General features: G+C 42.9%; 8 protein-coding genes across 10 annotated transcripts in view; 7 read left to right on the top strand and 1 right to left on the bottom strand.

Moving 5' to 3' along the window:
- The window catches only part of plxnc1 (plexin C1), a 71570-nt gene extending 64531 nt beyond the window's left edge, over positions 1 to 7039 (top strand). Inside the window, exons 30-32 of the mRNA XM_063217701.1 lie at positions 2097 to 2237; positions 4691 to 4765; positions 5789 to 7039. Of these exons, the coding sequence (XP_063073771.1) occupies positions 2097 to 2237; positions 4691 to 4765; positions 5789 to 5893 (321 nt within the window). The 3' untranslated portion in view covers positions 5894 to 7039. The remainder of the gene's footprint in view (positions 1 to 2096; positions 2238 to 4690; positions 4766 to 5788) is intronic.
- A 14469-nt stretch (positions 7040 to 21508) lies between these two features.
- LOC134464553 (organic cation/carnitine transporter 2-like) lies at positions 21509 to 47445 on the top strand. Its single transcript, XM_063217977.1, has 10 exons — positions 21509 to 22061; positions 25388 to 25491; positions 25655 to 25809; positions 27623 to 27794; positions 31720 to 31846; positions 34793 to 34893; positions 35932 to 36146; positions 37380 to 37562; positions 44185 to 44320; positions 46099 to 47445. The coding sequence occupies exons 1-10, from the start codon at positions 21579 to 21581 to the stop codon at positions 46169 to 46171; spliced, it is 1749 nt and encodes a 582-aa protein (XP_063074047.1). The 5' UTR covers positions 21509 to 21578; the 3' UTR covers positions 46172 to 47445.
- Positions 47446 to 51821: 4376 nt separating this feature from the next.
- On the top strand, positions 51822 to 68168 carry LOC134463956 (organic cation/carnitine transporter 2-like). Its single transcript, XM_063217341.1, has 9 exons — positions 51822 to 52214; positions 52935 to 53038; positions 55431 to 55585; positions 56157 to 56328; positions 61410 to 61536; positions 62936 to 63036; positions 65172 to 65386; positions 67231 to 67413; positions 68029 to 68168. The coding sequence occupies exons 1-9, from the start codon at positions 51822 to 51824 to the stop codon at positions 68166 to 68168; spliced, it is 1590 nt and encodes a 529-aa protein (XP_063073411.1).
- A 4854-nt stretch (positions 68169 to 73022) lies between these two features.
- On the top strand, positions 73023 to 87594 carry LOC134463955 (solute carrier family 22 member 4-like). Of its 2 annotated transcripts, XM_063217338.1 has the most exons (10): positions 73023 to 73665; positions 78307 to 78410; positions 80914 to 81068; positions 82071 to 82242; positions 82541 to 82667; positions 82818 to 82918; positions 83812 to 84026; positions 86345 to 86527; positions 86986 to 87121; positions 87387 to 87594. In XM_063217338.1, the coding sequence occupies exons 1-10, from the start codon at positions 73213 to 73215 to the stop codon at positions 87496 to 87498; spliced, it is 1758 nt and encodes a 585-aa protein (XP_063073408.1). In that variant the 5' UTR covers positions 73023 to 73212; the 3' UTR covers positions 87499 to 87594. The 2 variants fall into 2 exon arrangements, with proteins under 2 accessions (XP_063073408.1, XP_063073409.1); XM_063217339.1 differs by lacking the exon at positions 87387 to 87594 and having other exon boundaries at positions 86345 to 86562; positions 86986 to 87114.
- Positions 87595 to 107726: 20132 nt separating this feature from the next.
- Positions 107727 to 118947, top strand: LOC134464225 (proline-rich protein 36-like). The gene is made up of 9 exons (XM_063217700.1): positions 107727 to 107739; positions 109209 to 109390; positions 110016 to 110159; positions 110459 to 110602; positions 110721 to 110822; positions 110949 to 112019; positions 112237 to 113136; positions 118252 to 118371; positions 118730 to 118947. Exons 1-7 carry the CDS (start codon positions 107727 to 107729, stop codon positions 113089 to 113091), a joined length of 2511 nt encoding a protein of 836 aa, XP_063073770.1. The 3' UTR covers positions 113092 to 113136; positions 118252 to 118371; positions 118730 to 118947.
- A 7373-nt stretch (positions 118948 to 126320) lies between these two features.
- On the top strand, positions 126321 to 157471 carry tm7sf3 (transmembrane 7 superfamily member 3). Its single transcript, XM_063217337.1, has 12 exons — positions 126321 to 126626; positions 133918 to 134072; positions 137046 to 137196; positions 139716 to 139836; positions 142857 to 143028; positions 144167 to 144344; positions 145197 to 145283; positions 146932 to 147012; positions 149256 to 149408; positions 152787 to 152884; positions 153375 to 153537; positions 154428 to 157471. The coding sequence occupies exons 1-12, from the start codon at positions 126479 to 126481 to the stop codon at positions 154679 to 154681; spliced, it is 1761 nt and encodes a 586-aa protein (XP_063073407.1). The 5' UTR covers positions 126321 to 126478; the 3' UTR covers positions 154682 to 157471.
- A 1386-nt stretch (positions 157472 to 158857) lies between these two features.
- On the bottom strand, positions 158858 to 166079 carry fgfr1op2 (FGFR1 oncogene partner 2). Its single transcript, XM_063217976.1, has 6 exons — positions 165985 to 166079; positions 164546 to 164685; positions 163977 to 164094; positions 163262 to 163404; positions 161837 to 161950; positions 158858 to 160373 (listed from the first exon to the last, which is right to left on the bottom strand). Exons 2-6 carry the CDS (start codon positions 164678 to 164680, stop codon positions 160230 to 160232), a joined length of 654 nt encoding a protein of 217 aa, XP_063074046.1. The 5' UTR covers positions 164681 to 164685; positions 165985 to 166079; the 3' UTR covers positions 158858 to 160229.
- A 3945-nt stretch (positions 166080 to 170024) lies between these two features.
- gas2l3 (growth arrest-specific 2 like 3) lies at positions 170025 to 207646 on the top strand. 2 transcript variants are annotated; one of them, XM_063217335.1, is made up of 9 exons: positions 170025 to 170206; positions 183582 to 183637; positions 190744 to 190921; positions 193632 to 193750; positions 194104 to 194245; positions 196596 to 196659; positions 197844 to 197982; positions 200661 to 200768; positions 204168 to 207646. In XM_063217335.1, the coding sequence occupies exons 2-9, from the start codon at positions 183614 to 183616 to the stop codon at positions 205869 to 205871; spliced, it is 2478 nt and encodes an 825-aa protein (XP_063073405.1). In that variant the 5' UTR covers positions 170025 to 170206; positions 183582 to 183613; the 3' UTR covers positions 205872 to 207646. The 2 variants fall into 2 exon arrangements, with proteins under 2 accessions (XP_063073405.1, XP_063073406.1); XM_063217336.1 differs by lacking the exon at positions 170025 to 170206 and adding an exon at positions 179219 to 179584.
- Positions 207647 to 227500: the final 19854 nt, after the last annotated feature.

Here is a 227500-nt window from a genome sequence, read left to right as displayed (position 1 = left end):
TGAATACTTTATTGTCCACACACACACACAGTTTGGTCAGGTTGCCATCTTTGATTGCACTTATACACAGTCATATTCTTTGACTCAGTGTTGCCAAAAGTCGCTAGAAGTCGCTAGTTGGCTTGCTGAAAAGTCACTAGCTGATACCATGGCGTTATATATCTCTCGAAAACCTGCTTACGGTCATAATAGGCCTACAAATAGGCAGTGCTAGCACTTCCTTACAAAAAATTGTACTGCTATCTTTTTTGGAGATCAGAGCTTTCAGTCTCACTAGCCACTTTGAAAGCTAGTTTGATATTTGGTGTGACAAATCACAGTAGTCGCATTGATTGTTTGTATGCAAGAATATTCCGAACCTGGCAACAAAACTGGCTTGCAGAAAGACACAAACCACTGGCCACAATGGTTGGTGAGCAAGAAAGTCAAAGTCAAGTCTTGTGGAGAATGCATTTAAATCCAAGTACACTAATTTTTGCGATAAGAGAGAGACTATTAAGGTATTAATTTCTGAGATAATGTGACATTAATGTGAGTTTACATTGCACTTTCATTTAATTCCGAATTAATGTTTTGTGGATCAGAAAGTATTTCAGTTGAACAGAGGCTGCACGTGCTGGGCTTGCGAAATTTGACATAGGGGTGTGGTCGCCATGCTCCAGCAGATTCCTACTAGTGGGACAGCTGGTGATCTTCAACCGCAACCCAGGTCAATACCTTTGGGCAAAGAACATAGAATGGATAAGAACGCTTATTCGCAGGAAATTGCATTGGCCACGGTGTAGTATGGGGGCGTAGCCCGGGGACACCATGCGCAGTGGATGCAAGGCCATGATCGCTAAAAATTGTGACACTGGAAACTCCACAATTTGAATTGCATTGTGGGTGCGAGGAGCTGCTGCTAGTTCCGGCCCAGTCAAAATAGGATGTCCTGTCGTCAATGTTCAGTTTGTGGTTAAATGACAGCTGTCATTCAGCCTTAATTACAGCTGACACAAATTCACTATGTCCTATGACCTGTTCCACACTCCGGCCCTGGCGGTAGTGGCTTTGCATTTTACCTTGCCGCCAGTACTAAGCAAATAACGTACATTGGATAAGAAGTATCACTCAATGGAAAATGCATTGGGTTAGGTGTAGTCCGAGGACATTGCTTAAAGACACTGTGCTCATGGTCAGTGGGTGCACCGCCATAATGGATTAAATCTGAACTCTGTAACTTCGCAAAATTGGTCAAGAGAGGAGATCCAGTTGTCAGTGTTTAATGTAATCCCTCCTATCACTAGTCTCCTTAGTATTAACTGCAGAAGAAGAAAGTGACTCCCCTTGCGGTCATGCCATACTATGCTCTTATGACGTCTTTGGACGTACCCTCTTCCCTAACACACTGTACTCATTCATTACAACTCATTTCAACCTTAAAGTCACATTGTCTCTAAAATGCATTGTGTGTCGCTGTGTATGTCCAATTGTGGGTCCGACAGATGAAATATCCGTCCTGAATTATCTAAAAATAGTCCTTGAAATGTCCTGGAAATGTCCTGGAAAATGATTTTTGAAAAAGAGTGGGAACCCTGTTAAATTCAAGTAGTGACATGATAGGAACACTAGATGGTGCCGTATATTTATCAGTATGTGTTTATTCCCTGCACAGCAATATGAAGTACAAGTACAACTGCCCCTTAAGTCACTTGTTGGGCTGCTAGCAGTGCTTTAGGCATGATTTAGGTAGGTCATTATGAAGCTATGACTTTTGTTGTAGAAGTGTGAAAGCGAAAGTCCATCTCTAGGCCTTACTAATTATTTTAAACCCCATTATTCAAAATCACAATGGGGGCCTGTGTGTTTAAACACAATCATGCTCTTATCATTGTTATCACTTTTAATGTTGAATATATTGCTAGTTAAATATTAGCGATCATTTTTGTTGTTGTCCTTGTGTTTTGTTACACTTTTGTTGTTGTCCTTGTTTTTTTTACATTTTTATTGTTGTATTATATTATTTCGAAATTCACAGTGTTGTCTGTCTGTCTGTCTGTCTGTCTGTCTGTCTGTCTGTCTGTCTGTCTGTCTGTCTGTGCTTGTTTGACGCACAGCACACCCCAACCAATAAGCTTCTCTACGCCAAAGACATCCCCCTGTACAAGCAGGAGGTGAGGGCCTACTACAAGCGCGTCCAGGAGCAGGCTCCTCTCAGCGGCCAGGACTTCAAGGACTTCCTGCAGGAAGAGTCGAGGGTACTGAGATTTTTATTTCTTTTATATTTTTATAAATATATTTTAAGGTGCAGAGGTTTCAAAAATCCAGAGGTTTCTTTATCTGTTAATTTATAAACATATTATGTTGATAAAAAATAAAAACTACGTTTTAGCCACCTAAACGGGATCATTTTTAAAACCGGAGTTTGAAATTCACTTTCTAAAACTCTGTTTACATGTAAATGAGAGGTCCAAACCAAAGTGTTTTCAGAAATATCAGTACACTTGTAAACACCTTCTAAGGCGCCCTATCTTTACTACATTACATCACAGTACAGTATGTTGCCCAAAAAAAAAAAACGTAGACATACATAGGTATGTGTTTTAAAGGATTTTCTGCAAGGAGAGTCTAAGGTGCTCTATCTTCACCACATTTCCCTTCATCCCCTGTCAGGAAATGTCTGGAGATGTAGTTACTAGGCGCAATCGACTTTGTTGCCGTCGATCGACATAGGCAAAGCACGTGAGCGAGAACTTGTTGTCACGATGTGGGTGGTATTAAACACAGTGCATTTAAAGTCGGCCACAAATATGCACGAGACGATGATCCACCAGCAGAAACACGTGTGAGGTGTGGAGGAGCTGAAGTGGAGAGCAGTGCAAACTTGTGTAGGGGTATGAGAGAAGGCACCTACATACATACACACGTGAGTGGGTTGTTGGCCAACCAGTTCATGGGCGCATGACCTCGGAGGCGGTCTGCAGACCCTTGCAGACGGGCACCAACAGGGATAAGCAACTGTGACAAACAAGGTCCGTCTGCAGTCGCATTCATCCCGCGATAGTTTGACACCATGTGACATGTCACCTGGTCGACGCAACATGACTGAAATTTGGTAAGTTGGACAGGAAATCTAAAGGTCAGATTAGACTTCTGCAACTGCGCTCGTCAAAACTCGCGTGGGAGTGGCCATGTATTCATGCATCTGCGAGTTCTGCGAGGTCCGAGGTCTCGTCGCGAGCCACATTTGAAATTGCGCGATTAGGCTACTTTCACTACATTGTAAGCACTGCGGTCATTATTAAGCAATGTTGCTTTCTATCACGGTTAGCTAGGTATTTTCACACAAATTGCAAAGGCAATGCACTGGTATCATTATTTGACTTGCCCAGTCTTTCAGGAGCAGAAAATGCAAGCATGTAAAGACAGTTGATTCTGCCGATGTGTGTTTACATTCGGTGGAGGAACGGTAGTAAAACCACAGGCATTGTGCCACGAGTGTTCAACTGATGCATTGTTTGTTACTTAGCTTGTAGCTTCGTGTATTTACACACATTTACACACAAGGCATTAATAACGTTTTTAACAGAATACAGCTCTGCTCTCTCAAACTACTGGCATTGCGCTGCCACAAGAACAGAACAAGGAAGTAGCGAGACGACCAATCATAGTGCCTTTTTGTCTGCGTACTCCGCGTCCGTCCGATGGATAGTTAGAATTTTTTCGAGGCGCTCGACGACGGGCGCAGAGCCTCTGAGAGGGGGGCGTGGACTCGCATAGACAGAAAACTGACGGACGCAGATTCTATGCGTCATAAGCATAAATCTAGCTTAACCATCATGCAACATTTTCAGCCAGAACTCATTGCTGTCTACATGTGCATGTAGTCGTTGCGGAATTTCGATTGCACCTACTATAAGGTGCGTTCAAGACCAACATGACGTGAGCTGAGAATTATAAGGGTCTATCTCCATTTTTGGTGGAAATTGAGATTTTGACATAATCTGACCCATTACATGTTTATTAATGCCTGTGTGGTGTTGTTTTTGTAATTAATACAATAAAGAGGTTCGATCTCACAAAACAGCTGGGATGTAAAAACTTTGATGCTTAATATCTCAGAACTGCCCTAAACGGAGATAGAACCTTGTAATTCTAAGCTCACAAGGTGTCTATCAACGTTGCAAAGTACATCAGCGAGAATTTGCCGTCACAACGTGGGTGGTGTTAAAACACAGCGCATTTAAAGTCGACAACAAATATGCTCGAGATGTTGAGCTCACACCAGTTTGATCTACTGTACGTAGCACATCATGTGTGAGGTACAGGGGGACAGGTGGGGAGGAGGAGTTGAAGTGGCGTGCAGTGCAAACTTTTAGGGGGGTGGGACAACGCGTCTACAGAGACATCAGTGAACGTTTGGCCAACCAGTTCAAGGGTTCATCACCTTGGAGGTTGTATGCAGACCCTTTGCAATGAACATCAATGGGAATACGCAGCTGGAGGTCTTGCAAGATTCATCTGCAGTCGCTTTGATCCTGCGAGAGTTTGACACCATGTCATACACAGAAATACATGAAGAGTCTACCGTATATTAAGAGTCATGGGGAACATAACTAACAGCCACTGGTACTGAATGATGGTGGGAGGAACAGTAACTAACTTCTCTTCATTCATTGCTGTCATTCTCTCTCACCCTTTTGCCATGTAGAAGCACGAGCATGTGTTCAATGAGTCGGTGGCCCTATGTGAAATCTACAAGTTCATGCAGCGCTACTTTAACCAGGTACGTCCTTAGCCAGCAATGTCTTAACACAATAATCACAGTCGTGCTTTAGCCAAGAGAAGTTCTTTTTCTGATTGTGTGATTTTTGTTTTAGGTTGGATTGTTAAATATTAACTGCATAGATTCTATGCCATAGAAGTTCGAGGGTTTAGTTCAACAGATCATTTAAGGCTGGTCTCATAGAGGTAGAACATTAGATTAGAGGTAACAGAGCAATTCGTGACAACACTGGAAAACTGTGCTCTTTAGTCATTGCAAATGAATGAGAATATGCCCACCTTTGTCAAAAAAATGGCATAAAATTGTGTGAATATGAAGTAACATATTGGATTGAAATGTCAGGTTAAATATCTACTTAAATCATATGAGTGGATAAAATACTACATTATAATACCAGTTCATATTAGTTGGGTAGTGGAGCTGTAATAATACAGTATCGAGCGAAGAAATCGTGATACGCAGTCACAATACTGTATTGCAATGCAAGGGCGCTGTATCGTGGTACACAATTTCAAAGTTCTGTTGGCCTTTAGTCCAGAAAACAACCACATGATATGACGTAATAGTGCTTCCAAGCTTCAAATTATCCTCATTATTATGTTTAAACTTTAAAAAAATATATTTAGTAGTCTCTTGTAACCTTTTCTATCTATACAATATCATATCAATATCATGTTTTGTTGGTAATTTACAATTAAATGTGACAAAAGTGTAAAAAGACACCTTTCAAAAACATGGGGTGTATCACACCGCGATATGAACTGAATCTTGAGTTGAGTGTATCGTTACACTCCTATTAGGTACATTTTTAGCAGCACATTTCAACTACTCTCCTTATATGGTCTATAAAAATGATCACATTTTCACGCTGCCATTTTTGACAGAGGGGAGCACCCTTCTCCATTTCTTTACATTGCTCAGGGTGGGTGGCGTCACCTCTAGTCTAATGTCCTACCTCTATGGCTGGTCTTTTCCAAAGTCTGTTATGATGCGTATGTACGTACCTTATAATGTACTTCACAGATTGAGCAGAAACTGGAGCAGAACAGTGCGCCCCCCAGGCTGAAGGAGGAGCTGCATGAAGTGAGACGGCTGTTTGAGAGCAAGAAGAAAACCTCCTGGGAGTGAGGAGGACACCTCGGGTGCATTCCAGTATGCAGACCCCCGTCCTCCACTAGTGCTTGTGGCCTCGCATATTGCTGACGCCCCGCCTCTGTGGAGAAGACAATACAGTTTCCCCGCTGTCAACCTAGCCACAACAATTTTTGGGGGACACAGTTCTTCGCTCACCATCCCAATTGCAAATGAGGAAAGGACATTAGAATTGAGCTTTTGCAAGATATTGAATTATTTTCTGTCGTCGGTGACATCATGAGGGCAGAAGCAGGCAAGTGTGTAAGGAAGGACAGAAGTCCACATATTGGAATGCACGCTTTATGTGACGGCACATGCCCCAGGTGTTTGCACTGACAGGGGGATTGTTGCGTGGGGTGGCGGGTGGCAGTGTGGGGTGGAGGTTATCATAGGTGGCCAAAGTTAAATGTAGAAGTAAATGTATGGTGTAAGTACTAGCACATGATGTTACATAACGGTTACACGGTTGATCCAAACAGCACAGAATCAAGTACATTATTTTATAGTAACTGTAGACCAGCTACTCAGTGAATTTACTTGTGTTGGAAGGAAACTATGGCAGGTTTTTGTTTTTTACTTTACTCTACTTTTACTTTGGCCACCTCTGGAGATGGTGAGTGGTGTAGGTATGGCCTTAGTTTCTTATGTACATGAGTGGCTGATAACCTGGTTAAGAGTGGTCGGTTTTCCAAGCTGGGTGGCTGACTCACAGACCTGCACATCGAGATGAAATCGCATCCATTTTTATGTAAATCATATATTTTTTTAACTTGCGCTCAGCTTGTGCTGTTGCACTGACTTGTACTTACTTGTATATTGTTGGCTTATTATTTGTCTTTCTCTGGCTTTCTCGCCTATATGTATTTTTCCCACCTTGTAACGACATACGTACATTTATCATGTATCTTGTCTTACATCATTATAATTATTATAATGTATGTATATTAGGCCTTGACACTGGGACCTGCCAACCGGCCAAATGCTGGTAAAACTTGGCTGTGGCTGGTAACAAGTTCAGTGTCACTCACTAGCCAATTTGGCAGGTAGCTTATTCTATGGTATGACATATCAGAATAGCGTATATTCTGCACTTTGCCCCTTTGTATCAATTCAAGTTCAAGAAAAAGCTCAGTTACTCAGTTTCTATTTGTTTTATTTCCATGTAGAAACCCATGCACTCATATTCTTGCTTTAAGCACCTCATATTCTGAGGTAAGATGTACAGCGTCATGATAAAAAAAAAATGTGGCCAGTAGAACAGCTGGATGGCTAGTGACTCAGGAGAACCACTAGCCACAGTGGCCAGTAAGCGAAAAAGTTAATGTCAAGCCCTGTAATATGCAGACCATCGCTCCACAGTTAGCTGCAGACTGTATGCACACACCGAACAGTTCCAACATGCCTATGAGAGTAGTTGAGACAGTCAGCTCATGATGATCATTTCTAAAGGGCCTTCAATGGACTTGGAGGGCTCACTGTATGCATTGACAATGAGCACAGTTGCATGCATGGGATAATCCCATTTCAAACGGAATATTATCAGTGGTTCAAAAATGAGAATAAATTCTCTGACTTAGGCTGGCCCTGCTGTGGCCATGCGGTAGGGCACTCGCCTGCCATACGGCTGACCGGGGTTCGAGTCCCGTCCCGGGTCCTTTGCCGACCCCTCTCCGTCTCTCTCCCCATTTGCTTCTGCTACCTCTCGTACTGTCCTGTCCATAATAAAGTCTAAAAGACCAAAAAATATCTCTTTAAAAAAATTCTCTGACTTGAACACTCCAAATTTAAATGTCTTTATTAATTCGAGAAGTCACAAGTGCCTTCAGGGCAGCAACACAAAAGTAGAGTAGTGCACTTGTTAGGGCTGTAGGTAAGGACAGGTGCAGACAACAATTAGTGCTGAGCTTCTCCACACTGCCGAGCCGGCCTCTCATATAGCTCTCAGCAGTGGACAGCTGTCAATCAAACTACCAAAAACAAACGTTGGGCCCGCCTCTCACACAGTTCCCTGCATAAGACAGTAAATATTCACAAACATATTCCACTTGTTTTGAGACAGGATTTGGAGTGCCTTAGAGATTATTCTCATTTTTGAACCTGGATATATACAATACCTTGGACAAAAGATATTCCGTTTACATCTTAAGAACTCCACATTAGGAATGTATAAGAAGTGTTTAGATGACTCGTTCCCAAACCAAATACTGCCAACATTCCGTTTGAAATCTGAACATTCCTTGCATGTAACTGTGCTCAGTGATGAAGTATGGAAATATTGTTCCATGGCCACCATTTTGGTAAACTGATTGCAACTTTGAAGTAGAACTCAATTCTATTCAAAATGTCTATAGGGGTGTAAATAATAATCGATATGTATCGATGCTATGGCCAACAATCGTATCATGGGGCATTCTTAAGTATCGAAAATAATCAAATCGCTGGCCCCTGCCCTTTGCCATAGTTCTATAACATAATAGAAGTGGAGAAGTAAATGGGAAAAAATCGAATCGAATTGAATTGTATCGTATCGAGGGGCATTCATAGGTATCAAAAATAATCGAATCACTGCCTTAAGAAATCAATATCGAATCGTATCGTCATGGAGGCTGTGATTTACAACCCTAGTTCCTAACTTCCAATTTCCCACTTCAAAGTCTTTCTTTTTTTTTTGTCCGTTGCGATATTGAACCTGTTGTCTTGCATGAACTTGCATAGAAAGGAGGGAAAAAATGCTACCCAAATGCGAGGTGAAACATTTCAGTCACACTGTGCAATGCCACACATTTATGCTACTGTACATACTGTATGCCGTAAGCCCTCTGGGTCCAGTCTAATATCTTATGCAGTGATGGGCAGCCTGTATTCAGAAGCTACAGTCCGTCATATTCCAAATGACTTGGTTTTACCTGTCCAATTCAGCTGGGTAGATTGAAATGATTTTTTGAAGTATGTGGCACTGGATGGTAGCCTCAGAATCCAGGTTGCCCATCAATGCCCTTAACCCTTTCATGCAGAGCCTATGTTATAACATTTCTGTCACCAGAACAGAAAGGACCATGTCTTCTTAACCTGTTACTTAAAACTCTTGGCAATGTCATTGCAAGGTTGTTATGATGTACTGGAGCTTTTTCAGCAAAGAGTGAATGGGATCACCGACCATCCTGTCTGCGTGAATGGGCTACGTTATTTGAAAGTTCACATTTCAAGATTTAGCAAGGACCAGTGCAAACTGATGTCTCTGACCAACACAGTCTCACCCCAACAATTTCTGACTATCTTTGACCAGACTGCAGTTTTTGATGGCAAGGGTATACCTTCCACGTCACATCTTGACTATGTGGCCTAAACTTAAACCTAAGCATCAGTGGAGTTATGCTGCCACAAAAGGGCATCTTTGAGGCGCATCTCACATTTTGACTACGAGGGCATACCTCAGACGTCAAAGGTAGTCAGAAATTGACCACTTGGGGTGAGACACCAGACCACAAGGCATATGATATCTTTTCCTGAAGGCAGGGCCACTGACAGCTTTGGCCAGGCCCAGGACAAATTCATCTGAAAGCCTCCCCCACCCCCCAATATGTACCATATAGTATATGATGAAAAGTTTTTCATTGAAAACCCAAATCCTGGGCCCCCACTCCCCTTGGCCTGGGGCAACTGACCCCTTTGTTCGCCACTGTCAGCGTCCCTATCAGAAAGGCACAGAAAATCACAAAGTTTTCTTAGTTCTTTCTAAATAATAAAGACTATTCTTTCAGAATAATTCACTAACCAACAGGACGTGGTAACTGTGAAGTAGCTAAAATTATTTGCAAAGCTGTTATTTTTTTGAGCTTCATGTGCAGTTTGTGAGCATTTCTGAAAAAAATGTAAATAAATAAATTTTAATATAATATTCATTGCAGAAAATGATTTATTCAACAACTGCTGGGGAAATGCATTGTAGGACAGAGCCATATAAAACATTCAGTAGATCAGTAGGTTGATTCTGTCTGATTTATCAAGCAAACATCAAGTTGATCATACTGTAGATGCTTAGATTTGCTACCTTGGGACCTTTTATGTTTCTGAGTTCATGAACTGAAATGTAGATGGCAGTCCTTTAAAGGAGCACTGTGTATGGTGGCCAGAGTAGCTATTGCAACTATACTGCTCATTGAAACTGTGTCTATTGAGTGTGAGCTGTCTACAGCAAAATTTGAATAATTACTATATGTATGACCAAAGTAGTTTTGCACCTTTTGCAGTTTTGCCGCTAAAGAAGTAAATTTCTGGAATTACTGCTGTTTTTAAGTATTCATTATGGCTGAAAATGAAAGAGTTTTCATGCCTGAATAGATGGAACCTCTCCATATAAATCCACTATTTTGAATTACCAGTATACATCTTTTGCGGCTAAACCTACTCTGGTCAGGCCAGTAAGTATTGGTTTATTTTATCAATAAATTACCACCAAATTAACACCAAGTGCACGCAAGCACAGTGATTTAGAATGTGTGGCATTTATCATTGCAGATCATGCAACATTCTAAATTTCACTCATACAACAGAATTTAGAATGAATTCTTCAAACTGATTATAATATAACTGCCTCTACGCAGGAAAAAGTTGCGGGAAGCAGAGTGAGATTTGTGGAAGCAAAATTCCTCGCAAATTTCTGGATTTATTAAGCATTTCGGTAACACTTTATTTTAGGGATACATCTATTAGCACTAATACATACAATGTTAATTCCTGCATAAGTAACTTGTAAGGCATGTACTAAGCAAACGCTACGGCCTACTAGGTCCTTACTAAGGTTAAATTGGTAATAAATCCCTTATTGTGCATGAACAAAACATTTGTGAATACATGCCTACATCCCAACATTGTATGTACAAACCCCAACTCCGATGAAGTTAGGACGTTTGGTAAACTGAGAATAAAATCAAAATGCTATAATTTTCAAAACATTCAATACATCCCTTAGATGAAGAATAGTGAAAAGACAACATATCAAGTGTTAAAACCGAGAAAAAAATATTGTTTTAGGGGACATATGTACTCATTTCTCATTTGATAACTGCAACACGTCTCAAATAAGTTGGGACGGGGATCAGTGAAATTTTATAAACATCCAAATAAGATAAAACAAAAAGGAAGAACATTTCAAAATTAATTGTACTGATGTACAATTTGAGTGTCCAGGTATAAGACAATCACAGAGAGGCTGAGTCACTCAGAATTAAATATGCAGAGGGAACAATTACCATAGTTATTACACAAAGTTTTGAATTCCCTTGATTTACCGTGATTGAGTGTATATAAGACATATTTTTGTCATTAAAATCATTGTATAAGTTCATAACATCATGAAATATATATTGGCTGTAGTCTCACTCTAGCACTCCGAGAATTACAGCTACAGGTAGTTAAAACTTGACCATATTAAGGACGCTTCATGTATGCAAATGATAGAGGGGTTTAACATTCCCCTATCCACCCGAGCTCACTTGAAATAGACCCATAAGACATGGGAAACTGTAATTTGCTTACAGAAGTCAGCAGAAGTTGCAGAAGTCAATTCTTTTTGAAAAAAAAATAGAGTCTTGCACATCCTGTACTACAGTGAAAATTGACCATGCAACTTGTGTTAGTGCTAACTTCAAAAGTCAGCCTCCATGATGGCATGGGGGTGCAGTAGTACATTGGTTAAGCTGTTCTAACTCACCGGTAGAATTAAATACAGTACTGAATGAAATACATGGGTTTTAAACAGCATGAAAAGCCACTCGTGCTTTATATTTTGAAGGGAGATCTTCGATTACTGCCACATAGTAAGGACGAATTGCATTCTCTACTATGTTTTAACAGTTTAACTCCAACATAAGGACCAGCAGGACATAAAATGGCTGGCTTTTGGTCAAGACTTGCCACACTGTAAGCACTACAGAAAAGAAAACATTGCAAAACATGACAAGGAATACACCTACCATTTAAGCTGTTGAAATCATGTCCAAGATAGGAATCAACACTGTTTTTATATAAAATCATCTCATCGGTTAATGCTATTAACTGTTAAGTGTTGTCCTTTGTTTTGTTTTTAGTCTTCCTCCACATTTGCTGCCTTTTATTGTCCCCGTCCTGTTTTGAGACGCGTTGGATTTACATATTCATGAATATCCCCCAAAACAATAATTTTGGTTTTGATGACTGATATTTTTTTTGTACCGTTCTCCAACTAATGTCAGACCCAGACTTTTTGAAAATGGCAGTATTTTGTTATTATTCACAATTAACCTTGCGTCCCAACTTCTATGGAGTTGGGGTTTGTATTAGTGCTAATAGATGTATCCAGGGGCGAAGCTATAGGGAGGGCGAGCAGGGCACTTGCCCCTGTGCCCAGGGCCCTCCCGTATTGGTGGTGGGGGCCCTATTGTGAGCTTGGCAAGCTGTATAGGGGGCCCTATAAGTGTCTTGCCCAGGGGCCCTGTGTGCAATTGTTCCGCCACTGGATGTATCCCTAAAATTAAGTGTTACCAGAATTTCCATACAGTACATAAAAAACTTCACAGTTTTGCACAATGAGTTGCTCATGTGTGTAATTGTGCGTTCATTTCCATAAGGGGTTTCTGTGTTTTACATTACTGTCAGCAGAAGCTTTTGACAAATAATGAGTTTAAAGGAACAGACCACCCTTTTTTGATTTTCACATATTTGCAGTATTTCCAAGCATTATACATGAATGTGCATATCATTTTTGTCTATGTGTTTGCATCGCCTCGTTTAACAGTATAGCCAAATAAAGCATAGCAATGCAAGTCTATACAAAATATAACATAATCAAATGTACTTATAAACCACTTTAAAATGAATATACAATTCACCAGAGTGTAAAACAGCAATTTAATTACGTCCAGCGATTACTTTTTGGTTGATGCTAAAGTTACCAGTTACTTCCAGTGATTATGCTAAGCTATGCTAATAATTCTGATTCAATAAATCGAAGTACTGAAAACACTGAGAAGAAAATGATATGCACATTCATGAATAAGGCTGAGAAATACTGCAAATACAGTATGTGAAAATCAAAAAAGGGTGGTCTGTTCCTTTAAGTGGCTGTTGTGGTTATAAAACACATTTCCTGAATGTGAGTAGTGAATGTGAAGTAGTCCTGATTCAGAGTGCAGATGATAACACAAACGCAACGGTGGTAAGGAACCTGTTATGATTGATCCCGCGATAGTTTGACACCATGTGACATGTCACCTCATCGGCGCAACATGACTGAAATTTCTTAAGTTGGACAAGAAATTTTACCATCAGGCAACATTTTCTTCCAGAATGCATTGCAGACGTTGCGGAATCTTGAATAAGGCTATTGAGTGTGGTTGCGGTTTGTTTAATGAAGACTGAACTAAACAGTATAGGCCTACAGGATATCGGCCCTGAGGGCATCATGCGGTAGCCAGGCCCGTCACTAGGTTTGAGAGACAGGGGGGGCTTAGCTCCAGAGGAAAAAATGTGCGTGCAAAGCGCGCCAACATTTTTTCAGCTCACCTGCTAAGGTTTTGTCAATGAATTTATTATTTTAAGAGCAAAGAAATCCCGCACACTGTCAATTCCACCAACAAACTTTAATACATTGTGTAACCAAGTGGACCTTAATTTGTCATTAATCAAAATGTTATTTACCACTTTTACGCATGTGATTGCACGACTACGCCACTGGGGGAATTCTGCCACCCAGAATATAGACTCAAACTATTGATAAACTCAAAGTCACAACAGGTTCGTATAGATACGGCCAGAGACTTGTTTCCCCTTTTGAATAAAAATACTTTATTTATACATAGCAATAAAATAAAATAAAATGACACAAGAGACTTCAAACTGACCGCACTGCCTAAATTAAAACAAGAGTGGAGAAGTAGGCCTACAGATTGGCTGCTTTGAATCGGTCTATTACAAACGGCGTTCAGGGCAGGTTAACTGTGTAGGCATATAACTAGCTAAAGGTGTACTTATTTAAATGCACACACCACGGCAAGCAAGTGATTCAAATCAGTGAGGATATACACTACAAGCGCCAGTCAACATTACTACACCGGTGAGTTAATTCCATTGGTTGCACTTACAACTACTTGTGCAAGAGGCTACAAGATACACGAACGATGAAACACAGGAATCTGCCCTAAGCAGTTTATACTAACAGCCATAGACAATAAGGGAGGAGGCGGCCAGCCTGACACAAACAGAAAGAAAACAAACAAACAAAACGGAAAAGAACGCTAAAATTACTACAAAAGGACAAAACAGCAGTGAACATTCTATGCCCAAGACCCTCGACGGCACTCTGAGGAGTCAGGCAACAAAACAATTAGTCAACAATATACACACTACACGATTAGAGAGGCTGTGTGTTGAAGGTTACATCAAAAGTCATGGGTGAGCTGTTAGGGCGTCAGACTTGCATCCCAGAGGTTGCCGGTTGGACTACCGACCCGCCAGGTTGGTGGGGAGTCCTATCTCACGCCTTTCGTAAAGTCTTCACGAAAAAAATAGAGTAATTTTCGTGGTGCATTCACGTTATTGGCCGCCTTTCGTTAAGTCTTCACGAAAATAATAGATTAATTTTCACTGCCTATTCACTTGAATTGCCCCACTGCTGCTATGATTATCCAAACGTCTGCAGGGGCGGGGAGGGGGTGCTGACAGAACACTGCTGATAGACTCGGGACTCACTAATTCGACGCCCTTTCGGTACTTACGCCTTATGTCCCCTAAACCTAAACCTAAACCTAACCCTAACCTTAAACCTAAACCTAACCCTAACCCTAACCTTAACCCTAACCCTAACCTTAACCCTAAACCTAACCCTAAATTGCTTGTTTGAAATGTTTGATTACCATGTGACGGTAGGCTACCGAAAGTCGGGCAATTCAAGTGAATAGGCAGCGTGAAAATTAATCTATTATTTTCGTGAAGACTTTACGAAAGGCGGGCAATAACGTGAATGCACCACGAAAATTACTCTATTTTTTTCGTGAACACACGAAATGAGTGAGATACGGTTGTGGTGGGGGGAGTAATCAACCAGTGCTCTCCCCTATCCTCTTCCATGACTGAGGTACCCTGAGCATGGTACCGTCCCACCGCACTGCTCCCCATGGGGCGCCACTGAGGGCTGCCCCCTTGCACGGGTGAGGCATAAATGCAATTTCGTTGTGTGCAGTGTGCAGTGTTCACTTGTGTGCTGTGGAGTGCTGTGTCACAATGACAATGGGAGTTGGAGTTTCCCAATGGGCTTTCACTTTCACTTCACTTTCAAAAGACTATTTACATACCTCCACGCAACTGGACAGCGTGTGAAGGGTTACAAAAACAGTCCGGATACCAAGGTCTCCATCCAACCTGGCGATTAATACATATAATGAATACACACTCCAAACAATTAACGAATCAAACACATATACATGGTTCACATACATACATAGACCTACCCAAAAGCATAGACAGATGTTCTAGCCACAGTGCAGTCCAGGTGCCACAGGACCGGCACCCACAACCGCAGCACGGGGTACCCAACAGCAAACACACCCGGACGCCGGGAAAGCTCCAATGAGCCCACCGTTTCGGGTGTTTTTATAAAAATTGTGTCCTTGCCGCCACTAACTAGCAAGCGATTCGAGTAGCATCCAACTGCAGTTTGCAGAAGTGGGCAGGTCTGGATTTCTGAGATCTCGCCCCTCCTATTTTTCCTATTATAGGCTAGTAGTCTGTACAGTCCCACACCATCCCGACGTCACCCTATTTGAGAATTTGCGCCAAATGTCTTCTCCGGCAATGCATAGTCTAGGCCTACACTATTCTATGCACACAGCTTGTATCGTGTCTCGTCGTTTGGAGTGCTAAATAAATGTATTTACTAAACACTGGACATAGAATCATTCATCAATCATAATAGGATATTCCAATGGCGGTAGGCCCAAGTGTAGCACACCAGCATACATTGATGACTCTTATAGCTGCTTTGGACAATAATAGGCTAATGCCTGGCTAATTGCGGTGTGAAGTGGTTTGTATTATGTCTCGTCGTTGGTTAAGTAAATATATTTCCTAAACACTGGACATAGAATCATTCGTCAATCATAATAGCGCACCATATTTGAGAAATGGACCCAAATTATCTGGCGAATGCAGTAGGCTTATTCTATGCACACAGCTTGTTATCGTGTCTCGTCGTTTGAAGTGTTAAGTAAATATATTTAGACCTAGGCTACTAAACACTGGACATAGAATCATCCATCAATAGCGAATGCGTTACCCTGTATTCTAGGGAGATTGTATCGTGTCTCGTCGTTTGGAGTGTTAAGTAAATAGGCCTAGGCCTACTTTTACTAAACATTGGGCATAGAATCATTCATCAATAATAGTGAATGCGTAGTTGGCTACACTGTATTCTATGCACACAGCTTGTATCTTGTCTCGTCGTTTGGAGTGCTAATTAAATATATTTAGCATACTAAATATATTTAATTTTCATTTTCCACGTTCCAATGGCGTGAGTGTTTATTTCCATTTACATAGAATTATTTGTCCTTGACCTTACTTTCTCTTTCATAGTAAAGGAGAAGATTGAAACGGTCTCTGCAACTGCTTTAGGTTCCATTGATTTAATGATAATGTTAAGCGCTGTTAGACGGTTAAAAACAAAAGGTTAATGCTAAATGTGTCAGGGTGTCAGTTTGGAAGCGGGGCAGATGCACGAAGGATAGGCCTACCAAAGGCTACTGCAATGGCCTGCTCAGAGTCCAGTCCCCACTCCCCAATCCTAAAGAGATTGTGGCGACAGCATCCAGGCTTTGGGACTTTGAAGAATGTGCTCATGCTTTTCAATGATGGGTAGGTCTATGTTTAATTTCGAGCGGATCACACATGGAGTAGCCTAATTCGCCACTGCACAGGCGTTTTACTGCCTACTTTAGTTTTCTTGTAGTAGCCTACCCATCTTTCGAATTTTAGAAACTGGCACCAAATATCTGGTCTTCAAACTAAGATACTAAGAAGAGACACTTAATATTAATTCAAATTAGACCCATGCGTTAACAAATACTACATGTAGCTTATAGCTAATAATAATAATAATAATAATGATAGCTTATATTAATTTCCCTCGGGATTAATACATTATAGGCCTACTAAACAGGGTCGCGTGCTGTTCATCGCGCGGTTCACTCAAAGCTCCCCGCTCGTGTTTCCTACACTCACCAAACCATTATACATTAGTGGAGTAGAGAGAGTGGATCTACGATTTTATTTGTGAAAACTCTGCGTCTCTGCTCTGCACGGTGCAGTGACTTCCAGAGCTATTTTTCTTCCCATGTAGAAGCTTAGCGCTGCCGCTGAATGACAAGGGGGAGGCACTCGCTGTGCTCAGGGGGGAGGAGGAAGATGTGCTCAGGGGGGAGGAGGGAGATGTGATCCAGACCTGCCCCCCGCCCTGCACACTGCAGTTGAACATACTTGAGCCATGGGGCACCTAAGTCACGCCCTTCTACTTCCGATCCACGGGGCTGGAGCTCTCAAAATTTTGAATGAGAGTTAATGGAGCGAGTCAAGCTAAATCCTCATCCCGTTTGGCATGTGCTCTGGATTTCACATATGATGACAGTGAATTTGAAAGGTTTGGATTTGCGTCGTAAGACCACTCATTTTAGACACGCAAGAAACTTTATTTTAGCTTTTGTGCAAAACTGTGTTAGAGACTACACGTGCGCCTCGCATAACTGACGTGAACCGAGGCACAGCCAACCCTACCGCTGCACTGCGGCTTAAAGCGATGGTTCGGAGTAGAATCACCCTAATGCCATTTGAACCGTGACACCCATCCACCTTTACACCCGAAGTGTTTTCTGCCGCAGGCTTACATCAACAGAGTTGCCGTGTTATTCGATGTTTATTCCGGATAGCTTGACTCAAGCGCATATGGATCCTGGGCACCGTCTCCAAACTTTCCCCACAAAAATAACATGTCATGACACCAAACTTCTACAGTATAACAAATGTGGTTTGTACTCACAAAAAGATGAATTTGAAACTTTGTACATAGTCCAGGAGTTTATTAGTAACAACACACGAGACGATTAGCTTTTCTGCTGCTAAACATCCGTCGACGTCACTTCCTCCAGCTGGGACTGTCCACTTATTGTAAGGTTTGTGTTTTAGTCCACAGCCAGGATATATGCACGAGTGTGGCATCGTCTTCTATTTATTAAACGTGGTAAAATTTAAATCCGAAGTGGTTAATTTCTAGTTGTAGCGCAAGCTGTCTTTTTGAGTTTTCCGCCTTCCGGACTCACGTGTATTTGTTTCCATCAACAAAGTCCCAGCTGGAGGAAGTGACGTTGACGGATGTTTAGCAGCAGAAAAGCTAATCGTCTCGTGTGTTGTTACTAATAAACTCCTGGACTATGTACAAAGTTTCAAATTCATCTTTTTGCGAGTACAAACCACATTTGTTATACTGTAGAAGTTTGGTGTCATGACATGTTATTTTTGTGGGGAAAGTTTGGAGACGGTGCCCAGGATCCATATGCGCTTGAGTCAAGCTATCCGGAATAAACATCGAATAACACGGCAACTCTGTTGATGTAAGCCTGCGGCAGAAAACACTTCGGGTGTAAAGGTGGATGGGTGTCACGGTTCAAATGGATTCTACTCCGAACCATCGCTTTAAGTGGCTGCACGTCGGACATGCGACGTCTGTTGTGTAGTCCAAATAATTGTATATTTTTGCACAAACACAACTCAAAAATCGCTTGCCAAGTGAAGTCAACAAGCACACCAATGGTTTTTATTAATTCTGAGGCACAGCATATGTGTGATCGACGGGGAAATGCGAGGTGGATCGGAAAATAGCTTTGATCAGTCCATTACAGCACAGTCAAAAGTTTTTGCGTTGCCAGCCCCATAAGCCGCCCGGAAGGGGTGGAGACTTAGGTGCCCCATTCAGCGGCCGCTAACGTCTCGTGACGTCTTTAAACGACGGCAAGACAGAGGGACACACCTTGCCCTGCGTACAGGCAGTTCACAATTGTTTCGGTCATCCGACCTTCTTCATGTTGTATTAAAGTTTGTTGGTGGAATGGACAGTGTGCAGGATTTCTTTACACTTGAATGACAACCCCACTGGGATAATATCCTACGCACCTGCCCACCTACAGAGGTGTGCAAAAGCATCTTCTTGAACAATTATTTTAAGAGCACCATAACGATTTGTAAACACTAGTTAGAGTGATTTTTTTTTAATTCACATTTTAATGAACGTTCCTAATATGTAAGCTAAACAAAACATTTCAAAATGTTTCAACTGATGAATATTATGTAGGCCTACGGAAGTTAAAATGATTAGATAAAAAGGCAGAGAGCATAATTTACACAAGGACTAGGAACTTTAAGGAGTTACTAACTGCGCGTCTCCAGGAGAAGCAGTGATCAGGAAGCGATTCATTCAAACAGGTTCCTTACTTGGAAAACTCTGCATCCCTGGCAGATATTAGGTCATTTTTACTCCATTAGTAGCTATTTTAATCAGTTCATGTGTGTTTTCAAACTGTTAAGACAAATATTAAAGCTCAACTATAATTTAAAGACGATGTCAAATGTATTTATTACACGGGTATTGTGAGTGAACATTGGTACTTTGGGTCTGAAGATTTCATCCGTGTAAGTAATTACACTTTTCTCGAGGTGTTAGTCACAAAGCACAATCCTCTACCTGTTTCCCCCCCCGCATAACATATTGCTGTGCACCCTGCTTTTATTGCTGTGCAGTAGGATATAAGTGGCATTAAACAATAAAAAAGCAAACAGGAACTCAGGTATTCAGATTAACTTGCCTTCTTGGTGGTTCGTATTCAGTGCTTTACTGCATTTGTTTTTGGAAAAATGTAAAAAAAAAAAAATTTTTTTTTTTTTTTTTTTGCAAAATCGTTTAAGGGGGGGCTAATAGTAATGTAGGGGGGCTAAACCCCCCCTAAAATAGGCCTAACGACGGCCCTGGCGGTAGCCTCATAGGGTCAAACATAATAACAGGAGAACCTGGCTCAATACCCAACAGAACCCATAGGAGAAAAAGGACATGCTACTTTTCGAAGATACACCATCTCAGAATCCTCCCCACTTTAAAATGTTGGTGGAATACAAGCATTTGGTTGCAGTTTAGTTCTGGGTACGTTGCCCATTTTTTGGTTCTGTTGTCATTCTTACTTGGTTGGCAGGATGGTCTAATTTTGGTTCCCAGAGCGTTATGCATGCATTTTGTTCCCTCACCGTCCTCTCACCATCCCTTTATTCTTCTTCGTGTCATGTTTGTTCCTGCAACTTTTCCATAACCTCGTTCCCATAACCTTGTTGGTTACATTACTGACCTCTCAGGCTGGATTACATCAGGACATTGTTAGTAGCCACTTTGCGCATAATGTGACGAATGGCAGTCCCCAAATTTGCCCCTCCCAGGCTTTCAAGGAAACGTTTCTACAAACGAAAACAGCCATATGTCTTTCATTGTCTTCTGTTATCTTTGGATTCTCCACTGAACCTTTGAGTCGTATTTACCCTTATCACATTACAGTTAATGATTGTTAACCCTTGAAGATTGCTGGAAGGACTTGACACATTTTAGCCTAAGACCTTCTTGGAAAAACGTGCCCTCTCCCTATTAAAGCCTAAATATCTCAGCCTCCAACGCACATAAAAACATGAAATAAGTTGCATGTAAAAGCTAGAACCTTCATTTTACACTAGAATGTGTTCATTCAGCTCTAACATACCCACATTTTTAATGAAACAGCTCAAATCTCAAGAACCTGAATGCAGCGTATATGTCGCTCCACAATGGGACACAATGGGTTAATAAAGGTCCGCAAAGTTTTTAATGTACTGTCAATGATCTTCTGTTTGGTCTAGCACCTGGGTGACTGATGTGTATACATTCTCTGTTTTTTTAATCCCTAGTATCAGTAATGAAACATTATTCAACAATACTTTAAGACAAAGGCAAGGATACAAAAGAAATTCCACCTGTCTACATATCTGGAAATGAAGGTGACTCAAATGCGTATGTATGTAAATAATAAAATGTAAATATTATGTCATTAATCAATAAATAGTGGTCTATGTTGGCATGTTGTAGCGTGAGAGAGAGAGAGAGAGAGAGAGAGAGAGAGAGAGAGAGAGAGAGAGAGAGAGAGAGTGTGTGTGTGTGTGTGTGTGTGTGTGTGTGTGTGTGTGTGTGTGTGTGTGTGTGTGTGTGTGTGTGTGTGTGTGTGTGTGTGTGTGTGTGTGTGTGTGTGTGTGTGTTTGCTTATGAAACTATGACCATGCATTGCGAAACTTCCACATTTATTTTGTTATTCATTTGCACCCTGACCCCAGAGGTGTGCTGAAGTAAGAGTGAGTGTGTGTGTGTGTGTGTGTGTGTGTGTGTGTGTGTGTGTGTGTGTGTGTGTGTGTGTGTGTGTGTGTGTGTGTGTGTGTGTGTGTGTGTGTTTATGTATTTGACCTGACCCTTGAAACAAGACCTGAACTTCCCTCAAAGTTTCTCATCCTAATCACTGCCAGTGCCCAGCCTCCTTCCGCTCTGCTTATTTTGAGGGGCTGCTGCTGAAACGTTACTCATTTGTTGCTCTTCGAAATGCCAGACAGGAACATGCCAGACATGAACCGTATGAACTCCTGTCAAGACACGCATACACACATACATGGATTAAAAAACAGTCCAGCGATTCGGGACCTGGAAGAAATCACTTCCTTCCTTGGCTCCTGGGGCCCGTTCCAGCGTTTAATCTTCCTCTGCCTGGCAGTCAGTATCCTGCCCAATGGGTTCACAGGTGCCTATATCGTGTTTGTGGCGGACACGCCGCCCCACGAGTGTCTGGTACCCCCGGACAGTAACATCAGCGATGGCTGGAGGAACGTGAGCATCCCCCTGGAAGAGGTGAAAGGAGTGCTGAGACGGAGCTCCTGCAGCAGGTACAAGCTGGACGCGCTCAGGAACTTCTCCTTGCTCGACCTAGACCCTCATGTGGACGTGAACCTCAGTGAGGTCCCACAGGAGAGATGCCTGGATGGATGGAAGTACAGCAAAGAGATCTATCAGTCCACCATCGTCACCGAGGTGAGTGATCAATTTTTCAAAATTGTGTTGGCAGCATCAACAACACTGCATAGTTTGTACTTCATAAGTAGCCCATGGAAAACAAATATTAACGCAAATTGGTTCAAGTGTTTAGCCCCCAGAATCCCCACATACAGTATTAGGTCATATCCTGAAAGAAGGACCCCAGTGTAAACATTATCCAGTCTACCTGTCCATCATCGTTACCGTTATCTGGGACAGTGATGTTTCAGCAGTAGCACACATCAAGGCGGTGCAAGGACAGCCAGTGCCATTATTGTATGGATGTTTTGTTTGTTTGTTTTTAGTGGACTATCTAAGATGCATATTCATTGCAAAATACCAACCACCAATCACTATTTAATTTATGGGCATTAGATGCCATTGTGCCACCTGACGTCTGAGCCCAAAAAATGTCTTTGATCCTTATATATAGCTACATATTTACATATTCACATCCATATAAATATACATAAATATCATTTCGTCTAACTTCATGTCTTTCCTATGGGCAAGATAAACTTTCAGAGCTAATTTCTCTGTTTCCTACTTCAAGGAGTGAACACATTGAGCCCGTTTATATGGCCGCAATAATCGGGTTATTGGAGTAAACAGGTTATTGGAATAAACAGGTTATTGCTGTTTATATGCAGGGTTGCGTTTAAGGCTTGTGATTGGCTACTTACTGTGAATAAATTCACTGTATCACCTTATCAAATTGACCTGAAAGAAAACCCACACGAGACAGAGATAGCATTTAAAAACTGCAGCAGAATGGAGGTCTTGCCCAGCGCATAGATCTTAAAGCACTGAGACAATCCCACAGCCCGCTAACGGTTTTGGCCCTGCCTTTATTGTCCGCTAACAAGTAATCACTAACAGAATTGTAAGTTTAACCAAACAAGGACATAGTTCAGCTAATGAAGAATAAACATACAAGCCAGGTGGTAACTTATCTGTGACAACACAGATAACAGAACTCACAGCAAGTGACAACACGGATGTCAGAGCTCACACATAGAAAGAGTTCACACAGGGTTTAACCAAACAGAGTCTAACTAGAAACACAAAAAGCAAACTCCTAACTATGTTACATTTTTATCACATTTTATATTTTCAATAATACATTTATAAATGCAGAGAATTTCTTAACACTTATCCTTCTAGAATGTCAATAACCTGATAATAACCCGATTATACTGGATACATGTCTTCAGAAATCAGTTAATTAGCCAAAAACCTACCTGTGCAAATCGGATTTCTCATAAACCAATGGCAATAAACCGATTATGAAAACTGTTTATTCTGTTACATGAGCGCTCGAATAAACCGGCAACTACAAAAACCTGATCATAAACGGTTCATTGATGCGCATATAAACGGGCCCATTGAGAAGTTGTATGGTGGTGCTAAAGCGCCTGTCCCTTTGCCCTACAGGACATAAAATGCCCTTTTTGAAAGTTCTTTTTTCATTTTTTTTCGTCACAATGTACTCTGATCCATGTTGACATGGTCATCTAGGGACAAATGCTTGATGATCAAAAGCATGTGACAATGACCCAATATGATATACAGCCTCTATATATCCTAAGGCAGCTGGAAGTTCCACATCCACCCTGCCCTCCCTCGAGAATGTCTGTGCCCATGTGTATGGTATCACTGTAAGAATCAGAGTCGACGCTTGACTCAGTATGCCCATTGGCTTATTTGCGGCCTGTTTTCTTGTGGCTAGTCTCATACAACCTTTTGTGCAAGTACCAGGACCGCAACTGCTGACCTCTACCATATAGGCCAATCCACACACACCCCCCCCCCCCCGCCCCACACACACACATAGCAGCAAAAGTAAAAACATTGAACTTACCTGTAAACAGGTAGTACAGTTCTGTAAGAGTTACTCTATGTGCAAGTGACACGCCATGTTTATAGGGTAGAGAAACACGTCAAATTTGATGCAGTTAGCTCAGAGCTTCTCATTATATTTTTAGAAGGAAACATGATATGGCCCGCGCTTTATGAAACCTGGATTTACACCTATAGTGTAAACTTACAGTAAGATACAGTAAGACTTTGGAACATCTCATAATAAAGACACAATCGTGTATCGTGTGTGAGTGCGTTCTTTAGAAAAATAAGCCTGTTGGCTTTAAAAGTGGACAAGTGTGCACAAATATTAGTTTAATTAACTAATTACATTTAATTAACACATTTTATTCATATTCAATGTACCTGTGTATTTTGTGTTCATTCAGTGTGATTGAATGTTTTGGATACAGTAATTTGGGTTCCTTTAAAGGTACACTGTGTAGGATGGTGGCCAGAGTAGATATTGCAACAATGCTGCTCATTGAAAATCTCCTGTGTCTACTGCCAATTTTGATCTTTTCATAAATAGTTACTAAATAATGTACTAATATTTACTAGTATGACCAAAGCGCAGTAAGATTTGCCGCTAAAATGTCTATTTCTGAACATTCAAAATGGCAGACAATGGAGAAGATCCCCCTTTTCATGTATGAAAAGTGCAATTTTTCCAGTCATAGTGAATACTTATAATTTGATGGTGGTGGTAAGTATTCATGAAAAGGGTAACATTTGTGAATGGGCAGCATGAATTCTGGTAATAAACTACCAAAAATACTCTACAGTGTACCTTTTTAAAAAATCATTTTTGAATGAGAAGCTGCTTAACGTATTACATACTCTACCTTTAAAGGGACACTGTGCAGGAAATGGTCAAAAAAGGTACTGCAACTATGCTGCTCATTGAAACTGAGCTGCCTATTGCCAAATTTGATCTTTACATGAACGTTTACTAAGAAATAAACAAATATTTTCTTGTGTGGTCCAAGTACAGTCATTTTTGCAGCTAAAAATGGCTATTTTTGGAAATTCAAAATGGCGGACCATGGAGAAGATCCCCCTTTTCATGTATGAAAAGTGCAATTTTTCCAGTCATAGTGAATACTTAGAATTTAATGGTGGTGGTAAGTATTCATGAAAAAGGTAACATTAGTGAATGGGCAGCATGAATTCCGGAAATAAACGACCCAAAATCTCACACAGTGTCCCTTTAAGCATTTGGCCATAGCTGCCACAGTAACATGACTCAGCAAAACTGCTAACTCACTTCCTGCCAACGTAATCTGATTAATTGTTTTAAATACACACAATATGCACAAGATGGTCACTGGAATTCATCCATTTAATCTCTCTCTCTCTCTCTCTCTCTCTCTCTCTCTCTCTCTCTCTCTCTCTCTCTCTCTCTCTCTCTCTCTCTCTCTCTCTCTCTCTCTCTCTGTAAATGAATTCTAATGGCACTTTAGTGGGAACTGGTGTGTGAAAATGAGTACAAAGTCCCCCTGACCACTTCCCTCCATTATGCGGGAGCACTCGTTGGTACATTTTTTTCAGGGCAAATGTCAGACAGGTTAGTGTCCTTTGCTTTCCCCCACCACACAATTTTTGTGATTTTCAACACCTTAACAAGGACCATGACTATGAAGCTTGGATCTATCTGTGTGTCTGTCTGCATGTTTCTGTGCACTTGGACGTGTGCGTGCGTGTGTGTGGTTTCTCTTTTCCTCTTTCAGACTGGGCAGGAGGCCTACACTCTTTTTCATGATGGCCGTGCAGACACTGACCACGTTCGCTCAGATCTTCTCGCCCAACTGGGAGGCCTTCACCATCTGCTTCTTCTTTGTTGGTTTTGGCTCCATCTCCAACTACTTGATTGCCTATGTGCTGGGTAGGTGTTTGGTCACACTGAACACCTCTCTGTGTAACAAACTGGAAGCGTCAAGCTTATTTGCCCAACCCAATTAATATGACACTTCAAGTAAACATTACACACACTTGGCCCTACCCTGACGCTAACGGTAGGGCACTCGTCTACTACGCGGCTGATCCGGGTTCGATTCCCATTCGCTTCCTGTCATTGCATTACTGTCCTATCGAAATTAAGGCAAAAAAGTGAAAGGATGGAAGGAGATCAGCAACCATCTGAATGTTAAATTATTACCAGAGAGAGTAGAGACAGAGATGTTCCATTGGCCCATTGTTTCCGGGTTCTATTATTGCAAGGGGGAGGTGGGGGAAATCCCCCTTTAGGCAGACCTAGGCAGACCTAAGGACTGTTCTATTCATTGTAGGAGCATTATGACACGCCCCTTTAGGCAGACAGGAACCTGGTCACGTTAGGTCCCCATAGAAACCTATTATGTTGCCATATCTCTATATACTTAAAGAATCTCTGTTATTACCACTAGGATTGGAAAGGATAACTGATACATGCTAAACCTGACGAAACAAAAGCTGAATTTTCAGGAACGGTCACACAGTAGCTTTGTGTCACTTGCAGTCCGCTGATAACGATATAATTAATCAATAATTTCATGATCTTGAGAAAACAACCTAGAAACCAAGCAGAGCTGCCTGCGCCACGGTGTGTCAGACAAGGAAGAGAGAATGTAACGGGCATAATAGAACAGAAATGTATTTCTTCGATGCCTTGAGTAATTTTGAAATTATCCCTTTTTAAAAGACAATCTCTGCCTGTGTCCACCTCTGATCAAAATATTGCCTTATTAGGTGATCGATTATTCCAGACGTTCTAAAGACAAGCGTTGCAGCATACAGAATGCGCTATCCCCGAAGCCATGAATGACCCATTTGTCAGCTGTTTACTCGGCATCGTGGAAAAAATGTTTCGTTTTATCGAGATCACGGAATAATTGCTGCGTTTTCTCAAGATCTTGAAATGAAAGCTTAATTATATTGTTATCTCGGGATAACAAGGTGAATTAAAAAAGTATTACACAACGTCCGCTATCGGCTTCCGTACTGAACTGAGTAAAAGGACTCCAAACTTATTCTGTTCTTCAGCCTAATTGGTTTTGGGTACTAGGGGCACATTGTGGGCCCTACTGTATGTACAATCAGCTCCAATGAACCCCCAGCCATATATCTACATAAATCTGATTGTGTGTAGGCCCCCTATATACATGGGGCCCTGGTAACTCAGTCACACTTCTCTACCACATTCTTCTTAATGAATATTATATTTGAGATATATGCCATTTTATGTATGCCATCAGTCACAATAACTCATTTTCAACAAGAATGCAGTCACTGCCTTTTTGTTTTGTACAGCAGTATTACTGAAGTGTCTGTGTATGTGTGTGTCTGTATGATATACTACTGTACACGCACAGTATACATGTATATATAATATACAGTCATGTCTATGGTACTGCATATTACACACACGACACCTAATGCAAAGTACAGGTGGACAACTCTAATTAAAGTGCTTTTTTTTTTTTAAATGGGCGGATTGTTTTTCCTTTATTGTGACAGGACAGTTACAGAGAGACAGGAGATGAGTCGGGAGAGAGAGACGGGGAAGGTTCAGCAAATTACCTCGGGCCGTAATCGATCCCGGGTCGCCGGTGTAGCAGTCCAGTGCCCACCCGATTGAGCCACGACTGGGCCCTTGCATGCTTTTATTGTTGGTTTCCTCCCCCTCACACTCTGTCTCTTTCTCAATCTCTTTGGTGCAGGCTGCGAGACGCTGGGGCCTAAGGAGCGTGTGGTCTTCACCTCCCTGGGGGTCTTCATGAGCTCTGCAGTAGGCTACATGGCCATGCCTGCGGTGGCCTATCTCCTACGCCACTGGAGGGGGCTGGTAGCCGCCATGGCAGCATCAGGACTGCTCTACATTCCTCTGTGGTGGTGAGAGTCAGCACTTTTTTTCCTTTTCACATTCACAAACATGTGGACTTTAAGTTGTAACGAGCTGGGCTCTAAATTAACTTTTTTTCATCACCAGGCAAAATGGCTGGTAGATGCTAATCTTACTTGCCAAACACACACTCACTAATGGGTCAAAGTGGCTAGTAAGTTGGTCTTTTTCTACCAACCAGACTGATATTTCACTAGCATTTGGTCGATTGGCTGGTGTTAATTTAGAGCCCTGGTAAGAACAAGAGTGAACTTTTGCGGGGGCTTGCAGATGTTTAACATTTTACCCAAAATGTTTTGTTGTAACCTGTTGGAGAGCCATCCTTTTGTTGTAACCTGAGACCTAAGAATTCATGAATGACGTGAAATCCTTACAGGTGTGACTCCAACCTCCTTTCCATAAAATTGAGAATGAAGACAGATTCCCAAGATCCAAGCTAAGCCAGTAAAATTCTGCCAATTGTAAAACATTGCAAGCCAGTTAAATGTACAAAAGTAAGTTGCCCTGCTCCCTTAAGTTTGTAAATTAGCTCAACTTGAGATTTTGATTTCTGAGTTGACACAATTATACAAAGTGGCGATAACTTTCAAACTTAAGGCAGCAGGGCAACTTGCTTTTTAAAATGTACCTGGGCTGCAATGTTTTACAGTGTAGAAAAGCCTAGCATTTGAGTGTGAACGAGTGTGAGTGGAACATGGCCCCTATTAGTCCCGTTCAGCAATATTGTCACCCTTTCACTTAATTCACACAACATGTATAATAATTATCTCCAGAAATAAACGGAAATGTGCATAATTTATACCACCAGGATCTTTTAATTAAAAATAGATTTTGTAGTTTCCAAGAAAAGATAAGAAAAGCCAAGCGTTATAGCACTGGGTTAAATATTTTGCTGAATGTTGATCATTTTCTGATTTCATGACACCTATGATACAGTCAGCGTCACCAATACTAGAGATGGAAAGAGTACTGACATTTTGTAATGACGTAAAACTACCCATACACTGTGAAAATGTACTGAAATTGCCAATGCAAAACTTCCACTTTTGCCAGTTGTGTTATTTCAACTCACTTTTGTGGTTTTTGATAAAAAGCTGATTTTAAGTGAGTTGATGTGTTGAGTATACAAATTGGTATATGGTATACAAATTGTAGGGGTTGAGTATACAAATTGTGATATGGTATACAAATTGTAGGGGATGCCTTGAATGGATAAGGTCAAGTATAAATAAAAGTCAGCTTCAACTGAAAATTTCAAGGCAACTTTCTGCACAGAGTTTTTAAGTTGTAAGTTTCAACTTTCAACTTGAGGTTGTAGAGTACTGCTATTACAAAGTTGAATGAACTTACAAGGTTTTGCCAACTAATAGTTTGATTATTCAACTAATCTTACAAGGTAACATCAACTAAGCGATTCAAGGAGGATCTATTGAACTAATATGAAACATATAACTTAAAAACTCAGTGCAGAAGGTTGCCTTGAAAATATGAGTTGAAACCAACTTTATTTTTTTTTTACAGTGTACCTCTCTATAAATCTTCTCTAGTAAGAGTAAAATTACTACTTTTTAAAAATGTAATTTGAGTAAAAGTTACTGAGTTACATTCAATCAGCTTTCCTCTCCAGTATTCAGTCATCTCTTACACATTTACATTGCACGTTGTGATATTTGTGATGTTGTAATGCCTCGCAAACTGAGTTTTAAGAGAATGCAACAAAGCAGTAACACAGCATTATGGACCCTGCACCATGTGGTTGATTATTGTTAGGGTATTATCTTCCTTGCATACTGCGTGTGTGCATTACCAAAGCTTTCCTTTTGTTGTATCCGTCCTTAAAGCATTTTAGAAGCATTGCGCTTTGTCCATATTCTCTCATTACATACATGGGGCATTCCCCTTTGTGACTTTTATGAAGCAATGGGCAGAGGCGCATCTAGCCACCCGGCAAGACAGGCAGATAGTAGTAGACACTAGACAGTAGTGGTGATTTTGGTTCAAATGTTCATTCATTCTTTTGCATTTTTGCTTGGGGCCCCATCTGACACTAGAATGGACCTCTGGCAATGGTTTCTGCCTTGGCCTACACCATAAAAGCCTAGCCAATTTGTTTAAACAACTACCCAAGGTTGCTGCAGTTTGCCTTTCATGTCTGTAGATGTTTGACTTGGTGTTTTGTCCACCAACCTTCGAAGACTCGTGTCAACAATTCTTCCCTTACTCATCTCCCTCATTCAGGGAGATTTTGTTCTTGAAAATAATCGCTTTTCTGCTGTCTCTAGACAGACAGCTCCTTTGTGAGAGGAACAAGGTGTAACGGGTGGCTTTGGAACAAGGCGTAACAGTTGGCTTGTTAAAACACAAATATAATTTTAACAGACGGCTCATTCAACTTGAAAAGAGTGGCCGTCGCACACTCGGAACTTCATGCAGTTACATTTAATAAGACCAACGTTTCGGCTTACGCCTTCATCAGGGTCATCCACAGACAGCTTATTAAAACATCAGGTAACACTTTATTTTAGGGTTACATCTATTAGCACTAATACATACAATGTGCCTGTATAAGTAACTTGTAACTTGTAAACATGTATTCGCAAATGTCTCGTTCATGCACAATAAGGGATTTATTACCAATTTAACCTTAGTGAGGACCTAGTAGGCCATAGCTTTTGCTTAGTACATGCCTTACAAGTTACAGTACTTATGCAGGCATTAACATTGTATCTATTAGTGCTAATAAATGTAACGCTAAATAAAGTGTTACCAAACATCAATATCATCATTCATTGGCTAATTCATGTCCCATGGACAAAAGCAATTAATCATGGATGATCCTTATTTTATGATTCACCACCACATGTGAGTCAAGTTTGACCTGATACCTTGACTTGTGAATTTCCGTTCAGCTTTCTGAGCTCACACAAGGGTCTGGAAGACCGTTGGATTCCCCCTCTCCCGAACCACCATGCAGCTGAAGAAATGAGTGTCGCAGGATTTTCAGAGATGTTATGTCAAAGTTTAAACGTAGTGAAGAGAAAAATAAGTGAAACGCATTGTTGTTTCAGACAACAATGGCCGCTCGCATGGACTCACTCATCGACATTGATTCTCTAATTTCAGTCAGGTTATTAGTCAAATTAGACTTCCATAGTGATTTTCAGTAAAGACTGCCAATACCAGCGACACTGGGAGCTTTTCGTGTTCCTATTTTTCCTCTCTGAGTTTATTATTTAATGTTGCTAGTCATTTTCTATTTTGTATCAAACACAAGCTATCTGTAGTAAAATCTTGGTTGACCTTATTAATTGTTATCTGGAGATATTTCGCATTATGTACTTATACTTCATGGGTCTCAATACTGCTGGGCGGGACTGTATGTTCCGTTATAAAACAGGCTTCTTTCTAATAACCTAACTCCTGTCCTCCCTTGGTCCCTTGCCTGCTTGTGGCCTTGTGATTACGTCACTGATGACAGAAGTGTATTTCAATAATCTTGCAAAAGCGCAATTCTAATGTCATTTACTCATTTGCAATCGAGATGGTGAATGAAGAATACCCCAAAAGTTGTGGCTAGGCTGACAGCAGGGAAACTTTATTGTTTTCTTCACAGAGACAGGGCGTCAGCAAAACGCAAGGCCACAAGCCCTCCCGAGTGTGATCCAAAGGTTTGCATTTGCTTGGGTAGCAATTTTTTGTTTTCTAAAACGCAATAAAAATATACTTTTGCATTGGCATTAAGGTGTGCGAGTTGCCCTTGCTTGCTCTCCGTTTACCTATTGGATCCTACGCACCCACCAGGCACCAAATCCAAAGGCGCGATGCCTCCACTGGAAAGAACCTTTTGTCTAATAAGCTCTCCCATTGACCCACCCTCATGTGCCTCACACTTACGGTATGTCCCCCCCACTCCAGGCTGGTCCCAGAGTCTCCGCGCTGGCTCCTGTCCCAGGGAAGGGTGGAGGAGGCCGAGGCCATACTGAGGAAAGCAGCCAGGATGAACAAGGTGGCCATACCAGATGTCATCTTCACGCCCACTGAGGTAAGCTGCATCTGTCTATATGACATCTAAATTTTTCAATGCAATTGCCCAAATCAACTTACACTTACTTAAATTCGAACAACACTTAAGTCGGCAGCCATTGCCTAATGGTTAGAGAGGTAGTCTTAAGATCACAGGGTTGCAGGTTAGAATCCCACCCATACCTCTCCCCACTGTTGGGAAAGTTACTCAAAAACTGTAATGCACTACTTATTACATGTTACTGTCATTTAAAAGTAATGCCTTACATTACAACATTACTTTTTTTTTTAAAGTAAGGCATTACACTATTTTTGCATTACTTTTAGTTACTTTAGCCAAAATGACTGGAAATAAGGATTTGGCAATCTACAGTGCAAATCTATGAGGTGGCATGACTTTCACCTGCCATCCACAAGTCGTTTTGGAAGCCTGCAGACTGAAAACCAACATTTTCAGTAATTGCGTCTTACCCACATACAATAAGGCCTAAGAAAAATAAACGTTTGGTTCCGGTTGGTTGTCAGGTTTGGTCATCGTCCGGTCTGATTTTTTTTTTTATTTCCATTTTTTTTTTCAATTTCTTTTTTTTTATGTCCGACCCCCAAACCCCCGACATGCGCCAGATTTTGTCATAAACGTTGTTGAACAATGCCAAGGACGATAGTGGAGTTGAGACTTGATAAGTACAGCTGAAGCTACAATGAAATATAATAAGCATTAATGAGCCAAGAGGCCTATAATATTTTATTTCAAATTGATTTATTTCAATTGTAGTGATGTTTAGTTGAACAAAAGTGAGGGGGGTGCAACATACTCCCCCCACCCCCCGGTCGGATAGCCTACGTACCCTGCCGTGTCCCTGTCTCGTGCGAATGGGATGCATCCCCTCCTTTCCTGACTAATTTGGTGGTGCTATGGCACCTCTTCAAATAGTCAAATTGTTTGTAGGCTACTGTTTTGCGACGTGGAAAGCGGTTTGGGTTTCAAGTACAGTGTGCATTTAACTTAAATGTTCTTGGCGTCCTTATTTTCAATGGAGTCAAAGTAGTGGGCATATACCCATCTTGAAAACGAGCAAGCTGGATCTTCTGGATCGGTCATCCTTTGTCAGCCTGCCATTTCAAGAGACGAAGCGTGAAAGAGGAAGCAATGTTCTGCGTGAAACTTTAAAATCTCTGCGCGGACGTAGGCTATCATAGGCAATAGCTGATCTCACGGTGATCCGCGAACATTGTATAAAGAAAACAAAATACCCACACAAAATGTAGGTGAAAAAAATGCGTTGTAATGTGCAAGTTACTTGCATTGTAACGAGGATATATTACCAATTTTTCCCCCTGTAATCAGTTACATTACTGCGTTACTCAAAAAGGTAATGCATTACAGTAATTAGTTACTTTTGTAACGAGTTACTCCCAACACTGCCTCTCCCTACACCTCCATATATGCATGGCTGAAGTGGTCTTGAGCAAGGCACCTAACCCCACATTGCTCCAGGGACTGTAGCCAATCCCCTGTAAATAATTGTATGTCACAGCTGTCCATATCGACGACTTACAGTTAAGTAAGTTGGCAGGATGAACAAGGTGACTGTGCCAGATAGCATCTTCACGCCCAATGAGGCAAGCTTCCTTGATTTTGAACACAACTTCCAGGCCATGTCCAAGACATGTAGGCCTATCCGTAGTTAAAACTGTCTGCATCCACTGCATCCACATTTTTATACTGGTTTTAGAATGTAAACACATACATTATTATGCATTTTCATATATATCCACATTATTAATGTGGACACGTGCCCAAGCTATTCCACCTTGTTGTGCAGTAACCTGTTCTGGCTTACAAAGCAAAAAGGCAGAGCATGATCTCGTTGTCCATCCTGAGAAGCTTTAGGTAGATTATTGATATGTGTTTGTTTTGTCACTTCATATTACCACATCCGTTGCAGCTCAAGCATTTTTTTAGCGTTATATTTTTAATGATTAATATATAAGTCATAATAATTAATTTTCAACAACAACACAGTTACTGTCGTTTTACTTTGTCATTATCTAATAGAGATGATTAAAACCATGATGATCCGTTTGGAGAGCCGGATCAAGACCTCATCCGGACAGACCGGATGGCTGTCATGCATTGATCCGCCAAAGGCGGGTCAGACGGCATTTCATTAATATGTCAACAAAATGGCAGTTACAGCGCGAGAAATTGTGAAACCGGAATATCCTCGTTAGTTGACTACAACATCCATTCTCTAATCTCTCTATGCTGTTCAGTCACGAACACTCACTGAGTAAAACGGAACCAACTCCCGCCTCGTCATTCATCGAGCCTGTTTGATCCGTCCTGCCTGTTGTGGCCAATTGAGTCGCGGATCCCCACTCCCTATGTGTGTGCTTCTGACTCTGTTGAGGTCTACATTTCTAAATGTTAACAGTGCTCTGCCAACGCTTTTACATCTCAGTCTGTAGGCTACTCTCGTGACTCTACTATCACTCACTGCGTTACAGCGTACAGACTTTAAAGCCACTGCTGTCACTCCCCTCGTCCGAGTCAGCAGTGGTGCCCTCGTGCCCTCGGCCCCTCGGGTTTGTTGATCAAACTCACTGTCTTACTCTTTGATTTATCAATGTGAATTGATAAATGGGACAACAAAGGCGAGGCGCATAGCCACTTAACGACAGAAACGTTTTAAAAAAATACATTATTATTATTTATTTTAAATAAGTGATCCGAGTGATCTGTCTAATCCGGATACCCTCCTTGGAATGATCCAATCAATCCGGACGCCTCTATTATCTAATCATCACCTTTAAACTCAGACAATGAATGGACAAAATGTCATCTTGCTTCAGTGCACTGCTAATAACTGTAACAACTGAAAGACACATTAACTTTGATTTGTTTCCAAATCCATGTCTCATCAACTAAGCGTATCTTTTTCTCTGTACTCTATATTGGCAGATTGAAAATGCTCTTGCGAGGAGTGAGAAAAAACATTCAGTTCTGGATGTGCTTAGGAGCTGTAATGTCTTTCTTATGACAACAATCTGTTCCCTTCTATGGTGAGTGTAAGCAAATACCCACTTGACACAAATTTGAGATGCAACTGTGGGGATCGGTTTCAAGCTGAATAGGTGTGTCAACATACTTGACTGTGTTAGATCGTTGCCTTTTATGTTCCTTTATGTTTATGTTCCTCAAGTCATACTCAGTGGTGTAGTGGGGATTTTTAAAGTGGGGGTACGCGTCATCAAATAATTAGGGAACTTATCATGTCAAACCCACCAACTGTCCTTAACCTTCCGTCATTGCTTCTCCGTTTTAATCTGTTCAATCATCTGCAATACTGCTATATGATCATTCCTTTTTGGGCAGAAGATTGGGCAGACATGGGCAGAAGATTATTTTTAAATCTCACTTCAGGAGAAGTGGGTGGACTGCGTACCCCCGCGTACCGCACCCACTACACCCCTGGTCATACTCTTGCAGATCATGACACTATGCGAAATGTACGACATAGAACACTAGATGACACATTGGCTACCCCTGTCTATGGGGTACCGAAGTCTACTCCCCTTCAGGACAGTTCATGGGATGTAGACTGGTATCTAAGGGAAAGATCAAACTAATAATGTATTAATTTATTTATTAGCCTAATAAATACATAGCTGAAGTGATATTTTTACCATAATAAGGCAGGATTGTAATGTGACTTAACAGTAAGTTATCTGCTTCAAAATTAGCAGTGTCAAATTAGCACACATAAAATGTCAATTCAGTTGACAGGTGGTCCTTGAACATTTTTGGGGGAACAAAGTGGTCCTCGGTCTGAAAAGGTTTGAGAAACACTGCCTTAGAAGATAGCTAGGCCTCAGAGCTGTGTGAAGTAAAAAATACTCTTACAGTGTATCTACGTCAGTAGGTACAGGTACAGTGTAATAACTGGTGGACAAACTACGTATGTGTAAATCATGTACTACCATTGTAATTACAACAGTAAGAGTACCTCTACTACTTAATATACCAGGACTACAAACTTACAGAACATATGGATGAACTGCATACAATTGATAACCACTTTTTTGCTGGCCGCACTGTAGGATGGTCATAACTCTGGGCTACTTCAGCCTGGTTCTGAACACGTCCAACTTGGCAGGAAGTCCCTACCTGAATGCCTTCCTGGGTGCAGTGGTGGAGGTGCCCGCCTACATCATCGCCCTGCTGCTGCTGCGTTTCTGCCCTCGGAACATCTGCCAGTCCTCCACCCTGCTGCTAGGGGGCACCGTCATCCTTTTCATACGATTCATCCCATCAGGTAAGGAGGACGATAACCATGTATAGTTCCGTGTCATTGGTCCAACAGCCCATTAGTCTACAAGTACTACAGCATTCGTTAATAACCCTTTCGTGAATTGTGAGCATGTGGTATTCTAGTTTGTTCATAATGCACACCTTCGGAGCACACAATGGGGACTCCATTAGAAAAGAGCAGTACAGCTGGCATCCATCTAACTAAATTTGAGATTCAGCAGTAGTTATAATTATGGAAACGTAGCTTGTAATCAATTCACGCTACGACACCAAGAGGGCACCTTACACTACGACACTGCATCCAGGAAGCTCAGGGGAGTAGGGTTATCTAGAAGACTGGGCACCAGTGTGGTAAATTACATACACGTATAATCAGAAAATAACAAACCAAAATACAGATAACAAAAAAATACAACGAATGGGAAATGCACTCATTCAAGAACGCCATCAAAATCGAACCAAAAAGTAGTAAGACAGCAACAGCCACGCATTCCCACAACCACTTACAAACGTTATGCACACACACACACTCGGTGCATCTAATCAGTTCAGTCTAAACAGCAGCCCGCCGCGTTAAACAGCTACATGGCCGAGGGGGGGTTCATCACTTGTGCACACAGAAAGTGACAGAGAACACATGACTAAGACAATGCACGGCAGAGGTAGGAATCAAATGGAGAAATGATTACCTACCCCGACCGTGGCAGGGGGAAAAAAGTCACAACATTCAGTCCGTCACCTAGTAAGACACCAAGTAAGAAACGTAGGCCGAGTGTGAGTGGATCAAGCAGCAATGCAGCTGGAGACTTCTTAGCTCTTAAAGCCATGAGAAACCATTCGGGCAGTAATCGATACTGCTCGAACTCCCAACGAAACACATAAAAACAGGCAAACCTGCCACCAACATGCCGTTCACTTTCCAGTAGCCTGTGCCCTCTTTTTAAAGAGATTTCTGCACCGGCAATTGGTGCGTAAACATCAGCTGACGCTTCAAGGCACCAGCAGACTGCTGCCGTATTTCTTTATACCTAGCTAGCCAAATAAATTGACAGACCCAAATGCAATCACATCCAGATACAGTATTATGTTCAGACTAATCGTATGATGGACAAATGGACTGTTGTCTGTGGGAAGATGTTGTAGCCCATTACCCATAAGTTACAGATAGAACAGGCAGACAGGCAAACAGACAGAGATAAACGAGAGATGTGTGTGTTTGCATTTTTCTATTTTTCAGACCTTTCAGGCTTGGCCATCTTTCTGGAGATGGTGGGCAAGTTTGGCATCACGGCAGCCTTCTGTGTGGTGTACGCCGTGACCTCTGAACTCTTCCCCACCGTGGTACGCAACACTGTCATGGGGATCTGCTCAATGGCCGCCCGCATTGCCACCATCTTGTCCCCCTTCATTGTTTACTTAGGTGAGTTCGCACACAAGTCACCTCTGATTTTCAGCACATTTGAGGTAACTTGTTTATCGCACAAAATCCAATGCCTGGTTATTTCATCTGTAAAATAAGATCAACTTTGCATAGAAGTTTGTCTTGCATGACACTTCTCCACAATCCAGAAATAAGCGCACGCATAGAATCATTTAGATCCATAGTCCGATAAATAAATCAAAAGTTAATAACAATTCTTAAATATTCCTGAGTGGTATTAAAAAAGAAGTATGCATTCCACGTAGATGTGTGCTGGTTAGCCTACTTTTCTCCCCTTTTGTTAAGCTGTGCTATAGAATGGTAGCCTGGGCGAATAGCCGACTGTTGACTCCGTCAATCAGTCTGGCAAAAGCCATGAGGAATCCGTTTCCGTGGACGATGGGAGATGGTCTGATCTTACTCTATCATTTAAATTAATTAAAGTTCCAAACTCAAATTAAAACCCATATTGTGCTTTATTAGCATGCCTGTTACGTTATAGCATCGCAAAAGCATACAAATAACAAAACGAAAGTGTGAATATAGTTACCATAACCAAACTGAGCTCGTTGGTGAGTTCTACGTCACCACTCTCAACTGTTTGCTGATTGGCGAAACACTGAGAGAACCGAGCTCGAGGCTTTTGCCAGACGATGTGCGGTGCCAAAATCTTTGGGTGGAGCACAGAGGATGGCGTTGCGAGGCTAATAGAATGGGGGAGAAAAGAATGTTTACATTTGTTTCTCTGGAAGCAAGGCATTCTGAAATGTCTTCTAGAAGTGAGGAACTCATATTCCTGGTTTAACACATGTGAAGGGTCCAGAGCAAAGAATTTAGATTGGATAAGAACTACCACTTGATTGAAAAGGCATTGGCCATGGTGTAGTACGGGGGCGTAGCTTAAGGACACGGTGCGCATGGTCAGTTGGTGCAATGCCATAATGGATCAAAATTGTAACTCCGCAAAATCGGCCAAAAGAGGATGTCCAGTTGTCAGTGTTCACTGGTCAGCATTAACTGCGGGGGATAATTAAAGGTGCACTGTGCAGGAAATGGTCAAAAAAGGTACTGCAACTATGCCGCTCATTGAAACTGGGTTGCCTTTTGCCAAATTTGATATTTTCATGAACTTTTACTAAGTAATAAACTAATATTCTCTAGTATGGCCCAAGTTTTTTGCAGCTAAAAATGTCTATTTCTGGAAATTCAAAATGGCGGACCATAGAGAAGATCCCCTTTTCATGTATGAAAAGTGCAATTTTCCTAGCCTGGTTGTCACCGACGGTGCATGTGTGTACACAAACTACCGTCTGGTAGCACTGCCGTTAACATGCTCTTCTCGTGTCATGGTGCATTTATTGCAATTCACCACCAACAAATTCCTCCAAAACCGTTGTTCATCTCTAAAGATAATCTGTCCTGTGACTCATCAATGCGATCTGCTGTTGATATTTAAGCAATAAATGCTCCGTTTATTTTCTACTCGAGAAGAGCATGTTAATGGCAGCCCTACGAGACGGTAGGGTGTGTTGTTCCGCTCCACCAGGGAGCTACACACGTACACACCGTCGGTGAGAAATAGGCTACAATTTTCCCAGTCAGTATGAATACTTAGAAATTGATGGTGGTGGTAAATATTCATGAAAAAGGTAACATTAGTGAATGGGCAGTATGCATTCTGGAAATAAACAACTAAAAATCTTACACAGTGCACCTTTAAGGACAGCTGACAAACATTCAGTGTCCAATGGCCTATTCCACACTCCAATCCTGGCGGTAGTGGCATTGTACTTTACTACCATGCTTCCAGTACTGACTGTAGAAAAAAAGTGAATCCCTCGTGGCCAAGCCATACTATGCTATTTCTACTCTCCTTGGTCCAGAGCAATCTTATCTTATCTGAGTGTACAGTATGTTTAGTGCAACTTTCCAAGAAATCTTCACTCAGGTTTACAAACCCCTCCATGTGACATCTGGGTCAGGTGTTCTAGGAATTTATTCAGACACCCGACCAATCAGTGGATGGGGCAGGGAGGTGGAAGTGGGCAGGGATGGACTGGCCATCTGGCATAGCGGGCATTTTCCGGTGGGCCCCCTTACCCTTGTGGGCCCTATTTTCAGAAATGTTTTTAATATATATATATATTTTTACACATTTCTGAAAATAGGAGCCCACAAGGGTAAGGGGCCACTGGTGAGACTGTTCTGCACCACTAATTATAAGGGGCCCTGTTACAAACCCATTAAGAACTTTTGGGTCTGAAACATAAACGCCAGGTGAAACAGGATTGGGGTAGAAAAAAAAGGTAATGCTTTAATTTTCTTTGCACGAGATAATACAAAAACGGCGTCGAACGCCTGTTCAGCAGAGAGGAACAGTAAAAGAGGTTGTCTGGTTAAAAGGAAGAAAATAAAAGCCCTATTGTAAAAACTAACTGAAAATCCAAAATCTGACTTCCCCTCCTCGAAATAAAAAATAACGTGAGTCTTCCGGAGCTGCCCTACCTCCTTAACTCACCTAACTCGTGCGCAGTAATCAGAAAGAAAAACAAAACACCACCTTCCACCCTTACAATATTCAAAAGTTTAACTAAAAATAAAAGACAGTGTTTAGTAATAAAAAGATGGGTTAACGTTCGCTTTGCCAGCAGCTTATCAGAGCGACGTGCAGCATGAGAGCAGCGCAGAGAGAGAGAGTGGAGACTGAAGGCTGGAGCTCTTATGCCAAGGTCCATCTACAGCTCGGCCAATCAGCGCAGCGCAGCCTCCACGGGCACACCTGCACACATTAACTCAATCACAGGAGGCAAAGCACAGGCAATCAGATTACTAAGTGGCAACAACAAAAAAAAACAATGGTGCCAAAGTAGGACCACGTAACAGGCCCCTTTAAGCCAAAAGTGTCCGGGCCCTATTTCTCCCCCAGACCAGCCCTGGAAGTGGGGCAACGATGACACATTACATTCAAGGAGATTACACATCAACACACGGCACATTTTAAATTCAAACAGACTTAAACCTCTCATTAGCAATTGTTTCTGAGTTTAGCAATATCAGCTCCTCTGTGAGAGTGAATTATTGTGACCAAACTTAGTCTTCAAAATCATCAATGAGACAGGGAGTCCTCACACACATTATTAATTGGTTACTTTCAAATGCCTCTGTGTTGGTATTGTAAAGTGCTACATTATAGCGCTAAGCATAGAGGATAGCATAGGCAAGGCAAGGTAAGACTACTTTATTTGTCTATCTAGCGCATTTCATTCACAGATACAGTTCAAAAATGGCCACGAAATGTGTTCATATATGGTCAAAAAAGACAGATCCTTCCAAAGGTTCCAGACATAGTGTTCGTTTCCATAGAGTACCATTTAAGACTGAGAGGAATTGATAAAAATGTTTTTTTGTGTGCATTTTTTAAACCACACGATTTCAATGGATTGTGTTATTACTTGACATTAACTGATCATTTGTTTCCGGACAACAGCAGAACAGCCAGCCTTGTAGAATTAGTACAGATAACCTAGCCATGCCCAAGTATAGCCAAAGTCTGTTCTATCTACGGCTCTGAAGAAAGGCCGTAGTATTTCCTACATCACAGCTGGAGCAGGCTGGTCAAAGGGACCCATGACAACACTAAGTACAGTAAGACCAGAGTGTAGCAGTGGGCACGAGAGAGTAAAACAAATAGCTTTAGGTACGGAAAAAAAAATACAAACTAAAAGAGGAGAAAAATCCACACTCAAGAGCTGAGTCTCATTATTTATTTATCAATTACCACCATGTCCACCAGCTGATGCATTTCTGCCCTTAAAAGGTGCATTGTGTAAGAGGGTGGTGTAGGTATTGCAACTACACTGTGTAGACGGTTGAAATTGTGCTGTCTACTGCCAAATTTGATCTTTTCCCGAACATTTACTAATTAATGAACTAATACAGGTATTTATTAGTATGACTAAAGTACAGTACGTATTTTAGCTAAAAAGTTCTGGAAATTCAAAATGGCAGACCATGGAGATCCCCCTTGTCATGTATGAAAAGTGCAATTTTCCCAGTCAAAATGAATACTTAGAATTTGATGGTGATGGTAAGTATTCATGAAAAAGGTAACATTAGTGAATGGGCAGCATAAATTCTGGAAATAAATTACTTAAAATATTACACAGTACACCTTTAAAGGACCAGTTCAGTCAATTTCAACATGCAGTAGGCTACATGAGTTATTTTTTTTTCTTCTTCAGCCTTTTCCGAGATCTTGGTCATTGTAATGGGTTGTTTACATTTCAAAAAACCTTTTTATTTATTCCCAAAAACATCCAAAAGGTTATAAAACATCAGCAGACAACTAGCAAACAGCAGTACCTTTTGGGAAAATATTTGGAGTAGGCCTATGTTAATTTTTTTTTTAATGTAAACAAACGCTACCCCCATTAGAATAGCTCATATCTTGGAAAGGGCTTAGCCAAAAAATGTGGCATCACCGGGTATTGACAAGTCAAGGGTAACGTGAGCAATACAACAGCATATTGAAATTGACTGAACTGGTCCTTTAAGCCATCATCAGTGCGTCACATGAGTGCGGATTTATCTCCTCTTCAAAGGACCACTTCTGCCAATTTCAATATGCTGTTGTATTGCTCACTCTACCCTTGACTTGTCAGTACCCGGTGATGATGCATTTTTTGGCTCAGCCCTTTCCAAGATCTGAGCTATTCTAATGGGGGCAGATTTTGTTTACATTTTTTTAATTCTTAACATAGGCCTACTCCAAATATTTTCCCAAAAGGTATTGCTGTTTTCTAGTTGTCTGCTGGTGTTGCATAACCTTTTGGATGTTTTTGAGAATAAATCAAGATGTTTTTTGAAATGTAAGCAAACGCCTGTCCCCATTACAATGACCAGGATCTCGGAAAAGGCTGAAGAAAAAAATATCTCAGATACTGACAAGTCACTGTCCAGGGAAGTGTGAGCATTACAACTGCATGTTGAAATTGGCTGAAGTTATCCTTTAAGACTACACTGCAACACACTGGAACAAACTGGTTACAGTGCGCAATACAAGGACTATAATATTTCCTAGAATGCAACTGGACAAGGTCCACAAGTTTGAAATGACACGACAATAGGAAACTTTGCCAGTCGTAAACCGGTTCGCATTTTTCAAGTGTTTGTGTGTACAGTGTAAAACTTGACCTTGTTTTTGACCCCTGTTATAATTTAACTGTTCATAGAAAGGCAATGACCAAGTCGTACTGTGTACTGTATACTCATACGTAGGCCTACATGTACACGCTACCAAAGGCTAATAGGCGTGGTAGGATATGGGTAGTTGACAGATGTGCAGCAAAAAACTATTATTTCACAAAACATTGTTAATGAGGCAAGAAAGTATATGTCTACGTAGTGTGGCAATTAATCTGTCAGAAAATCCAAGTGGTCACAATGTTGGTCTGTTAATTGATTCTCTTTTTACATTTCTAATTCACTTTGCTGTAAATATGTCCTTTGGTGTGACGTTTAGAAATGTATATATACACGTATTAAGTAATGTAGAAGTGGCTCGAGGGAGTTTTATCTACATTGTTACACTATTTATATTTAGTGCATTATTTTATTTGATTTTTTTAAAGTATTTTGGGGGGGGGGCTTTTTGGCCTTTATTATCATAGGACAGTGTGAGAGTAGCCAGGCCGTGCCCTCCTAGTGGCGCAACAGCTTCAGCGTTGCTACCAGTCAGGTCAAGAGTCAATGCAAGTACTTTCTGAGTTCCCGCAAATACGGAAACTCCTCCCACTTTGTTGGGAAGCAAACAATCATTAGCAAACCAAGGGAGGCCATTTGGAAAATGCTGTTTGGGAATGTTAATTGTTATGCTCTTGGTCAGACCAAGTCTCGAAGAGATTTGAAAGTCGATGCTAATCAGGCTAGTGTGAGAGTAGACAGGAAATGACTGGGAGAGAGAGATGGGGCAGGGTCGGGAAATGACCCCGGCCGGACTCGAACCGGGGTCCTTGCGGGCAATGTAAGCCCAAATGTGGGGGGCCATAGAGCCCCCCTTAGTACATTATTTTAAAGTCTTAATTTATGAGAAATAGCCGTTTAAGGAGTCCAATGTGGCCTAGATGTGAATTCAAATCCCGGCCTGATTACAGGGCCCATCCCGGCCCTGGTATAGACTGAAATCAATCAGAGCTGTCTAATAAGAATTAGACGGCTCTTCAAACAATGAGGCCGGCTTTTTTGCGAAAGACGGGGCGACGGATAGTGCAGCCCTGAGTGGTGCGCCTGTGCAGAGCGGATAGTGCAGTTTTTCTGAGTGGTGTACTTAGAGACACCATACCTCTTCCCCTGGGTTACAGAAACAGGGAAACAGGGAATATGAATCAGAGAAACATGAATGACGAAAAAACTAAACATTACAGGGGAGTAGAAGGAGAGGAGCAGGAAACTCCATAGACACCCATAGAAGTGAGAAAGGCAACTCCATAGACACCCATAAAAGTGAAAGGCTACTGTATTGGGTGTGTCAAAATTAAACCCATCTTTGTGTAATTTTATATACATAAAAGAGGAGAAATTAAAAGCGCACTGTTACAGTGTTATGATGCGATTGTGCTTGTAGGAAGATTTTACCAGTTCCTGCCATACATCATAATGGGCACCCTGGCGGTGTGCGGGGGCTTGCTCGCCTTCCTGCTGCCTGAGACACACGGCAAATCCTTACCTGAGATCATCACAGAAATGCAGACCATGAAAGGGTAAGTATGGGCTGCGCTCAGCATACACACACATCATGCACACGCACGGTTGCATTCCCTGAAACTGTCTTAAATGGCGGTCGTTAGTAAGAATCTACTGTCAATCACCAGCAGGAAAATGCCACTTTTCATGCTGTGACACACACACACACACACACGCACGCACGCACGCACGCACGCACGCACGCACGCACGCACGCACGCACACACACACACACACACACACACACACACACACACACACACGCACATACCAATAATTGGACCACCATAGGCTATGTATTTGTGGGTGAAAGACGAGACGCTACTTTTCTGTGTTCCAATGATTTGTTTTACAACAACTACATTGTCTTTTTAGAAACCAAGCTCAATTTTTTTTATTATTTAATAAATTTTGATAGAATAATGAGGGTATATAGGTCAAAAATGTCAAATAGAGCAAAGGTACATTTGTGAATTAATATTTTATTTTTCACATTATATTTTTGTTGTGCCACATGACATTTTTTGGGGCAATCTGTCTTTACTTTTCAAAAAAAAAGATTGAATCACTATTTGAAATTTCACTAAACTAACATGGATACAAAATACAGAATTGTGAAAACCTGGGGGAAGCATTTCAAATGTTTTATGAAAACCTTTTTGAATGCCGCACTATACAGACCCTTAGTTGTCACCTACCCTCTAATCACACTATTTTACCTTGCGCTTCTAATTCTTCTGCCTGTACGCTAATCTTTGGTCTGTGGTTAAGTACCGGAAAGTCGCGTGTTTCGTTGATAGCTTTGCAATTTTACAACCACACACACACACACACACACACACACACACACACACACACACACACACACACACACACACACACACACACGTGCACCTTGACTGTCTAGCAAGTCACGTTTTTCTGTCAAAGGTCATGGCCATAAAAGTGCTGGCCTCACTCTTAATCTGTCAAGTGTCTACTATGAGGGATACTGCAGATTAGTCTTTAACAGGCAACATGTAACGTGTCAGTTTGACATTGCTGAGTGTTGCAAAGAAAGAAGAGAATTCCTGCCAATTTCAACATGCAGTTATATTGCTCACTCTCAAAGAAAATGAATGAGACCCTGTTTACACATAAAGTATATGGGTATTTTGAACATATTTTTTAATCTGCCTACATGTCAATAAAGTGCATAGGCCTAGGTTAGGCCTATTGGCAGACCTGGTGATCATTTTCATGTTATACGGACGGGCAGGGGTCGGGGATCAGCTTCTTCTGAAAGTAACTAAAAGTAACTAACTTAGTTACTTTTAAAAGCAAGTAGTCAGTAACTTAACTTAGTTACTTTTTAAAGAAGAAGTCAGTAGTGGGATTACTGTTTCACAGTAACTGTGGCAACACTGATGGTGAGTGATTCCATATTTCCAATCCCCTGTTCCATATTCCATATTCTATATTCCCTGCCGATTTTTATTGACATAACAACTGAAATTTGTTTTATCCACATGTCCTGTAAGGGTCAGTGACGTTTTAGTTGTAGCACACACCAGGGTGGTGCAACCACAGCTTATGCCACTAGTGTATGGAATAAATTATTCATTTTTTGTTTTCGTATTTTCAATCTAAGAAGCATAGCCATGGCAGTGCATTAATTACTAATTAAATTATGGCCATTGGCTGTGGTTGTAACACCTGACGTCTGAGCACAAAAAAACAGCATTGACCTGTAAACGAGATTAAAAATGTAACATACATGTAAGCAAAGTTTTAAACAATGGCCTTTTCTCCGCAGGTTAAAGAGATGCAAGAAAATGGATCAAGGACTTAAACATCACCCCCAAGTTCAAACTGAATCAAAATTTTAGTTGATCTTAAAATACTAATTTTATTCTATTTTGCTTTGAAAGTGGTTGCATTGTTTGTATAGTTCAAGTGATCAAATGATCAGAGAGTTATTCTTGCGCTCGTAAGATTTAGAGTTTGCAGCCAATCTTAACTGGAGAGAAAACACCAGAGCAACACAGAAACCATGCTTTTCTTATTTTAATTAAGTTTACTGCACATGTTTTCTCTCCCGTTAAGATATCCTGCCTGTCTCCCATCGATGCACCTATCGCTTGGAATTTCTCCTTTGGGTTTGGAGGGAATATTGTACCAGTAGGAAGAATGTATATAGGGGAGTAAATCACTTTAAATAAACTACATTTCCAAAACAGAAAAGATAGTGACAACGAAGTATCACCAAAGTTAGTTGAGATTTTGTTTCCTTGTTAGTTTGAACACATTCAAAACCACCCCCCTCCTGTCCATCCCTCCACCCAAACTGGGCCATGGATACAGCCACACTTGAGGTGTTGCGTTATGTTCGTGAGGTGTTCGTGAGTATCTACAGTACTAGACTAATGCTTGAGCTGGACTAGCCCCAGGGCAGACTCTTGACATCATGTGTGTATGTGTGTGTGCGTGTTGTGTATGTACTCGTTTAACAACAACAAAAACCCGAACCCGAACCCCCGAACACTTGTTGTTCTGTATATTTCCTGTGAACTTTGTATTTGCTAGTGATGTTGACTATGACAATGTCCTCTTTTGAAAGTCGCTTTGGTTATAAAGCGTCTGCCAAATGCAATGTAAAGTTCTGAAACGGCATTGTAAAGAATGCTCTGCTGTGTCTGGTGTAGGCAGTTCCATTGATTCTAGTGGAAGCGAATTGTTACGTATATTCATTATGTCGGACATCCAGGAGTTGGGGTTACAAGTCTCACGCCCTAACCGCTCATGCATGACTGCACAGCACAAGAGACCCCAGCATGCCTCCAGGGCCATATTCCCTGGGTCTAATACGTCGAAGTATACTAACTAACTACTTACTAACTTCTAGATGAGAAAGTCATCCAAGGGTATTTCACATAGTCATCTTAAAGTGAACCAAACATAGCTTTCTTAAAACAATAAAAGAAACTTTTTGGTAAAAGTACTATATACACGTATGTGTAGGCTAATTCATGCTTGAGAAATTAACCTAGGAATGTTGTCCATAGAATGAATCTATACTGTACTGCATGCCAGACATGTGTCCAAATGATCACAAAGATTTTATCTTTGATGTCTGTCTATTCACTTTAATTAATGTAATAAAATCAATGTATCAAAAATCTGTAATAAAATCACATTTTTTACAAATGCATTGTGATGAGTCGGTGGGAGGGATTCTTTTGTGGCTTTCCTATGGTCTCTGTGGTCATATCAAATTATTATCTGCTGTACAGACTTCTCATGAATTTATTGTCAAAAATCTATGTACAGGGTTAGCACAGAAGTTTGAAATTGTGTTTGACCAGTCTCCAACGTACAGTTAAACTAAAACATATAAATAAGACATTGACAATAATCTCTCTCTCTCACACACACACACACACACACACACACACACACACACACACACACACACACACACACACACACACACACACACACACACACACACACACACACTAACATACTCATACATGAATTAAAAAAAAATAAAAAATTCTCTGACTGTCACGACCACTGGCTCGTTAGTGGAAGCAACATTAAGGGAGACCACACCGATTTGTACATTTTAAACAAAAGTGTCTTCATTTACAACATGTATCAGTTATCAGTGATGTGGATTAACCAAAGTATGTATCAGTAAGTGAGTGTTACAGTGTACAAAGATGCAAGTGTGGTGCAATCTAGGCCGTCGCCAGCATGACCATACGGTCGCTGGACGAATGTGTCCTGAGAGTGAGTGAGTGAGAGAGAGAGAGAGAGAGAGAGAGAGAGAGAGAGAGAGAGAGAGAGAGAGAGAGAGCATGCTGATGGAAGGCCATTTATAGGCTGCCCAATCAGCAGTCCTCAGATAGTCCAGTCTCCTGTCACAGCTCCACCTGTGGGTCGGAGGAGAAACCACAACCCATCGGCAGAGCCGGTCATGACATCCCCCTCCCCCCACCTTAAAAACAGAGACCCACGCTAACGGGTCTCTGAAGCACCATCAATCAAAAAGGAATAAGGCAAACTAGAGACAGAACAAAAACGACAGCAGCCAGCTAAACCCCTGATGCCCCTCACCCACCCCAGACCAACCAGAACCCAAACCATCCAACCAGAACCAACACCCTCCTTCCCCTCCGCCCTTCTCTGCACCCAGCAAATCCTGGTACCCGGACAGCAACCATTAAGGGAAACAGAAAAAGGGCTTAGGTTAGGAAAGAGTGAGGATGATTAGACCTCCTGGTCCAGAGCCAGAGAGAGCGCATCAGCCATCACGTTTTCCACCCTGCAAATCTGGCGGATCAGCATTCACTCACTCACCACACACACACACACATGCAGTTTTCAAAACACTAACATACTGATAGACATGTACAATACACACACACACACACACACACACACACACACACACACACACACACACACACACACACACACACACACACACACACACACACACACACACACACATTGTGCAATAAGAAGACTGACATGATGGACAATAAACACACACACACACACACACACACACACACACACACACACACACACACACACACACACACACACACACACACACACACACACACACACACACACACACACACACACACACAGCATCAGAAGGGGAAATGGCATTTTTCATACATGAAAAGGTGGATCTTCTCCATCTGTGCCATTTTGAATTTCCAGAAAGAGACATTTTTAGCTGCAGACCTTACTGTACATTTTTCAAACTAGTAGTATTGTTTGGCAAAATATAATAGGCAGCATAATTTTCACGAGTAGCATAATAATAATAATAATAATAATAATAATAATAATAATAATAATAATACATTTTATTTTAAGGGCCTTTCAAGATACCCAAGGTCACTTTACATTAAAACAGAGACAAAACAGTAGAAAAAGTAATAACAAAGCATCAATGAATTTATACATCGCAACTAAAAATAGAAGAATGACTTTAAAAAATTAAAGTAAAAATAGTTATACAAGAATAAAGTAGAATAGATATGTATATAAAATAAAAGAATAATAAAGTAATAATTAAAGGAAGTGGAGGTTCATGTCAGTGGTGTGATGAATATGCAACAGTGAAGAGGTGCATCTTAAAGGTACACTGTGTAAGATTTTTAGTTGTTTATTTTCAGAACTCATGCTCCCCATTCTCATGTTACCTTTTTCATGAATACTTACCACCACCATCAAATACTAAGTATTCATTATGACTGGGAAAATTGCACTTTTCATGCATGAAAAGGGGGATCTTCTCCATGGTCCACCATTTTGAATTTCAAGAAATAAACATTTTTAGCTGCAAAAATGATTGTACTTGGGCCATACTAGAAAATATTAGTTTATTACTGAGTAAACTTTAATAAAGATTACGGTTAATCAACTTTGCTGGGAGACTAGTAAGTAGGGCATTGCAATAGCCCAGTCTGGAGGTTATGAAAGCGTGAATGAGGGTCTCAACAGAGGTAGGGGTAAGTGAGGGGTGCAGTCTGAAAATGGTTTTGAGGTGGAAAAACACAGTTTTGGTGATGTGTTTTGTATGGGACTCAAAGGAGAGAGAAGAGTCAATGATAACACCAAGATTTTTTACTTCAGAGGAAGTGGTGGTAAAATAGTCTGGAATGGAGAACTGAAAGTAATTAATGTTTTTGAATAATGATGGGGTGGTAATGACAATGACTTCAGTTTTGTTGTGATTGCGTTTTAGGAAATTGTAGGTCATCCAATTACTAATTTCATTAAGGCAGGTTGCTAAAAGGGCAAGTGGATGGAAGGGTTTAGTATGGACCGGTATGTAGATTTGGGATAGTTGCAATACCTACTCTGGCCACCATCCTACACAAATCGTTTTAAATCCTTTAATCCTCAGGCTCCAGATTTTCAAGAATTGGCCCAATGTTTAATCCATATGTTGGGAACTGTAGATGTCTGCTGCAACATTACTGTAGGAATACCAGGTTTGTCAACACACTGGTCCAAGCAAAAGGTGAGCACTTAACCACTCAAACTATCAGGACTGGGGGGACTTATTGGGCTCAATACAAGCTATGCTTGAAAGGACCTCGTGTTCAAAGATTGAGGGTTTTTTCCCCAGCTATATTTTTAGGCTCTTATGCATTTATTTAACAGGACAGTCTGGTAATGACAGGAAAGTGAGGGGGAGAGACAGAGAGGGTAGGGAAATAACTCAGGCTGGGCTTGAACTTGGGCCAGCATGGGTAGTCTGCCAGTGCACATATATGGTGCTCCACAAGGGAGATTGAGGCATCTGCCGAGACAGTTTTACACACTTCCTCACGCTCAGTCAGTCCTGCTACCGCCCGATCGATGATTTACACCTGCCCATGCTGTATTGGTTTCTCCACATTATTCTTGTATACCAGTCTGTGCTTTACTTCTTAAAGGTACACTGTGCAGGAAATGGTCGAAAAAGGTACTCCAACTATGCTGCTCATTGAAACTGGGCTGCCTATTGCCGAATTTGATCTTTTCATGAAAGTTTACTAAGTAATGAAATAATATTTTCTAGTATGGCCCAAGTATTGTCATTTTTGCAGCTAAACATGGCTATTGCTGGAAATTCAAAATGGCGGACAATGGAGAAGATCCCCCTTTTCATGTATGAAAAGTGCAATTTTTCCAGTCATAATGAATACTTAGAATTTGATGGTGGTGCTAAGTATTCATGAAAAAGGTAACATTAGTGAATGGGTAGCATGAATTCTGGAAATAAACTACTAAAAATCTCAGTGTAGCTTTAAGCCCTTTGTGCAGATCCTATGCTATAACCTTACTGTCACCAAAATTGTTAAGACCAAGTCTTTTACTTAAGGCTCCCAGTAATGTCATAGCAATGTTGTTATGATGTAATTGAGTATTTTTTTTAGCGATGATGGCGAGCCCATCTGCACAAAGAGGCTATTTCACATGTAGAGTATTTTCCTTTATGCATCGCCCTTGACAAACGCAGGTTTTTTTCACCTCATTTGTGCATTCTTTTAAATGTTCAGTTGTCCATGTGTTATTGTTAGGGACACTTCGAACACATATTTCTCTGAATATTGCTACTCCTATGGGAAATGAAATCCATTATATCACGTCATAGTTCATTTAGTACAGTTATGTGCTCACTCGCTTTATAGATACGTAATTCCCTGACATAAGTTTTCTCTCCGCCCACACGTTGTGAAAGGTGTTACATGAGTTACTATATATAAATGACGGGCCAAGTCAGCGCCAAGTCAGCGCTACTAAACAGGAGATGGTGTGGCAACCGACAGTGAGTGACACGTTTCTACAGGTAATCACTCCCCATTAAACTTTGGTTGAGTGCCAGCGAGGGTGGTAAATCATAAGCCACGCACTCTCTCTCTCTCTCCCAGTTTGTAAACAGAGAAGTCAAAGGTGAATATTAAACAGCAGCATTCAGGTGAAGGCAGTTTAGGCTGCTGGATAGTCTGCAGTGCAGAGAGGATGAGGGAGTATGATGAGATCACCTCCTTCCTTGGCTCCTGGGGACGCTTCCAGATGGTCATCTTCTTCTCGCTGGCGTTCAGCATCCTGCCTAATGGCCTGGTTGGGGTGTACATTGTGTTTGTGGGGGACACACCGCCCCACGAGTGTCTGATACCCCCGGACAGTAACATCAGCGAGGGCTGGAGGAACGTGAGCATCCCCATGGAAGAGGTGAACGGAGTGCTGAGACGGAGCTACTGCAGCAGGTACAAGCTGGACGCGCTCAGGAACTTCTCCTTGCTCGACCTAGACCCTCATGTGGACGTGAACCTCAGTGAGGTCCCACTGGAGAGATGCCTGGATGGATGGAAGTACAGCAAAGAGGTCTACCAGTCCACCATCGTCACCGAGGTGAGTGCAACATTTGAGATTCAAATATTCCTTGTCATTGACAAAACAGCAACACAATTGTGTTTGGAGCATCAACAGCACTCCATAGTTCGTACTTCATAAGTAGCCCATGGAATATCAATACAAACATAAATGTGGATCAAGTGCTTAAGCCGTTAACACATGGCATTATAAAGTTGCTGTTACCAGAATGGCAATGACCAAGTCGTAGTGCAGTACTAAAGGCCTTGTGTTATGTCATAGTAGTGTACATACATTATGGGGCTACCCCTCAGAATACCCATATGCAGTATACTGTAAGCCTCGAACGAAAAAGGTTCCTCGCCCTTGGTATAAGGTCATATCTATGATATAACACAGGGCCTTTAGTAATACACTACGACTTGGTCATTGCCAGTCTTACTTACTTATCCTCTTTGTCCCGGCTGGGACATATTGCCATTTTGGTAAATACAAATGTATAACGCTGTGTCTTAACGGGTTAAAGATGAAGGCTGCCCCAGTGTAAACATTATCCAATGTCTATTCATTATCAGTTATTTAGTGTTATGGCTTACACGCAAGTGTCATTCAGCAGTTTTATAACCACACACACACACACACACACACACAGACACACAAACACGTGCACATTTGAGCCAGGTCAAAGGGGCAATGTTAGTTACATGTGTATGTTTTTTCAGTTGATGTATTACAGTGGGTTTATGCTTGTGTCTGCAGTGGGACCTGGTGTGCGAGAATGAGCATAAGGAACCTCTGACCAGCTCTATCTACTTCCTGGGTGTGCTCGTGGGCACTTTTATCTCAGGACAGTTATCCGACAGGTCTGTGCACCACACCACCCAGACTAAAGAAAAAGAAGTAAAAAAAAACTGCCATAGTTTTCTTCCAAAACAAATAACTTCACTGAGTATCTGGTCTGCACTTGCTATAGAGCGATGTACTTGATTCTGCGTTGGATGGCTTTCTTTGTCATTTTTATTTATTAACAACAGTGCCTAGCCACCCCATTAGGTTCAAATGAATAACTGGTGTAACCTATTCACTAGTGGTGTCAACAATAATCAATTCGGTGATGCAATGCAATGCGGGGCATGGACGATCCAATTCAATGCGGCAAGTTCAAGAATCGATGCAGCAATTTTTTAAAGTTTCGATTACTTCCATGGATATTTCGGGAGCAAATGAATGTTAAATTAAATAAAAGCACTTCAAAGCATTGAAAACTGCAAGACTGATACAGAAAACAGCCAATAAATTGTTGCTCAGTATCTGACTACTTGTATTGCCTCATCATGACTGATGAAACAAGCAGTACAAATGTAATGCATTGCAATGCATTGTATAATTGAATTGAATCGAATCGAATAGAATAGAATTGAATCACTACCTCCCGAATCGGAATCGAATCGAATCGTGAGGACAGTGCCAATGCACACCACTACTAATCACTAAGTAATATCATGTGCTAGTGTTGTACTTACACCATAAATGTCCTTCTACTTTCACTTTTTGGTCACCTCTGAGCACCCCTGACCACTGTCTATGTAATGAGTCACTGCACACAGGGCCGCTGACAGCTTTTGCTAGGCCCGCGACAAAGTCATCTGAAAGGGCCCTCTACCCAATACATACAATGTAAATGGGACCCAATTCTGGGCCCCCTATCTCCCTGGGCCCGGGACAACATACCCCTTTGCCCTTTCTTTTCCCTGACCGATACGGACGCTTCATTGGGAAGCCCATTCTCGGGGAAAATCAACTACATGCTTCGTGGTGCCGCTATGATACAGCCTCCTTTTTCGTAGATGGGCAATGCCCGCTGTCGTCGAGAGTGGGTGAGAGAGAGGGTGAGAGAGAGCGAGTGAGAGAGAGAAGCGTGCATTCCGGGAGGGGAGCGCTGTCGTTATGTCAGCTTCATGCCATGTCTCCCTTCCTCCAACATTATCCCTAACCTTAACCCTAAACTTAACCCTAACCTTAACCCTAACCCTAAACTTAACCGTAAATCACTTGTTTGAAATGTTTGATTACCGTTGTGTCCAGTTAGCCTTCACTCGCGCTTGATTGTTGACGTCCGTCCGCATTATTCTTCCCCCCAGAACCAAACTACCCCAATTGTCATTTCCCCCTTTCGTCGCCCAACCACGAGAAACGAAGCTATTCGTAAAGGCACCACGAGGCTTAAAGTTGATTTTTTTTTTGTTTTTCTCGTAAAGACTTCACGAATGGGCCGAGTTACTGTTGCATTGGGAGTGGATGCCTTAGCACATCCGTGGCCACGTACTCTCCTTCATGCATTTTCCCCGTTGACTTTAATAACCCCAACTCTTGACAGGGTCAGGAACGAACGTCTCACAATGATTCTGATAATCCACAACCGACACTGAAGAAGGCTCTGTGCAGCCGAAACGTCTAGGAACGGTAGGAACATTAGTTGCCAGAGATTACGCAAATGCTTAATGCATGGCCTTGGCCCCTTAGAGAGATCTACTAATACAAGTACATGGAGAAATCTACCATCCCCACCCAGAATGGCTGGCTCTGTGGATCCGGCACGTGAAAGGTTAAACTTAACAAGTGGGTTACTCCATCACGTCGTTATGATAATACAAAAATTGCTAGAAGAGCCCCTTCCATGCGCACGTTTTATGAAGCACAGTGGTGTGTGTTTAAAGATTGGTCAGTAGTAATAATGGAGAAATCCCTTTTCAATGTTCTGTTAACACAGTGTTGACGTTTCTACAGAGCCTATAAGCCTTCTCTACAGTGAAGGTTTATTTAGCCTCCATGTCATGTTGGTTTTAACGAGAAGACAGTGGGACATCATCCCTTGAGCCTCAGGTACTAAGAAGTAGTAATAAGTGCGTAACCGGGTTTCGCCGTGAAATGTTGTGCACATGCAGGACCACACGCAAGCCCAAGTCTCCGCCTTGCCTCCCCCCTTATATTCTACGTGACTATTGTAATTAGTAAAAACAGGCCCATTCGTGTGTCCTCATTGGTTGAAAATGATGATGGGTGTTTTGAAGGTGGCCATAATTGAAAAAGAAAAATGCTGCGCACAATAACGAAATTACTTTGGCATGTCTTAAGTTAAAGTGTGTGTGTATGTGCTTGTGTGCGTGTGTGCGTGTGTGTGTGTGTGTGTGTGTGTGTGTGTGTGTGTGTGTGTGTGTGTGTGTGTGTGTGTGTGTGTGTGTGTGTGTTATAAAGGTATGGTAGACGGCCTGTGATGCTTGGCACCATGGCTATCCAGACACTGACCATCTTCATCCAGATCTTCTCGCCCAACTGGGAGTTCTTCACCGCCATCTTCTTCTTCATAGGAGCCAGTGGATTCTCCAACTACGTTGTTGCCTATGTCCTTGGTATGGCTGACACAGTCCATTGGCTAAAATGTCTGAGGGCTAGGGGGGTTGGGGGGTGGGTTTGATGATGGGCACGTTTCTATCAGTTTATTGACCCTTTTTTGTCATGCCACTGCCAATGTCACTGCCCATGCCACAGCATACCATACATATTGTGCTTAACCATGCATGGGATTCCCACACTTGTAATAAAGAGCGAGCGTGGATACGTGAAGGATTCTGGGTACTTTATCATGGCAAGGAGGCCGCAAGTGTAGCCTTGGGAACTCTACAAAACAAGAGAGTGTGGCAAGCAACTGATAGATTTTGAAGCATACTTCACTTTGGAACAGTACTTGGCGAGTTGCGATGATGTGAAATCCTTGAAAAATGGGCATTACCCTTCGTAGCAAGGCCAGGACACTTCACATTGAGAAATGCCCAGTATCTCCAGAAACCAGACTACTCAGATAGGATGCAGCCTAGACATCTGACGTGTGCTAGTAGCTTACAATTTTCCACAACTTTGAGAACCCCTGTGTTAAATAATACAGTTTGTTCTATGTGTATCACTACGTACTGTGTGAGACAGGCACTGAGATGCTGAGCCCAGCTGTTCGAGTGATTTTCTGCTCCATGGGTGTGTTCATGGCCTCCAACATTGGTCAGATGCTCCTGCCTCTGTTCGCCTACTTCCTCAGGGACTGGAGGCTCCTGGTTATTCCCATGGCTGCCTCTGGATTACTCTACATCCCCCTCTGGTGGTAAGGTGGTACATCTACACGCACACACAATCATGTATTGTGGCTATAGTCCGGGAGCCGTGGGCTTTAACCCAGATTTCTTTGATAAAGTTATTTTTTTTGCTTTATCTGATAGATTTTAGGTAAGTCTTCAAGATTTCAGACGATGCCCGGTGATATCACTTGAGCATTTTCAGATTTTGAGCCTTTATTGTCCCATAAATGCAAATTATGACAAAAAACTAAAGACACCTAATATTAATGTGAATAATGTTACAAAATGTACCAAATTGCTTATATTACCTGAAAAACATTCACATTGGACTGCCTTAACACTGCCCTTATTGAAACAAACCCAATATGGGGTAATAATTAACCCTTTCATAACAGCAATCCCACAAATAAGACGAGACACTGTAGGTGAATAGGGTATTTTTTTTAACTTGCAGATATCAATATGAAACTTTATCAGATGATTACTCGTATGAATTGGAGAAAAAAATGTATTACAAGTTTTCTATATTTTATGTTTAAATATGCTAATTAGGCTATTATCTAATTAAATATGCACTAATTTGCATTATAATTTGATGCAATGAATCTGACCACCTGAAAATGCCAGCTTCAAAATTCCTTTTTTATCTTGTTAATATCCTACATACAAGAATGTTTACTGTGGTTAATTGTGGCTATCTCCTTTTGTTATCCAGGTACAGAGAAAATACTGCTAATAACCTTAAAAAATGTGATTTCAGCCTATTTTTATGCATTTAGTTATATAAATCAGGTCATGAATGACAAATAAACAAATGCCTCAGTAAAAAACATTCACAACATTGCTTAGAATAAAACTGTAAAGTATGGAACGGATTGTGCATTATGAGATCCTGCATAACATCACATCATGACAACATACATGACAACATCGCCGGTAGGTAGCCTACCACAAATAGCCAACATAAAACAAAAAAAGAAAAGAACAACAGAGTGTGAGGGTAACTGGTGAGTTGGCTGTTCCAATAGATGAGTAAAGAAATGATATACATCCAGTGTATCCAGACTAGTATTGAATGATCACTTAAATCCATAAAGCCATCAAATAAGATCTGTACATGCATTTAAATTTACACAGAAAGACCTATACACTCGCCTCCAAAAGTTTTGTCACCTATCCATCTGTTTGGAATGAAAGTTAATAACCTGACTTTCAATTAATCACTTGGCTTCAGAAGTCACTCATATGAAAGCTAGAACCCTCCCGAATGAAAATGTATGTACAAAAATAAATTGCATGCACCAAAGAAAGATTGACCCCTTATTGAACACAGACGGGGCAGATTTTCACAAGACAAAAGTTTTGTTGCCTATCGAACATAAAGTGAAAATGAGCAGATAAGTCACTTCAAAACACTTCAAATACTCTTTTTTCTTTCTTCATCTCCAACACCATATAGTTTTGATGCTATCAGTTCTAAAATGGTTGATCTTGGGATCTTGACTTCAGAGTACGAGTCCCATTAGCCTTCATTTTTGTCAGAATTAGGCCTGACATACTCCTGGCTGGCTTTTTTGAGACAGGACAGTGGGAGAGACTTCTTTGGTGTTAAAGGTGAAGAATTTGGAAAAAATACATGGTGCCTAAAGTCAAACATGGGAGGGATACAGCTCTTATGTGGAGCTGCATGCATGCTGCTGGTGTGTGAGGGCTTTTATCATTGATTACATCATGAAGTTAAAAATGTATTGCTCTACGAATAGCAAATATGTCACCATCTCTCATTGAACTCCATTGATTTTCATTGTGTTGCTTTCCATGATTACAATGACCCTAAACATACACCTAAGGCCAAAGTTGATTTTCTGGAGAGGTGTGAGTGAATCAGTGATTAAGTATGACACCCGATCTGCGTATTTGAAGTGTTTTGAAGTGACTTATCTGCTCATTTTCACATTATGTTCAATAGGCGACAAAACTTTTGTCTTGTCAAAATCTGCCCTGTCTGTGTTCATTAAAGGGTCAATCTTTCTTTGGTGCATGAAATTTATTTTTGTACATACATTTTCATTCGAGAGGGTTGTAGCTTTCATATGAGTGACTTTTGAAGCCAAGTGATTAATTGAAAGTCAGGTTATTAGCTGTTATTCCAAACAGATGGGTAGGCGACAACTCTTTTGGAGGCGAGTGTATACACTGCAACATACAGTACCAAACGCTGAGAGAGAGAGAGAGAGAGAGAGAGAGAGAGAGAGAGAGAGAGAGAGGTCTAAACATAGGAAAACAGCTATACATTATATATACGGTTGAGTCAAAAAATTAAGTCAATCCAGTGTATCCTGACTGGTATTAAATGATCACGTTCATGAAGCCATCAAATAAGACATGTACATGCATTTAAATTCGCACAGAAAGACCTGTCTACACCTATACAACATACAGAGTCCTTAACACCTAAAACACCTATAGCCTACATTATACTACACGCACACGCACACGCACGCACGCACGCACGCACGCACGCACGCACGCACACACACACACACACACACACACACACACACACACACACACACACACACACACACACACACACACACAACATTGGTTCGGCAGCATCCCAGCCGAAAACATGCACAGAAAATGGTGCAAGGCACACTGTTTACAGCACAGCTACATTTCTTAGAATTGCAGGGGCTTTTACTCTTGCAACCACATCTGACCATCTGTAAAATGTAGTCTGGTGCCAATTTGACCTTTTCTGGTACACTTATTGGTATCAGTGCTTTGTTGCATGGGTCTTTCTTCCATCCAAATGCTTCAGGAGATAGTTCAGGTGGAGTGTGAACCAATGTCCTCCACAATATTGCTTGAAAATGAGCCCTTTTCACATTCTCAAGAAATGCCTCTGTTGTTGGTGGAAGAGCAGCCAGGTTAGGTGAAGATAAATGACCTTTCCTATTCTTTTTTCCCCATACCACCAACCTTGTATGTGACATGCTGATACTGTCTGGAATGCCATAACATGCCGACACAAAGTTAGTGGCCTCTCTGGAAAGTTGTTGGAATGGTGCCAGCACATTACCAATTGATGTCAAGTGATATCCAGCTTTTAGGGTCTTGATAACAGAGCCTTTACCAATACCAAAATAGGATGCCACAGTGTCACACCCTGATATGGCATGGGCTGGTAAAAGGTCAATTACAATGTCACTTTGTGGATTTACGTTTTTAATTTTATCTCTTTCCATGTTAATACGACCACCACTGAAATTATGTACTTTGCAGGCAAACAAATAATCAGCCAAAAAGTATGTAATTATTACTTACAATTTTTATTTTGTGTTACAATAGCACAGGAAGAGTAAATAGCAATGTATGAAATGGTGAAATTCTGTGTTGAATTAGTACCGGTAATCCTTTCTGGGTATGTCTTAGCTGACACCACCAATATTCGCCTAAATGTTACATATTTCTGCTTGACAAACAGCTAGTTATGTAATTGTCTAAAATTTATTTGGTACGAGGACACTTTCTCCACTTTGATGTGGCAGGCCTACCACCCAGAATGCTCTATGGTTAATCATAGTGCAGTTATGAAGCTGTCAAAAGCTTGTGGGCTATGGCTGCAGCGAAATCAACATGAAAGGGTTAATATCTGAAATTGGCACATCACCCACTCTTATCCTGATGGGTAAGTGTTGGACAACTACAAACAGCAAAACCAAACAACCCACTATGAGATATAAAGCCACGTTTGGCGAAATGTTGGCCTTTGTGTCTCCCACTTGGAAAATCAGGCTTTTTGGGTGAAATGCCCGCCCCAAACATGCATGGCCCCACCCCCACTGATGTCCATACCTCAACACCTGTTCTTATACACATCCCACCATGTAAACAAACACAAAATAAGTATGGTATAGGGTATTTGGTCAGCATAACATGAATTGGGAGCCAAAGACTGTTGTAATCTATGGCTGCAGCACATCAAGCATAAAAGGCTCAATATCTGAAAATGCTCAAGGGATATCACCGGGCATCGTCTGGAATCTTAATAGGTACACCTTAGGCAACCACAAACTGCAAAGAAAAAAACTTTATCAGACGAAACTGGGTTCGGCTGATATTTGGCTTTTGGCTGCCGGACTACTATCCATTGCATTAATTGTTATAAATGTAACGTTTGTCGTCTGAAAGCATGCTGTAATATAGTGTGATGAGCAGATTAATCTTTTCTTCTAAATGGATCTTTCTTCGTACTGTATACTGTCTAGTGTGTTCTCCAACTTAAAGGTGCACTGTGTTGGATGGTGGCCAGAGTATGTATTGCAACTAGCTGCTCATTGAATGTGCTGCCTATTTTCATTAACGGTGCACCGTGTAATATTTTTAGTAATTCATTTCCAGAATTCATGCTGCCCATGTTACCTTTTTAACAAATACTTACCACCACCGTCAAATTCTAAGTATTCAATATGACATGATATGAAAATTGCACTTTCAACATGAAAAGAGGGATCTTCTCCATGGTCTGCCATTTTGAATGTCCAGAAATGGGAGGGTGGGACGGTAACATGACTAGGGTACCACAGTCGTGGAGGATGATGGGTGGACGAGAAGTTGCCATAGCCATATTCATGAATGCAACTATTACCCAGTAATTGCCCGTCATCTCAAAGTAAAATCTTTTTTAAACTGAAGTGTACTGCTATTTTACCTATACAACTACTGTATAAATATTGTAGAGCACTTTTAGTTTTACAGTAGACCTACTAATACTGTGAACGTTCTGTAGACTAGAGTACTGTTATTTTAACAGTTCAATTGCTGTTGAACTATCGTAGTGTACTGTGATGCATTAAACAGCATTTTGCTGCAGTTGATGTTTGGTGTAAAATAAGAGTAGAATGCAGGTAACAAGATTTGCCTGTAGCATGCTGTTATTTTGCAGGGACATTTCTTACAGTGTAGACGTGATATACAATGAATGTACGGTACCGGTATGTATACATTACTGCACTGCATGGTACTGTACTGTGCATATTATGTCTATGCTTGTAATGATCTACCCCCGTTGACCCACACTTCCCTACAATCCCCACCGTAGGGTGATTCCAGAGTCTCCGCGCTGGCTCCTGTCCCAGGGAAGGGTGGAGGAGGCTGAGGCCATACTGAGGAAAGCAGCCAGGATGAACAAGGTGGCCATACCGGATGTCCTCTTCACGACCGATGAGGTAAGCTTGCATCTGGTTGGTAACAACAGGTGGATAGAGGGGGATAGGGGACGGTTAATTCATACTGTACATGTTCTCCCATTGTTCCCATCTTGCCTGTGACTGAGGGGTATTCTGAAGCTACGTTTATGTTTACGTTTGACAGAAGACGCAAAAGTGGCACCTAATCTTCAATTCTTCTACGCCTTTTATTCGACAACGATTGCATAAATACAAAAATGTTTGATCTGAAGTGTCCTGCATTTACGCGGCGACCTCGCCATAGATACGCAATATCTGGAGAAGTATGACGTGAAGGTGTATGAGACGTGAGCATGTTTTGGCTTTTTTACTGTTAAGACGGAGACGCAACCCGGGTTGTCTTCAAAGCTCGCCACTCTGGAAGGAGTCTTCAGATTTTTGCATCTTCAAGCCCTGATGGCGGGGTTGTCGTGTAAACGCAAGCGCTTCTGATAAAATATTTCTCCCAAAATCATCCTCATATGAAGGGCACCTGAGCATGATGCCATTGCCACAGTGTTCCAAGGGCGCTGGGTTTTTTTTAAACAGTTTTTTAAGTTTTACTGTACCCTCTGATTATTATATTATTATATTATTATATAATAATCAGGGTCTGAAACAGCCAAATTGAGAAACGATTACTGGACTGGCTATGTTTATTCAATGTGATGGAAACATGTTTTGATAGCTTGAGTAATTTGAGTTGTTTTACGTAACTTGTGAACTCCTGGACATCATTTTGGTGGTGTTTTCTAGCCATTGAGTTTGCCCTCATCATTTGCTCATTTCTTTTTACATAGCATGCAGCGTCTAAGCAAAACACAAAGTTATGTATTACTCACAGTTATTCCACTGTACCTAAGGAGTAAACCCCCCCCCCCCCCCCCGAGATTCTTTTACTTCTACTTCTACTTTGTTTACATGCCTCTGTTTATTATACTGGACCCCGTTTCTCTGAGGCATTGTTGCTATCTACACATAGTTATTACCTCCGCCGTGTTTATGGTCGCGTTGGTTTGTCTGTCTGTTTGTCTGTCTGTCTGTCTGTCTGTCTGTCTGTCTGTCTGTCTGTCTGTCTGTCTGTCAGCAGGATAACTCAAAAGTTATTTACAGATTTGGATGACATTTTCTGGAGTTGTTGAAAATGGCACAAGGAACAAGTGATTACATTTTGGTGCTGATCCGGATCACGGTCCCAATCCAAGAACTTCTTAAAATTTCGTCACCATTTTGAGATAGGGCGAATTCTGACGTTCCAGTTCTTAGCTCCACAAAAACAAGGCAGAATATAGTCAAATGTTAGTCAAATATAGTCAAATGTTCTATCCAGCAGCTTCCTTGGCGGAGGTCTGCACTCTCTGAGTGCATTTCTAGACCTTATTGTGTTGTTTTCTCCCAGATCATGGACTCCAAGGCAAAGAAGGAGAAGAAGCACAACCTGCTGGACATCCTGAGGAGCTGCAATGGTGTGTCCCTCATCATCATCTGCTCCATGATCTGGTATGTCACGCTCTTCACTTCATTACCCTGTTTTGCAATCACATAAAAATATTGAAGTGACCCAGGTATTTGAATAACTACTAGAGTACACAGAAAACAGTGGTGTAAAAGTTTATGTCCATACCTATGGATGCGTCTTATAGCTGCTTTGAATGCACTGAATCAAATGTGTCTGATGTCACGAGTAGGCCCATTCCTCAAATAGCATCACTGTAAAACAGTGTTTCTCTGCCTTTTTTGATCAAATGCCCCCTTGACCTCATCATAAGCCTCCAAACACCCCCCTTTGGTATTACTGTAAAAATTACAACCGATTAATGTCCCCTGGATGTAGATATAGAAAAGCTAGATTTCGCATTCAGCCTTTGGCCAGCCTCCGGTGTCTCAGTCTTGGTACAGGAAGAGACATTGGAAAAGGTAGAGACGAATCAAGCCTGTATATCTATGTGATGCCAGGTGAACACCCCCTTTAGGATACCAGCAGAGGTTGAGAGGAAATGGAATTTCAGTGCTGTAGATGGCGGTAGTGTGCATCTTACACAAGTCGCCAGCAAACGTCACAGAAAGAGTAGAGGAAGGTTGGGACGATGAGTGTGTTACAATATGCGACCTTGCCTCCTCCACTTGTGCTTGTGGCCTCGCCCCTCCTCCTGGCCCCTTCTCAGTGGAGAAAACGATAAAGTTTCCCAGCTGTCCGCCTAGCCACAACAACTTTTGAGGGACTGTTTTTCATTCACCATCCCAATTGCAAATGAGAAAAAGACTTTGCAATTGAGCTTTTGCAAGATATTGGAATATACTGCTGTTGTCACTGATGTCATCATGACATATTACTTCCTGGTACGAGGAAACAAGCACAAGTGGAGGAGACAAGGTCGCATATTGTAACGCCCTCAACGCCCCCTTAGGAGACCAAACTTGAGCACACTCCTTTGCATTGGGTAGGCGTGGTTTGAGTTACTATTTGTATTAGAAAATCTTTGGTGCAGGGCTCCTATGTTTTTCACCCTGTTGGCAAAGATGTTGTTTTGCCACCATCTACAGGATATTTTGTGCATGGCCTTGTCACCAATCAAGCTTTAATTCAAGCAGCATTATCCTCTGAACAAACATGGAGGCAATCAAAATGCAAGCCTTCGTTCCAATATACGGGTTTCTCGTTCACAAACATGCTCGCCATGAGGGGGAGCAACATGTTAAGCAACCAATCACATGAGGGCATCTTTTGAGTGACAGCAGCTTCCAAACAATCAGAGGCTGCAGAGACACCCTCAGCTGCATGAGCAGCCCAAAGTTTTGCATGCGAGAAAACACCTGTAGACAGTGGTAATCAACACGAGATCTACTCTATGCTGTGTCTCATATCGCACACTTGTGCACTTCGGGCACTATGTTTCAGGGCATACGGTGCTCACGCTAAAAATGTCAGTAAATTCAGTGCATTGAAAGTGCCCGGATGCTGCCCTAACAGACGGTAAAAAAAATGCAGTGCTTGAACGATGGACACTGCACACACTTAGGCGGCCGCCATGTTGTTAACAAAACGAAATAAACGTGGTGTCTAGTTCAGTAGAGTTTCTTAATGCTGTTGGTGAGACACCAACCTTTTCATGCCAAACCAAGTATTGTATGCAAGATAGTTGCCATTTGGGGTGAAGGAGATGTAGCCTGCCCTAAATAAAAGCACGAGACGCTGTGCAATGTAAACAGTAGCCAAGCAATGTTTTGGCTAGCTAATGCTATGCTCCCCCATCACTTCCAGTGAGGGAACAGTACATAGTGCCCAAACTTTTCCACAACACTATGCATTACAGACCTCAGTGCCCTGTGTGTACTATGCACTAACCTTCAGTGCACTGACACATGTGCGCGATATGAGACACAGTGACAGCACTAGTGTTCTATCGGGATGATCCCTGTTAGCACTCTGCTATTATTGATGCTTTGTAAAGTATCTATAAACAATATAAGATTTTACAGAGTATTAATTTACAAAAACATTGTAAATGTTTGATAATAAAACATATCTATAAAATATTAACATAACATTTCCCACTCATTTACAAAAATCTGTATTAATGTTTTGTTCATCATTAGTTAACTATTTACTAAGTTTGTGTCCTGTGTGTTCACAGGATGGTAATAACGATGGCCTACTATGCCCTGCTGTTGAACACCACCAACCTGCACGGCAACAAGTTCTTCAACTTCTTCCTGTCCGCCGTTGTGGGGATCCCTGCCTATATCGTGGCCATGCTGTTACTGAAGTACTGCCCCCGCCGCTTCTGCCAGTCCTCCACTCTCATCCTGGGTGGCACTGTCATCCTATTTATTCAGCTCGTGCCCAGAGGTGAGGAAACGATCCACTGCACACCTGGACCGAGTTAAAAAGATAAGCATAGCAACACTGTTACTAGGTGTGTTTGCAACCACACATCTATTTTGCTGATCACGACGAGATCTGCTATGTATTAGACAGGTGGGGATGAATGCTCGGCAACTAATGTAGACACAAATATCTAACGTGACTTCCAAAGAGTTGAAGCAGTGAGTAAACTTCCTCTCAAACATGTGGACTGCACACAAAATTCACATCAGCTAGATGAGTGCCAACCAGGGTAGATTACTGACAACGGGAGGGTCCCATGCCAGTTCAGTGAGGTACGAGCTACTGCATAGCAGCGCAGCAGAAAATCAGTTCCCGTGATGATTTGACGCCATGTGGGATGAATGTGGAGCAGAAGTCACTTCCATCCACAGCATCGTGGACACAATTTCTAACCAGAGTGCATTGTAATGTTTGCAGTGGGCATGCGCCTGCTGCAGGCTGCTGCATGATGCGTCATTATAAACAAGCCCAAGCTCAGTCACACGCAAACAGCGTTGCCGGATGTATGACAATTGCCGTATTTGTACCATCATTTTGTCAACATGATGTACGGTCATTTCAGAGTTCTCATTCAATTCATTTTGATCGATGCCTTGAAACAACTATTTGGGTCTTATAAGATAATTTCCTCCCAAAAAGCCCCCCAAAATGATAATTTTGAGGTTTTGGTACAATAATTCAGCATCTTCCATCTGGCAACACTGCACGCAAGCATCAGTCAGCAGCATCCTCCATGCCCACACTGCCATGCATCGGCCAAGGAGATTCTTCTTCTGCCATTCCGGCACAGGAAATCGTTACTCCTTTATTAGGTGGACAAACACGCTTATTAAACAATCCAAAAACATGTTGCAGAATGCTGCGCTACATTGAATCCAAGCAATCGAGGCAGGTTTACTCGAATACCAGTTTCAGGCTGTAAACCAGTGGTGTCTACATACTGTGTATAGTGGGCTATATGTACAGTAGTCTGGTGACCTAACGTCCGTATTTCCCAGGACATGATTTTAGGACCTCTCCTGATCGTACCGGTGTATTTTTAGTGACATATTGGAATGTCCCGGTTTTCATAACATTGGATCATTAAAATCCCTTTGGGTAACACATGTTGTACAACAGCTTACATTTAAAGTACAGTATGTCAGAGTGTCATCTACATTGTTTTGAAGGATGGGGAACACAATTTAAACCCTTTCATGTTCCGTAGCCTCTTGGGCTTCTCCCTCGTGGCAAATCTACAGGCAGGCGAATGCATACTCTTCAGACCTGACATCTCATTCACGTAGCAAGAATGTAAGAAATTTAGTATGGTGGTGTAAAGGTAACACGAAGTAACCGCACAATATTGGACACACCTGCAGTCCATCTCTGAGCATGTGTCCCATCTCTTATTCAGACCAAACAAGACAGTCAACCATTCGATCACTTCTGCCAGCAACATGTTGACGTTCTTTACATAATCTAACTATTTATATAGATTGTTCGGGACCTAGTTAAGCTAGGCCCTGGCTAGGCTAGGCCAAAGATAGTAGGTAGTGCCAAAGTAGTTAGTTAGTTTGTGGTAGTTAATGTCAATGTGAGCAAAATAGGTGTGAGTCACGGCATGGAGGACCTCATGACAAATCGTGGCATATACAGTATACATTGATCATCTTTGACTATGCGCTTACACACTCACACCAGACTCTAGTCATTTATGATTGTAAAAAGTGGACTGTGATATGTTGTGCATGATGTTGATAGCTGAGATGTTCTCTCTTATGTATAATCTATCACTGTTCATATCTGTAACAATTGCTCTGCAGATCTGCCAGAAATAGCCGTCCTTCTGGAGATGGTGGGCAAGTTTGGCATCACGGCAGCCTTCTGTGTGGTTTACGCCGTGACCTCTGAACTCTTCCCCACTGTGGTGCGTAACATGGCCATGGGAACATGCTCCATGTCTGCCCGGATTGGATCCATCATCTCCCCCTTCGTCATTTATCTAGGTACCAGCTTTACTGTACACATGAAACGTGGATTTCTATGTACTTCACAAATAAAAAGACATATTTTTTGTTATACTTAAAGTTACTTGAAGCCAGCACCCTCAACGTAGTTAATGAACACTGAGTGAAGCTTGCTCCGAGCTACAAATGGACAGTATCAGCATTATACTTCAGCGCATCAGTAAATCTGGAGGATATATTCTGCCTATCTCAGCCTACTAAACTACTGGCAGAACATATTGGCAAGTTGGCCTAGTACTGCATTGTCGGAGATCAGACGCAAAAGGATGGCAAACCTGTCCTCCAATCACAACACACATTTTTTTTCCTGTTTGAATTGGGCGGGTTAGTCAATGTTGTTCTGATTGGTCAAAGCTTGCAGAGGTAGTTTGAACAACAACGGTTTGATCGCCTCCACAACCCTCAGCTTTCTGAATCGTGTGGTGCCAGACTAAAATTTTCATATCATAGTCTGCCTTGTCAGGCTATGCTGCTCTCTCATTCTCTCTCTTGGATTCATACTATAATGTATACTACAATATAATATAAGAAATGATTTCTATCAATGTTTCTCTGTCATACAACCAGCCCCTTTTCTCTTTCTCTCCCAAACAGGAAATTATTACAAATACATTCCCTACATCCTGATTGGGAGTTTAGCTGTGTTGTCTGGCCTGCTCTGTTATGTGCTGCCTGAGACGTTTGGAAAAGTTCTTCCAGAGACCATCGCTGAGATGCCAACAGTCAGATGGTGAGTGACATCTTCAATCTTCCATGCCTTATAAGCCTTATGAGCATGGCTGGATTTGCCATAGGGCATTTAGGGCATTTGCCCAGTGTGCTGTTGACGTTTTTGGCTTGGCCCTCCCCCTAATGGTATCCGTCCTCATGCCACTACAGCAGACCGCTTTGAGATAGTGATTTTGGTAACATTTTGGCTGTTGCGGTCAAAATAGCTCGTATTAGAGGATTAAAATGAAAATTAAATTATTAAAAATTTAAATGATTCTGTGAGTCTACATAAGCAGATGAGCTGAATGAATGAGTGGCAGCACTGTTGTGGATTGATTACAGCAGTCATTAACAGGAAACCCGCCAAAATAGTTTTCTCCACATAGCCAGAATGTTTCAAGCAAAAATCACTACACGTTAGTAGTAATTAACAAATTAAAAATAACGTATTTAGTGCCTGACATTTGAGTATCCATTTGTTAGAGAAACCAGTGGCGTTCATGAAACTCAAAAATTGCCGATCCTTCCTCGACTCTCTCTTTATCCACTCATTTCCTGTCCCTCTTTCACTGTCCTGTCTGAATGAAGGCTAAAATTCCCAAAAAAATACATTTAGGCTAAAAATAAATGTTAATGTGTTTCCCTCCCAAAACTGAAACTCAAAACCTGATGCCGATTTTCAAATTGTCTGTTGATCATCGCTTTGAGAAATAAATAAAATGTGTTTCTGCATATTACTCAGGATGAGTCAATCCAAGGAGAAGTTGAAGACTTCCAGCATGAAGACTTCCAGCATGAAGACTAACGGTGTGATACTTCAAACTAAACTGTAGATGCCTGCCTTTAAAAATGCACTGCAGCACCATTGCTATGTTTTGTACAAACATGTAAACTAAATAAGTGCCATATCAATATATTTATTCAGTGTAAATTTGAAAGCTAGTCACAAGTACAATGAAGAAAACAGAAAACAGAAAAGTTGGCATGTGTGCATGGTTTTACAGTTGATACTATGCAACAATTAAAAGTAAATTGTGTATTATGTTGTATTCAGTAATGTATTGTATCTGTATGCTGCCTATTCACAAACGTTATCTAAATGTTCATGAACAGAAATAAGTAGCCTACTGTATTCTAAGTACTCACTATGACTTGGAAATGTAAAATACCTTGCAGGAATAGGTGCATCTTCTCAATTCCTGCTATTTTGAATGACGAGATCTTTGGCAGCAAAACTCGCTGTATTTTGGTCCCTTGGACCCTATCAAGATGCCCTCTACTGATGTTATTATCAATATTACCAATATCATTACATACACTACTGTATTAGTATGTTATTTTGTTTAAGGTCTATGTACATAATGCTGTGAAAATGTAAATAAAGCTTATTTACTAGTTGCTGTGGATGGTTATCAACATTGTTGCACACATTAACAGTAGATAGACAGATAGACAGATAGACAGATAGACAGATAGATAGATAGATAGATAGATAGATAGATAGATAGATAGATAGATAGATAGATAGATAGATAGATAGATAGATAGATAGATAGATAGATAGATAGATTGATTGATAAATAGATAGATAGTCTTTATTGTCCCGAAGGGAACAGAGGCGAAAAGGTGGGAGCAAAGCAGCAAAAGAAAAAAAAACAGTCTTCACACAGAGCACAGAGGAAATGAATGGAGTTGTGATATTGACTTGCACTTAGAATAAATATGATAGAAACAGATATGTACCTATGTATACAAGTAGGCTATATGTCTTGAGATCATAGTATACATATTTCTACAGTACATCTATGGCAGCTGTGGTCTAATGGTTAAGGAGATGGGCTTTAGATCAGAGGGTTGCAGGTTTGAATCCCACCCACTGCTCCAGGGACTGAAACAAATACCCTGTAATATATGTATGTTGCTTTGGATAAAAGCGTCAGCTAAGTGTAATGTATTGTCTATGGAGGACATCATATTAAGCAGTTAGGTCTACTGAATGGTTGGGGGCGCCACTGTACTGTAGCTCAAAAGCTTAGGGCAATGGAGTAGGCTACTGTTAGTGTGGTCAGTTAAGGGTTTTACCGTTACGAAAGTGACAAAGGCACAAGACTTTGTATGGTGTTTCTTTAGGATATACGTATGTTATAATTCTAGCCTAGGAGCCCTTGGAAAATAAATTTGCAACATATACAATATGGGGGGTAATGTGACAATATGGGGCACAGTCATCTTAAAGAATGACAATACAGATTACTCATACGTCTTCAGCTCAAATGAAATGTAGGAAATGGTTTCTAAATATGTACAGTAGGCAGAGGTAAATTGTATTTTTCCAGAATTTGAAAACAAGCCCTCACCTAATGCTTATGACACAGGTTGTATTACAGCTAGCTCAGTAATCACAGAGCACTTCAATTGGTATCAATAGCCGACAGCTCTTGGACAACATGCACTGTAGGTCTTTACCCTTGCCAAAAGGAGAAACATCTAATAAAACGGCAATTCTTATATTGCATATAAAGTGTACCATTACTCATTTTCGTCATATGCAAGGCACCCATAGGCCTACACATTTCATACATTTCAGCATATGAACATTGCTTATTTACTATAGCCTAGGTCTATTTGGTGCATACTTCATGGTGCATAAAAGTGGTCAATTTCTTCTTTCCTCATATTTGTATCACCTGGTAAGTTTTCCAATGGCTTTCATACGATTGATTTCTAAACATCTGATGACTCATAGGCTACTTTCACAGATGTTTGCCTCCGAAGCCTATGCAATTTTCCCATGCTCTTATTTTAAGTTGTTAAAGACCACACCACAAAGACCACACCCACTAGTAAGAAACTATGAGCAATCAATTAATCAAGTGGTTAGGTAGTCAACCTGTAGTCTACCTGTAAGTTAAAGCCCAAGTAGGAAGTAGTAGAAAGAACAGAAAACAGACAGTACTTGTCAATATGACTATATTGTATGTATGGCGTATTGCATGTGGGGTATTAATAATTGCTGAATCATAAAAGCTCCCATCACTCCATATTACACTCCAGACTTGACATACATATCTGAACACAAATCAGCATATTTTGCTTTGTAATGGCCTTATTGAGGTAGATCATCCAAGCTGTCACTGACACTTTATATGTTTATGGATAATTCACTTGATTGATATGAATTAATATTTCAGTTGGCTCCTAGTCTGAAATCTATTGAGGGGGTCCTAAGGGAGCATTATGCAATGTTTCGTCAGCTCCGTAGCGGTAATGCCCTTTTTCTCCCGTAACCGACTCCACTATTATATTGTAGGCCTATATATGTAGAATAGAACTGGGTAGAGTAACTTTATTGTTAAATAGGCTAAATTAAGGCGTCAGGTAGCTCACACAAATGTACATAATGCCCACATGGACATTTCAAGACATGCATAGGTTACACAACAGGAATTACAGTTTTTCTCCATTGGTTTGGCTCATTTCTTGAAACAGAGATGACATTCTCAAAACAACATGGACAAATCCCCAAACCAAATAGCAATTTTCCACAACAGAATGGCATTGTGATCCAAGTTATGCTGAGTCATTCAATTCATTTTGACAGAAGGACTAAATGAATGCAAATGAGCCAAAGCAATTGAGAAGGATCTATGCGATTTTTATGCTAACTATGGGGAAGGGATTTAGTTTTATAGAAAGAATGAGAAATATGGGAGAGATATATAACATTTTGCGTGTTATCTTAAATGCTGTGAAGAAGTGTAAGAATGTTTGGCCAAATTTCCTATACTGTAGTTATAGGAATGCTATCTTAGGGGTGGGCGATATGACGATATTATATCGTGAATCGCGATATTGAGTAAAATATCGTCTCGAATCTGCCAAAGTGGAGAAATCGTATAGATCGTCTTGCAGTGAAGATGTTTATTATCAGTATCAGAGTGACGTTTTCTCACTTGTGTTGTTGTCTTCACTTTATTCTTTACATTATTGTATTCCACTTGTACACTTTATGAGAGTATCATCAGTGTGTTAACATTTTATTGACTGCAAATTACAAATTGCAAGTATATGAAAGTTGTTTTCTGTTGTTTTTATTTTTTGGATGGAAGATCGTGATAAAAAATCGATATCGTGATTTCATGTAAAAAAATCGTGATACAACATTTTTGCCATATCGCCCACCCCTATGCTATCTCAGTTTCAAGGCATGACTCAAGCAATTGAGAAAAAACTGTAAATTGGGTCTTGTGGTGGCTATTGGCATTTTTAATTGTATTTTGATAAATGGCTTTCTGCGCACATCTTTCACCATGCGCAGGTGCAATTGCGCTTGGGTGTTCCCTTCTCCTGCATTCCAAACAGTGTTAGGCCTACTTTAACAATAATAATAATAATAATAATAATAATAATAATAATAATAACACATGGTTTCTTTCATTCATTTCACTGATGTTTTAGTTTTGCTTAAATTACATCAACCTACAAAATGTAGTCATTTACGTGACGGTGAAATCTTAAGGAACTTTCTTTAGAATGGTTCTCTGTTTTCACTTCTAAAATTAGACATCCACATTTAGTCTGGTTTATCAGGCTATAGGCCGGTGCCTTTTTTTTCTTTCTATCGCTGCAGCCAAATGCACAGTTCTGCATTCCTACACAGGATTCACTGTTATGAGACGCTGAGCGTTATGACACATGTTTTGGATTGAGTGTATGACACGTGTCACGAGTAGTATCTCCAAGATGGCGACGCTTTGGCTTCAAATATACGCGCGTCGGAACAATAGGATGCGCGGTCGATATTTAGCGAGCGCAAGTCACGCCCCTCCATGGGAATCAAGATGAAGACAGAAGAAAAAAACAGGGCTCTCCTTTGACTCCCATTCGTTGTTTTGTATGGGACTTGTGTCCTTAAATAGGAGGGGAATTGGCTCTGTATATTTGGGGGAAAGCAAGTGAGGCGTTTACAGAGGGAAAACATTACGGTTCCAAACTATGATTTAAATGCGTATCAGCAAGAAAGGTAAAAATCATTAGCCTACTCTCACCGCAAGCAAATAAACAAAAATGAAAACAACAGCATGTGAGGGTATTCTACAGAACAGTTTGGAAAGTAGTTCGGAGAGGACGAGAGAGTATGACGAGATCACCTCTTTCCTTGGCTCTTGGGGTCCGTTTCAGTGTCTAATTTTCTTCTCGCTGGCGTTCAGCATCCTGCCTAATGGCTTGGTTGGTGTGTACATTGTGTTTGTGGGGGACACACCGCCCCACGAGTGCCTGATACCCCCGGACAGTAACATCAGCGATGGCTGGAGGAACGTGAGCATCCCCCTGGAAGAGGTGAACGGAGTGCTGAGACGGAGCTCCTGCAGCAGGTACAAGCTGGACGCGCTTAGGAACTTCTCCTTGCTCGACCTAGACCCTCATGTGGACGTGAACCTCAGTGAGGTCCCACTGGAGAGATGCCTGCATGGATGGAAGTACAGCAAAGAGATCTATCAGTCCACCATCGTCACCGAGGTGAGCGTAATGTAAACACGCGCGCGCGCTAGGCAATAGGCTACTGTATCCTATACAGCGTTCTCAATATTCTTCACAAAAATAAAATCATATAAGAATGCAAGATGAAATTCAAGAGACAGATTGTCATTGTCAGAAAAATCTACAAAATTATGGAACACTGGACAGTCGATTTTCAGTTTGAAGCGATGGAAGACATCGTCTGAAAAAAATGCAATAGCTCTCCACCCCTCTGTGATTTTGGTCTGATATTTTTTGTGGAAGTCCATTACTGATTTCCTTAAAGTTTTGATGTTCAGGACCAAAGTCAAAGTCAGTTTTATTTCTGCATGCGTCACATGCAAAGGATTGAAATTGTGTTTCTCCCTCTGCCATGCATTGACAGAGACGGGAGAAACATTTTACTGCAAGACAGGATGTGTAGGCTATGCATATGTAACAATATCTGTAACAAATGATAATAACCTTAATTGTAACATTTATGAATAACAGGCCTTTTAAAAAGGGTTATTAACACGTCATTAATACATTTTAATGAACTAATTAGGCTATAAACCATTTAAAGTGCAAATGAGAAAGAAAAACACTTCATTTTCACAGCGGAATGAGAATCTGCTGCATGAGTTTGGTGGGTTTTTTTGTGAGGGTACATCGGTCTTTATCTAGTGCATGGATTCTTTTTGCTCTTTGGAGAACAGACTTCCAGGACTGCAGCTGTGAGTGTCGTCTGTATAGGCTACTTATTTAGGCCTACAATAATTTGTAAATGTTTTGTATTATTAGCTAATTATTTACAAATTATTTCTAAAGCTTTTAGGGACTGTTATTCTTAAAGGGGCACTGTGTAGGCTATGGGCTGGGACTTGATTAAAATAAAAAAAGAATCTATAGGCGTTGAAATTAATTAATCAAATTAATCGCATTTTAAGTAGGGTAGACTGAGTACAGTTGGGTACACTTTTATTTTTGTCCCCTTCCACGCAGAAATTAGACTATTAAAAGGTCCTAAAAAGAAAGTTGTTTTGGACAGAACATATTTTCAGGATGTTGGCAAATATATAATCAAGGAATTATATCTCTGGGATGTTTAATGTTTATGTAATTAATCAAACAAAAAAGGTGCACTTTTGTCCAAACTGTACCCTAGCTAAAAAACGGTGGGGTACAGTTGAGACATAGTAGAGTACAGTTGAGACACCATTCTAATCAATGGGAGGTAATAGCCATGGGAGCTAATAGCATGGCTGATAGCAAAATACTGTACTCAACTGTACCCGTTAGCATCTTTACATTGGTTTTACATAGTGAAATTAGCATTACAGGCTAGCGTCTAAACTGTCCCCTTCTGGCCAGATCACACATTGATAAAGATTTTAAAATGGTGTTAACTGTTATGATGTCAGGAAATATGTCTGCTTTTAGAGCACATTTCATGGCTTGCAATCATGTAACTTATATCAAGAGGATAACTACTGGTCATTAGATATTCATTGTTGAAGGACCCTGGTGAAGTAAATCTGACCTGTCGAAAACAGCATTTTCCCAATATCTTTGGATCTGTGTTATGGGCTGGTTTCAAATTTTCCAAGATCTAAGAGGATATTGATGCCCATGTCCACAGCAAAAATTAGATCAGAGTTGCGTTGTTACCCAGAGATATTTTGTTTGTCTCAACTGTAACCTGTACTCAACTGTACTCAGTCTACCCTAAGGGTTAACGTTCGGCGAGAAGGTCGCTACCGTGGAATAGCAGCACGACAGAGAGAATCTTTAGACCCCGACGCGGAGCGGAGGGGTCTTGTTCTCTCTGAAGTGCTGCTATTCCACAAAGCGACCGACTCGCCGAAAGTTAACCCGCTTATTATATGGATATACTTAAATGATTCACACATGGCGGGGACATTTCTTTAGACCTATTTAATGTTAAGATTGTTGCTGCGCAAAACAAAACAGTGCCGTTGTGGAACACCGCTAGGCAACAGCTAGGTAGCCAGGACAACAGGTGTTGTCTATCACAGCAGCTGATTAGAGTGACAAAAGACCGGACCCCCTGCGGAGTGATATGAAACATTCGCTTTAGCCACTGACTTGTATACAAGCCAGTGGCTTTAGCAGTGAACGTCTTGCCATTGACAGCGGTAGCCAGGACAACGGGTGCTGTTTATCACAGCAGCTGATTAGAGTCTTGTTGAAAAGTCGCTTTAGCAGTGAAAAGTCTTGTTGCCATTGACAGCGGTCTGTTATAGACCAACCCGTCCGTTATCGAAAAATAACAGACGTCCGAACGTTGGGGAGCCCCGTTGAAATGAATGGAGCATTCGACAGATGACGTCACAACCATATAATAATCGCATTTAAATATCTGACTTGAGAACAGTGAAAACATTTTTTTCACATGGATTTTGAATAATTATAACGAATAAGCGTAATCTAAAAACATTATTCATTTTTAAAAGAAGACAGAATTCTTCTCAATCTCAGCAGGCTGTTCACCATCAGGCGTAATACTGCCCTCCACTGGTCTAATCCAGAACTATGTAGCTATATTATACTGCGATTATTTTTTTTAATTGCATTCATTAATTTATCGAATCGCGTGATTAATTAATCGAAATGAATGCATTAACGTCCCAGCCCTAGTAGGCAAATATTTTTAGTAGTTCATTTCCAGAATTCATGCTGCCCATTCACAAATGTTTTTCATGAATACTTACCACCACCATCACATTCTAAGTGACTTGAAAAATTGCATTTTTCATACATGAAAATGTAGATCTTCTCAGGTCCACCATATTGAATGTCCAAAAATAGACATTTTAGATGCAAACTGACCTTTGGTCATATAGTAAATATTAGATTACTTAGTTTACTTTGCCTAGTAAATATTCATGAAAAGAACAAATTTGTCAATGGGCAGCACAGTTGCAATGAGCAGCATACTGTATTTGCAATACCTACTCTGGCCACCATCCTACACAGTGCACCTGAAGTGTAACCGTCAATAATTAGGATCAGGTCTCTTCAGAAGCACAACAAGTATTTGGATTAGTGCAGTGCAGTATGGTTTCAACTAAGGGTCAGGTGTCATCGACAACTGTCAAAGCAGCAAATACTATATTTCATCACCCCAGCCGTTCATATGGCATGTATACGGACTGTACTGCATATAACAATACAAATCAAACATTATACTACAGTAGTTTACAGTGCAGACTCCTTATTGTGCGGGGGGTTCAGTGTAAATTCACTTTAGTTCAGTTCAGTTCAGTCCACTTTATTCGTAACCGTAAACTGGGTTTGCAGTTCAAGAGAGAGATAGATGTCCTTACATAAGTTACAGACATATGACACATGTAAAATGGAAGCTAAAGCATAGAGAGTAAATAGGGACAATGCTGACATACAACACACACACACACACACACACACACACACACACACACACACACACACACACACACACACACACACACACACACACACACACACACACACACAAAGGTTAAACGGGGTGGGGAGTATGACTTTGCAATTAGCAGTTAGGCTACCGAACATGATCTGACTGAGTTGTTTGCTTGCAAAGAGAGCCTCAGATTCAGCTTCTGAGGCGGGGGGCTTGGGGCCAGTGGTGGGGGCGGGGTGTTCCTGGAGAAATGGTGGGTGGGACTGTGGTGGTTAATGGTATAGAGGGGGGGAGAGAGAGTTCAGCATCCTGAGGGCCGGATGTACAGTGGAAAGAAGCTGTTATTGCTAGCTGTCACACCACAACGCCAGATGTTGCACCTCGCTCTCATAATGAGAATGTTGGTGTCATCGACGAACACACACAGCAGATGAAATGGGATTACATTTTAAAATGAAAAATAAATAAAAGGATAAAGTATAGAGAACATGAAAATTAAGAGGTTTTTAATCATTTCAAAGTTAAAATCATTAAATGAAAGCTGAGGTTGTGGTGGTGCATTATGCCAACACACTGTAGGCTAACATAAATGGGCTTCCATCACACCCATGCGGACAGATAGATAGATAGCTTTTATTGTCCCCAAGGGCAAATTCATTCTCACCACTGGGGTGTCGTCACAGCAGAGCATACGCCTAGAACAGACCCAGTGTACATCATATAACATGGGGAGAGGTGAGGGGAAAAAAGGTAACACTTTATTTTAGGGATACATCTATTTGCACTAATACATACAATGTTAATGTCTGCATAAGTACCTTGTAAGGCATGTACTAGGCAAATGCTAAGGCCTACTAGGTCCTTACTGAGGTTAAATTGGTAATAAATCCCTTATATTATTGTGCATGAACAAGACATTTGCGAATACATGCCTAACAGATGTTTGATTTTGCTTTGTACATGCCTTACAAGTTACTTATACAGGAATAGATGTATCCCTAAAATAAAATGTTACCAAATATTATGCTTCTGCATTATATTATAAAGTTGAGGCATATGTCAAAAAACAAAAAACAAAAAAAAACAGGCAAACCCTACCCCATCTCTGTCTCTGTCACCATCTTCTCTGCCCTGTCAAATAAAGGCAAGTCGGGTCAAAGTGTGGGTGGTGCATGTGTATTGTATACAGTATGTGTTTCTGTTAAGGCATCACAGCGGCTTTATGCTTGAACCTGCAGTGGGACCTGGTGTGCGAGAATGAGCAAAAGGAACCTCTGACCACCTCTATCTACTTCCTGGGTGTGTTGTTTGGCACGTTCATCTCTGGGCAGCTCTCTGACAGGTCTGTTTGTCACACTTCACCACTGTTTATGTACCACTGTGTGCACCACACATCTTCACATTTTGCACCACTCAGAGAAGCAAAAGGGGAATGACAAAGGGGTCAGTTGAAGAAGGTACAGAATGCGTGCACATCAGTGGCACAGGTGCTGGACAAAATAAAGTAACTGAAGTAAATGATAGAAGTCCGCAACACTGTTAATGCTCCCAGTTGTTTTATTTGCACAACGTTTCGGACCTTCGTCCTTTTTCAAGTGCAACAAAAGGGGTCAGTTGTCCAGGTCCCAGAACTGGGTCCCCATTACATTGTATGTATAACTTTCGGGTTCCAGAAAACACAAGAATGAGGTGTTGCTATTCTTGTGCGAGCACATACGCTAGGTGGACACTAGGGGAATGGTAGTGGACTTGAGGGAGAAAGAAAGACTTGTTACTTCGACTTTATTGTATCATTAACAAGGCATAGGGTCTACTGTATGTCAGAAGTGCTTTGCAGGCATAAGAAATACACATCCATAAACTAGAATACATACATTCCATACATTTTGATAAAACATAGCAATTCGTTAATGTCAAGTGGCAGAGGCTTGATACTTGATGCTTGATATTCCAAACAGTCTTTGTAATTCCAGAGGTCGCTGGTGGTAGGTTAGCACAAGTGAGCGGTTGGGTTCAGATGACTTTGTCCCGGGCCCGAACCAAAGCTGTCAGCGGCCCTGCGCCATTGCACTGCACAGCAAAGCTGTTGCAGCACATCACTGCACATTCCACCACGTTATACAGCATCTTTGCTACACCGCACTCTGCCAGAGCACTGCATGCAATAGCGTAGCTAGCACACCGCAGCTGCATACCATTACCATTGTGCAGCAGGGGGTTAGCGCACCCGCAGTCTCGCCCCACATTCCACATGCACGACAGTCTACTACTACGCATTCCATCTCTGGTCGCCTCAGTTACGATGCAAATGAATGGGTAGTTTGTGGTACTTGTGTTGTGTTTCTTGTGCTCTAGATTAGTGGCGTTTTTTGTTTTTGTTTGTTTGTTCGTTTTTTGGATGATTGATTATCAGGATAACAACATAACAAAACCAGTGTGCGCAACTTGGTTTTGGCTCCATACAGTGTGTTGAACTATTCCCTATTCACACTGTGCTTGAAATGAAACGATGCACTTGGGAGAAGCTCGCGCCAAAAACACATTCCCTCCATATGTGCGCTCCTCAGAGCTATATGTTCAAGTTTATCCACAGATGAAATCATGCAGTTAGTGGCATACACTATGTGAAAAACAACATGGTGACAATTGTGCATGAGTAGACCATTGCATGCCTTCAACACTTGAAATTATGTGGTATAGCCTACATATTCAGGACCGGACTAAGATAGCATTGGCCCCCTAGGCTATAGGTTGCTGTGGGGCCCCCTGGAAGGCACATTTCTCAACAAAATTACATAGACAGTGTCATAAGCTAGGGAAAGGATTACTAACAAGATTTAAAACAATTCTCGTCAGGAGGGGGCCCCTAGGCTGCAGCCATATCTAGCCTGTTCATTAATCCGGCCCTGTGTATATTTCATTATTACATTACATTACATTTGGCAGCAGACCCAATCCAAAGCGAGGACCCAATCTTACAATCGAGGACATTATAACACTTAGCATATAGCCTATAATGGACATGTAAACATATTGACATGAGTGGTGAACCCAACTAATGATTCTCTGTGCAATACTTTTTGATTGACGTGCCTCCAGAAACAACAACTGCCGTTTTAATTGAATAAAGTTGATTTTTTTTTAAGAGCTTACTCCTAATTATGCAGATCTACCTTCTTTAACTCTGTAAGCATGTTCACATGAGTGGTGAACACAATAAAGGATTCTCCGTGCAATACTTTTTGATTGATGTGGCAAGCCTACGTAGTGGTGGTAGTTTACGGTGGCATGAGTAGGCTATGCTATTATTGTCTGGACCTGCTCATGCCTGTAATACAGGGATGGGGAACCTCTGTCTCGAGGGCCGTTTACAGCCTTTGAAGCCATCTTATTCGGCCCCAGATACAATTTTAATGTTATGCAGTTTCACATGAAATATGACTTGTTTTGTAAAGAAATTGTAGAAATTACATTTGCAATACAATTAAGTTATACTGTAGTGAAGGCGGGGTCCGTTGTAAAGGTGGCCACCTTCAATATAGGCCTAAAGTGCAGGGGGAAATCCTGGTTTGTGTTCATAGCACAGCCCTTGGAGGACTTCATAAAATTTGAAGCGGCCCTCGAATGAAAATGGTTCCCTGCCCCTGCTGTAGTAGGTTAGATGCAGATGTAACACTTTGTGCTGCTGTGCTGGGCTGATGTGCTATGTAATTATGTTTAATGGGTATTTTCATTGGTGTGTGTGTGTGTGTGTGTGTGTGTGTGTGTGTGTGTGTGTGTGTGTGTGTGTGTGTGTGTGTGTGTGTGTGTGACTGTGTGTGTGTGTGTGTGTGTGTGTTGTAAAGGTATGGAAGGCGGCCTGTGATGCTTGGCACCATGGCTATCCAGACACTGACCATCTTCATCCAGATCTTCTCTCCTAACTGGGAGTTCTTCACCGCCATCTTCTTCTTCATTGGAGCCAGTGGATTCTCCAACTACGTTGTTGCCTATGTGCTTGGTATGACTGAGAGTTCAGTGGCAGCAAATAAGCTGGGTTGCATGTAATAGTGTATTACAGTATTCAAATTCATGGGTTTTAGCTATTTTATCTGTTATTTTTTATTTTATTTTTTTACCTTCCTGTTTTGTTCTAGCCTTTTTTATCTTGTTTTTATCTGCCTGTCTTTTTTAACTGCACGCCTTGTACGGCTATTGTCAATACGCTTTTTGTCTTCTCTCTTTTTTGCATGGTTTTACCTCTTTGTAAAGCACATTGAATTGCTTCCATGTATGGAATGCCTTGCCTTGCCTAAAATGACCCCTTTGGGTGTGCTGTGTAGCAGTGTCTATCAGTGGATTATTTTATTTGGTCTGTCAAAAAGTGTATGTGCTTGTCCTGATCTTTTCTATTGTATACTGTGGAAGTTCCACAAAGAACCATCTGGTACACTGTGGAGGAAAATATATCTGAGGAACCCTTCAAAGTCTAAAGAACTTGAAAGTTCTAGGAAGAACACAAAGGTTCCTCATATAACTGAAATTGAATGTTCTTCAAACAACCTTTTGGTTCTTGGGTTCTCTGAGGAACAATGTGGGATTCCTACAAGAACTAATGTCATCTAGAGGTTCCTCAGAGAACTTTTAAGTTCCACTAGGAACTTTCAGGGATTTCCCCGCAGTGGCAAACAGCAGGTTCTTGAGGGAACTTTTCATTAATGAAGAGCTTCGTTGCAAAATGACATATATCCATTTTGGAAAATCTTGGGAATTCAACATTTTTGTATCAGGCATTGCATTGCAAAAATGCATTTTTATATAGGTTTAAAAACCACTCAAAATATTTGAATGGCAAGAATTCACACATGGTAGATGACAGGACGTCTGAACAGTCATTTCCATTAATAAAATGCAAAAGCCAAAAAATGGTAATTACGTCATCTTGCAACGAAACTTGCAAAAGAAAATGTCTATTCTGTGCTGTATACATGGTTGTGTCTTTGTGCTGTGTTGTGTGAGACAGGCTCTGAGATGCTGAGCCCATCTACTCGAGTGATGTTCTGCTCCCTGGGTGTGTTCATGGCCTCCAATGTGGGCCAGGTGCTGTTGCCTCTGTTCGCCTACTTCCTCAGGGACTGGAGGCTCCTGGTCATCCCCATGGCCGCCTCTGGATTACTCTATATCCCCCTCTGGTGGTAAGGTGGTACATACATGCACGGGTGCATGTGCACGCACGCACGCACACATACACGCAAGCAGGGACAGTTTCGGTGGGCCTAGGACAAAAGTCATCCGAAAGGACCCAGTGCAACTGTCCGCTTTGTCCACCCCTGTCGACTGCCCTTCACGCACACACACACGTACACGCACACACACACCTCATTGTACTGTGTATAATGGCAAATAAAGAGTTTCTATTCTATTTCTATTCTGCTGTAATAATCTCCCCCATTGACCCTCATGTGCCTCACACATTTGACCCCCCCACTCCAGGCTGGTCCCAGAGTCTCCACGCTGGCTCCTGTCCCAGGGAAGGGTGGAGGAGGCCGAGGCCATACTGAGGAAAGCAGCCAGGATGAACAAGGTGGCCGTGCCAGAAGTCATCTTCACGCCCACTGAGGTAAGCTGCGTCAGTGAAGCGCGCACGTCCTCAAGTGTAAGTCCAGGATGCGAGTTTGGATAATGGAATGTAAACATTCTGTCTCCCAGATCATTTCTGCGACTTTTACGCAATACTGATCAGTGGCCCATCTTGCATTGTGTCTCCCAGATCATGGAGGCCAAGGCGAAGCAGGAGAAGAAGCACAGCATGCTGGACATCCTGAGGAACGGCAACGCTATGGCCCTCATCATCATCTGCTCCATACTCTGGTCTGTCATGTTTGCTTCCAATATACTCTCTAGTCCCCTTGGCTATCAAGCCAAGCAGGTATCAGCTAGCCTTGAGGCTAGTTTTTCCATTTCCATTTGCAGTGGTGATTCATTTGTGCAAGACGATCTAATCCCTTAATGTCGAAAATGTTGTAGAGGGTTATCTTTAGTTATTTTCATGTCAGGGTTGTCTTCAACTGATAGCTGTACCAGCAATTTCCCATTTCTATTTAACCGAATCACACCGCACTCTCGATTAAAAGGTGCCAGACACAAACAAAAACTGCAAAATAGAAAGAAAAATGTCTGCACACTTAAATCCTTGTTGTGTTCTTTTTAATCAGCCAAGCTTTTGGCTGAGGAAGGTCAGCAGACTGAAAGCTTGGCTGATTAAAAAGAACACAACAAGGATTTAAGTGTGCAGACATTTTTTTAATCTATTTTGCACAACTTTTCCCATTTGAAATCTAACTGAAAATCTTACTAGCAAGCCTGCTCATCAGCATGGTGAGCTTCACGTTTTCAACCCTCTAGTGATGACTTTGTGGTTCAACACAGGCTTGAGGTAGATTAAAATGTCTGCAGATGACTGCTGTGTTAATGTTTTGTTATGCTCTGAGCCCACACTCTTGGTTATACGTCAAAGACCAATAATAATTTAGCCTTTTTACAATATATGTACGTATACGAGCACACAGTATTTAAGACTGCCAATCACTACGACACAAGAAATGAAGATGAAACATAGTAGGCCTATGTTATGTTAAAAGACTAACGATTAACATAATCGTTAGTTAACATAACATTACCAGTTAGCGCTCTGCTAGAAGCTGTTGTACTGTTGCTCACCATTGGTCGGCCAAATAGATAACTATTCCCCTGCATGTTCACAGGATGGTCATAACCTTGGCTTACTTTGCACTGCTGTTGAACACCACCAACCTGAATGGCAACCGTTATTTTAACTTCTTCCTGTCTGCCGTTGTGGGGATCCCCGCTTACACAGTGGCCATGCTGTTACTGAGATCCTGCTCGCGCCGTTTCTGCCAGTCCTCCACTCTCATTCTGGGCGGTGGCATCATCCTCTTCATCCAGCTCGTACCCAGAGGTGAGTGCAGGGAGGAAACGGTCCTTGTAAGTACACCATTATTTTGCTGCACTATCCTATCCGCACATGCACACCACCCAAGGCTGCACGATCCGGATTCGTGGAGCAATGTCGCCCTTCGTTTCGCTAAAAGCTGATCTGTTAGTGTTGTTTCGCTAAAAGCCAGTCTGTAAGATTTGTTTTATTCAGGTAGCCGAGGCTACATCAAGTGAAAAGAAATCCCGCACACTGTCCATTCCACCAACAAACTTTAATACAACGTTTCGGTCATCCGACCTTCTTCAGGTAAAGTTACAGGTAACTTTACCTGAAGAAGGTCGGATGACCGAAACGTTGTATTAAAGTTTGTTGGTGGAATGGACAGTGTGCAGGATTTCTTTTCACTTGACTGACAACCCGGCTGGGATAACATCCTACGCACCTGCCCAACTACAGAGGTGTGCAAAAGCGTCTTTATTGAACTGAGCCGAGGCTACATGGCATTTTTCGTGGTGTATACACCACATAATGTTACAAATGTGGGAAATACTCATGGGAATACATGGGAAATGGTGCCGGTCACTGTGGCAAGGAAAATTTGCATTTTCTAAGTTAGCCTAAAGATTAACGAGACACTGATGTGGCCGTCTGTCAAAGATGGCAGAGGCCTATTGATCAGACATGAAGTGCGTTTTGTCAGCGTCTTGACAAATAGTTTACAATTCACAATAAAGATGGAATTAATCAAAGATAGACTTTCAGGGTCCTTACAGGTAGCGAAACGAAGGACGACAATGCTCCACGTCCGGATCGTGCAGCCTTGGGTGGTGCGCATGTGCAGATAGGATAGTGCAGCAAAATAATGGTGTACATACAGTCCTCTGCACACCGGCACTGTAACACATTGCAAGACAGTTAAGCGCACAACTCAACTTGAGACTTTGATTTATGAGTTGACACAAATAGGAGCCTCAAGTTGAGTTAACTTACTAACTTAAAGGGGAATTCTGGTCATTTTACAAACATCTGTTGTAGGCCAAGGAGAGTTGGCCAAAGGGAAAACTGTGAGAATTTTTCATGCGGGCTGCGCAAAGTTTGCCAATTGCGCTGATTTCCATGAAACAGGCGCTATTGGGCAAGAGTTTAACCTCTTCTGAAGCTCTTGACTTCACGTGTATCAAAATGCTTTTTAGCGAATTGGGCTGCTGTGTTGGCACATACAGTTGAACCCAATGGCTATTTTTTAGGACTGGAAATTGCAGTAGCAATTTATTTAGCATTTAGCCATATGGGCTCCATTTTCCATTCCATAACTTTTCCACTCTGTTTCCACTTTCCCGCATACGCCAACTAGTGGGCACCCAAGAGGAACTGCAAAGCTAACTGGCTACAATGGGAACCAATCAGAGTGAAGCTTCTCCTATATTCTATTTTTTCTGGTTAGCACAGACATGATGCATTAGCCACTTTCAGAACCAGCACACATATCTATGTCATAGGGGGGTGACGAGATCTTGCGAGATTAAAGTCAGCGAGATCTCGCGAGATTAAAGTCGGTGAGATTTGAGATCCAGAATTTTTACTTTGCAAAATCATTCATAATGAGTTTTAGGTAATATGTCCTTTTCAAATAGTGCATTTTAATTAATTTTCGGGTTTCGTGCGCTAGGTCAAAAAAAAAGTAATTGAGTTCATTTTTTCATGTTTGCCCACCCCTAAATAAAACATTAAAAGTGCATGTACAACTCTGTTAAATAAAAGTCTTGTCCACCCATATGATTTGGCATTCAGTTTTCTTAAAGGCTCGTCTCGTCTCGATCTTGTGAACCCAATCTCGTGTCTCGTCTCGTCTTTTGAGATGAGTGTCTCGTCACATCCCTACTACAGTATGTCATCTTCTGGTTCCACAGAAGTCCGCACAAACTGATCAACAAAGTCATACAATCCAGTAATCCAAAATGTTCTTTTTGTCCACCAAAAACGACCCTCAAGAACCGAACTGGACATTGCCATATTGGCAGGTGTACGTTTTCTAGTAAGTACCGTAAAGTGCTTTGTTTGATGGAGCTAGCTCTAGCCAAAGTAGTATTTACATTTTTTGAGTAGCCCCTTGTATAAAGGGATCATGCATTCTTTACTTTTCATTTCAACGTCACGCGCATCATCGCAAATCCAACCCAGCCTTTGAAACGGCCCAAATTGGATGTTCCTAATTAATGGGGTGTTGTTGGCTGTGTATGATGCTGGAAGTTTAGATGTGCTCTATCATTTCTAACCGATTGTTGCTCATAACTGTAATAAATTATCTGTTTTGTCATAAGTCATCTTGTTTTATGCAGATATGCCAGAATTAGCCGTTTGCCTGGAGATGGTGGGCAAGTTTGGCATCACGGCAGCCTTCTGTGTGGTTTACGCTGTGACAGCTGAACTCTTCCCCACTGTGGTACGCAACATGGCCATGGGAACATGCTCAATGTCCGCCCGGATCGGAGCCATCATCTCCCCCTTCATAATTTACCTAGGTACCAGCACTGCCGCACACACAGAATGCAAATGTGTAGGTGATTTATTTTCTTCCACTTTGCTATTGTGTGTAGTGGTGGGGAAATACTGCGCTAGCAGGCAGCTATACAGGAACGAGGCGCTGGTGTATACATGTCTGTGTAGCAATGTATTGTGTCTCATTTCTCCAGTATATAAGATTGGTGAACAACACAACGCAACATCTGTTACATAGGCCTATACTCTAACTGGACTTCTTATTTGACTTTGAAGACATTTCACTCCTGAATTAGCTAGAATCTTCACTTGAAATGTACTGTGTCAACATGAAACTTCATAAGACTTCACCTGGAGGCATATTGATGGTCTCTCTGCACATATTGTATGCCATATTTCTTTGTTTTCATCTTGTCATCATCTCTTCTCTCTCCTGCTTACTGTTTTCTCTCTCTGTCTCCACACCCCTCCTCCCAAACAGGAAATTATTACAAATACATTCCCTACATCCTGATTGGGAGTTCAGCTGTGCTGTCTGGCCTGCTCTGTTATGTGCTGCCTGAGACGTTTGAGAAAGTTCTTCCAGAGACCATCGCTGAGATGCAGACAGTCAGATGGTGAGTGATAGCTGTCAGTCAGTAAAAAGTACACCAGATGCACACTGTAGGGGTAATAGGGCGCCACCTTCAATTTCTCAGAGCCCAAGGGGGATTCCCGGGGACTTCTAGTATGTTATTTCTAAAGGTATTCTGAACATATTCTGACATTTTCAGCTTGTTACTAATTTGTTCCGGGTGAAACCCTAATACTCTTTCCCTATGACTATGTCATCATCTCTTTGAGTGACTGATAAACATTATGTTCTTGCTCCATTTCATTCAGGATTGGCCAGTGCAAGGAGAAGCATGGAGGCCAGCAGTGTGGCACACCAAGCCCAAGTGCAGACGTCTGCCCTTCAAAATACCCTGCAGTGCAGTCTACCTCTATTGCATGATGCTTTTGTACAAATGTTTATACTAAAGAATTGCCATTTGAATATATATTTTATTCAGCGTACTGTACATTTTAAGTATAAATACATTGAAAAGAGGAAAACTTGGTTTGGCTTCCTTTAACAAAGTCCATGCTTGATATTATACACTGGTTCAGGTCAACTTCATTAGTTACACATGCGCCTGCACTTGCCCACAAATAGCTAATCATGGAATGTCATATAATGATAACAAAATCATTTACCATTAGCAAAAACATATAAGAACAGGGCTTTCACGCCGGAAAATACATTGGCAGGGATGAAGTCCAGAGGCACTGCTCCATGTGCACCGCCGTAGTCGGAGACACTTGGTGGATTCCAGTATGTGGACTCCCGTCCTGGACCTGTGCTTGTGGTCTCACGTTTTGCTGACGCCCCGCCTCCATAGAGAAAACAATAAAGTCTCCCTGCCCTGCTGTCAGCCTAGCCGCATCAACTTTTTAGGGACCGTTCTTCATTCACCATCCCAATTGCAAATGAGAAAATGACATTAAAATTGCGCTTTTGCAAAATATTGTTCTGTCATCGGTGACGTCATCCCGAGGCCACAAGCCTGCAAGGGAGCAAGGGAGGTGTAAGTACAACCTTTAGATTCTGCACTATTCGCTCTGCACATAAGCGCCGTGCAAGGCTGCACTATCCGCTCAGCGCATGTGCGACACGATTCGTGGAGCAATGTCGCCCTTCATTTTGTTATTAATGTAGTATGTGGGAAATACTCGTAATATTATTATAATGGTGGTGTAATGAAAATACCTATAGTCATTTTCTTGTGTTTATTTAAGTTAAAGATTAACAGACACTGTCTGTGGTCGTCTGTCAAAGATAGCCGAGGCCTATTGATCAGCCATGAAGTGTGTTTTGTCGGCTACAATTCACAATAAAGATGGAATTAATCATAGACTTTCTGGGTAATTTAGTGTGTGCATCCAAAATCAGAACTTACCAGTAAATATAAAGACAAGACCTATTGCAATTACAGGCCCATTCTGTTTAGTAGTCCTCCAAAGCATAGTTGTGCAGCGGCAACCATTCATTTGAAGTATACTGCAAAGAGGAACTTCTTTATGTGTATTTATTCCACCGCAAAAAAAAATATGTGCCTGCTTTGGACTCGCTCTGGACACTTTGAATGAAATGCGAAACATAGCCTAGGCCTACCTTAAATAATAGGCCTACATGCTTAAGCTTAAACTCTGTGCTGTGGTGTCCTCCTGTGACATAGACAGAGTATGCCCACACCAGTGTTAATTTTGTCAGCTTTTTTTGATTTAGTCGTAGTCTTAGTCAAAATGACGAAAATCAATTTTAGTCTTAGTCATATTTTAGTCATTGCCTTCCCAATTTAGTCTTAGTCTTTGTCTAAATGACGAAAATCAATTTTAGTCTTAGTCAATTTTTAGTCATTTTAGTCATTTTTGTCAACACTGTACATAATAGAACTTCTCCACACACTGCTTCTCTTTTTAACATATATCATTGACTGTACAGAATAAACCTTCTCCGCGCACTGCTTCTCTTTTTAACATGCATCACACTGTGCAGAATGAAACTTCTTCACACACTGCTTCTCTTTTTCTCTATTGTATTTAACACCAGTGTTAATTTAGTCAGTTTTTTAAAATTTAGTCTTAGTCTTAGTCACAATGACGAAAATCCATTTTAGTTTTAGTCATATTTTAGTCATTGCCTTCCTAATTTAGTCTTAGTCTTAGTCTAAATGACGAAAATCAAAAAAGGGCTTTGACGAAATATTTTAGTCATAGTCATGGTTGACGAAATTAACACTGGCCCACACAAACAGAACAATATTGACTGGTAAGTTCTAATGTTGGCTGCACACACACTAAATTACCCAGAAAAGTCTATGGTTCGTAATATTACGAGTATATTTACATTTATAACATTACGTTGTGGTGTATTGATACACCACGGAAAATGCCAACTAGCCTAGGCTATTTGAATAAAACAAATCTTACAGATGGGCTTTTAGCAAAACAACACAGATCGGCTTTTAGCGAAACGAAGGGCGACAGTGCTCCATGAATCGTGTCGCACATGCACAGATCGGATAGTGCAGCCTTGCTTGCTGCGCATGTGCAGAGCGAATAGTGCAGAATCCAAAGGGTGTACTTACAGGAGGATGGCAGTCCGCATATTTGAATGCACCCACTATTCCATGGGCGCCGCCATTTTAGGCAGGGGTGGAAAGCAACTGATTACATTTACTCAAGGATTGCACTTGAGTAGCCTTTATGAGTGCTTTGTACTTTTTAGGTAGTTTTTAAAATTAATACTTTTACTTGTGCTTGAGTGCAATTGAGACCCAATTACTTTACTCAATGTTTGTATGTGCTGACATATTTAGGATTTAATAGGCAGAGGGCACCCATTCCCGAAAAGGGCTTAGGACAAAATGGGTTAAGTGAAGTAATTTTTACTTTTACTTGAGTAGAATTTGATATAGCTACTTTTACTTAAACAGGTTTGGGCAAAATAAAGTTAGCCTACTTGTACTTGAGAATAGTTTTTCTGTACTCTTTCCACCTCTGATAAGGGGACACATTTTAGGAACACATACATGTGAGTGACACATGCACAGACAGAAACGCTTTACAAGTCAAGTCAAGTTGGTTTTATTGTCATCAGTAAGAGTCGCACATCTTACTAGCCATTGTGATGTCATAATGTAAACCTATGACATAACGTTCCAAACCTAAGAACACTCTGCCAAAGCTCATACTATCATACTTGAGTGAGAGATATAGGCGCAAAAAGAGCCACTGACTGAGAAATAGGTTTGAATTGGATAACTAACGGCACATCTCATGTGAACTGGTAAGTTACGCTTCATTTTGTTGGCATCCAAAAAGATCACAGGGCACCAATGGTGAATGTACTATGCCAATCTTGATGTTTTCTGGTATATTCGAATCGCTCCATACAGTGCCACTCTGTAGGCAGAGGCCCGATCTGTGGGCACCAGGCCCTCATACCCTTCTCATGAAGTCTGCTTCTGACCATTTGAGCCAAAACATGCACATCGGCTGCCTACAAAGCTAATTTTTCAGGGCTCTGGCAGTGCTCTCCCTATGCTACCTAGCACAAGGAATGAGATAGTGATCCCGCTGCAGGCTAGTCAATCATCCTGGCCTCCTTAAGGGTTAGTGACATTTTTATATTGGAAAATGAGGAGAGGGTCACTATGTGCTAAGAATTGTATAGTACCAGGGCTGCCATAGGCATGAGCAGAGTATGCAGAGTGCTTAGGGCCTCAACCAACTTTGCCCCCAAAATTGGGGCCTCCTAAATTGAGATTGACTTAAAAAAAAACCTCATGAAAAACGTATTAAATGACATTATAAAAGCTATATTTATTATTCATCCAAAGGCCCGTCATTTTTCGGGCATACTGGAAGTGTAAATAGGCCTACTGGAATTATTACTATTATTATTATTGTTATCATTGTTATTATGATTATTATTTAACTATGAGGGGGGGCTCCTGACCACTAATGCTTAGGGCCTACAAAACCTTAGAAGCGGCCCTGTATAGTACATATCTGAATCATTTTGCAAGTTTCATACAGATTTTCCCCCTTTTTTTGCTTCCTTATGGACATAATGGTGTTGACTGTTATGTTGATCATTATGTGGCAGCAGTAGGCCGTTACATAAGCATAATGAAGTTATGTGATTACACGCAAGGGTGTTTGTTGCACGTGTGAGGGGAGAAAGAATGGGTGGCCTGTTTGTTTTAGAAAGGAACGGGGGAATTTGATGCTATTTTTGTGTGGGGGGGTTTGTGAGTATGAGAGGAGGCAGGGGGTGTTTTTAGTGAAGATGGGGTGTATGTGTGTGGCATGAGGGGCTCGGGCTGATGAATGTGGGGTGTAAGGGGTAAGGCAGGAATGAATGGGGCTGCACAGACAGTGTGTACACAGAGAGTGGGTTGTGATGATAGTAGTGGGGTGCTGGAGCACAAAGGGCAGAGGGAGTGAATGTGTGTGGGAGTAGGGGGACAACACTGAGGAATGTCTAGTGGGTATAGGGATTAGTGGATGGAATGGATCTTATGTAGTGTTTCTCAACGGGGGCTGTACAGCTCCCCAGGGGGCATTAGGGAGCTCTCGGAGGGGCGTTGAGAAGGAGACAGCGGGGCATTCATCTATTTATTTATTTTTTAACACTGTGGGGGGCATTGAAGCCTTATGATGAGGTCAATGGGGTGTTTGTTAAAAAAAAACATTGACAAACACTTATCTAAAACATACAAAGTTGTGGCAATGCTGGCAAAGTTGCTATTATATTTTCCCCCCTCATTTTACACTGATAGATTGGTGTACAGTTGAGATTTATTAGAATGTATTAATCCCTAAGGAAATCAATAAGGATGTGCATGGAGTGTGGTGATACATGGATTTGATTTGAGATTTTTGAGAAATTACTCATTGCTTCACCGAATAAGGATTGTTCAGTGTCGTTGTAGGCCTACTTGTTACAATGGCAAATAAAACGCATTCTATATTCTACATATATTCTATAATGAAGGTGTGCACTGTTGCATAACTTAGTACTCACAACATGTCATGAGGGGAGGGGGTAAAGGAGAGAGAGTCCCACTGTTGTGTCATTCAAGGGGTTATGAAGTTGTTGATCTAGCATTGTCCTAGGAAAAGCCTAGTGCTTAGCGAAGGGGGGCAAAAACCGATAAGATTGAAATTGTTTGCTCTTGGAGCGTTTTTTTTTTTTTTTTTTTTTCCAACAGTCTGCTTTCAGGGCCACTCATTCTGCTTTCATGGCCACACACTGCATAGTGATCTCAGATTTACAGCAGTGCTTGGGATTTCCACATCTCCTAGGCCACGGGTGGGTCTCCAAATCTGGTAGCCTACCACTTCTTTTACTGTGGGCAACCATGTGAGAACGTCCTCCATTCTAAACTTACATTTGGTATGCTTTCTTTTAATCTTTGTTGGCAACTTAGATCCTCTTTACTTGTGACTTGTGAGATCAGGGCTGCGTTTCCCAAAAACTCTTAGTACTTAAGCCTAAGTAGTACTAAAGTATGAGGTGCCGCCTAGGCAATATATCACATCACCAAAAAGTTTATGCATAAACTAACTCTATTGGCCTATACATACAATGTTTTGTTCTGGTACATGCACATAAACTGCTTGTGCAAACCTTTTCCAAAGGTTGTGCCATTTTAACAGACTGAACGTGAGATACAGGCACAAGACACAAGAAACAAGTTTGAAATCGGATATCCACTGATGAATTGTAGATAATCTGGTAAGTTTCAGTTAATTTGTTGATATAGTCCTACCTACTCACAATGTTGCTGAACGTAAGCAGTAAGTTACATAGATGCTTTAGGAAGTTAGGGTGTTATGGTTGATAGTAAAGCAAGAAATACAACAATTCAAGGACAAGACTGCTTATTGCAAACACTTTCAAATAAGACTCCATAAATAAACGGTAAAATGTAACTTTCTTTAAACAGTTTGTCAGTGTGGGCTCTTCTACACAATAGAATGCAGTTATAGAATGCCAGTCTGATGGAGGGCATCGGCAAAACAAGAGGACAATTTGGTGACAGGAAGGAGTGTATAAAGTTGTGGGGTTAGGAGGGACATCAGATGACATCAGTTTGCTCTCTGACAATGTGGAACAAGCACAAACTCTACTGAACAGGGTAGAGCTAGAGTGTGGGGTCGGCCTCAGATTAAACGGCAAGAAAACTGAGGTCATCACCTACAACATTCCACCAGAACATCAACCTCTGACTACAGCAGGAGGCACTGTGCTGAACATTCTCAGACAAATCTTATCCATATGGACTGCTCAGAGGGCTGAAGCATGACAGGTGACTGCTGTCATAGACCAAAGACAGAGAGACTGAAAAGAAGTTTTTTTTTTCTCCTCAAGTCATTTGGTTGTCAAACTCCTAATGATTGGACGAAACACACTGTACGCAGGGATGGGCTGGTAATCTGGCATACAAGGCATTTTGCCAGTGGGTCAACAGTCCTCAGGGGCCGATGCTGTTGTTTTCATTAGTTAGTTAGTTAGTTAGTTAATTAGTTAGTTTGCTTGTTTGTTTGTTTGTTTGTTTTTCTAAAATTGTGCGTACATGCACTTAATACTAAATTAAATATCACACAGTGTTGCATATGAGTGTGTGCTGTTTGATTGGCCTGGCCCCACTGATATTCCTATGACACACCAAATTTCAACGTTCAAGTGTTGTCACACTGGCTATAGCCTCCATTAATGGTGTATGTGGGACAACTGTAATACACATTTGAAATGATCTCGCGGGCCGGAAAAAAAATAGAAGACTGTGGGCCAGATTTGGCCCCCGGGCCTGAGTTTCGCATTCCTAATTTAGGGGGACCAAAAATGATGACCTCAGTCTTGGAATCACTGGTTGGAGAAAGTTGTGGGTCATCCAACACCTGATGGCATCTAGACAGTCCCAACAAACACTGGATGGAATACTTGGATGTTAATGGTTCTTCATTATGTCCTGGCATGCTTATGACAGAACTCTCAATTAGGCTCAAGTCAAGTTACCCCAGTAAGTCATTATGATGTCATAATGCGTTGGTATGACATCAGTGACACTGTAACACTATAAAATGCTTTGGCAATCCTCATTTTACCAGACTGAATGTAAGATACAGGCACAAGACAAGCTACAGAGTGAGTTGCTATGATGAGGAATTGCAGGTGATTTGGTAAGTTTAATTGGTTGACTATTACAGGTTTATGAATTTAAGTTTTAAGGAATAAGGATGCCATGGTTGTAGAAGTTCGTAAAGGACATTATTGGAATGTTTATTGGTCAGAGCGATATAGTAGGACAAAGTCGGCAGTCTGTCAGCCTACACTGTCTGTTTAGGGGAAATCGGAGTTAAGTGCATAAAAATTGTGTCCGTGAATGTAGGCTGGACATAGGCCTGCACAGATAGGGACGAGGTGGTGCTAAAGCACCTGCCCCTTTGCCCGGTTACTGGACAAAAAAAGGCCCCTTTTTGAAGGTTTTTATTCTGAAAGTTTTTTATTCACAATGTCAGGGCTGATAGTATTCAGGCTCCATGCCTGATTTCAGGCTTGACAGAGTTTACAAAAATAAAAACATTGATAATAATTAGCCATTAGGTTATTCTTATCAGAAAGTGTTACAGGTTCAGGGTTTTCTTCTACTATCAGGCTTGAATAATGGTCATACACAGGCTATTCAATGTTTGAATAATGTTTCAAAATAGGCCTATGATACGTCATTATGCAGTATCTTATCGTCGTCGTTAGAGCAGGGAAAAAAGTTCAGGCTCAGGATTTTTTTTCACTATCACCCCTGCGAATGTACAGCTCCAGGCCACTTTATTAGAATAGCATGAAAAAGTTGATTTATTTCCATAATTCCATCAATAATGTTAAACTGTCGTGGATTGTAGATTCATGGCCCAGTTGTTTAACTACAAACCCCAACTCCGGTGAAGTTGGGACGTTTGGTAAACAGTGAATAAAATCAAAATGCTATCATTTTCAAAACATTCAATCTATTCATTAGATGGAGAATAGTGAAAAGACACCATATTAAGTGTTAAAATCGAGAAAAAATATTGTTTTGGGGGACATATGTACTCATTTCTAATTTCATAAATCCAACACGTCTCAAATAAGTTGGGACGGGGATCAGTGAAATTTAGTAAACATCCAAATAAGATAAAACAACAAAGAAGAACATTTCAAAATGAATTGTACTGACGGACAATATAGGTGTCCAGGTATAAGATCATCACAGAGAGGCTGAGTCACTCAGAATTAAAGATGCAAGGGGAATAATTACCATAGTTATTACATACATTTTTGAATTCCCTTTGATTTACCACGATTGAGTGTATATAAGACATATTTTTGTTACTAAAATCATTGTATAGGTTCATGCCATCATGAAATATATATTGGCTCACTCTAGCACTCCAGGAATTAGAGCTATTGAAAATTGACCATATTAAGAATGCTTAATGCGTGCAAATGATACAGGGGTGTAACATTCTCCTAAGCACCTGAGCTCACTTGAAATAGACCCAGAAGACATGGGAAACTGTCCTTTGCTTACAGAAGTCGGCAGAAGTTGTAGAAGTCCATTCTTTTTGACAATAATAGAGCATTGCACATCCTGTGCTACAGTGAAAATGGACCATCCAACTTGTGTTAGTGCTAGCTTCAAAAGTCAGCCTCCATGATGGCATGCGAGTACAGTAGTGCATTGGTTAAGATGTTCTCACTCATCTGTAGAGTTAAATACAGTGCTAAATGGTATAAATGGGTTTTAAACAGCATGAAAAGCCACTCATGCATTATATTTTGAAGGGAGATCTTCGATTACTGCCACATAGTAAGGTCAAATTGCATTCTCTACTATGTTTTATCAGTTTGGCTCCATCATAAGGACCAGCAGGTGATAAAATGGTGGGCTTTTGGTCAAGAACTGTCACACTGCAAGCACTACAGAAAGGAAAACATTGCAAAACATGACAAGGAATACACCCACCATTTAAGCTGGTGAAATCATGTCCAAGATAGGAATTAACACTGTTTTTTATATAAATTCATCAATCAGTTAATGTATTTAGGCCTAACTGTTAAGTGTTGTCTTTTGTTTTGTTTTTAGTCTTCCTCGACATTTGCTGCCATTTATTGTCCCCGTCCCAACTCTTTTGAGACGTGTTGGATTTATCAAATTAGAAATGAGTACATATGTCCCCCAAAACAATATTTTTTCTCAGTTTTAACACTTAATATGTTGTCTTTTCACTATTCTCCATCTAATGAATAGATTGAATGTTTTGAAAATTATAGCATTTTGATTTTATTCACTGTTTACCAAACGTCCCAACTTCATCGGAGTTGGGGTTTGTATTCCAATCATTCATTTTTTTCTTTTTACATATTTTGCTCTTCCAGCTCAAAAAACCCATGAATTGGGGAATTCGCATCATTAGAATATTGTAATAAAATCACAATTTTCTTCATCAAAATTCGGTTCACACCCAATCAGTTGAAATTTGGTACTTTCTACATAACATGCAATGTTCAATACTTGGTTAGGACTCTCTCTGTCTTAATCAATGCCATGATGCGTTTAACATTGAAGTCAATGGCAGAAACTGTACATGGGAGTTATGGAAGCCCAGATATCCTTGATTCTTTGCTGTCAGCTGTTCTTGTTTGTTGACCTGGTGTCCCACACTTCACTCTTCAATATACCTGTAGATGTCCATGCTACGTTTTGGTGTTAACTCACCAGTTTAATTCTAATTCACCAGAAATAAAACCCCATTCATTTTCAATGGGTTTTAATTTCTGGTGATTTAGAATTAAACTGGTGAGTTAGCGCCAAAACGTGGTATGGAAATCTACGGGAATATTGAAGAGTGAAGTGTGGGACACCAGGTCAACAAACAAGAACAGCTGACAGCAAAGCATCAAGGATATCTGGACTTCCATAATGCCGTGTACAGACCAAGAGCGAACGGAGCGAACGAAGCGACGGAAGTCATTATTTCTCTATGGAGGGCACGCGACCTGCGCTACCAAAGCGAATTCGCCAGGAGCGAAGCTTCTTGTGCTACCAGAGCGAATTTTGAAGATTAAACTAAATCTAATCGCAGGCGAATTCGCTCTGACGCTGTTCGGCGGCAACCAATCGGAACGTTCATATCTCCGAATGTCCCAGGCTGTCAAGCCAGAGCCGTTATGTGATTAGCTGCATCAAACATGTCAATGCTGCGTCTCGAGCGAATACAGCGTATTCAAGGCGAAACTTCTTCTGCTACCCACGCTACCAGGCAGCGTAGTTCGCTCTTGGTCTGGACACGGCATAACTCCCATGCACAGTTTCTGCCATTGACTTCAATGTTAAACGCATCATGGCCGTTATGAAGACAGAGAGAGTCCTAACCAAGTATTGAACATTGCATGTTATGTAGAAAGTACCACATTTCAACTGATTTGATGTGACCCGAATTTTGATTAAGAAAATTGTGATTTTATTACAATATTCTAATGATGCGAATTCCCCAATTCATGGTTTTTTTTGAGCTGGAAGACCAAAATATGTAAAAAATAAACAATATAATGATTGGAATAGTTAAAAAAACTGGGCCATGAATCTATAATCCATGACAGTTTAACATTATTGATGAAATTATGGAAATAAATCAACTTTGTCATGCTATTCTAATAAAGTGGCCTGGAGCTGTATTGTTGGCATAATAATCTACGGAAGCTTCACAACCAAAAGCATGTGACAATAATGTCCTGATATAATATGTAGCTATAGTCTATTGCTTCGACATCCACCACCTTCAGCACCTGCCCCCCAAGAAGTCTGTGCATGCCACTGAGGCTGGGGCCCGGAGTACTTGGTGGCAGCAGGCCAGAGGGGAGATAAGAGCATTGTTGAAGACAAAAAGGAGAGTTGTGTCACATGTGAATGTGTGGGGAGGGCTGTGTTAAGACTGTAGACCTTTGAAGGTTATACGTGTTAGTGAAAATGGATGTGTTAAATCAAATCAGATAGGGCCTACATTGCATAAACTTACAATACTTGGCGGCAGGTGGAGGGGGGGATAAGAGTATGAATTGTGGAAGACAAATACGAGTTGTGTCTGAATGAATGAATGAATGTATTTATTTATTTATTTATTTATTTAGTCTATTTGATGTAAAAACATTGTATAGCAACAAAAACCATATTAAAAGGAAATGAATAGACAGGGATAGACACAAAAAAGCCCAAGGGCCTATTTCTATTGTGGTCCATTTTGTGGTAGCAAGTGAGGGCATATGGTGACATTCTTTTTTACACATAAACGCACATAAGCTTACATGTGTGTCAAGTGTGAATGTGTGGGGAGGGCTGTGTTGAGACTGTAGACCTTTTAAAGTTAAACGTGTTACTGAAGATGGACATGTGAAATCAAATCAGATAAGCCGAAAGGCCAGCATTTCATGGGGTATGTCTTATTCTCAGATTATAAACCAAGCATTACTATAAGTGTCAAATAAAAATGTCTGGAATATCAGGAAGATCATGTTCTCACCAACAGTTGTTCAACACCAATAGTTGGCGCAGTGTATTTCGTTCTATTGGGATGGCAGTCTGATGATGATATCATAGAAGATATTAGCTGTATGTATACAGTATTAGATTAGTTCTATGTTTGAAGGTCTTCTCTCTCTCTGTGTGTGTGTGTGTGTGTGTGTGTGTGTGTGTGTGTGTGTGTGTGTGTGTGTGTGTGTGTGTGTGTGTGTGTGTGTGTGTGTGTGTGTGTGTGTGTGTGTGTGTGTGTGTATGTGTGTCTAAAGTATGTCATTGTGTCATTGGTATTAAGTGTCAAGTATGTCAGTGTGTGTTAAGCATGTCAGTGTCATTGGTTTAAGTGAGGGCTATCCTGTCTGTCTAAAGGACCTAAGCTTATATATAAAATCAAAATCTGGAACAAAGTCGTGGGCCAAACTCAGAAAAGGACTAAAAGTCTTTCCTACGGAAGCTCTGAGCTGCCAAAGTTGAATATATATTTGGCTCAGCATCATGTAATAACGTGAAAAGTTTCACGTTATAACGTGATATTTATCATGTTATAACGTGAAAGTATCACGTTATAATGTGAAATGATCACGTTATTTCGTGATATGAAGTTATCACGTTATTCTGAGATAAGGAACTATCACGTTATTCTGAGATGAGAAATTATCACATTATTCTGAGATATGCAACTATCACGTTATTCTGAGATAAGAAATTATCACGTTATTCTGAGATATGCAAAATTTGGCCATTCAGCACTTCAACACTTCCCGGTTCAGTCAAGGAACATGGCTCATCTACGTAATTCAGTTTTATTTCAAGCTTGGTCTAAGGCATGGTGAAATTCTACAGTTGTTGAGCACTGTGGATGGTATTGTTGTCAGTATGCGCATTCTCCGAAGGATTTTGAAAATCATGGGGTTGTACCGCCTCCCGTGTCCACGCAGTTGATCAATGAGAAATGATGCAACGTCAAGTGGGTCAGATTCATTCTTTCTTCGGTACAACCCCATGCTTTTCAAAATCCTTCGGAGAGTGCGCATACTGACAACAATACCATCCACAGTGCTCAACCAGTGGTTCCCAACCTTTTTCTTAAGGGACCCATGTTTTTACTATTGTATGCTTTGGTGACCCAACCATGCGAGCGCTCGCACGAGACGGAGTCACAAGATGCCCTCCGTTTCCTGCGAAAACTTATTTTAGTTATTTTATTCCTCAATTCGTCTTTGGTCAAATATAGAATAAATGTTTAATGTAGCACTTACAATTGGTTGCGTCTATGCATTTATTAGTTAAATGCTTTGTCTTTTATTCAACATGGGCTATATATATTTAAAACGAAACCCCTTAAAATCAAGAGGGCTCCGCGACCCCCTGTGGATCTTTGGCGACCCATAAGGGGGGTCCCGACCCATAGGTTGGGAACCACTGCCTTAGACCAAGCTTGAAATAGAACTGAATTAAGTCCTGTAGATGAGCCATGTTCCTTGACTGAACCGGGAAGTGTTGAAAGTGATACCGTCCCATTTTTGGAAATAAGCTTATTTTACACCTTCCCTTGACTTAAATAGTAGGGGGTTACCATTCTCCTGTACTTTCAACCGTTCTCTGGGTATGGCAGTGCAAATTTTACCTCCAAGCTAGCAGTTAACATTGAGTCCTATGAGACCAGTTAGCCGCCAGCTGGTCTCATAGGACTCAATGTTAAGTCAAGTCAAGTAGGTTTTATTGTCAATTTCTTTACATGCACTGGTCATACAAAGAATTTGAAATTACATTTCTTGCTTTACCATACAGACATAGACTAATCTAGGTAAGGACATAGACAGTATAGACATAGACAGTACTTATACATGGACTTAAGACAGTATGGACATAGACAGTGCTCATACAGACATTTAAAGTGCAAGACTGGACAACAGAAGACTTGTAGAGGACATACATTAAAGAGGTATTGTTGTGCTTTTGTGCTTTTCCTAAAAAAGTCCTTTATAGCGTTCTGACATGGTAATAGTAGCATTTGAAGAAAAATAAATATTAAAAAGGTCTGTCAAGTACACCAGCAGCAGTGTGTGTGTGTGTGTGTGTGTGTGTGTGTGTGTGTGTGTGTGTGTATGTGTGTGTATGTGTTTAGTGCAGGTAGAAGGTGCGGTGTGCGTCTGTGTGTGTGTTCGTGTGTCTGTGTGTGTGTGTGTGTGTGTGTGTGTGGGGTGTGTGTGTGTGTGTGTGTGTGTGTGTGTGTGTGTGTGTGTGTGTGTGTGTGTGTGTGTGTGTGTGTGTGTGTCAGTGTGTGTATGTTTGAGTTTAGTGCAGAAAGTGCAGTGTGCTTGTGTGTGTGTGTGTGTGTGTGTGTGTGTGTGTGTGTGTGTGTGTGTGTGTGTGTGTGTGTGTGTGTGTGTGTGTGTGTGTGTGTGTGTGTGTGTGTGTGTGTGTGTTAACTGCTAGCATGGAGGTAAAATTTGCACTGCTATACTCAGAGAATGGTTGAAAGTACAGGAGAAAGGTAAAACCAAATCATTTAACTCGAGGAGAGGTATAAAATAAGCTTATTTCCAAAAATGGGGTAGTATCACTTGAAGTGCTGAATGGCCAAATGTTGCATATCTCAGAATAACGTGATCATTTCTTATCTCAGAATAACGTGATAGTTGCATATCTCAGAATAACGTGATAATTTCTTATCTCAGAATAACGTGATAGTTCCTTATCTCAGAATAAGGTGATAACTTCATATCACAAAATAACGTGATAATTTCACGTTATAACGTGATACTTTCACGTTACAACATGATAAATATCACGTTATAACGTGAAACTTTTCACGTTATTACATGATACTGAGCCAAATATATATTCAACCGTGGCAGCTCAGAGCTTCCGTACTTTCCCATACACTACACATAGTAGTTAAAATGTACCTACATATGCATATGCAATTAGGCTAAAGTAGGGCTGCACGATTATGGAAAAAAATCATAATCACGATTATTTGTGTCAAAATCATAATCACGATTATTAATCACGATTATTGATTATGTACTGATTTTTTTTGAATATTTCAACAAAATAAAATATAACCAAGAATTCATTATATACGGAACGAGCAAAATGAAATGAATTGTAATAATTGTGTAAAGGCAATAGCATGAAACTTTCTGGCCAGAAACACCAGCCTGTCAGTATGTTCTGGCTTCAAGGACACGGGTCACTATTGCCACGATTAAATCCGATTGAAATCACGATTTCGATATCACGATTTATCACGATTTTCGATTATTTTCGATTAATTGTGCAGCCCTAGGCTAAAGCATAGAGAGTACATACATGGGCTAAAGTCAAGTTACCCCAGAAAGTCATTATGATGTCTTATTATATGGTTGTGACGTCATCTGTCGAATGCTCCATTCATTTCAACGGGGCTCCCCAACGTTCGGACGTCTGTTATTTTTCGATAACGGACGGGTTGGTCTATAACAGACCGCTGTCAATGGCAACAAGACTTTTCACTGCTAAAGCGACTTTTCAACAAGACTCTAATCAGCTGCTGTGATAGACAGCACCCGTTCTCCTGGCTACCGCTGTCAATGGCAACAAGACGTTCACTGCTAAAGCCACTGGCTTGTAGGCCTATACAAGTCAGTGGCTAAAGCGAATGTTTCATATCACTCCGCAGGGGTCGGTCTTTTGTCACTCTAATCAGCTGCTGTGATAGACAACACCTGTTGTCCTGGCTACCTAGCTGTTGCCTAGCGGTGTTCCACGACGGCACTGTTTTGTTTTGCGCAGCAACAATCTTACATTAAATAGGTCTAAAGAAATGTCCCCGCCATGTGTGAATCATTTAAGTATATCCATATAATAGTCTAGTACAATTTTCACAAAAGAGGAGTTCTAGCGGCAAATTTGGGGAAAAGCCGGTAAACCATGTTTTTTACATAATTTGAGGGTGCTGATTCTGAATATTGTGTTTACCAAGCTGAATTCTGAGTTTTAAACCTTCTAATTTGCATATTAAAATGAGCAAAACGTTTTTTTCTTTTTTTATTATTATTTCTAAACCAATTTGTTAAATATCATAGCATTAAGGTTAAATGTCATATTTAAGTGCTAAAATAGTGCAGGAGTCATAACCAAATATTTATTAAACATGTTGGATGGAATTAAGGCAATAAAACAAGGTAGTTTATTAATAACAACATTTATAAAAAGTTACAATATAGTAGTTGCAGTATAGTGGTTGCAGTACAGTGGGCGCCAATGCTAATCAAGCATATGGTGATTTATATATTTCATTATAATATTTGTCATATTGATACATTATGTTGATATTTGTTTATTGGACTTTTTATGAAATATGTTTAATTAAAGAGAACTTCATTCGGGTCATTTCACATGAAATCAGACACTTTGGGACCCGACCGACCCGGATTTCAATCATACTTGGTGTGCCTTTTTAGTAGCAAGGTAGCACCCCAGAACTGCGTTGGTTTGAATCTGACACTAATATTAAGGGAGAAACAGACTAGGAGAGGTTCACATGTGAGGGTAGGACACTATACATTCAGCCTTGAATATATCAGTCAGTGTTAGTCACAAAAAGATGCCTGTGGTGTTGTTTGAACTTTTCTGGCTCTATATATTACACAATCAGCTTGGAATACAACAACTCTCCGAATATGAATTATGATAAATTGAAAAATTAAAAATTGAATATCTAAAAAAGCTATATTTTAAAATGACCAGTTCCTTGTCCAAATGTAGCCGGCAATGTCATGAGCAACACCTCAAATGCTGGCGTTAGGTTCGTTATTCATTTCAGAGAGAATTTGGCTCACAAATATGGCATCATACAGACCACTTACTAATAATATGGTAATACCATAGTAGCATCTAATGACAAAACAAAAATGGTCAGTGTCCATGGTCCCAGGTTTCAGAAACTAAGGCAGATGTCCATTTATACACACCAAATATGTGAATGTTTGAACATTCCTTCTCTGTGTACCTGTGCCATCTTCCTTTACCGTACTTTAAAGAGATAATCAATGGCTACACTCTCATTTTGTACTCTACCAGTGCATTTGAAGCAGCAGCTGTGTCTTTTGTAGATAATGTATAAGTACGTCCCGTTGCAGTTACCTTTATCCTTGACTGACTCCCTTGAACTAGGAACGTTTTTAGTGGTAGCAGATTTTGCAGAAAACTATGGTTTTGTAGTTCAAGATGCTATTCAATCATTTCACTGGGACAACCAGTGAAGGCCACAATCCATCCATTTGTATGCTACTACCAAGATCAGTTGAAACTGGGGGAAAAAAAATCTGTTTTGTTGTTATTTCAGACTGCAACATTCACGATACAATTGCTGTACATCTGTTTCAGAAGCTCCTAATTCAGTTCCTCAATGACACTTCGTCAATGACAGAACGTCCAAAGAAGATCATATATTTTTCTGATGGCTGTGCTGCACAATATAAGAACCTTAAAAACATAACAAATGTGTGCCACCACGAGGCAGATTTTCACATAACTGCAGAGTGGCACTTTTTTGCCACATCATATGGCAAAGGTCCATGTGATGGCGTTGGAGGGACAGTTAAATGGCTTGCTGCACGAGCAAGTCTGCAACGTCCTATTGACAATTAAATTGTAACGCCATACAAACTGTTTGAATTTGTCAAGGGTAATGTCAAGAACATCCATTGCCAGTTTGCCACAACAGAGATGTACCATCATGAAGCTGATAACCTGTTGAAAAGGTTTGAATCTGCAAGAACTATTCCAGGTACTCAAAAACTACACAGCTTCTGCCCATTGTCAATGGACACAGTGGAAGTTAGGCCATTTCCAGAATTCAGAGAAGGCAGAGTTGAAAGAGTGAGCTCAGTAAAGGAATGTGTTACATTTATTTCAAGCATCAAAGGGTATGTTGTAGCTGTATATGATGGCAACTGGTGGCTAGCATGTGTTAAGGAATGTATGCCGAGCACTGGAGAGGTGAAACTGAACTTCCTGCATCCTCATGGACCATCTCCATCCTTCACTTTTCCCTTCAGACCAGATAGACTTGTCATGGATCATCAGGATGTGCTTCTGGTAGTGGAGCCTGTAACTGCAACGGGACGTACTTATACACTATCTACAAAAGACACAGCTGCTGCTTCAAATGCACTGGTAGAGTACAAAATGAGAGTGTAGCCATTGATTATCTTTTTAAAGTACGGTAAAGGGAGGATGGCACAGGTACACAGAGAAGGAATGTTCAAACATTCACATATCATCATTTGGTGTGTATAACTGGACATCTGCCTTAGTTTCTGAAACCTGGGACCATGGACACTGACCATTTTTGTTTTGTTTTTGTTTTGTCATGTGATGCTACTATGGCATTACCATATTATTAGTAAGTGCTCTGTATGATGCCATATTTGTGAGTCAAATTCTCTCTGAAATGAATAACGAACCAAACACCAGCATTTGAGGTGTTGCTCATGACATTGCCGGCTACGTTTGGACAAGGAACTGGCCATTTTAAAATATAGCTTTTTTAGATATTCAATTTTTAATTTTTCAATTTATCATAATTCATCTTCTGAGAGTTGTTGTATTCCAAGCTGATTGTGCAATATTTAGAGCCGGAAAAGAGCTTTCAAACAACACCACAGGCATCTTTTTGTGACTAACACTGACTTGAAATATATTCAAGGCTGAATGTAGGCCTATAGTGTCCTCACATGTGAACCTTTCCTAGTCTGTTTCTCCCTTAATATTAGTGTCAGATTCAAACCAACGCAGTTCTGGGGTGCTACCTTGCTACTAAAAAGGCACACCAAGTATGATTGAAATCCGGGTCGGTCGGGTCCCAAAGTGTCTGATTTCACGTGAAATGACCCATTCGCCTATATGACTGCTATGCTATTATGCTAATTAACACACTTAAACCTCAAAATCTGTCTTGGCAAACATAATATTTAGAATCACCACCCTCAACTTATAGATAATATCAATTTAATTTGCTGTTAGATCCCTTTTTCTGAATGTATTTCGGCGATTTTTGCACAGTTGTGTACTAGTACAATTTTAAGAAAAAAAGAATGCTAGTGGCATATTTGAAGAAAAGTCGGTAAATAGTCCATTTTCACATATTTTGGGGGTTCTGATTAGAAATATTATGTTTACCAAGCTGGATGTTTTGTGCCATCCTTGTAATTTGCATTAGTATGGGACTTTTTGTTAACATTTTATGAGTCGGCCATCTTGAAAGTCAGTCATCTTGAAACCAGTGGCTTCCAAAATATAGACAATACATGTACACATGCTGGAGCATCAGCATACAAGATTTGGTGACAATTGATCAATTCTTTCAAAAGATATTGCAGAGACAAAGAATCTCCATTCGCCTAGTATGACTGCTATGCTATTATGCTAATTAGCAGGCTTAAAACTCAAAATTCAGCTTGGTAAACTAAATATTTGGATTCAGCACCCTCAAATTATGGGAAATAGCATGTTTACCGACTTTTCCTCAAATTTGCCGCTAGACCCTTTTTCTGAAGGGTTTCCTGAGATTTCTGCCTAGTCTATAATAAGCGGGTTAACTTTCGGCGAGTCGGTCGCTTTGTGGAATAGCAGCACTTCAGAGAGAACAAGACCCCTCCGCTCCGCGTCGGGGTCTAAAGATTCTCTCTGTCGTGCTGCTATTCCACGGTAGCGACCTTCTCGCCGAACGTTAACCCTTACATAATGCTTTGGTATGACACCAGTGGCACTGTAACATTATAAAATGTTTTGGTAATCCTCATTTTACCAGACTGAATGTAAGATACAGGCACAACACAAGCTATTGAGTGAGGTAAGCCTTAATGCATTAGAACCAGATAACTGATGAGGCATTGCAGTGATTTGGTAAGTTTGATTGGTTGACTATTAAAGGGTTATGAATTTACGGAATAAGGAATAAGGAATAAGGATGCCATGGTTGTAGAAGTTTGTAAAGGACATTATTGAAATGTTTATGTTTGTCAGAGAGGTATAGTAGGACAAAGTCAGCAGTCTGTCAGCCTACACCATCTGTAGGCCCACACACTTCCTCACCACCAGTGTATTTTAATGCTGAAAAGTTGCTCCTGAATTTTTTAATTTTAGGAATTTTAGGAATAAGGTTGTAGAAGTTGTCATAAAATACATTATTGAACTGTTTATTTGTCAGAGAGATACAGTAGGACAAAGTCAGCAGTCTTTCAGCCTTCACCGTCTGTTTAAGGGAAATGTGAATAAATTGCATACAAATTGTGTCCGTGAATGTAGACTGGTTTGGAATAGGCCTACTTGGGGAGGGGAGAGGCAGAGGGGAGATAAGAGCATAAATTGTTGAAGTCAAAAAGGAGAGTTGTGTCACATGTGAATGTGTGGGGAGGGCTGTGTTGAGACTGTAGACCTTTGAAGGTTATACGTGTTAGTGAAGATGGACACGTGAAATCAAATCAGATAGGCGTAGCCTACATGTGGCTTATTCTCAGATTATAAACCAAGCATTAAGTATGTCAGGAATATGTCAGGAATATCAGGAAGATGTTCTCACACACATCTTAAGTGATAGTTGGCTCAGTTTATACCGTTCTATTCAGAGATGCAATATAGAATTTTAAAGATTTCAAGAGCGTCTGATCACAAAACATTACCACTCAAAATTGAAATTTGGGGAACCTGAAAAGTTCCTTTGACACACAAAATGAGTGTGTGCAGTGCAGCCCAATATCAAAACTGGATGCCATTTCTAAATGCTACAGCTACAGTTACAGTCCCAGTTCCCCATAGCTACCAGGGAGTATTTATGATGTCATGATGTATACCAGTATGACATAACATTCCAAAGCTACTTTGAAAGCTCATTTTACCACACTGACAGTGAGATACAGACCACTGACTTGTATAGAAGTCAGTGATACAGACACATGAAAGAACTACTGAGTGAGATAAAGTAATATTATATACAGCCTACATGCACACCAGGTGATCTCTGGTAGGCTTTCAGTTTAATTTGTTGATATACTTGTAAGTGTACAAAGAAATCAATATTATGAGTGTGCAAGGTGTGTAAAGTGCTATGTATTTTGTATCCATTTACAGGAGGAAATAACTTTATACTTTCTCTCTTCATAGGTGTCCAGATGCGTTCGGCACGTGTCAGTCCAGAACCTGTAAGCAAGAGCTCCTTTTCTTCACAAATGCTTCAACCCACTCGTTAAGGCATTATTTTAGGGTATTTTCACACCTAGTCCCCTGTAACCAAACTCAGTCCTCTTTAAGTGGACCAAAAAGTGAACCGACAGCAAAAGTACTCAATTTGTTTTTGTTTTGTTCATATTGCGAGTGTTTTGCATAAAGAACCAGCTGCCTTTTCTTGTCCCATTAGGCTTTTGTGGTGTGTCAGTCCTTTTTGATCACACCTGGTCCTTTAGTGCTCTCGAGTTATTACACCTATAACAAGTGTGACTTTTCAGGACTCATAAGCAAACCATACTGAGACCACAATAAAGGTCTCAGGATGGTTCACTTCCGAGGGGTCTGGATATTTTGGGTGTTCACATACACACAAAATGCAGAGTCACAGGCCCGAGTTGACTTAAATGGCTGAAAGGGACAGGGTGTGAAAACACCCATAGACATTTCACAATATAAAGTGGTGTCAATGCTTTCAAGATTGAACTGAATAACATAATGTATTGTGGGACCTAATGATGAATTCTTTTTTAATGATCTATTTGCTGAAAGGTCATTGCTTTTTGTTTGTTTATTTGTTTCTTTGTTTTTTCAGCGTGCAGAGGACAGCAGTCAAGAATCAACAGTGACACCTGTGGTATGTCTTCTGAACTTACTGTATGCCATTATCACGTGAAAACATTAGTGGTAAATCAATGTCTGTGACACTCAGTACCACAGTGTGGATGCTTTTGAAATGTGTGTTCTTAAACTGAAGTGAATGACATTCAATATTACTGACATGAAGGGCTGAAGGAAGAATAAAAATTGAAAAGAGGCCTGAGGTAGCTGTAGATCAGGCCTGAATACACCAACATAGAATGCTCACTGCATATGTGGCATGTTTTTGGCATAGCAGACAGAAAGAACAGAGTACGAGTCACATTCAATGAGTCACAATAAATAATAAATCCATTCATATGATCCATTCCAAGTTAATGATGCATGTACAATAGGCTTATGTTTATTGTTGCCTTCCACATAATACAGATGCCAACGGATGCAGAGCTGTCTGAAGACAATCCAAACAAATTCACATTATACACAAAAGTTATCCCAAGTTAAGGATACAGGTATTGCATGTGTAAGAAGCTGTAAAGGTGTATATTTATGTTCTCATAAAACAGTTGCCAAAGGATGAAGATGCTTTGGAGACTGTGAAACATCCATCCAGGTCATCTCCTGTGGTGGAAGAACCGGATCTCCTGCAGACTGATGTAATATATAAACAAATCCAAACAAATTCATATTATGCACAAAAGTTATCCCAAGTTAATGATACGCGTATTGCATCCATAAGAAGCTGTTACATTTTGGGGTTGGTTTTTTTCACATAAACAGTTGGAAGAGGATGCAGAGCTGTCTGAGGAGGCTGTGGAGATTATAGAGAGTCTTCTCTATGGAGAGTCTTCTTTGGAGACGATAGAGAGTCCCTCCAGATCATCTCATGTGGAGGAACAACCGGATCTCCTGCAGGACGATGTAATATATAAACAAATCCATTCATACTGTATTGCACACCAAAGTTAATGATACACTTATCACCCAGTGAGCAGTCGGGACGTCCTCTGATTGGCTGAGCAGGCGTCAATCAATTATTCCCAGAGAGCAGGACACCTATGTCATGCAGGCATGCGTGCGTCTAAGGTGCTTCTTTCTGGGGAGCTGCCGTTACTAATTCTAAACTAAAGGTTGCTATGGTCAAGACCCAATCGTTAGTTCCATCGCATTTGGTTGTCAAGTCAAGACCCAGTCGTTAGTTCTATCGCATTTGGTTGTCAAGTTAAGACCCCAGTTGTTAGTTCTATCGCATTTGGTTGTCAAGTCAAGACCCCAGTTGTTAGTTCTATCGCATTTGGTTGTCAAGTCAGTCTGACAGTCGCAGCAATTGTTCCACGCGCGTCCTTACACGCTTCTGCTAGAGGCGCGTCTGATTTCCTCACTAGATTAGAAAGTGGTGCCCATAGCAACAAACCAAGCGCAGTGGTTAATCTACTTTCTCACGAAGCCTTAGATCAACATATTATTTAATTAATTAATACCTAAATGCTGGCAACCAGGCCTATACATAAAAAATGTAAAGGTTTTTTTCCCCCTCATAACACAGTTGCCAAAGGATGCAGAGATATCTGAAGACACTGTGGAGACCATGGAAGGTCCGTCCGGGTCGGCTGGGTCTTCATTGGAGAGTATAGAGAGTCCCTCCAGATCATCTCCTGTGGTGGAAGAACTGGATCTCCTGCAGACTGATGTAATATATAAACAAATTCATGATACACAAAAGTTATCCCAACTTAATGATACACGTATTGCATGTGTAAGAAGCTGTAAAGGTGTATATTTCTGTTCTCATAAAACAGTTGCCAAAGGATGAAGATGCTTTGGAGACTGTGAAACATCCATCCAGGTCATCTCCTGTGGTGGGAGAACCGGATCTCTTGAATGCCGATGTAATATAAAAACAAAAAGTTTCCAAAAGTTACCCCAAGTTAATGATACGCGTATTGCATCCATAAGAAGCTGTTATGTTTTTTTTCTTCCATAAAACAGATGTCAAGGGATATAGAGCTGTCTGAGGAGGCTGTGGAGACCATGGGAGGTCCGTCCAGGTCGGCTGGGTCTTCTTTTGAGATCATAGAGAGTCCCTCCAGATCATCTCCTGTGGTGGAAGAACTGGATGCCTTGCAGACCGATGTAATACACAAACAAATCCAAACAAATTCATATATCCACAAAAGTTATCCCAAGTTAATGATACACGTATTGCATGCATAAGAAGCTGTTAAGTTTTTTTTTCCCCCTCATAACACAGTTGCCAAAAGATGCAGAGATATATGAAGACACTGTGGAGACTATGAAAGATCCGTCCAGATCATATCCTGTGGTGGAAGAACCGGATCTCTTGCAGGCCGATGTAATATACAGTATAAACAAAACTTTTACAAAAAAGTTATCCCAACAAAAACATTCCAAGTTAATGATACACATATTTCATGTGTAAGAAGCTGTAAAGGTGTATATTTGTGTTCCCATAAAACAGTTGCCAAAGGATGCAGAGCTGTCTGAGGAGGCTGTGGAGACCATGAAAGGTCCATCCAGGTCAGCTGGGTCTTCTTTGGAGATTATGGAGAATCCCCCCAGATCATCTGTCTGTACTCTGGAGTCTGTGTGGGAGATGGCCACCCATACGGCACCAGGCTCAGCACCTCCAGAGGTAGGGCCACATCTGTGCTCTGTAAGACTTGTCGGCTGTGAGAGAGTGAGCGAAGATCCACCCTGCCCTGCTGTCACACTCGCTGAGCACGAGATGAGGGCTCGAGAGTCCGAGAAGACATGCAGTCCTGCAGTGCAGCGAAAACCGCTGCCTCGTCTGCTACCACTGGATCAACTCGCTGCCATGACACTCAAACCTGGTCCGATACCAGCGGATCTACTTGTTGCCATGGGACTAAAACCGGTTCCCCCCCTGTCACCACTGGATCAACTATTTGCCGTCACACCCTCTGAGCACGAGAGGAGGATTCGAGAGGCCGAGCAGACATGCACACCTGCAGTACAGCGAAGTCCGCTCTCTCCTCTGTCACAGACATATAGACCTGCAGTGCAGCAAAAATCGCTACTTCCTCTGCCCCCAGCGGATCAACTTGCTGGCGTCACACCCTCTAAGCACGAGAGGAGGGTTCGAGAGGTCGAGCAGACAGGCAGTCCTGCGGTGCAGCGAAGACCACTCTCTCCTCTGTCACCAGTGGATCAACTTGCCACCGTCTCACACTCTGATGTCGAGAAGATTCGAGAGGCCCTGAAACAGCAATGCAGACCTGTGCGGCGCAGACCGCTACCTCCTCTGCAACAGACATGCAGACCTGCAGTGCGGCCAAAACCGCTGCCTCCTCTGCAACAGGCATGCAGTCCTGCAGTGCGGCCAAGACCGCTGCCTCCTCTGCCACCTGCAAATGCAATGCAAAGGTGCAGGAAGAAGAGGTCCAGTGCTGAGGCATCCATCGATCCAGATGACAAGCTGACTGACTCAGAGACCAGCAAGTCCCATGCCCCCATCTCCTCCCGTACAGTGTTGACTGAGCACAAGGCAACACAGACAATAACACCAAGAGTGAGTTTAAACTGATACCACGTTTGTTACATTCGAATCTTAAGATATTTCATCATCAACAATGTGATGATTTTCTGCATGCCAGGATACAATTAGGCCTACCTACCTTCCGTTAGTCTGGTTACTACGGCCGTGTGGTCATATTTGTTTCCTTTTAATGAGATACCCAGATGCATAATCCTAAAATGCTATTTCATGCATTTGTTTCTTCTTGCAGGATGCATTGGAACACAAAGAGGGCTGTGAAGGACAATCAAAGGTTGAGAGTCTGCGAGTTTTGGTGCTCTCAACAAAATTGAAACTTGACTTGGTCAGAAAGCTTAAAGAAGAGGCCAAGGCTCACCACAAAGACGAGAAAATCATTGTGAAGAGGGTCAAAAAAGGTGATAAAATGGACATTTTGAACGGCCAGAGGAGGGTTGAAACCGAGTTGAAAATAGTCAAGGGCCAGCTAGCAGCATGCTTAAAGAACAACAAAAAGAAGCTGGTGGAGGAGGAGAATGAAGAAAAAAAGAGACAAAAGGCTCATCCCAAAGAGGCAAAGGAAGAGAAGGTTCAACCGAAAAAGCTTGAAAAGGAACAGGACAAAGAGTTTAAAAAGCTGCTCAAAGAGAAGTTGGAAATGAAAAAACAGGAAATGATAAGAATACATGAGGAAGAGAGGAGGAAAGAAGAGCAAAAAACGAACGAAGAAAATGTTACTGTGAGAACCATAATCATAGACATGAGGCGCTGTAGAATAATGTGCAGACAAGAAGACAAACAAAAGGACAGCAAGATAACAAAGAAATTCAAGAAGCAAGTGGACATGTTGCTGAAAGAGGAAAAGAAGGCAGAATGGCTAAAATATGAGCTGCAAAAGTTGGAAAATGTGAAAATGAGGAGGGAGGCTGAGGAAAAGATTCAGAAGAGTCGGGAGATGGAGAAAAGAGAGGAGGAGGAGGAGAAGAAGAAGAGAGGGCTGGAGGAGAGGTCCGCTGCCGAACAGGAGGCAAATGACTGGCTCTGTAAGATGAGGGCTGTGCTGAGACGAGTGAGAGTGGGTGAAGCTCGTCTCAGCAACCTTGTTTAAAAGAACCCGGCAGGACCTGTTAGAAGAAGCGAGACGGACATAAAGGTTAGTGAATGTTTCTAGTGTAAGGGCTGTTGTCTGTTGTTTCCTTAACTCTAGGCTACACACTTTTTTTCAATTTCTGAAATGGAAAAAGGGTCCAGAATTGAACTGGTCGAATTCCTTTGATGTGACAAAGAATTTGTTGTGTGCAAGGATCTTGATGAAGATGTTTATTTATGTACCAATTCTTACTGCAGATGGGCCTGTCTACAGGCCTATTCACACTTTGCTGAAAACACTCAACTACATAATAACAACTTTGCTATGACAATGCAGAGTTTTAAGTAACCAAATAAGACTTGGTCATTACCATTTTGATAACTTTGGCCTCGTTTACATGAGACATTTAATTCAGAATTAACTCACTTGAATTTTGAATAAAGCTTAATTCTGCTTTGAAAACGTCACATAAACGCTTCACAATTCGGAATTAAATGAAAGATCAAAGTGATCTCGACTATTTCATTTGGAATTATTAATTCGGAATTAAAAACATCATGTAAACACTACCCATAAGATTTTAACGGAGACTCTGAGCTAAGGAGTTAAACATGAAAGATACTTACACTCTCAATCATACAGCCAAATAAACGAGGGGTACTAAAATGGTTCTGCTTCACATGGTTAGTGGTGTAAAGAGCAAATGAAGAAACAACCACAGGGTTCTAAGGTGGGGATGTGAGTCTGCCCAGGATCTCCTGACGCCATACTGTGCAACAGCAATCAGTGTCATGGTTTGTATGAGAAATGTCATAGAGGTTAGGAGATTTTTTTTCCTCAAATATTCAGTTGAAAGAGGTTATGGAAGTTTGTAGTAAGGAGTTATTTTTTCCTTCAATTTTGCAATTGAACGCGGTTATGGAGGTTCGTGACTATAATATAATATATATATATATATATAACTATAATGTCTAAAAGGTTTATTTGACATGAGGTAGAATTAACCCTTCAGGCTGATGTGTTTTTTCAAGACCAGAATGATTATATTGCATCGTAGCATCTGGAGTGATTGATGCAGGTTATTGAGGCCCCCAGTGTCCACAAGGCTTATTTGGAGAACCGTAGAATCTTATTCCAAAACCCACCTGAAATATCATTCCTACCTTCCGTTATTCAATAACTTTGATCTCTGTTTGGGGAAACAACCCATTTCATTTCCTCAGTGGAGTGACAAAGGGATTAATACCCTCTCTGACATTACATCAGATAATACACTAAGATCTTTTCAAGACCTAAAATCCCACTACGACCTACCTGGTACTTCTTTTTAGATGCGTCCCAGCCAGTCTTATAAGCAAGGTACTAGAAAAAGTTGTATTTAAACAGCTTAATCAACATCTGGCTGGGAATGATATCTTGGAAAAATTCCAATCAGGCTTTAGAGCCAACCATAGCACCGAAACAGCACTAACCAAAATAATAAGTGATCTTAGGCTCAACACTGCCGCAAACAAAGTTTCAGCACTTATCCTCCTCGACCTCAGTGCCGCCTTTGACACGATAGACCACAACATACTAATTGACCGCCTTGAATCTTGGGTAGGCTTGTCCGGTCACGTCTTAGAGTGGTTCAAAACATATATTACAGGAAGACAGTTTTTTGTCACCATCGGAGAATACGTCTCCAACAAGTATGATGTGCCTTTTGGAGTTGCTCAGGGTAGTTGCTTGGGCCCCCTCCTCTTCTCTCTCTATATGTTGCCCCTGGGCTCCATCATCAGAGAGCACAATGTTGATTTTCATAGCTATGCCGATGACACTCAACTATATATCTCTGTCGAGCCTAGCCAAACCACTGCCATTCATGCCTTGACTAAATGCATGTCTGCCATTACAGATTGGATGAACAGTAACTTCCTAAAATTAATGTATAAAACTGAAGTGTTGCTCATTGGGCCTAAGAAAAAACGTGCAAAACTCCACTTAAGCCCTAGTGACCTAAGCATACACATTAAAGATAAGGTTACTAGCCTAGGTGTGGTCATAGACTCGGATTTGAGCTTTGAGCCTCACATCAACAAGATGACAAAATCTGCTTTTTTCCATCTTAGAAATGTCAACAAAGTGCGCGGCTTGGCCCCCCGACAAGACGCTGAGAAACTTATTCATGCCTTTGTCACCAGTAGGATAGACTACTGCAATGCTCTTTTCTCTGGTCTCCCAAAAAAAATAATTGACAAATTGCAACTCATTCAAAATTCAAGAATTGCAAGAATCCTAACAAGAACCAGAATGAGAGAGCACATCTCTCCTGTCTTGGCAGACCTGCACTGGTTACCTGTCTCATACAGAATCGACTTTAAGATTCTGCTCACAGTATTTAAAGCATTAAATGGACTTGCCCCTAGCTATATCTCAGACATGCTCTCTTTTTATGCCCCTGCTCGAGCTCTCAGGTCCACTGATGCCAAGCTGCTAAGGACCCCCACCCCCCCGCAGAAGAAGATCGGCGACGCCGCGTTTGCCTGCTATGCGCCCAAGAGATGGAACACCCTCCCCATCGAGATCCGATCAGCCACCTCCGTCGACTCCTTTTAAGAAAGCAGCTGAAGACCCACCTCTTCATCCTTGCCAACTCCTAGCTGCCAAGACGTCATAGTGTCCCAGCCGCCGCAGCGCCCTTACTACTCGCAATCCAGCCCTGGCAGGGGGCTCCCCTAGGTGGCCGCTGGTCTCTGCCTGAGGTTTCTTCCTGACTACAGGGGGTCTTTTTTCTCAGACCTCACTGAGCTTTTTTTTTTTTTTCCCCCTCACAAACTATGAATCAAGCGAAAGGGAGTTTTTCCTCACCCCTGATGCCACCAGGGGCCGCACCTGAGCGCCCAATCTCTGTGTGACTATCTATGACTTATGATAGGCCCAGCCACTATGGACCTTACACATCTAAGAATCCTGGTCCTAACCTACGTTGACCTTATGACTCTACATTCTCTGTCTATCTCTTCTTCCTCTGCCTTCCTGCTTTTTCTGCCTCTCCTCTATACCTCTCCTTTTAAATCTATCTCTCCTCTCCTTTTAAATCTATCTCTAACAATGTTTTTTCCCATTTGTTAAGCACTTTGAGTTACATGCCTTGTATGACACAGTGCTATACAAATACAATTATTATTATTATTATCTCTATAAGAGGGTCTGTCTGTCCGTCCGTCCGTCCGTCCGTCCGTCCGTCCGTCCGTCTGAAACGCATTCCTTCAATTGTGTCTGAAACGCATTCTTTCAATTGTTCCTTCATGTGGCCACAAGGCGGCAGACTTGCCATTTTGGACCGGAGCGAATGCGTGCAAGCATAGCCTTTCTAACCGGATGCTAACGTTGGCGAAAAGTAGCCTAGCCACAGGCTAACTGACAAACGTGAGGCCAACAACTCAGCCGATCGTGATGTACGCCACAAATAGACCAATCGACCTCATATTTAGACACTACAATGTTGATTTTTGCCTTCGATTTTCATCAGTTAAGAAATCTAGCGTTGGATTAACACATTATTAAGGTAGTAAAGCGAGTTGCCGCCATGTTTGTTTTCCAGAATCACCACCCGGTTAGAGAGCTCACGTGCAGCATTCTGGGTAATTGAGTTTCACTGCTTTGTGCCTTGACGGTGAAGCTGGTATTGAAAAAAAAGTCCATAAGCGCATGATTCACCCAAACGGTTTTATTTATTTATTATTTGTCGATGTTTAGATTCTTTCCCACATGCACATACTGCTGAAATGGCGTGATACTAAAGGTTGTTAGGCCTAATAAATGTCTGGTAATTTGTAATGTTTCACTTCATCTAGGCTATGTGAAATTTCAAATCATAGCCTATGGTTCTTTTCCAAATCCAATAATGATGATAAGCTTATTATACCCTAAACTGCAAAAAATAAAGCCATGTCTCGCCATTTTGCTGCCTTGCTGCCTGCCACAATATTTGGAGTGTCCATGATGACCAATAAACAAAAAGTACATCCTCGGGGGGCGTTGACAGGCTAGGAGGAGGCCAGGGGGGGCGTTTGGGGGGGGGGGGGGGGGGGGGGGGATGGCATAGTTGGAACTGGCATAGAGGGACGCATCTGTTGTCCGCCTGTCGGCCTTGTTTTTTCTACCTTCAAATTCGTAGTGCTCTCCGTGCATACAGGGTACCCTGGGGAGAGAAACTAGAATGTCACCCAATACAAAATATTTGTTTATCCACCAAAAATCTGATTTCTAATCTCTATACCTATATTGCCAAATGTGTGGAAAAGCCTTTACAAGTTGATGCTCTTTGGAGCCGTGACCTGTCTATCACACCCTCCACAATCAATTGGACACCAGTCTGGTCAAAGACAGTCCTATCATCTCGTAACCCTAACCATCAGATGATTCATTATAACTTCATTCACAGACTCTATACCACTCCTCTTAAATTATTTCATATGAAAAGAAAACAATCACCCACATGCGAGCTGTGCTCATCTGTAGCCACAGGAACGTTTCTACACATGGTCTGGGGTACAAATGTTTTGGGAAATGGTTTCTCAAAAGATGTCTCCTATTCTTAACCACACCATCCCTTGCTCCCCAAGGATTCTGTTACTAAATGATTTCAGTGAGCTGGACATTTCCCTAGTGCAGCAACGCTGGCTCTTGGTAGCCCTAACTGCCGCTAATTGCACAAAGATGGAAAACTCCTCATGCTTTGTCACAACAACATTGGATTAATACAGTCATAGACCTCGCCAAACTCGAAAAATCTGTGGCCAGTATGCACGGTGCTCTGAGGAAGAACATCAATGAGTGGTCATCTTTTATAAGCAGGATGCTGGGATGATGGCTTGTTCTTTTTCATCTTCTTATTCTCTTCTACTATCCTCTTATGCTGAGCTGTTAACATTATTTGTGTGTTTTCTAGAACTGGGTGAGCGAGCTGGGAATGAGACCTGTGTGTGTGTGTGTGTGTGTGGGTGTGGGTGTGGGTGTGTGTGTGTGTGTGTGTGTGTGTGTGTGTGGGGGGGGGTAGATGTTGATTGTTGTCCATGATCGTTGTCTTGTTTTGTTTTTCTGTGATGTATTAAAAACATAATAAAAAAAATTGATCACCAAAAAAGGCTTATTTGATGACATTTACCTTTATAGTTTTCACTATCTAACAAGGTCAGCCTGGCGTGTCTTGAAGATGAACTACCATCCGCACTGAGTATCATACACCAAGGCAGCCAGAGGAGATCACTGGAAGCAGATACCTCAGCCCGAGCAGGAACTCTCCACTTAAAGGTAGAAACTGTGGAAAATGGGAAGATGACACTTTAACTTGTTAATTGAGGATCTGATATGCACACTTCAATTAATATCTTGTGATTGTATGTACAAATATTTTTTTGTAAACAATCATGTCTGTGCGCTTGAGCGAATTTCTCAACATTAACTTAGACAGTGTCTATCAACTGTCTGCCAACGGTCTTTCAACTGTATTCAACACAACAGAAAAGAATATAGTATTGTATCTTGTCTGCATTTTTTGGCCGATTGGAGGCCCCTTGGCAGCTGGGGCCCTAGACTGCAGCCATATCTACCCTGTGTGGTAATGTGGCTCTGGCTATGACATTAATGTTCCTGATGTTTCTTGTTGCAGCTGCTCTTCAGACCAACACACCTGTCTGCTGTCCCAGCATCAGACCAAGGAGGATGGTCCCCCCAAGAGTCTGGCTCCTCCCAAGGTTTCTTCCAGCGTCTGGGAGTTTTTCCTTGCCACCGTCGCCTTTGGCTTGCTGTTGGGGGCATGAGGACAGCTTTTGGTTCTTCTAACATCCTGAATAAACAATATTAAAAAATAAAGCCAAACAAAAACTAGACATGCATGTCATAAATCACAAGTCAAAAGTAGATACACTAAAATGAATGGGGGGAAATATCCGAGGGGCACTCCCATGACAAATAGCCTATTTAAACTAAACTGCAGCCAAATACAAAGTGATGATAGCAGGTTGTTTTTCCTGCTGTCTAAGGTGGATGCTAGACCACATTGTGATTTTAATGAAACGCATTCACAACATTAAGGGGTAAAATCTAGACAATTGATTAATTCTAAAATAAATTTTAAAGAAAAAAGATTGTTGATAGATGAATTAAATACATTTTGAAGTCATTTGTATTTCACATTTGGCTCATGGAGTAATATCAGATATGCAGGTATAGAAGGCACCATAACCTTGTGCCAGAAGTGACATCATTTCAGTGGAGAAGTTGAAAGCCCATTGGGAAACTCCAACTCCCATTGTCATTGTGACACAGCACTCCACAGCACACAAGTGAACACTGCACACTGCACGCAGCGAAATTGCATTTATGCCTCACCCGTGAGAGGGGCAGCCCTCAGCGGCGCCCCATGGGGAGCAGTGCGGTGGGACGGTACCATGCTCAGGGTACCTCAGTCATGGAGGAGGATGGGGGAGAGCACTGGTTGATTACTCCCCCCACCAACCTGGCGGGTCGGTAGCAACTCGTATACAAGTTGGCGACTAAATGCAAAGCTGGTGACAGTCAGTGTGTCACTGGCGCCCAGAGGGAGCAGTGCGGCAGCACAGTACCATGCTCAGGGTGCCTCAGTCATGGATGGAGGAGAGCACTGGTTAATTTCTCCACCCACCATGTCTTAACACTCTTAATGGTGTTGAGGCTAAATGATTTAGCTGACACGGTGTTAGTAGTAGTAGTAGACAGGGTGTATCTACTGAGGGACGTTTGAAGGATAAAAGGATATTTAGGCTATTGGACAGTCACTCGTGCGTATGGGGAAGGGGAGTAAAGTGCACAGTCCTTTTTAGGAATGGCGGTCTGATGATAATATCAGCTGATATTAGCAGTTTGTTATATTAGCTCGTTGAAGGTCTTTTCTGTGTGTGTGTGTGTGTGTGTGTGTGTGTGTGTGTGTGTGTGTGTGTGTGTGTGTGTGTGTGTGTGTGTGTGTGTGTGTGTGTGTGTGTGTGTGTGTGTGTGTGTGTGTGTCTAAAGTATGTCGGACCGGCAACCTTCGGGCTACAAGTCTGACGCCCTAACCACTTTCCCATGACTGCCCAAAGGGTATAGGGTTATTCTGAATCTAAAGAATAAGGATGCCATGATAGTAAAGGTTGTAAAGGACATTATTTAAATGTTTATTTGTCAGAGAGATATAGTAGGACAAAGTCAGCAGTCTGTCAGCCTACACTGTCTGTTTAGGGGAAATGGGAGTGAAGTGCATACAAATTGTGTCAGTGAATGTAGGCTGGGAGTTGGAATAGGTCTACTTGGAGACAGAGGGGAGATAAGAGCATTAATTGTTGAAGACAAATGAGAGTTGTGTCACATGTGACTGCCTGGGGAGGGCTGTGTTGAGACTGTAGACCTTTGAAGGTTATAGGCTACATGTTACTGAAGATGGACATGTGAAATCAAATCAGATAGGCCTACATTGCATGGGTGTGTCTAAGGGGCTGTTTATACATACCCGGGTATTTTGATAAACAAACATTTTTCATCTCTACGCTTACCAAAATATTTTCGTTCACATCATCGGCAAATACGTAAGTGATAACGGTTGGGAGGTGACCAGTTACACAAGGTTAATGGCGAGGCAGTGGCTCAGAAGTCTTGGGACGTGCACAGATTATCTTTTTTTAAGCTTCGTTTTTAGAGGAAAACCTCTGTTTGTTTGTAAACGAAAGGCACAAATGAAGGGAACAGTCTACATGTATGTATAAACAGCCCCTTATTCTCTAATTATAAATCAAGCATTATATCAAATAAAAATGTCGGGAATGTCAGGAAGATGCTCTCACTGACATCTTAAGTGATAGTTGGCACAGTGTATTCCGTTCTATTCAGAGAGGAGAGAAAGAATTTTAAGGATTTCAAGAGTGCCTGATCACAAAACATTACCACTCAAAATTGAAATTTGGGCAACCTCCAAAGTTTCTTTGAAATTCAAAATGAGTGATAACTGGTTGATAACCGAGGGGGAGTGGTGGGAGTGGTATGCATCAAACAACCTGGCCCAGAACATCTCCAAGATGAAGGAACTCATCCTTGACTTCTGGGGAAACAGAGATGCTCCTGCCCCCCTGTACATCAACAGTGAATGTGTGGAGCGAGTGAACTCGTTTAAATTCGTAGGAGTACACATCTCTGCTGATCTCTCCTGGTCAATACCCGAAAATTGACCATGGTTTTACTGTAGTAACCATTTAGTTTAACCATAGTCACACACCATGCTCAAAAAACATGGCTAATTGTGGGTTTCATGGTCACCCAAAAAAACATGAAAACTTGTTCGCAGCCGTGGTGTAATGGTTAGGGAGTTGGACTGAAGAGCACAGAGTTGATGCTTCAAATCCCACCCTTACCTCTCCCTACACCTCCATCCATGACTGAAGTGCCCTTGAGCAAAGCACCTAACCCCACATTGCTCCAAGGACTGTCTGTCACCAACATGTGTGTTGTATAAAAAAGCGGCAATGTCATGTAGTGTGTAATTTAATGTATAGTTATAAACCGTGGTAAAACCATGGTTAGTTTAAGTAAAACCATGGTTAATTTTATAGTATGACTTTGTCATTACAATTTTGGTGACAGTGAGGTTATAACAAAGGCTCTGCACAAAGGGTTTAGGAAAAAAACAAACAAACAAAAAATAACAGCATCGGCCTCTGAAGACTGCCGGGCGGCTCTCCGCATAAGGTTTAAACATGACACCTTATGGTTTTTGGAGGTTTGGCGGGGTTCTTTGACAAACATGTCACAAATCACATGTTAAATCCTGAGGGGCACCACCATGACAAATATTAAAGATAAATGGTAACAGTTTTGAGAGAGAAATAAAAAAAAAAACCTTAAGAATTACAGAAAGGCTGCAAATTAGTCTCATGGAGTAATATCAGATATCTGCAGATAGAGGGCACCATAACCTCAGGCCAGAGCTTACCTCACTCTCAGTGGAGAAATTAGTAACTCATGCAAGTAGGCTACTATATGCAAGGCTGGTAACAGCTTTGGCCCGGCGGCATCTGAACAACAACAACAACAACAAAAAACCCAACAACTTTGCCTTCACTCAATACATACACTATATTACCAAAAGTATTCGCTCACCCATCCAAATGATCAGAATCTGGTATCCTAATCACTTGCCCTGGCTACTATTGTATATGCAAGGCTGGTGACAGCTTTGACCTGGTCCAAGACAAAGTCATCTGAAAACCCTTCCGACCCGAACCTGCCTGCACTCAGTACATACCATGTAATGCAGGTGCGGGGAGCTGTTTTCATTCGAGGGCCACTTCAAATTTTATTAAGTCCTCCAAGGGCCGTACTATAGACACAAACCAGGATTTCCACCTGCAGTTTAGGCCTATATTAAAGGTGGCCACCTTTACTGCAGACCCCTCCTTCACCAGGTCCCCTGAAACTTACTTGTATTGCAAATGTAATTTCTAAGATTGCTTTACAAAACATGTCATATTTCACGTGAGACTGTACAACGTTAAAATTATATCTGGGGCCGGATAAGACGGCCTCAAGGACCGCAATCGGCCCTTGAAACATAGGTTCCCCACCCCTGATGTAACGGGTACCCAATTCTGGGGCCCCCATGTCCCTGGGCTTGGGACAACTGACCCCTTTGTCTACTCCATCGGTGTGTGTGTGTGTGTGTGTGTGTGTGTGTGTGTGTGTGTGTGTGTGTGTGTGTGTGTGTGTGTGTGTGTGTGTGTGTGTGTGCCTCATCGTCTCCAACATACTGCCTCAATGATGAATAATTCACTGAAATTGTAGCCTATGATGAGCATTTGGTTCGGCTTGCAAGGGGCATTTTTGGACCAAAATTCCCCGGGGGGGGGGGGGGGGGGGGGGGGGGGGGGGGGCAATGTGGGGCAATTATTTTTTCGTTGGGGGGGGCAATGTGGGGCAATTATTTTTTCAGGGGGGGGCACATAAATAGGCAAAAGAGATACATTTTTAATGTTATGAATATATAATATACAAAAATTACGCATTCATTGGCTGTTCAGCACAGGGGCCACTACAGGGGCCAGGAGGAAATCTACAGGGGCCCTGGCCCACCCTGGCCACTGTCTAGAACCACCCATGTCTGGTTACTGGGTTGGTAACTGATGCAAGGGCAACTGGTAGGCTACACAGGGCAAGACAGCTGGCAAACGTGGATACAAGAGTTCCTTTGGCGACTTCTCATACTCAGATTGAGGAGCTGTGTAAATGCTATAATGCACGTGTTGTCAAACATGAACTCATTTTTGTTAACCATAGTGTGACCGGATGGACTAGGTCCCCGGTTGGTATGCCTGTGAGTAAATTGGTGCTTGGTGAGCGAGGGCGGATCCCTTCAGAGTTGCTCAAAATGCCCTGTGTCTACCTGTTGGGCGCTGCTGCCAGTCCCCGTAGCCTGGGCCTTGTGTGTGTCTGATCAGTGCCCGGCGTGCTGTTGTGGCGCTTGGGCAGCATATGCTGGTGGCGCTTGCGGAGCGCACCTCGGGGAATACATGATTGCGAAGTGCACCTTGGTGAATACATGAGAGGCTCATCTTAATTGTGGGCCGGGAGATGCTTGCTTATGTGTGTTTACGGTAGCTAACTGATGTTGTTTTGCCGTAGCTGCTTTTAGTCGGAGCCAACTGGAAGCGAGGAGCACGCTTCTGGACGCGTCTTTTCCGGCTACAAGCCACAAGGCAACTTGAAGTTGCCGTCAGTCACTTTCAGCTGTGCCAGGCATGTGTGGCTTCCACACCATGACCTTGGCGTTCACCAGTAACCGTTACTCCTGTGCTCTAGGTTGGCAGGCGCTTAACAGCAAGGGCGGGGGATGCCGTCGTCTTTCCTGGCCTTATTTTATTGTGTTTTGTCGCTACGAGCTCCTTTATGTAAGCAGGTGATAGTGTGACTGCTTAATAGGTCTACGCGTGCGCTCGTATTAGGCCTGGGTATTGCAGCCATGTTCCTGTATCGATTCGATTTGATTCTTAGGGCTTTGAATCGATTAATCACTCATTTCGAATCGATTCAATCCATTCCCTTCTTGGTGCAAGGATTTTCCCCAAAAGATGCTGTTGCCTATTTTTATATAAAAATGTCAAAGGGCTGTGGCTTGACAGTGTTAACAGATTGCTAATTTGTAATAAGTAGGCCTAGGCCTAATTGACTAATACCTACTGGGTATTTTCCATAGACCTAAATTAAACAAAAAGAAAAAGAACAAAAAAAAAAAGATTTTGTGCCCTGTGAATAGATTATGTGAATTTTAAATGAGCCTCAAAAGCAGGCGGTGAAGATCTTGTACCAGGGGCGCTTACGAGGCCTCTGCTCATCAACAGGTGAACAGGCATAAGTGTGCACAGATAGGGACGAGGTGGTGCTAAAGCACCTGCCCCTTTGCCCTACTGGACAAAAATGCCCTTTTAGTCACAACATAGGCCTACTGTGTTCCATGTTGACATGATCATCTACAAATGCTTGACATCAGAAGCATGTGACAATAATCGCTCGATATAGGCCTACAGCCTCTATAGCCTAGTAGCCTAAGGCAGCTCCATGGAAGTTTCACATGCCCCTTGCCTCCCCCTCGAGCACTTGCCCCCCAAAATATCTGTGCACGCCACTGTGAAAAGCTGACATCGGATGGAGCAAGAGGAGTAGCATCCAACTGCAGTTTGCAGAAGTGGGCAGGTCTGGATGTCTGAGATCCCGCCCCTCCCATTTTGGATCTCGCCCCTCCCATTTCTCCTATTATGGTAGTCTGTACAGTCCCACGCCATCCCGACGTCACCCTATTTGAGAATTTGCGCCAAATGTCTTCTCCGGCGAATGCATAGTAGCCTACACCGTATTCTATGCACACAGTTTGTATCGTGTCTCGTCGTTTGGAGTGCTAAATAAGTAAGGGATAACGGCCGACGAGGTGACCGGTTATACGAAATTAATGGCGAGGCGGCGGCTTTGAACTTTGGCGACGCGCTCAGCGCGGAGAGAAAGTTGCCTCCGCCAAGCCATTCATTTCGTATAACCGGTCGACCTCGAAGGCCGTTATCCCGCTTATCTGCCGTTATGGTAGGGTACTTTTTTAATCTATTATTGTCGGTTAAGTTGTAGGAACCATGTTCTATCAAGATAGAACAACTTGACGCGCCTAGAATCTTCGTTTGGTAGCCTGCCGACGCTGTGATTATTTAATTTTCCTTTGGCCCTATAGGCCTACTACGGTGGGATGGAAGTTTAAAAACAAAAACTTGCGAAGCATGTCTATGCTGAATCGACACATGTCGCATCACGCGTCTATTTCCCCCTGCTGATCATCACAGGCCTACCTGTCAACTTGAGTAGCATCCAACTGCAGTTTGCAGAAGTGGGCAGGTCTGGATGTCTAGCGCTGAATGACAAGGGGGAGGCACTCGATGTGCTCAGGGGGGAGGAGGGAGATGTGCTCAGGGGAAGGAGGGAGATGTGATCCAGACCTGCCCCCCGCCCTGCACACTGCAGTTGAACATACTTGAGCAAGAGGGGCGGCCCTGTCTGCCTGCAGATCTGCTGAAGAGTGAGGAAATAAGCAGTAACCTGCATTAAACATCAATAAAACAACAGAAGAAGGATTCAAAACAGTTGTCACAGTAAAAGTAAGACACCGTGGCCTCTATGCAAGCGTTGGTAACTGGAGCGCTGGTACCCGGAGAAATCTTTGTGCTGCATCTCTTTGGGATCTAGACCAGAGGGCATTTAAAATTTGAAGTCTACTGCCTGTATTATTATAAACCAGGCGTTAAAGTCATACACGTGAAGCAAATACAAGTCTAGCAGTTTTTTTTATTTAACATAGGCCTACCTTCAGTCTCCATTTGGTCTTGTTTTGTCGGGCAACCTGCTGCTGCTTCAGGCACAGGGGAGGCTGAAGCAGGTTCCAATGCCTGCATTACAAAGCTGGTGTAGAAGCTGGCCACCAGATGGCAAAGTTGACCAGGACATTAAAAACACATAATGAAATAAATGAATAAATGAATAGCATACTTGCGTGTGATTTTTCAGTGAAAAAGAAATTCACGGCGAATATCTTAATAAGTTTAGTGAATTTGTGGATTTGTTTCTTTCCCCCACTCGTGCGCTGTGTGATCCCGGAAGTGGCTGTCTAATCAAATCCATCGCCCCGCCCACTTATCATTTTTGGTAGCAAAGCAGCTTGTCTGCTGCGTCGGTGTCTGTTTACTATGCGGTGGAGAGAGGAGAGGAAAAGTGACGGGCTCACGAAGCAAAGCCAACCCGAAGTACCGAAACTTGTCTTAACCAAGCTTCTTTATGGCAGTAGTACTTTGCTTTGATTTATGGTCAAAAATTCGTCGGAGAACTCATGGAAATGGTTATGAACGTGGCATTTCCATGTAGACAACAAAACGTCAGGAATTGCACCGTGGGCCCTGCCACAATGCGTCGTTTTTGGAATTGTGTTTTCTTTATCCTCTCCTTTCTATGCAACGAATCATTTGCGCAAGATGAAAGTAAGTAACCCTGATAATGATATTATTTCCTAATCAAACGAACTATTGCTACCTTTGCTTTTGTGACTCTTCACTCATGTTAGCTGATCACCTGGCTGGCTGCTGCTAGCAGCTTTCTTTCAATGCAATGTTGACAGTTAGATCTCTAACCTTTCTCTTCTTACCGAGCTTTTTGTCGTCCAACTTCAAGTTTTGCACATTGTCTATTAAACCTGCCAAAATGAATTAAGTGGCAAAGCGGAGCTAGCTAGTTTCTGCAACCAATGCTATTCACCCCTGTGCGTTCTTCGTATTTGTAAACAAATGTAACAACTTGATAACTGTAACCAGTCATAGCATAGACTCTACATTCGCCACTCTGTAACGTTAGCAGCACCTACCTACTATACCTACTATACTTTTGTAACAAAATTGAACTTCGTGTAGGCTATCACTTCCAGTTCCACTGTACATTCTCTGTCCATAAGTACGCGCGCCTTGAGCAGCGATGATGATAGTAGTCTTAAGTCGGTCTGTTATTTCGACACGTGTTTGTGGTTGTTCTGTTTCCCCCTTCTTTGTGGTGTCAACAACATATCTTCACTTGAAATAACTGCTAAAACTGTCACTATATGGTGTAGTGGTCAGCCTTTTGCAGTGCTGAATGAGTTGGTGTCAGCTTTGACGTTGGCAGCTCTCGTCGATTTCTGTTGCTGCTTTAACAGAAAAATGGCATTGGTAGTTTCAGAAAGTGTCATGTTACTTTTACCATATCCAAGCCTGGGACTGAATGGTGTATTGCCTATAGAAAGTGGATCTCAAACCTTTGGAGTTATTGTTAACCAATGAATGAGAGGACATTATAACTTGCTACCAGAGTTGGAGCTTGGCATCACAAGGTTGTCCAAAGGTTGGTCTGATTTGGAGCTAAAGCTTTTGGTACCCAATAGTCGGCAGATAACATGGGTGGTGTGGAGACAGATATCATATCAATATCAGCTCTGAACTTAGACACCACACCACAAGAGAAAGAAACGTCTGTTGATAGTTTCTTTTTTATCCACAGAGGCGGTTGTTTGACAAGGTACTGACAGAAGGGTATCATTGCGTTTGTTTAGATGAATGTGGATTCCGCATCACCCAGAAGCAAAGGTGTAAACACCAGGCCAAAGCTTATGACACGTTTTTATCCAAATGCTATCTGACCCAGTATTGAATGTCTTTTGTCCCTTTTGGCACAAAGCACTACCCACATACATACTATATAACAGAGCCGGTGTTGTGTTGTAAGCAATGGCCAGTCATGTGGGACTACCAGGGCCAATGTTTGTGAACAAGGAAGTCTTCTAGTTCTTGCCCTGACTCGTAGAGAGGAATGCCATGACGGTATGAGGAAAATAAAGATGTCAAACTGGCCAGACATGATATGCCACAATGATGACAATCACCTCACCAGAGCTAAGCCAGCCATAGCCATCAAGATTTGGGGAGGGAAAGCCTAAAAGTAAGAGGAATCCCTAACAAAAGCTTAATGCTATCAGAAAACAGTTTTGAAAAATTAAAGCAGTAATGAACAAACAACAGAAGAGTGGGAGACAACCATGGAACACTAGTGTTCCCAATGATCGTCAGGCCTTCTGTAAGCCATGATCTGGGGCTAAACTGAATGGGTAACGTTAAAGACTTATCTGTCGTAACAATACCCTTCTGCTATAATCAGTACAACTGCCTACACCAGACATGCCAGTGCAGCAAACAATAAAAAAGTTCCAACTTGAATTAACATAAAGTGACGCAACCAGTGTAGGCCCAGCCAGTGTTGCCAGATTGGGCTGTTTGTTTCCCACCCAATTGGGCTGCTTAGGATGACTGTCTGCGGGTATAAATGGTGAAAAATGGACATTGGGAGTGTTGTACTGTAGATTTATGGCCACAGTAATCAATATAATTTGGGTAAAATTGGATGGGATTTTGTGTGTCCTCCAGGCGGGTTTTGAGTATTTTTGGGCTGGAAATTAGCAGTCTCATCTGGCAACCCTTGGCCCAGCCTGAGGGCAGGGTTGACTATGTCTTTGTCTCTCCTTTTTCCATTCACAAAGGTAAGCTTAATACAACCTTGTGCCCTTTTTTTGGTCCATTTCGACTTTGTGTGATAGGACAGTGTGAGAGGTAGACAGGAAGCGAATTGGGAGAGAGATGGGGAGGGGTCGGCAAAGGACCCGGGCCGAGAATCGAACCCAGGTCAGCCGCATGGCAGGTGAGTGCCCTACCGGTTGGCCACGGCAGGGCCACAGCCTTGTGCCTTACCATCATGCTGACTCGACCTCCAAATTGATGAGCAGTAAAATCAATTGGCAATATGAAGAGTGTCTTGACAGTTACTGAGTGGTTGCTTATGTGCCGATAGCAGGTTTGATTAAATTTTGTTACACGGAACAAATACAAAAAGCAGTAAAATTTGGAGAATCCCGTCATTTGGCCACGTTGTCATTACACATCATTACATGCAACTGCAACTGCAACTGCAAGACTTTGCAGTATTCAGCACATTTCTCAGTACCAATCAGCATGTGACCAGAACAATACCTCTCTCTGAGCTGCAACACACACACACACAGACACGGACACGGACACAGACATGGACACAGACACACAGACACACAGACACACACACACACATTTTTTTCACACTGGTACAAGACTGCAGTGCATTGCTGATGATGGATCAGGGTTTGCTGTGGGTGTGCACTATAGGTAGTGTGTGTTTGCCACACATGCTAGTTCTACTACTACTAAGTTATAAGTCTTTTTTAGATGTGGCACATGCTTTTTTGCTAATCACCACGCTTCAGCTGCACCATAAGCCCATTACGGGGAGAGCTGGTACATTTTGCTTGGTCTTTGTAGGGGCACGAACTTGAAAGTTCGGCCATGTAAATTCCTCTCTCTCTCTCTCTCACACACTCACACACACACACACACACACACACACACACACACACACACACACACACACACACACACACACACACACACACACACACACACACACACACACACACACACACACAGATTTCCTCTGAGAAAATTGTACCTGGAATTTTCAAAACAATTTCTGCCTCAAAAACATTGTAACTTTGTGAGAAAAAGCTTACTTGTCCGACATAATCTAAAATGGTTCAATACCATATTGCTATGAAGTCATCATGAAAACATTGCTTTGCCTTAGAAATTTTACTTTGCCTTAGTTTAGAAATGTATCATTTATCATGGATCTAGGTCAGTGATTTTTATAGTTGAAACACAAAATCAGCTATATATTCTGATGGCAACATACTGTAGTAAGAGGATTTTCAAGCTTCCATGACTGTAAACCTTATTCCAATGCAATGGGGATGTGGGCTATATAGCGGAGCAGGTGCTAATGCTAGGCTGAGGAGAGAACCATCTACGGGAGAAATGGTGACAACCATGACAGCACAACCTCAAGTAGCAAGATCCCTCCTTCGCATCCGCAGGAGTTTATAGTTTTACTTATCTGAAAGGTACTATCACAGGTAGTGTGTGTGTGCGTGAAAGCACTTTGCGTCAACTGTGTAGTTTTGATATTGTGCTATATAAATACATTTTGATTGATTGAGTGATGATTAGGGCTGTGACAATATTGTATCGAACCGAGAAATCGTGGTACACAGAGTCACGATATTGTATGGCAATGCAAGTAGGGAGTATCATGATAGGCCCCTTCAAAGTTCTGTTACCCTTCATTCCAGAAAACAGCCACATGATACGATTTGATGGTTCCTTCAAGCTTCAAATTATCATCATTATTGCTTTAAACTTTGTTAGCCTCTTGTACATTTTTATTTCATCATTTTTAATTTATTTTTTTGGCAAATGTGAAAAAAGCTAATTAATGAATTAAAAAAGATGCATCTAAAAACGTGTGGAGTGTATTAAACCAAATTTTGAGTTGAGTATATCGTTACAGCCTTAGTGATGATCAATTGTCTGTACTCTCTATCCTTACTTTCCATACAGTATCTGATGGGGGCAGTAATTTCACTGCATGTCCCACTTTGTCCCTTATCTCTCTGCACTTGACCAATATACAGCTCCAGGCCTTTTTATTAGAATACCATGAAAAAGTTGATTTATTTCCATAATTCCATCAATACTGTTAAACTGTCATGGATTGTAGATTCATGGCCCAGTTTTTTAACTATTCCAATCATTATTTTTTTTCTTTTTATATACGTTGGCCTTCCAGCTCAAAAAAAACATGAATTGGGGAATTCGCATTATTAGAATATTGTTATAAAATCACATTTTTCTTCATCACAATTCGGGTCACATTAAATCAGTTGAAATTTGGTACTTTCTACATAACATGCAATGGTCAATACTTGGTTAGGACATTCTCTGTCTTCATAACTCAACAGAAATAAAACCCCATTCATTTTCAATGGGGTTTCATTTCTGGTTATTTAGAATTAAACTGGTGAGTTAGCGCCAAAACGTGGCATGGAAATCTACAGGGTATATTGAAGAGTGAAGTGTGGGACACCAGGTCAGCTATACAAAAACAGCTGACGGCAAAGCATCAAGGATATCTGGCCTTCCATTACTCCCATGCACTGTTTCTGCCATTGACTTCAATGTTAAACGCATCATGGCCGTTATTATTAATAATATTAAGACAGAGAGAGTCCTAACCAAGTATTGAACATTGCATGTTGTGTAGAAAGTACCAAAGTTCAACTGATTTGATGTGCACTGATGTGAAACAAATTTTGATGAAGAAGATTGTGATTTTATTACAATATTCTAATGATGTGAATTCCCCAATTCATGTTTTTTTTGAGCTGGAAGACCAAAATGTGTAAAAATAAACAATTTAATGATTGGAATAGTTAAAAAACTGGGCCATGAATCTACAATCCATGACAGTTTAACATTATTGATGGAATTATGGAAATAAATAAACTTTTTCATGGTATTCTAATAAAAAGGCCTGGAGCTGTAATTGTATCCTCGTAAAGTTCCTGTGATCAAGGTTGTACTTGCTCTTTAAGCTTACCCTTGTACTCATCATCAAATCTTAGAGGACTTGGCAGGCTTTACTGATGAGCTCATTCAGGAAAACCATGCTTCTTTCTCTTTCAAATGTAAGATGCATGCTTTCCTGGTTTATTATTTTGCGCATGTAGCCTAAATGTTATCAATCTACTTGGCTAGACAGACAGTGACTGAATTGGATTCAAAGATCACATTGTTAGATGGGGTACCTGCTGTACGTGACATGTAAGGCAGAGAGTTCTGATTAGCCATGAACCAATTTTACTGTAAGCGATGCAATATCTGATGCACATGACCAATAAATAACCTTATGAGACTTTCAAATTGTTTTTATTCTTTTGTTTTGGGTTATTAGTATTCCACGGGTGCAGCAGCAGCAGCAGCAGCAGCAGCAGCGAGCCATAATATTATTCCTACCCTGTGGTGTCACAGTGGCAGCAAGAACAGAACAGAACTGAAATGGAGAGAGAGAGCTTTTGAGGAGAAAGCCTCTGTTGCGAAGGTTTAGTCTGATTTTGAGTTGTGTCTGATGTAGCCACAACCGATTACATTGTAATCTGTTGTTACAGTGTAAACTCTGCGACCCGGCTGTTCTCCTTGGTTCTTCACCTGATGTAGCAACGAGGTGTTAGGGTTTACATTCGGACGGAAATCAAAACACCACAGCAGCTACCGTTCTGCGCGTGAAGCACTAAATGGCAACCAACAGTTGAGCTCTACAGTTTAACCACTTTTTCTCAAGAAAAATGTCTGTCAGTGGAATGATTAGATGACTGAGAGAGTGAGAGAGAGAGAGAGAGAGAGAGAGAGAGAGAGAGAGAGAGAGAGAGAGAGAGAGAGAGAGACAGAGAGACAGAGAGACAGAGAGACAGACAGACAGACAGACAGACAGACAGACAGACAGACAGGGAGAGCACTGTGCCTAACCAATGGATGGACAATGAGAGAGAGAGAGAGAGAGAGAGACAGACAGAGAGAGAGACAGAGACCGATAGAGACCAACAGAGACACAGGGAGAGCATTGTGCCTAACCAATGGATGGACAATGAGAGAGAGAGAGAGAGAGAGAGAGAGAGAGAGTGTGAGAGTGTGTGAGAGAGAGAGAGAGAGAGAGAGAGAGAGAGAGAGAGAGAGACAGAGAGAGAGACAGAGAGAGAGAGACAGAGACCAACAGAGACACAGGGAGAGACAGAGACCAACAGAGACACAGGGAGAGCATTGTGCCTAACCAATGGATGGACAATGAGAGAGAGAGAGAGAGAGAGAGAGAGCCAGCACCAGCACCAGCACCTTGCTGCGGCTGAGTGTATCTAATCACAGCCGCCGAATGTCACTACTACATGCTGAGGTCACTGCTGCTGACTCACTTGACTCTCAGACTCAGATTCTACTTCCTTTTCTAATACACGAGTCCATGTGTGCGCTGTTGCTCTTGAGACACACACTATCCTGTTGCGTCAATTTGCACTATCCCGTGTGTGTAGTAGCAGTAGCTCTTGAGCCAGAGCCAGATCCACACACATTATGTTGCGTCAACTCGCACGGTCCTCTTTCTGTGATTGGCAGCTTGTCACTCACATGGCTGAAATGAACTATAAAGCTGTTGCAGCAATGTCATGGACTGGGTGACGGGATGTTTGCACTCTATTGCATCAAAACTTAAGGAGGTGGGTGAAGGGAGGGAGTCAGCTAGTAACTGGAGAGGTCTAGACTCGATCAATTTGAGCCTGATCAATATCTATCTGTTCTGCATATCCGCTGGTTATCAGCATCTTTCTTAAGTTCATCTACATAAACGCATTTTCTAAATGTGGTTTAAGTCAATGTAAGCATCACTGTGTCCAAAAACGCATTGGTGTGTGACTGGGTATATGGAAATGTGAGGCATTCTCCAATGAGTGGTCTGGGTGCTCAGCTGGATAAAGTAGCTGTATAAAGCACATCCAGTTCATTCACAGGTTTACCGCGTTGGCATTGCACTGCATCACTAGTCTCATTTGTTATCCGATGCTCACCTCTCTGTGTCGTCTCTCTCTTTCTGTCTGTCTGTCTGTCTCTCTCTGTGTCGTCTCTCTCTCTGTCTGTCTCTGTCTCTCTCTCTCTCTCTCTCTCTCTCTCTCTCTCTCTCTCTCTCTCTCTCTCTCTCTCTCTCTCTCTCTCTCTCTCTCTCTCTCTCTCTCTTTTTTTAAATTTCTCCCTGTCCGTCTGTCTTCCCTCCCCCTCCCTCCTTCAGATCGTGTGGTGTTCTCCTTCGGAGCGTTCCAGAACGTGAGTGTTCCAGAGAACGGCTCGGTGCAGGCGGTGGTCACCAGGATCCCCACCGACGTCTCCTTCATCACGCTGCAGTTCCACTCACAGCACCGCAACGCCACCCTGTCCTACACCAGGGTATGACACGCACGCACGCACGCACGCACGCACGCACTCTCTCACTCACTCACTCACTCACTCACTCACTCACTCACTCACTCACTCTCTCTCTCTCTCTCTCTCTCTCTCTCTCTCTCTCTCTCTCTCTCTCTCTCTCTCTCTCTCTCTCTCTCTCTCTCTCTCTCTCTCTCTCTCTCTCTCTCTCTCTCTCTCTCTCTCTCTCTCTCTCGCACTCACACACGCACTCGCGCGCACACGCACACACACACCTGCAGTTCTACAATACTACCCTGTACACCAAGCTAGGTTCACACACACAGAAACCTGCGATTCTACAATGCTACCCTGTATACACACACACACACACACACACACACACACACACACACACACACACACACACACACACACACACACACACACACACACACACACACACACACACACACACACACAATGCACCCCTGTCATACAATTTGTCACAGGTTGAATGTGTTCACACACACCCCAACCGAAACAACACCTGCGCCTGGTTAAGTGTGAAGTTATGAATGTGTGAACCTCTGAATCATCCCATTGAAACTAAAACAAAAGGTCAATCTAACCAGCATTTTTTAACAAACTTTACTGTTTTGGTCAGAGAAACAGTCATTATTGGCATTAACACTAGAGTAACTCGTTGAAACCCATGTGTTTTAGCTTGAGACTATAAAGAAGGTTCAGATTAATTCCTGCTACAAATTTGATAGAATCAGTTCTAAGTCTGTCGCAATGAGCACCGTGTCGTATTGTCATCACAGGAAAATGAGGCAGACTCTCTCTCTTTTTTTTTTTAGATTTTTTTTTTGGTCTTATAGACTTTAGTCTTGACAGGATAGTTTGAGAGAGAGACAGGAAATGTTTGGGAGAGAGAGAAGGGGACCACATGCGTAGCATACGAGTGCCCTACCGCAGTACCGCAGACTTTCTGAGCAAATCCCTCCATTTGTTTGTAGCTTGAAGCTTTTTTATATAGTTGCGTAATGCTGGGCTGAATGCAAGAGGAAATCAGCTGAGGTCTAATTTAGCTAGTGTGTGTGTGCTTGTGTGTGTGTGTGTGTGTGTGTGTACGCCATCACATGTGTATGCAGGCTTCTGTATCCCGAGTGCCTTGAAATTGCTAGAATATGAACAGGGCCAAATGCTGGTGAAATTTCAGTTTGGCTGGTAGAAAAGACCAACTTACTAACCACTTTGACCCATTAGTGAGTGTGTTTGGCTAATAAGATTAACATCTACTATCCATTTTAGCTGGTGATGAAAACAAGTTAATTTCGAGCCCTGAATATGAACTATGCTGATAAAGGTCTCATCATTCATCACATCCTGTTTTGCTTTTGGTGTTTTTTTCATTTTATGGAGCAGCACCAAAGGCAAAGTCAAAGGGCAAAGGTAAAACTCTATTGGGAAAGTAGAATATTTCATTTGAAACCCAGCAAGTGCAGTCATCAAAAGGCTGCCTTTTCTTGTAAACCCACCCTCGTAAAGCCACACGTGCCTAGTAGACGCATAAACACACACACACACACACACACACCTACGCTCACATGTACACACGCGCTCCTAGTCACACACACACACATATTTCCTCTGACATTCTCTGCTATGCTATGACCACAATGGCGTAGACAGGCACACACACACACACACACACACACGGTTGACCCACTTCTGGCGTAGTCTTCTGACAAGAGGCTCACGATGGCAGACGCAGTTAAACCCATCATGTGAGGGAGTAATCACAAGCTGCACAGCCAGCCGGCCAAGCGGAGGGAAGAAAAGGAAGAAGAAAAAAACGAGTGAGAGTCTTGACTGACTCTGACTCTGCTACTGATCAAAACGCAGTAACTTAGCACAGTACAAGCTTTCAGTTGCTACGTTTACATGACTGTTTTCATTCCGAATTAATAATTCAGAATTAAGTTGTTCCGTCAAGTTTCTTTTGATCTTTCATTTAATTCTGAATTAAGAAGTGTTTACAGGTTTTCTTCCCACACCAGTAGGCAAAAAGTATGGATCAAGGAAATTAGCCAGCACTCTGAAATACGTAGAGCAAGGCACCAAATCCCACATATCCCCAATAGGATGGCATGGTTACTGTCTTCTGTCACCTTACGTCATCTTGATTCCAGGAGACACTCGTTATGAACTGATGACTCCATATAAGTCATCTCCGATCTGATGTTCTCGGGCAAGACTTCATCTGTGGCAAACTTGTCTTGTGGAAAAGAAAAATATGTTTACCTGGCACCACACAGTTGTACGAAATTACGCCCCATGTATAAATTTAGTACAAAGGAGTACAGTAAGACCAGGCTAGTGTTTTGGTGTTTATTTTGGCATTTACTCTTCTTTTTATGGGGAGGGGGCCTTTTTGTGCCTTTGTTATGAGAGGATAGTGAAGATGTGACAGGAACGTGGTGGGGAGGGAGATGGAGTAGGGCTGGGGACTAACGTGACCGTCAACTCTTCTTTTTCGTCTTCTCCTTGTTTATATTTACCCTTGCATGGGTGAGGCATAAATGCAATTCCGTTGTGTGCAGTGTGCACTTGTGTGCTGTGGAGTGCTGTGTCACAATGACAATGGGAGATGGAATTTCCCAGTTGGGCTTCCGCTTTCGCTTTCACTTCATACGATGTAATAACATATAAAGGACAGCCTGATGAGTGTAATTCTATTTTTATCCTACCTTGTCTACATGTTCCATGTTAAATGTTCATTGTATTTATTATTAATCACTTACTGTTACCAGTCCATCACTGTTACCTGTCATGTCTTGCACTTTGCATGTAACATGCCAGTCCTGTGTATGTCTATGTCTTGGCATGGTATAGAGAGAGAAACATAATTTCCTTTTCGTTGTATGACATGTGCATATGAAGAAAGGGACAATAAAAGCTGACTTGACTTGATTTGACTTGACTTGATTGATTTGGTGTTGTCCCCCCCAGGTGCCCCTGCCTGGCTTCTCGCTGACTGCCTCGGACACTGGCCTGCTCTCTACCCTGACCCCCTTCCAGTCCTGGCTCTCCTGGTTCCTGCTCTCGCCCGGGGGGGACAACGTGGACGGCGCCGGAGTCATTCTGCCCTACACGACTCAAGGTAATGATGATGGTAATAATGGTAGCAGGGTTCCCACGGGTCAGGGATGGCTCTCCTGGAATCTCAGGGATATTCACTGTCACTAGAAGTTGTTCTAGATTAAGTCATGGAATTTGACCATTTTGCAGGTTCAGTCAGGAGAATATCAGGGAATTTTATTAACAGTATATTAGAAACAAAACTTAGTATATCTTAGTATGTTTTACTGTTTTTGTTTAGTCTTTCTAATGTGATTGTTTCGTCTGATAAAAGATGTCCTGCTCTAAAACCCCTCCAATTTGCTCTGAAATTTGCAAGATTATACAAAGCTTGCTCAGTTCAAGCAAATATGCTTGGTAAATTTAGGTTCCAAGAGGGTTGGCTAAAAAAAAGACTGACCATCACAAATTGATGACTGCAGGGCCAAATGTCTTAACGTCTTTTTTTAAAGGTTCAATCAATATCTTAGTCACTTCATCTTACTGGAGGTCATGGAAATAGTTTTTTTTTAATGGTCAGGGAAAGTCGTGGAATTTTAAATCTGACTCCGAGTGGGAACCCTGTAGTCGTAACAACTGCAACAATAACAGCGATACTACTACCAATGGTGATGTTCATGATCATGGTGGCAATGCTACAACTTAACTAATAGATGCTGAGGATAAGGATGACAATAATAACTGTGTTTGTAAAGCGCAATTCAGCGGACTCATTCTGCCCTACGGGATGCAAGGTAATGCAATAGTAGTAGTAGCATTAATAATAATTATAATACCTGTAATAACAATTATGGTAACACTTAAGTTTGCAGATTGTTTGTAAGGGGGTAATTTCATGGTCATTTCTATGTTCCGGTAAGTGCAACTTATACATAATTTGTAACCACATTTTACAAGTAAGTGCCATGCAGTTTTTAGAAAATCATTTAACTTCATGGACTTGGACACATTTGCATATAGTACACAAGGCACATTTTCACTGAATCTCACTGAATTGTATTTTTAACACAGCTGTGTGTGTGTGTGTGTGTTCGTTCATGTGTAAGTGTCAAATCCATGAAGCTAAGCAACTGCATGGACACTGCATGGCAATTACTTCTTATGTGGGGTTAAAAGGGATTGTTATTACCATGAAATTACATGGAAATTGCCGTGAAATTACCCACTTATTAGCGACTTGTAAAGTAAAGTGTAACCTAATAGGAACTACCAATGATGATGATAATAAAGAGGAGGAGGAGGAGGATGACTGTTTGTAAAGTGCAATTCATAGAAAAATAATGTAACTTAGCTCTGACAGTGCTTAAACACTTGTGCAGGATAACATGGGTAAGAGCTAGTCAGGCCAGGAGCATTACAAATATCGTTTCTGAGCTCCCGAAAAATCGGGAAATACTCCCACCATCCAAACAACCATTTGCAAATCAAGGGAGGTAGGTCAACCATGCCATTTGGGAAATGTTAATTGTTATGCTCTTGGTCAGACCAAGTCTCGAAGAGATTTAAAAGTCGATGAGCAGCCTGCCTGTTCGCCGGCACTAGGCAATGCTGACCTGTCAATAATGACTTTCATGCTGCATTACACACACACACACACGCAAGCACACGAGCGCGCACGCGCACACACACACACACACACACACACACACACACACACACACACACACACACACACACACACACACACACACACACACACACACACACACACACACCGATTTATTTAGCAGGCCAGCAGACATGCTTGCAAAACCAAATCTTAAGCAACATTGATTGAAGTCACCCGATACCAATAGTTAACCTGAGTTAGAGGCTGATCAGAATCCTTCTTACAACCAACTGATCCATGATAAAGCGCTGCTACTTCGAGGACTCCCCATTTTAGTGAGAGTAAATGGTATTCCACATACCCAAGAGCTACCTCTCATTTTCTATTTCTATTTAACGATGTCTCATAGCCTTTTTCCAAAGTCTCGGAATTCCAGTGCCAGCATAATAAAAAAGCGCTTTTTTTGTTTGCCCCGTGTAGTTATGACAGTAGAGAATATTCTGTACTGCTACCCCATGCATAAAATTTGGTTTCAAAATGGCTTCAGTCTTTACGTCCATACATATAGTACAGCACCTTTACACTTTAGTTGGTCAGGCATTATCAGTTGGGCATTTCTTGATTATGGTAAGGGTTAGCCTTGAAATTGCTATGGTGAAGGGAATAAGGCAATATGTAATGGCTTCATAATGCCAGTGAACACCTTAGTATTGGTGGGAAAAAAAACTTTCCTACCCTACTATTACATTACTACAACATTACAGAGTCTTTAGTAAGACATAACGACTTGGTCTTGGACTTGATATTCTGGTAACAACGTTTGTTTGTTTATAATGTGGCCTTTTCTCAACACATTCACGATTTCATCGGAAATGGTTGTCGGGATAGATGGTATTCAATCAATATCACAGCATACAGTATGTTGTGCATTGTGCATGGTGGTGTAAGTGGTTGTAACTTGTGTCATAACATCATCATCTTTTCTCTCACAGATCCTGTGCCTGGAGCTTGTAACACAGAGTTTTCCCTGGACATTGACCCAAACGTCTACTTGCGTTACAACATTTACGAGACCGTCATCACGTTTGCCCCCGCTAATGTGGGCTATGCACGGTAAGATTTTCAATTGATATTTGAATAGATAAGAATGTTGACACATCTGGTGGTGAGATCGTGTGCAGTTTCCCTTGCAGTGCGTGTGCGTGTCTGTGCGTGTGTGTCTGTGCGTGTGTGTCTGTGCGTGTGTGTGTGTGTGTCTGTGTCTGTGTCTGTGTCTGTGTCTGTGTGCGTGTGCGTGTGCGTGTGCGTGTGCGTGTGCGTGTCTGTGTCTGTGTCTGTGTCTGTGTGTGTGTGTGTTTAGTTCTTTCTTAAATATGGCCCTCCCCTCAAGTGTTTACGGTTATCAGCCATGTTGCGGTGAAGAAGCAGCACATAGACCTAACTAAGCATAAGGAGATAACCTATGTTGCATGTCAGCCAAGCCATGAGTGATAGTATACCACTTGCTTCATCTGTTTGAGGTGATTGGGGGGTGGAAGGGGCAGAATTGATCAGCAGGGACTTCTGGGTTGTCTTATGTGCTATTTAAGGACACTGGTTGGCTCCCAATCTTTAAACTGTTGCATACCACCCGAGGTGGCCTGTACCGAGGTTGAGAAACTTTGCCAGCTACTTACAAATAAATAGTATAACTTAATGAGCATTTCACAACAGATCATACATTTCTCAAGTTTCTCAAGCACTTAGTCATTTGACCAGTGAGTAGTGACTGGTGTGAATGCATGTCCATACCCTTGCACACAATACAAACAATTTTCAGAATTATTTATAAACAAAATTTGAAGACATCATCATTAATAATTGCAGGTAAAAAGCTCTACCGTTTGAATGCAAGATACTTTTGTGGTCTGCACTTAAAATTGGTTGAGCTGGACTTCTATCAATAGATTTATTTTTGCTCGCCAACTGGAGTAGATGCTACTCTTCCCATATTTACCTGTGCCCCATTTTGACAACTATAGACTTATGACATTGAGAGTAAAGGCCACTCTAAAACGCTAAAAAGGGCTATCAAACTGGAGCACTCATGTCTACTAATGTCAGCAGCACTCCCAAAGGTCACCAGCATTTTAGAAAGGTTATGAGAGGTCGTGAGAACAGGCCCTTCCTGGATAATCTTAACTTTTAAAGCAACAACCACAGACTCATTTATTTAGCTTGCAATAGGCATGGCTAATGACATTGATTTAATGACCATATGTAAACATAACAGAGGGTCAAATGAAATGACTCTGTGTCATTCATCAGGTTGGGGTAAGATATTTGCAGGCATTTCCCTTGCTCTGCATTTACAAACACAGGGCTCTCTCAGCTGTGGGGAAGATGGCTACATTCAAGTCAAGTCAAGTCAAGTTTATTGTCAATTTCTTTACATGCACTGGTCATACAAAGAATTTGAAATTGCGTTTCTTGCTCTCCCATGCAGACATAGACTAATCTAGGTAAGGACATAGACAGTATAGACATAGACAGTACTCATACATGGACATAGACAGTATGGACGTAGACATTGCTCATACAGACATTTAAAGTGCAAGACTGGACAACAGAAGACTTGTAGAGAACATACATTAAGAGGAGGTATTTTGTTGTTCTTTTTCCTAAAAGTCCTTTATAGCGTTCTGACATAGTAATAGTAGCATTTGAAGAAATAAATAATTAAAAAAGGTTTTTATTTAAATACACCAGCAGCAGTATGTGTGTGTGTGTGTGTGTTTGTATGTGTTTTGTGTGCGTGTGTGTGTGTGTGTGTGTGTGTGTGTGTGTGTGTGTGTGTGTGTGTTTAGTGCAGGTAGAAAGTGCGGTGTGCGTCTGTGTGTGTGTACCTGTGTATGTGTGTGTGTGTGTGTGTGTGTGTGTGTGTGTGTATGTGTGTGAGTATGAGTTGTGTGTCAGTGTGTGTATGTTTGGGTTTAGTGCAGAAAGTGCAGTGTGCTTGTGTGTGTGTGTGTGTGTGTGTGTGTGTGTGTGTGTGTGTGTGTGTGTGTGTGTGTGTGTGTGTGTGTGTGTGTGTGTGTGTGTGTGTGTGTGTGTGTGTGTGTGTGTGTGTGTGTGTGTGTGTGTGTGTGTGTGTGTATGTGTATGTTTTGAGTTAGTGCAGGTTGAAAGTTCAGTCACAGATGTAGTAGTGCAGGTGGAGTGTTCAGTCGCAGATATGGTGGTGGGGATGAGGGGGGGGAGCGTTGTCAGTGGCCTGGCTGGCTAGAGGCTGACAGTGAAGGGAGAGTGGGTTGAGTGTTCAGTATCTTGATTGCTTGATGCATCGTGCTGCTTGTAAGCCTGGTGGTACGGGAACGGAGGCGCCTGTACCTCTTTCCAGAGGGCAGGAGGCTGAACAGTTTTGTGTGCAGGGTGGCTTGTGTCTTTGATGATCATCAGTGCTTTTCGGGTGAGGCGTGCGGTGTAAATGTCCTGCAGGGAGGGGAGTGGTACTCCAATGATCTTCTTCGCTGTGTTCACAACACGCTGGAGTGTCTTCCTGTTTTTCTCCGTGCAGCTTCCTCCCCACACTGTGATGCAGCTGGACACGACGCTCTCTATGGTTCCTCTGTAGAATGTTGTCATGATGGAGGGTGTAGCACTTGCCTTCTTTAGTTTGCGCAAGAAGTAGAGACGCTGATGGGCCTTCTTCGCCAGTGATGTAGTGTTGGTGGTCCAAGAGAGGTCGTCGCTGATGTGCACTCCAAGGAACTTGGTGCTGCTCACTCTCTCCACAGCATTACATTACATTACACATATTCTTGTTGTCATAAAGTAACGTTTTGATGTTTTCAGGCATAGTTATTTCCTGATTCCGCACTGGTTTTCCCATAGTGCTTTGCATTAAACTATGTTATTTATATGCTATAGGGGGAATAGACTTTGCTACTTGGTGATAGCTGTATTACAGCTGTATGTGGATTGTTGTCTTGTGATGTTTTGATCTTGACTGAATGTCATTGATGATGTCCACCAAGATGAGAATACCTTTCCAGACATTTCCCTAGAGAAAGTTGGTTGTTTTGATACACTGCTCTCCAAAACAAGAATTTGGATACCAGCGAGTTTGACCTTTGACCCTTATTTCCTTCTAGGGGGGCGAATCCGCCGCAGTGTGACACCACCATGGGGGCCGGCACCCGCTGGCGCCTGGAGTACGACATCTACCAGTACTTCCTGCCCGAGAACGACCTATCAGAGCAGAGCTTGATCGTCAGCCTGGAGCGGGTGGCCAATGTCATGAGCCTCAGGCAGCATGCGAAGAGGGTAAGACCCGCCCTCCCTCTCATGACCCCCTCACCTTGCAGTTGAGTTCCACAAACGATTGGTGGGCTATATACATAATGTAATAAATACATAAATAATACAAAAACACAGGCCTCTACATTTATCACCGTCATTTATCACCGCAGACATCCTAGACTAGAAACTTAAGAGGTTAGCCGGGTGAAAACAGAACTTTAGGAGCGGCACTCTGTACACGGAGTCTGTGGTGAAAACAAGCCTACAAGTATTTGGAATCAGTAACTGGAATCAGCCATTAGTGAAAGTGAAGTGGAAGCCCAACTGGGAAACTCCAACTCCCATTGCCATTGTGACACAGCACTTCACAGCACACAAGTGTTCACAGCAAACTGCACACAACGAAATTGTATTTATGCCTCACCTGTGCAAGGGTCCTGCCCCCAATGGTGCCCCAAGGTACCATGTTCAGGGTACCTCAGTAATGGAGGAGGATGGGGGAGACCAATGGTTAATTACTCTCCCCACCAACCTGGCGGGTTGGGAGTCCAACCGGCAACCTTTGAGATACAAGTCTGACGCCATAACGGCTTACCCATGACTGCCCATTAATCAACTCTCAGATGGCCTATTGTCTTCAATTTTCCGGTTCTGACACCACCCATGCTAGAACCTCAGGATCATGAGCTTAAATTATCAGTAGGTGATTTTTTTTTCTGACGTGTTTCTCCCTCCTCAATAGAGAACGTTTAACACTGGATCATGTTGGCCTACAAACCAACGGTTAAAATATCTTGTGTGTAGATCAGCCGTGAGTTTACTGTAGTTGTCCTCATTACTTTCTTTTTTTTAATCGAACCGTTTTTTTAATCGAACCAGAGGCAGTAAATTATGATTTTTGTTTTTATCCAATGATATTTTTCTCTTTTTTTAAAAGTATTTTTTGGGGGGCTTTTTGGGCTTTATTATTACAGGACGGTGTGAGAATAGACAGGAAATTATTGGGAGAAGAGAGATGGGGCAGGGCCGGGAAATGACCCCGGCCGGATTCGAACCGGGGTCCCCGTGGGCAATGTAAGCCCAAATGTAGGGCGCTGCGCTCTCCAATTATATTTTCAGTGCCTTTCAACTGACATGTGTCTCCTTTATGGTGTGTTTCCAGCTGATGACCCTGAACTCCAACGCGCCCCCCATGGTGTCCTTCTCCTCCATTGTGGGTCAGGGGGTGATCTACTCGGTGATCGTGAGGGATCCGCTGCTCAACACCTCGGCGGCCTACATCCCCGCACACACCTACGGCTGTAGCTTCCTCTCCACGCTGGACAACTGTGGAACCTTAGGTGAGAAGGGGAATGTGTGATAGTCTTATCTTCCTGAGAAATATAGACTGGGTAACTGTGAAACCTGAAATGAGGGGTCAGGGTGATTCGATGCATTGGACTGTGTATTGGACTGTCTTCCTTAGAAATACAAGGTAGACAACTGTGAAACCTTTAGGTAAAAAGAAATGTGTGATGGTTCATCATGAAACATAAGGCTGTGGAACTGTGAAACTTTCGGTAAGAAGGGGGATTTGTGATGACTTATTTTTCTTAGAAATGTAAAATGGACAACTGTGCAACTTTGGGTGAAAGGGAGGATGTCTGACATCTGACTCTTCAATGGAATGATATTTTCTGATCGTTGAGGTGAATGGTCATATCTGGAGAACAGGCTGCAGGAATGGTGACTGTAACATCCATGGTCAGGGTAGGGTTTTTTTTTTTTTGGGGGGGGGGGGGATGCCTTATCCTTAACCTCCCTGGTTGTTTCAGCCGTTTATACTGAGGGTAAATAAAAATGAAATGGAATATTTAAATATTTTCTCATTGCAAACATAGTTTGAGTTGCATAGCCTATTCCATGTAAGAAAGAGATTTCTCCTCAATCTCCCCAGCCATTGAACTGGTTAACATCAGCATTCGTTATCCATTTCCAGGGTAAACTGGTATCGCTGACTATTGCAGAACCGCTAACGAGCAAGCAGGAGGTTTCAGAACATCAAAGTAAACAATGAAAGTTAACCCTGCATTCTTTCTCTCGGGTCACAAGAGATATCAGACCCACTTCCTGATTAGTGTTCTTATCAATTGATCCGAGAGTCTGTGTGGCTCTTCTTAACGTCACACTTCCTTTGTGAACCTCTTTTGCAGGGAGACTGTCCACCAAGATCTTCTTCACCATTGCGGGTTTCGCTGGCCTGTTTGTTTGCTTCTTCGGTCATCGCTTCTTCAAATGTGGTGGGTCTTTTTTATTGGTTGTTTTTTTATTTGTGTTACAACCTGTTATTCACTTTCACTACAAAAACTGAGGATCAAGTTGCAAACAATTGCTATATAAAGCATCACTCTGCGCATATTCAATCTTATTAATGGTGATGATGTGTGTCCTTATTTTCAGAAACAAACCATCATTGCACTGTTTCATTGCATTTGAAAATATTTCAGATATGTATTGTCCAACCTCATTTTACAAAACACATACCTCTGCTAAGTCAAATTGGCAACTGTGACATAAATGTTCTGCTGTTGATCTTTGGATTGGAAGTTTGAAGTTTTGACTCCAGTACCATCATGATACTACCCATGGAATTCCTATCAAAAAAAATAATAAAAAAAAACGTATATTTTTAAATGGCCGGTTTCTTGACTAAACATAGTCTGTAAGGTCATAAACAACACCTGAAATTGGGGTGTTTGGTTCTTTATTCATTTCAGAGATCATGGGACATAAATGTTGAAATGAGTTGTAGTAAAGTAGTAATAGAGTAGTGTCAGGGACAGGACTGGACTGGCCATCTGGCATAACAGGCATTTTACCGGTGGGCTCTGCACCCTTGTCAGTCCCTATTCCAGGTACTCAAAAACTACATAGCTTCTGCCCATTGTCAATGGACACAGTGGAAGCTAGACCATTTTCAGCATTCAGAGAAGGCAGGGTTGAAAGAATAAGCTCAGTAAAGGATTTTTGTAAAATGTCCAAGCATCAAAGGGTATGTTGTAGCTGTATATGACGGCAACTAGTGGCTAGCATGTGTTGAGGAATGTATGCCGAGCACTGGAGAGGTGAAACTGAACTTCCTGCATCCTCATGGACCATCTCCATCCTTCACATATTCCTGAATACATGCTGTCATTTGATATTACTATGGTATTACCACATTATTACTAGGTGATCTGTATGATGCCATATTTTTGAGTCCCATTATCTCTGAAATGAATGAAGAACCAAACACCAGCATTTCAGGTGTTGTTCATGACATTGCAGGCTACGTTTAGTCAATGAACTGGCCATTTAAGAATATAAGTTTTTTTGATATTCCATTTTTAATTTTCAATTCATCATAATTCATATTCTGAGGGTTGTTGTGTTCCATGCTGTTTGTGTAATTTGTACAGCCAGAAAAGAGCTTTCAAATAACACCACAGACATATTTTTGTGACTTACACTGACTGATATAATCAATGCTGAATGTATAGTGTCCTACCCTCATATGTAAACCTTTCCTAGTCTGTTTCTCCCTTTAATATTGGTGTCAAATTCACACAAATGCAGTTCTGGGGTGCTACCTTGCTACTAAACAGGCACAGCAAGTATGATTGAAATCTGTGTCGGTCGGGTCCCAAAGTGTCTGATTTCACGTGAAATGACCCATATATAAATAAATACATCAAGACATTTCTGTTGGTGAATCTTCTCGCATCACCTCTCTGTTCTTCTCTGGATTGTTGTGGAAGTTGAGTTGTACTGCATTGCCTTACCCAACCCGCTTACAGAACCACTAGCCTCTTGCACTGAACTGAACTTTGGTTTTGTGTTGTAATGTGTTTCTTTGGTGGATTTAAACCTCTTCCTTCTTTTGTTTCTTTCTTTCTTTCTCCCACACAGAGCTGTTCTGCATGGGGTTCGCCTTTTCTGCCTTTTTCTTCTTTGTCCTCATCACACGGACTACCATCCTGGACTATGACAGTAAGTATTACGCCAATGATCCCCGAGCATGAGATGCAAACTTTGCATCGCTCTGCCCTATGCTGTATGTATTGCGGGTATGTGATGTGACGCGATCTGTCCTTGTATTGTGTCCGAAGTGCCATTGCGACCTGTCCAAAAGTTCTGAAATCTCCCAAGCTTATACACATTTACCTTGTGCCGCGACCGTATCGCGAGGCAAGACCCAGGGGGCTGTAGAGTAGTGCAGCCAGTCACAACACCAGTTTCACATACCATTACAGCCCTACAGTTATCAAAGTGAGGAGGACCGATCTTACAAATAGTTTGGTTTCTGGTCAAGGATGACTCAGGCATTTGGGAAGAGTCTTTCATAGAGCCACACAATGTCACTTTGTCTTTCAATGGGAGTGAATGATTTCGATGAGTGGCTTTGCCAAAAATTTGAAAAGATTACAGGGCCTTTGCATCTTGTTCAATTCTTTTCAATTTTTGGACAGATCTGGGAATCATAGCCTCTTTCTTTTGCCTTTTTTAACAGTTGTCAAAGGCAATCAGGCTCTGTGTGCTGAGGTCTGGTTTACTCTCTGGTTTACTCTCTGATCTGGTTTACTAGGCTAATCTATACTATATATATGCCTAGCAACAAGCCTAGCAACAAGCCTAGCAAACTCACAGTTTAGTTAGTAGTTGGTTGTTAGTAGTTTAAGGCAATCAGGCTCTGTGTGCTGAGGTCCATTGATCTCCAAATTGATGGCCACTGTTCATGTAGTCATGCTTGTCCTTTTAGGCCTTGATGACATAATATTTCATTTCATAATTGAATCAGTTACACAAAATAGTTTTGCATGCACCCAGTCATATTGTTGGTCACGAGATGTCGATATTTGTGACCAAAAAACATGCCAAAATCTTTGCTAATAATCATCACCACAAAATGATGACTTGCGACCAAGGCCCATGTGCAGTTTATTATTCTTTTTAGCTGCTCCGGGGTGTTTCGTAGCTTCGTAATTACATGCTGTATGAATGAATGTTGATTGCCACCCAGACATAGCCTGGCACGACGGACTATAACAAGAAAAGTCCCAATAAGCAAAAGTCATCGTGCTAAGCCCATTCGAATGACTCGTTACACAGATCGAAAACTAAATAGAATATTGTAAATAGAAGACAGAACCAGGCCAGATTCATGGCCCAGCAACGATTATCTCCTATGGTGCAAGGCTAGACCAACCCACCAGGCAAAAAACATATCCTGCCTGCAGGGTTTGATCTGGGTTACTAGGCTAATCTATACTATATATATGCCTAGCAACAAGCCTAGCAACAAGCCTAGCAAACTCACAGTTTAGTTAGTAGTTGGTTGTTAGTAGTTTAGTAGTGGGTTGCCTTCTTTGACTGCACAAAAGTTTTCTGATCCGATAAGAGCAACCATGCTCCCGTGACATACAAGGTCTTGTATGCACAGTTCTTTTCCATCTTGCAAACATGAATATCTAAAAGGGGGATCTTGGAAGGCCAGCCACAGTGTGTGTGTGTGTGTGTGTGTGTGACTGAACTGAACCTATATTAAATGTGCTGGTCACGTTAACTTGGCAGTTTAGAGGGACTGGGCAGTTACGTGTAAGAGCCAGTGAAATTGTGTGTCTCTCTTTCTTACACACACACACACACACACACACACACACACACACACACACACACACACACACACACACACACACACACACACACACACACACACACACACACACACACACACACACACACAGTAACACAAGGGGGTCTCAGTTTTGAATACTGAAAAGCACATGGACTGTCTGACTGAAGGCACTGGTGGTCTGAGCTGAGGGGGACTTGTTGCATAACCAAAACTGATGACTCTTATTGGAGGTATTAGCGAGTTAGCTGGTTCACATTCCCCTGCAAATAAAAACTGATTTGTGAGCACGCAGCTGTAGGCCTACTGTAACTGCAAGCTGTGTAGTACGCCATCAATCGAGTGAATGTTGATTGAAGAACATACTATCTCTCACATATACAGTCTTTGGAAATGTATGAAGTCAAAAGATAAGTTAATTGATTTAAGTTAATTGATAGTCATTCCTTTATTTTGTTCAGAAGGAACGACTGTTGAATTTGTTCAATTTTGTTCAAACCTCCTCTCCCTCTCCCTCTCTCTCTCTCTCTCTCTCTCTCTCTCTCTCTCTCTCTCTCTCTCTCTCTCTCTCTCTCTCTCTCTCTCTCTCGCCCCTCCCCAGTCCGCCTGGCTCTGACAGCCCTGATAGGTACGGTGGGAGGTGTGTTCCTGGTGATGTGGTGGTGGCGTTTCGGCTCGGTGATGGCCTGCGTCATGGTGGTGGGCCTCATCCTGGGCTTCCTCTTCGCATCCGCCATCTTCTTCACTCCGCTCGGTGAGTCATCGTGACCAAAAGTACAAAAGACATCATTTTTGTGTGCCATTACTCATAGTCAGGCTAATTTCATATCCTATAATCCAGTGGTTCTCAGCCTTTTTTGAACTTGACGTTCCAGTTTCTAACTCCACAAAAACAAGGCAGAAAGACAACAAAAAAATATGGTATAACATAGTCAGATGTTCTATCAAACAGCTTCCTTGGCGGAGGTCTGCACTCTCTGAGTGCATTTCTAGTTAGTAAATGAAGCGAATGACAGCACTCTTCAGATTTTTCTTTTGTTTATTCACCACGAACGTTTTTGGCAGAGCCCTTCCCCAGCTATGTTTTATGTGAGATTCAGCACCCAGTTAAGAACTATTAATTATAAGGTGACAGTGTGTGCTCGTCTCCTCCACTTTACATGCATTTCTAGTTAGAAAGATGTGTTTATTGAATGACAGATTATAATATGAGCAGTCCATAGGATTTCAAGATGGGGGGCGCTAAGCTTCTTTACCATATGACCATACACACATAATCACAAGCCTGCAGCCAATAAAGAGTTATGATTGTTCATACTTTTCATTTTCAGTGTTTATTAGCTAGTCACCAGCTATTGCTTACAGGCTAAAGATTTATAAATCCTTCTGATGCATACGCACGTACTTTGTGTTTGCTTTGGACTAGCTGGTCTAGAGCGTAATCCTCTTCACAGACAGGGCTTCTTGCCATGGGGCAATGGCATTGTGAGCGTTGCGTTGCGAGTCTCTTGACTCAGTAGGACAATGGCATTGTAGCAGCCCGAGGCTGGAGGTCACATGCGTTATCACATTAGGGGACGTCATCTGGTTAACGTTGTGGTTGCTGCTGTGGTTCTCAACCATGAGCCTCCCAACGCCCACTGAACTTCCTCATAAGTCCACCAATGCCCCCTGTAGTATTGAAAAATAAAATAGAGTAATGCCCCCCAACGGTAACTGAGCAACCCCCCTCTCGGCTGTCTCTTTCTCAATGCCCCACTAGAGCCCTTGAGGGACTGTAGAGCCCCCGGTTTAGAAACAATACTGTAGTGTGTGTGTGTGTGTGTGTGTGTGTGTGTGTGTGTGTGTGTGTGTGTGTGTGTGTGTGTGTGTGTGTGTGTGTGTGTGTGTGTGTGTGTGTGTGTGTGTGTGTGTGTGTGTGTGTGTGTGTGTGTGTGTGTGTGTGTGTGTGTGTGTGTGTGTGTGTGTGAAGCTGACAGTCAGAGCACACTAGCTTGCTCATATGACTCACTCACACACTCATTCATTTTATCTCAGTCATTCATAGACTGGAAGTTCAATCTTGAAGATGCACTAGAGAAGAGCACTGGAAAGTTGAGAGATGAGTCTTATGTCGGATACTATAGCCTAGTGATGAAGAAGCTGGTTTAGCGGTTTGAGGGTCACAGGTTCAGTTACTGCATCCGATAGATTGGGTTGTATGGGATTGTCCAACAGTGACATCCTCCTGCGATAATTGCTGCGTTTTGTGCTGCATCCGTGAGAAAACGGTTGTTTGGGGCAGTGAATATTTCTATTGCTGTGCTTGTCTTTGGTGTCATCAGATGAACCACCACAATGCTCCCATGTGTCTTTCAGCATGCACAAGTACAGCAAAAAAAACCCTCACATTAAAATGGCTGAAGAACCCTGCTGGACTGTACAAACAAAATGTAGCAAAAGTGTGAAACAGTTCAATGTTCGATCACGAGAAGAAGCTTGTGTTTGAGCTTGTGAAACTTGTGTTTTGGGGCATGTAGACATTCCAATTGGTTGATGTCGAACCACGTCATAGCTCATTACATTACATTGCACTCAGCTGCCACTTTTTATCCAAAGCGACTTATAATTATTGCGGGGCATTGGTGTACAATCCCTGGAGCTATGTGGGGTCAGGTGCCTTGTGTGAGGGAGTGGTCTGCACACTGGGTATGAGCTCCACAAAAAAGTACCCAAGTACGGTAACACTTTATTTTAGGGATACATTTATTAGCACTAATACATACAATGTGCCTGTATAAGTAACTTGTAAGGCATGTACAAAGCAAAATCAAACATTTGTTAGGCATGTATTCACAAATGTCTTGTTCATCCACAATAAGGGATTTATTACCAATTTAACCTTAGTAAGGACCTAGTAGGCCTTAGCGTTTGCTTAGTACATGCCTTAAAAGTTACTTATGCAGGCATTAACATTGTATGTATTAGTGCTAATAGATGTATCCTTAAAATAAAGTGTTACCAAAAGTACTTCATTGCATTTGACAACTGGCAACGTTTCTATCCACAAGTGAAATCTTCCTCAGGTAATATAGGCGCCTTGCTCAAGGGCACTTCAGCCATGGATGGAGGTGCTGATGCACACATTGGTCCTACTGATAATGGTTGGATTCGAGCTTGCAACCCTCTGCTCTGAAGACCACCTCCCTCGCCATTGTATCACGGCTGCCCCCAACAAAGTTAAATAATTAGATGAAGATGAGTGACATTTCACTTTTAACTTTTTTTTAGTGGTTTAACGCGGGTGACGACAAGCAAAATATTTCGCCATCACATCACCAATCCTCTACTACTCTACTGTATACTAAATCAATTACTTCCGCCTCTCTTGCCGTCTTTGCCGCACCTGGTCTGTTTGTCCAGTAATTCACTGCTAGTTGTTCTGAACAGTAGTGTCGGCTGGCCTGAGGAAGCCCACCCACTCCCACTCACCCACTGCTCTAATTGAATGATACGGCCCCACTTAAACACTTAAAGCTCCGACTCACCACGTCATGTCACACTGCTGTCCTGGCCATCCGTGGCCACGTGCGGCCTTGACCCAGATTGTCTTGTCTGCGTGGCTTGTTACTGCAGCAATCGCCCACCGTGGAGAATAGGAATGAGAGAAACTCGGTCATCTCCATGCCCATCAGTTCAAGCCCCACTCCAGCGCCGTCTCGCTCGGCACTATTCATCGTCATCATTTTCATTTCAGAAGTGGTGGTGGTTGTGGTGGCAGTAAGCGGTAGTCGTGGTAATGATGATGGTAAATAGTGGCAATAACATCAACGCAATAACATTAATAGCAGCGGTGGTTGTTGTGGTAATAATAATATTTCAATGTGTTTATGGTTTGAATATGAGAAAATAGCCCCAGCCCCGTCCGTGGTCTCTAGGCCACTGACTGTTACGAAGGAGACCTGGGTTCAATTATGGCCTGAGGTCATTCCTGATTCTCCCCTGTCCTCTCTCTCTCTCCCATTACTTTCCTGTCACCCCAAATATAAATAAAATATAAAAAATATGAGAAGCCAAAAATATACTGGGCTGTAATGGTAAAGTAGCGTAATGTTAGAGAGAATCACATGTTCTACATTTCTCTGTCTCCTAGGTGACTTGGAAGTGTTCCGTTCAGACGTGGTCTTCTGGGTGACCTTCGGCTGCTTTATGGTCATAGTGCCCATACTATTTGTACGCTGGCCAAGAGAGGTAATCATGCAACCTTTCGATTTGTTTTCCTCTCTTCAACTCACCTTTTACTTAAATACACCTTGTATGAAACATGGGTTTACTTTGAAGTTTGACTTGTAATGTGGCCAATAAATATTCTACATTATACTTTCTGGACAGCCATTTCAATCAGTCAGTCATTTGAATGTCAATAAAATACATATGGTTCAAACAAATGGCATGTAGATGGTACAATACATTACACTTAGCTGACGCTTTTATCCAAAGCGATTTACACTGATTTACATGGTATTGGTTACAGTTCCTAGAGCAATGTGGGGTCAGGTGCCTCTCTCAAGGGCACTTCATCCATGGATGGAGGTGTAGGGAGCAGTGAGGTTGGAATTCAAACCTGCATCCCTCTGATCATAAGACCATCTAACACCCAACCATTAGGCCATGGCTGCCCGCAGATAAATAATGTGTTTTTGTTTACCGTAAATGTTTTTCCTTCACCTGTCCTGCGTAGGGCAACATCATCACGTGTGGTGTGGCGGGAGGCTACGCGGTGGTGCTGGCGGTGAACGCCTACATCTACACCAGCCTGGCCTACATGACCCTGGACGTGCTCAAGCGCTTCCTCAACAACAACTTCAACAGAGCCTTCATCTCCGTGCCTTTCCAGGACATCGGTGAGTCAAAATACCGGCTGAAATGAATGAATGAATGAATGAATGAATGAATCAAAAATATTTGTCATACATAAAATATAATAAATGCCATTCAATGTGCGTAGGAATAGAGAAAAGAGAAAAAAAACGGGGAAAAAAACTATATTGTGTCGTAGATGGTGTGTAATTAACGATCAAGTGTATGCAGGCTTGTCCAAAGAGACTCATTGGTTAAAAGAGACTACGTGAATGTATCAGTTTTTCAAAACAACCTAGTAATGTATAGAATTAGAATGCACAGCCACTTAATGGTCAAACTGCACATTGATCCTTAACTAGGTCTGGATGAGAGTGCCAATTACATGCAATGTTGGTAGTTGGAACCTCGTACTCGGCTAGTTATGTCTGATTTACACAGTTCTACAAAGGGACAATAAGTATTCAAGAATCAATAATTCAGGAATCATTAAGCGATATTAGACTTGCTTGTCTTTTATTGGATCACCTCTACATTTATTGTAGGTAAAAACTCCCAAAACAGCAAACCTGTTTAATATCCTTATCCACCCGCTTTTTTTTGTTTTTAAAAAAAAAACATTTTCCACTTTGGTAATATTAATCATCATTTTTTTAAAATCAGTAAGTAACTGTACGTGGATGTCACACCATAAAAAGTAGAAAGCAACGGCACCAATATTTTCATTATCTCATTATCAATTTCAGTTATCTCCAAAAAAATCATGGTTTTCATAATATCGTTGGCCTGACTGTAAACAACTCTTAACTTTAAACTTTTCACTTCTTTTTCCCCACCAAACTTCATCATGGCTGGCTCCACTTAATGTTACTAGTCTTCCAGTCTGTTTAATGTGTAATTTCCATATTAATCTTTCGTTTCCCCGCTCTGTCAGACTTCATCATGATCACGGTGTGGGTGGTGCTGGGCGTGTCTGGCATCGTGCTGCAGCTGTACCGCGAGCGCAACCGGCCCTTCTTCCCGCCCAGCCCTTACCTCATGTGGCGGCAGGAGCGCGAGCGCCGCAAGACCAACGTGCTGGACCCCAGCCACCACACGCCTTCCTTCCCCGCACGCGTCACCGCACGCCTGCGCCAGCTCACCAGCCGCCCCGAGCACACCGGTGAGCGCACGCCGCTCCTGTTGTGATGTGACCCTGAACAATGTGTCATGTGACGTGACGTGACATGGTGAACAGACCCATCAACAGAAGCTTTTTTGTTTAGGGTTTATTCTTGGACTGTGGTTGCAGCCAGTTGAATAGTCCTGTTCTATTGGAGTCCGACAGAGAACACGCATTGCTCCTGCTGCGATATGACCCTGAACTAGATGTCATGTGGTGTGACGTAAAGATGTCATGTCGTGATGAAGAGACCCGGCCCTGGAAACTTGTTTGTTTAGGTTTTATTCTCTGATAGTGATAGTAGCTGTTTCAGAAGTCCTGCTGTATCGGAGGCCGTCAGAGAACGCACATGGCTCCTGCAGTGACCTAACCGTCCTAAACGTCACACGATGTGACCAAATGGATGTGATCCAAGCAACCCAGACCCCCGAAGCCAATTGGTTGCCAAATCCACTGGTTGCCAAATCCCTGCTAAGCTGAAGTGGTCTAAATGAGTCCCTCTGGAGTTCATCCACTGGAGGTGAACTTGCTTCCAGCCCAGAGTTCCTTAATAGGCATCCCTGACAGTCGGGACGCAGACAACACCAACAAACCAGCAGGAAGACGCAAGCACTGTCTGCACTCACCACAGCATGTGGTTCTGTGACAACATGTTGTCACAGACAGACCCCTTGTCCCCCAAGCCAAAGATTCTAGAGTGCTACACTGTAGAATCTTTGCTCCAAAAACAGTCCTACTTTGTTTGGTGTTCTGGTGCTCTGCCTGTCTGTCTACTCTTCTTGTCTTTTGCACAAGACCTGCAGTGTGATCTTCTACTGCCCTTTTCTGTTTTACTTGAGCGCCCCCTGGTGGGATCCTGCCATAATAACACGTCACCCATACGTGGTAGTCCTAGTACAATGACACCAGTCACAGCCCCGTCAAAGATGACTGCTGTTTTGGGAACAATTCTCTAAACCGATGTCGCCGTCCAGTTGGTGAGGTTTAAATGAACAGCATCTGTTGATTAACTTCTGCATTGTAAGTAAGTGTTAAGTTAAATAGAGGCAATTTTCTGCTCAAGACTGCTAGATGGTCAATTGGCAGCACACATTTGGCTGAACGTGGTTTGAAACAAAACACACGTTTATCCAAATGTCCTATGCCAAACAACGTAGGTTTATGTGGTAGGGGCGAAAAGAATGTTAAAGATTTGCATGTAGGAAAAGATTTGGTGATGAGATGATGAATGATTCGTGAATAGAGATACGTTAGCTCTGTCTATGCAGTGGCAACAATGCATAGTGCAGTCACTAGTGATCAGAACCGCTTACCAAAAAGGGTTTCACTGTCAAAAAACACGATCACACAAAACCATAGGCAAAAGTCTTGCTTGTGGGTGTTTTAAAAGTCAGGTCAGTATGTTTATAGTTCTCACATTTTCCAATTTTTGTTCGATTAGTTTTGTTTTTTGTTTTTCCGATAGTGTGAGGTTGTCTGTGAAAGTTGGTGGTCTTTCTTCTGTGGCAATTTGCTACATTTTTTGTCACCTCTCTTTGCCTGTGTTGAACAGACCGTTAGGTTGTAATCTGCCAATCACTGACATTTGACTAAAGTATTCTTTTATATTATTTCTGATGTGGTGATTTTTTAAAAGAAAGACACAGTCTACAAATTCACATTTTATATTTTAAACAGTGTTTTTACAGTGCTCAGTGTGCACTTTTGAGTGCTGTCCTATTCATCGTGTTAGTTGCCAAATCTACCTGCTTTGACCAGCATTATTTTCATGGATTTTTTCCAAACAATAGAGCCCAAAATATTGGGGAATTCATGTAATATCTTTCATGTCTTGAAGGATGACAATATTTCTGATTTGTAACTATCTAGCAAATATTTGTTTTATTGCAAACTGCACATGATCATTGAAGTGTTGATCATGTAGTCATGCAAGTGTAGAGAGAGAAACCAATTGATTTCAGCACCATGAAATATCACATGGATCAATCCAGCGAGCACAGGGCTTGATTTGAAGTCCATCTAAGCACTAATGTTTGGGAATGTGGTCATTTCTCTCTTTTCCAGCAGTAGTCTTCATTTATTTCTATTGTCCTATGGACAACTGCTCCAGACTGTGGGCCTTTCAGGGTAGGATACGCCACTACTGTAGACCCATAATAGATACACGTGTGTGAAACCACTTTCCTCATATGAACCAACCCAAATATTGTCTTATTATCATGAATTTAGTCTGACGATAGTGTAGTGCCCCCCCCCCCCCCCACACACACACACACACACACTACACTGGCCCAATGTGTATTTTGGCATGTGGTGATCTATCCAGGTAATAATGCACCCCCACACCATTATCCAGTCATACATTTAATGGTGTAACATTGGTGCTACAGAGGTGCACTAAGTACAGTTTGCACTTTTGATGTCTTGTCAATTGAAATAGCTAGACAAATGCCAACCGAGCATTAGCCTACCTTTTGTGGCGCACAGATCTCTCCTCCTGACTTTCTCAGAGCAGCTTCTGAACTCTAAAAACGAAGTGCCTTAATTTTATTTCTTCACTCAGTTGACCACTGGTGTGTGACTTTGTTGTTTTCTTCTGTCCCTTTAACTTGGTAACTTGTCACTGAAATGATTATCCTGTTGGCACCTTAGATAAGTCTTCAAAGGCATTTGATGTAGGTCAAGTAGTTTTCCTGAGAATGTCAAAAGTTTTGTTTAAAAGAAAAAAAACATGTCGACTTTTAATGAGATGTTTTACTTGTTTGTAAATGTGTGATTTAGCTATTTTAATTTTTCAATAAAGATGTTAACTATTATTGTTGGCAGTTCTTGCTTCTTTTCCAAGGTTTTTATTTCTGATATAGAAATTGGACAATAAAAGTAAGGGTTTATTTGAGGCAGAGGTATGACTGTTGAACAGTAAAATATGGAGCAAGACAGATGTCTGCGCTTCAGCGTCTGTTTTTGTCACGGTCAAGGACCGTAGAATCAAGACAAACTGAGTTACTTTTCATCAAGTAGACCCAAGGTTGACCAGAGCACTCCACATACTTGTACGTTTTTTTTATTTTGGTGTGCAAAGTGACTGGCAAAATGTGGGTGCGTTGAAACGTCAGTCACTTTTGTGCACCAAAAATTAAACAAAACAAAAAAACTTCTAATAGTGTTCTGGCCTTCCCTAGGCCTAGTTGATGTGAAGCAGCCCAGTTTGTCTTGATGAAATACGGAGTGTGCATATGGCCCTGCAAAGAGAGGAGGCAGTATTTAACTACAGGCTTAAGTTTTGCAAAGTATTGATACAGAGCATTATTAAACTAAATTCAACTAACAAACTTTCATACCCTTTGTCTTATGACCTAATTCTTTTGCTTCTTCCAAACAACAAAGAGCATATGAAGCTCTATTACCAGCACACCTACATGTATGTTTCATCATTGACAATTCAAGATATCTTTGTAGGCAGTGATAGGCAACCTTGATTGAGAAGCTACAATCCAGTACCATGTATTCCAAATGACCAATAAAGGCAATCACCTGGTTGAATTGGACAGGTAAAGCCAGGTAAACTGGAATATGTGGAATGTTGCCTCTGAATTCAGTTTGCCAATCACTACAGGTAATTGTAGGTGTACTTTGAGGAGCAACATAAACCCCTTATCTCAGTGGTGCTCAAACCGTGGTACGTGTACCACTGGTGGTACGTAAAGAATTATTTTTTTGTTAATTGATTTGAAGGCTGATAAAGTTGTTGCAGTTGAAAATGTCCCTTTGGTTGAATTGTATGAATATGAAAACATAATACAGAATAATACTGGGAAAGCAAGAAATTTAAAAACAAACTTGCACTGAATGTGACCGTAGCGGTTGATGCCATTATGAACATCTCCTGTATTGACTGGCAAAAGTGAATATGGAAGGTATTTACTGCGATATTCGAAGAGCTCAATATTTTCTCAGGTGGAACTTCACACAAAAAGTTTGAGAACCACTGCCTTATCTAATTCTAGAATGGAGTGAATGGAGATATCCAATGTGGACTTCATACAGATCATTGCACTGATATGCACATTGTTCATTGTTGGTGCAATTGAGATGGACCCAACTAATGTCAAATGTGAACTGCATATTGCTCCAAAGGTCAGGCAAGAGAATGCATTTTGTTATTGACTAATTTTTTCATCATTAAGTCGAACACCGAATGATAACATCATCCTTCAAGGCTTTATTGACAAACAAGAATTTCACTCACTCACATAACTCATACATTTCACCACAAACAAAACAAAAAAACAGGCATCATGCCTGACAATTAGCAAAAGCAAACAAAGAAACAAAAAAACCCAACAAAAATCAATGTTGTCTGCTGTGCATTTTTGTTCGGTGAGCCCCATATCAACAGAAATACAGCACGCATGATGCACACGTACAGTGTAACCCATCCATTGTTCATCAAATCTTTTTTGCTCCATAAGATGGATGCTTTTGCAGTGGAGGAGGCGGAGAGGCTACAGTGTCCATGCAGTGCTGTGGTGTCCACACACTAGCCTCCACAATCACAATCTTGCAAAGTATATATACTTATATATATATTTATTTTCGTTTAAGGCCTGACACTTGCACGAGGGATGTGTGTGTAATGTGTGCGTGCGGTGCGTGAATGATTGATTGACGGATAGATAGATATATATCCTGTGGTGTGCTTTGCGTCACATTCTTACTGAGCTTTGTTTTTTTCTTTTCTTGTTTTTTTTTTCTTCTTTGGGATCAGTAACCCGTGCCCACATTCGGCTCGAGCCATCCTCCCCTCTCCAACACGTTAGGCAAGGCAGATCGGAAATTCAAGCTCCCCAGCGAGTCCTTCCGATACTTGCATACGATACAGCAGAAGTAGGAATGCAAGAACGGGAGGGGAAGGGATGGAAGGAGCAAGAGAACTGTGCGTGAAGAGGAAGGAAAGGATAGAGAGAGGGGAGGGAGGAAAGGATAGGAGAGAGGGAGGGGAGGAGAGGAAAGAAGAGAGGGAGGGGAGGAGAGGAAAGAAGAGAGTGCGGGGAGGAGAGGAAAGGAGAGAGTGCGGGGAGGAGAGGAAAGGAGAGAGGGAGGGGAGGGGAGGAAAGGAGAGAGAGAGAGGGGGGCGGGTGACATATTTGTAACTGGAGGCTGGCTGGCTGGCTGGCTGGTTGACATCTGTCATGGCATTGTGCAAGTTGATGTGGTGCGGCTTTGTGTGGATGAAGACAAGCGGTCCAGTCTCCCCAGTTCCCTTTCGCAGGACTGAACTGTTACTGGTCTGGCTTGGACTGGAGGAGTTCTTTTTTTTATATATATATATACCAGTGCGGAAATGCACTCGCTGCCCCTATGATAAAGTGTCTTTGTAAAAGGGGAGGTAGGGGAGGAGGCAGGTGGTAGGGGGTGCAACAAGAGGAGGCCAGGAGGAGGAAGGGAGAGGGAGAGGGAGGGGGGAAGCGCCCAGCGGTTCCCCCAGTGTCCCAGCATCCTCGGTGGGGGTGGGTGGGTGGTGTGTCTTGGGTGACTGGTGTGGGTGGGTGGGTGTGCCTGGGTGGCGTGTCTTTAGCTCTTCCTCAGGCTGAGATCGGCACTGGTGACCAGCGGTGACAGAAGCGCACCGTCCCCTTGCGGCGTCTCCTCCCTCTTGAGTCCCTGGAAGGCCTCGCGGCTGATGCCCAGCAGCTCACGCAGGCCCTCGTTCTCCAGCTGCGGACCACACCAAACAACACATTGCAACATTAACACTGACAATCAGTTTGGATTTAAGACTATGCATAACACTGACCAATGTACAGCATCTATGCACTGAAAGAGGTTGTAGAGGCATACTGTATAGGAGACAAGGCTCTATGATTTCAGGATTTATTGATACGTTGAGAGCTTTTGATCGTTTCAATCATTTTAAACTGTTTAATGGACTTAATAAAAGGTAAGTCTAGTTTGGTATGAATTTCAGCCAATTGGTACTCTAACCAAACTATGCGGGTTAAACAGGGATGGGCAGTATTTCAAATACATCTTTTTAAAATACATTTAAATGCATATTATATTTCATGTATTTCATGTGTTTCAAGTGAATCACATATATTTGAATTTTGCATCAAATTGCTTTCTCCCCTGTATTTTGTATTTTCAACATACTGCATTTTCAAAACACAAAATAATTTTGCCTGAATTATGCAACTACATAGTAGGAACACCTGATGGTGCTAAAGGTCAAATAGTATGTGACTGGAGGTTCTTATTGTCTGGGAAAGGGGTAAAGGACTGTTCAATTCACAACATTGGCAGGTGAAGGTGCATATGACTACCTGACAACGAGTTATCATGAATATTTACAAAGCAATGAAATAATATTTACTATTTTTGCAGCTGAAAATGTCTATTTTTGGAAATTCAAAGTGGCAGACATGGAAAAGATCCCCCTTTTCATTATGGAAGGTGCAAAATTCCCAGTCACAATAAATACTTAAAATTTGATGGTGATGGTATTCATGAAAAAGGTAACATTACGGAACACACCAAAGGTGTGAAATATTTGTCAAGATTGTCATTCATAAAAGAGAAAAAGGGGAAAAAAGGGGAAAAAGATAGACATTCATCCCAGTCATCATGGAAGTCAACAGATAAAAGGCAAAAGGCAAGAAGTCCCGTCAACTAAAACTCACAAACAAATATTGTGTGAATTATTCCCTATTAACCGTAATTGAACCAATGAATCCCTGCGGTTTTAAAGAAATAACAACCAACAAAGTTACACGAGAATGTTCGAGTAAGACAACAAAGCTTTCCATTTGTGTTTGGTTTTAAAAGGACATGCCATGTTTTCCAGTAACGTGTAAGTGAGTGTAATTAAAAGTCCTAAACCATGTGGTAGTGAACTGTACATTCTTTTGCAAATGTTTTCCATCTATGGTTGTACATGTATGGCCGGATTATACATAAAAGCTGCACAGTACCAAGGGGCACCAACCATTTTTTTTTACCAATGAGGGGGCACCACACAACACAAGCTTTAGAAATATTGTGTGTGTGTGTGTGTGTAAGTGTGTGTGTGTGTGTGTGTAAGTGTGTGTGTGTGTGTGTGTGTGTGTATGATTGTGTGTGCCTATTGATGCCATTTAAAATAGCTTTCCATCATTAGAAGAGACAGGGGCCAGCCTCCTCACCTCCAGCTGTTTTATCCTCTCCTCGTCTTCACATAGTCTTCCCTCATCGACCTCGATGGCTTTGCGCATCACACTCGCCATCTCATTGATCTTGTCTATGTGCGCCTGCATCTCCTGAAAGAAAAAAAAGGTTTGTTTATGTTACATTGCAGGAATCACTTTAGTTTAACAAATGTAAATGTTGTGAAATGCATCAAGTCATACTGTGATGCTAGGTTTGACAGCATACATGTCAAAGATGTCTTCAAATGTTTTATTAAAGCTACATATTTGTTTGAATGTAGCCGCTTTGTTGCAAATGGTATCTGTGCAATTGAAATATTATGTAAGGAAGATAATGCTAATAAGTAATAACTATGGCTTTTTGACAAAGAATGGGTTGAGCTACATGCTTTACAACTCATTAAATGCGGTAAAATAATCAAACTTGACAAAAGATTTACAGTCTGCTGGACTTCTCATTTTAGCACCAGTTCTGTGCTGTATACAATGCACAAACTCTGGTAGGAACAGGCATTTTGCACTTCCAGCAAAAAAAATATCCTCATGTTCCTAAAATAAGGGGTAACACTTTACTTGACGCCGGTGTCATAAGCATGTCATTACAGTGTCATAATAGTGTCATGACACAGTCATAGAGAAGTTCAACATTATGTCCATGTCATAAACATTTTATGACTGTTGGCCTTGAGTGGCACTCGGTTATGTAGTATAGAGCTCGAAAGTCCCGCCCCTTAGTTCCGCGTTTCACGGGACCTTAGCTGACCATCTAACAACATGGTGGCGAGTAAATATCTTCTGATCACAGTCATGATATGCGCTGGGCTACAAATATGCTATTTAAGAGGCTAGATAAAGATTATTCATGCAGACGTATCAATGTTTAGTTCCGAGGACGTCGGCATGAAAAATGTGAAGAAACACAGCTTTCTAAAAAGTTTGGGGGTTCATACGAAAAATTAAGCAAAAATATCAGAAACGACATATATGGAGCTCGTGGCACAACTCGAAGGGGATCGAAATGCCATTTTAATACCGCCATTGGATTACATGCTACGATTTTCGGCTAAAAACGCCGTTGAGGTCCCATGAAATCGGGGGAAGTGACGTCACTTTCTAGCTCTATTATATCTAGTAGGTCAGGTTGTCTTTGCCATAACCGAATGTCACTCAAGGTCAGAAAAATGTTGATGACATGGACATAGTGTTTATGAAAACATGCATAACACTATTATGACACTGTAATGACATGCTTGTGTTACCAAATAAGGTTAGGCAAAGACATACAGTGGTCTGTATGTAGGCCACAAGTAGAAAATCGTAGAAATGTCAGTCCTCTCTAGAGGTGCGAGTGTATGTGCGTGTGTGCGCGCGAGTGTGCGTGTGCGTGCGTGTGAACAGTCGGCAGGCTAGGCAGTCACTCACGCTGGTGTGCTGCTCCTTGATCTGGGTGACGATGGCCGGGTCCTCTTTCTTGCTGGCCATCAGCAGCCTGAACACCTGCTCCCGGTACTTACTCATGATCAACTCCAGAGCCGACTGGTGCTCCTCCAGAGACGTACGCAACTCTGACCACAAAGAACGGGAAAACAATGAAAAACAGGGACATTATAGCCTCTAGACTAGAGACATCGGCAACTCTGACAGTGGCAAGAAGAGCAGGGGAAAAAGACGGGAGATAGGTTATTAGGTGTAAAATACAGTAACATTGTCTGGTCAAACAAATACAGTAACACTGTCATTAGTCTTCTGTACTAATGAGGGCGAGAAAGAGAAAGAGAGAGAGAGAGAGAGAGAGAGAGAGAGAAGAGAAGAAAAGATGAAGGTATTGTATTACATGCTAAATGGATGCCGTTTGATTATTTATTAGACTCGTTTGTAGTGGCAGCTGGGCAACGCTGGATTAGCAGGAGATTGCTGAGGGACTTGTTTAGCTGGCTCTTAAGAGTTACTGAGAAGACAATCTCCTGGCTGCCATTTCATAAAATATTTAAGCGTTGGGTTTAACTAAGAACAGATGACTAGAAAGACAATGTAAATAGATGACAAGATAGATAGATAGATAGATAGATAGATAGATAGATAGATAGATAGATAGATAGATAGATAGATAGATAGAGTGATAAGTATAAAAACAAACCTTTGTTTTCTTGCTGCAGTTCCCTGATTTGCCTGTTTTCCTGCTGTATGCCCATCACTAGAGTGGAGCGAGGCCGATGCCTAGCCACTAGATTTAGGGCTTCGATCTCTTCCTGATACTGTGCGCAAAGAAAATCAAAACCATAACATGAAATGATCTGCTATCCTCAATGCTTAAACGTGGCTGTAAATGTCAACAACATGATGATGTTTGTAGAGCAACCAACCACAGTTACAGTGCGCACAGCATCAATAGCTTTTACACTGTTGTGATACAAGTTCAACAGATGTCATATTAAACTTAGTCTATAGGAATTTCAGAAAGACCATTTGTGTTTATTGAAATATTGTTCAAAATGTTACTTTTCAGACAAGGTGCTCATTTATGCTGCATGCTGTCATTTATCAGTCAAACAGTGTTTAAAAAATATATATACTGTAATACAATGTACACATATAACTGTGCTGCTTCAGCCTGTGCTGTGGAGTTATTGAATCGTATGACTGCATTTTATAAATGAAAATAAAAAGAAGTATACAATGTACACAAGCACCAACACAAATAAGTACCTGTTTCATGGCCTCTACCCTTTTGTTCAGAGATGTTGTCTGTTCTATTAACACCTCTGCCGCATTATCATGGTCCCGAAGACGCTCCACCAGGGATTTGGCGTCTGCCAAAACTTTTTCAAGAGTGCACGCCATTCCCACTGCACAGACATTGACACATTAGGTCCTCATACATCACAATGCATTACACTTAACAGATACTTTTGTCCAATGTGGCTTCAAGTTATTTTAGGTATATGGGATTGCATTGTTACAGTCGGGTCAAAGACGTCCAAAAAGGAATTGTCATTCAGTGTAACGGATACCTTCTTCTGACTGTAACGGTAAAAAAACATGATTTTTAAATTGTTTCAAGTGAATGGATGACAGCCGAGGCTTTCATGAATTCACTGGAAAAAAAATAAAATAAAAAGAGTCATGTTTTTTACAGTTACAGTCAGCAGAAGGTATCCGTTACACTGAATGACAATTTCATTTTGCACGTCTTTGACCCAGTCCCTAATGCAATATGAGGTAAGGCGACTTGCTCAAGGGTATTTCAACCATGGATGAAGTGTAGCAGAAACCACTCTCTTTCTACCTATTGATATTTGTGAGATTCAAAACCTGCAACCCCTCTGATGACAAGACCATGATACCACTATCAATATCTCATGAAGCATCATTTTTTGATCAGGTATACTACAAGAAGACATCTTGTTTAGTGTGTCTTCCATGTCCAGCTTATTATGGCAAACTCATGGGTCTGTAAACTACTGCAGAAAGTGTTTGACACCACCACGAAATCGATATCATAGAGTCAAACAACCCCTCAACATGCATAGATGTTCCCAACACCTGTCATGTCAGTAGCACACTACAGGGGGGGTAACGTCATCTATGTCATTCGGCAGCCCACCTGCCGTGCCTCGAATCGATGGCTTACTGTCCATCCACACTTTTTGGGTTTATGCTATATCTACAACGATACATCGAAACAATGTGCTGTTATCTACATGTATGTGCAGTTTTTTTTTTTACACATGAAGTACAGTGAAGACAATTATGATTGCTACCGAAGAAATGCTCTGAAATTGCACATAGCTAAGCAATGTTAGCTAGCCAACATTGGTTCCGTGGTTACAAGCCAAGCAGAAGTGACATAATAGGACTTTTGCTTGGTTGATTGGCCTTGAATTGCCCCATCAGGCTAAGACAACCGTAATCACGAAGGATGCCAAGTATTATAGGATTTGGTCACCATAGCTCGCGCAAACATACCTCTGAATACTAAGCGCCAGATAACTCAGTTAGCTAGCTAGTTCTAGCCTGTCTGTTTGAACACAAGTGTGTCTGTGCCAACTTTACATCTTACCTACACCAGTAATGGCGAACGAATGATTTCTGTTATTCCTAAAACAATTACTTATCGTCGAGTTAACAATAACTAATAACCTTACCTTCAATACATCCACACACTTGAAGAGTTTGTTTTTACATAGCAAAGATAAGATGCACTCTTCCTGTTGTTACTCCTGAAGACGTCATACCGAAAACACGGCATGATGGGAAACGTCATTCAAATTAAAGAAGATTCCAGAACATGAATCATGTTCAACTTTATGATTGGGATAGTATTCATTCACAGAATTGCAATAAATAAGGTGAATTTAGTATGCGCTAGGAACTGATTAGAAAGGGAAAAGTTTCAAGTCTAGTGTAGCTTATCTGCAGGTAGCGTCCACACGGTGGAGCTATTGCACCAACTCAACCAGAGCCGTAGGCCTACTATATAGAGACATCTCTATAAACGGCTCTGAACTCAACTCTTTATGAGGTCATTTTTTCCCCTTCTAAACATTTCTCTCATGAACCAAAATCAGCTGTTAAGTTATGGTATTAACACCCAGTGGTTGAATTCTGAAATACTGGGAAATGTTACTGAACGTTAAAAAAAATGGTCTGTGTTCCACGTATACACACCTGTCCTTTTTTGTAGCCTACCAATATAGGCCTAGACCTGGGCCCTGGCTGGCTAAATTTCACTGCAAGGCAGACTGCCGCCTACATGATAAGGCAATAGTAGGCTATATACAATACTATATACAATATTTACACTTGATCATTTTTAATCACAGTCACCATTTCCAATGCCATGACTAGTTCAAAGTAAGGAAAAACCAGGGGCCCAAACCTGGACTCATTCCCACTACATCATTTCTAAGCCGCCCACATATGCTACATTGCTTTTTGTGAATATGTTGTCTTTTGTGACCTGTTTGTTTCTGTCTGTATTGTGAGTCCTATATAGTGCGTTTTGAGTCTTTGCTGCTCTCTTGGCTAGGGCCCAATTGGAAAAGAGGCAACTGCCTCAATATGACTACCCTAGTAAAATAAAGGAGAAATAAAAATAAAATAATATATAGTATGACTTGAATGTAGAATTGTAGATTACAGGAATTGAGTGGACCCAGGCCAGTGGAACATACAAGTGCATCAGATAGGCCTATAGCACACTCACACAGAATGGCACATTTGGAGAGCCTTGAGGGAATGAGGGTCGTCTAGTTTTAAGATAGAAGTGGGCAGTGGGAGTAGGCTACCGGTAAATATTGAACGCTTCCCAGATTTTGATTTAAGGCCTCTCTTCCCAAGGGCAAATGAAAGACGTGGATGGCTAAATAAAATGGAACAATGTTGATGCTTTGTTAACAGCCATCGGCTATATAATTTAAAAAAAAGCAATCAAATTTAGGGACCTGACTCAGCTAATGCGGTATGGGAAAGAACAATGCCTGCTGTGTTCACGTGTATGCAGCTGTATGAGGCCCAGGGCTTATTATGACCTATATTAACATGTAGCATTATATAATCACAACACACAGCTTGTGTGTCAGTTAGCCTATTTGTTAGTTACTTTCTTTACTGCCCTTACATCCAAATGCATTTTTCATAGGTAGCGTGTAAACAAGAACGCTGACAGGTTTGTCCATGCCTGGGACGAAGTCATCTTAAAGTGTGTGTGTGTGTGTGTGTGTGTGTGTGTGTGTGTCTGTCTGTCTGTGTGCGTGCGCGTACGTGTGCGTGTGTGTGCATGCATGCTTGTGTGTGTGTGTTTGACTCATGAGTTTTGAGTCATTTGTGAAATGAATGTTATGTGTGAGTACAGCATTAGGGATGAAGGAATTCTATTAATTTCGGCCAAAGGCACTCTGAACCTTCTACCAGAAGGGAGCAGCTCATAACAAGGAGGGGGGGGGGGGACACCAGGAGGATGGAACTGGTCTTCCTTTCCACTGCCTGGATGCACAGGTCCTTGAGCTGTTTCTGAGGGATGTCGAATAACTTGCTCGCCTGCTTGGTTATTCTGATCATGTGATCAATGTACAGAGGTACTGAGCTGTACCCAGATGTTATGTTGAAGGTGATGATAGATTCCACAAGACAGTGTTTCTCAACCTTTTTTTAGGCGAGGCACCCTTTCAATTCATGAAAAAATTCAAGGCACCCCAAACCAACAAGCCGTAACATGGCATCGCATCTGATACCACACAATCTTAGAAAAGTAACACATTTGGAGACGTCACACGACCTACGTTCGAAGTTGCAGCTGACTGGGGCGACCTATATTTACTTTATTGTGCATAAATGGCAGATGAAAGATTCCACTGACTAACATTAACTTATCAATTTAGACAAATATGTATTATATTACATAATTTATTTATCAGCCACGTTTCCGCGGCACCCCAGGGTGCCCCGGCACCCCTGTTGAGAAACACTGCCACAAGAGACTGACAAGTTGTTGACAAAATGTCCTTACTGACATCGAAAGCCTTCAGTTTTCTTGGGAGACACATTTCATTGTTGTGCTTTCTTATAACTCCATCTGCATGCTGGGTAAAGGACAGGCTTTGGTCAACCTGTGTCGCCAAGGTATTTGAAGTTCTCCACCTGCTCAACTACTTGCCCCTCCAGGATTAAAGGGGAGGAAAGTGGATGTGGAGTTTCGGGTGTCCGTCTCCTATGGCAACAGAGTTCTAGGTTTAGCTGATGTTCAGCTGCAGTGAGCTTTCTGATATTTCTGATGATATATTGTAAACGTGGACTGGATACTGATGGAGGGAGTTTAGGCCTGTTACATTCTGTTACTTCTTATGCCAAGTGTGCCCATTATCAAGTTGGTTACATTATACTGGAATGTGCGTAGCCTACGTTAATATCCCCTCTGCCTCTCAGTCATACACACACAACTAATCAGATTGCATTTAAGCACATAAGGGGGGCAATCTCCGGCTATGACTTAACGTGCTAGGTCTTGTAAGGAGACTGAGGGTCTTATGGCAATCCCCAGATGGTATGCAGGAAGAGTGTGGCCACTTGAGACAATTTCTCTTAAGCTATTTTACAGTCTTGCCATGACATCATTTTCCCTCATTGAGTCATTGGTAAATTGCCTTTCCCACACCTCGCTCACTACAATTATATGTGATTATGTTTTGCACAGTGGTGTTACATAAGAAGCATGCCAATGTAAAAGATATGGGGTAACTGATCCATGTAATCTCTTGCATAACGTACATGCATGTGCACTGGAGCCTTTTATTGTCCATACAAATCGATTGTAATTGATTTCATCATGAGCTGGGATGTTTGAAAGCATCTTTTTTTAATCTCTGAGAATTTTAACTTTAGTACAGAGAAGTTGTATGTGTGTGTGTGTGTAGGGGGGGTAGTCCATTTGGCTCCAGACCAGCTTGATAGACCTGTTTATAGGACAAATTGCCTGATCACTATCTTAGAAGAACCGACAACTGTGGAATGTGTTGAGAAAAAAGAAAGAAAGAAAAAAAAGTAAAATAATAATGGAAGAATAACAATACGTCTTGTTAGGCTACTTAAGTAACAGGCCCCACTATACAGACTAGGTATTTCATTATATCCAGACCTACTCAGCTGATGGGTCTAACTTCAAGTATAGGCAAGCTGCCATGTTTGCTTAAATGTAGGCATATGGCCACAAATGGGCCAGGAGGCAAAAGCTTGGGCTTCATACATTTATAGTGGGTGTGACTTGCAGTTGAGAAAGAGGTGAAGTCATACCTTTGCCCAGGGCCTATATAGGCTACTGTACTGAAGTTAATTTTAAAAAGTATCAACAAAGCTGTTTTGTATTAAATTAGGCTGATCTTTCATATATCATAACTGTTTCTTGCGCAGACAGTTTGTCCGTTGGTCCCGTTTAAAAATAACTCCTGGTTGGCATTGGCATCAGTTCTGGGTACAATTGTGTCATGGCTTAACTGAAAACACACACACACGCAAGCACACACGCGCGCACGCACACACACAGGGCATCTTTTGCCTTGACTAGGCTCCTCTCACTCACGCCCACCTGCACTTGTAGCCACTTGGCAAAGATGAGGGAAAGCCACGCATTTCCCGCCCCTAGTTCCATTGAGAGTTGTGTTCGAGTGCTGTGATTGGTCGTTTCGAACAGCGCTACATGCCCAGAGTAGATGCATTCCATGGAGTTGACTTGAGGAACAACAACTTTGAGAGAATGCAGCCCAACTGACTGTCCCACGCTGCATCAAATTTACAACTTTTGTTCCTTCAACCGGATGCCTACTCTTCACATCTGACCGAAAACGGCATTTGAAACATCAGACTTTACTTTTGGTAAGTGATTTTCGTTCTTCTGTTCTTAGCATTTTTTCGCGTTTCCATGCCTACTCCTCCAACGCCACGCGTAAAGCGCAACAAATCGGATGAGACACGCTGCCGTTTTCCATTGCGGCGTCGCGGATCTTCAAATAAATAATAGCCTCCGCATAAATTATTAATATGTTGGACTTATTCTTTAACATGTGTGCCTTTCTCACTCTCATTGGCCTTTCTCCAATCTTGATTCTGCTGTCCACGTCGCCCAAACTTTCCTACGGGTGCCCAGGCTACTCCAGAACTGTGCGTTCCGTTCTGCCTCGGTTCGGCAGCTGTCTGATCATGTTACAACCTGAAAAATGCTGATTTTTGGTTGTTAAATCTACATGCAAATTATTCAATTCGGTTATTATATCGGGGACTACTTTTGCACTGCTAAGTCCATCAGGTGTATCGGATGCATTTTTTTTTACATCGCAACTAAACAATGTATTGTTACATTGTACATAGTCTACATTGTAGCAACTGAAAACAAAACACACGCCATATGTTCCGGATCTCGCGTGTTCAGTAGGCTACGGCTAGTGGTGTGAATAAAAGGCGATTCTGCTTACAATGGCACATTTCATCATGGACACATCCTCAAGGTCTCTGTGTCTCCCGTTTCCTTTTCGGGATAAAAGGGACGGGGCTGGTTGCAGGTGTTTCCCAATTGTGTCCTTGCCACCGCGGGGGACAGAACATCGGGTCATTGAATGGACTTTTTAACACACTTCCCACCCTTTTAAAATGTTTTGACCACAGGACCGCTTACGGTGCATTTTTACACGGTCTCTCCTGTAGTCCTTGGCTCGCACTTCGGAGCTAAGCACCAAGACCAGAGCATTAAACCTGGACGTATGATGTCAGGAGTGTGTAGATCTAATTGTTCTGTAGCCAAATGTATAATAAGCATGTTTGTATAAATAACTCGCAGTATATAATGCACATTTTCACTTTTAAAAAAAGAAATAATTATTTTCAACCAATGTAGGCCTACACATGTGCGTGCAGACACTATGCCTGTGAAAAAAATGCCCTACATTTTGCTGCCAGGCAGGCCCAACACCAAAAACCATCTGTCTGAAATAAATTGGCGTTAGATGGCAAAAATATGGAGCGCCGTGGACAGAAGGGGAAAACGTGCGTACACAAAAAAACCTAATGAATGAAAAGGATAAGGCTTAATGCCCCTAAACCCATCCTCAGTCACCAAGCCAGATGGGGCTTGATCTTCACAAGACACAATAGCAAATCATAATGGCTCCCTAGATTACTCTGTTCATTAGACGCCCCCAGCTGATGACCAGGCAAGGGGACACAGCACTGGAGGGTTCCCCCACCAAACAACCCCTCCATCCCTCCATGGGCTGGGCTCCCAGATGCGCCCCTGGCTGGGTCGGGTCCAGTGCCAAAAGTTTGTCAGCCGTCTTTTTGTGTGTGTGTTTGTTTTCTAATGTGTCATATGGGGCTATCTGATGACAAGCCTGAGGCCGACGTCACCTAGGAAACGGCATCTGTTTGCTGCTCCATGCCATCAGACTGGAACGGTGTCACTGATGGTTTCCAAGGAGCCTCTCTCCTGTGTGTGTTTGTGTGTGTGTGTGTGTGTGTGTGTCTGTTTGGCATCATCAAAGTCAAGGCAATTAAATGCGCTCAGGGATACAGGGAATAGAGTGACATTGAATTAAGTAGACACCTTTTGGTGTCCTCTTGTTCCGCTGTTCATATCCAATCAAATTCACACGTATGGGCCGTGCGTGCACACTAATGGTAGCGCATGCTAAGGTGGCAAAAATATTTTCTCCTTATTGGAGAAGTGCTTTGCAATTTCCATTTCCATGTGTGAAACTTTTTTTTTTTTTTTTTTTATCAATTACTTCTCCACAACTAGGCCTAGTGAAATGGTAGGCAAACCATTCCGGGCTCCATTGTGTCTGATCTGCAATGCCAGAAGGAGTTAGGCTGATGGCTTGGTTTACTTACTTTGAGCTGGAGTAAGAAGACAAATGTCACACCGCAGAACAGTAAGTCGGTGTGATGTAGGGTAAACCTTAACCCATCCCATCCCATCCTCACCTTTCATAGCCCCTCCTCTCTCCTCCTTCCACCTTTAGCCCTCTGCTCCACTCCTTCAGACCTCCAGCTGATTCTCTATCCCCTGGATTATTGTGTCCATTTTGTCTGGTTGAAACTCCAAAGCCCCCCCTCAATGCTCTTTGTACCACGCGTCTGTCTATTCACCTTGTGGTCTCCTTGACCTGGATGCCAGGTTAATAGAACACCTGGCAGAGAGTGTCATGTGGATGGGCTTGTCTGGGGTGCGTTTCTCGAAAGTGTATGTGTTAGCCAGTTAGCGACTTGGGTAGTTGTAAATGGTCATTGCGAACAGCAAAGTAGCTAAATATAGTTAGCAACTACAGCTTCAAGAAACACACCCAAGATTTGAGGTTGGTTTGAGATAATTGTCTGGCTGAATGCACTCTGAACTTGAAATTGGTGACCTTTTGGTCAATACAGCCTATGCGTCACTATACCGCAAGTAACTTACCGCAAGTGGGTACAGTATGTATTGCACAGTGGAATTCGGGTGATTGGGTTACGGAAAGGTCACCATTTCACACATCCAAAGTGCGTTGCTTTAAGCCATAGAGGCCTTTCAAGTAGGCCCTTTGTTTGCTGCACCAATTTGTCATAAGTCCTAGGGTTGAAACCCAAACCAGTTCCTCCCATCCTTTCCTGTTGCTTGTGGCCTATTGCCTTGGTGGTGGCGCCTCGCATCCATTGAGAAAACTGTAAAGTTAATCTGCGTCCATCAATGTATGCAGAAATGTTTTTGAATTTTGGGGTGTGCTTTTCTCCATTCCACAACTGGATTTGCAAAGGAGATTACGACCTTTTGAAATAATGATTTGTTGGCCCTGTCGTGGCGTAGTGGTAGGGCGCTGGGTTGCTGTGCCGGCGACCCAGGTTCGTTTCTGACCCGGGTCGTTTGCCGTTCTCCCCTGTCTCTCCCTCCCACTCAATTCCTGACGTCTCTCATGCTCTCCTGTCGAAATGAAGGCAAAAATGTCCAAAAGGTCAGATTTCATATCCGGATTGGATTTCTTCAAGCCAACTACTCAGGCATTTTAAACTAGCCCTCTGTTTTCTGCACCATGCTGTCGTAAGTCCTAGAAACCTAGAGCTGCACTGCCCTCTATCCAACTGCCTAGGCTGCCTTGTGGGCCTCACCTGGCACGCAGCCTACAGGGGTCAACAGATCAGGTGTGCTGCCCAACATACTGAGTAGTCATTAGGCATCTCCACAGCAATGTGTTTAAACTGCTGATCTGTACTAAGACTCGTATTGGCTGTTACCGTAGTGACTGCAAAAGGACAACTGGTGTGATGGGTCTTTTCTTTCCCCCCTTCCTCTCACTCACAGCCTTGTGTAAAAGAGTTCATAACATTTAATTAACTCTGAGGATGGTGGTCGGGGCAACTGAAAGACCATTTAACAAGACTAGCTTTTTTTGAATTTACTTGTTTAGAGTCTAGGCCAAGTTTGCTTGTTCACAAGGCGACAGCAAAAAGACGGAGGCATGCCCTCTCCTCCCCTTCCCTTCCCTTTTCAGAATTCCTGTAAAGACCTGTGCCAAGGTTGTGGCCATAACTAGAGCAATGAGGCTGATTAAAATGAGGTCCTTGATTTTGAAGAAGTTGAACTATTTACATGGTTGTAGTTGTTTGTGGCGTATTTGAAAGGAGTTTGGTCCGTCTTTCTTCTTTTTCTTTTCTTTTTTGAATGATGCAAAATGTCATGTTACCACGAAATGAAATGTGAGGGGGATGAGGTCATTGGTTGGCACACACGTGTACGCCTCTGCTCATTGGCCATCCGCCCAGTCTTCTGTACTGCCTTGCAGGTCCTGTGCCGGCTTTTATGACTAATGGCTCTTAACTTCGTTGAACCATCCTCTCAGCATAAGTGGCGTTTATTAAAAGGGCCGGCTGCCCATTCATTCAGTTAGTATATTGCTGCTCATATCTCAGGCCCTGCAATGGTGTCGATGTGGAGTATGGATTGACTAGTGGTCCAATCAAGTGCACAGTCAATAGATGCGAGACATCATGTGCTGCTGATCTCTGCATCGGTGATCTACTCATCTCATCAATTCGGTTTAGTGTTGCCCACTGGGAATTATTATGGCGGTGGTTGTGATGTTAGTCCAAAGGTTCTTGTGAATGAGATTTTCTTTTTCTTCTTTCTTTTTCTTTTTTTTGTGGGTTAAGAGGTGGATGTTCAGAGGGGTCCAAGTAAAAGGAGAACAACACTCCAAAATGATGACTCCAAAATTATTTGTTTATTTTCTTTTGGATCATGATTGATTTTTTTTATTTTTTTGTTGTTGTTGGGTCCATTGCCATCAGTTTTGGGTGCTATGAAGGCAAATGGTGTGTATTTAAATATTTATAAAGTGTCTGACTATTGCATTACGCTATGCAATCCTGTGGTTTCGCCACCCTATTTCAAGCCCAAATGCAATATTATTTCTGATGTATTGTGATAATTTAGTTCAATTTAGTGGGAGGGATGTGGGGGCTCAGGTGTAGACTCTTCCTCCGCCGCATGCCTCTTGGGGAGGGGGGGTGGATGGATAGACGTGTGTGTGTGTGTGTGTGTGTGTGTTACCGTCTCAAGGATGCTTTATGGGCGACTCCCAGGGTCTCGGACACCCCCCCTCTAATCTCTTGGGCCTTTGTGGAGCGGCACGTTGATCGATGACAAGAGGGCCCTAATGAAACCAAACTGACAGGCCAATTAAAAACCAGGGACAAAGAACTCATCAGCAACAAAAGGGGGGACCTGCATAATATTGTGTGTGCTGTGCGTGGGGTGGTATTCCCTGAGGGGGAAGTGGGCCTAAGGGGGTGGGGTGGGGGGGGTGGGGGGGTGTAGCGTTTGCTTTTGCCTGGAGGGTGAGAGGGAGGAGGAGGAGGGCGGTGGTGGCGTGTGTCGGTGGATGTGGATGTGTGGAAAGGGAAGTGGCTGTTTAGGATGTGGCCCCACGTGCGAACCACTGGTGCCTGCCACACACACACACACACACACACACACACTGTACACATAGAGGCACACATGCACAAATGGAGACTATGCATTCAGGCACATAACCACTAACACTTTTGGGTGCATGATGCACAAACGTTTGCGCGCACAGCACACATATGCATGCATTTGGCACGAGCTGCCTGTCCTATACTTCAGAAGTGAAGACTGGCTTGGGCTCTCCACTGAGTGAGGGGGGTGGGGAGGGGGAGGGGGACGCTTGTCTGGGATGCTCGTGATCCTCTTAGGCGATTAGGAGGGAGGAGGAGGAGGAGGAGGAGGAGGAGGAAGAGGGCAAGAGGAAGACCTGCGTGATGGAGCATGTGTGGCATCACTTCTCTCTTCACCACCATCAACCGCTCCCTCCCTCCCTCCCCCCTCCTCCTCTTACCCACGCTACTGTGTTTATTCTGTGGGCTCAGCAGCGCACAGACGTCTCCCCGGATTGCAAATGAAAGACCCACATTTCACCCTCTGTGTTCACACAGAGATTCATTACTGTGGGATTATTGCGTCAAATGCCACACACACACACACACACAGACTACTAGGCTGTCCTCGACTGCATCCAGCCAGGATATAAGCCTAGTATTATAGTAGTACAGGGCGTTTACATGACTGTTAGAGTTTTAGAATATATATATATTTTTTTAGATTTAGAATTAGATTTAGAATCGTTTCTTTTAAGACAAAAAAAATATTTTGGGGGGGGCTTTTTTGCCTGTATTTGATAGGATAGTGAAGGTTATGACAGGAAGTGAGTGGGGAGAGAGACGGAGAAGGGTCGGCAACTTAGGGGCCGGGAATGGAACCCGGGTCAGCCGTATAGTAAACGAGTGCCCTACCATTTGCACCACAGTAGGGCCTAGAATTAGATTTTCAAATTGGACTTCAGATTAGAATTTGGATGCCTACTACACGTATACGTCTTTTTTTCGTTTTAGTTCTTCTACACAAAACCACTGATCCGCTAAATGATTCGTTCCTTTTTTTCCCCATTTCTATTTTTATTTCATGTAGTTTTTTTTTTACCCCCTCAGCATTGCTCATAGTAGAGTTGCATTTGAGTGAGGCGTTTGTGCTAGGTCATGCACAAGCACAGATGCCGTAGCAAGCTGAGGCAGTCTCTGCCAATGGGGCCAGCTACCACACATACACACTATAGCAGTCTCACACACTCGCACACCACACACACACACACACACACACACACACTCGTCTCAACACACACACACGCACACACACACACAGACTCTCTCAACACACACTCTCAACACACACACACACACACACACACACACACACACACACACACACACACACACACACACACACACACACACACTCTCTCTCAACACACACACACACACACACACACACACACACACACACACACACACACACACACGTCACACACTCTAGCATACACATCATCAGCCCCTGAGCAGCAAGATGTTCACTGTTCATTACTGTGTGGAAAATGAGCAGTGAGTTTCGTCATGCAGCAGGACATTCGCTATTCTCATGGTACATGCACACACACAGACACACAGACACACAGACACACAGACACACAGACACACAGACACACAGACACACAGACACACAGACACACAGACACACAGACACACAGACACACAGACAGACACACACACACACAGACAGACAGACACACACACACACAGACAGACACACACACAGACAGACACACACACAGACAGACACACACACACACACAGACACAGACACAGACACAGACACACAGACACAGACACAGACACACACAGACACACACAGACACACACAGACACACACAGACACAGACACAGACACAGACACAGACACACAGACAGACACACAGACAGACAGACAGACACACAGACAGACACACACACAGACACACAGACACACAGACAGACACACACACAGACAGACAGACACACACACAGACAGACAGACACAGACACAGACACACAGACAGACACACACAGACACAGACACAGACACACACACAGACACACACACAGACACACACAGACACACACACAGACACACACATAGACACACACACAGACACACACACAAACAGACAGGCGCGCCGCGTGCGGATGATGGCCTGATGCTATCTGTCACGTGTGGATTTTTTCCCCTACTTCATAGTGCCAGTGACTTCTGAAGAATGTGTCCCCAAGCCCTAGCCCTTGGGGTGCCGCCTTGTCATTTTCATCATGCCATGGCCTTTTCGTCTCTCTGTATCTCTCCCTCCTTCCTCCCTGTCTGCCTCTCTGTTTCTGCCCTTTTTGGAGATTTAGAGACATAAAGCAGGTTTTTGTCATTCTTCGGGTTTTGTTTTTTGACCACTTTTTTCTGTTCCGTCCTGCTTGTTCCTTTACTGTTCTGGCATTTCACTGGACTGTCACTGGGCCATCAGACTTTTTGGTCCTCATGCCTCTGTGACGAGGGGTCAGATGCTGGGGGCATAAGTTGTTGACCTTTTTTGTTCACTTTTCTTTTCCATCCTGCTTGATTTGTCTTCAGTCTGACATTTAGTGCACTGAATGGGGCATCAGCCGGTTTGATAATGAAGCCTCTGTGTCAATAGAGGTCCGATGCTGGGGACATGGTGTTTATTGTCAGGTTTTTTTCTTGTCTTTTTTTTTTTTTGTGTCCACTCTTCTTTCCCAGTCTGCTTACAGTTCTTATCATTGCTCTGATATTGTTTTTTTTCTTGTCACCCTTTTTTAAAATCCATTTTTCAGCTTGTTCTCGTCTTGAGTCTGACATTTAGTGGACTGTCAGTGGGCCATCAGGCGTTGTGGTTTGTCCAGCTTGTGTAGTAGTGTGCCAAGAGGGGTCAGATGCCGAGCGCTCTGCAGAGGCGTTTGGCCTTTCCACACCACTGACACTACTGTATTGCGCCCCCTCGCATACATGCATACTACAGAGGGCCACCTCGCTCAATTAAGTCATATTATGTTGCTTCTGTTTCCCCATCTCGCTCTGTCTGATCTCTCGTTCTCTTTCTCCTCCCTCTCCCTCTCTTTCTCCTCTCTCTCCCTTTCTTGCTCTTTCTTTTCATTTTGTCACCCGATCTGTCTAGATCACTGACCCTGGCATTTCTTTTTCTTTCATTCTCTCCCTCTCTCGCTCGATTTCATGCTATCGTGCCCAGCCCTCCCTCCCTCTGACCCTGGCATTCAGCGTTCTGCATTCTTTCCTTTTGCTCTCCCTCTCTCTTCTTTCTCTCCTCCCTCTCTTTATTATTCCTCCTCTGTCCATCTCCTCTTCTGAACATCCCCTTGTCTTTCGCCTCCCTCTCCTCTCCATTACGTGCTTCTCCTTGCTCTGTTATGTGTGCCGCCGACAGAAGTATGTAGAAAAGACGTATTGTGCTCGTATTCTCCATCCACCCCTCTCTTCTGCCCACCCCATAAACTTTTTCCAACACTGTGGTGCGTTTCAAAGGGGGAAGGAAGGGCTCTTTTGTTGCCATGAGCTTGAGGTCTGTGCAGTGGGTGTACCGTTGGGCTTAGTGTGTGTCTGTATGTGTGTGTGTGTGTGTGTGTGTGTGTGTGTGTGTGTGTGTGTGTGTGTGTGTGTGTGTGAGTGTGTGTGTATGTGTGTGTGAAGGGGAGGGTGTAAGTGGGGAGAGAGTATTGCCTGGTGGGGGTGCAACAATGGGTGTATTGTGAGATGGCTTGGACTGCATGGAGGGGGTTTGAGCACCGAGCACAGCCGAGCTGCTTCATTAGTCAAGCTGCTGAGCTTCCCAACTACCCCCCCCCCACACACACACACACACACCAATCACACTCCATCCATCTCTCGCTCTCTCTCTCTCTCTCTCTCTCTCTCTGCCTCTCTCTCTCTGCCTCTCTCTCTCTCTCTCTCTCGCTGCCTCTCTCTCGTTCACTTGCTCACACACTCACACTCTGCACACTCAGGACCCCCATCCCTCCCCGCCTGGCCGGATGCTCAGCTGTCTTGTGAGCTGAGCAGTTCTCCTCTGCTGCTGTTGCTGTGTGCTGTGTGCAGTGTCAGTGTGTGTGTATGTGTGAGTGTGCCCGTCCCGTCCTGCTCAGCTCAGACTTCTCTTCTCCGCAGCACCGCAGCTCACCGTCCGAGGGGACTGCACGCTTTCTAACCGGATTGTCTCGCATTGCTACGACCACCCTTGATAGTATTGTGCTCTTTTGTGCTGCTCTCCCGTCCTGCCCCGTCCCATCCTCCGTATAATCAGAATCAGGAATCTTTTGTTCAGTGAGGTAGGTGTTTTCGTTTCCTTGCTTGTCATTGTCACTGACCGTCACCCCTCTCTCTTTTTGGGTGACATCTTTTTTCACCTATTCACATGGTAGTTAATGAGCATTTCTGCTTGCATGACATGGCATGCTTCAGGCTGTCTGTCTTTTTTTTTTTTAGATTTCCATTTCATCTGTGAAATGACTGGAATGGGTTTCGTTTCAGTGACTGCAATGTTAGCTCACGGGTTATTGCGGGCATTTCACCCAAGACGGGCTATCGATTTGCACCCCACGTATGAACAACTTCGATTTGCAGTGACTGTCAGTGGATATGATTGGTAATTTAAACTGTTTACAATGTAGACAAGATGGGGTTTTGTGTTGCTGTGCTAAATGGGTTTGTGCATGTCCTCTGCAGGGTGGGTTTGTGTGCAGTCAGTGGATTGCAGGGATGATGATGATGAGGGGTAGAGCTCTGGGTTTTTGTTTCTTCAGCTGGGCTCTGGTGTGTGTGTGTGTGTGCTTAACGGGACCGTCTCGAGCACACGAGGAAGACACAGCTCACCCCCTCCCCTCTCCACTCAGGCACACATTGAACACATGTGTACACGCATGGACTCTCAGGTGACTGCTGCTGCTGCTGCGGCTCCTGCCTAGCTAGCTGGGGGATCTTTTTTTGGGGGGGGGGTAGTGTTTGGTCCTGCATGCTGGTTCACAAAAAAATGCTGCTTCTTTGCACATATTTATCGGCATATCCATTAGGGGTGTGCAAAATAATCGTCATATCGATGCATCGCAATACCTACTTTCACGATACAATGCATCGATTCATGACAAGGTATCGTGATACTTATTTTCTCAATATGCTGCATGGATTCATGACAATTGATTATTTGATAACAATAAAATTCTATTTGCCACAGGTTGATTTTGTTCAGTAGAGAGTAGGTAATATTTCTGTTGTGATGTAAGCTCTCTCCCAGATGATAAAATGCTTAAATAGAATGAACTGACTTATGAAAGTTACACAGCAACTGACAAATAAGCTGTATTTTACACATTTACTGAAGTAAATATCGCAATGCATCACAGTAGTACATGAATCGCAATGCATCGTGATAGAATCGCATCGTGGCATGTGTATCGTGATGCGCATCGAATCGTGAACCCTTTGCCAATACCCACCCCTAATATTCATGCGCGTGCTCGCACAGACATAAGTAGTGTCCTGACCTGCATGCAGTTCCACTGTTTGATACACACACGCACACATCTGCGGACATATGTGTGCGCATACGTATCCACATGCGTACGTACACACATGGACACCCAGGTGACTACTGCTGGCTGGGGGATGTTTTTTTTGGAGAGGGGGTAATAAAATCCTGCATGCTCGATGGACAGATGCACACATGGACACATGCTTAAAACACATGGACTCACAGGTGACTGTGCTGCCGGCAGGGGGATTGGATTTTTTTTGGGATAATTTTCAGACGGTCTGAATCTCAGTCCTGCTGCATGCTGATCCACTGGGAGGAAACTGCTTCTGCTTCTCTCTCTCCCGCACTCTCTCTCTCACTCTCTCTCTCCCACTCTCTCTCCCACTCTCTCTCTCCCACTCTCTCTCCCACTCTCTCTGTCACACAGACACACTCTAACATTCATGATTATGAGCAGGCTGATGCTGGCTGACTGGGGGTGGGGGGGTTGGATGGATCAGGGTAATCCCCAACATCCTGGAAGATATCTGGGCCTGGGGCCCTACTGCCCCCTGAGAAAAGAAACGTCTCAGCTCATGACACACACACACGCACGAACGCACGCATGCACACACACACACACACACACACACAGGCAGATGTTTTCTACTTCCCCAACTGAGAATAGAAATATACTGCTGTCAGGAGACGCCATCAGTGTATATGGTAGTCATCACTCTGTACTTTTTGTTTTCCTCCAACAACTGCAGCAGTCATAATTCTTGCCGTCTACTGTGTCCTACATATGGACCTTGTTGCAATATCTTGGTACTTCCTTGTGTTGTTGCATAACCCACAACCACCTTGTGAATATGAAAAACGGGGGCACACGATAGCATTTCGATATTTGGGTATGTAAATATCATGAAAGCCAAGTCCGCTGTGATGTCAGCCACAGGAATTTTTGGTCTCATTTTTTGTTTACACGAGTACTTTTCCTCCAAACTTTCTAAAGTGGGCGATGGCTCAGGGCAACTTTTTGTTCTTCTGTGCTGTGCGTGTCTGCAGTTTTCGTCCTAGAAAACTTGAGGTATTCCAGATCAAGGCGCCCCCTTTTGCAAAATATCCCAAAGCTAAAAGTAGCTCCCAAGCCAGTATATTCATGAGACACTTGGCCTAAAATGTGGGCATGTCTGCTACAGTAGCATTGCTTATTACTTCTTGTAGTGTCCTTGGTGCTAGATGTAGTCTTAACTACTGGTGGATAAACTAGGCCTAAGTAATGGTCATAAACAAAATTTCAGACTAAGGAGAAAAGGCTCAATTACTGGAAAGATGGGCCCAACTACGGAGCATCTAGTAGTTTAATTTCAGAACTTATAGGAGATGTATAATTGTCCTCAACCAACTAAACGATGGATTTGCTACCCCAATGCGTTGGTCTGTGAATATCTGCAGAATATGGAGTTTTTGTGGGCGTCTTTGGGACTGCAGTCTGTGTTAATGAGCTACTGTTCGGTCTGAGATGTCTGCTTGTTTCTCTGTCCCTCTATATACACCATCATACTGTTTGCTGGCAACATGTTCATGGTCCTTATTCCCCAGTGAACTGTCAGATCTGTCTCTTAAACATCAGCAGCGCTAGCAACAGTCTCGCTCACTCTCAATGTTTTTCTTCTCATTCCTCTGTGAGATTTGCAGCTCTCTGAATGGGAAGAAAACATTCTGGTGAAGAGGAATCCAGTATGACTCAGTGAGTTGTACTTGGTGGTACGATAAAATGCTTATGCGAGTACACAGAGGCCTGGTCTCTCTCGTTTCTCTTTCCACGTGATCTGCCCCTAGTTGTTTCCAAACCTCAACCTCTCTGAGGAAAAGCAAGTATGACTACCCCACGAGATGAGTCAAGTCAACACGGAGGGAGCAGGAGCATAACATGTCCTGGAGGTACAGTGGTGTGCACACTCTGCCTGACCGAAAAGGCCAATAAACGTAGTAGTGTTGGAGGAACTGCACGTGAGCATGTGTGCTGTGCTGTGCTGTGCGCTTAATATAGCTCCGACTTTTTTTTGGAGGCACTGACACAGACGGACGCACTAATAACATCTGGGTGCATTGTTGAGATGAGGAGAAAGTAACAGAGGGGAGAAGAGCATTTGCAGACAAGGGGATTTGTGAAGACATGGGCGGCCATGCCATTGCAGCTGGCGTAGTCCCATCTCTCCCTCTTTCTCTTTTTCATTCTCTCTATTTTTTTTATCATTTGTTTTTTTCTTTCTTCATATATTATTGCATTCTTCCCTTTTCCTCATTGTTTCCCCACACTATACCAACCCCACACACCCCAATCATCCTCACCCGTCCCAAGAACAGCCCTGTAAACCAAGGGTGGGGAACCTATGTCTCGAGGCCCAACATAATTTCAATGTTATGCAGCTTTGCATGAAATACAACACATTTTGCAAAGCAATCTTAGAAATTACATTTCCAATACAATTAAGTTTTATATTCAGGGGACCAATGAATCTGCCTTCAACATAGGCCTAAAGTGCAGGGGGAAATCCTGGTTTGTGTTCATAGCGTGGCCCTCGGAGGAATTTGATGTGGTCCCTCGAATGAAAAAGGGTCCCCACCCCTGCTATAAACCCTAAAGTGAAGCTGTTGGCGTGGTCTGGAGGACAGTTAAATCAGGGAGGGGGGAAAAAACCCTACAGTATGCTGCCTTGATCGCAGAGGTAAAAATATTGTTCGCTTGGTGTGATATGGTTGTAAAGAAAATATATTGAACATCAAATCTCTTTTTCTGTGTTTTGCAGGATGAAGAGGTGAACGTCTTTTGAGCGCAATCATGGCAGTCCAGGCCGGCCTTCAGGTATGATGATATTACGCAATCAATTTTGTGTGTCCTACACGCCATGTTACGCAACCTGGCAGAGGTGGAGCTGCTGCACTGTTAAGTGAGAGATGACCGCCAAGTGGTGATTCATCTCTGACTTTGAAGCTGCATCTCCTCAAAGGGCACATGCAAAGTTGGTCCAAATGTCATTAGTGAGTGTGTGTGTGTGTGTGTGTGTGTATGCATGATGGGGTGGGGGAAATTGTCAGCATCACACATTCAGCCTGTGAAATTGTTTAGTTTTGTTTTTGTTGCGTAATGTCTCGCTACTAGCCATGTGAGAAATGGCAGAAAATTTTGTTCCTCGCTCATAACAAGGCTTTATACTGATGACTAATGGTATGGCAATGATGACTGATAAGACTGCACTCTTACTGTATGTTATTATAATAATGACTAACCTTCAAGACTTAACTCTTCTTGTATGGCATGGTAATGATAAACCCCCGACATATTTCTGAGTAGTTTACTCCAGCGAGGGACCTAATCAGTATACAGAGATTTTGTGCAATGTTCCCACACGGGCATACCAACGTTACATGACCATAGCATTGAACTCGGGTCAGTCAGCTGCAGTTTCAGACTTAAGCATTGTGGAGTGACAAAGCTGTTGAGGGGGATAAGAAAACAAAAAATCTTAAGATGTAGGCCAAAGGGGCCCTCTCAGCCAGGATTTTCTGCTTCGGATAGTTGCCATGGTTGCACAAGGGCAGGGAGAGAAGGAGATTTTGCAAGGTGACCCTCAAGGAATCATTAATTAATACCACAATATTCTTGGATAGTCTGATCATGCGCATATTTGGGTAGATTTGAGTTAGCCTCAATATTCTGAGTCTTTGGTTCCTTGACGAGCCGTCTAGTCAATGTATTGACTGTCTGGTACATGAAATATTTTTGCATAATGTTTCTGGATGGTTGTATGCAGAGTAGACCATGACAACTCCACAAAGTTCAGTCACTGTTCATCCTGTTAGACTTCTGAGATTATGCCTTTTCCCCTCGGCTTTGTCCCTGCAGCCATGTGTTTGCCTTGTGTTAAGATGAGGATCAGTGGGTCTTCGAGGCCGGGATTTAGTTGGTCCAAGTGGTTGCCATGGTCACGGAAGGGTTCAATGAGTGGTCCAGGTGGTCGTCTTGGTTGAAGAAGAGTGATTTTGACTGCTGACCCTTGGTACATGAAGTGTGTTGTGCACAATGTTAGCAAGTCGTTTGAGGAAGGATAAAAGGACCAAACTCTTGTTTTCTTCAGCATTTCAGACTTGGCTGGGAAGGAAAGAAATGCCTAGTCTTCCCTCAATACACAGCTGGCCATCTTCTCATTTTAAGGTGAAGGTCAGAATGGATACAGAACAATTTGGCGGGCTGGCTGTTTTGTAATCTTTACAGGAGGTCCCAGGGCCATTTGAGAGGTGACTCCAGCACAGGAAGAGCTGCAGGTGCAATGTTCCTGCATGGCTGGACTGAGTTCAGTGTCCATGCATCCACCGATTTTAAATGACTTTGGCCTTCATTTTCAAACTTTTGAAGATGCAGCTTTTGCCCCCCAGCTTCCATCGCTCTGGCTGTGCATTTCCTCATGTGATGTGGTGTAGGCCTTGCCAAGAGGGTCTTTGTAAACAACCACCTGTCCTGTACCTGCTGTATGGTGCTGCAGTCAAGGTCACGCAAGGGCAAGGGTGATTGTAGAGGTCCAGGTGGTTGTTGTAGAAGAGGGTGGGGGTGGGGGGGGGCGGGTGGCGATTGTGCTAGGTGACCATTGGGTGCGCTGCATAAATGGAGCAAAGGTGAAGCAGATCGGAGAGTGTTGGGCTTTAGGACGGTAAGATGGCCTAAGCCACCAGGAGAGACCTACAGTGTCTGTCAGTGTCATGCAAATACCTTTCCCACAGAGAACCAATTTGAAACGGTTATCCAGTGTGACAAAGTGTTTGCCTGCCCCAAATCTAAGAAGGGAATTCCTTCAGGTTCTTATGGTACACACACACACACACACCACACACACACACACAGACAGAGGGAGGTTTCTGTTTTTGACACGATTTTAAAAGAGAAGGTAGGCTTTGTTAATCTGAAACTTTCCCTCTCCGAAACATCCCTCCACATGCAACCTCCACCTGGTTGGGTTATGGTACGCGCCTCTCGCATAGATACACAGCGGGAGGTTTCTGTTTTTTGACACCCTTTTAAGAGAAGGTAGGCTTTGTTAATATGAAACTTTCCCTTCCAAACACATCCTATTACCTCCACAATGCAACCTCCCTCCACCTGGTCGGGTCAGGTGCTTGGGAGCGCTGCCTAATCTGTGGAGGTATGGTAATCGGGCGTGCTTGTGTAAGCCTGATCCCGTTCACCACCGCATGTGTTGTTTTCATGTCTAATTAGCTGACCTTTGTGCAGGAGAGGGAAAGCGGTACATATGTGTCAGATCTGCCCGGAGCCTAGTGGCTCATGCTCACTCATTCGTGCTCTCTGTCTTTTTTATATTTAGTTTGCTCTCTTTTTTTTCCACTCTCTTATTCTCTCCGTTGCTCCTTTTTTCTCTACATATCCCTCTACATCTTTCTACTCTATTTATCTCCATCTCTCTATCTCTCCTTCTCTCTTTCTCTCTCTTCCTTTCTTTCTTTCTTTCTCTCTCTCTCTCTCTCTCTCTCTCTCTCTCTCTCTCTCTCTCTCTCTCTCTCTCTCTCTCTCTCTCTCTCTCTCTCTCTCGCTCTCTCTCTCTCTCTCTCTCTCTCTCTCTCTCTCTCTCTCTCGCGCTCTCTCTCTCTCTCTCTCTCTGTGTGCCTGTATGTATGTATGTATCTCTCTCTGTCTCTCTCCCTCTCTCCATGTCTCTCTCCGTGTCTCTCTCTCTCTCTCTCTCTCTGGCTGTCTCTCCCATCCCTCTCTCTCTCTCCCATCTCTCTTCTGGGGATCATGGTTACATGCGTGGGAGTCACGGGAAACGTGCAAAAGCGAGTGCATGGGTCATGTGATCTCCCTGAGAACCCCCGTCCAGTTGACTGCATTTGAATATGTTCTCTTTTCCTTCTTTTTTTCCACCCAGAAGAGGCAGCAGGAAGGGCCTTCCACTGTTCCCAGAACAGATGTCGTTGGAGCTGTTTGCTCTGTAACAAACGGCTCGCTTTAATGAGACACTTCCTCCTGCTACCCGGCTTCAGGCAAAAACGGCAAAAGTTTTGGTGGGCGGTATGGGGTGGGGTCTTAGCAATAGCAATGCTGCCAGTGTCTGTGTGTAATTTGATGCCCCCCGACAATAAGCAAGGCTTCCTTTTCTCTTTTGGCCAGAGAGGGTCAGAAAATCAGGTCATGGTGACATTCCTGTGTGAGTGTGTGAGAGACACCAGGGCTGTGTGGTTTGGGGAGAGTTCAGCTCTCTGTTTAAATGAGACGCCCACCCCCTAGAAACACACACACACCCTCCTGGCACCTTTGACCTCTCCAAGCCAAGAGTCAAGAAACTCTTGCCCCCACAAAACCAATGTTTATTAATTATTTGTATACGAGATATGGGTGGCATATCTGCTCATACGCAAAGTTTTTATTTTTTTGAATGGCGACTGTAGGATAAATGCAAATAGGATAAATGCAAAGGCAATTATTGCCTGAAATTTCAATTGTAAGCTTATGTTTTTTTGCTCGAGTGCTCAACTCTCCATTGGAAGTGACCCTGGAACCTTTTATTAGATCTCGACTTCAAAACAGGAAAGGGAATATATCCCTTTTGCTGTGAGATGACCCATTGTTGGACAGACAAGGGGGAGGGGTGTGTGTGCGCGAGTGTGTGTTCGTGCGATGCACGGAGCTGTGCTGGCTAGTAAGACTCACTGTGATGTAGAGAATAAATGTGACAGGACTTCCAGTACTGTGCAACCCACCCAGTGCCGGTCATCCTGGCATGCACGAGAGGATAAAAGTTGGTACTCTTTCTCGTGCTTCGGGGCACTTTCTTACCCCACTGTGGGAAAGTCTCCTCTGTCGAGGCATTCTTCTCAGTGTCGCCAGGCTCCTGACGTGCCACCATATCAGTTGGCACTCCCATTGACCTGCCTTTGTGAATGGTCCAGCTTAATATTACTCCATTATTAGACTATTTTGTTGTCATGGCACTGATCTAACTTTCTTTTCTTGTCTTGTTTTCTTCTTTTTTTGGAGAGAAGACGCCAGGCTTTCATCTTGATGACTGTTTCGCTCAGTTCCAGTTTCAGTCAGGGTTTTTTTTTTTTGTTTGTTTTTTTTTTTTCCGTCTCATAAATGGATCAGATTTCATTTTTAGCTCTTCAAGCTATGAACTAGCTTGAATAGCTACGCTTGTTACATTTACCGTAATTTGAATGGGCCGAGTTTAATGTACCACTGTCATAAGCTGAAAAACAAGTGGCAAATGAGGCGTATTTGTTAACATGCTCCATCAATTAAACAAAAACAAGTAAACGATTGTTTTTGCGGCCATTCTTTTGTTCGCCCTATTCTACTGTGAGGTGTTTGTTTAGGATGCAGGCCTATCTGTCTGTCCCTGCCTGCATTTCTATGGGGGAGGTGGATGGTTGGCTGGCTGGCTGGCTGGCTTGGCTGTCTCGCAGGCTGGCCGGCGTCCCAGTAGCCTCCGTGGGCTCTGGAGCATGATATTCCCCCCTCACTGCGTCCAGCTCCCTCTTGGATTGTCAGTACAAATCAGCCCCTGACAGCACACGCTGTGGGATGCTGCTGTGCTGCGCTGCGATGCTATTCTCTGCTGCAGCACAATCCTTTAGTGCAGTTACTGCCTTGGCATCTTTCTTAGTAGGCTATACGTCTCCTCCTCTGTGCTGCTATGCTCTGCTGAAAGTGACCTACAAAGGAGTTCAGCTGTGGCGCGGTACGAGTTGTTGGCATTTTATTATTCACGCTAGCAGCAGCGCTGATATGATTTTGGTCAGAGAGGATTATAGGAAGTGAGCTACTCCAGGACCTTTTGGTTTGGATTCCTGGATACCTTTGAACTATTTAGTCACTAATTGAGCTACTAATGGTAGATCTGAGGAGGTTCTTATGGATTTATTCAACAGTTGTTCTGAGTTGGTGCCTGGGTAAGTGTCCAAACCAGTCGGGTAGGCAATATTAGCCTGATTATCATCGACTTTCAAATCTCTTTGAGACTTGGTCTGACCAAGAGCATAACAATTAATGTTTCACAAACTGCATGGTGGACCCGCCTCCCTTGGTTTCCTACTGGTTGTTTGCTTCCTGACAAAGTGGGAGGAGTTCCTGATTTTTCTGGAGCTCAGAAATGGTATTTGTATTGCTCCTTTCCTGACTAGAAGCAACGCTGAAGGTGTTGCGTCACTAGGAGAGCGCGGCCGGTCTAAGGCGCTATCAGAATCCAGGTTTATTCAGCCATTGATTTGTAACCCTGACGGGACCCTCTGAAGCCTCTGCAGTAGCATGGCCTTTTGTCCTAGTTTCATGCCTGAGCTGCACATCTCTCAAGCATGATGCCTCAGCATCTTTAGTGTTTCTTCCTTGTCCCCTAGCCCCCTTGCTTCAAAGTAAAAGCGGACACGTTCCGAATATGAATCACACTGCCCCCCTGTCAAGGAGACTGGCAAATTCCCTTGTCTATAAAAGTGATATCGGGTACATTACACATGACCAGCAGAATTTTAGATCATAGCAACAAGACATAGTTTCCACCTTCAGTAGGCTACGTTATCCTAATAGAAGACTGAAATTATACTTCATAGCCTAATTTTTAATATATACAGTATTACGTTAATGGAATCAGTGCCGCTGACATCATTGGCCGGGCCAGGGACAAAGTTATCTGAAAGGGCCCACATAATACATACAATGTAATGAGAACCCAATTCTGGGCCACCTCTCTCCCTGGGCCCGGGACAACATGCCCGCTTTCCCCCCTGTCGACTGCACTGACTGGAATATCCATGACCATCCACTAGTAATTGGTCACGGACAAAAAGGAGTATCAACAACACACCTTCCTGGACAACAATGATCACCTTAATTGACAAGCTCTTGTTGAAAAGCTTGTTGTGCAAATACTGGAATTAGCCGGCAATGAATCAGGCTTATCTGCGGGGGGAAAAACACCTGTGAAAAACAACAGGCTTAAGTTTGGTATTTTCTAATGCGGGTAAAATATAGCGTGTTGCCTCGGAGGAGGTATGCAAAGCTCCTTAAATCTGACGTTGAACTTCTCAAATATGAGGTCGGTTGAAGAAACAACAATCGCACATTGTGAAAGCGCTGACTTGCAACTTAACCTGCTTAGCCATTCTGACACGTGGAAATGATTGCCCCGTTTATTGGTTTCATGTCGTCTTGAGAAAGTGCCTTCTCACCTGTACTGTGTTCACGTGATCCCAACATTCACTGACACACTATGTTCTCATGTCATGGTGTTTACTGCAGTCCTACTGCTGTAAAAGAGTTGTACATCTGAGCTTGTCCAACCAATCACACCAGCTATTGAACCCAAACAAAAAAAAAACATATGACTCGTGTGTGTGTGTGTGTGTATGCACTTTACTTGATGTTTTGGGCCATTTTATTTGAAGTTGTTGTATTCCGCCATTACATCTTGGGATGGTCGCAAAACCAGAATGTTTGTAGGTCATAGTGAACTGAAACTGATTTCACTCCACTCCACTCCTCCCTTTTTTTTCTCACGCTCCCTTGTGTGTGTCCAGTCTCTCATTTTAGCATGTTTGTTTTCTGTCCATCTCTTCCTCTCCATGCCGTCTCCCCTCTCCCTCATTTTAACTCGTATTTTTGGTGTTGTCTTTCCCTCTCCCCTCTGCGCCATTGTTTGGAGAGGTTTTGACGGGATATGTTTGTCCTGTCCCTCATTTTAACTCCCTGTTTTTTGTCTTGTCTTTTCCTCTCTTCTCTGCACTCCTGTTTGAAGAGGTTCGACAGCCTGGATATGTCTCGTCCCTGATTTTAACTCGTCTTTTTGTCTTGTTTTTCTCTCTCCCCTCTGCACTCCTCTTTGGAGAGGTCTTTATGGGATGTGTATTTGTCCTGTCCCTCATTTTAACTCCTGTTTTTTGTCTCCTCTTTCCCTGTCCCCTCTGCAGTCCTGGTTGGAGCGGTTCGACTCTCCTGTCTCCCGTAACCGTGGCAGCCCCCTGACGGCGCGCCATGGCCCCGGGCTGGCCGACGTGCCCCAGTACGACCAATGGCTGGCCGTGCGGCACGAGGCCACGCTGGTGCCCATGCAGGAGGACCTGGCCATATGGCTCACCGGCATGCTGGGTATGGACATGCAGCCATGGATGCTCTGTAGTTACAGTTGCACACACGCACACGCACACAATTTCACTGCATGCCTGCTCTGTAGTTACAGTTGCACACACGCACACGCACACAATTTCACTGCATGCCTGCACTGTAGTTACAGCAAGACTCACAGGCATACATTTCTCCATAAAAAAGTACAGCATGCTGGGTTTGTAATGTGTAATGCAGGCCAGCTCTGTAGTTATAGATACACACACACAGGCCAATTTTCTGTGAAAACGTGTACAATTTAAAGCCCTGTCAAGTTCATTTTGAGCTTGCTGGGTATGTACACGGTGTGCATGCCTGCCTTGCAGTCAGCGCACACAAGCACACGTGATTGCTCATTTTCCCACCTGAATGAAAACGTGATCAATGTGCACCACTTCTATTGGAAGCAGAGGTGGGGTTAGCATAAGTTCATTACCTGGCCATATGTCTCAGTGGCATGCTAGTTATGCCCACACACCTGCTCCTGAAATTTGGTCACGTTTCTCACCTGGAGACACTGAGCACATGTGACGACATCAAAAACAATTACGACATCATGATACAATGGCCCCGTTTGCGTGATGATTTTAATTCCGAATTAAATAGTTCTGTCAAGTTTATGCTGCACTTCTATTTCATTCCAAATTGGGAAGTGTTTAGATCAGGGGTGTCAAACATACGGCCCGCGGGCCGCATCCGGCCCGCGGGAGGGTTCCATCCGGCCCGGATGTAAAAAAAAAAAAAAAAAAAAAAAATTTTTTTTTTTTTTTTTTTTTGAAATAACCGAAATGCGCAATTACGGCCGTCGGGGCAAAATCGAAACCTGCATGACATTAACCCAATGGTCCCTCTGTTACACTGTATATATGTAGTAAAGTGCACATCACACTTCTAATATAAATAGTGAATTTGTACTGTAACAGGCATTTCATAAAGCTCATATATTATAGACCTCATATATAGAGATAAAATGTTAATACTTCTTATTCGTATTGTATTGGTATTGGTTGTAATTAAATAATAAATATAATAGGATTTGTATTGGTTCCTATTAAGCTCAAACTGGATGTTAGAATGCGTGAAAATGCAGGAAATTACATATAAGAAATACAAAATTTTCTGGGGGTACACCCCCAGACCCCCTGCCAAAATGAACTGTCCCATATTTAATTAATTGACGGTTGCCAATGAATGAATGAAGTCAAGGAAATTTTGCATAGGATTATCAGTATTGCATTGCTTTCTACATATTCAACACACTTAAAACGTGATAGTACTGAACACTAATCCACTGCTTTACGTTTTTTTTTTTTTTTTTGCGATGATGTTAGTAATGCGGCCCGCTTGAGGTCCACATGGGTTGTATGCGGCCCCCGGACCAAAATGAGTTTGACACCCCTGGTTTAGATGATGTTTTCAAAGTGGAATTAAGTTTTATTCGGAATTACATGACCCATGTAATGTTCAAGTTGGGGTACCCTCCAAGTGCTTTTGATGGAAAGCAGAATGCAATGGGAAATGAACTGTTACTAACGGCTACTAATTTTCAATGAACTAATTCGCCATGCGGTAGTGTTAAAAACACCTATAGGCCTATTCTACACACAATTCTTGAACAGGCTATTCATTCAGCCTACCATACACAACCTGTATTATTTTCCAAGCCTCAAGTTCCCATTTCCATAATTTGACCTGTCTTTTGTTTATTCACTCTTCCCTTTCTGATGAAATCGTGGTGTCAGTGCTTCTCAGTTCCATGAGAAAAGTCGACTGGAATTCCCGTAGTTTGCATGCCATGCGGTGCGATCCTCAGCGGCTTTAAAAACCGGCCAAACCTCAAAAAACACTTCCTCGCTTCTGAGGCGACATTTGCATTCTGTTTGTACAGCTGCTTCTTTGGAAGTCTCCTTATACCCCAGTATCACTCTCAGCATCAATTCGGTGTGAGAAGTTCACTTTCACAAAACCTGGAGGTCATACGATGTCATGGAGATGGTAGAAAACGGGACTGTAACTTGGTTTTTGCCAACAACAGAGAAATTCGAACCCCTTTTTTTTCCTCTCTCTCTTTTTTAAAGTATCTGCTGTGTTGAGGGTAAGGGGAGAAGACCCTCTATTGTCTGGGGATAAGTTAACAATTGAGGGTGTTTCTTCTGTTGGAGAACTGACTCCAGCCTGAATGCCGGTCCCTAAATATAGGTTGGTCAAATTCAGCAGGCTTTGAAAAGAAAAGGTAGGCTGAAAGACAAGCCATGCGTAACCTTATATTTCCCCAGGGAGCGGGGCCGAAACTCTGTTTCAAGGGCACGTGTAGACGTAATTTATACAACTAGGCTGAAGGGGGGGTAAGAAATGCAATTTTACTTTCCAATTTCGACCCCACAATCTTGCCATTTCCACTTTTTGTCTATCTTTGTTTTATTTTAACTTAAATTGCATTTTTTCTCTCTCTCTCTCTCTCTCTCTCTCTCTCTCTCTCTCTCTCTCTCTCTCTCTCTCTCTCTCTCTCTCTCTCTCTCTCTCTCTCTCTCTCTCTCTCTCTCTCATATTCCACATCCAATCCATTTCCCATACACACACATGCTATCGTTTATGCACACACACACACACACACACCTGTCACTCCAATGTTTTGCCTAAACTCTCTCTATAATCCTGTTTCTGTCTTTTTATATATACATACACACACATGCAGGTGATGAGGTGCACGCAGACCACTTCATGGACGAGCTGCACAATGGCGTGAAGCTGTGTCGCCTGGTCAGGGAGCTGCAGAGCCGCGTCACACAGAGCTGCCCCTCGGACAAGTGGCAGGTGAGATGAGATCAAGGCCCTGAGCCGCCGCTGCAGTAGGGGGCACAGGGGGCCTCCCTATGGCAGACAATTGCCCCACTGAAGTGCCTTTGTGCACAACCCACAGTCTCCATTCTCCTTTCAGCAGCCATTCAATTTCTCATCTTTTTTTCTTTTCTTTTCTTTTTTGTTTTAAGCCACTTCTCTCCCACTTCTTTTTTTTACCTTTTTTTTCTTTCATTATTTATTTCTTTCCATGTGTGCTGTAAAGGACGTTTTTTCTTTTTTTTTCTTCATTCACCACCTTTTTCTCACTTTTTTGCCCTTTTTCTTGCCTTTCATTTTCTATTTTGTTCCCTGTGTGTCCTGTGCAGGACTTTCCCATGAAGAAGGTGTCGTTTAAGGCGGACGCCTCTCCAGGCTCCTTCTTCGCCCGCGACAACACTGCCAACTTCCTGAGCTGGTGCCGCAAGCTGGGCGTGGACGAAACCTACATGTTTGAGTCAGAAGGACTAGGTGAGCACCGCAAAACTGAGAAGGGTCACAATGTTCCATATTAGTCACACTTTTTTTGTTTTGTTTCGGATAATGATTGTAGAGAGAAATCTCTTGCCATGTCATATGCAACTCTTCTGATGTAATCTAATGATCCGGCTCATGCATATGGTGATCTTAACCATAGTGTCTGTCCAAATATGTAGTTCAGACTATGGTGTGGACTTTCCACATTAAGTGTTCCCCACCACATCCAACTTCTAGTCCGAAACACTCCCAAAGAAACCTTGATAGAAATCTGTTGATGGATGGCTCTCATTATTACATTTAGTGTTATTGCTTCTTAACTTTCTGCCTGGTGATATTGGTACAAGGCGTTTTGTTATGAGACTGAAAGTGCAATGGGGTCAGTAAGAGAGAGAGCAGTTCTTTGGTATATGAAGTGTTGCCAACTGAAACCACAAGCATGCGTCTGTCTGTCTATGTTCACACCATCCCATTGGATCGGTCGCATATCCCAGAACAAAGCTTTCGTTTAAATCCCAAATTCAACTCGGAACCCACTCTCCTCCCACCTTCCCGAGACTGATGGCTCTGGCTCTAGGTGACCCTGTTCACTGAGGAACCCCTGACCTGAAAAAGAGCCTTGAATGGTTTTTCGCCACGGATTAGTGTGCAAATATTGGGTGAAGGCCCTGTGTGACTCGGTATTGAGGCCAGGGAGGCCCAGGGTGAACCCGTGGTTCTGCCAACAGCAGGCTCCTGCTCTAAGGACAGACAGACACAAATGGACAGAGCTGACGCACAACCAGGCTGCAGAACAGTGAAAGTACCTGAAGTGAAAGTCAAGTGAAGGCCCAACTGGGAAACTCCAATTCCCATTGTCATTGTGACACAGCACTCCATAGCACACAAGTGAACACTGTAAACAAAATTGCTTATGCCTCACCCCTGCAAGGGGCTGTCAGATTCACTTCAGTTGCATTACCAGCACCACACATGCATACTTTCTGTGCTTTGGAAATGTTGGTGTTTGTAGTCTGTTGCTTGGTTTCTGTTATTTTCTGATCATTTCATCTTTATAGTCTTGCTTCATGAAATGTTGTATAATGAATCAAAAAAAGTTGTGCAAGATTGTTTTAGACAGTGAATATACAATGGCAAATTTACAAATGCACACCATTTAAGGCTGTTGTTTACTGAAAATATTTCATAGAATACTTAAAATATTTGAAGTAAGTAATCGGCATTTTGGCCTGAGGAAAGTGAAGAAAACAATGATTCTTCTGCAATTGCGTGTGTGCTTTAATACAAATTTGATGACCGCATCATCCGGTCATCAATTTTTTATTAAAACACACACTGTGTCCCTTCGTACAGCAACAAGCTTAAGGCGCGTGCTCCTAGAGTAGGTTTATCTGTGGTCGCTTGAGCTAATTAGGAGTGGCTAATTGGCGTAGTAGCCCGTGCCGATGAGCAAAGCAGAAGATAAAGGTAAACCTGCATTTGTGAGTTAAACAGCAGGTCACGCTGCGAAGAACCCACCACATGTCACCGGGGCGCTTAAGGTTTAATCCAAAAAACCCGGTGACTGACTGCTACTTCTTGAGATCTGTTTTGTAGTCGTGGAACAATTTAACTGAGTGCCTCTTGTGTTGGCCTCCACCGGTCAACTAGCGCAGTGGTTCTTAACCTTTTTTTCTTAACGCACCCCCTTACCTGTGCCCAAGACAAGCCGCGCACCCCCAACCCAAACTTCTACATGTGTATACGCACTAAAAATGATTTAAGTGATTAATTACAATGATTCTTGCTTGAGACATTAATCAATGCCTTAATGACTTTACATGGGGACTAAAACATCTTTTAATTAGGTTTTGACTTGGCGTAATTATAATGTTCGCCATCAGAATTTTGGTCACAACCTCAACACAAACAAAATTCCGCGCACCCCCTGAAATCTCTGGCGCACCCCCAGGGGGTGCCCGCACCCCAGGTTAAGAACCACTGAACTAGCGCATCGCCAAACACCCAACTAAGAGGCTTGTCTCACTCGAGCTTTAGTTTTCCCCTCACTAGACAAAAAAAGACGCTTAAATTCAAGTGAATAATTACGTAAACACTCACATCAACACGTCAACTTGCCTAATCAAGACAAGACGCGTAAGATCTACAAATTGTATAACACAATGAGATAATTCTTGCCTGGGGGCATGAAAATGTACACATCTCTGTTACGTAAAGTGTTCTTGTTAATGATGGTCAGTCGGTACTGCGCTTAAGCACATTTGCATCTTAAAATTCCTATTTCCAGTCTCATTAGTGAACACTTTTTTTTCTTTTTTCCCCTCCCCTCTTCCTCTCTCTGCAGTTCTGCACAAGAACCCACGGCAAGTATGCCTATGCTTGCTGGAGATCGGCAGGAAAGTATCCAAGTGAGTTGATGGGCGAGATGGAAAGAAAGCATATATCATACTATGGATTTCTTTATCCTCATAACGATAATATGTCACGATATGCAATGTATGTTTTCCGTTTTTCTCTTTAGTTTTTCTTGTGTCATGTTGCAAAACCATTTCTCTTTAAAGTGAATATTTTTATTATCCCTTTTACGGCTATATGAAGAATAGAGCTTGAATGCTGACAACACGAAATGCTGTTAAATTATATTAAATTGTATATTGGCTGTAATAATGCATCAAATTGAGCTGTAATAATGGATCACGATAGAAAAGTGCTTATTGTGCCCTTTCTCCTCTATCACGATAACGATATACATCATATCACTCAGCTCTAACGGGCACTGAGCTTGCCTTGACATCACGGCAACTGCATGATTTTTTTTGTTTTTGTTTGTTTTTATTTGTTTACTCGTTTTTAACAGCAGGGGTTAAGTTCAAGGTTTGTTAAAACCTGCCCCCCTAGGGAGTAGGATTATCTGTGGGCATTTCTATTGGTTTTTATCCATTTATTAATTTATTTTTCTTTCTAGCAGTTTTGTGAGGAGTAAAGGTTGGGGATTGGTGGGCCAGAGCTTAAGTGTGTGTATGCGTCGTCAGAATGTGCACGAGATAAGTCTACTGCAAGTATGGCTTAGTAAGCACTCTAAGAGGATTTTGGGTAGAGGGAGGAATTGAAAAATCTGTGGTTTGCCCGCCTCTAATGCTATTCATTTTGAAATGTTTTTCATTTAGTTGTAATTCTTCATCTTTAGGTTTTCCTGTCAGTGACCCTAATGTGTGGTACTCTACTGATCTAAGTATGGAGTGGAGTAAGGAGTCTGCACACTTGAAATGCATACTTTTTGTGTTTTTAGATGCGTCTCAGTATCTCTATAAGAGGTTATGTCTGTCAGTCAGTCTGTCCGTCTGAAACGCATTCTTTAAATCGGCCAAAAAACAAAACACGATCTTCGCCGCCATCGGACGCATCTTTTGTCCACCTGTCGGACTTTTTTATTCAATGGCAGAACTATGGCATCGATGGTGGAAACGTAGTTCTGCCATGGAATAATACCCAAAAAGGATTTGAGGTGTGCAGACTCCTCACTCTAAAAATTCAACCATCCTTTGTCCTGCACGTGAACCTGGGATGTGCCTGATCTTCCTTTATCAACCAGGTTTGGCGTGGAGCCTCCGGTGCTGGTTAAACTGGAGAAGGAGATCGAGCTGGAGGAGACCTTGATGATGGCAGGAGACCCAGCGCCCGCCGTCAAGACCTTCACCGTTTGCTGCCAGCATGGTAGCCTCTACCAAGGAGTAAGTGTGTGTGTGCCAGTCTCTGGTAAGGTGTGTCTGTCTGCAGCCATGGTCTAATGATTGAGGAATTGGTCTTGTGATCGATCATTGAAATCCATTCCAAAGCAGTGGTGGAACAATTGCACACAGGGCCCCAGAGCAAGACACCGCTAGGGCCCCCTCCCCTACAGCCTGCCAAGGTCAAATATTGATGGTGGTGGTGGTGGGGGGCTATTGTGACCATATTCCAAGTGGTCTAATATAAGGTCTTTTGAAAAGTTTTAAATTGAACTACTACAAAAATACATGTGCCCTGGTGTAAATGGAGTAGCGGGGGTGGAGAGATATAGGCTGCCAAGTCTGACATGTCTATAGGATCTCTGTGGATCTTTAATGGTTTGAGTATCAGCCAACTGAACCACCTCCTGCGAAACCAAAGTAGACCCAGACTGACTGGTGGAGCCAGTGTTGTCTACCTGGTCCAGCGTGACATGTCGGCACAGTGTCTGTCTACACATAATACAGTCTCTGAGTAAGTCACAATGTTCCATTGTTTGCCCCCCTCTTTTCTTTTCTTTTTTAAACGTGACTTTTTGGGGAAGAGAGAGATCGAATGACCTGCAGCTACACTTCTTTGTCCCACAAAACTTGTTTGGAAAGTTTCAGTGAAAGGAGATATGATGGCCTCTCCTCTCTCTCCTTTTGTGTTTATTAGTAGTAGTTGTGTGAGGCCTGACTCTGCTTGTTTATTTTGCTCTCATTTCCTCCCTCTATCTTCTCACACTGGTGTTTGTTGCTGGTAAACAGTCATGCCCCACCATCATCCAATACGCACACACACTTACACACACAACTCCCAAGACCACTCTTCCAATACACACACACACACACACACACACACACACACACACACACACACACACACACACACACACACACACACACACACACACACACACCAGTCTCTCTCACAGGCATACAAACAAACTCCATCTCCTGCCCCCAAAATGGACTGTACATACACATGGACACACACAAACTCCTAACCCAATTTCCAGACCATTCCTCTCAGACATTCTTTACTTACTCACTCACTCACATATTCACACACGTGCAGGCACAGACACATTTTCAGTCGTCGTCTCCCCCCCCCTCCAAATGTGATGTACCCAGGCAGGTCAGGGTCCCTGTGACCAAGCGCTGTGTGGTGTCGCTCGCTCCGCTAGCCATCCAGCCAGCTGACCCTCCCCTCTGGGGTCCGCAGTGTTAACGGCCTCCACTCAGTGTCAATAAACACAACAGTCCACTGGCCTCTCCTCTCCCATAGCCCTGTCAGCACTGGCCCACATGACTGCTTTCGTCCTTGAAATACAACACACACACACACACACACACACACACACACACACACACACACACACACACACACACACACACACACACACACACACACACACACACACACACACACACACACACACACGCGCGCACAGAGGAGCTACACACACACACACACACACACACACACACACACACACACACACACACACACACTATCTCTAACTCTGCTCACGTTCAGACTGAGGAGTCACACACACACACACACACACACACACACACACACACACACACTGAGGAGCTACACACACTATATCTCTAACTCTGCTCACGTTCAGACTGAGGAGTTGCGCACGCGCACACACCATCTCTAACTCTGCTCATGTTCATACACACACACATGCGCACACTCTAGATCTGTAAGTCTGATCACGTTCCCAGTGTGGAGCTGCTGAGTCAGGCTGCAGGCAGGGCTGCGCCTCCCTGACTTTGCTGAACCCAAATATCAACACGTCTCAGGCTGAGCCTCGTTGCACATCCTTTCTCACGCTACCCCCTACTACACCGTGCCATACACCAGTGTTTCTCAACCTTTTTTTAGGCGAGGCACCCTTTCAATTCGTGAAAAATTTCAAGGCACCCCAAACCAACAAGCCGTGAAATGGCATTGCATCCGATACCACACAAGCTTAGAAAAGTAACACATTTGGAGACGTCACACAACCTACGTTGAAGTTGCAGCTGACTGGGGCGACCTATATTTACTTAATTTTAAAATTGTGCGTGAATGGCAGATGAAAGACTCCACTGACTAACATTACCATATCAATTTAGACAAATATGTATCATATTACATAATTTATTTATCGGCCACTTTTCCGCGGCACCCCTGAGGGTGGCCTGTGGCACCCCAGGGTGCCCCGGCACCCCTGTTGAGAAACACTGCCCTACACTCTGTGTGACCCACTTGGTTACTCTTCCTTCGAACAAGAAATGCAGACTTTCCAAGAAAGCGCTTCAATGTGTTATGTCTAGCATTTTATTATGCATGTAAAAAATATACAGTATATACATGTTATAGTATATCTGGCATGAGGCACCTTCAAATGTGTATGGCACTAGATGCAACTTAGATCTGCTTCAAATGTGTAGACATGTACATGTAGACGCCACTGTTTTCTGCCTGGAAACGTTAGTGGCATGAACCTGCTCTGCATCAAAATGGAACTTGTCTGATGTCTAGTTGGAGCTGAACACCCTATGCTTAAGTGTATTATTTATATAACTACAAAAGACAGTATTGACCACTGAAGGAGGTGTGTGTGTGTCCCATGCTAAGCTCTCCGTCTCCTCTGTTGCAGGACCATGACCCGGGTGACGATCCTCCATGTAACTGCACCCAGAAAGTGTCCATCGAGTATCTGTCTGAGGGCCGATACAGACTCGGAGACAAGATCCTCTTCATTAGGGTGAGTTGGCTCATTTTCTTTCTCTAAGATTATTTTTCCCCCTCCCTCTCCTCTTGGCTCTTTTCCTCCCCATCTCCATCCTTCTTGAGAGCAATACCATCTGCAAGAGACGAGCAGTGCCTAAGCAGCAGCTGTCCAGTGTACACACACACACACACACACACACACACACACACACACACACACACACACACACACACACACACACACACACACACACACACACACACACACACACACACACACACACACAGACAGCCTTGCCGCATTCATTGGATGAGAAAAGATTGGACCATACCAACGCACTCTCTCTGGCCGTTCCATTTTGTTGGAAAAATACCAACGTCATACATTGAGAATCTTGTGTACAACCATATTTGCGTTGCATTCGTTTCGCTCTTCCCAGAAGTGTACAAATCAACATTTTGGCATTTCCGTTCTTGCGTTCATTCTTAACGGATGACATGCGTGCATACATGTGTCCGTCAGTCTGCTCTTTGGGAATTGCCATCACTGACAACTGGAATGACGCTGTAACCTTAAATTGCCTCATTTGGCTTAAAGTTGTCATTTGAGGGGTCTCTGTTGTTGGCAATGGTAATCCGAGGTGTTTTTAATGCCATATAGCAATATAGTTTTGAATGGTTATGTAACCCCCCACACACACATATTGTAAATGAACAGCTGTGCTGGTGATGCCTCGTAGTCTACAATCTCACTGACAATCCACAAAGATAATCCAGCTCCTCTCTAAGCACGAGCGTTTGGAACCGCACGTGTGGACTGGAGCGCTTTAAAGAGCGCCAATTAGCTGTTCAGTACGCACTCGTATAGGGGCAGTTCATGCCATAATATACACACAAGGCGCTCACCTTGTTTTCCAACGGTCACGCATGCAGGTGCAATAATAAATTATAATACCATATTTCATCATTGTAAGTGTCTTTCAAGACACCCAAGGCCAAACTGATAAAGATAATTGGAGGAATCAAGTTGATTATTTAGTTAATTTATGAACTGAAGTTGAAGTTAATAAGAAAAAAAAGATTATGACGACAATTATTGTTCTTGTGATTCCACCTCTTTTATATTCTGCTGTGCGTCAGGTCAGGGAGTCATCTTGGGCCAGAGCCACTGTCTGTCAGAGTTATCCAGGCTTGGACATCAGATTGTGTTTCTGTATATGGTTTGTGTGTTAATATATGTCCAGCGCAGCGTGAAAACAAGTGCACAGATGGGGAGGGTCCTAAGCTCCTGTGTGTGTGTGGGTGGGGGTGTGTGTGTGTGTGTGTCAAAGTAGCGTAGCCCTTTGCACTGGCCTATCTGCTTTATTAACAAAGCCCCTGTGGCTACTACTACTATAAAGGTTGTGTAATCGGTTACATCACTTGGCGGCGACGGCCGGATAGCGGACCTGTCTGCCACGGGCATTTATTCACTTGGCACATGATTCCAAATATAGTAACTCGCTCACAGATGGGCACCCTGATCAAGACCGCATTTTGAGTACATTTTATTCACGATTTGTTGTGCCTTTCTATGTGTTGTTGTCGTTATATAATGTTTGTGAGGTGCGTATGTCTGTAATTGTACGCGTCTGTCAAGGCAGCGGAGTGTGGCGTAGGCAATGAGGCTTCACTGACCCGCAAGATGGGCTAGTCAGCTGGAAGTGATGCGGTTAAATAATGAGGGATTGAATGACATCATCGATGGAAAACTTTCCATGTTGGATATGTTCAATGGTCGCTGTTGATTTGTGTTTACACTTAATGCTTTCAATTCTCAGAATTGAAGAATGGGAAAACGGATATTGTCATAAGCCACAAGGACCTCTTTGGGACACTATGTAGACTTTTTTTTCCTGTTTCGCCATGAAGTTGTTCACACTCCCTGCTGCTAAGCACAATAAATGAACTTTTATTAAGGATTGCACACTCCTTTTGGATATTTCTTCTTTAAGTTCTTTTTTGCCATTTATTCATTCATTGGCGGGATCCTGGAATGATTGAAGGCTGCAAAAAAGACTTTGTTTATATTTATGGGAGATGTTTATATTTATGGGAGATGTTTTGTAAAATGTTTGCACTCAGCAAATCATTGTAAAGTATGCCCAGCCACTGCTGAATAACAAATCGCACAAGAGGACTTGAGACAGTTTGAGAAATAGGTAGTGACGGATCAGTTATGTCTGTAAATTCTATTACACTAAATTATATGGATTTTAATGAACACCTCTTTTACAATGCTTTGTGTACACAATTTCTCGGGAGACCTTGCATATAACAATTTTTTTGAGAATACTTCTACCTTGATTCTCATGTATTCCCAGCATGACGACGGACTGAATGCCCTTTTTCAAAAGAAGTACTTGATGTGGGCGCTTTTTATTTGTTTGTTTTTTGACCTGCCACTTCTATACATCTCCAATTATCTACTGACATTAGTGCATGCAAGAAAAGAGTAATTGATTTGGGCCCATGTGGTGGGGCTATTTTTGGTGTTTTGGGGCCATGTGGTGGGGATATTTTTGTTGTTTACAGGAAATTAAATTCATTAACTTAAGTTGTAGTTCCTGTCTTTCGATTTGTTTTCTAATTAAAATCGGGATGATTAAAAAGCCTGGAAGGTTAACTGGGCCCCAACTGGACCGGACTAGTGTGTTTACATAAGGTTTGCCATTATGTAACTGGGACGGTCTGTGTTTTTGTCTTGTTTTTCTCCTTCAGCCTCCTCTTCTCCTACCCACACACACTTGTTTTCCCTCTCCTTCCTTCTCCTTCTCCTCCCTCCCTCTCCATCTGTGTCTCCCTCTTTCTCTGCCGTCCCTCATGGTTGTCTCCTCCATACATTTTTTTTTTCTGACTCATTTCCATCTGTTTTCCATCTCCTCTCTTTCTTTCTCTCTCTTTTCCTTTCCTTTCATTTTTTTTAGGTTGCTCTTATTTTCTTTCACTCTCTCTCTTGCTGTCTTTCTCCGCCATCATTTCTGTACACATTTTGCACATATCGCCACCCATCTTTTCTTGCCCTACCTGTAAATAACTACGTATTGCACCTCTTATTTGTACTTGTGATATGGTGCCAATTTAACCTACACTGCATTCATGTGTGTTGATTGACGATTACGTTGAAACTCAGTCTTTTGTCTTTTCTCTCTCTCTCTCTCTCTCTCTCTCTCTCTCTCTCTCTCTCTCTCCCTGCCTCTCTCTCTCCTTTTCTCTCTCTCTCTGCCTCTCTCTCTCCTTTTCTCTCTCTCTCTGCCTCTCTCTCTCTCTCTCTCTGCCTCTCTCTCTCTCTGCCTCTCTCTCTCTCTCTCTCTCTCTCTCTCTCTCTCTCTCTCTCTCTCTCTCTCTCTCTCTCTCTCTCTCTCTCTCTCTCTCTGCCTCTCTCTCTGTGCAGATGCTGCACGGTAAGCATGTGATGGTGCGCGTCGGCGGTGGCTGGGACACCCTGAAGGGCTTCCTGATGAAGTACGACCCGGGCCGGGTGCTTCAGTTCACCACGCTGGAGCAGAAGATCTTGGCCTACCAGAAGAAAGGCCCGTCGGGCCCCGCGCTGCCCGTGCCTGTGCAGCAGGGCCTGCAGCCGCCCGTCATGGACCCCCTGGCCGCCGTGGGCATGTCCGACGAGTCGTCATCGTCATCATCTTCGGCTTCGTCACCCTCCTCCCCGACGACGACGCCGTCGTCCTCTTGCACGTCGTCCGCAGCCACATCCAAAGCACCGACGCCGGGCCACTGCACCCCGCGCTCCTACGCGGCGTCCCCGGCCTCCACGCCGACGCTGGCCCGGAAGGCCCCGTTCCCCAACGCCTCCACCCCGTCCTTGGGGAGGAAGGCGCCGTTCCCCAACGCGTCCACCCCGACGCTGGCCAGGAGGAATCCCATGCCACCGCCGACTCCGACACCGGGCAGGAGGACGCCTCTTCCGTCCACCCCGACGCTAGGGAGGAAGACTCCGGTGTCCACTCCGACACTGCAGAGGAAGACCCCCGCGTCCACGCCGACTCTGCCGCGGAAGGCTGCGATCCCCAAGAGGGTGCTTCAGCAAGGGCCGAGCACCCCGGCGACTCAGAGGAGGGCCCAGCAATCTCCCGTGCCGGGTCAGAAGACCGCGGTGGCGTCGCCTCGGCAGACTCCTCCGTCCACGCCGACCGTGCAGAGGGCCGCCAGCGTCAAGCAACAGCGTCGCCAGCAGCCCAACGGCAACCCGCCGCTGCCCCGCAGCCCCGTGTGCGCCGAGCCCACCTGCAAGCTGCCCAAGTCTGCCCCGCTCACACGCAGGGCGGTGGCCTTGAACAGCAAGGCCGGGGCGACCCAGCGGGACGGCAAGCCCCCGATGGGACCCGTGCGCTCCCGTCTGGCCCAGCGCCGGGGCTCGTCTCCGGTGTCCCGGCTGAGGATGGAGGCCCGCAACCGCCGGCCACTCTCACCACTCTCACCCCGACCCCTCCCCTCCTCGCGACCTGCCAGCCCCGCCAGCTTCATCTCCCTGGACTCCAAGACCACACTCTTCTCCTCCTCCTCCTATTCGACCCTGCCACCAACGCCTCAGTCCACCTCCCGGCCCGGGACGCCCACCTGCTCCAGGACTCGAGGGGTGCCGGCGGCCTCCCGCGCTTGTGCTTCCCCGCTCAACAAGGCCAAAGACCCCGCCAAGGGGAGGAAGAGCCTGGGCTCCTCCAGGCCCGGTACCCCTGCGTCCTCCAGGCCCGGTACCCCTGCGTCCTCCAGGCCCTGCACCCCCGCGTCCTCCAGGCCCTGCACCCCCGCGTCGTCCAAGCCCTGCACCCCTGCGTCGTCCAGGCCCGGCACACCGTTGTGCTCTCGCCAGGCTACTACTACTGCTACTCGCCCGCTGCCGTCCAAGCAAGCGGCCCGCACAGACTCGCCGTACCTGCCCGCCAAGAGGCAGCCCCCGGCTGGTCAGCAGCAGAAGCCTGGGACCCAGCAGAGCAGCGCAGCGGGGGCCAAAGAAGGCCAGAAGACGCAGCCCCCTTCCGGCTGCCAGAAGAGCCAGCAGCAGCGGACTAAAGTGGGGAAGAAGGAGGAGCCCTACTTTGAGATGAACAGCAGGAGGAAGCAGCAGCAGCAAAAGTGCTGAACTCTCGCCCTCTCTGACTCATTCTTAAGTGTTTACTTGCTCAGTGTCGTGCACTATGTAGAGAACACAACAACTTGCCATCTACTGTCTGTAGTGAAGTGTATGTTGTGCGCGAGTGAATACGACCTAGACGGTTTCCCAAAACTGTATTTGCTAGCCGTTACAATATGGCTTATCAAACATGGCCGCCGGTTAACAAATCGTTCTAGGGCAAACAGAAGGTCGTTTTGTTGCCCATGTTGCTGTCTGGGTTTTTTTTAGCTATTATGTTGTCTGCAGTGAAAACACCCACTGCCAGTCAGCAAAGTTTGCGTACTTCGCTAGCAGACATGGTATTGGGAAACGCATTCCTTGAGTTACAGAATATATCCAAATTGTAGGCCTGCAATGTTCACTCGTCCACTTGTACGGTTTACTACATCAGGTGCATCCCTCTGTGTAGTGCACTCCTGGAACAAGTAAATATGTCTTGACTCTGCCCTGGTCTCAACGGACTCCTTCGAACGGTTAATGAGCACTTGCCCAGAGAGACGGATCGTGGTTCATTACATTACTAAGATTAAAGCAATATTGTTTGTCCATGTCTGCTTTTTGTCTTTTAGATGTTTTTTTATATTTGTGTTTTAAATTATTTTATGATTTTATTTTTGTGTGTCATGTCATTGCCAAAAGGGTCAAAAATACAAGCCTCAGAATTTAACACTTATTCTTTTATCTTTTACTTTGGAATTTAATCAGAAATATCGACCATGTTGCAGGGTCAGAGTATTTCTGGCTTTTATTCTGTTCGCTTTTTTTTCTTGATTTCTTAATCGCACAAATTAGCCATTTTTTCACAAGACCTTAACATTCTGCCGAAAAAGTTACTGCGAGAGCATTGGCCACTGCTACAGCAGTTACCTTGCTAACATTATCTTTTTTTTTTTTTCCTTCTTTGTTTTTTCTTTTTTTTGGCTGTAAAACGGTTTAGATCGAGAAAATGATGTGCCTTTTCGGAGTGGAAGGAATGATTTGGGATTTTTAAGAGTGCTTCCAGGCGCTAGTTGAGCTGTTACCTTTTTGACCTACAGGAGATCTCTTGATGTACTCTGTACAGTGTACACTGTAGCCCCACACTAGTCTCCCTGTCTTGGTCGTTTCTAACTTTTTCTACCGCATATTTATAACAAGCTTGGCTTGCTAGCTAGCTAACATGGTCTGGAAGGTCTTTGTGAAGCTCTTTTGTCATGAATTTTTGCAGTTGTCTTTTCGTTGTGAGGTAGCCTAGTGTTTAATCGATAGGATGAAGAGAAATGGCTTTTTTTTAAAAGCATTTATCAGCATTTAAGGACAGCTGGACTGCTTTACTTTTAAGGAAGACATACTACTGATTTGACGGATCAAGAGTTCAATGCATACCCTACATGCCTAGTATCTGCTATCGCTAAGTGCAAAACGAATAAATATATATATATACATCGCCCAGTGTCTCAGAGCAGAGCTGATATTTATAAAAAACGTACTACTCAAGATCTCTTTTTGTTCAATTTCCATGGTTTATTTGTTTTGTGTGGAACTGGATGTGGATATATATATGTTTGTTTTTTTGGTGTACACATTGTATATTTACTGTATGTGTGTTTTTATGTAGCGTCAGTCAACTTGAACTAGTCTTGAGTACGTCAACCTTTTTCCAGCACTTTAAGAAACCCCCTTTGTCATGAATGTAGAATCCTATCTCCAACAATTGTGTGTTTGTGGGTGTGCGTGATGGTTCAATAAAAGAGCTGATTTTATGCAATCTTGCCTGTGCTGTTCTTTCACCCATTGAAAAGCATAAGTAGGCTGCATCCCTTTGAAAGCGACCATAACTGGACACTGTGTGCTGTGATGTCGCACTGGGGGCTAACACAACAAAGACCCCAGTTGGAAATGGAGGGCAATACAGATATTATATAAGATTCATGTATGTAACCACTTGGTCCACAACACACAAGGACTCAGCCATACTGACTATACGTATAAACAGGGCCGGATTGAGATGGACGGGGGCCCCTAGGCTACAGGTTGATGGATGCCCCCCTCATAACGCAAATTTTGCTGTAAAACTACGTACTTAGCTATATAGTCATAATTCCAAGCTAGAAATGAAAAATAACATGTATGCAGACAAATCCCAATACTGCCTCTTGTCACAATTTTGTCCTCCATACTCCCCACCCCCCGTTGGCCAAGTGGGGGCCCCTAGCCTGCAGCCATATCCACCCTGTTAGTTAATCCAGCCCCGCATGTAGGGTCATGTAATCTGCGCTGTGTAATAGGTTCTTTCTTTGTAAACTTAGAATGTTCCCTGTATATTCCCCTGCTTTTGTCCGGCTGTTAGCAGTCACAGATGTAGGCTAATGTATTACTCTTTGTGTTATTGATTTTGAGATTTCTGTGGTGAATCAATTTGCGTATTCCGGTGGGAAAATGAGGGATAAAATTTGCATATGCTAGATGTGAATGGACATATTCCTCAGGAAGTCATCCAGCTCCAGGATTTGTCCTTTGTCATAGTTTGCCATTTAGGCTATTCCCTAGACACATTTAGTGTTTGTAATAGAGACATAGTGTTTGTGTAGGATCACCTCAGATGAATTGAAATGCCAATGTGCGTGTAGCCTTGTACAATGTATAAATATAGCTCTGATGAAGTAATCGGACCAAGAGGAAATGGATGCTTGTTTGTGGAGAGTTATACACACACACACACACACACACACTATGGGCCGTGGTCATGCCCTGGAGGGCAGTCTATTGTTGGCCTAAGCCTCTGAGAGAAGCCTTGATTGACTCCTTACCACGGGGACTGGATGAGTTGATGCGAGCGTTTCGTCATACACATGCAGCCAGTTATCTTATCTGGGAGGGTTGAGTGTATTTGGGATGTTGCGCCAGTGTCAATGACAACCCATCCGAATTACCGAAGGGGCTAAGCGGCCTACCCAGGCCAGTACTAGCCAAGAAAAGGACGGGACTCTTGGAGATGCGAAATATTGTTAGATGTAATAATAAACATGCAATCAATCTTATTTTTTTACTGCTGGGAGAGTATTACATGTGTTGGGACATTTTCAGTGCCTACTAAGGCAAAGCAGGCAGCATGGATGCCTAGAGCAGAACGGATGGGGTTGACTGTCAATTTGTCAAATGTCGCCCCCTAACAGTTAAATCAAGAATGGCTAACCTCTTCATGTGGGTTTGGGTGTACAGTAATGAAATGAGTAAACTGAGGGTAGATTCCAATATGCAGACTTCTGCTCTACCTTGCTCACTCGCCTGCTTGTGACCTCATGATGACGTCAGTGACGACTGAAAATGAATTCAATATTTTGCAACAGCACAATTCTACTGTAATGTCCTCATTTGCAAGGCAAATGCAAGGCACGGCAGGTTGGCAAGAAAAGTATAGAAAAATAACAAAAATTATTGAATAAATTCAATAACTAAAGTAAATAAAAATAAACGAAAAATAAGCGAAGAAATCTCAGTGGGGCATTGCCTCACACTATTGGAGAATTAGCCTATCCATGCACGCCTGCTGTTAGACAGATGGAAGACTGGGTTATCATTTTCTTTTTTTCTTTTTTACAATATTTATTGGTATGCTGTTTTCTTCAGCACAGTGTTTCTCAAACTTTTTCAGTCTGAGTACCACTTTGTCTCCCAAAAATGTTTAGGGACCACTTGTGAACTGAATTGACAGTTGATGGGTCCTAATTTGATGCAGCTAATTTCGACGCAGCTCGCTTACTTTTTATTCACATTACAAGCCTGTCTTATTGTGGTTAAAATAATACTTCAGCTATGTTTGGCTTTGTAATTATGTTACAAATATAGCCTATTGCTAACTTGTCTTGGAAAAGTAGAAATACCCTTGTGGACCACCTGAGCTCTGTCGCGGACCACCAGTGGTCCCCGGACCACACTTTGAGAATCACTGCTTTTGTACTTGAATGGGTTTAGGGATGCACCAAGTCTATTAAGTTGTGAAAGCAGAAGCACAAAAAAATAGTGCGATGGCACAGCCCGTTTCAAGGGGAGTCTTGGCTGGAATCTAACAGTGTATAGGGGGCCTTGTCATAGCAAAGTTTGAGAACCCCTGGATTACACTACAGCCATTATATTCACACTATTCACCAAATGGTTTTTGTAGGCCTAGAGGTACTAACACAACAAACAAACAAGCATCTATTTTCAATACCTAATGTGGGGTTGAGTGGGGAAAAGATACAGTGAAATAGACAGAGATGGAGCTCACGTTGGGTAAACTCATGCATTACCCTAACCACATACTTGAAACATGCTCTGATTATCTGCTTTGTATTAAACACTTGAAATTACAAATACATGCTAATGATGGTGATGGTATTGTGGGTAAAAAAGATGACACAACTGGTTTTAGTCTCATAGGTTGAAAATTGTTTATCTTTTTTACATTGTTTATCTTGGTCTCAACAAAGACAAACACAGAGAGGATATGGGTTGTTACTGTAGCAAGATGTGTGGTCTTTAGATGGTGTCAAGCATGTATGGTGGGTCAAAAGTGATATGTACAAAGAAAAGTGACCGGTCTACCATGTTAGGACTGACATGTATAACTTTTGAAATGGTGAATTAATTTACACAGTCCTTGGAGACAGGAACTTGCCACATGAAATGAGTTCTCAAAGGGTCAAGAAGACAGTAGCTCAGCCCAGGGTTTAATGGATGTAGGCTACATCAGGCAGTGAAGGCCTGTTTTTTTCAATTCTTGTTCATTACATTTCTTTACATCACATCCATTCACTCCCTCATGTAAGGGCACCCTTGGGCGTGTAATGCTTTTCAACAACTTAGAAAGTAACGTTTTACAAGAACCGAAACCAGACACAGCACCTCTCCAAAAATGTATTGGATAAAATTCCATTTTGAGTTACTGAAAGTAAGAGATTATTACAAATATCTGCCAAATGTCATTAACAGCACTAAAAGCACTGCATGCCCCCAGACTAAAATCTATGCAAGTCAGCAGTGCCATCTGTTGGTAGCAGTAGGCCATTGCTGGTATGATGAGAAGACAAAACAGCAGTCAAAAACAAGACTTCCTCACTACTTTTTGTACAAGGTGTCTAGTTGAGCTTTCATTGACAGTTTATTTTGTCTCCAGCAAGCAGTCTCTTACAAGACCAGAAGCAGTGTTGTGGCGATTCAAATTAGTTTTAGTTTGTTAGTTAGTTAAAGCTTTATTTGTCCCCGTGGGGCATATAAAGACATATAAGCAGACAAGCACATAAACATAGAACATAGAACACAGAAATTGACATTCACACTTAGCCAGGCAACGCCCTCCAAGTGACGCAACACCTTTGACGTTGCTTCTAGTCAGGCCAAGAGCAATGTTAATATCGTTTCTGATCTCCTGAAAAATCGGGAACTCCACCCACTTTGTCGGCAACCAGTCAACCAGTAGCAAACCTAGGGAGGCGGATCAACCATGCAGTTTGGAAAACATTAATTGTTATGCTCTTGGTCAGACCAAGTCTAGAGGAGATTTGAAAGTCGATTATTATCAGTCTAATTCACACTAGCACACATTGGGTGGCTGCATCAAATGTCACCGATAGTGACTGAGAGTTCACTGAAAGTCAACATCATTGCTCTTAAACACTCTTTCCTTGAGTGGCCCTACAAGATGATGTCAGAGACAATGCCAATGGAATCCAGTGTTGTATAAAATACTGAAATCTCATATTCAAGTAAAAGTATGGGTACCCCTCCAAATATGACTTTGGTAAAAGTAAAAGTCACTGACTAAAATGTTACTTGAGTAAAAGTCTTCAACTAGATTGCATTCTCACAGAAAATGCTGGAAGCCGGCTTGCCTTTTGGGGCAGAGATGAAACAAAGTACTATTGAGAAAACAAAGCTAATAGAAATGTTGGGAAAAATCCACCCACCCAGTCAGAAGTTATGGGCCAAACAATTCAGCCATCTTGGATTCAGCCATCTTGAAAGTGTTGTAGCTCTGCGTTTTGGGGATATACTAAATGACATACATGGTATTTTAAGTTGGCTAAGGAACACTGCATATGATATAATTTTGAAAATCAACATGGCTTCGAGCGGGATTCGAACTCACAACCTCCATATCTGTAATCCAGCCCTTTGCCATTGATATTAAATGACATACAATACATGATATTTGAAGTTGGCTAAGGAACACTGCATATGATATCATTTTGAAAATCAACATGGCTTCGACTGGGGTTCGAACCCCCAACCTCCATATCTGTAATTCAGCACATTTGCCATTGATGCTAAATGACATACATGGCATTTTAAGTTGGCCAAGGAACACTGCATATGATATAATTTTGAAAATCAACATGGCTTCGAACCCCCAACCTCCATATCTGTAATTCAGCACATTTGCCATTCATACTAAATGACATACATGGCATTTTAAGTTGGCCAAGGAACGCTGCATATGATATAATTTTGAAAATCAACATGGCTTCGACTGGGGTTCGAACCCCCAACCTCCATATCTGTAATTCAGCACATTTGCCATTCATACTAAATGACATACATGGCATTTTAAGTTGGCCAAGGAACACTGCATATGATATAATTTTGAAAATCAACATGGCTTCGACTGGGGTTCGAACCCCGAACCTCCATATCTGTAATTCAGCACATTTATCATTCATACTAAATGACATACATGGCATTTTAAGTTGGCCAAGGAACACTGCATATGATATAATTTTGAAAATCAACATAGCTTTGGGTGGGGTTCGAACCCTCAACCTTCATATCTCTAATCTAGCAACATGCATTCCCATTATGCCAAGCAGCTAGCTGTCATGCACAGTCCAGCAAGACTATATCACATTGCATTGAAGAGCTGAACAATAGACTTCTAGAATGGCTGCTCGCACCTGCTCGTTAAGAATAGAATCTTGAGACAGTGGCAGTTAAGATGGAACCCTTCATTGGGAGCACCTGTTCTGATACTAACTGACAGTTAGTATTGAGCCTTAAACAGGGGAGAGAATGAGAATGAGTTTTTTGTCTTTACAACATCGTTGTAAAAAAACTAAAAGGAGTTGGCACGTGTCCTTTTCACAGATCGGAGTCATGCTTGTGATCTCTCTAACAGTCTTTGAATGAAGTTTATAGGTCAAATGGTTCAGGCACAAATGGACCTCCGTGTGGGACATGCGCTGATCTCTTGAAAAATGCATTTTTTGATAGACTGGGATTCTCCATAGACCCAGGCCTGTTTTTTTTTTACAAACCTGCCATTTAAAAAGTATTGGGAGTTGGGAGATGAAACTTTGACAATTTGGAGACATCCCATAGAGCTCGCTAACAACGCGTCATCTAAACTTCTAGGTGAAAGTGTTGATGTTTTATGACCGAAAAAGCCTCCTACACTCTAATCTCTAGAGTGGCGGAACCTTGGTTCATGAAGGTTCCACAATTGTTTTCAATGGGGACCCAAGCTTTCACAAAATCGCCAAAAACGGGAAAACGACAAGAGACACGGAAAAGCCTATTGATAGAAATGATCTCCAAGCCGAGCCGGTCGTTTTAGTGTTTGAACGGTGTCTCTATCTCGAAAGGCCTAGGAGGAGATCCATTTTCTATTTTACTGCCCTGCACAAGAGAACCAATAATAACTAGAAATGCATTCTCACAGAAAATGCTGGAAGCGGGCTTGCCTTTTGGGGCAGAGATGAAACAAAGTACTATTGAGAAAACAAAGCTAAAAGAAATCTTGGAAAAACTCCATCCACCCAGTCAGAAGTTATGGGCCAAACAATTCAGCCATCTTGGATTCAGCCATCTTGAAAGTGTTGTAGCTCTGCGTTTTGGGGATATACTAAAAGACATACATGGTATTTTAAGTTGGCTAAGGAACACTGCATATGATATAATTTTGAAAATCAACATGGCTTCGAGCGGGATTAGAGCTCACAACCTCCATATCTGTAATCCAGCCCCTTTGCGATTGATATTAAATGACATACAATACATGATATTTGAAGTTGGCTAAGGAACACTGCATATGATATCATTTTGAAAATCAACATGGCTTCGACTGGGGTTCGAACCCCCAACCTCCATATCTATAATTCAGCACATTTGCCATTCATACTAAATGACATACATGTCATTTTAAGTTGGCCAAGGAACACTGCATATGATATAATTTTGAAAATCAACATGGCTTTGACTGGGGTTCGAACCCCCAACCTCAATATCTGTAATTCAGCACATTTGCCATCCATTCTAAATGACATACATGGCATTTTAAGTCGGCCAAGGAACGCTGCATATGATATAATTTAGAAAATCAACATGGCTTTGACTGGGGTTCGAACCCCCAACCTCAATATCTGTAATTCAGCACATTTGCCATCCATACTAAATGACATACATGGCATTTTAAGTTGGCCAAGGAACACTGCATATGATATAATTTTGAAAATCAACATGGCTTATCTGTAATTCAGCACATTTGCCATCCATACTAAATGACATACATGGCATTTTAAGTTGGCCAAGGAACACTGCATATGATATAATTTTGAAAATCAACATGGCTTTGACTGGGGTTCGAACCCCCAACCTCTATATCTGTAATTCAGCACATTTGCCATCCATACTAAATGACATACATGGTATTTTAACTTGGCTAAGGAACACTGCATATGATATAATTTTGAAAATCAGCATCGCTTCAAATGGGATTCGAACTCTCAACCTCCATATCTCTAATCCAGCACATTTGCCATTGATAATAAATGACATACATGGCATTTTAAGTTGGCCAAGGAACACTGCATATGATATAATTTTGAAAATCAACATGGCTTCGGGTGGGATTCGAACCCTCAACCTCCATATCTCTAATCCAGCAGCATGCATTCCCATTATGCCAAGCAGCTAGCTGTTATGCACAGTCCAGCAAGACTATATCACATTGCATTGAAGTGCTGAACAATAGACTTCTAGAATGGCTGCTCGCACCTGCTCGTTAAGAATAGAATCTTGAGACAGTGGCAGTTAAGATGGAACCCTTCAGTAGGAGCACCTGTTCTGATACTAACTGACAGTTAGTATTGAGCCTTAAACAGGGGAGAAAATGAGAATGAGTTTTTTGTCTTTACAACATCGTTGTAAAAAAACTAAAAGGAGTTGGCACATGTCCTTTTCACAGATCGGAGTCATGCTTGTGTAGTGGGCGAGACCGTTACAGGAAGTAGTTCGACTACGCCACCCCCGGGGTGTAGCACAATAGATTACCAGGCAAACACAGGTTCGTGCACAATGGAGGCAGAGACAGTGGTGACCATTAATAATTCAAATCTTTATTATTCTTTGCGTTATAAAAATATATTTTTCTCACTCTTTGCAATAAATATAAAAAGGTACTCACAATTCACAAAGTGCAGTGGGGTGGGTGTGCTGTCGCAATCACCCGCAGATAGATAAACACTTGCCCCAAAGTATGTTCACGTTAACAGTAAAGTGCAGGGGTGGGTGTGCTGCCACCACACCCGCGGATCTGTAAACACCTGCCCCAAAGTATGTTCCTTAATTCACAATAAACAACACACCTGGTAGGCCTAAGGCCTTAGAACCTACACTCAGGTTGTCAGACTTTGTCACTAGGGGCTGGCACGGCTAACACAATAGGGCGAATGGCACACCTCAGGATTAACAAAAGAAAAAGTAAAGCAATAGTTCACAACAAACAGAAATAATCCACGGCAAACAGAAAACAACAAGAAATCACAGCAAACCATGCAAAATAAATCAAAATCCAGTAAACACATGCAGTAAAATAAGAAATTAGATAATTGAATGAAATAATGAAAAAAAAGGAAATGAGGCACAGCAAACGAAAGAAAACGAAAATCAAAACAGGAGGTAAACCAAACCCCAGAGGCTCAGCTCAGTGCAGTCCCCTAGGTACCTACACACACACTCACACGTACCAACTTACGCACACGCACACACACTGTGGAATGGCTCACACACCAGCTCACACCAAGCCGAGCGCCCACACACACACACACACACACACACACACACACCGAACTAAAGCGCGCCAACGCACACACACACACGAATGTCCGGTTTCCCGAGGCCGGAGCAGCAGCCGAGATACGGGTTCCCGGCGTCCAGAGGCACCACACAACCGGGGCTAAAAGTCGCCGCTCGTGCACCTAAACGCGTGGTGTGTCTGACCACGGCCACACAGATACAACCTGCGAGGGAGGAGGAGAGCGTTAGCCAAGCTAGCAGGACACCCACTATCATACGATTCTGCTGCCGAGAGGTTACCTTACCCGGAGATGAGGGTGCACCGATGCGCAGCGCAATTCTCACAGTCGGAGTGCCAATACAGAGGTACACGGCCGAGGCGCCGGTAGCGACCACACGCTGAAACCATAATAATGGCCGTCGTTAGCAACCATGGTAAGAAAACAAACAGTCAGAGCTGGGTAAAGGCACAAGCTAACCCACTATAATACATACCGGCGTGCAGGAGACGGGAAAAGCGCAAGGTAACCGTTGGTATTGTCCACCGAAGTCCTTGCCAGTGGAGAAGCAAGAGATCACTCTAGCCAAGTAAGAGACGCCAAGTTGGAATCACAACCTATAGAACAGCAGACGCGAAGTTAGCCACTAGCCGCTGGCTAGCACATAAACAGCGACAAGAAATGGTCCACATACTCACGAGGACAAGAAATGGTCCACATCTCCTAGATCTGAACTGGACACCGCACTCCTCTCGACGGCGAGGGGAGAAGCAACCACAGCATTCGCCGGTGGCGATGAAACGCGCAAAGGGGGACTTTGCAGGCTTACCGAATACTAATGGAGAGACTGGAGTGTTTATGGAGAGACTTCCCATAAGCCTCTACGAGCGGCGTGGTGACGTGTGCCGCAGCGTCAGACTTTCCTTAAAGGAGCAGCGCTCCACTACAATCTACCCCCCACATGTTGAATCGTCGGCCCGACGATGCAGGTACGCCTTCCCCCCCACTCCCAGATCCAAAATTCCATCAAAAGTTTGGAGTCGCCCCACCAGGCAGCCGATGGGGATTAGAGTGTTGTCCCGCGTTAAACCGGGAAGTCCGGCGTGGGGGCACCTCGCTGCTGCTAGTGCCACGACCGGGTAGCTGAGCGGGCGAACTGCTGGGGGAAGCCTGCGAAGTGCGACGCTGCCCTTCGTTTCCTCCTGAGGTGCCACCCTGGGGTGCATGGGGCTCTGCTGGGACACCCAAGCCAGCATCGCCCACCTGCTCCCCAAGAAGGATATCTTCTTCGCTCGATAGCTCCCCTGAGTCGACAGGGGTAGGTTCGCCTGGTCGGCCCGACCCCGGGGGGGTGTCGGGGGCCAGGGGGCCCACCACTCCTTTCAGCATGCTGCGGTGAACGTGCTTCAGCTTCGTTGGATCGTTGACGGGGGCGATCGTGTACACGGCTCCGGTCTCCGAAGGGGTACGCACCACCATGTGTACCTGGGAGTTCCACACATCTTGGATTTTATTTCGACCTCGCACGCCGAGGTTGCGTACATAAATGGTCACTGCACACCTGATGAAATGCTTGATAGCTTCAACAACAACTTAAGAGGAATTCTAGATAACATAGCTCCAATTAGAACGACGACGACAAGAACCAGAGCTAGGTATTCACCTTGGATGAATGACTCACTTAGAGCCTTAAAAAGAAAATGCAGAGTAACCGAGCGTCTTTGGAGGAAAACTAAATTAGAAGTCCACAGTCAATCCCTTAGGGATGAGATCTCCTCCTACAATAATGCGGTACGCTCAGAGAGAAAAGCATATTTTTCCAAAATCATAACAGACAACCAGCATAATGCGAAAGTTCTTTTTTCCACTATTGACCACCTGCTTAATCCAACACATAGCAATAACAACCTAAATGCAGCATCACATGCCAAGTGCGAGGAATTTGCTAGATTTTTTAATAAAAAGATTGCCGACATTAGAGAAGGCATCCAAGGTGGAAACGCAGCAACCTCTGTCGCCCACTCAGGCGATACACCGAGGGGAGGGTTAAACCCCCCTAGGAGACCTGAGAGCTTCCAAAAGTTTTGTCCAATTACAGAGGACGACCTCTGTAAAATAGTCAGGGAAAGTAAGCAGTCTACCTGCAGCCTTGACGCGATCCCCACATATCTGCTAAAAAACGTACTTGGTTGCTTAGCAGCACCTTTACTGCAAATTGTTAACACCTCTATGCTTACAGGCATTTTTCCAAGCTCATTCAAAACAGCCATGGTAAAGTCACTCCTAAAAAAGACAAATTTAGATCAGAATTCTTTAAACAACTACAGACCTATATCAAACCTCCCCTTTATAAGCAAGGTACTAGAAAAAGTTGTATTTAAACAGCTTAATCAACATCTGGCTGGGAATGATATCTTGGAAAAATTCCAATCAGGCTTTAGAGCCAACCATAGCACCGAAACAGCACTAACCAAAATAATAAGTGATCTTAGGCTCAACACTGCCGCAACAAAGTTTCAGCACTTGTCCTCCTCGACCTCAGTGCCGCCTTTGACACGATAGACCACAACATACTAATTGACCGCCTTGAATCTTGGGTAGGCTTGTCCGGTCACGTCTTAGAGTGGTTCAAAACATATATTACAGGAAGACAGTTTTTTGTCACCATCGGAGAATACGTCTCCAACAAGTATGATGTGCCTTTTGGAGTTGCTCAGGGTAGTTGCTTGGGCCCTCTCCTCTTCTCTCTCTATATGTTGCCCCTGGGCTCCATCATCAGAGAGCACAATGTTGATTTTCATAGCTATGCCGATGACACTCAACTATATATCTCTGTCGAGCCTAGCCAAAACCACTGCCATTCATGCCTTGACTAAATGCATGTCTGCCATTACAGATTGGATGAACAGTAACTTCCTAAAATTAAATGAAGATAAAACTGAAGTGTTGCTCATTGGGCCTAAGAAAAAACGTGCAAAACTCCACTCAAGCCTAGGTGACCTAAGCATACACATTAAAGATAAGGTTACTAGCCTAGGTGTGGTCATAGACTCGGATTTGAGCTTTGAGCCTCACATCAACAAGATAACAAAATCTGCTTTTTTCCATCTTAGAAATGTCAACAAAGTGCGCGGCTTGGCCCCCCGACAAGACGCTGAGAAACTTATTCATGCCTTTGTCACCAGTAGGATAGACTACTGCAATGCTCTTTTCTCCGGTCTCCCAAAAAAATTAATTGACAAATTGCAACTCATTCAAAATTCTGCGGCAAGAATCCTAACAAGAACCAGAATGAGAGAGCACATCTCTCCTGTCTTGGCAGACCTGCACTGGTTACCTGTCTCATACAGAATCGACTTTAAGATTCTGCTCACAGTATTTAAAGCATTAAATGGACTTGCCCCTAGCTATATCTCAGACATGCTCTCTTTTTATGCCCCTGCTCGAGCTCTCAGGTCCACTGATGCCAAGCTGCTAAGGACCCCCACCCCCCCGCAGAAGAAGATCGGCGACGCCGCGTTTGCCTGCTATGCGCCCAAGAGATGGAACGCCCTCCCCATCGAGATCCGATCAGCCACCTCCGTCGACTCCTTTAAGAAGCAGCTGAAGACCCACCTCTTCATCCTTGCCAACTCCTAGCTGCCAAGGCGTCATAGTGTCCCAGCCGCCGCAGCGCCCTTACTACTCGCAATCCAGCCCTGGCAGGGGGCTCCCCTAGGTGGCCGCTGGTCTCTGCCTGAGGTTTCTTCCTGACTACAGGGGGTCTTTTTTCTCAGACCTCACTGAGCTTTTTTCCCCCCTCACAAACTATGAATCAAGCGAAAGGGAGTTTTTCCTCACCCCTGATGCCACCAGGGGCCGCACCTGAGCGCCCAATCTCTGTGTGACTATCTATGACTTATGATAGGCCCAGCCACTATGGACCTTACACATCTAAGAATCCTGGTCCTAACCTACGTTGACCTTATGACTCTACATTCTCTGTCTATCTCTTCTTCCTCTGCCTTCCTGCTTTTTCTGCCTCTCCTCTATACCTCTCCTTTTAAATCTATCTCTAACAATGTTTTTTCCCATTTGTTAAGCACTTTGAGTTACATGCCTTGTATGACACAGTGCTATACAAATACAATTATTATTATTATTATATTATATACCCGTTGCCCTACTTCTAAAACAGCAGTCTTCACCCGTGCATCGTGTCTGTCCTTGCGATATTCCACCGCTGCGGCCAAACGCTCCCGAGCCCCATCAAATGCCACTTGAAGCCGGGCCTGATGCTCCTGTATCCAGTCGCACACTCGACCGCCCCGAGTTTGGAAGTAGTGAGGTGACTCAGGGGGTTATTATCAGTGTACACGACACACTTCTGGCCCAAGAGATATTCGCGAAACTTCTCGGTGACGGCCCACTTTAGGGCGAGGAACTCGAGCTTCATAGAACTGTAATTGTTCATATTCCGCTCTGTAGGTCTTAACGTTCTACTGGCGTATGCCACCGGTCGGACTTTGCCGTCCACCTCCTGCGAGAGGACCGCGCCCAGTCCGCAATGGCTGGCGTCGACCTCAAGAATAAATGGGCGGCTACAGTCCGCATACGCCAGTACCGGCGCCGACACGAGCCTCCCCTTGAGTTCCTCAAAACTTCTTTCGCAATCCTCTGACCATGCATCAAGAAACTGCTGCCCCGAGGGCTGACGGGAACGGCTCCCGTTCAAGGTGGCCACCAATCGATGCAACGGCGCGGCCAGCTTTGCGAATCCTTCGACGAATCGTCGATAATAGCTGGCGAAGCCTAGGAATGATCGGAGCTCCGACACATTGGCAGGTCGCCGCCATGTGGCCACTGCCTCCACCTTGCCAGGGTCGGTAGAGACACCGTGCTGGGAGATCACATGTCCCAAGTACTGAACCTCCGGCTTAAAGAATGCGCACTTCCCTAATTTAGCCTTCAGCCCCTCCGACTGCAACCGGGTCAAGACCATCTCCAGGCGCTGTAGATGTTGCGCCACGGTGGACGAGAAGATCACGATGTCGTCAAGATACAGTAGAACGGAATGACACTGTTGGTCGCCGAACATACGTTGCATTAATCGTTGAAATGTACCTGGTGCATTGCACAGGCCAAAAGGCATTCTGTTCCATTCGAACAACCCGAAGGGGGTACAGAATGCCGTTTTGGCCCGATCACCTTCTGTCACGGGGACTTGGTTGTACCCACTGGCTAAGTCCATCGTAGAAAACCAGCGGGCACCTGCCAACATGTCCAATGTCTCCTCGATCCGAGGAAGCGGAAAGGCGTCCTTCCGAGTTCGGGCATTTAACAGGCGATAGTCGACACAGAGTCGCAAGCTCCCATCCTTCTTCCGGACTAGAACAATGGGAGAAGCGAATGGACTACTGCTTTCTCTGATGACCTTCGCCTGGAGGAGCTGGTTGATATGGGTTTTTACGGCCTCGTAGTCGGAGGGGGCAATGCGCCGGTAACGCTGCCGGACCGGTGTCGGATCCAACAGCGGGATGTCGTGCGAGATTAGGGAAGTGCAACCCAAGTCGCCCTCATGGGCGGAGAAGACCGAAGAGTACCTCAGAAGCAGGGCCCGGACCTCAGCCTGTTCCTCGGCAGGCAGGGGTAACAAGTCCACTGCGCGGATTTGTGTCTCCAAAGGCGACGGGGCAGGCGCCTGAGGGTCAGTAATGGCGGCCACGGAACGGACCTCCACCACGTCCCGTGGCAAGCTGATGATCGACACAGCATTCACCTGTCCGAGTTTAGTACGAGGGTACAGCAGGACGTCCGTACAACCGACGTTAACTACAGGGATCTGCACCAAGCCACGGGTCACCTGCACCAAGGCAGGGGACACCAGCAACCCCCCGGGCAACCCCCGGTCCGTCGGCTCAAAGAGGGTTCCAAGCCCTGAATGTTGCTCAGGGCAGGTGGCAGGAATCAACTTCATGGTCCCCCCCGGAACCCGCCATGGCGCACGGTCCCGGACATTCACCACGCCGCTGGTCTCGGGGGTGGGCCGGATTTCAGCCTGATGACAGTGTTGCAGCGCTTTCAGCACCGGTCGAGGGGCAGTTGACACTGATGGCAGATCGAAAAGCGTGGGACCGTGCCGCCCAAAAAGTTCCTTATAACACTTGCCGATAACATTCATACCAAGAACCCCAGGGACCACGGAAGCCGTGCCCCCTGGGGGGTCGCGAACGACCAGAACACCGCAATCAGGCATACTCTTCCCGCAAAGCTCAATACTCAGCTCCAAGTAGCCCAAGTAAGGAATCTCTAGGCCGTTGGCCGCTCGGAGCTGCAGCCAGTGACATGAGCGTAAACGCTCCTGCCCCAAAGATTCGAAATTGGCAGCGAAGAAAACTTTCAGTGACGGTGGACACCATAGACCCAGTGTCAATGAGACAGGGGACCTGAACCCCGCCCATCCGGACGAGCAGATGTGGACAGTTAGAAAGTAACGCCTCGGCGGCATTGGGAGGGTCGAGGGCATTACGTGAGCCAAGAGAGGCCCCCCCGGACTGTGACTCCTCAGTCCGGTGGGCGTCAGTTTCCCGAGGGCTGGTTCGGTTGGAGGGGCCCATTCTCCGAAAACCCGGAGCCTCTACGGGAGGGTGCTTGTGGGGGCCCCACCACCCGTTCTCCGTCACAATCCGCAGCAATATGGCCTGTCGCACGACAGCGCCAGCAGACAAGGGGTCCCTCCCGAGGAGACCGACCTCGCCTCCGTGGCTCCCCCTGTGTGGCCGCACCCCGAGAAAAATGCTGCAACTGAGCCTGTTGATTTTGCACCATTTCCATGAGCTTCGCCATGTCGGCCTGCAACTTCTCCATATCAGATCTGGTCGGCGCCCCACCACGGGGATCCATGCTTACGGCGCAAGAGGTACCAGGGACCCCAAGGGAGCGATCGAGTGAAGACAAGGAAAAGCTACGCGGCCGCTGCGGTTCGGCGGCGCCCTCCCGTTCCCAACGCATGGCTTCCTTACGCACCGCGATCAAAGTGGCTAACGGCGTGGTCCGAATGAAACTCTTCAAGTGACGACGCAAGGCGCCCTCGTTAACATGCTCCACAAACTGGTCACGCAGAAGAACGTCAGCGTTAAGAATTCCCTCAGGCGCATTTCGTCTAACCTTATCAATAAGGGTCATTAATGCGATTGAAAACTCTAGCAGTGTCTCTCCCTCTTGCTGTTTTCTCGAAAAGAACGCCTCCTGCAAGGCCACGTATGACTGTGGGCAACCGTAAAGCTCCTGTAAAATTTCAAAAATTTTCTCTGGGTTTTCTTTTTCTTCTCTCGGCCTATAGCGGATCTCATCCCGTGCCTCGCCATCCAAGTGATCGTAAAGAAAATAGGCTCTCTCGGCAGCAGAAAAATGGCGCGCCCGCATACATGCCTCCGCCTCCTCCTTCCACGCCTCGATACTTATGCCCCCATTTCCCCTAAACAATGGGCACTTCTTTTCCCTTGGGACAAAGACCAAACGTTCTGTAGCGGACCCTGCCGGGGCGCTACCATTTAGTGTGCTCGTACTTGTGGCCCGCTGGGCGAGGGAGGCCTTTAAGCGCTCATTCTCGGCTCTTACCTCAGCCAACTCATCCCTAATCTCTTGTGCGTCCCGCGACATGCTGCGGAAACCGATCAAGACAAATTTGGAAAATGCAAAAACTCACAGGGATGGCTGGTCCAAATCCCGAGAGAGGGGCGGTCTCCCAACCTCGGCTGCTGCTCCGCTTCTACAGGAAAAACACAAACTCACAGCGCTTATTCAGTGGTGCTCTCACTTTCAACCAACCACATACAGTACATACACTCATCAACCATTGACCATATGACAAATTTCTATTACAAAGAGCGACAAAACAAAAACCTAAAAAAATGAAACCAGTGTCTCTGCTCCTATGCCAATCCTGCCCGACTATAAGCCAAAATGTAGTGGGCGAGACCGTTACAGGAAGTAGTTCGACTACGCCACCCCCGGGGGTGGAGCCCACGGAGGAAATGAATTAGGGGTAGTTACAGATACCCCGGACCAACACACAATGTACCCGCACAATAGATTACCAGGCAAACACAGGTTCGTGCACAATGGAGGCAGAGACAGTGGTGACCATTAATAATTCAAATCTTTATTATTCTTTGCGTTATAAAAATATATTTTTCTCACTCTTTGCAATAAATATAAAAAGGTACTCACAATTCACAAAGTGCAGTGGGGTGGGTGTGCTGTCGCAATCACCCGCAGATAGATAAACACTTGCCCCAAAGTATGTTCACGTTAACAGTAAAGTGCAGGGGTGGGTGTGCTGCCACCACACCCGCGGATCTGTAAACACCTGCCCCAAAGTATGTTCCTTAATTCACAATAAACAACACACCTGGTAGGCCTAAGGCCTTAGAACCTACACTCAGGTTGTCAGACTTTGTCACTAGGGGCTGGCACGGCTAACACAATAGGGCGAATGGCACACACCTCAGGATTAAAAAAGAAGAAAAAGTAAAGAAATAGTTCACAACAAACAGAAATAATCCACGGCAAACAGAAAACAACAAGAAATCACAGCAAACCATGCAAAATAAATCAAAATCCAGTAAACACATGCAGTAAAATAAGAAATTAGATAATTGAATGAAATAATGAAAAAAAAGGAAATGAGGCACAGCAAACGAAAGAAAACGAAAATCAAAACAGGAGGTAAACCAAACCCCAGAGGCTCAGCTCAGTGCAGTCCCCTAGGTACCTACACACACACTCACACGTACCAACTTACGCACACGCACACACACTGTGGAATGGCTCACACACCAGCTCACACCAAGCCGAGCGCCCACACACACACACACACACACACACACACACACACTGAACTAAAGCGCGCCAACGCACACACACACACGAATGTCCGGTTTCCCGAGGCCGGAGCAGCAGCCGAGATACGGGTTCCCGGCGTCCAGAGGCACCACACAACCGGGGCTAAAAGTCGCCGCTCGTGCACCTAAACGCGTGGTGTGTCTGACCACGGCCACACAGATACAACCTGCGAGGGAGGAGGAGAGCGTTAGCCAAGCTAGCAGGACACCCACTATCATCATACGATTCTGCTGCCGAGAGGTTACCTTACCCGGAGATGAGGGTGCACCGATGCGCAGCGCAATTCTCACAGTCGGAGTGCCAATACAGAGGTACACGGCCGAGGCGCCGGTAGCGACCACACGCTGAAACCATAATAATGGCCGTCGTTAGCAACCATGGTAAGAAAACAAACAGTCAGAGCTGGGTAAAGGCACAAGCTAACCCACTATAATACATACCGGCGTGCAGGAGACGGGAAAAGCGCAAGGTAACCGTTGGTATTGTCCACCGAAGTCCTTGCCAGTGGAGAAGCAAGAGATCACTCTAGCCAAGTAAGAGACGCCAAGTTGGAATCACAACCTATAGAACAGCAAACGCGAAGTTAGCCACTAGCCGCTGGCTAGCACATAAACAGCGACAAGAAATGGTCCACATACTCACGAGGACAAGAAATGGTCCACATCTCCTAGATCTGAACTGGACACCGCACTCCTCTCGACGGCGAGGGGAGAGAAGCAACCACAGCATTCGCCGGTGGCGATGAAACGCGCAAAGGGGGACTTTGCAGGCTTACCGAATACTAGCCACTGGCAGTGTTTATGGAGAGACTTCCCATAAGCCTCTACGAGCGGCGTGGTGACGTGTGCCGCAGCGTCAGACTTTCCTTAAAGGAGCAGCGCTCCACTACAATCGTGATCTCTCTAACAGTCTTTGAATGAAGTTTATAGGTTAAAGGGTTCAGGCACAAATGGACCTCCGTGTGGGACATGCGCTGATCTCTTGAAAAATGCATTTTTGGAAAGACTGGGATTCTCCATAGACCCAGACCTGTTTTTTTTACAAACCTGCCATTTAAAAAGTATTGGGAGTTGGGAGATGAAACTTTGACAATTTGGAGACATCCCATAGAGCTCGCTACAAACGCGTCAACTAAACTTCTAGGTGAAAGTGTTGATGTTTTATGACCGAAAAAGCCTCCTACACTCTAATCTCTAGAGTGGCGGAACCTTGGTTCATGGAGGTTCCACCACTGTTTTCAATGGGGACCCAGGCTTTAACAAAATCGCCAAAAACGGGAAAACGACAAGAGACACGGAGAAGCCTATAACTATACGCGATCTCCAAGCCGAGCCGGTCGTTTTAGTGTTTGAACGGTGTCTCTATCTCGAAAGGCCTAGGAGGAGATCCATTTTCTATTTTTACTTCCCCTGCACAAGACCAAGCTATAATAATAAACTAGAAATGCATTCTCACAGAAAATGCTGGAAGCGGGCTTGCCTTTTGGGGCAGAGATGAAACAAAGTACTATTAAGAAAAACAAAGCTAAAAGAAATCTTGGAAAAACTCCATCCACCCAGTCAGAAGTTATGGGCCAAACAATTCAGCCATCTTGGATTCAGCCATCTTGAAAGTGTTGCAGCTCTGCGTTTTGGGGATATACTAAAAGACATACATGGTATTTTAAGTTGGCTAAGGAACACTGCATATGATATAATTTTGAAAATCAACATGGCTTCGAGCGGGATTAGAGCTCACAACCTCCATATCTGTAATCCAGCCCCTTTGCGATTGATATTAAATGACATACAATACATGATATTTGAAGTTGGCTAAGGAACACTGCATATGATATCATTTTGAAAATCAACATGGCTTCGACTGGGGTTCGAACCCCCAACCTCCATATCTATAATTCAGCACATTTGCCATTCATACTAAATGACATACATGTCATTTTAAGTTGGCCAAGGAACACTGCATATGATATAATTTTGAAAATCAACATGGCTTTGACTGGGGTTCGAACCCCCAACCTCAATATCTGTAATTCAGCACATTTGCCATCCATTCTAAATGACATACATGGCATTTTAAGTCGGCAAAGGAACGCTGCATATGATATAATTTAGAAAATCAACATGGCGTTGACTGGGGTTCGAACCCCCAACCTCAATATCTGTAATTCAGCACATTTGCCATCCATACTAAATGACATACATGGCATTTTAAGTTGGCCAAGGAACACTGCATATGATATAATTTTGAAAATCAACATGGCTTTGTCTGGGGTTCGAACCCCCAACCTCAATATCTGTAATTCAGCACATTTGCCATCCATACTAATTGACATACATGGCATTTTAAGTTGGCCAATGAACACAGCATATGATATAATTTTGAAAATCAACATGGCTTTGACTGGGGTTCGAACCCCCAACCTCAATATCTGTAATTCAGCACATTTGCCATCCATACTAAATGACATACATGGTATTTTAACTTGGCTAAGGAACACTGCATATGATATAATTTTGAAAATCAGCATCGCTTCAAGTGGGATTCGAACTCTCAACCTCCATATCTCTAATCCAGCACATTTGCCATTGATAATAAATGACATACATGGCATTTTAAGTTGGCCAAGGAACACTGCATATGATATAATTTTGAAAATCAACATGGCTTCGGTCGAGATTCGAA

Source organism: Engraulis encrasicolus, chromosome 15 (genome assembly GCF_034702125.1).
Source record: "Engraulis encrasicolus isolate BLACKSEA-1 chromosome 15, IST_EnEncr_1.0, whole genome shotgun sequence".
NCBI classification, from domain to species: Eukaryota; Metazoa; Chordata; class Actinopteri; order Clupeiformes; family Engraulidae; genus Engraulis; species Engraulis encrasicolus.
This window is presented reverse-complemented; position numbering and strand designations above follow the sequence as displayed.

What these genes read in the sequence shown, in the direction of transcription:
- LOC134464553 (XM_063217977.1), top strand. Translation starts at nt 21,579, where the DNA reads ATGCCAGACAGGAACATGCCAGACATGAACCGTATGAACTCCTGTCAA. An exon ending in TCATCTTCACGCCCACTGAG is followed by an intron (nt 31,847 to 34,792) that starts GTAAGCTGCATC and finishes CTATATTGGCAG; the next exon opens with ATTGAAAATGCTCTTGCGAG. An exon ending in CCCCTTCATTGTTTACTTAG is followed by an intron (nt 37,563 to 44,184) that starts GTGAGTTCGCAC and finishes TTGTGCTTGTAG; the next exon opens with GAAGATTTTACCAGTTCCTG.
- LOC134463956 (XM_063217341.1), top strand. Translation starts at nt 51,822, where the DNA reads ATGAGGGAGTATGATGAGATCACCTCCTTCCTTGGCTCCTGGGGACGC. An exon ending in CGTTGTTGCCTATGTCCTTG is followed by an intron (nt 55,586 to 56,156) that starts GTATGGCTGACA and finishes TGTGTGAGACAG; the next exon opens with GCACTGAGATGCTGAGCCCA. An exon ending in CCCCTTCGTCATTTATCTAG is followed by an intron (nt 67,414 to 68,028) that starts GTACCAGCTTTA and finishes TCTCCCAAACAG; the next exon opens with GAAATTATTACAAATACATT.
- LOC134463955 (XM_063217338.1), top strand. Translation starts at nt 73,213, where the DNA reads ATGAAAACAACAGCATGTGAGGGTATTCTACAGAACAGTTTGGAAAGT. An exon ending in AGTCCACCATCGTCACCGAG is followed by an intron (nt 73,666 to 78,306) that starts GTGAGCGTAATG and finishes TTGAACCTGCAG; the next exon opens with TGGGACCTGGTGTGCGAGAA. An exon ending in CTCTATATCCCCCTCTGGTG is followed by an intron (nt 82,243 to 82,540) that starts GTAAGGTGGTAC and finishes CCCCCACTCCAG; the next exon opens with GCTGGTCCCAGAGTCTCCAC.
- LOC134464225 (XM_063217700.1), top strand. An exon ending in CGGATCTCCTGCAGGACGAT is followed by an intron (nt 109,391 to 110,015) that starts GTAATATATAAA and finishes CTCATAACACAG; the next exon opens with TTGCCAAAGGATGCAGAGAT. An exon ending in CACAGACAATAACACCAAGA is followed by an intron (nt 112,020 to 112,236) that starts GTGAGTTTAAAC and finishes TTCTTCTTGCAG; the next exon opens with GATGCATTGGAACACAAAGA.
- tm7sf3 (XM_063217337.1), top strand. Translation starts at nt 126,479, where the DNA reads ATGGAAATGGTTATGAACGTGGCATTTCCATGTAGACAACAAAACGTC. An exon ending in ATCATTTGCGCAAGATGAAA is followed by an intron (nt 126,627 to 133,917) that starts GTAAGTAACCCT and finishes TCCCTCCTTCAG; the next exon opens with ATCGTGTGGTGTTCTCCTTC. An exon ending in TTGTACGCTGGCCAAGAGAG is followed by an intron (nt 152,885 to 153,374) that starts GTAATCATGCAA and finishes TGTCCTGCGTAG; the next exon opens with GGCAACATCATCACGTGTGG.
- fgfr1op2 (XM_063217976.1), bottom strand. Translation starts at nt 164,680, where the DNA reads ATGGCGTGCACTCTTGAAAAAGTTTTGGCAGACGCCAAATCCCTGGTG. An exon ending in TCAAGGAGCAGCACACCAGC is followed by an intron (nt 161,951 to 163,261) that starts GTGAGTGACTGC and finishes TTTTTCTTTCAG; the next exon opens with GAGATGCAGGCGCACATAGA. An exon ending in AGAGGATAAAACAGCTGGAG is followed by an intron (nt 160,374 to 161,836) that starts GTGAGGAGGCTG and finishes TGTGGTCCGCAG; the next exon opens with CTGGAGAACGAGGGCCTGCG.
- gas2l3 (XM_063217335.1), top strand. Translation starts at nt 183,614, where the DNA reads ATGGCAGTCCAGGCCGGCCTTCAG. An exon ending in GCCCCTCGGACAAGTGGCAG is followed by an intron (nt 193,751 to 194,103) that starts GTGAGATGAGAT and finishes TGTCCTGTGCAG; the next exon opens with GACTTTCCCATGAAGAAGGT. An exon ending in ACAAGATCCTCTTCATTAGG is followed by an intron (nt 200,769 to 204,167) that starts GTGAGTTGGCTC and finishes CTCTCTGTGCAG; the next exon opens with ATGCTGCACGGTAAGCATGT.